The sequence below is a fragment of the Oculina patagonica genome, chromosome 11 (genome assembly GCF_052425735.1).
Source record: "Oculina patagonica isolate OP01 chromosome 11, crgOcupat, whole genome shotgun sequence".
NCBI lineage: Eukaryota > Metazoa > Cnidaria > Anthozoa > Scleractinia > Oculinidae > Oculina > Oculina patagonica.
The window spans coordinates 17,441,069-17,729,426 of NC_135768.1; the positions used below are offsets into that span (position 1 = coordinate 17,441,069).

Genomic DNA, 288,358 nt, shown 5'->3' on the forward strand with positions numbered 1-288,358 from the left:
ACGGCATTTCAGAATGACTAGAAATAAACGTTTTGCAACGGTCAGGACATCAGCACCGAGCAAAGGCGAAAATCATATCTATTTTTGTTTTGTGCTTGGGTAATGCAAGTACTGTCATTAAATTGATGTCAATTACAAATTTGGTGCTTATGCTCTTGGTGACGCATTTGACAAGTGCTAAATAATTGGCCCAAACCAAACGCTGCATATTTTAAGAGTACCATGCTACACTGATAGTTAAAAAACCTTTACTTCAAGGAATTCTGAGATATGGCACATTACCAGGAGCCATAATCCCCGATTATGGCTCCTGACATTACTTACTTTCATTTTGTGTGAGAATAGTATTATTTTGTTTACCGTTAAATAATTTTATTAAATCAATTCTTTTGATACCATGCTTCTTTGGACAAGGAAGAGTCATGTAATAAACCAGTTTTTTAACATTGTTCTGCACCCGATAGTTTTGTCATGCGAATCAAATAAAAATAGTCGCTTTTCAACCCAGTTCAAAGTCTTTGAATCGAGTATAGAGGTGAAATCGAAAATTCCCTATTTTAAGAAAAAATAAAGATAATTGAAGAAAAAAATAACATCAATTTTTTCAGCTTTACGAAGGGCCACCTATATGCAAAAGATGAGCGAATTCGATTTTTAAGCCTCGCCAGAAAAAAAAAAATGATTTTTTTGATGTTTGTTTTGAGTTTTGTTACAAGCATAAAACAGACCAATTTATCCAGAGTGTCAAAGTTGTAGCCTTGTTATCTAATTTTTACTCTATTGATGTGGAACGGTGTCAACATAAGTATGCACAATATCCACCGCATTTTATTATCAAACCAAAACAATGTAACGACACTTAACTCGGTCAAACACGTAAAGGGAAATATAAGAAGATTTGTCTATGGTTGACTGATCTTGACATATTTTGAAAGAATTATCATATCGTGACCATCCAGATTATTATAACAAGCAAAATCAAGTTGGAAGGTGTGGGTCGTTACAACATGGTAGTCAAAGGAAAACCATTTGTCTCATAGAGCCACACTCTTTTACGGGAGGAAAAACTAGCTGAAATAGTACCTGCTGACCACTTGATGACGAAAATATCCGAATCAATACATTTATTATTGAGGGGGGCGTAAGGGGGGTCCGAAAACCGCAAAACCGCACAGAGATACGCTACAAAACCGCAAACCGCATCAAATTTTACCAAAACACCGAAACCGCAGTTTCAAATGACCAACAACGGTAGATTAGACTGGATCTAAGCCGCAGATCTGGTCTGGAATGTCATCAAGTCAACGTATCATTGGATAAAACAGTTAAACACATCAAGTATTAACTGGAAGAGGCTGCAATTACAAGCTACAGGGCAAGTTTGCTTAATAACGAACCCTGATTGTGTAAGCTGATACGCTGTAAAACAAAACACTTGGCTTAAGCTTGTTTAACTGAAGCAAAACAACCGAATGTGAAAGGATCCAGTGGAAACGTAAGAGAATCATATTACCGCAGACAATTTTCTCACCGACTACCGCGACCTAAAATTTGTAATAACCGCACACCGCGTAGTCTTGTAAAACCGCAATACCGCAGGTTAAAATAAAAATTACCGCAAAACCGCACGAAAAATAACGCAAAACCGCATCACCGCAAACTCTTACGCCCCCCTCATTATTACTTTCTTTACAGCTGGCAAAGTTCAAAATGGCCGTTCGTCAGAAAACGTTAACCTTGGTGAAGATTTTTGGATTTCTATTACTTGTGCATTCGACAGCAAACGCGACCAATTTATCTACCCAAGCGTCACCTACGAATCTCTCTTTAATACAACCGTTGTCTTCCGATGACGGAGAAACCAATCAGTGTGAACATGGCAGCATTGTGTATAACGAATGCAACGACGAGTGCGAGTGTCAGCATGGAAAGCTAGTAAAGTGCTATCGAGTGAGACGTGAATTCACACAGATGAGTATGGCAGATCGCCGTCGCTACATTGAAGCTTACAAACGAGCTTCCTTAGATCCTTTGTTCGTGGAAGGATACAGCGCGCTTGTGGGGTGTCACATAATGATGCCGCAAGAATTACTTCATCTGACACCCATCCTCTTCCTGCCTTGGCATCGCTGGTACTTGCTTCAATGGGAAAACCTCCTGAGGAAGATCGATTGCTGCATCGCCTTGCCGTTTTGGGACTGGAGCCGAATGGCTACGAACTGGTGGAGGGAAACTGATCCAAGTGACGTCTGGAATTCAGCGGACCATGGTTTGGGAGGCAATGGTGCCCCCCCTGAAAACTGCGTAGAACATGGGCCATTTAGAAAGGACGTGTGGAATCTGACCGCAATGGCAGGAGGGCATTGTCTAAGACGAAGATTTAACTACAGCATGACCTTACCAAACAGAAAAGAAGTTTTAGACGCTCTCTCCAATCCTGCGTCTAAATATTCAACATTTGAAAATTTCCTTAGGTTCAAACACGTTGCGATGCACGCTGCAGTCAGAGGAGCAATGATTTATAGTAATGGTTCTTCTAATGCTCCTGAATTTATTTTCCTTCACAGTTTCGTGGACAAAATATGGACAACCTGGCAGAATAAGGGCGATGATTATAAATTCGCTTCCTTTTCAAAATCAAAAGTCAAATTGCCTTTCTCATCTACTTACGGGTGGCAGTGGTTAGATAATGATTATTTACCGGGAGGAATCAAAATTTGTTACGAAGATGTACGCGATGGCATGGAAAATGCTATGTGAAACATTTTACCCTTGCTTTTACGAGTCCCTGTTTTTGAAAACCAAGCAGTAGTCAAATAAAGGTGGCGGCCGATCTCCACCATATTTGTGATGTATGCAGGCCTTACTCAACTAGTAACCATTGTAACATTTTATTTGATTGATGGCTTAGCTGCTTTCAAGAACAGACCACACCCCCCTCCCCGACAAAAATTGCCCCAGCGGCGTGACAAAAGTTGTGATTTTAGGTAAACTTATTAATAATATAATGAGCAGTGTATATCTCTGAAATGTATTCAAGCAACATATTTAAATTCCCATCAACATAACACTTGTCCTTTGGTAGTTAAAATTTTAAACTGGAAAAAATCTTTACTTTATGCTGTAAAAAACCACAAATTAAACAAATATTGGGCACTGAAGAAGTTGATTCTGTTGTCGTAGTCGGTACGGCTGTACCGACTAAAAGCTTGCGATTCAAACGAAAGAAATACCAAAATACAAACAAAAATAATACAAAAAACGATCAAAACGAAGACTTACATAATTTTGGCGCATCTTCTGTTCAGGCCTCATTGTTTACACAACGAATGAAAAAGGTAAAGGCTAATCCTTGACAAATCAACAAGCGAAATCTTTGAAATCACTTCAAAGACCGCACAAATTGCAAAGCACATGGCCCAAGCAAATCACATGACCCACACAAGGAGGGCAGGGGATGCGAAGACGGGTCATGAATGGTTCCTCAAAATTTTGCAGTGCTCGCAAAATTACACTTCTGCTCAGAATACTCGCAAAATTTTAGTGGTTGCTCGTTTGTTCGTGCTCGCATATTTTTACGAGAGCTTGCATGCTGGGTTTTCGGCGGAGGTAGCTTTTTTTTTAAATAGTGCTCGTTGTTCGCAAGACTCTTAACATGTCGCTGCTCGTGCTCGCAAAGAAAGACGCTATGTCTGCTTACAAGCTCGCAAAGACCATTTGATACCCCTATGAAGGGGCACGGGACAACAAACTGTGCCTGTACATCTTTCAAGTTCTTTATGAAAACGTAAGGCCATGCTGCACGAGGCAATATTTCTGCAACTTGCAATGCAGCAATGATGACTGTAAAGCATTGCAAAATGCAGAGGGAATAAAGGGTTGCCGCTCAGATGTTAAAAAGGCGACCGAAACTATTCTGACATATTCTGCCGTTGTACCACTAGAAGCCTTGCATTAAGCCTTCAGTCAACATCTAATTTCCTCAAAAATCTCAATAAAAAGCAATATTTATCAGAGGGATTAAGAGATTGGCCAAAAAGAGACCTTGGAAAATCGTATATCGGTATATCATCAAATTCTCCTAGACACATTGAAAGTATATGTAAAGAGAGTGGTAATGAGAATCTGTATGTTGATGTCAAATGTTGCTTCTCATGATCAGTTTCAGCGATTCATATTCCTATGCACTGAATGCTAAAAGCCACAAGTTGAGTAAAGCCTTCAAGGTTCTGGAACAACCAGAATGCCAACATTTCCCAAAGTCGCATGATGGTGTGGGCCAGACCAGAGCGCTTGCATTGAAAGACATTGATGAGTTGGTCTCGAAAAGACTGACTGTATGAAGACGAGAATATGAACTCACAATTGACCTCGCTCCCAATGTGTGGCTTCAATAGCTCAGTTGGTAGAGCATCGCACCGGTATCGCGGAGGTCACGGGTTCGAATCCCGTTGAAGCCCTGAATTTTTTTCAGGCTTCTTTATTCCAATTGCTTAAATTGGAAATTCACTGCGACGATCATTTACCACCCTCATATACATCCGCAGTTCATATATGAATCATTTCATATACATTACATCAATATGATATTTATCGACTGAAGCGTACGTCAAATTAACGACCCGATACGGGTCGGGTGTATTGGACATGGATGCAGTTATTTTTTACATCATTGCTTACAAACCAAAAAATTAAAAAAAAACTACTTACAACGCTTACAAAAAAAACACATACAAAAAAAACTACGTTTCTTTCCCCGTTTTTACACAGTTTCGAACTTCTCTTACATAAACATCGTTAATATTTATCTTCCAAATGTTGCTGTCACAACCACTCAAGTTCAAAACGGATGCAATTGAAATTAATTGAAAATTCAGTGCCGCCCAGGGATTAGGAAGGAAAACAGGCAAATGAGCCCATGGCCCCTGTCATTGGAAAGTTATGGGCCATTTAAAAAAAGTTTGGGCCATTAGGGTAAATAAATGGGCCAGAAAAAATTTCAACAAAGGTTACATAATTCTTTATTGCTTGTATTTTACACTGGTTCAAGCAAAGTGTAAATGCAAAGTCACAGATCTTATATAGCTAATAAAAATTACATAAGACTAAAGTACTGTGTAACTTACACAAATGAAATTATACAGGTTTAACGTTATTCCATCAAAACTACATAACAATATCATTGAGATAAAACTATAGATTCTGAACTGGAACTAAAATTTTCGCCCTTCAGAACTAGAATGCCCGGAAGAAACACTTTGATTATGGGTCGTTTCACCAGACCTTTGTTTTCGTCATTGTTTACAGGATCACGATTCTGCTCAGTTGTGGCGGACTTGGCGTTCGTGGTGAAAAGTGTCGACAATTTTCTCTAAGAGCTGTCCAATTTTAACACTTTTTTGTGAGGCATGTTAACTTTAAACAAATGAGGCTAACAACAAATGCAAATAAATTCAAAGCGGCCTATAAGAATGACGATACAGACGAAAACACGAAAACACTGAAAGCACATGGAACTCTGAGCGAGAGCCTTGTTTGCAAGCAAAGTCCGGGTTCAGGATCTGGGGACAAAAATAAAGCGAACGCGAATGAAAGAGTCGAAAAGAGCGAAGGCACCGTGGTTTTTCGCTTGTTTATTCGTGATTAAACTGAAAATTTTACACGATTAAAATCCTTTTCACAAAGTAGTATATATTTTACTAGCTGTTTCGCGGCTTGTGCGCATCACAGGCCCGGTAAGTACTTTTTTAATGCGCCATTTCGTAGCTTTATACGCCATATGCGCATGGCGCACGTCCTTCCTAATCCCCGCCCGCCATACAGCCAGTTTGTATCGATCTGTTTTCGTGGCGAACGAAGAAGTTGAAATTTCTTTGTTCTGTACTCGACATTTCATTGGCTGAAGCTAACTTTGTCTGGGTGACCCCGGTTACAGTAGTCGCACTGTAACATAGGCTCGATTTCCAGCCGCTTTTCGGGAAAATGAGCCCGCGCTCCTCCCCCCGAAAGCACTCTCTCAGTCTCTCTCGGGGAGGAACAAAGACCGGACTCGAGGAGGCGGTGGAAATCGAGCCTAACTGTAACACTCCTTTACACAAGTTATGAAAATTTAAAATAGCAACTAAGCACCATATTACTTTTCTTAAAAGCTTAGCCCGATTTTACTAAATACGTGAAATAACCATTACACTTTTAGATACATGTACTATATGTTACTCTTTTCTTTAGTTTTGACTATTACGTACTAACTGTTAGGTATCGTTAGGAGCTAAAGTACATTGTTTTGTAGAATTAGTTAATGTTGAGCTTAATGCTCTTGTTAACACTCCTTTGCACAAGTTATGAAAATTTCAAATAGGCTCTAAATAAGGGAATTATTGTCAGCAATGTTGTCATGTGAACTTCTTCTTGGTTGCTGTAAAACGAGCCATGTACTAAAACACAACAAGAACAACAAGTTAGAAATATACACAAATAATCCTAGTTGTTTTATGCCACAGGTTTAAAATAACGCAGACTTAACCTACCTAAGCAATGCATGCAGAGGGCTATACCGGTTATTTTAATAGCTACAGGACTTTGCATGCATTGCAGACCTATGATGCTAGTCCATATTCCCCTGGCCTTGCTTGCTTCCCATTTCCTGCCTGTTTTTTTAGTGGTTCCCACAATCTCTGTGCTGCTGTCTATTGTATATAAAGGTTAAGGGGGAGGGATGCCATTTGGAAATTGAAAAAAAAATCCTTAAAAGAGACCAATCAGGGCACCTGATGGCTCAATCTTTGCATGACCCCTTAAATATACCCAAATACTAAAAATCGAATTTATTGGTATTTATTTGTGTGCAACCCAAATTGAGACCTTGATGGCTAAAAAAAATAGTGAATCAAATAACCCTTTCTTCTTCCACTTCTCATAGAGTTCCCACCACCATTACTCCCAGATTTACAATACCCCCCCCCCCACCCCTGCACCTTCCCCCCATCCCTAACTGACTAGTATATACCTGATCATAACCCTCAGACTCCCGCAGCTGCTTTACATCAAACATGTTACCATCTAAAGCAAGCAGAGAAATCTGTGACTCCTTCAGTAGTTGCGGTGAAATGGCGTCTAAGGCCAAGCAGTTTTCTTCTACTCTAAGCACTTTGAGTCGCGGACACCTTGACAGACTAGCTGGAAGCGAAGCAACTTGATTTTTGTTCACATTTAGTTCAACAACTTGCAAATCCCCAACCGATTCAGGAAGGGTGCGAATTTTATTATCGGACAAATCAACAACATCAAGATGTCTTGAGGTACCAAGGCCTTCAGGAAATGCAGTTAGTTGATTAGATGCTAGTGACAGAGTTTTCAGATGACTTAGGCTTGTGAAGAGACCAGCAGGAAACACCTTGATGTTGTTTTTGTTTAGTATTAGGACTTCCAACTTCTTGAGCTGACAGAGTTCTGATGGCAAGACCCCTAAAGAGCATACACAAACATTAAAAAACTCATTAATAATTCATTAAGAAAATACAAAAGAAATTCATGTTTAATGAGTGTCTTTATATCTGATAAAGACACGGCTAAACTTTACGTCCAATTTTCTAGGCCAAAATAACCCCAAATCTAAATATTAGTACAAGAATGAGTTGATCTACATCAGAAGATTTTTAAGCCGTTCAATAAATTCGCAGTTCGTGTTTTATCAAGTCTAAAACACTCGGCTGCGCCTTGTGTTTTAAACTTGATAAAACACTGCTGCTCATTTATTAAACATTACATAAAAGTAAATCACGTAATTACGGTAGCCACTCTCTAGCCCCCTTAACCACACACCTCTTCCAAGATAATAATTTTTGACAGTCTATGAGCAAGAAAAAAATGTTGGCCTATGAAATTCACCTTTTATCATTACTATTTTGTGAAAATTTGTCACCAAATAGCACTAAAACATTAAAAACATTTTACATGAATGGGTTATTCCAGAAAAAATACACACCCCCCCGACGGATGGCAAAACTTTTTGACCCCCCCTCCTGTCCGGATTTCCCAGATCGCTAGACCCCTCCTCCCGCCCGGATTTCCAAGCTCAAGGACCCCCCCTCCCGCCCGGATTTCCATTTTTTTAAAGGCCCTAACTGAACACAACAGGCAATAGAAAAGACGCAACATTTCTTCCAAAAGATCCCTGTTTATTATAACCTTCAAAACTGGGCTAATATTGCAAATTTTGCAAGTCAAATATCAACATTTCAAATCAGATTATGTAAACGATCGCGCGTGTATTTATAAAGTGATCTCGGGTAGACTTTCCTCGAAAATGCCACTTGCTTTTTTCCGTCATACAACAAACGTACAAGATAAGAAACATGTAAGTCTTAAAACGTATGTAAATGTAAGAAGAAAAAAACAGTGAAAAAAGTCCTTAATGCGCTAATATAGAAAAATATAATTTCAGTTGTCGGTGTCGTCGGTGACAAAGCGGCCTAAAATTGGCGCGTGTTTACAAGATCGAGTTCCCGCTGTTAGGACTATTAGTGTGATATTTACTTGAGCTTATCAATAAAGCTTTTCGAACTACAATAATTTTAAATTTTGTTACCTATATGGATCTGTAGGTCAACTGGAACTCTTGCCTTTCTTTCTAAGAATTCAAAGTTTTCATGCGTAATGTCCACATTCTGGCTTTCATAAACTTGTTAACATATCGGTCGTAAGGCATGGATTAATACAGTGGAAGAAGCCAAATAATACACAAATTGTGTATACGCATGTTAGTCAGCAAAACAGGTTCTCGGGTTGGCTAAAATATACAGAAAAGTACAATCTGCAGCCAGCCCGATCGTCTTTTCTTCGCATTTTTCAAGGATGTTGCAAAGCACGGGCTCGGGTGGCCTGGGTACCGTAAAAATGTTCCAGGCGTTGCATGCTCGGTTGACAGTGTTTTTTCCGATCGTAAAGTTGTTGTTATCCATTTATCGCGCTGGTTCTTCATGAATAAAAGGACCTATGAAGGTAAACTTGAAGCATATGAGGTACGAACACCATAAACTGGAAGACTACAAGATTTTCCGATGCAAACTTCTTCTTTTAAGTGGTAAAACATATCGAAGGTTCAGAACCCCCCTCCCGCCCGGATTTCCCAGGCCATTTACCCCCCCTCCTGCGAGAATTTCCAGTTTGCCATCCGTCGGGGAGGTGTGTATTTTTTCTGGAATAACCCAATACATTATTTGAGATGAGCTTTCTCTCTATTAAGCCCCCTTCTCTTCCCCTCCCCCTCCCCTTGCTCCACAAACACCCCCCTCACCCCCTAAAAGGTTTGAAAGTCTTAAAAAAGAAATAAGCCCTCTGGAGATTTTCCAAATAGAGCTTTAAAAGTAGTCTCCAAACAGGAACTTAGTTTTATTATAATTAAATTATCCAGTTGAAACCCAGCTTTACGGACACCCACTTACAATGGATGTCTGATGTGATACAAAAAAAAGACTATCTGACTCATTTTTTTTCCTTGGATACTACTTCTCTGTAGTTCTTCCCCAATTTCATGGAGCTTCTGCCTTCAGGATTCTACTGTATGTTTGTTTGATTGACATGTAATTATATTGGATGTATATTATATTATAGTTATAATAATCAACAGCCTTTACTAGGCAATTTAATCTTACCAATATGATTTGATGTCAGCGTAAGGCTCTTTAGTGAAGTAAAACCTCCAAATGCTGGTGGCAATACTTTCAGTTTGTTGTTTGAGAGATCCAATGTTCGCAAAGATGTCCCTAATCGTAACAACTGAGGAGGCACCTGTTATGAGAAAATGAGCAAATTCAATCTATCATGCACTAATTAATAAACATAGCCATTATTTGCCATTGAAGTAAAGCTCTGTCAGCAAAACAGATTCAGAAGCCTCCCAGCAGATATAGACCAGCTATCATGAAACACTACAACCTTTTACATCCCCAGATGAATTCCAGTAGCCTGTAAATCCAGTAGCCTGTAAATAGGCTCCTTAGTAAGGCATACATGCTCCATTGGGGAGCCTGTTCACAGGGTAGAATTTCAATACATTCTGTTTTGACAGCTGCTTAGAGAACTCTACACTGTTATACCCTCGATACCATGATCTAACTGAAGTTTAGCAGACCATAACACAAACTTTCCCTAGGAACTTTCGCACTCAAATTGTTCACCACAAACAAGTACGGCAAAACATTAAACCTGAAGTGCCACTTTCTAGAAAAAAGTATGCATTACACATAGTTTTGGGTGAACTTCTCTCAAGAAGTCTCCTATATCCAATATTTCCACCATTTCAAAACCGACATGTGTTGAACTTTCGGTGCAAAAGTTGCCGTTAGGGTCTGCCAAACTTTAAATGCTTTACAACTAATCATGTCATATTTATGATCCAATTAGCTCATGTTTCGGCATCACGTGTCCACGTTTAGATGCAAGCTACAGTGGTTATGTGTCTCCAAGAAGGGCAGTATTCGAATATATCACAAGAAAGTTTATGTATTTTCCACTGCAACTCAAATGGGCTACAAGTACCACAACTTAAAAGCTGTCAAAAAGTGAGAAAATCATTAGAAGTAAATGAACAAACTGAAATAGACATCAATGAGCAAACTGAAATTGATATCAAACACTTTGCATTTAAATTTGTATTTAACTTACGTTTCTTGCATAAAATGTTTAGATCAGTTTATTAAAAAGATATATACTGTAAAGGATATAATTAACAAAAAAAATGAATGTGATGTTTTTTTGTTAAAAATGCAACAATATATAAGCTCAATCTATCTTTTAACGTAAGAGAATTTAACATGTACATTAGCTTAAGTTGCATGATATTAAAGTTTTGACTTCACCTCGGATAATCCTTTTCCGCATAGAGAGCAGACGCCCGTCTTTTGTGCACTTTCCAAATGTGGAGCTAGCGAATTGCCCATTTTTAAACGAATCTACTAAACATCAGATGGTTCTTTTGCCAAAAATCCGCCCAGTTTCAGCAGATATTCTTGACATGCACAACAAACTCCTTTCACGAACTTCTGTTTTGAAAACGAGCTTGGTAGCCTGGCGATACCAAGGGGCGGTTACTATTCCAAGATGGCGTCCGGAAGATCAAGAGGAAAAACACACGTTCTTTTAACGGGATCTCCAGGAGTTGGCAAGACAACTCTCTGTAGAAAAGTTTATGAAGTTCTCAATGGTAAAGGTATCAAGGTACAAGGATTCTATACTGAAGAGGTTCGCAACAGCCAGAAGGGGAGTAGGGTGGGGTTTGATGTTGTCACCCTCGATGGTCAGCGTGGACCCTTGGCAAGAACAAAAGGGTATGTTCATGTCAGGCTTCAATTATTATGTTGATTATCTGCAAATCATATTGCTATATTTTATTTGAAACAGCAAAGAAACCTAACAATTTCGTAGATTTCGATAATATAGTCTGCACATGTACATAACCAGACATAACCCCTAAATCACTGCACTTGCTATACAGACTAGCATTATAGAGCTTCAAGTCAGCGGAGAATAATTTAAAGTCTCTCATTGGGTTTTGGTTTACCTTCTGTATAACATTTTTTTGAAAATAAGAAAATCTGGGTTGGTCGGACGACGCTAAAGAGAGAGAGAAAAAAAAAGGGGATGGCCTAACAGCAACACACACATGTAGTGCAAATGTTTTAAAACAATTCACATAACATTATATTTTTTAGTACACATTTAGGTATTTTGTGAGTCGTCTTTGCAGGAACACAACAGTCAAAAGAGACTGACCTAAGGAAGCTGGTAGACAATGGCTGTCTCCAATTTCCTAAGAGCAGTGATACCGTACATTTGTACATATAGCCCTTAGCACGCATTGCATGCCTATGGTGCTAAATGAACTCCTTATCATAGGTCTGCAATGTGTACAAAGGGCTACAGCTCTCTACACACATTGCAGGCCTACAATGCTAGGTTTTTCTCTCCCCTTCCCAGGAACAGGGAGGGGAGAGACAAGAATGCATTTTAACTTCATTTTTTGGTTTTTGAGACCTCAACCCCACCCCCTTGGAATTTCCCATGACCCTGTATGGGGAGGGTATGAATATATTTCATAAACTGCTCAATAATATCTAAAATCACAATGACAATGTAAATGGCAAATGAACTAAGCAACAGTGACAGTATGGGAAGGTCCTGCCAGGGTGGGGGGGGGGGGGTCCTGTGTGGCTTGTCCAAATTTTATAAATGTCCCGTATTGCTGTTTTATTGCACTTCGTGTCGTTGTTGGTAATTAAATTGAAGGAAAATTGCTTGTCCTTGTTGGAATTTAGTTTTTTCATAAGGATTGTCGTTTGTTGCGATATCATTTTATGTGCTGTCACCACTATTCGGACCATGTCGCTTGTCGGAATTTACTCTGGCAGGGCCTCTATGGTTGGCATGGAGTGATGATTTCATTTCTATTTATAATAATTGTAAAATAATTATTATTTTGTATTTATAACCTTCTTTCAGTGATGCCCAGACTGCTAGAGCAAGATCATCACCTTCAGTCGGTAACTACTTGGTAGATGTCAAGTCATTTGAACAGCTTGCACTTCCCACAATAAAGCTTAACTCAGACAAATCCAAGGTAACCACACTGAGGGGCACAATGAACCATTGGCATAATGTTATAAAAGCATGTTGGATTCCAGACTGAGTGGTCTCAGATGGACTACTCAGAAATGTTTTGTCTGGGAAGGCTCTGCCCTGAAGTCCAACTCCTTACAGGCCTTTATACATACCATTTTGACAGAAAAGCACCCCTTTTGTATACCTTTTACTGAAAAGGTACCCCTTTCATTATTAATACTGAAGACATGACATATGCCTAAAACAGGAAGTCTTGATGCCATTTTTATGTAGCACTTCATATTTAAATTTAAACGATACAGCCATAATGTGCATCTGATCCAATTATTATTTAAATTTAAGGCCCTTTTAAATACCTTAATGACCGATATCCCTACCCTTTCATGTACCTAAGTTTACTTGTGAAATCCCTACCCTTTTATATACCTGAAGCATGAAAAAGGTACCCCTTTCGGGCCTTCTGGCCTGTAGCCCCTTTGGGGTTAGGGTGGCATAGTGGGAAGGGTGGCAAATGGTACCTAGGAAATGGCGAGTCATAGAATCTTTTGATCTGATCTTGAAGTCCTGAAAGCCTTTGTGATGAGTCACAGATCTCATTTTTGTGTTTTTTTTTCCTGCCCCATAATAATTATATAGTGAGTGTCTAATTATTTAATCATTTAAGTCTCAATCTCAGATTTTTAGAACGGAGACTTGGCATCTCGGCAATTCTTAGATTTTATCACCCCTTGTGGTGGGCCAGGGTGCATTCTGTGTACATGCCAGGCTGAAGATACACCATTTTTTTTTTACAGGTCTACGCCAAGGTCCTCTATTATTCTTACCTAAAAATAATAAGTCATCTGTATGCCAGTTCAAAGGTGCCGACTACAATCCTACGCCACTAAAGCTGCGCAATTTTGAAATCCATGCCATAACCTACGTAGAATGCAGCCTGGGTGAGGGGGGTGGGGGGAGGGGTGGTTTAGTAATGTGCAGTATGGTGGACTACTATCCCATTTAGGGAGAGTAGCAATAAATATTTATTATCCTAGGCACTATGCAATGGAAACAGTGTTATTAGCTCAGGTTAAAAGGGTAGTATGGCCCTGGTACAGATAGCTTTTTACAATGTCACCATGACACAATATAACTCAACTTGAATAAAGATGAGTAATGAAAAATGAAATGCTTCTCCTTATCTTGTTATTCATAGGTTACCACAGATGACAAAACAGTAGTTATTGTGGATGAAGTAGGAAAAATGGAGCTCTTTAGTCAAAGCTTTGTAAGCTCAGTTCGCGAACTGTTTTCATTGAAGGAAGTCACAATACTTGCTACTGTACCTGTTACAAGACAGCGACCCATCCCATTTGTGGATGAGCTTAAGAGTAGGGAAGATGTCACACTAATTGAGGTGAGATTTGCCTGCGAGCAAGCTTTCTTAGGGGTGTTGGCCTCTCCAAATAGAGCTTGGTTCAGGGCTAAGGTGAGATGTCAATAAATTTGAAATCTTACCACTAACAGTTATTTAATAATAGCAATTTTAATATAATTTATTTTATTCAACAATAATAAAACTAGATTGTTATATAGCTTGAATTTTTCTCCCAATAGTGTGCGCTCTTATGCTACTTCAATGTCACTTGACATCCAACAATATAACTGTTTCCCTCCAAAAGTCTTCTAACAATTAACGGGCAACATTGCAAAATCTATGATGTCAGAGCGGGTAACAGTGCAATGTTACCCGCAAATGTTGACGGTCAACCAACGTTATTCTAAACCTTTGTTGTGCTGTACTGGTTTCCCAAGGGAAACTTTGAGATTCTCAAAAACTGTAAAATTAACTGTTTCCCTTGGAACTAGACCTAAGTGTTTAGTATTTTGGTGCTTGCAAAAATCTTGTACACAACTGCATAAAAAGGTCACTTTGTTTTGGTTTAACTTGTAGTTAAAACCCTAAAGTATCTTATGTACATATTCCTTGTTTGTTTCAGGTCACTAGAAATACAAGAGATAAGCTGGTCAGTGACGTTGTACACCTCCTAGAAGAGTCCTTGGCGAATAACTGATTCAAGGGTTAAACTAAGGCTCTACAAAGTGTGGACACCATCCTCACTGCAAAGAAAATAACGCTTTTCACCCTTGCCATCACTGAGCACAAGTTGGGTTTGCTTGATCGATGTTGTATGTTTCGTTATTTAAGACCACTGACGAGAGCTTTGGACAATTCAGAGTATTGATGAGCACCTTTTCAAAACAATTTGAACAATTTGAAAGGACACTTTGATCACTTACTCCAGTTCAAAGATGAATGTCGCAGAGTTAAAGATGCCATTTTTCTGGACTTGTTGTCAAGAGTTAATATTTAAAAAAAAACCTTACCAGAGGTTCACACCAGTGAGGTGATAATCAAATGATTACAAATGGAAAGATTTACGTCAAAGAAAAATGTCAGCTGCAAACATCAGCCTGGCTTCATACTGTCATTGCTATACACTGTGCATCAAAGTTGATGCTGTACAGTAAATGGTTATTAAAGAAAATAATTTATTATATAGAAATAATTTATTAATTAAAAATAATACAAATGTAAATAATTTTGTTACGGCAAAGAACCACTGACTGGTTAGCCCAGTTGTTAGAGCGCCAGACTACCCTGCAGGAGGTCTTGGGTTTGAGTCCTGTAAAATTGAGTGTTGTAAAATTATCCCTGAAAAACCCCGAGGGGAGTGGATAATAAAATATATGTATATATATGTATAGGTTGCTTGTAAATTTCAAGGGGGTCTTTTAACCCATGATCACCGCATTATAATACGTAATGGTAATAGAGAGTTTTGCAGTAGCATAGTTGCAGAGTGGTTCTTCATCCACTGTTTCCAAATAGAAATTGGAAATGAGGAGTGTAAGTTTCGGTGGAGGGAGGAAAATTGGACAACCTGGAGAGAAACCATTTGCTCAAGGACAAGAACCAACAACATACTCAACCCGCATATGAAAACAGGCCCATGGTGCTTTGGTTTGGCATTAAACTACAGACCACTACACTTCGTGATTGGTTTTAAAAAAACAAGCAATAAATCAGTTGTGTGTTTATTTTTGCAATCTTGAATGACTCACCAAAATCCTTTACGAAAAAGAAAAAAAGTTTTAAATCTTTGCAAACTGCCGTATTTTAAGCCAGGGGCGGGGGGGGGGGGGGGGGTAATCCCATATCAAACAGACAGGGATGCTCATCAGGAATTTTGAATTTAACCCCTAAAGGAGACCAATCTTGGCGTTATTCATGCTTATTTGACCCCTAAAAGATAAGATTTTAGAACATTTTGAATCTGATGTATTTCTGTAATTTTTTCACGAGCAACCCTACACGAGACCTTGACGACTTAAAATACTGAAATTTTTCCCGGAACACCCTAAGGGAGACCAAAATCCAAAATTTACACCCCTAAGTGAGACGACAACCATCCCCGTCACTTTAATATGGGATTTCCCCCCCCCCCCCCTACCCCACCGACGTATTTTAAGCCATGTGCAACCCAGAGTTTTTGCATACAACCCAAAATAAAATGATAAATATTAGGTGGAAAACTTATTTCGAACTTGGTTATCTTGAAATCAACCTAGAAAACGATCTAAAGGACGTATTTAACGAAGGAGAGCTGCAGAACTCCTGTAATTTTTACTTTTCTCTTTTGTAACACGAAAGTTGTTTAATCCTAAAATGCCTCGTTTTCACGCCTTAGTACCAGTTCTTTTCCACCATTTAAGAAAGTAAAAGTAAGTAAATGAGGGTTCACACAGAAAATTTCATGCAGAGTCAAGGTTATTATTATTGTTCAAACTAGTAATATTCTCTTTGTGTTCACTTTGCCTCAATGGCATAATAAAGGTAAAAAATCATCATATTTCATCATATTTCTATTTATACCACGCCATAGAAAATACAGCCAATCAGAATACAGGAAAGCTGTTGTATATTCGACGGTATTCAACCCAACCTTCCCATAGTGCGCTGCGACTGTATTCTCGATGAGATTAAATAAGCGTATTTTCTATAGCATGGTATAAAATAGTTTCACAACACTTTCTCGTGGTATACTATGAAATATCCCACGAGTCACTTTCTCGGTATACACACTCGCCTAAAGGCTCGTGTGTATACCGAGAAATAACCTGAAATCATACCCTCCCTCCCTACTACTGCTGCGGGGGAAGGAGGGCATGATACATTTGCTTGTCGAAAGTCATGTAAAAAAACCAGATTCTGGTTTTTTGTCTGATTGGTCGAGAAACAATACTCAATGGAGCGGTGTGGACTGATTGGTTGTCGTATTTCAACGAGACTTTCGGTCAGAAGCTGGTAATGGCAAAGACGAGTCACGTTTACTGCGAGGACGAGTTCTTTTCTACGTTAGCTGAAGCCCTAACAGATTTCAAGTGTAACTCTCTGAAGGAAGAACAAATAGAGTGAGCGACAATGCGTAATAATTTTGGTTCCGTGAAGATGTTTTTGTTGTTCTTCGAAAACAATATTCCAGAGATGTTGGAATGTTTACAAAAGCGACCGATCCTATCTGCCGTAAAACAGCTCTTGTCGGTGAATTCCTTTTTTGTGTGTGTAAGCTGAAATAAAGGGACGGCATCCAGTACATATACAACTGATAAATATATGTTCGCAAGCGCCATCTCATCTTGCTACTAAAAGCATTTTTATCTCAACACGGCGAAGTTTATATTTATAGTTTATATTTATACCTTAGCTTGTTTTTTACTCTGTAATTCAGTTATTAATACTGCAATGAGTGTCTATTAAACATTACATTAATTAACATATGTACAATTTTTCTCCAGACGTTTTTCACGCCTTGTGGAAATCCGAGTCTCGAATTTGTCGCCAACTACAAAGAGTGGTTTGACAGTTCGACGACACATTAGTTTATTTAAATTAGGGGGCGGCTGGCGGCCGGTGTAATAAATGTATCAGGCGTTCTTTTTTTCCCTCTCGCTTTCGTTAAAAGAAAAAAGAACCCCTGATCGCAGGTTAACCGAGAAAATACAAGTGACTCGTGGGATATTCCATAGTATACCACTCGAAAGCGTTGCATAACTAGTATGTACTATACAATAATAAAATCTGAATTTAAAAATTTAAAAATCAATAAAAAAAGTGTCAAAATAAAAACACAGTTCAAAACATGATGATTAATAACATAACTTCCCTGACCTTACATGAAATAAAGGCACTGATAAGCAAGTTGAATTAACTCATGAGGGGGACATGGGAGTTTGCAGCGTTGCGAAGTTACCAATTTTTTATGCGATGTTGTCCCATCTTCTGTGTTGGGGTGAACTCAAACCCTACAGAGTTGGATGTTTGTGTTTTAAAACCTATGGTGTTCGTTGAAACAAAATTATTATTTCAGTGTTACGGTTCCAACTAAATTTAGCTCTTATATCTTCATTCATTCATCCTTATTTGTTAAAAGCATATTATATAGAGTGTTTAATTTGTAACAAAATACAGTAACATCTTGTCTTGTTAATCATTGAGAGTTAACTGAGTTAATTTTTTAGAAACCCAGTTAAAAATGTCCACAAAACTTAACTAGATTAAAGTATGGTTACAAAAACTAACTCGGTTAAATATTTTTAGCGGCCGCATTACGATCAGACCAGACTGAAGTGATCTCATGATTAAGCTATTTGAAAACAAGCATAAGCGACCGGCTTTCATGATAATTTTATTACTTGCTCATTTCTTCTCCTGCTTTTAAGATTTATTTCAATGCTTTCTCGGCTTACACCGCTCTATTTTTCCGAATGTGTTCTATGCAAATTTGAAGCCCAGTTGTTTTATGTTGATCTTCAGCAGTCGTTCTAAGGCTCGTCGCCATATCGAAATCGCCTTCAAGACCTTCAAGTGCACGTTTTTCCAAGGAAATGGCGAAGAGATGGAAGAGATCATCAGAAACCACGAGAGCCCTGTTTGAGCCAAATAATCCGCATTTCTCTTGTTCTTTGATTAATTTCCATGGATACTGTTAACCTGGTTAAGAGTCGGTTAACTCTCCAAATACACGGCTGCACTAGACATTTTTTTAACCTGGTTAATTTTAATTGATTAATTGGAAATAACTCGGTTACCTCGCCAAGTGCGGCCATGGCCATTAATATGCATTAGCTGCCTGAATACCAAGCCATTTTCATTGAAAAGTATCTTGCCTATATTGCGGTGACGGTGTGTCATCAAATTTTTTTGTGGTAATGCAGTGTTTGTGTATCTTTTTGTGGTGTTCAGGGACCCCCCAATGCCCCCCTCAGTCATGAAAGCTTGTAAAAAATGTCTACAATTTGTCCACATTCATGAAAACCTTCACAATCACCAAACAAGCAATTGGATCCAACTGCACTGGTATCAATTCGCTCATGACATGGCAAAGGACCATTCAATGATACTTTAAACTTGTAATCAACATTATCAGACAGATCGACAGGATCAAACATAACATCAAAACCGTGAAAACTGCATTCTCTACTGTGTAAAAGTGTAGAGGAAAAGTTCCCAGCTTTTTCAACAACTAGCTCATCATCATCTTCTACAGTTAGAGTCACTGTATAGCTACCATTCTCACTGCCAGACAAGCGAATTCCATGTAACGTTACATCCTTCTCGAATTTAACATTTACACACTTGTTTTCTTCCATATATGTACACCCGATAGATTTAACAAGTAAACCAAATCTCAAGCATGATTGACAAGCCCCATCTCTTTTGTTTCCATGGAAACCGACTGGCAAGGTTGTTGTGGCATCAAAGTGCATCATCATTTTAGCAACTTCCTGTGATGTTAAAATTCCACTGTTAGGAACAACATCGGAAAACTCTTCTTTCTCCATGACCGGGAAACGTATTTCTTTCACAATTCTCTCTCCAAGAATCTTCCTTTTTACATTACTATCTAATGTCAGTCCTTGCCTCTCGCATTCCTTTGAAGCCCAGACATCAACAGCTTTGAACAACTCTACCTCTCTGATTGTCAATGAATCTCTCTTGACAACTGCTTCAAGTAAGGACCTCTCAATTGTTGCAAATTCCTCTGACTTAACAGCTTCTTCAGTTTCGCTGTCAATCATTTCCCAGCATTGATCCACAAGAATCTTTTCATCATATTGCTGGGCATGTGAAAGAACACAAAACACGTTTGACGGATATAGCTTAAATCTCAGCAACCAAACACATTCATCAGCGAGAGAATTGACCAAGTATTTCTTTGCCACATACAGCACTTGCATCACATTGCTTTCATTCAAGTTCGCGTTCCCGCTGTACATGTATCGTAGCATTTCCAACACTCCTTCGTACTCACAGTCTGGTAGGTCAACAGAGTCTGATCTCTCGGCTAGTTCCCCATAAAACATGGCGAAAAACACAGGACTACACATCGACAGCACTAACTTGTGGGCAGGAATCGCCATCTTGCTTTTCTTGGGCTCACCTTCGTCACTCGAGGCGCGAACAACAAGGCTTACATCGCTTAGTAAATCGTTGTTAAACATAAAAATACCTCTTTCAGTGATACTTGATTTGGTCTTCTGCCATTTATCCTCGAAGACGGCCATTATTTCTTGCAGTAATAACGAATCAAAACCACAGTAAAATCACACACGCGGTCTGCACCTCAGGCGTCAAGTTCCACAATGAAAACTTGCGCGCGCGTCCTAAAATTCCCGGGAAAATCTTGTCACGCAATCCAGTAAAATAGGTCCGCTTTGCGTACATGAACACGAGCTAGAGGCGCTATGCAGAGATTACTGTAGAATGCGGGACAGAGCCGAGGTGACTTCGCTTGGTGGCGAGTTGGTTAGTGGCGAGATTGCTTGGTGGCGAGGTGACCGACATTCGTGTGAAAGAATTAACCATAGGTACACGACGGTGAACACTGTATTCCAATAGGCCTTATCACGGTTCTCGACGCCATCTTGACGAGTAGGCAAAGCGGGTAGAAATTACAGTGTTTGTATGGGAATCTGACGGCAAATATCTTTTACAAAAATTGAATTCTGGACAACTTATGAATTGTAAAGTTAAGATACTAGGCAAACGTTTTTATTGTTTGAATGATGTAGCTAGGCTAGAAAGCGTTCAGTTACGCTTTTAATTTCCCATATATTTGTCTATATTTTTTTCTGCATGATTGACGCGGTACGCAGTTCGTGTTGTCACTCATATTTCCTTTCTGTTGATAAAATTATTTGAATGGAGTGTTTCCAAAAAGGTAACATAAAATCGCACCTTGCAAAATCTATTTAATTTACTGTGCATGCGTTTAAGTGTAATGTACACTAAACTGCTCAGAATACGGGACTTGTGTCAGTCATTGGAAATTGATTAAGGCTGTCGTTTCATGGCTGCAAAAGGAGCAGCATTTCGTCATCACTGACTTAGTACCGTATTTATGTGATAAGCACCCAACCTCGAATAAGCGTCCACCTTGAATAAGCGCCCACCCTGTAGGTTGGAAAAGTTAATAAGCGCCCAGCCTCAGGGGCGGATCCAGGATTTTTCAAAGGGGGGTGGCTGTTTACCAATATTTTTGCTTACTATATTGTTCAAGCCCCAGCTTTTTTTTATGGGGGGATTCAAGCTTTTAAGCAGTTTTTTGAAAGTGGGAGTGCAAATGATATTGGGTCTGAGGCCCATATTTCATGGAGCCGTAGGTTCCATCTCCCTAGGGGGGTCTGGGGGCATGCCCCCCTCAGAAAATTTTGAAAAGTTGAAGCCTCTTAGACGTGATTTCCGCGATTCTGAGCAGCTTTATACAGTTGTCAATTAAGTTATTAAATCACTGTTTTTTCAGTTGATAATTTGGCAAGATATTCTTTCCTCAACTTACCTCGGAGAAAAAGTTTAGTTCTCAGTTATGAAATGAACAGTGATTGAAACTTAAAGTTGACAGGCCACGAACTTACAGGAAAGAACAGATATGCGATTTTTTGCTCACCCACGTGCGTTGAAATTTTTAGCCATTGGCAAAGTGGCCTGGGGACAAATTTGGCGACTTTGCTTGCTTGTGAAATCGCTTCGATGCGAAAGAACGTTAAGAAAACTCGCTATAAAGATGTAAATAGAGAAGAAAATCATTCCAGCAAGGCTAAAACAACTCTTGAAAGTTAAAAGGAATCTAATTTTTTTAAAATTATACACACGTTTTGTTAAATTACGCCAGAAGTTCGTAAAACAGGCTGAGAAAAATCTCCTATTCTGGAAAAATGGCCTTTCTTAACTTTGAACGGCCACCTGACTATGAAAGGTGGATGGACATTGTCCTTATTTTCTACTTTTATATGTTTATTTTCATTTTTCTGGTGGATCAAGGGGGGGTGGCTAGCCACCCAATCCTCCCCCCTGGATCCACCCCTGAGCCTGGAATTAGCACCCACCCCATGGCCATCCAGAAGTGCTCATAGTGCCTCTCTCCGCCAGCAAAATAATGCAGGGGGGGGGGGGATATGCTACAGTGGACTAGCGTCCCACTCAAGGGGGGAGTAGAAATACAGAAACTGGGATAAGCTCTTGCAACATGGAACGCATGGCTTGAGGCTTCCCTTAACATGTACTATTCCTCTTAAACTGCACCTCAATTCCTTCCAAAAACATTATACAGATAGTGGTTACGATATTCCTTATTCATTTCTTTGGAAACATTTAAATAGAAAATCTATAACAATGGATTTAAAATCAGATTTTGTAATCACTCGTGTGCACATGGCATACTGTCACAAAACTATAACTAACAGTAACATATAAATCACAATAAACTAGTTGTACCTATCGGTAAGTGCCATCGAGCGAAATATTCATGTTTGTTCGTAAGAACAGTACAGATACTGAATAGTTTTCGATAGAACTTAATATATTTTAATATTTGAAATGACCAAAATATGGTAAATTGAACTTTAGGTAATGCGAGAAGAAAGTGTTATTTCTCTGATGTTCAGATTAAATGACACGGGTTTGACAGATTGATAATTAACTCTTGACAAATCTTTTAATTTTTGCTACGTTAAAAATGTCACAAAATGTGGGCAATAAATGAGGTTTGAATCGCTGTTTGTTTTTATTGCAACACGCGGGATACAGTAGTTGCATTTCGAGAACGTCTCATAAATAAAATTCCAAAATCAGAACTGCTAAGATTAGATGCTTATTTCAGTCTCGCATGCAAATTGTCATGTTTACGCATACTCAATTCCCAAGCGAATATGAACAGAAAATAAACCAAAACGGACAAGGAATATGTGAAGACAGAATTTATATTCAAGTAAACATTACATTTGCCGTTAGAAGCAAAAAACTTTCAATTTTCTTGCGTGTATGACATGCAGTAATTTTAGTGAGTGTTGCTTGGTATTGATTTTATTCCTTCGAGCGAAAATATAAAGGTTATTGAAATTAGAGATGGAATCATCGGTTAAACAATTGCTATAAACATAAGCAACACTTAAAGCAAATAAAGGTAGCATTTACCCGACCGTGGCATTCTCGTAAGTCAAGAAAACTCCATTTGAAGTCAACAATCCGCTTTTGATTTTCGTGTCTCTCTTCAGAAATCAAAGGACTCCAAAGTCGAAAGATTATTTCAACGCTTTGGAGACCTTGATGTTCATTTTTTCGGCAGTAGAGTATTCTGTAGTGTATCCTCTTTCCATTAAGAGTTCCATAAAGGTGTATTTATCGTAAAAGGGGCGAATGACCACATTGAAAATTTTAACAGCGAGCCGCGTGGATCGAGCGAGGACGCCATTTTGGTCATCTTCTCTTTAGCAACGAAAGAGAGACTGGGAACCAGTTTGGAAGAACAATACAACCCAAATATGGGGTTTACTTACACCCAAATATGGTCAAAAAAAAGTCCCTTACGCAGAACTTAAGATTTTCTCTGCCTATACACTCACACGCACACGGCTCTATGATTCTGCCGCCTCGACAGCCTCGCCTTTTGGCTCGGCTGCCTCGTTGGCAATAATTTTTTCTTCATATTTTTTATAACAAATTAATTCTGATAACAAAATAGCTAATGTAGACTATTATAAAATAATATAATTAAAATATTATTACACATGAATGCTATCAATGATGCAAATTATGCAAGATGGAAAATGATATCTTTATCTGTTTTGACTTAGACTGGATATTTTATTTCTTTATGCTTCATGATCAATCACATATTGAAATGACACCACCGCAATTTGATTAAAACCACCTCCAAAACTGGAAATAACAGGGAATCATTACTAATAAATAGATCAGAAATTAGTAAATTGAAATATTTCATACAGAGTCTAGGTTATTTTATCAAACTCTTCTCAAAGCAATATTCCAGCTTTCCTTTCAAAATGACTCATCACATTTTCAAGAGCTACTGTAAAATATTGAAAACCCTGTTCCCACTTGTTTTCAATGGGGCAAAAAAAAATTAAACAATTGAAGGGCTCGCTGCAAAAAGGGCAGTAGTGATTTTGGCCGAAAACGAACATGGACAAAACGACTCCAAATTTCGCATGTGAGTTTGTTTACGTGTGCTAAAAATTGTCCTGCATTTCATTTCGCTGGTCTTTCCTTCGTTTTTCGAAAAATAACACATGCAAAAGACAAGGTTTTTGCAGGCAGCATCTTTAGGTCTTTCCTTTCACAAATGATAAACAAAGGAAACCTTTTGTTCCTCAAAACAATGGAACCAGCTAAAGTTTTGGGGTTACAGGCCTAGCCCTAACGCAAAAGTTATCCCCAAGGCCTGCAGTCTGCTTGCAGTTAGCTGCTTTTTGTTGTTTCTGGCAAAGACTATTTTAATCTGTTACCGTTAGCTGTAATTTGAGGTGAAAGTTAAATAAAGATTGACTGTTGTGATAGACTGATTGATTGAATACGTTTGCTTGTGTCTTCACTTTATACTAGTTTTGCTTTCAGTTAAGTGCCGCTGGCTTGCTCTCACTTCTATCTCCACTCCTCACATCATCACACATCTACAAAATCCCGCGAAAACAAGATAAGCTTCTGAGGTTTTCGCTTGCACGAATCGATTGAATGATTGATTAATGAATATTTAATGAGGCACAGAAAAAAATTTTGCAAGGAAAGGTGCCCTGCGAAACATCTAAAGAATTTTTTAAAGTCTAAAACCAGGTCACTTCTCGGCAACTTTGTCGCGGCAGCACCCAAGGGGACACTGCAAAACTCACGCGAGGCGTGGAAAAATGTCTAGTGCTGGATTACTGTGGACAATGTAAGTTACAAAATCTTTTTTTGCATATGTTATTTTTCAAAAAGGAAGGAAAGAACAACGAAATGAAACACAGGACAGTGTTAAGCGCACGTAAACAAATCTGCATGCGAAATTTGGAGCAGTTTTGATAATGTTCATTTCAAGGGAAAATCACTACCGCCCTTTTTGCAGCGAGCCCTTCAATTAAAAGTTCCCATAATATTTGTGTTAATTGGAGCAAATTAATAAAAAGCGGTACTTTGTGGAAGAACAAAACAGGCTAAATAATGTGGTTAATAACATAATTTTTAGAGGTACTGCTGGGCAAGTTTAAGTCATGGAAGCTTGAAAAAAATGTCTGCAATTTGTCCACATTCATGAAAACCACCGCACAAATCAATCAAGCACTCACAGAATGAAACTGTCACACCATGCGATGTCACTGTGTCGGTATCAATGCGCCCATGACATGTCCAAGGACCAGACAATGATACTTTAACCCTGTATTCAGAATCTTTAAATAGTTCAACAGGATCGAACATAACATCAAAACCGTGATAACTGAATTCTCTATTGTGTACAATTGTAGAGGAAAAGTTCCCAGATTTTTTAGCGAGCAACTCTTCACATTCAACATCTTCAACAGTTAAAGTCACTTTATAGTTACCATTTTCACTGCCAAACAAGCGAATTCCATGCAACACTACATCTTTATCCACCTCAAAATCAAGGCACTTTTCAGTTTCCATATTTAGACATTTGTTGCTAACATTACCAAATCTGAAACATGATTGACAAGCCCCATCTCTTTTGTTTCCTTGGAAACCGACTGGCAAGGTCGATGCGGCATCAAAGTGCTTCCTCACTTTAGCAACTTCACGTGATGTGAGAATTCCACTGTTAGGAACGACACTAGAAAACTCTTCTTTCTCCATGGCTGGGAAACGTATTTCTTTCACAATTTTCTCTCCAAGAATCTTCCTTTTCACTTTACTATCTGTAGACAGTCCTTGTCTTTCACATTCCTTTGTAGCCCAGAGATCAACAGCTTTGAACAACTCTACCTCTCTGATTGTCAATGAATCTCTTTTGACAACTGCTTCAAGTAAGGACCTCTCAATTTTCGCGAATCCCTCGGATTTCACAGCTTCTTCTGTTTCTCTATCAATCATTTCCCAGCATTGATCCACAAGAATCTTCTCATCATATTGCTGAGCATGTGACAGAACACAAAACACGTTTGCAGGATCTAAATTCTTTCGCAGGAAACGAACACATTCATTGGCGAGAGAGATAACCATGTATTTCTTTGCCACATACAGCACTTGCATCACATTGTTTTCGTTCAATTCCGCCTTCCCGCTGTACATGTATCGAACCATTTCTAACACACCCTCGTACTCGCAGTCTGGCAGGTCAACAGATTTCGATTTTAGGGGCATCTTTCCTTGAAACATGACGAAAAACACAGGACTACACATCGACAGCACAATCTTGTGAGCAGGAATCGCCATCTTGCTTTTCTTGGGCTCGCCTTCGTCACTCGAGGCTCGAACAACAAGGCTTACATCGCTTAGTAGATCGTTGTTAAACATGAAAATGCTTCGTTCCGTAATACTTGCTTTGGCTTCTTGCCACTTCTCCTCAAAGACGGCCATAATTTCTTGAAGTAAAACCGAATTTTTAACCTCAGTAAAACCACGCACGCGGTCTCAAAGTTGAAGTCTCAAGTTCTCTGCGCTGCTATCCCAATGAGCACTTGCGCGCGCCAAAATTTCGCGGGAAAATGTTGTCACGCAATCCATCGTCAAATCTCGTTCCCAGATCTCTCGTGGACGAAACCGAACGCTGCTGCCTCTTTCCTCTTTCTGTAGTGGAAAATTTCAGTCAACCATATTTTTTTTAAAGTTCTAAGTCATACACTTAAGTATTCCCGTGACCATATATAAATTTAAAAGACCGTGAAGACCATTTTGTCACCTCCATAAAATAGTTATTTCTTTTCTTAATTATTATATTTTTTAATTGTTCCTCCTGGATTGATTGGAAGAATTAACTTGTTTAATTTAAAGATCAGGTTTTTATTTGCTAATTCTTAAGGGGATTTCAAACATCCTGGTAACTTGATGAGTTACGTACAACAATAAAAAACTTTTTGATCTTGTTTTCAATTGTACTTCTTTTACACCATCAAATACGAAAATTGCAAACTTAGAGATCTTTTCAGAGTTCTGCTCTATAAAAAAAGTCTGTGTCAAGCCAATCCTGCCAGAGATTATCCTGGTTTCTGTTGCTTTAGTGACAGATTATTTCGTCTCCCCCTGTATGGGATACTACTCCATTGCAGAGTTATCCCCCAGTATCATATCTCTTGCTTACGAGCGGTGTTGTGTTACAAAGATTTGATTTATAAGGGTTTGTATGGGAAACAACGGTTTTGCTTTAAAAGTAAAAAAAAAATGTATATTTTGTAAATAAAGTTGACTTAACCTGATTCGCTGTTTCATTCTTTGTTGTCTGCCAGCTTCTCAGGTCGATCCAACGCGTTTTCGGCGAGTTATCGTTATTTAGGTGTCCAACAACGAATTTTTTTTTTCGTTTTTGATATTCTTTTAATTTCATAAACGCGCATATGTTGATTTAAAGAGAGCACAGCTCTCCATTTGTTCGCAATAACATGCTATCCCTGAATGTTTGGGAGAAAAACACCTCTTTAATAAGGCTCTTTAATTAGGGTTTTTATTTGTAATTAAAGTCATAACGGTTTAATGAATTTACCCCTTTAAAAAAAAATCAAACACCCTCAAAACGTGATGAACAATTTCCTTGGCTTCATATTTCGTTTTTTCAATTGGACTTCTATTAGACCATCAAATACAAAATTACAAACTTTGTCCCAAGGATCACATTTTAGTTCCAAGGCATAAAAATCTAAAGATCTGTTCTATATAGTCTTTATCAAGCCAAGTGGCACATACCACCAGAATTTATCCCTGTTGACAGAGCCGTAGGCAGGGGGGGGGGGGGTGTAATAGGTGCGTCCGCACCCACTTACGGGCCACAAAGGTCCACCTAATTGGGGATTGAGGGTTAAAATGATCTCTGAATGCAGGAAATGTGGACTTAAACAACCTGATTGTTCAAAATGTCCTGGGGAGAATACCCCATGACCTCCGAGACGTCCACGCCTCTGATGCTTGCACCAGCCATGCAAGATCCTGCCTACGGCCCTAGTTGTTTTAGCATTAAGAGACTAGGAGTATTTCTACTTCCCCCTCTGGATGGGATGCTAGTCCAGCACAGGTTTACCATAACCTACAGGATAACTTCACCAGCCCCGATTTTACACCTGGGTGGAGAGAGGTACCATGAGAGTGAAGTGTGAATGAACACAACCTAGGAACTTGGTCAGGATTTGAATGGAGACCCTTTGATTTGGAGTCCAGCATGCTAAGCGTTAGCCTGCGAGCAGGCTCACCTTGGGGCACGTGCAAAAAAGCGACAGGAAAGCGGCAAATTGACTCGTGAGCGAAGCAATAGGGCGGGGAGGAGACTGATGGAGAGGCTGGCGCCCCTCGCTGTCGTGACTTTGCTGCTCTCGTGTCGCTTTTTTGCATGTGCCCCAAGGTGAGCCTGCTCGCAGGCTAGCTAAGCATGGCCACTGCACCTAAAGCATCTGTTTTATAGCATTAATATTCTTATAATCAGTTTAACTGTCTGCTAACTCATTTGACCACTGATCCTTTCATTCACATCTGAATGCATTAATGCAACAGCAACAACAATTTATTTAGGTGTTTCTGTAACAACAAATACCATTACCTATTTAAAATAAAGAAAATATAACTACATCAAAAAATAAATGTATAATAATAAAAACAAAAGAAGCAATTATCAATATACATTAGGATCAGTGGTTCAGTGGTACTACAGCAAAACAAAACTTTTGCAGAAATATCTACCGGTAACTCATTAAAAATACTCCATAATTTACCTATTATTTTTATTAACACGCACGCTTATTGAAGCATGCATTTGTTTGTTCGTTCATTTGCTTGACTGATCAGTCAATAATTATTAACAATAACAAAACACTTTAAAAAATGATGACACCTCCATTATCATGCACCTGTGAATCATTAATTTTTATATACAATTATAATCATTATCCACGGCACATTATAAATCAATCGAGACACTTGCCTTTGTGAATGAAAACCTGAGGGGTTTTTTCATGTTTCTGTTAGAGGCTATGCATTACTGGTAAAAAAGCAAATAAAAAAAGTTTTTTTTTTCGATTTGATATTGTCTTAGTAAGAGAAAATTTTAATTCTGGCTATGGTCCTGACATGTACTTGCTTTAAATTTAAAAACACATAAGTAAATATAAGTTCTCTAAGTCGAAACTAAATATTCTTGGAAAACCTTGAAAATTGAAAGTAATAAATTATTGTTGATTATAATAGCTTAAATTACATTTAAGTGTTTGGATTCTAACTTAGATTGTCTACTAAAACAATTAAACAACTTGTGAAATTTTGCTTTCTTTTTCATGAGTTGTAACCAACTTGGCCGCATCTCAATACACAATAGAGTATTACTCAAAAAGAAAACTCAGCTCATACTGAGCTAAAAAAAAAAAGAAGGCGACTAGGTTGTTCGAAAAAAATCAGTCAACAACAAGAGATAACTGTTATGCCTGTAAGGGACCTTCCACTCTTATGACAAGTTCACGTTGAACTGTTTGAAGCAACACCTTATTAAAATCCAAATTTAAACTTCCCGTGCACCACCATTTTGGATTATATGAAGGGTAATGGTTGCCCAATTGTTTCAAACAAAAAATCCTCTGCTTCCTAACAACAACACTTATAACCATTATACATCATAAAATCCAAAATATAATGGCGACATGCAGGAAATTTAAAAGCAATTAATCTTTTCCGTCTTTTGTTACTATTAAATGTTATTTCTCCTTGGTCTGGTAAAATTTGGAACAATGACATTATTTCAAACAATGAACCATGTACTCTTCATAAGATTGGAGGTTCCCTTGAAAGCATGAGATTCACAACAGTGGTATAAATATTGAGCAAGCTTGGGTACTTGGGTGATCAAAATATTGATTCACAATCCATCATTTCACAGCTCATACCATAATAAGCTTGTTTTGTTAAGTTACGGCAACATAAAGAAAAAGTCTGCAAATTGTCCATGAAGGGCAGTTGTTGTTCCTCCTGAGGAATTCTCAGAATTCCTGAAGAAAAATTTTACACCCTGTGATTTAACTCCTTCATCGCCGTACAGGTTGTAGCCACAGTATAATCGAGGACTATTCATCTTCACTTGAACAGAATACTGTTTGTCTCTCATCAAATTTACAGGATCAAACATAACCACAAAACCATAATAGCGGATGTCTTTGCTATGCTGAACAAATGATGAAAAATTTCCAGATTTGTTAACAATTTCTGCATCACCATGAATTTCTTTCACAGTCAAGGTCACTTTGTGCTCATTGTTTTCACTGCCAAACAGACAAATTCCATGAAGAATTATGTCTTTGTTCACATGAAAGTGAAGGCAGTCATTACTAGCCTTGCTACCACAGCATTCCCTATAAACAGAAGTAAATCTAAAACATGATCGAAGAGTGCCGACCCTTTCGTTCCCTTTAAAACCAACAGGTGATGTTAAAACTGAATTAAAATGCTTCATCATGTTAAAAACTTGTTGTGGTGTAAGTATTTCGCTGTCAAGCACAACACTAGCAAATTCTCTCTGCTCCATCACTGGGAAACGTATTTGCTCCACAATCGTCTCACCAAGAATTCTTCTTTTTGCATTGCCATCTGGAGTCAATACTTGCCTTTCACACTCCTTTGTAGCCCAGAGATCAACAGCTTTGAACAACTCTACCTCTCTGATTGTTAATGTATCTCTCTTAACAACTGCTTCAAGTAAGGACCTCTCAATTGTCGTGAATCCCTCTGATTTCAGGGCTTCTACAGTTTCGCTGTCAACAACTTTCCAGCATTCATCCACAAGAGTATTCTCATCATATTGCTGAGCATGTGACAGAACACAAAACACGTTTGCAGAATCTAACTTCTTTCGCAGCAACAGAACACATTCATCAGCAAGCGAATTGACCATGTATTTCTTTGCCAGATACAGCACTTGTATCACATTGCTTTCATTCAATTCCGCCCTTCCGCTGTACATGTATCGTAGCATTTCCAACACACCTTCGTAATCGCAGTCTGGTAGATAAACAGAGTCTGATTTCTCGGCCAGTTCCCCAAAAAACATGGCGAAAAACACAGGACTACACATCGACAACACTAACTTGTGGGCAGGAATCGCCATCTTGCTTTTCTTGGGCTTACCTTCGTCACTTGTGACTCGAACAACAAGGCTTACATCGCTTAGTAGCTCGTTGTTAAACATGAAAACACTTCTATCTTTTATACTTGCTTTGGTTTTCTGCCATTCTTCCTCGAAGACGGCCATAATTTCTTGCAGTAATACCGAATAATGAAATCACAGTAAAATCAAACACGCGGTCTGAAGCAAAGGTCTCAAGTATCCGCGCTGCTATCCCGGTCAGCACTTGCGCGCTAAAATTCCCGGGAAATTTTGTCACGCAATCCAGAATAATAGGTCCGCTCTGCGTACATGTGCTCGGGCTACAGTATGCATAGATAAAAATTTACCATCTTTATTATTTACATAATGATTGTTATTGAACGGAATATTGTGCAACGAACCATAGGTACACAAAGGTAAAACCTGTTTTCCAATTCAAGAAAATGTTTCAATTATGTCATATTGACAGAGTCTACAACAAGTTTTTCTTTTCCAAACAAACCTGATTTAAAGCACAGCTCTCTATTTCTTTACAGTAATTGGAGAAATAATTCATCATTTCAAGCAGGATTTTTTTAAGCCAAACACCCTTAAAACAGTGCTTGATGGGATAACAATAATAAAAACTATCTGATAACCTTAATTTCATATCTCTCTTTTTTTAGTTGGACTTTGCAGTCAAATACAAAAGTTACAAAGCAGTGCACAAGGATTAGAATTTCCGTTGCATATCGGATCTATTTTGGAGATCTGTTTTAGTCATTTAACATTACAGTCAACTCTCTCTCAACAGACACCTCTATAAGACAGACACCTCCATAAGACGAACACCTGGTGATAGTATCTGCCGTTTTTCAGTGATTTTACTGTAACCAAACTCCCTATAAGACGAACACCTCTCTGAGACGGACAACGGACACTTTGAAATCATTAACGGACACTTGAGAAGTGTGTTTTTTATCATGTTTAATTAATGAAAATACTTCTAAACTTAGCTGAACTAAAGCAAAGTTACTCAGCGCCCTAACGATACGTGTATACCAAGCTTACTAACCAAAAACAATGACGTTTTAACGGTTTACTTCTCTGCTTACGTGTATTTAATCAAACTCGCTTACAATAACAACCACGCGAAATCAAGTGTTTGGGCCATATCCGGGCAGTTTAATGTACTTCCATTTGGGGAAATTACAGCTGCCATGGGAGGGTGAGGCGGGACGTACAAATAAAACGACAGTAAACACGAGGCGTATCGATCGACGCGATCAAAGTTCACAGTGAAACGTGTCCGTAACTCGAGACGATAATCAAGTGACATTACTTACTTTACATTAACACAATTTAACTAGTTAAATATTACTTAATCAAACTCGCTTACAATAACAACCACGCGAAATCAAGTGTTTGGGCCATATCCGGGCAGTTTAATGTACTTCCATTTGGGGAAATTACAGCTGCCCAAAATTCAGCCCAAATGGAAAAGTTATTGCTCAGAGGAGTCTTCTGTTAGAATGTAGGGATTGGCATATTGAAATTTGATTGTCTGTGTCTGAGCGATTTTGCGGGGAATACCAAGAAACAAGTTAAGAGGCGAACGAATGTAACGTTGATAGCAGTCACTGTTCCAGCGGCCTAAGAGCTTGATTTCGTAGTCGGATAGGCCCGCAATAGAAGCAGAGGTGGCTCCACCGATCCGAAGACTATGACCACTGTATTGGGATGTGTCGATGCCGATCAGACGTAAAAGCTGAGATACGAAAGAGACGAGGTCGGTTTTTGTTAAGGGGGAACCGTCCGAGAGCTGCAAAAGGGGTAAAGTGTCTTTGTTAACGGTGCCACGACGATGCTGGAGGGCCAGGTTCGTTTTCATAGCGCACACGGCACAGACAAAATGATTCGAGTGTGCCGTGTAGAGAGTCACACCTTGTCGCCGCTGGTCCGTTTTGGATTGTTTAATTTGGAGGGAGAGATATTCTGAACCATCGGCAGCAGTATGTAACTTAGCATCATAGAAAGTGAGATGAATGGATGGATCAAAGTGGTCACTGGATGCGACGGTGAGTTCCCCTGCCCGTAGCATTAAGAAATGACCGGTGGTGAGGGCTGCCCATTTCACGTTGTCATCGTCACTCTTTGGGTTGAGAAAGGGCTTGACAGCAGATAGAATGTCAAAAGTAAGAGGCATCTTCTGTTTGGGCGCTGAAAAATGTTGACGTTCGATGCCGCGCAATGTTTGCTTTAACTTTAAGCCAGGTTGAAGGGGATTGGAGAGACCATGAGCTACGTGAAGAGAGCGTACCGCGGCGAGGTAGACGTTAATCGATTGAGGCTTAATTCGTTGGGCGAGGTGCGTAGCGAACAATATAAGAGTGTCTTCAGAGGCAGGGAGGGGGTCGAACGAGAATTCCCGGCAAAATTGTAGAAACTGCCGCTGGGCGCTATTGTAGGTGCGATGAGATGAGTCAGCAAGTCCTCCAGCAAAGTACTCGTGTGCCTTTACTTGAAGCTTGTTAAGGGAAGTGGTGTCGTGGGCGTCGGATGACGAGCGGCCATAGGACAGGAGTCCAGGAACTTGTCGACCTGCGAACGAGAAAGAGCGTCAGCCCAGTTGTTATCAACACCGTTTATGTGTTTTGCCCGTAGCATAATATTGTGATGAGCGCACGTGTAAAACAAGAAACGAAGGAGAATCATGATATGTCTGCATTTGCTTGTACCGCTAGACAAAATATGCACGACGGACAAGTTATCACAGTGGAAAAGAATATTGCGACAAGCGAGCGAGTCTGACCAGGTGTGGACCGCGGCAGCAATCGCGTAGAGTTCTTTAAACGTGATTGATCGAGAATGAGGAATATCATGGTCCGCAAATGATCCATACAGCCAGTTGCCTGAAAAGTAGGCTCCGAAGCCAGATGCACAGGCGTCAGTGTATAGTTCTAGATGTGGAGACGAGATCCATTCGTCATCGAAGAAAAAGCTGCAGCCGTTCCAAGACGGAAGAAAAATCCTCCACCATGAAAGGTCCATGTGAAAGGCGCGGTTTAAGCGAAGGTGATGGGTAGGATGATGAGCTTTGCAAAGGACGTCGATCATACGGCGAAGGAAAGTTCTCCCGGGGCGGCAAACGTTGCAAATAAAGTGCAACTTGCCGATAAGAGATTGTAGTTGTCGTTTGGTACAACGGCGTTTAGTGGACCACGTGTGAAGTAGGTTGATTATTTCCGTTAAACGAGAGGAGTCGATGCGCATTTCTTGGGTTACGGTGTCCAGTTGAACTCCAAGGAGAACTAAGGATGTTGTAGGGCGAACCGTTTTGTCAGGGTTGACCGCGAATCCCATGTCAGAGCATGTACGAAGCATGACGTCAAGACTCTGAGCGCAGGAGTCGTCAGGGGAAGGAGGACCACAAGTCCAAAAGTCATCCAAGTAATTCCAAAGGGGTGTGGCACCACGTTCCGCCATGGCATACCGCAAACCGTCAATAAATTTCAGAAAGAGCGCTGGCGAACTGCGAAGACCAAACGGGAGGAACATATCGAAGAAATAGCCGGTTTGTGTGGAACCGTCGGATGTTACTATGGGCCATGTGGATCCTAGGAGTTCCCAGTCACGGGGGTCCACCAGGATGTGACGAAAAGCGTCAGAAAGATCGAGTTTGCTCATAAGAGCATTGGGTCCAAACATTTTCAGGTAGGCGATAGCATTGTCCAGTGAGTCGTAAGAACACGTGTAAAGTTCTTTAGGAATTGCGTCGTTGACGGATTGGCCTGCAGGCCACGAAAGATCGGTTATGATACGCCATTTGGGAGGCTGCGAGTGCTTTTTCGGAATAGCACCCATCGGCGATCCGACAAAATGCGAAAAAGGAGGTGAAAGGAAAGGCCCGGCCTTTCGGTTCAATAAAAGTTCCCGTTCAATTTCCATAGCGACGGGTGTAGGGTTTGACGTAGCCGAAAAGTGATTGGGAGAAATCAAGGGCGAACGCTCATGGTGAAAGCCAATACGAACGCCATGTTCAATATCATGCAATAAATCATTAACTAAGTCACTGTCCGGGTGATTACGAAGGGCGTCACGCCATACGTCAATGGGAAACGGGGATTGTACCCGAGGGAGTGACTGTGCAAGCGGCCTCTGGATGGTCCCCCCGACAAGATTTGCAGATGTGGGCTCGCTTGCAGTTAGCACCTTGGTAGCAGGCTCTTCGCTGGTAAAGATTGCATCCCTCTTGGCCTGTGGATGAGTACCACCTGGTGTATTTCCAAGCGAGGTTTTGATTACCGACGGGGTTCCTGGGGCCATATCCGGTCGATTTTTGCGGTGTAGTCTCCTCCATCTGGTCTTGCGCGAGAAATGTACAGTCCTTGACCAAATGGTCAAAGGACTTACAACGCGAGCACTGGCGGGGGTGAGGGCGTAGGGCAGAGGCATCTAACACTGTTGCATATAGCGTGGTATCGAGGACGCCAAGACTTGCGCTGCCGAGTTGAATTTGTTTGGCGTACGCCATGCGGGAGTGGATGTCAAACATATACACGGATGGCCAGCGAAATTTACGATTAGCAAATTGAATATGTTCACGATACGAGGCAAGTTCAATGTAACGTGATGGTTGCACGGCCATAACTAATTTCTCGTATGCGTTCCACGCCTGTAACCAGGTGTCAAACGAGTCGATCTGGCGTTTTCGGGGCCCCTTGATTACGTAAGCAACACAGTTTATATCGCTCTGGACAGGGATGTTTCCGTTGTTAGGCAAATTTGCGAAGGGGCTAAGGGTGGATAAAAGATCAGAAAAATCAATATACTCACCCTTAGCGGCCGCCTGCGCAAGTTTCTCGGACAAGCTTGTGTTATTCGCCGTTGTGGTATTCGCCGCTGGAGTTGCGATCTGTGTCGGTAGAGTTGGATGTTGGGATGATTTGCTGGCCTGGTCGTCGAGAACCGGAGGATGCTGAGGCGATTTAACTTGCTTTTTTAAATCGTTGTGTTGCATTTGGAGGTGCTCCATTTGAGAGGAAAGGTTGCGGATGGCATCCAAAAGAACGGACGTTGACGGCTCATCGGACGTTTCCGATTCCTGAATCTCCGTGCCATCACTCGGGCCAGTACAATTCTTCCCTGGTGTACCGAAGTGGTGATTAGATTTTGGGGTCTTGCACCCAGTACATTTGCCTTTTCTTGCAGACATAGCGTCGAAGAAAAACTCAGAATACTCGAAGAAAACGTACAAATAAAACGACAGTAAACACGAGGCGTATCGATCGACGCGATCAAAGTTCACAGTGAAACGTGTCCGTAACTCGAGACGATAATCAAGTGACATTACTTACTTTACATTAACACAATTTAACTAGTTAAATATTACGGGCACTAAAGAGGTTATAAAATTTGAAACAATCTCTGACTTAAAAACTTTAAAAATACAAGCTTTCGGCTGTTTGAACTACAGCCTTCGACGGGTAAAATGTAAAAAGGTAAAATATGCAGTGTGTGAAGTTGCGAAATACAAATGCTAATAACTAAGAATATTTGTTAAAAAGAATGCGAAATAAAAATGCTAATAACTAACAATATTTGTTAAAAAGAATGTTGTACTGTCCAGGTAGAGGACAGGAATTGTTATCCGCATTGGGAGTTAGCTTCGAATGCCACGCTTCCAACATTTTTCTTGATCTAAAGCCGCCTTTGTCAATGACAGATGCATTATCAAAGTCAATCACATGATTGTTGGACCAGACGTGATTGGCAATTCTTGAACCTTTTGCCGCGGTTTTTACATTTCGAAGGTGTTCTTTTTTCCTGGTGTTGAAGGCTCTGCCCGTCTCACCAATGTAACACCATGAACACTCAGAACAAGGAATTTTATAGACAACGTTTGTCTGCGATTCCAAAAAACACAAGGCCAGCACGGCGGCAACTCTTTTACACAGAGCCCTAAATTTACCCAACTCTTCCGAAGGAAAACAACGAGAACTTAACCGTGTTCATTCAGCACTTGAATCTAATGGTTACCCATCGAAGTTCATTAAAAACATCCAGTCTAACAAAACCCGACCCTCGACAGTGCTGTCCCCGGAGGAACTTGTTGGAACATTCTTCAAAACGGTCGAGGCGCCCGAATCACACAAGTCATTCGCCTCTCTACCATACATTAAAGGCGTAACAGAACCTCTGACCCGTGTCCTCAAAAAGCACAATATCACAGTAGTAAACAAACCACTGAACACCCTTCAACAACAGTTCCCGGCTCCAAAATTTCGACCTTCTTTGGAATCTTTTTCACGAGTTACAATCAACTTGGCTGCACCCCAACTATGGTATTTACTCATGCATATAGAAAACTCAGCTCTTTGTGAGCTCATAAAAAGAAGATGACTACTGTTTAGGTTGTTGAAAAGACAACAGTAAACAACAAGTCTTTCTCAACAAGGCAATTGTTACACCTGAAAACATGCTAAAACAGATTTTTGTGGTCCGCAGTGGTTCATAGACAGAGCTTCTAACTTACAAGCGTACTTTCAAGACCTTCAACTGTACATCAGAACCCCAGGGGGGGCACTTGCAGTATACATGACGGGGAGGTCCGACGTATTTTTTTCGGTTGAAAATTTACACCCTCGGTATTTTTTTGGGTCAAGAGATCTGTCATATATTTTTTTAGGTCTTAAAGTCTGTTTTATTGAATAAATCAGTATAGAGGTGCTAGGTCTTGTACTTTTTTGGGGTAGAAAATTTTGATGTCAGGTATTTTTTTGGGTGTAAAATTTCAGGCTCATGTATTTTTTTGGGTTCGCAATATAAAGCTCCGTCGGACCCCCTCCCCCCCCCCCCCCCCCGTCATGTATACTGCAAGTTCCCCTCCCTGGGATGAGAACCTAAACCGATCAAAATATTGTGACTTACATTCCGTCACTTCATAGCTCCTACTGTAAAGCTTGCTTGCTTCGTTTAGCTATGGTAACTTAAACAAGAAGTCTCCAAATTGTCCAAAAAGAACATTTGATTTCCTGCCAATATTACTACAAGAAGTGAAGAAAAATGTTACACCATGTGATGTAACTTCTTTAATGCCCAAGCGGCCAGAGCATGTACGAGGACCATTCATCTTCACTTGAACACAGTACTGATCGTCTCTCGTCAAATGTACTGGATCAAACAAAACAACAAAACCATAAAAGCAGATATCTATTCTATGCATAAGAACTGATGAGAATTTTCCAGATTTCTTAGCAATTTCTCTACCATGAACTTCGTTCACAGTCAAAGACACCATATACTCATTATTTTCACTGCCAAACAAGCTAATTCCATGAAGCACTATGTCTTTGTTCATGTGAAAATGAATACAATCTTCATGAACCAAGTCAAAACAATTTAAACCGACACGACCAAATCTGAAACATGATTGCAGAGTACCAACCCTTTCATTCTCTTTAAAACCGACTGGTGATGCCAATTCTGAATTAAACTGCTGCATGGTGTTAACAAGTTCTTGTGGTGTTAGTATTTCACTGTGAGGGACAGCATCAGCAAACTCTTTTTCCTCCATCACTGGAAAACGTATCTCTTTAACAATAACCTCTCCAAGAATTTGTCTTTTTACCTTGCCATCTGCCATCAGCCCTTGCCGTTCACATTCCTTTGAAGCCCAAAAATCAACAGACTTAAACAACTCTACCTCTCTGATTGTCAATGAATCTCTCTTGACAACTGCTTCAAGTAAGGACCTCTTAATTGTCGCGAATCCCTCTGATTTCACAGCTTCTTCAGTTTCTCTGTCAATCACTTCCCAGCATTGATCAACAAGAATCTTCTCATCGTATTGCTGAGCATGTGGCAGAACACAAAACACGTTTGCCGGATTTAATATTTCCTTTCGCAGCAGCCGAACACATTCATCAGCAAGAGAATTGACCAAGTATTTCTTTGCCACATACAGCACTTGCATCACATTGCCTTCGTTTAATTCCGCCTTGCCGCTGTACATGTATCGAAGCATTTCCAATACTCCCTCGTATTCACAGTCTGGTAGATCTACAGAGTCCGATCTCTCGGCCAGTTCCCCACAAAACATGGCGAAAAACACGGGACTACAACTCGTCAACACAAACTTGTGGGCAGGAATCGCCATCTTGCTTTTCTTGGGCTCACCTTCGTCACTCGAAGCTCGAACAACAAGGCTTACATCGCTCAGTAAATCCTTGTTAAACATGAGAATGCCTCTGTCTGTGATGCTTGCTTTGGTCTTCTGCCACTTTTCATCAAAGACGGCCATAATTTCGTGTTGTTATACCCAATACACCAGTAGAATCACACATATGCTGTGAAGTGTTGGCAATCCCAATGAGCCCTTGCGCCCTCATTTCGCGGGAAAATTTTGTCACGCAATCCACAATGATAGGTCCGCTTTGCGTACATGTGCAGAGTTAAACTAGTGGCCAGATAAGCCTTTAACCAGGACGACTTTTAACCGCCAAGACTCCGAAAAGCACAATGAGCTGTTAAACAAGAAATGCTTCCAAGAAAGGTCTGAAAGGGTAAAATGGATAGAAGGCAATAAATTTGCCTTTTTTTTTTTCACTTAAAAAATACGATTTTCATCACTGGGACTAGGAATCACAAAAAAGAAAATGGGAATGGGACCAACATTTGCACAAAAATGGTAAGGAAATGCCACCCCCGCTTTTTTTTCAAGGCCCACTTAGAATTCCCACAAATTAAAAAATTAAAAAAAATTAAAAATTAGAAATTAAAAACAGTTATAGCTCTCACCTTTTGCCAAGGAACTAGGACCACACCCATATCCCATTTCAAACACTCTTGGCCTTGACGTTACTGTTTTTCATTCTACCTCCCTCTCTTCTCAACCTGAGTTACTGTGGTGTATTTAATACAGAAAACAGTGTGTAAACTACGAGTTACAACACACACATGGCAAGAACTCAACTAACTAGGGCTTTCCACAAGTTGCTCGGCAACTTTTTGGCAACTTTTCATGTTTCGAGCAACTTTTTCCCCTTCGAGCAACTTTTTCCCTCTCGAGCAACTTGTTGCATTTTGAGCAATTTCCATACCGAAGATCTCCGAAGATTACCCGAGTGTTGTTCAAAGGCAATACGAACGTTTCCGAGGATTTACGAAGTATGCCGAAGATTTTTGAGGAACATCTGAAGACGTTTCAACTTTCGGCTCATTCTGCATTAATACATTACAAAACTCGTCATCAAATATGACGTCATCGATATCTTCACGATTTTCCTCAATTATGGAAATCCTTGTTATTTAACAAATGTTCCCCTTAATATGTTATAAACATACTTCTTTTGCTGTAAAATTGCATAAAACTGCTTAGAAATCTTACCCTCAAAGGGAAATAAGCATATATTTAGAGAAATTCTCTTGATTAGAAGCAGCGTTTTGGTTTTTTTGGAGCAACTTTCGAGCAACTTTTATTATCAGAAGCAACTTTTTGGATTTTTGGAGCAACTTTTGAGCAACTTTTTGAGAAATTACGGGCAACTTTTTGAGAAATCTCGAGCAACTTGTGGAAAGCCCTACAACTAACTCGATCGTACACGGCCTTCTTGTCACGTGACGACTCTACAAGTCCCAGGACTCCACAGTTACTAAAACACCATTTTATTGGAGTGTCATGACAAAAAAGAATTATTTTTCCCCTTCCCTTTCTTCTTCCCTCCCTTTCTTCCTTTCATTCTACATTTGTCTACTGGTTCGTTCTTCCATTCATTTAAAAAAAAAATGCAAAACTACTAAAAGAATGTCACCTTTTTCATTTTGCACTTTCAGCAGTGCTTTCTCTCTTAGCCATGGTACATCAATTTGTTATATTAATTTTTTTTTAAATCAAGATGTTGATTGACAACTTGGGTAGAGAATATCCAGACCATGCCTTCCTTTATTCATATCTACAAATTAATTATACAACATGAAGAGTATGGTCTTCAAATGGCCAAAGTACATGTAGTAAAAACATGCAGCAAGTCACTATAATGATAATACCAGTAAGAATTATTATTACTTTGTAAGCATAAAATGAATAAATAGCGTTGAAGGCACCCAAAAACTGCAATGAGCCGAAAGAGATTTCAGCAAAACCTAACCTCACTGTGTTGCCCAGAAAATAGAAGGGTTGTGGTTGAATCCCCCATTTCCTCCAGAAATAAATGTTTAGCTTCTTAATAATTAATTTTCTATAAAAAAATATTGGCTTCTTCAGCTCAAAAATTGGCGCCCTATCTCACTTTTAAACACCGATTATAAAATAGCGACCAAATGTATAGCAAGACGCTTAGAAAAAGTGATAAGACGGGTTACATTAAAGGTAGATATATTGGTGAAAATATACGATTAATTTCAGATATTATAGAACAGTATAGCAATCCAAACAAACAAGGAATGATTCTCTTCTTAGACCGGACTCTCTAGAATGGGAATACCTTTTTACGACACTTGAGGCTATGAATTTTGGACCAAGTTTTCGAAATTGGATTCGCACTTTTTATAACAACATTAACAGCTGCGTCATTAACAATGGCTACGCATCAGAATTCTTTACTCTTCAAAGAGGAGTCAGACGAGGCTGTCCACTATCTGGACTACTCTTTATACTTGCCGTAGAACCACTTGCACATAAAATTCGTTTTGACGAATCAATCAGAGGTCTTCATAACGGAAATAAAACAGTTAAACTTAGCCTATATGCCGACGACACTACTTCCTTTCTGCCGGATGACAGTTCTGCTTCCAATTTATTCACCCTTCTTGAGCAATTCGGTACGAGCTCCGGACTCAAAATAAATAGACACAAGACCGAGGGAATGTGGCTTGGTGCTTGGAAAGGCAGACTTGGTAAGTACAGGCCGTTCGGAATATCATGGCCAGAACAATACGTTACAACTCTTGGAGTCGTCTTTGCTTACGATACTCTAGTTCGCCAACACATGAACTTTGAAACAAAGCTCTCTAATTAAAGCTTCAAAAAGTTTTAAATCTCTGGTCTGGTAGGCATTTAACGATTTTAGGGAAAGTAACCATTATTAAAACGTTAGCCCTTTCTAAGCTTGTTTACAGTTCTTCAGTGTTACACGTTCAATCAGATTTCATCAAAAGAGTAAATGAAACAATTTTTGCTTTTATTTGGAATTTTAAGCCTGATAAAATTAAAAGAAGTACGTTAATCGGCCCGGTGAACAAAGGCGGGCTCAATATGGTCAATTTCAACGACGTCAACAAGTCCCTAAAAATTGCTTGGGTAAAACGTTTCTGTGATGAGCCTGAAAACAACTGGTGCGCCTTTCTTAATTCGTTTTTGTTAAAATATGGAGGTGCTTTCCTGTTTCAGTGCAATTTCAATCTAAATTACCTAGAGTTAAAAAACATTCCAATTTTTTATAAAGAAATTCTGTCAAATTGGCAAGAAATTCACTCAAATGACCCAGTTAATTCCACAGATTTTAAAGAAGAGATCTTATGGAACAATCGTTTCATAAGGATTTGCCGTAAATCATTTTATTTCAAATCGTGGCATAAAAGTGGAATCGTAAAGGTTCGTGACCTTCTAACCGAGCAGGGAAACTTTCTATCTTTCGAACATTTTAAGGCCAAGTTCGGTGTCCGTACAACTTTTTTGGACTACGCAGGCGTGATCGCTGCAATCCCAAAAGCCTGGAAAACCGCAATCCCCCAATTTTTCTATGAGCGATTAGTCAACAAGGCATAACCGACTTGACTATTGCTCATGAAAAATGAGAGCTATAATGATAGAATTCCAAAACTTACAGTTTTATGTTTTATTAAGCCAAACATCACAAGTAGTTTTCCCTTTTGAACATTGCATGCTATAATTTGCTACCAATAAACAAAACAAAAAAATGGAGAGCCAATCAGATTTGTTGATTTCCACAAGAACACAGCTGTGAGGCTACCAATAGCTATGATGCTAGCCTTTATAGTTTTATGTTTACCATAAATTTGCAGATCAAAAAAAAGGCTCAATCCCCAATTGCAGAAAAGTTGCCAGGTGTACTTTTGATTACCCTGCGTAGCAAGCGTAACCATGCGAGCAAAGTTTCTGTGTGTAGATTCTGGCGAAAAGCGAAAGATTCTGGCCGCGCGAGAATTGGGGCAAGAGACAAAAAGGGAAAGAACAAAGAACTTTGCACGCACGGGAACGCTTACTACGCAGGCTAACTTTTGACTGCCATAACTATCCCTGTAACATATACTTCTCATTGCAGTCATGCTCTATTATTATTGTGGTTTTCAGTGCAATGCTAACTCTGAATTTCAAAATCCAACAAATGATTGCGTTTTTCACTGCCGTCAATCATAATTATGGCGACAGCTAACGAACTATGAAAAACAGAAACAAACAAAATGGATAGATATCTACCAATCACAAAAGAACGACTTGACCTTTTGACCTAATTGAAATGAATTTCTGTTTACCGAGAGGTCCGCTAAGATGATTGACGGCAGCAAAAAACGTAAACCTTTTGTTGAGGATTGAATTTCAGAGTTCACATTTCACTGAAAACTGCAATAAAGTTGGTTGATTGATTGATTGATTGCTGCTTCCATGAGGTCAACAATCAGGCTGGAAGCACTCTAAAATCTACATGTACATGTAGCAAATTTATAACTATTTGAAAGAACCAAACAGGTCAAAATACTAAGTTTCATACTGCTGCTGTTCACAGTTCCTGCCAATAAAGCACTGCATTGTACTCAGTGTCATGGTAGCTTAAAAAGAAAGTCTGCAAATTGTCCGTAGTTAGCACTTGTGTAACAATTTGAACAATTATTTCCAAAGAAAAATGTCACACCATGTGATGTAACTTCACTTTCACCATAGCTCCCAAAGTATGACTTCGGACCATTTGTTTTTACTTTAACATAATAGCGACATCCTTGGCTCAAATAAACTGGATTAAACATCACATCATAGCCATAATAGCGAAAATCTTTTTTATGAAATAGAACACAAGAGAATTTCCCAGATTTATTGACAACAATATCACCACTGTGAATTTCCTTAACTATCAAAAATATCACTTCATACTCGTTATTTTCACTGCCAAAAAGACAAATCCCATGAAGCGCAATGTCTTTGTCGACATGGAAGTGAATGCAATTCTCGGGAAGTACGTGACTAGACTCCGAAGCATTATCAAATCTACAACATGATTGGTACGTGCCACCTCTTTGGTCTCCATGGAAACCCACTGGTGATGCCAATACTGAATTAAAATGCTTCCTCGCGTTAACAACTTCTTGTGGTTTTAGAATTTCACTGTCAAGCACAACACTAGTAAACTCTTTTTCTTTCATCACTGGAAAACGTATTTGTTTGACAATAACCTCTCCGAGAATGCATCTTTTTACCTTGCCATCTGGAGTCAATCCTTGCCTCTCACATTCCTTTGCAGCCCAAATATCAACAGCTTTGAACAAATCTACTTCTCTGATTGTCAGTGAATCTCTCTTCACAACTGCTTCAAGTAAGGATCTCTCAATTGTCGCAAATACCTCTGATTTCACAGCTTCTTCAGTTTCTCTGTCAATCAAATCCCAGCATTGATCTACAAGAATATTCTCATCATATTTCTGAGCATGTGACAAAACACAAAACACGTTTGCCGGATCCAAGTTATATCGGAGAAAAACAATACATTCATGAACGAGTGACTTTACAATGTATTTCTTTGCTACATACAGCACTTGCATCACATTGCTTTCGTTAATTCCGCCTCTCCGCCGTACATGTATCGTAGCATTTCCAACACTCCCTCGTACTCGCAGTCTGGCAGGTCAACAGAGTCCGCTTTTTCGGCTAGTTCTCCACAAAACATGGCGAAAAACACAGGACTACAGATCGACAACACAAACTTGTGAGCAGGAATCGCCATCTTGCTTTTCTTGGGCTCGCCGTCGCCATTCGAGGCTCGAACAACAAGGCTTACATCGCTTAGCAGTTTGTTATTGAACATAGAAATACCTCTTTGGTTAAAATTGCAGTCGTCTGAGGCCAGCGAATTTTTCTGGGAGAAATCCATTACACCCAAACTGCCAAAATGGTGGAAAGGATCGGAAAGGATGGGAATTTTATTTCGCAAAGAAACCAGCGGTTATTGTCTGAGTAATAGCAACGTTGTGTAATAGAGAGCTCGTGTCCAATAGTAAAAAGAGAGGAGCACTGGGATCTAGCTGGCCCGTCTGTGTGTAAAAGAGTTTTCAAGATAAGACAGTCTGTCTCTTCCTATAATGATAACTGAAATGTAAAATTACAAAAGTTTTGAGACTACTTGAAAAGGTCAATTAAAGGCAGCCCAGGGCTGATGCTGACCTTTACAAAATCAATCAATCAATCAATTAGGGGTACATTCCCTACGCAAACAAACTGGAAAATATGAAAATCCAGGAGCACCCATACCAGTTAAAGAACGAAAGTGCTTGGTATTTATACCTAATCGTACCTTTTTGGTACGCTTCGGCTGCATATCAGGCGAGTTTGGTCGAGCCATGGTTCGTATTTTGGCGAGACGCAGTCTAGCCAAAATACCCATGGCGAGATTAAACGAGCCTGATATGCAGCCAAAGCGTACCAAAAAGGTACGATTAGGTATTTACCGTACCCAAATTCAGCAAAAAATCCGGTTATATTTATCGCTCTGTTGAAGCCATGCTTGCAAGGTACGTACTGTAAATTGTGATGACTTGGTCTTCGACACTTTTACCAAGTTCCTCTTCTGCCTTTTCCACTCGTTTGTTTAGAGTTTCATTCTCTACATTTTCAAAATTAAAATTTAGCGAAAAACTTGGAAATTCCGACTCCAATTTTTTCACTCTGAATGTCTCAGTACTCGTCGGCAAACATCGCGCAATTGGCGAGCGCGCTCAAGTTTAGTTTTGGCGGGAAAGGTTTTCTCTTTTTACGAAGTTCTGTTCTATTGGTAAAACGTCTTTTCAATTCATCACACAGTAACACTACTTTACTTCAAAGTGACCGTGATATGGGGGCATATCAGGTCAGTGACTTGATATCGTAGGATATCAGGACAGTAGATCGCGCTTCTGATTGGCTACTTGCGAATTTGGGTACGGTAAGTAAGGAAAACCACATAGAGTCCTGACCAATAGCATTTTTTAATGTATTGCAAAGGGTATAATGATGTTAGAAAAGAGCTTCATTCCATAGTGTCCCAAACTGATCCTCGCTTTGTAGATTTAAATGATCATGAAAAAATAAAGTACCTTCTTAAATTAGATAATTATGCTACCTCTAGAATCATAGCTAAATATATCTTTCTCATGTTTCAAAAAAGAAAAGAAATTTTAAATTGAAAGTTATATCACTGAATAAATAGTTGTATAATTATTAAAAGTTCATTTATTACCGTAAACGTTTGCATTGTAATTCAATTGTTTGTTATTAAGTTATTTGTTAGCATAGTTGCTATAACACCTTTATTGTAACTAGACCAATACCTCCCTTTGGAGTGTAAGGCACAATAAAGATTTACTGTAACTGTTGATCAATCAATCATTCAATCAGTCAATTAATAAATCAATCACTTGATCAATAATTAACAAGTAGTAATGCCATAAAAAACAATGACAAATTTAATATTTTAAAACATTCATGGAAGTAATCAGAACATACATGTACGGCATGTATGTCCTTCATACTTCAACCTTCGACTGAGCCATCTAAAAAAAGCATACCGGTAAGTATCTTTTTATGAACTATCATAGAAGTTCACAAGTTGCCCTTCAAGTGCAATCAAATCATTTATAACTCTGAATGTAATTATTTAAGCATATATATTTTTTGTTTACATGTAAACTGTAATGATTTATATTGTAATATAATCCAAGTTAACATCTGTGCATAATAATTATTTTATGTGTACATAATTGAATATAATTTGTAATATATTGTTTTTGTCTGTGTAATTAAATATAGAGGAAAAGTAAAAAGACCTTTCCTGCATTACACTCAGATGCCCTGCATAAGAAGGTGATGAAGCCGAAGGTAGCTTTCACAAAGAGCAGGTGTTTCAAGAACTTCGACGAGGAGGCTTTTAACAATGACCTAGAGCGCGTGCCGTTTGACGTTGCATACCTTTTTGACGACGTGAGTGATATTTGCTGGGCTTTTGAGAAAATGTATACAAACGTGTTGGATGACCACGCACCTCTTAGGAAGACAAAGTTGAGAGGTGCCTCTGAACAATCAAAGTTCATTACACCAGAAATAAGATCAGCTATGCGTAAAAGAAATGCTCTTAAACGCAAATACTACAAGGGCAGCCGTTGACTGGGACGCGTACAGGTGTCTTAGGAACCGCGTGGTTGCCATGCGTCGTAAATCCATCATCGAACACTTCAAACGCCTGTGTAACCTGAGCGCGGGAAACCCGAGGGATTTCTGGAGTTCATTGCGGCCTTTTATCAATTCGAGGCATCGCTCGCCAAATGAGCTAATTACTCTCAAAGAAGAACAAGGAGTTATCAAAGATCAAAATCAGGTGGCACAAATATTTAATGCATATTTCAGTAATATCACAGGGGACTTGATCGAAAACAAGCATACCGCTTTCAAAGAACAATCGCACGTATGCAGATTCCCATCGAGCAAGAATGGTAAGACAACAAGCACGTTCTCATTCAAGCCGACGAATTACCACACAGTGAAAGCAGTGTTGGAGAATATTAAGCCGAACAAAGCTCAAGGATACGACCTGATTCCTCCGAGAGCGGTTAAGGCATCTTCTAGGTCCATTGCAATGCCCTTCTGCAAACTAATTAATACTATCATTAGTAGGTCGCAAGTACCTGACACCTGGAAGCACGGTCAAATCACGCCACTCCACAAGAAAGACAGCGTCTTGGATAAAAAGAACTTTAGACCGGTGACTGTCTTACCTGTTTTTGGTAAAGTGTTTGAGAGGCTAATACACATGCAAATGACGGAACACTTTGAGCCCATTTTTCACGATTCTGTTTTTGCTTATCGCAAATATCACGGATGTCCTTCAGCACTATTAACGCTAACAGAGCATTGGAAAGAGGAACTGGATAAACGCAATGCGATTGCTGCGATAGCAATTGATCTAAGCAAGGCATTTGACTGCCTGCCACATGAACTGATCTTGGAGAAGCTTAAGTTCTATGGCATGGAGGACAAAGCAGTTGCCCTTTTGTACAGCTATCTATCATCCAGGTATCAGCGAGTGAAGCTGGGCGACACCTTTTCAGACTGGACAGGTGTGGCGGCTGGGGTCCCGCAGGGATCTATTCTGGGACCACTGTTATTTAACATTTTTATGAATGATTTAAACTTTGCTATTGAAAGGTGCAAGTTCATGAATTACGCAGATGATACGAAGATTCATACCTCGGATCCAAACCCACAAGTTGTCGAGGAGGATATCAATAGGGATTTAGCAAACACGCTGCATTGGTTCCAGCAAAATGGGATGAAAGCGAATCCTGAAAAGTACCAGGCTCTTGTGCTGGGAAACAGTGATTATGATATGAACATTAAATGTGTGGATAAAAGAATTCCCATTTCTAAAGAAATCAAATTATTAGGTGTTACACTAGATAACAGGCTCAAGTTTGATGCCCACATCGCGGATATTTGTCGTAAAGTAGGAGGACAAGTGAATGCCCTGAATAGGCTAAAAAATATTCTACCTTGTAAGACCAAAGAAGCACTCTACCGCGCCTTTATTTTCCCTTATTTTACTTATTGCAGCCAAGTCTGGCACCACTGCGGGACCAGAAACGCTAACAAGCTAGAAAAAGTTAACGAGCGTGCACTTAGATTAATTTATAAAGATAATTCTACATCATATCAGACTTTGTTAGAGAGGATAGGTCTTAACAACACTTTAGAAACCCGTAGGATACAGGACATGTTAATTACCATAAACAGCTGTTTTCAGGGCAGAGCCCCTGTAAAAATTGGTCGTCTCATAAATGTGAGAAGGAGCAGTTACAATTTGCGAGGTGCAAATGTCTTGACATTACCTAAGGCAAATAGTACCAAATACGGACTTAAACGTTTCAGTTATTACGCCGCTAAGCAATGGAACGGACTTCCCGAGAACATACGCTGCCTAGCTGGCACCAAAGATTTTATACGCAACATTCGAAATTTAACGTTTTAAATTGTAAGTTTTTATTTTTTTAGGACTTTTTATAGCGATATTAATCAATCAAGGGTGTTTTAATTTTTTATATTTTTAATCATGTTAATTATATTATCTATAGTAGCTAGCATTTTTATATTGTATATATTTTAATTAATTTAGATTTTAGTTTTTAATTTCGTGAAATAACTGTAAACTAGCCGTAAAGCTAAGATTATTTCACGTTAATAAAGTATCTATCTATCTATCTATCTATCTATCTATCTATCTATCTATCTATCTATCTATCTATCTATCTATCTATCTATCTATCTATCTATCTATCTATCTATCTATCTATCTATCTATCTATCTATCTATCTATCTATCTATCTATCTATCTATCTATCTATCTATCTATCTATCTATCTATCTATCTATCTATCTATCTATCTATCTATCTATCTATCTATCTATCTATCTATCTATCTATCTATCTATCTATCTATCTATCTGCAAACAATAGTTTCAATACGAGGCTCCGGTGGACAGTTTTCATATATTTACTGCATTTTGTCCACTTGAGTCTCGACTTGAAACTATTTTTGGCAAGCATCCAAGCATAATGCGGGAAAGGTCTATGAAAACATGATTTTAAGTGTCTTCATAGTCATCTTCTAACATACTGTATTTTCTCGATTAAACGCCGGGCCCCAAATAAACGCCGGGTCTCCGAGCCAAAGTTGTTTATTTGAGGTGTAATATGGTTTAGGTATGATGGCAAATTACGTTCATGTCACATATAATGATTTAAACCCCTTGTTTAATAAACATTTTGCTCCAATAAACTGCACCATTCAAATAAACGCCGGATCCACGGAGCCAAGTTTGAAATAAACGCCGGGGGCGTTTAATTGAGAAAATATGGTAACTTAAAGTTCCATGACTTTGTCAACCTACCTAAAAAATGTAATTAAAACAGGTTTTTTCCGACAAATAGAACCCGGAGACTGGTGCCTTAAAGGGGCTATGTCATGCAATTTTAGGCAATTTCGGCACTGACCAACTGGTCATAGAATTAACTGAAATATCACAATAATGGGTTTACAATGCTCAAAAAACACCCTTGTTTGTTATGTGGCTGTGATTTTCCCAATAAAAGACTTTCGCTCTGCCAGTTTGAAGTTTAGACCTCTTAAATAACAAAAAAAATAAATAAAATTACCTTAAATACCATGACATAGCCCCTTTAAAACTGAATTTTTTTTATATCCTTACAGATATATGCCATTTCATACTCCAGGGATTTCCATGTGTTCACTCAAATGTTAGCCCTTAGACTACAGTATAAACAAAATGTAGTTTAAACCTGAATTTTCTAGTAGCAGTGATGCTAGTATACAGCTATTTCAATTAACGTTGTCCGGATCAAAGTTAAAAGACAAGACTGAAAAGCAGCATGGATAGAAGAAGAGAGCAACTGCGCGTGCTGAATACTAAGATATATAGTGACATGACAAACGCGAATTTGCACGTTTTCTATTTATTCAGACATGAGAAACAAGGTGCTTTTAGTCACACTGAATTTTAGAATAATTTTCAAAAGTCAGAGCTAAGCGACAGTGAAAGTAAAGCTACAGAAAGACCTCCTGAGAGAAAAACAAACTCGTAAATTCTCCACGTGCGAAATACCAATTTGTTCATGAAGCTTATATGCAAATTTGTAGTGAATACCCAGAACGCCATACGGTATTGCCTTTTAGCTTAAAGCTTTGACCCGACAACGTTTATTGAAATAGCTGTAAACAGTTAACACAGTTATTGTACTTCTTGTCACCCATAGGTTAAACCACTAGACTGTGTGAGAGTACATCATGCTGTGAGTTTCACATAACTTCAAACTAAAGAAAAGTTGGCTGGTCTACTTGTGATAGCTGCTTAGCTTTCACGAAGAATAGTCAGGAGGCCCCTTTTTCACAACTCGGAAAGCTTGGTACAGTCAACTCTCTCAGGTCCAGCTCCAACTACCTATACTAAAGAAATGTCTGCCTTTTAGGGAGTTTAGCTACAGAGAAATTAACGGTTGGGACAGGACCAACACCTTGTGTCCCTCTTATAAAGGTGTCTAACTTATAGACATGTTTGTCAAGAAAAAGTTAACTGTACTAAAAAGCTGCTATAAAAAAAACTACTGTATATCGGAGAACTAAACTGGTAAAAATACTTTGATTAATATCACTTTTTTCACAGTTCTTGCCATAAAATGCCTTGCAGAGAAAAGTCAAGGTAACTTAAACCAAAACTCTGCAAATTGTTCACAAGGTTTTTTACCGGGAACACCCCTGAAAGAAAATTTCGCATTGCAAACTGTAACGCTATAGTTAGCTCGTACCCCACAGAATCTACGAAAAGGGCCATTTATCTTGGCTTTAATTAAGTAAAAATAATCTTTACTCAACTTAACTGGATCAAACATGATATCAAACCCATAATAGCTATAGGCTTTTCTATGTACAAGAACAGAAGAGAATTTTCCAGATTTGTTAACGAGAACACCACCACCAAATTCTTTCACAGTCAAAGATACTTGATATTCACTGTTTTCACTACCAAATAGACGAATTCCATGAAGAACTATGTCTTTGTCAACATCCAAACGAAGGTATTCTTTATCATTGCATTCATAGCAATCATCAATGGGACCAAATCTAAAACATGATAAAAGAGCGCCAACCCTTTTATTACCATGGAAACCCACTGGTGATGTTAACACTGAATTGAAATGCTTCATCATGTTAACAATTTCTTGCTCAGTTAATATTTTACTATCAAGCACAACACTAGCAAATTCTTTCTCCTCCATCACTGGAAAACGTATTTGCCCCACAATCGTCTCACCAAGACATCTTCTTTTTACATTGCCATCTGGAGTCAATCCTTGCCTCTCGCACTCCTTTCTAGCCCAGAGATCAACAGCTTTAAATAACTCTACCTCTCTGATTGTCAATGAATCTCTCTTGACAATCTCTTCAAGTAAGGATCTCTCAATTGTCACGAATCCCTCGGATTTCACAGCTTCTTCAGTTTCTCTGTCAATCATTTCCCAGCATTGATCCAGAAGTATGTTCTCATCATATTGCCGAGCATATGGTCGTATACTAAACACGTTTTCCGGATCCAAGGTAGCTTGCAGAAACTTGATGCATTCATCGGCGAGTGATTTTACAATGTATTTCTTTGCCACATACAGCACTTGCATCACATTGCCTTCGTTTAATTCCGCCTCCCCGCTGTACATGTAGCGAAGCATTTCTAACACTCCCTCGTACTCGCAGTCTGGCAGGTCAACAGATTGCGATCTCAAGGCCATCTTACCACAAAACATGGCGAAAAACACAGGACTACACATCGACAACACAAACTTGTGCGCAGGAATCGCCATCTTGGTTTGCTTCGCTTTGGGCTCACCTTCGTCACTCGAGGCTCGAACAACAAGGCTTACATCGCTCAGTAAGTCGTTATTGAACATGAAAATACCTCTTTGTCCAATGGAATCTTCTACAGTCAGCCAGTTTTCCTGGAAGGAAGCCATGTCTCCTTTTCACCTCGTAAAGCGACAGCGACTGACAGCGACTAGCAAAGCAAAATGGCGGGAAAGCAAAATGAAGGCTCAATTTTGCCAGCGGTTTTCTTGTGAGCAATAGTTACTATGTGTAATAACATGAAACGTGAAACTGCAAGGCTGATCGAACTGCGTAGAAGAGAGACCAATCCGAGAGTCAAGAATGCATAACTGTAGACTGCTTGCAGTTTCACGTTTGATGTTTTTCATCTGTTGGCTGATTAGGTCTTTTATAGATCCTGCGTACACTAGCAGCATTTCGTTCGCGGCCAAGTGCATTTTGTTCGTTTACTTTTATATCTTGGGCCGTAGGTCAGTCTAGACGTTCAGTATTTGCATTTAAAGATGAATTCCAGTCCGTACTGCGCAATCTCGGCTGCAATGTTTATCGGAGCCCAACACGAAGGAATGTTTACAAGCAAAACTAAAAATTCCGCGACAAACTTACCTTTTTCTTCATTATTAACGCCAGATATCCTTGCAGAACAAATAATAACGAGTAGAGGAACCTTGACGCTATTTCAAACCGACGTTTCAGCTCATCGGAAATTCAAGAAGTAAACGAACTGTAATGGCGGACTAAAAAACTTCATGTACGCTGTCACCGAAGTGTAACGTTTCAACGAATTCAAAACAAAAACGAAAACAAACCCCGAGTCTGCGCAGTACGGACTGGAAATCAGCTTTAAAAGGTATATTGAATTCAACAAACTCTCTATATCCAAATGTAATTTCTTATTTAATGCTGTCTTTCTACCCGTTCTTTTATATGGTTCAGAAATATGGGGGGCATATGATAGCCTCAATCTTAACAAATGGGAGAAAGATCCTATCGAACGCTTTCACTCGCAATTTTACAAATCTTATCTTTGCCTTAATAGAAGAGCATCGAATGTCGCAGCAAGAAATGAAACCGGAAGACTCCCTCTCAAACTAACTATTTTCTCTAATACACTCAAGTTTTGCATTGGCTTCACTTACTAAACCTTCCGACTTCAAGCGTTGCCAGACAATGCCTTCAAATTTCAACTCAACTGGCAGACTCTGGAAAAAAATGCTTCATGCTCTCCATCTATGATATACTTAAACAATATGGAACCGATTTCTCTACTGATCTACAAACTATGATTGATACAAAAGGAGATAGATTAAAAACTAAACAGTGTCAATCCAAAATAATCGAAAACTTTAAAACTGGTTTAGAAATGCATCAACATGAATTGATTAGATGTAACAAAAAACTGAAATTTTACCGACTCTACTTTCAAAACAGATGTTACTCCCTCTAACTCACTAGAACTAATTACAAATCTTAAACATCGACGGGCAGTAGCAAAACTTAGAGTAGGCAACCATAACCTACGAATTGAATCTGGTAGACATTCTTATCCTAAACTTCCTGAGCATCTGAGAATCTGTCAAAACTGCAGCTCAAATGAAATTGAAAACGAAGAACATTTTGTACTTAATTGTAGTAGATATGATACAATTAGAAAATCTCTAATAGACTACATTGTTAGTAATTATTCTGATTTTAGTTCTTTAGATGCCAATCAAAAAATTATATTTCTCTTTAATAATATAGATGCCTTTCTCTGTAAAAAATTAGGTTACTTCATTCATGAAGCTTTTGCACTAAGAAATGAATCGACAATCGCAACAATTGTCAATTAGTTGATCCTATTACTTGCCCTTACAGATCTTTAGATGTAATTCGTATTATTATTATTATCATTATTTTCCTATACTTTTGCAATACCATTTGTAATTGGGAATGCAAATAAAGTGTGTTGTTGTTGTTGTATTGGAACTCTGGCACATGGGAAGCTCTCATGACGCTCTACTGATGGAATCTTATATTCATGTAGCCTTTTAAGAACAGAAAACCCACTAGTAGCCACTTATTTTTGAGCTCAAGATTTCTTTGAGGTGATGTATGTAGTAGCCTGTGTACAGCCGTGCCGGTTCCCCTAAAAAAAAATCATTCCCTCCCCGATTTTTTTGAGGAGCGGGACGGCTGTACACAGGCTATGCATGTAGGTGTTAAGGCTGAATCGACCATGAATCACCTCAAAGAATTCTTCAAGAGTTAAGGCCGAGCAAATCGTATATGTTAGACTTCTCATGGGTGAGCTCATGGTCGAACTCGTCTCCCACACTACAAAGATCTAAAGAGGATCCATGTAAAGCCTGAGACGTCGCGTCGGACAAGCTCGAGAAGCACTATGGGTACGGGTGATCCATCTTTTACTCATCTCTTATTCTCTGTACCAACGGTGTGCTACAAAATGCAAACTGCAGACCTATGAATTTTCTAAGGTTTATATCGTGCTACCATTACCATTACCATCGACATCAAACTATCCCGTAAAAAGGCTAAGTGGCTGTTATAAGGCTAGCGGATAATTTATAAGAGCGCTACTCAGGATAACTACTCGCTCATAGGCTAACTGGAGTGGAAATCTTTAGTCTGCAGAAATAGGTAAACCGTCCACACTAAAACGCAGTTTTCGGTCACCGAACGAACGGTCTCCAAAGTGGAGAATGCCAAAAACTCCGGCAGGGTGGTGTAGTGTGGGCGGCAAAAACGGAACTTTTCGAAAACGCTGACGTCAAATAGTCATATGATCTCTGTCAAAAACAAACAGTTTAATTGGCTTTACAATAGCTCTGCTTATGCGTCGCAACGTTTCGTGTGATGTAGCGTAACGTTTTCGAATTAATCCGAATTAGTATAAATGGAAAACATTTTCTCAGTTTTCGAAGCGAAAACTCCGTTTTTAAATTTATCTGGATCAGTGAGGACGGGGCCTAACTCAGGCTCCGACTTACTTACCAGTCCTGCCTATGCGACCAACTGGGGGAGAATCACAATCAAGTTCACCTTAGGTGCTTTAGTGTCCTCCATCCGGCAATTATGTTCAAGCCAACTGAAAGTAGACAGCTTCCGGTTAACATGGGTACGATGTCTTTAATTAACAACTGCGCGCTTTAACACCTCTTTATTGCTTACAAAATGATCCCATTTGATGTTGAAATTAAGCTGCGGATGACGTTCAAATTGTATTGTACGCAGTTGCCTAACATTGTGCTGATCAATACAATGTCCATGTTTCACTGCCGGACATGAGAAGCGGCAATAAGCATTGGTGGTACAAAACGATTTTGGTCACAGTTGTAAAATCACGGGATTGATACACTTTTTTCTGCATTCGACCAAATGCTCACGATGTTGCTTGAAAGTGAGATACAAGTTCCGCTTTCATAGAGTAACTGAGCATCCCCAACACATTTATTGCAGTTTTCAGTGATATGCGAACTCTGAAATTCAAATTCCAACTAACGATTGCATTTTTTGTTGCCGTCAATCATAATTATGGCGTCAGCGAAGGAACCGTGAAAAACAGGATGGATCGAAATCCTCCAATCACAACTGACACAGTAGATCCCGCTATCCTTTGGTCAGCGTCGCGGGAGAAGTCGAAACATCATGGCGGCATTAAGAGGAACTCCCTCCGGGCGGTGTTGTTAAAATTCTAGTGAGCTTCTATAGGGGCGAGGAGAATTCTGCTTTCGAAAGGCAAAGAAACTGGGTCACTTTTGACCTTTCAAAAGAAACATCTGACGGAATTGTATCATATTTTAATGATAAATAATATCTCGTTATGAAATAAATTAGAGTGAATTACAAGAATTTCTGTCACTGAAAAAAATCGTATCTTTACACTGTAGAAAATATATCTTTCACATGTGAATTTAGCGACAAAAATATGGTCGAAAATATTCAGATTTCTCCTCTGAAATCTTCGGTAGTCTTCGGAAATCTTCGGCAGTCTTCGGACATCTTCGGTAGCCTTCGGGAATTTTCAGAAGTCTTTGGAAATCTTCCGAAATGATCGGGAATCGTCGGAAAATTGCAATAATATTGGCCTTTTGGAGCCGTTTTTGTTTCGTCTGGATAAAGTTTACTGTTACAGTGAATTTTTTACTGCCGTTAAGTGTTAAAATGATTAAAATTTAACTTTTCATGTTACAGAACCAAAAAATTACTGTTACTATACTGTTATGATCATACTCATCTTCTATGGAAAAATACCGGCTCCCTTTGTAAATGTTAAGTAGATTCTGCCGCCAACAGAGAGAACTGCCGAAATGGCGGCCATCATTTTTAAGTGGGATTAACAAATCTGATCACGATTTAGAATTTATTTTAGGCGCGAAAAGGTTTTTCAGCCTTTCAGTTCTTTAGTTGTCCTAGCCACTTCCAAGAAGTTTTCCTGTTCTGCAAGAAATTCTGTTTTCTTGTTCTGTAAGAAATTCTGCTTGGGGATAGTTATTCCGCTCCTTGACATATATTTTGCCTACAAAGCTGTTCCACTGGCAAATCTGCTCAGATCATAAATCATGATCTATTTTGCTGAAAAGTTCTGCTAAGATCATGTATGATCTTTTCTGCTTTAAATTCTGCTCATTTCATGTGTGATCCATTCTGCTGGAAATTCTGCTCAGATCATATATGATGGAAATTCTTCTCAGATCATGTTGTAGCACACGCGAGAAACACATGTTGGTTTTGCTGCATGCTTGAACCTAGTAAAGTGGCTTTGCTCACCATGAGTTCTCGTAGCTCAGTGGATAGATCGCCCACCCGGTGTCTGGGAAGTCATGGGTTCAATTCCCGTCGGGGACGCAGATTTTTTCTTTGCTCCACTTGCGACATGCTGAATATTTCATCTTCCACAATCCGTTTTTTGTTTGAAAATGTAATTTTTAAAGGTTTTTTATCCATCGTCTACACTAAAACGAGACTGAACAAACACTGGCAGATTCTCTAATCTAAAAACCATGAGACCGACTCTCTTGTCAGTATTTTGCAAGTCACCGTTTCCTCCTTTCCATTAAAACCCCGGGGGGGGGGGGGGCACTTCCTATAAATGGGCTAATGGGGATGTGCCGCTGGATGGGGTCGCATTTTCACGACTGGACTGACTATAATGGGGTCGCCATTTCAAGCATTTTTTATAGGGTGACTAGAATGGGGTCACACTTTTCCGGGATTTTGAGAGTACGAAAATCTGGCAAGTTGTGATTTATGAACGGAAATATTCGCCGAAAAAAATGTTACCGTATTTATTGCTGTTGTTCAATATTTGACAAACGGCTCCCAGAAAGTGACTAAGTTGGGGTCGTAAAAATTAAATTTACCCAAAAGTGACTAAGATGGAGTCTATAATTGGCCATAGAATATGACTATAATGGGGTAGGGGTTCTGAGAGGCCAGCGGCACATACCCAACAAAAATTTACCCAAGTACCCCCCCCCCCCCCCCCGGGATTAAAACGAGGAAACTCCGTTTTTAAAACTCCTCACCTTTGAAAGCATTTCCGAAAATCTCTGTTTTCGAGAAAAAACGATTAGCGTTTCCGTCGTTTAAATGTGGACCATAAGCAAAATCGTATTTAAAAGAAGGCGTTTAATGTTTTCAAACGAAAAACGCATTCATGTTAACGGGGCCTCACTCTGGCTTTTATTGTCAAATTAATTCAATTTAACAAAAGATCCAGAATCCTCGCAATGCAATTTTCACGTGCAAACGTTGAAGTGTGATTTTTCTCATTTACATTTTATTCTTCACTACCTCGTGATCGGTCTGATCGGAGCTGTTCGACTTCTTCGAGGGGAGGAAATTTGTTTACAAATGTAAGTTCACCGCCACTAGAATCGTCAAAAGCTTAAGAAATTTCCTAAAGTAGTTTCCTCTTGAAGACCGGGCGTCGACCTACAACACACTACCGAGTTATTCAACTACAGCACCTGGAAAACCTCACGAGGTAAGAGTTGAAATTGTGCGATAATGTGAGACTAAAGAAAGGTAAGCTAGGGAAGCAAAACGAAACAATCCTGCCAAGTAATGTGAGCAGAAAGTTCTCTGTTACAGAGTGGATTCAAAATTTGTCAAAGAACCTTTTTTTCCAGCGCAAACTCTTACACTTTTACGCCAGCCGGTAATGTTGCTCCTTTTGGAGTTTGGCCGACATGAAAACTTTGTTCAACAAATGAAACCGAAGAATTATTTGAAAGAAATTAGAGATTCTTGACCGCTTTTCGAATTGGTATTAAAATATTGGAATGCCACCAAACGCCGGAAACTTGTTTCTTGAAAAATATCATTTTAGCAAAGTATAACTGCAGTACAGGAAAAGATGTCTTCTGAGTCGGAGAGTAAATTTTTCCACAAACCGAGACGTTAACACTCCCAAACAAGGGGCTTACTCGCCTGTTTCTACAATTGCGTTTGACATTTTAAGGGCGCTTTCTATTTGTCAGAACTGGCCGGCCGGTCCGGTGGTTTTGAATGTGAAATGAGCCTTTTCCATCACGAGTTTTTCTCACAAATCCACCACAACAATGTATAATATTTATGTATTGACTGATTTGACAGGACAAATCTGACTAACAATACCGGTCTGGCAGACCAGTTCTGACAAATGGAAAGCGCCCTTAAAGCAGCTCTCTATAAAGCCCGGGCCAAACGAGGATGAGAGTTGATGAGAGTTGACTCTCATGCGAGTTTTCGTCAACTCTCATCGACTATCATCAACTCGGGCCAAACGAGAACGATAGTCCGTCAAACTCTCATGGACTCTCGTGAAAATTTGAGCACGTTCAAAGTCGATGAGAGCGCACGAGAGTGGGTGAGAGTGCATGAGAGTTCCATGCCAAACGAGAGCGAGAGTTTGAACTCTCATCAACTCTCATTCTCGTTTGGCCTGGGCTTAAGAAAACAACCTGTTGTGGCCGAATTCTAGATTTAATATAGAGAAGAGCAGCAACGACAGTAAATTCTCCAAATTTAATTTCTTTTTCGACTAAAACTTTGTTTTTATTATGTATTTAGCTATAAGATATTTTTCGCATCGTGAGACAATATGAAAGTTTCTAGATACTGTCGGGATGTTAAAGTGAAATGCAGATTTGTTTTTTTTTTAATTGGGGTTGTTCTTTGAACTTGAAATTTTATTAACAAGTAATACTCGATCGTCCCAGTCCTACGGTCATGCCAAAATTGAAATATTTGTTTTTACTCACTCCGGTGTTGTTTTTCTCAATTTCAGATGAAGGACAATTAAAGAGAGATCATGGTGAGGCATAATATGAGTGACTAGAAAAACAGTTGTTACGAAGGTAAGTTGTGGTGAACATGATTCTATCAAGCAAATAGGCTTACAATATGTAGATGTGACAACACGTTTACCATGCCCGATGCATAATGTATGAAGAAATCAGACATTCATTATCGTTGCTTAGATTCCCTATGAAAGTTTTCACTTGTTATTTGACAGTCCAGTCCCACAGGGAGGCAGGAATGGATCTCTGGAATAATTCTTCAGTACAACGGTATTTACTATTTACTCATTTTGGCATTGTTTTTTTCTCAGTTTTGGACGAATTGCCGTTTTGGGTGGAAATTTATTTGGAGCGCAAAAAGGAAATCACTTGAAACGAAGGTAAGCTGTAGTAAAGACGATTTTGTCGAAAAAGGTCCATAATGTGTATATGTGGCTATGTAAGAATCACTTTCCACTGTAGTATTGCAAGAAGACTTCAGATGTAAATACAAATTATGGAAATAAAAGGGTATACAATAAAGACAACGCTTCTGATTACCTTTTGTCAAAGCTGTCCAAAAAGATTTTCGAACTCGTTTCCCTGGCAATCTATCAGTTAGAAAGTTACGTTTGGGAATGGATGTTCTTAACTCATTCCGGCATTGTTTTTCCTTTTTTCAACGGTATTGAGAATATGAAATGAATATATGAAATTCATATATTTTCACTGCGGATATACATTTTAAGCAAATGAAAGATCATCGCAATAATATACTCAACTCATGCGCGTAGCTGAGGTTTTTGGAAGGGTGTTCGTATTGAAAGAAATATTTATTAAGGGAGGTTATTAAATACGAGCGCCGAAGGTGCGAGCCTCTAGGGGGGTCTGGGGCATGTCCCCCAGAATATTTTAAAATCTGGAGGCCCGGAAAAGCTATTTCAGCATTGTGCATGTCAATATTACCTACTCGATGGAGCGTAAAATAACAGGTATATTTAGTCATAACAACAATATTTCCGGCGTTTTGTTAACTTGGTACATTCATACATACATACCGGCTTAGTACGCTAAACGTTTTACAAAAGCTTGACGTGTGCTACAAAGGCATGTCAGGGTAAAAGCTTAAGCCCCCACCCCCCGGCTCCACCGTCAATGTACTAAAAGCAGCGTCAAAGCGTCAATATGCATTAAATACACGTATCATCTGGGACCCCCGAAATTGTATTCCCCGCCTTTCGTCTATTGATACTCCATTTATCAAATCCCAAACGCCTGTTAAGGAAATATTTTTCAACGATGGGATTATTTTGACTACATATAAGACTAGGTCACTAGGATATATTGAGGCCACTAACTTACTAATTGCTGAAAATCAACAGTTTGTGTTTTCAGTCCTCCATTATTGACCTCCAAAGGGGGTTCGTTCGAACCCCTCGAACCCCCCCCCCCCCCATCCCCCTCCTACGCGCCTGACTCAACTTACGCAGTTCTCAACTGCGTAAGTTGAGTACATTACTGCGATGATCTTTCATTTGCTTAAAAAGGTATTGAGAATGTAAAAGCACATCAAAACAGCATGTTATTAATTCGCGTAACCATGGCGATGTATGTATTAGGTGTCGATCACACTCGGTGAAAAACAAACTAAGTTATTTCTTATTTTTTGTCAAAAGAATTTAGGACTTTGAGTATCAATAGTTGTAAGGCAAGACCCCGGCTAAATGGCCTTTTTAATGTTTATTCAGCTACAGTGATTATTAGAGTCAATTGCAGGGCTTCCCACTTGCATTTGCGTTTTAGGTTCGCACGGTAGGAAAAGAATGAGACTGATCGCCGTCTACTTTCTTGCTACGAAAATGAATAGCTCAGATTTTGAAAACGCAAGAATGATGACTGTTCTCACTCATTTATTCTGACTGTCGATGCAGTGTTGTCACATAATTATTTTAATTAATTTTGATTGTGGGCGGCAAACTGTTTCGATGGGTTTCCGGGCAGGCGTCTTTCCTCTTTATCTATTGCAAGGCACCTTTTGCAAATGCAGACGCAAAAACTACACAGGCTTCTGCTTCCCACTCTAAAACACTTGTGCTAATGTGGGACTCTGACTGGGAAAAGGGGAATGGGGCACTCCCTATTGTAAACTAAATGGGAGAAATCAGCTAGAAAGTTTCTCCTTTTTTAGGTTGGATAGGTCATTTTACAAGCTGTAGAATGAAAAGTATCAGGGAAATGTCATTGAGGTATTTCTGAGGGTCTTTCAAAATATCTTTAACAGAAGCACCTATTGAGAGGGAATTTGTGATTCATCTGACTGTTTAAGGGTTTTAGTACTTGATAAAAAGTCTGGGAAGGGTTGCAATATTTCAGAGCAAGTACAGAAAACCCCACAAATGAGATTCACCGAAAAGGAACTCTTTGAACGTCTCAATTTCAACGTACAACTCACTCATGGACATGTATGCCAACATCTTTAAAGAACTCTATATTATTTAAATTTCAATAACTTATCATGCTAACGTAGCTACCATCTTGGACTGCAGTTGTGCATTTAAAAACACCCAGAAAACATATATTTTGCAGGAACAATCATGGCCACCATGCAACTATGAAACATACGTAGATATTGCTGTGGACTGGCCAAAGTCACGACAACACTTGCAAATAATAGTTAAATCCGAGTGTTAGCCTGTTTGACAAAATACTACTCGCAAAAACCCCAAAGCCCTGGTGTTTGGGAGATGTAGGAGGGCCGGAGGAGCAAAATTTCACTTTCCCTGGTGCATCACATTATATAATTTCTTGCACATAGCATGACAGAATGTGTGGCTCCAGCAAATATCCATTTCCAATCCACAGAGAGAAACTGGAAATTCTGCTGGGGGGTAGGGGGTCTCGAAAGCCCAAATTTTTAAACAAGAGCATGACGCTCAGTTGCAATTTCCAGGGGGTGGGGGCTTCAAGCTAAAACAACAACACATTGATATTACTTTGCTTTTGTTTTTAGGTCTGACAATGACAGAATACACAAAGAGAGAGAAGCCTTTTGAATGTAACCAGTGCGGCAAGAGTTTTAGTCAGATGGGAACTTTGAAGCGACATGAAAGAACACACACAGGAGAGAAGCCTTTTGAATGTAACCAGTGTGGCAAGTGTTTTAGTCAATCAGGAGCTTTAAAGGGACATAAAACAACTCACACAGGAGAGAAGCCTTTTGAATGTAACCAGTGTGGCAAGTGTTTTAGTCAGACAGGACAGTTAAAGCAACATAAAAGAACTCACACAGGAGAGAAGCCTTTTGAATGTAACCAGTGCGGCAAGTGGTTTAGTCTGACAGGACAATTAAAGCGACATGAAAGAACTCACACAGGAGAGAAGCCTTTTGAATGTAATCAGTGTGGCAAGTGTTTTAATCAGGTAGGAACTTTAAAGCGACATGAAAGAACACACACAGGAAAGAAGCCTTTTGAATGTAACCAGTGTGGCAAGTGTTTTAGTCAGACAGGACATTTAAAGCAACATAAAAGAACACACACGGGAGAGAAGCCTTTTGAATGTAACCATTGTGGCAAGTGTTTTAGTCAGGCAGGACAATTAAAGCGACATGAAATAACTCACACAGGGGAGAAGCCTTTTGAATGTAATCAGTGTGGCAAGTTTCTTAGTCAGGTAGGAACTTTAAAGCGACATGAAAGAACACACACAGGAGAGAAGCCTTTTGAATGTGACCAGTGTGGCAAGTGTTTTTGTCATGCAGGAAATTTAAAGCAGCATAAACGAACACACACAGGAGAGAAGCCTTTTGAATGTCGCCAGTGTGGCAAGTGTTTTAATCAGACAGGACAATTAAAGGAGCATAAAAGAACTCACACAGGAGAGAAGCCTTTCGAATGTAGCCAGTGAAGCGAGTGTTTTAATGATGCAGGAAATTTGAAGAAACATAAAAGAACTCACACCGGAGAAGAGCATTTCAATTTTGCAAAAAATATAACGACACATACACACAAAAATGAAGTCCTGCAGCAAGATAAAGCAACGTGCAGCACAGGAACAACTGGTAAGATTGAGGAGCATGAAAATGCCTTCAGCATCGGTGAACTTTTAAGTGACCTGAAAAAAATCAAACAGGAAAAATCATAAGAGCTGCCATAAACAAATGACAAGAACAGTAGCTGCTTCTGTTATTGCAATAGATTATTTTACCTTATATAGCACATAACGACATATTGATGATTAAAAATGGTGGCTGAATAGGAAACATTTACAGTATTTATGTGTATATCTGAAATGAAACCATTAGAGTTATCCCAGTCCTAATTGCGGGGATATTTGAAATGCAAAAAGATAAGTAGAGGACATCTTTTGTTTTATTTTGGAATCAATACCTCCAGGGAAAAAAATTAGTTCTTGCCAGGGCTGACTAAAATAAGTCACTCGGTTAGCCTAAAATTTCCAGTGATCATCAGGCCGTCAATTGATAAATTATGTAGTTTCCCAGGCTCTCGGTATGTTTACCTAAACCATCATGTAAGCATACTAAGAATAATCTCCTAATCTCGGTGCATAAGCAACTGAATCAGTACGGCTTATAACAAGCATAAGAAAAATGTTTTCTTCACATAACTGTTAGGGAGAATAGTATGTCATAAAATTGTTATGTCGGTCACTAATGGACCATTTTACAGTTGTCTGCTCAGCGACCTAGCCTTTGAATGGAAGTGAGGCTGGAGGTGACCTTGTTTTGATACAGACCTCACTGCTTTTGTGGTGTAAATTAAGATGTTTTGATGCTAACTAGTTTGCATTTACATGATAAAGCAGAGGACTGTATCAAAGCAAGGTCACCTCTAGCCTCGCTACCATTCAAAGGCCAGGTCACTTGGCAGGCAACTGTAAAAAGGACTATTGAGGGGTGCTAGGAGAAGTTAGTAAACACTGGAACAGGACCTTAAGTATTTCCTGACAGTGAAATAATGTTGGGTTTTTGTTTTGCAATGTGTGGTTCCAGAAAATATCCATACTTCCCCACAGAAGGGGGGTGGGAGGGGTCTCAAGGACCAAAAACTTTAAGCAAATGTATGAAGTTTAATTGGAAATTCCAGAGGGGTAGGGTGGTCTTAGAAGAATCCCTTCCGGCGTAAGGGAGGTATGGATGATTTATGGAACTACACATTATTATTGGAACGGGAGCGTGGAAATCTTTTGGAATAGCCTTATAGACTGCATACCAGGCCAGAAGCATCTTGTGTTTTATTTTAGAATCAATGCTTCCCAGCGGTGAGGGAAAAAAATATTTCTTGCCAGAGCTTACTTAAGACAACTCACCGGTAGCTATAGATTACGTCAATCATAAATGAGGGCCCATAAGGGGGGGGGGGGGGGTCCGAGTATCCCGTATCCCATTAATTTTTGGCCTAAATATCCCGTATCCCATTAATTCCCATTAGTTCGATATCCCACAATCTATTTCTTAATATCCCGTATCCCTATAATTTTTCCCTGAAATATCCTGTGTCCTTCTAATTTTTTCCCCAAATATCCCATATCCTTAAAACCCCTAATGGGGCCTCATAAATTATGTAGAGCTCTATAGTTTCCCAGGTACTTAGTAGGTTTCACCTAAATCATCATGTAAGTATAAATACTTAGACTATTCTCTCAGTGTATAAGAAACTGAATTAGGATAAAGGATAAAAAACTTTCTTTTGATAAAAAACTTTGGGAATAGTATGTCATAAAAGTAATATCTCGGCCACTAATTTAAGGGATGCTAGGAGAATTTATTGAACACTGGAACAGGACCTTAAGTATTTCCTGACAGTAAAACAAATAATGTTGGGTTTTTGTTTTGCAACTGGTCGTGACACATAGTTTTTGGGTGCGCATTTGGGAAATGCGAAATAAGAATGCTGAATAAAAAGGTTTATACAGGGATAACATAAAATTTTGTAAGCTTGTTGAATATACAACGTAGTAAGTAGAGAATATCACTTGTTTGCATACTATGAATCAAGCAAATGATAATTACCTTCTGTGTTTGTGTTTTTAAAAAGTTACCTGTACAAATCTACACGGGGATGCATAATTCCCAAGAGTCACAGCGTGGCATAAGTAGAAACGTACAGCTCTATTCTTGGTTTTCACGTGACGTCATCAAAATTCTAAAACCCAGAATCGCAAGACTCCTCAGTTTTTATCTTTCACTGGCTATTAGACGTCCTTAATATATATCTTGTTGAAGGTTTTTAGCTCGATATCATTCGTCGTCTTTAAGATAGAGCATTTTGAATTGAGGCTTTGCGAGAAGTGTCTATGTGAATGTTCACTTGTTTATGACCGCCTTTTGTAGCAGAATTTAATGCCAGATGTTTTCACTGATTTCCGGCTGCCATGTTTGGGCCCAAGCAGTTGGGCTCCAACATTGCGTTTCCATACTGTGCTCTCTAAATTTGCAGGAAACATTTTGTCAGATAACTCGAGTACGGAATAACGTTCAGACCTGAGACATGAACAAGTATTTTATATAGTAGTTTTCTACAACCTGTAATATTCTTGATTTTTTTGACTCAATAGTTTTGGATTTATTTTTTCGCGGCGTGACAGTGGCGTGACAGTGAAAACCATCTATAAATTTTTTTACTCCTATTTGGACTTCATAAAATGGGTGCCAGTTGAATTAATACCAAATGAAGTCAGTGAAGAAGGCTGTTTGAATAAAATCCGTTTAATTAACATAATGTTTGCTAAAAGGTAAAATATTAAAAAATGTTTTCAAGACGACACAGTGATTTCATTAAACCCGTGAAACATAATATCTAATAGTTAATTAGTCCGTGATAGTCAAAACTAAACAAAAGAAATTAAAACAATGGAATTAATGCCTAACAGTGTCTAAAAGCACAATAACTATTTCACAGGTTTAGTAAAATCACTCTATGTACAAAAGTTAAAAATGTATTAAACCAAACGTTCTCGACTACCGGTAAAAGTCATCTTCGGGTTGTTGTGTTTGCCGCGTCAGTTGGTATTTAAATGATAATTAGGTCACTCCCATGGGTAACAAATAGATTGGATGTGCCAGTTGCTTTTTGTTGAAGTCTGGCTTTCTAGAAGCACTAATCAACGCCTCCAGAATCTTGCGTTTTCTCCAGTTGTGTTCGGTGGTAATTACCGGTATATTCTACGAGAATGAGTGCTTCTGAAATTCACACAAATGTCCCGCTGGTTCTGCCCTGGGGGGTGGGGGTGTGCCGCTGGGACTCTGAAACCCTTACCCTGTACCAGACCATGTTTAGCTGATTTTGCAACCCTATACCAGACTAGACACCGAAAATCCCTACCATATCCCAGATTTCCTTTTTTAAGAAAAAAATCCATCTGTCAATGTTGCTTGACGATTTTATTTAATAAGCACCCAGCCTCAAATAAGCGCCCACCACGAACAAGCGCCCACTCTCAAGGTCTAAAAATTTAACAAGCGCCCAGAGCGCTTAATCAAATAAATACGGTAGTTGTTTTCCTGAAACTACCTGTAAATGTAAAGTACTGTAAGTAGTCTTATAAATATTGTAAGAAATGTTAATATTTTGAATGTTTGTATTGTGAGACAAGTAAGTACAGTGGAGCCCCGATATAACGATCCTCAATATCATGATATTCCTGGTTTTACAATGAATATTCTATGTCCCAGCAAAAGTTACAGTAAAATATATGGGACAGAACCCCGATATTACGATCTTCGATATAACGATATTCCCGATATAACGATGAGAATTTAGCGGACCGAACGTAAAATCTTCCCCGATATAATGATATTATCAGTACAATTTAATCCAATAACATGACAGTAATTGAGTAATCTCTAACGTTTCTGACAACAGCTTTAAACAATGATATACGAAAATGATACTGTATTCTAAGTCTCTTTATCCCGTAAAAAATATATATGTTAGGTTTACCCCGATATAATGATATTTTCGGTTATTTTACGGCCATATCGTTATATCGGGAGTTTCGATATAACGATATAATTTTACTGCTCCCTTGGTATATCGTTATATCGGGGTTCCACTGTATTTGATAGTAATGTTATAAATATTGGAAGTAACGCCAGTACTGTAAGTAACGTCAGTCACGGCATTGTAACCTTGTCACTAATGTTAGTATTGTGAGTAATGTAAGTATTGCAATCAAAAAGAAGAAGAAACTAGCTGTGCCAGTATACAGTGAACTTGTAACGTCTGCCGGAGAAGGGAACTGACCACAAACGACCACAAACTTTGCAGGACATTTTTTTTTGTCGGCCTCAAACATCAGCCACTCGCGGAAAGTCTGTCTCCCATGTGTTCTGGTATTTTCTTACTCGCTTGCCTTCCTTAGCTTCTCTTACCTCTTCAACTTCTCTTTCTTCTTCCCTTTCATGGTCCTTTCGCTTTTTTCTCGAAAAACAAATTGAAACAGACTCATCTTGGCTTGTTTTGACTGTTTTGAGGCATCAAATTGATCGCCGACATGTGACAATACCGCGCGAATATTTGGCCGCGTGGAAACTGGGTATCATTTTGAGATTTACCAACATCCCTTGCGCGTGGTTAAACATGGCGGCCACGATTTGTTTGCAGTGAAGTTCGCGGCTTCGCGCCTGTTCTGTTGTATCGTGTTTAAACTAACAGGTATCTTTTCCAATCTACTGGCATGAAAATATCCCGAGTTATGTACCGACATTAACACAATTAATAAACTGACAGCAAAGAGTTTTAATTTGCTTTATTTAGTGCTGGACAGTTGCAAAACATGAGATATTTGCTCGATCGGGCAAGTTTCACCGTAGCCTGTCGTACTTGCCCATTGAATCATTTTACTTGCCCGGAGCAATCGGGAAAGCGTTTGTGTCGAATACTGCTGGGGGCTTCACGCTAAAACAACAACACATTGATATCACTTTATTTTTGTTTTTAGGTCTGAGAATGACATATGAACAGCTGGTGGGTGAAATTCATGTACCTTGATGGCTAAAGATTACGCAAAGTGCAGCGAGAGTTTCACTCAAACTGGCCATCTAGGACCTCACACAGGAGAGAAGCCTTTTGAATGTGACCAGTGTGGCAAGTGTTTTAGTCGGGCAGGACCTTTAAAGCGGCATGAAAGAACACACACAGGAGAGAGGCCTTTTGAATGTGATCAGTGTGGCAAGTGTTTTAGTCAGGCAGGATCTTTAAAGCAACATAAAAAAACACACACAGGAGAGAAGCCTTTTGAATGTAATCAGTGTGGCAAGCGTTTTAATCATGCAGGAAATTTAAAGATGCATAAAATAACACACACAGGAGAGAAGTCTTTTAAATGTAACCAGTGTGGCAAGTGTTTAAGTCAGGCAAGATCTTTAAAGGAACATGAAAGAACACACACAGGAGAGAAGCCTTTTGAATGTAACCAGTGTGGCAAGTGTTTTAGTCAGGTAGGAACTTTAAAGCGACATGAAAGAACACACACAGGAGAGAAGCCTTTTGAATGTGACCAGTGTGGCAAGTGTTTTAATCGGCCTGAAGATTTAAAGCGACATAAGAGAACACACACAGGAGAGAAGCCTTTTGAATGTAGCCAGTGTGGCAAGAGTTATAGTCAGATAGGAGGTTTAAATAAACATAAAAGAACTCACACAGGAGGAGAGCATAGCCAGTTTTGCAATGGGAAAGAAGTCCTAAAGCAAGATAAAGCAATGTCCAGTACAGGAACAACTTGTAGGATTGAGGAGCATGAAAATGCCTTCAGCATTGCTGAACTTTTAAGTGACCTGAAAGAAATCAAACAGGAAAAAGAATAACTTTTTTTTGCTTTTTGCCTTGATTTGCCTTCAAGTGGATGTTTGCCTTGTTATTTGGCTTTTTTGTCCAAGAATCGTACAGAACCTGTTATAAGAATGTTGAGTGAGAATATATGGTTGGATATACACTGACTCCATTTCTCCACCACCCGCACACACAGGAAATTCCCAAACATCATTTGTCTGGGGATGGGAGTGTGCGATTTTTCTGGCATAAACTAATAGCATGCATATACATCCCAGGTCAGTGGAAGGGGGGGGGGAGGGGGGGGAACTGCCATAAAAAAATTAGAAGAGATATTGATGACTAAAAATGGTGGGTGAATACGTACCGGTAACTTTTACAGTATTTATGTGTATATCTGACATGAGACCATTAGAGTTATCCCAGTCATAATTGCAGGGATATTTAAAATGCAGAAAGATAAGTAGAGAACATCTTTTGTTTTATTTTGGAATCCATGTCTCTAGGGAAAAAGTTTGTTCTTGCCAGAGCTGACTAAGATAAGTTACTGGTAGCTTAAAATTTTCAGTGATCATCAGGCTGTCAATTTATAAATCATGTTGTTCGTCAAGCACTCAGTATGTTTTACCTAAAGCAAATGTAAGCATACTAAGAATAATCTCTTAATCTCGGTGCATAAGGAACTGAATCAGTCAGGCTTAAACAAGCAGAAGAAAAATGTTTTCTTTACATAACTGTTAGGTAAATGTTAGGGAGAATAGTATGTCATGAAAACAATGTCGGTCACTAATTAAGGACCATAAAGGGATACTAGGAGAAGTAAGCAAACACTGGAACAGGACACTAAGTATTTCCTGACAGTGAAACAAATAATGTTGGGTTTTTGTTTTGCAATGTGCAGTTCCAGAAAATATCAATACTTCCCCACAGAAGGGGGGGGGGGTGGGAAGGGTCCCAAGCGCCAAAAACTTTAAGCTTATGAAGTTTAACTGGAAATTCACGAGCGGTGGGGATGGTCTTAGGAAGAATCCCTTGTGTAAGGGAGGTATGGAAAATTTATAGAACTACACATTAGTATTGAAACGGGAGTGTGGAAATTTTTTGGAAAAGCCTTATAGACTGCATACCAGGCCAGAAGCATGTGTTTTATTTTAGAATCAATGCTTCTAAGCAACGAGGGAAAAAAATATTTCTTGCCAGAGCTTACTTAAGACAAGTCACTGGTAGCTATAAATTACGTCAATCATAAATGAGGCCCCATTAGGGGGGGGGGGGGGGGATGTCAGAGTATCCCATATGCCATTAATGTTTGGCCTAAATATCCCGTATCCTATTAATTCCCATTAATTCCCATTCGTTCGACATCCCACAATCTCTTTCTTAATATCCCGTATCCCTATAATTTTTCCCTGAAATATCCCGTGTCCCTATAATTTTTTCCCCAAATATCCTGTATCCCTAAAACCCCTAATGGGGCCTAATAAATTATGTAGCTATAGTTCCCCAGGTACTTAGTACGTTTTAATTTAGCCATCATGTAAACATAAATACTTAGACTATTCTATTCATCTCAGTGTAAAAGAAACTGAATTAGGAGTGCTTATAACAAGGATAATAAGATTTGTTTTCTTCACAATACTGTTAGTGGGCATAGTATGTCATAGGAGAAGTTAGTGAACATTGGAACAGAACCTTAATAATGTTGAGTTTTTGTTTTGCAACTAGTCATGATACACAGTTTTTGGGTGCACATTTGGGAAATGCAAAAGGCCCAAGACGGCCTGATTAGGAACACAGAATATAAGGATGCTGAATAAGGTTTATACAGGGATAACATAAAATGGTTTCACTATTTTCACTAATTTTGTAAGCTTGTTGAATATATACGTAAGTATAACGCAGTGAGTAGAAAAAGCAAATGATAATTCCGCAGTGCTGTTTAGTATCACTGCATGAACTGAGTGTTACATGGTGTAAATATATCATGGGGTGTCTCGCAATGTCTCACTTCCTCATCTGAGTGCGACATAGTTAGTGCCGTCACAGGCGGCCCAAGTTCACTGCGTGAATTAATTATTTATAAAGTTTAAGCGAACGTGACTCTTGGCTTGGAGCGGTGTTGTGTTACAAAGTTGCGAATTATAAGGGTTTGTATGGGAACTTAGCCATTTTGGTTCAAAAGGTATAAAATTAAATATTTTACCAATAAAATCGACCTGCCTTGTTTCCATGTTGTATTCTCTGTTGTCTGCCTGCGCCTCAGGTCTTTTTAAAGCATTTTCGGAGAGTAGAGACTCCCTGAAAACGCTTTAAAACGACCTGAGATGCAGGCAGACAACAGAGAATACAACATGGAGCAAGGTAGGTCGATTATATTTGTAAAATATTTAATTTTATACCTTTTGAACCAAAATGGCTAAGTTCCCATACAAACCCTTATAATTCGCAACTTTGTAACACAACGCCGCTCCAAGCCAAGAGTCACGTTCGCTTAAACTTTATAAATAATTAATTCACGCAGTGAACTTGGGCCGCCTGTGGTCCCGTCTAGGAAATGGCTGGGTTCTCTTCAACCGAAAAAGTAATGTTCAGATGGTAAGAGTTAATTCATTAAATTTGAAAACCCCGAAATTCACTCTAGTTTTGAAAATATGGGAAAAATTATAGTTAAATTGAGAATATGTTGCTAATGATGCAAAACATAAACTTGTTAATTTTACTTTGTGCACGAAATGCAAAAGGAAGATCTGTTTCCAGTTCCAAAGTTGGCCTTTTTTATGTGGAATTTTGCACTTTCTGTGCCAAAAACTAGGGTGTGGTCAATCTCAAGATTGACAAGGCAGAAAATCTTTTACATGCCACCAATCTTGACTTCATTATTCAGTCATCAATAAACATTACACACTCATTTTAAGAGCTCTGTTTCACATATGTTTTAGAGTCAATACTCTTTTTTCTTTCGTTCAATTGTGCAGTCAGTACAAATTTGTACAGGCATGGAATCACTTGCTGATTTGACTTCATTGTAACCAGACTAATACCTCCCTTTGGAGTGAAAGGCACAATAAAGACATAATGTCACTGTTATTCGGTTGGTCGGTCGGTCGGTCGGTCGGTCAGTCAAATAAAAAGTCTTGTGAACAGAACATCCCTCATGCTAACTCTTACATCAGATAAAATCTCAACCTTCTTGAACTTTTTAAAAAAATAAAAGTATTTCGAAAAGAAGTAATTTTAATGTAAGCAATTTAATGTTTTTTTGTTTAAACTGTAATAGAATATAATTTATTGAAATATAATCTAAGTTTATATCTGTATCATAATTTTATATATATGTAAATGTAATAATTTTGTAATCTGTTGTTTTGCCTATATGAATAGCTACATACACTACTACTCAGGTTATCCAAATATCACTTTCAATAAAGTAGTATTTCACCTAAAAAACTGTTTCACTAATTTTTGTCATCTACATGTAGTTTACCCTTAAATTGTTGACTTTCAACTTAGGTTGAAAACAGCCACAACAAGCCTCTTAACACCCACCGTAAATGAATGATAAAGCGTCGTTACTCAAATAAACGCCGCACCTTTACTGAAAATAATTTAATAAGCGCCACACTCGAATATCACACTCAATATCACACTCGATCACCACACGATATCTCACGAATGAGATATTGAGTTGAACACTCGAAGATAAATTTCATATCTCTGCACAACCATGTATAATTTATTCTCTATGTACTGTAGTTTATGATAATGAATTTATAACAAAGGAAACAACCAGATTGTACAAAGGGTAAAATTGCACCACAGCATACACTCAAATGTTACACCTAGGGCCACAACATAAACAAATGCTTTGAAACTAGCTTAAATCGATTTACAGGTTTTGTACTTTTTGCCCACAATACATTTGCAGGTCAAACCTTAACACTGGATTACAACACATGTACAAGTCTACTACAAGTCTCCCATTCAAACTAAAGGAGTGTTAGCAGGCCTAATAGGGCTACTTTTGATAGCTGCTTTCATTAAAGATAGCTATGAAAAAAAATGTTGTACATTAGACTGTTCACAGTCTATTTTTCAATGCGAAAATATGTGCATGAAAGAGAGAAGACAGAGAATGGCCTCAAGAAAATAAACGGCATGCAGAAGCGATGACGTTTCACAAAGGGTCTAACATAATTGAGGGCGTGATAAAGACTGTTATCCAATTGCAGTGTACATTTTTTTAAATCTAAGAAGCAATGTTGGTGATTGTCTAAATAGCATAGTTAGGATATGATGGAATTCAAATAAATACAGAATTAACAGTAGTTATAAATTCACAGGCCAAGGATGCAAAGTTAATAATACATTTTCTTCGTAGATTTGCTCAATTGAACAACAGTAGATTGCGTTATATTGTAGTGTGTGACTTCCGATAAACGACATACGATACGCGGGAGTCAGCTTTTAAGCTGCGAGAAAGGTCAAATGGTCTCTTGCCCACCGCGGCCCTTATTATTATAAGAGTTAAAAATTTCTGTCTACTAATTCTAATAGATCCCATCATATGTAATTAGTCTCTTTCGTTTATACATTTGAATGTTGTTGGCGTTAGCTAAAACTAGTTAATTATTGTTAGTCGCGTTGCATCATTTCATTTCCCGTAGGCTCGGATGTCATATTCCTCGTGCTCGCTGTTAGTCGAATCAAGTCTCATATATCGTCAATTGGTTTGTCTCCCTCCAATTTCTCGCCTCACAGCTTCCGTCGGGGCGGCGCCACCTTCGCATTTCAGGCGGGAGTTCCAGAGCGCCTTATTCAGCGACATGGTGACTGGCGTTCAGACGCCTATCGGCGTTATTTGTCACTTTCCCTCACCCAACGAACTGTGGTTGCGGACTTAATGGCCGCTGGCCTTGTGGTTTCCTGACTTTATTGATCATTTACTAGCATTCTACCATAGAGTCGCGTTTCAATTTAATTTGCTAATCCCCTTTTTTTTTTATTTTCATTTCTACATTTTTTTCAATTCATTTCCTACTTAATTTTTTTTACAACGTTTGGGCCTCCTCAATCTCTATTCGGGGACAATTTATCTTGTCAATAAATTTTGTTTCATTTCTGGCCCAAACGTTGTCAGCGTCTTTACTCCCGTCTCGGTGTGGAGCGTTATGTAAATAATTTGAATGTTGTTGGCGTTAGCTAAAACTAGTTAATTATTGTTAGTCGCGTTGCATCATTTCATTTCCCGTAGGCTCGGATGTCATATTCCTCGTGCTCGCTGTTAGTCGAATCTTGTTCCCTCCCTCCCTTCCCAGGGGACAATTTATCTTGTCAATAAATTTTGTTTCGTTTCTGGCCCAAACGTTGTCAGCGTCTTTACTCCCGTCTCGGTGTGGAGCGTTATGTAAATAATTGTAGTGTTCCATTCTAACTGCACGGCAGTATTTTGCTTTTGTGTTCTACGCGGTGATTTCTTGTTATCAAGTTTAACTCGATTTCTGTTCGACCGAATTGACAAAAAGATCGGGTCGGTCTTGCGATGACAATAAGCGATTTCCTGACGTCATCGCTTAAAAACAGCGAGCAAAGCAAGCGAAAGTGCAAACCATGAGGGGGTGGGGATGTGGAGTGAGGGAGGCATACGTGAGAAAAAGAGGGCTGTGAACAGTCTACTGTACATGAAAGAACCAAACTGGTTAAATATTTTTATCGGCATTTCTTTGTTGACAGTTTCTGCCATAAACATCAATGTTTTGTGAAGTCATGGTAACTTAAACCAGAACTCTGGAAATTGCATACAAGGTTTCTCACCTCTGACCCTCCAAAAGAAAAATGTTACATCACATTCTGTTTCTTGGGAGCAACCAAATGTCCCACAGAATCTAAAAGGATATCCTATAACCCTGGCTTTAACTACGTAAAAAACATTTTTTCTCAGTTTAACTGGATCAAACCTGACATCAAACCCATGATAGCAAAGACCTTTTCTGTGTACAAGAACAGATGGAAATTTTCCAGATTTCTTGACTAATACCCTACCATCAAATACTTCTTCCACAGTGAAAGTCACTTGAAATTCAATGCCTTCACAGCCAAACAGACGAATTCCATGAAGCAGGATGTCTTTGTCCACACGGAAACGAAGGTAGTCCTCATCACATGTTTGAAATTGAAAACGACAGTCAACAGCAGAAAATCTAAAACATGATAGAAGAGCGCCAACCCTTCTGTCGCCGTGGAAACCCACTGGTGATGTTAACACTGAATTGAAATGCTTCACCATATCAACAACTTCTTGTTGTGTTAGTATTTCACTGTCAAGCACAATTCTAGCAAATTCTTTCTCCTCCATCACTGGAAAACGCATTTCCCGCACAATTGTCTCTCCAAGAATTTTTCTTTTTACATTGCCATCTGCAGTCAATCCTTGCCTCTCACATTCCTTTGAAGCCCAGAGATCAACAGCTTTGAACAACTCTACCTCTTTGATTGTCAATGAATCTCTCTTGACAATTTCTTCAAGTAAGGATCTCTCAATTGTCGCGAATTCCTCGGATTTCACAGCTTCTCCAGTTTCTCTGTCAATCACTTCCCAGCATTGATCCACAAGAATCTTCTCATCATATTGCTGAGCATGTGACAGAACAGAAAACACGTTTTCCGGATCCAAGTTACCTCGCAGAAACTTGATGCATTCATCAGCGAGTGATTTAACGATGTATTTCTTTGCCACATATAGCACTTGCATCACATTGTTTTCGTTCAATTCCGCCTCCCCACTGTACATGTAGCCCCAGGGGGGTACTCCGGCTTGTAAATGACGGGGATGATCGAATGGAGGCAAAACTCAGGACCCAAAAAAATCCCTAAGTCTTCCAACATTACCCAAAAAAATCCCTGGACCAAAAATAACCCCCCAAAAAATCCCTTGTCAAATTACTCCTAAATTGCCAGGAGGGGGAATAACATAACACAAAGAACGCTCGTTTTGTTTATTCATCATACCATAAATACGCCAAGGCCGCGCCAAGGCACTTTAGTTCGTTTTTAATACCCAAAAAAAATCCCCTATCTAAATCAAGTCACCCAAAAAAATACTTGTCAAATTTTCCAACCCAAAAAAATCCCGGAATCGAAAATTTCAAACCCAAAAAAATCCTTCGATCATCCCCGTCATTAACAAGCCGGAGTACCCCCCCTGGGCATGTAGCGAAGCATTTCTAACACTCCCTCGTACTCACAGTCTGGCAGATCAACAGATTTCGATCTCAAGGCCATTTTCCCACAAAACATGGCGAAAAACACAGGACTACACATCGACAACACAAACTTGTGCGCAGGAATCACCATCTTGGTTTGCTTCGCTTTGGGCTCACCTTCGTCACTCGAGGCACGAACAACAAGGCTTACATCGCTTAGTAAATCGTTATTGAACATGAAAGTACTCTCTGGACAATAGAATCTTCTACAGTTAGCCATTTTTCCTGGAAGAAAGCCATGACTTGTTTTGTAAATACTCCTTGTACCGAAGGCGAAAACGGGAAAGCAAAATAGCGGGAAACGCAAAATGAAGGCGCAGTTTGTCCAGCGGTCTCCTTTTGGGGAATAGTTTTGTTGTGTAATGTGCTTATCGTATCACACTGCTTACAGGAGAGGATCAGGAGCACTGGGTCGAAAGATGACCACTCTCTTTTCGACTCTTTAATTTGCTGATAGCATCTTTTACGTTTTGCCTTTTGAGTACAAAAACTCTATTTTAGTGATCATAACAATATCAAAATTTTCTTGAAGATTGTTCGAGTGTGGTTCAGATGTCATACGAAAGTTTCCGATTATTTATAAACAATCCGAAAATTAACGAAATTTGTCGAAGTCCTCCGGCTCGTTCAGTATTGATTACTCGTCAGCAAACATGACGCTAAAAGTACTTTTATGATTGTTTTAAGGGTGAGAAATCCTTTTCATTCAACAAATCTGGCCTAAGATTTTATTCAGGTACTTTTTTGCAGTGAAATTGCATGAAAATGCTAAAAAATCTTACCTTGAAAGGGAAACGGCATACTCTTTGGAGAAATTTTGATAAAATTAAAAAGCAACGTTCTGGATTTTTTGCCAGGAAATTGATTTTGTCTTTTATATCTTATAATAATCAAGAGATTGTAAATACATTTGAATTAAGTTAGTTTTACAGTTCCCCAACAACCAAGGCACCAAACAGAATTCTGTGCAAATTGAGGAATAAAATAATTCTCCGATATTAACAATACATTTCCAATGAACTTATCGATCTAAGCAAGCTGTTTACTACTGGAGCAATAAATTTGTGATCGTTTTTGGTTTGTAACACAGTATCCATCCTTTTGCTTATTTTATTCCACGCACAAGTCGATCTGCTTGCTGTTCGTAGAGGGTAGCAAAGGGTTTATGCGTGACACGTGAAAAGGGCAAAAATTAGTCCGTGACGCGTGAAAACAGGGCAAAAATTAGACCGTGACGCGTGAAAATAGCTAGAAAAGACACGTGATTCGAGAATGCTGCTGTTTCAAGTATACGTGACACGTGAATTTGGTTAAAATTTGTGCGTGAAATGGGATCACAACACCCCCTTTGCTACCCTCTTCGTATATCTCTCGTTCGTTGTGTTTGTAAACGAATCACAGAAAAGAACGTTCACGACTAAGTCGGCTCCGCGATTGAAGAAATTTGTTTCAGTTTAAGGGACACTATCACGAGCTTCATTTCAAAGATTCAAGAGCCTAAAGACATATTGAAACGGCCTACAAATAGTGGTCCATTTTTGCTAAAAATTACTATGCCAGTGTACTGAAGCTAGAAACAAGTAATATTATTGTGATGCTGTTAGGAACTTAAAATCTCAACTTGAAAAAGACAGGCTAACTTTTTCAAGTTCTGGACTTGTGGCCTGGAAAAACAGCTAAGAACTAAAAACAGCTCCCCTCTTCCTTCAACAACAATTTTCTTTGTATCTTCATCTTGATGTTCAAGGTGCATTTCGTGAACAAGCCAGAGTACTTTGCCAATTTAAGTACTTTTTTTGAAAAGCGCGCAGAAAAATCCCCGTGACAGTGTCCCATTAAATTTCAGCTGGAGACTGAATACTTTCTACAAGATATCTTCCGTTGATGCCGAATAAAGTTTTGTCTGACTCCAGGCGTGTTATTCAATGATTTTAGTTATATTTTTCGATAGCCTCACATTTGCTAAATCCATATTACTAAAATATACTTTACGTATTGACCACATGGAGTGTCGCAAGAGGCGTTTGCCTTGATAAGTTTTCTTACGGTACCACGCCTTTGTGAACGTCATTACACCTTTTAGTGCTATATTCACTTAGTACATTGCCCGGGGTTGTAGCTAGCATTCTCTATCGCATTGTTGTTGTTTTTTCTTTCCTTTCTGTATATGCACCTGTTTTTGTGTTAATTTAGTCTTTTAAATACACAAAAACGTTGCCCAAGGCACTGGCGGCCCTTTCGGGTTTCCACTGCTAAGAAGAAGTGGCATAACTCACTTACAACGCCTTGGATCGGCCTGAGAACCGAGATAACAACAAACATAACAACAAGACATTGAAGAAAGTTGATTTTATTGTAAATATATCATTTTATTAAGCTATAAATTCGAAAGCGTTTTCTCCCATACAAACCATTAGAAAAACGAACCGTTGTAACACAACACCTCCATATGCCCCCAGGCGAGAGTCACGTTTCGCGTATTTCAAAAGAGTATTACTGTGTTAATTACTTCAACTTATCTCATCGTGAGCTTGGGCGGCCTGTGCCCGAGGTCACTAAATCTGACAAGCCATAACCCTCCCTGATACCGCGCACGAAGGTCTAATAAAATGCTTCAAGCATTCTTTTTGTCAAAAAAGTATCTTTTACAAACAAAATGAGCTGCCTTTATACGATCAAATTATTATGATATAAACAGGGCATTTTTCCCGTTTAGATTTGCTTTTTTCAACTCACAGCCAGAAGACACGGAAAGTAAGGAACTAAGGCATAGACAACTATGGCAAGGGGAATACAAGGATGAAACAACGCTGTTTGAAAATCTTAATAACAATCTTGTTTCCTGATGATAGATAACTAGATATTGGAAACAGAGGAAAGGCCGCGGGCTTAAAAGTAAAAAAAAAACAAACAAAAAATGAAAGATTTAGTCTTGTTATAAGCTTTGTATCAAGTAAAATGTGCAAAAGTGAGAATAAATTGCCCTTTTTATAGATAACGCTAAAGTGAGGCAATCTGGGGCTTTAAGTGCAAAACTTTCTCACGCTTAATGCGTGGCGTTTATATTAAAACGGTTTCGGAAAACTGCAACCGTTTTGTGGATAACAGCATGTTATGAGATTTTGCGAAAATATTTTAAAACTGGACTTCTTTGCTGCTAATATGAAAACTTTGTAGGTTGGTATTAGCATACCCTGCTACGGAGGTCGAGTCAATCTATCTTTCAACTAAACTTCAAGCAAAAAAATAATAATAATAAAACATTTTACCCACGGCCATCTCCCTTCTGGTCTGCAGTCATAGCTCAGTCAGGAAAGCGACGATGATCAAATTTTTCGTTGCTTCGTGGGGTCCCCGATTACCTTTCCACGCCTAACGCTCAGAAGAGGCTTGGTCTCAAAAAGAAATTTCTGTTGTTTGTTTTTTGTTTTCATTTAATATAGTTTTTTCTCTAATTTGCAGCTTTTAGCAGTGAAGATATCGTTTGAGAATTGTTCTACAAACATCACCAAATACATGACTAAAATGAACGAGAAGCGAACCGGACTCTCTGCTGATGACATTCACGATAAAAATATACTAAATGCTTATTTATACTAATATCAAAAATCATTTTAGGTGTTCAAGATAAACAAGAAGGTTTACAGCTTGTCCCAGCATAGTCGTCGGATTTTAACCATGCATCGAGGACACTTAAAAGTGATTTATATATAGCTCGAATTTTAACACAAGCAAATGCGCCGATCATACCAAGTTTCTTATTTCTTTACATCTCTGATATTCAGCTGATATAAAGCCTCCCTTTCCGGCGTAAATTGCTGAAGCCATATATCATATGCCAGTTTAAATTATCTACAATCGCTGATAAATGCATTGCAATAATATCTGTATACAAGACGGCCTTAAAACCCATGAAATGACGACGTATTATTGGTTATTTATCTCCGTGACGCGGTATTTTTGACATATTTTCTCTGTCGGCTCTTCTGAAAAAACTACTCGTTTGATATATCTATTGTTAGTGCCGTTTTATATATCTATTGTTTCATATGAAAGGCAATATTTGGCGGTGCGACTTTTACGAAAGCTTCTTAGCGAAAAATTTGATAAAAGCCAAATTAATTTTTCCGAATATAATTTCCTCGTGCATAAAAGTAATTACAGATGTGTTAGTGGAGAGTTTATTGAATGGTTGTAAATGAGCATTGTGTAAATTTCGCCTACCATTCAGGCACGGTGGAGCTTGCAATGAGCTAGACACCAATTAATATAAAACGATTTCTAAGTGTTTAAAAGTCGTCGGAACCCTAAAGAGCGAACACTGGTAATTTTCTCCCATGAAAGAAGACTTCAAAACGGGATTTACGAGTGACTTAAAGGTAAGAAAATGTCTTTTATCACCCGTTAATGCGACGTTGTTATAGAATAGTTCCATAACATCCTTAAAGTCACACCTTTTTCATACGTCGTGTGGTTTTTGAGAAACCTCATCAAGGGTAAATCTTTTAAAACTGGTTTCGTTCGTTGTTTCAGTCGACCGTGTTTTATATAGTATTAAAAAGAACATTTTTTGTAAAGATTACATATAGTGATTATATATTAGTCGAAATTTGATTCTAAATTAAAAGCAGACACCCTCGACTTAGTTCGAGTTCACTTCTCATCACGAGAAAATCCGTTTATAAAATAAAGCTATGGCGCGAATCGACTGTTTTGCTTATGGAAAATCGCTGATGTCGAAAAGCTACACCACTTGTGAGCTAGAATATCTATGTCTGAGCTAAAACACTGTATGTATTTTTGTATTTTCATTCTTTTCCATTTTCTATCTCATCGATATCTTAACGAGACATTTGGCGCCCCTCAATACAAGCTATTAACGCCTTTTGCAGTAGTTAATGCTCATTAATACTACATTATCTCTGCGGGTTTTCCAATTTAAGTTCAAAATTTTAAAAAAATATACGATATTTAATGCATTTTCTTTCTTTTTTATGGCCGAAAATGCAATTTACTTGCCGTTATATGGTTGGGATATATTTGTTTCTACATTAAGCTGTAAACAAACAAATAAATGAAACATGGCGCCTAAAATTTTATGAGATTTGTTGAGTCAACATGGTTTCCTTTGTCTTCAAAGAAATATAACTTTTTTCAAGGTTATTTTCCTAAACCTCGCATTTTTGTTTTACTTTCTTTCTTACTTTAATAATAATTAATAGTTTTTGACATTCTTAAGATATATTTATTGCTATTTTTTTGTACTCTTTTAAAGCAAAAACATTATTCATTACTTTAGCTTCAATTCAAAAATAAGGTTGGCATTTTTTGTCATAAAACTCCATCCCGCGCTTTAGCAAAAGGCCCTGTTTGATAACCTTTATTAAATATCTCATTTGTTGTTTCTTCCTATTTTCCACTTACGACAAAAGAAACATCTGTTTTGTGAATGGTAACCTATTTTATGGATCTCACGTGCATTTGCATATAAATTCGACGACGTTAATTTAAAGCTCGCGTGATATTTTTGCCTATATAATTGATGCCATAGGCGACAAAAATCTCAAAAAGTAACATGAAAATAATAATTACATAAATAAATAAATAAATAAATAAATAAATAAATAAATACAAATATACTCAAATAAAAAACATGTGGAGGAAAAACAATAAAGTATTTACGATATCCACCCGTATTAAGAGTAAAAAAAAAAAAACTTTTGAGAGTCTTTCAAATCCAGGCATCGTATAAAATCTCAAATATAATCACCAAATTATTCTTCTTTAAAATTATTTCATGAGCGTTTGTTCTTACATTTATTCAAGTTGATCAATTTTCTATTCAATTCAATCACTTCATGAATATTATCGAAGTTGAATTGAGAAGATGAAAAAAAGTTTCCTGTGATGACTTTTCCTGTTAAAACTGAATCTAGATATTCTTCATTCAAATGCTTTGGCAACTAAACTAAGGAAGAAAAAGCTAAATTTTTTCCTTCTTAAAATTCAGAATTTGTTTGCTTTTCGTCTGTGTGACGATGCCGGCTATAACTATTGAGCGAAAAATAAGTCCTTTTAAAGAAAACACAAATATTAAAAAAGGCTAGATGTGGCGTAAAACGTCCCGAAAGTTCCAGATTCTTACAAAAGGAAGACGTGAATGGTGTTTTACTAATAGCTAAGTAAAAGGCATTTTTTACAGCATTTCAAATTACAGCTGAGAAATTGATACGTACTTGTCAAATAACTATTAGCTGAGATGGGGAAATATTGTTGAATGTGTTAACTGATATTTGAGAAATTTTAGTTTTATCAAATGTAAAATTCCATCCATAAAAATCACACTGGTGTTACATGATTCGACTACGTTGCAATACAATACAAGCAACATGTTTTATTTTGTTAGACATGTGGTTGATTTGAAGCATTTTCAGATAGGTTTCTTAGACCTTCTCTGTGGTATTAGTGCTAAGAAAAAGTCCTATTGTGTCCTATATAATAAAATGTTTTCGACTGCTTTGAAATACCACAGCTAAGCAGGAAACAGTCGCCCAGTTAAACCTTGTAGCGACGAGGTCAAGAGGAAAGCAATGTGCTTTTATGTCATAGTTTAGCCTGACCGCTGACCGCATGACAAAAAGGGGCCACATGCCATGCGCAAGAACGCTGCCCTTAGAACTGTGGGTGCATGATACAAACAGAAATTCTGCATCTCGATTGAGAGACGACCGTTAAAGCTCTATCACTCCCCGTCTCTGATAATCCTCCCCCTTTCTTAAATTGTAGGTTATGAAAATTGTTGAACAAAAAAGAAGTTACTCTAAGTTACCCAGATTTATACAGGTTTGAAATATGCCCCCTCTCCAATGAAAGTTCCCCCCCCCCCCCAAAAAAAAAGTCTTGAAAGGCTTTTGCAGTAGTTTGGCTGTCGAGCACCTCAACAGCAATTAATACCGTCGATGCCCGCTGACATTTTAGAGACTGATGTCTTCTATTAGCTAAGCAGTCGAAATTAAAGCAAACGTACAGTTATTGATCTATTCGTCTCCTTTTCCCTTTTTAATGTTAACATACAAATTCTTGATACTCTACTCCATACATTTCTTATAGTGTTAGCCGGGAGAATATATAATTTTACTATCTCTTTGGTATACATCTCTGTGAAATTATCTCTAATCAAAACTAAATTTCTCCCTGCTGTTTAAAAATTAAATGGAGAAAATATAAAACCATCAACTAGAGGGCACTGTGTTGGTATATCACAAAATATATACGCTGCAGAGCCATAACAACTAAATATTAACTACAGTGAAAACTTGCTTTTTCTAGAGCTGTTTTAACACGTTCACATGAATGAATGAAAACTTTATTTAAGTGTCAAAGCCTTATAGCCTGGAAAATAATACCATACTAATTAGGGGACACTGCTAAAAACTAAAAGCTACACTAATACTAAATATAAATACAATAAAAATATATATGAGTTATATAAAAATGTTATCATAATCTATGGTGTAAAAAATGTTAGAATCTAATAATAATGAATTGACTTGAGAGGCACTATGTGCAGCATAGGATGCATCCCTTACAGCCGCTGTCCATTAAGGGAGTTATATCTTTTTTGCGAATACGGTTTGTGAAAGCCTGCAGTGTCTTGGCTGATCTGTCAGCCGTAGAAAGGTTTCCCCATAGTTTGGGTCCTACATAACGCAAAGAGTGCTTTCCATAAGTAACAGTGTTGTATCTAGGAGTAGAAAAATCTGATTGTCTCAGGTTATACGTGGAATTATGCTCGTTAAAAATGTTACAGATGCTATTGCATTCTACATGCTTTTTTCCTTTAAAGAAACAGCAATTTAAGGTCACTAAGGGTTCAAATGACTGACATTGCAAAGTCTTTAAAATGTAAATGACGTGAAGCTGTTTTTTTTTTTTTTCAATGTTCCTCTGCATTATATTAGCTCTACCTCATGCAATCTTTTATTAATTAGTTCAAACTAGAATCATTTTCTATCCAACGAGGAAAAGTGAAATCTTGAATTGATTCCTCGATGTTTACAAACGGTTGAGTATCAATATGTTTTCCAAATCCCACAATGTTCACAGAATCGTCTTTTAATTTCCTTTCAACCACCATAACGCCCCAACAGAGTCATAAAAGCCGTCGGACAAAAGAAACCCTCACGTTTGTTATGCAGAATGAAATGATAATTGCTGTATCCCTGTCGCTTCGCCCGTCGCCAAATAATTTCACCCCCAGTTGGAAGTCATTTCACCTACACTAAGGTAGTTTCGCCCCCATGCTGAAACAAACCGACACGCAAACGTTATCCCAGAAAGACAAGTTTTATTTTTTTCCTAAAGGCCAAACACCATCTCTTGCCCGACAAAAATTCGCGAGAAAGCAAAGTTCTTTTGCCGAAGGCCATGTCATTTACATGTCAGTTCGCTTATGGCTATACAACTTTAAGTGAGTGTTAATTTTCGTTTTATTTAACTTTTGTCAGCAGGCCATTCTCTGCTACACATTAAATTAGACCGAATTTACTTCGGACAATGGATTTCACTTTAAACGCTCAGCGTGTTTTGATGCTTTTGGGGGTCTTATTCTAGATCATTCTACACTGGAATTAGAGAAAACACAGTTTTAATGAAGTCGTTTCTGCTTCAAGAGCTTTTATAGCTGTGAATAGGGGTTTCTCAAAATAGCTCGCAATCACCTCGAGAAATTGACCACCCGCTTGTCAATCAAAAGGGCGGAATCTGCACAACCAATCAGAAGAGAGAATTTTTACCTATATAGATGTATTCGTTTTAAAGATTAAGTGTTAATGGAAGTCTCAAACAGACAAAAGTCTGTAAATACGAAATGCTCGAGGTTACCTTTTGCCTATACTAGAACATCACTACATATTTGAAGGTATGCTGAAATATTTTATTTAGCACTTGCCTTGCTGTATAGCCCGGTTTGGTGGGTATTTTTGTCGTCGATTTCTCCAAGTATATGCACAAGATTATGTTTTGAATTTCCTTTCGGATATTTCCTCAATTATCATTGCAAAAAGAAACGACGATGTGAAATTCTCAGTTAATCCTTTGGAAATTCACTGGAATCCCAATTGTAGATTGTAAATCGTGATTATATTGGGTCTGCATAATCCTGGAATTTTCAAATCAGTTCAAATTGTAAAATTGATAATTTTAGAAACACGGTTTGTAAGCTCGATTTCTTGGCCTTTTTTTATTTGTAATTTAATTTTTCTCATTTTGTTTTGGCTCAATTAGTGGCTCAAGATGTTACCCCTTAAAAATGCACTCTTAAAAACGCGTAGAAACATTTTGGCTCTCGAGATAGAGCTTACCTTGTTCAAAAATTTCTAAAACAGCGAACCCTCGATACTACCAAAACTGACATTTTCTATTGTGTGAGTTTTTCCATATATCACACCGGAACTTTCTGATAAATTTATGAGACCAACCACCAGTTTTTCTTGCCAATTCCCAAAAATAAAAACAAAATACATGGAATTAAAAAGTCGTCAAAAGGTTTTACATGACAAAACATTTTTCGTTTTTGGACATGAATGTAGCAGCCTCAACTGCAACTCTAAAAGTTTTTCGCGAAAGCAAGACATATTTATTCAGTTCCAACCGAAAAATTGGACTTCAAAAATGAATTGTGTTTGTGTGAAAAAAAAATGAGTTATTACTAATGTTAGCCGATCCGTTCGGCTCAAGGGAACCAAATGTCATTATTAATTAAAAATAATTACATACGAGCTGAAATAACGTCTTCAAAGATTTATAGCCATATGCTGAATATGAAAATATGACACAAAGCTGACATCAATCGTAGAAACATTAACACTCCAACGACTAGATATCGTAAAGTAGGTGTATCATGTATTATTAAAATAAAAATTAGCAAAGAAAATCGCTGTGAAAACACTGACAGGTCACTTCATGACTACCAGAAAGATACGAAATCCTTCGTTATACTTTTTTAAAGGAGCTACGCAGATTTTTGTCCAGTCTGTTGTAAAATTAATGGTAGGTAACTTAACCCATAAAAAACATTATCTTTAAACATTTAAAGGAAGATATAACCTTAATATGCGGATAGAAATCAAGCTACGGCTGTAAATAACGATTTTTTTGAAGGCGCGCGGAAACAACTTGAAAAGTTAAACCTTAATTTTTCAAGTTGCATCCGAGCCCTGCGCAGCCGAAGACGCTTGTGAACAGTTTTAGTCTCTAATATAGCAGATTTTAATAAAGATGGACCATTATTTGTAGGCTTCCTACGACACAAATATAAATCTTAGCTGTTTAAAAATCTGGCAAAATCCGTGACAATGTCTCTTTAAGGCAGTGGGTAAAGTGTCAGATTTGATGCTATTTTCAAACCCAACAATTTATTTATAACACTTCCAGATACTAGACCGATTAGTTCTATAGCTTTATTGCTTTTGGCAGAATCTTCCAACCTGAATAAAGGAACTGCAAAAACTGGCGACGAAAAATACGCCCACAAAAAAAAATCCTTGACGCCCACCATCACGGAACACTCCACTTAAATCCAAACGTTTTTTTCCAGATTCAGTATTAATGGGACACTGTCACGGGGATTTTAATGCTTTTCGGTAAAAGTGCTAAAATTGGCAAATAGACTTCTCGTACGTGAAATGCACCTATTACATCAAGATGGAGATATAAAGTAAATTGTTGTTGAAAAAAGAAGAGACCCATTATCAGTTTTAGGTGTTTTCCAGTCCACAAGAGAAAAACCTGAAAAAAATCAGCCTAACTTTTTCAAGTTGAGATATTAAGTTCCAGATGGCATCACATTGAATAATATCACTTTTTATTGCTTCAGTACACTTGCATGGTGATTTTTAACAAAATTGGACTACTATTCGTAGTTTAAGAATAAATATCAACGCTAAAAGTAAATGACGTTTCGGCGACGACATGTCACCATTATCAAATGCAAATTTTACATGGTACAGAACGATATTTATAGAAAAGAAAGTGTGAAACTAAATTACAATAAATGAGGCGTTGAAAACAGTAGTTTACATATGTTTTTCTTGAGTTTTTGAAGTGAAACTGGTGATAGTGTCCCTTTAACGTAAAAGAAATACAGTCAAATCTCACTATAACGGATACCTTCGGGACCACAATTTGGTGTCCATAATAGCGAAAGTCCGTAGTAGCGAGAGTTATTTTCATTAATTCTTATTCGCCGGGACTTCAACTCCTGTCCGTAATAACGTGATGTCCGAAAAAGCGAGGTGTCCGCAAGGCGGAAGTTGACTGTAGTGACAACTAGGAAAAGCTATACAGCTATATTTTTTCTTATTGGTTTATTTTTGTCTCTTCAGATTGGTGACAACCTAAGCAACCATGAGCCAAACGAACGTTACACTTCCTCGCGCAGAAAACTTCACAACTTTTACAGGAACCGATACAACAACCAAAGCAACAATGACTGTCGCCTATGGTATCATCTTCCCAGCGGCGTTGCTAGGCAACATTGCCGTCATCTACCTTGTTTTCAAGCTGCCCTCGATGCGTTCACTCACAAACATGCTCCTTGTGAACATGTGCGTGGCTAACTTGCTGGTTACACTGTTTGCAATGCCTTATTCTGTTCTCTACATTTTCCTTCAAAACCGCTGGCTGTCTGGTCACCTTGGTAACGTCACGTGCAAGCTGACGCATTTTTCATACGCCCTCTCCATCGCCGCGTCAATTTTTGCCTTATTGCTGATTTCGCTGGACCGTTATTATGCGGTGCTGCATCCGTTTAAACGCCGTCCACTTTTTCTACGAAGCACTAGATGCGCGACACTGGGAATTTGGACTTTCTCCTGCATTTTCATGTCACCCTACTTGTTTCAGTTCAGAGTTGTACAAATCGCTTCTACTGCTCTCTGCATCATAAGTTGGTCACCACTAAACAACGTCATTGCCTCCCAGGTGTACTTCTTCATCGTGTTTCTATTACTCTACTCAATACCTCTCCTAGGAATTGGTTTAGCATACAGTTTGATCGGGAAAAATCTCTGGCATCGGCAAATCCCCGGTCAACAAACTATGTCTAACAGGCGAGTGGCCGAACGATCAAAACGCAAAGTGGTCCGTATGTTAATTGTCGTTGTGGTTGTCTTCGCTTTGTGTTGGATTCCAGCCCACGTAATGCATTTCTTGTCGTATTTTCAAAAAGAAACCTACTTCTCCCTTCATCCGCTTGTCCTGTTGTTGTTTTTCTGGTTGTGTCACGCAAACAGTGCAATTTCGCCGTGGTTGTTCCTGATAATGCATCATAACTTCCGACAAGGAGCTCGCAGGCTTTTCAAGCGTCCTTCCCTGCAAGCCAGTCCTCAGCACTCATCTTCAACGCACTGTTCCAGAGGACAAAGTTTGGTGGCACGTCAAGGGACTCTGGTGGGAAACCGAAAACATGTTGATAATGCAACAGAAATCTAACGTCCTTTGTAATTGGATGCATTAGGCCGCGGGGACGTTTTAGGCCCTGGCCAAACGGTAACGCAAGTGGACGCAAGTAGTGGCAAGTTGAACTTGTGTCAGACTTGAGTTGGGTGGATTCAGGATTCAGATTCAGATTCAGATTTTTTTCAGATTTTTTATTTCACACTATTTACAACAATTAAACAATATTAACACTATTTACAGAAAATGGAATAATTAAAATAAGGAAAATATACAATACATACAAAACCAAAATAAATTGTGCTCACTGACCAACGAAGCATATGCTATCGTGTTGGTCACTGACACGTTAAAAAAAAACAGACAAGACACATAAATTAATAGAAATAATAGAATATGAATAACTAACTTTTTCACAACTTGCAAGTGTATGCAAGTTGTGAAAAAGCCATTTCAATCCTACTGCGCGCGCTACAACTCAGTATTCGCATTAAACAGTAAGACTTGCGTTGTCTTGCGTTGGGTGGCCAAACGGTGAAAAACTTGTGTTGAATTGTGTGCAAATTTGTTCTCTACCAAAGTAGACGCGAGTCATCACAAGTCGACGCAAATGAACGCAAGTTCTCGCCAAACGGAGACGCAAGTGTTCAACTTGCGTCTAATTGCGTCTCCGTTTGGCTAGGCCTGAAGTTAAAATGGCAAGGTATCGAAAGACCTTCTTATAACCTTTCATATTCATATACTTGTCATTACGATTAGTGCCAGACAGCGTTCAAACTAATCAGAACTTGAGGAAAAAAAAACGTGGACTGGCATTAAAAAGGCGGGAAAAATTGTATCGGGTCGTTAGCGCGGGGAATGCGCGGGAAAACGGCAACCGGTGCCAAGCTCATAAAAAAGTTGTGCATGCGCCAAATTGGTTTACAATTGGTTCATGCTTTTTGCTTGTTTGGTTTAGAAAACCAAACATTTTCCACATGATAGGATTTTTAGGTTACATGTGGTTTCAGTATGAGCCAAGCTCTATTAAAAGGAATCGCGATGTACAGGAGGTAGTTTTATATACCATTTGTCTATTCGGTTCATTCATGCTTTGCGCATGATATTTTTCTCGCTTCATATTATTCCGCAGTCGGGAGATTAAGAGCCATTGATGGAATTCTTCGTTGAAGCACTCGAGAAGTATCCGATTTTTATTATTCAATCAGAAACTAGCACGTGGACTCAGAAAATTGACGAGCGACTTCGAGACAAATACTGCGGGCTCAGTCTGGTCTCGGAGACTCCAAATTTACCATCAATTGGAACAGTATGTTGCCCTATTACCGGACACTTTTTGCACTTACCGTAATATCTTACTTCATAACAGCACTTACGAGCTGAAACTTACCCACAATGTAGCTTCCACTGCTGGTAAGTAGGTCGTGGAGTTTTATCTTCTAAATCTCTTTGGCTTCTTTGTAATCATGGAAAGAGTTGGTCAAATTCGGTGCCCTAATTCCGGACGAGTTGTCCTAATTCCGGACGATCGTTACGAGGAAAATACTCCCTTTCTCTTGGAAATATTATTCCCGATCATGGCAAAATATAAGTCATTAGGGCTGAATAAAGGATTATTCTTTTGAAAAATTGTCTTTCAGGCAAATTTTAAAGCATTTTTCTTTCAATTTTAGCGAGGAAATCATCAGGCCATGGCCATTGACATAAACAATGTTCAGCGAAGGTTTCGGCCACTTGAAACGAAGTTCGCCAAGGAAGATTAATCAATACCAACCAAAACAGGTATCGAAGCTTTAATACAGCACAGACAGTTACAAAAATGCTTGGTTTTCAAAACCTATTCCATAAAATTGTTTTCAAATAGGTAAACAAGTTTGCTGTAGGTATGCGTCCGGAATTAGGCACACCTCATCAAAAATTCAACTTAACTCTTTGGTGACCGTGCTCGGAAATTAAGAGCGAAAACTGAAAATTTATTATATGCTGATAAACCTAGTCCTTTTACGTTTACTTTAATATATAAATAAATATAATATATCGCGCACTTTGCGAGAGCAGAGCGCTTTATTGAAACGATGTAGTTTGACGCGCTGTAAAAATCGGATTTACGAAGAAAATAATTTTTACCTACCTCCACGAAAACTTGAATTTTCCCCTCTAAACGGAGCACAGCTCGGCCGAAAAAAGGGCAAACGAAAGCAGACTAATCGCTAAGTCTTCTGAACTTTTTGTTTAACTTAATTTTAATGTTACGACGATATACGAAATTTTTAAGTCGAAGTGTCCGGAAATAGGGGTGTCCGGGAAATAGGGCAACATACTGAACTTGTTATCTCGACTGTACCGTAAGTTACTGATTAACTGTCTAAGCTCACTTGTAAAAATAAAGAACCCATTTTTTGAAGCCTAAACTGTTTTGTATTCGATGCCGACTGACACAGATGTAGTTACTGTACTGACATTTTGATATTTTGATATTTTGATATTTTTTTGAGTTGCAAAGACAATGTATGACCGAAAGTACTCTAAAGTACTCTGTATTTTAGAGTAAGACACCCTTTCACGGCCAGTGTCAACTTCAAATTCAGTTTTATAGATAGTAAAATTAATTTAGATTCCGGTCTTCGACTTGAGGTTAGTAGTAACGCTAATTAAAATCCAGAGTTACAATTTTTTGGCTTTCTTACAACCGAATATATGTTTATTATTAGTATGGGAACAGAATTGACCCTCTCGGTCAACCTGGGACCAACTACTGACTGAGAGAGTCTTTGGCGATGTGACGGCTATACGTACTGACCAAAAGGAACGCGGGCACACAAAGCGCGATGTGCATTGTTCTGAACAGGCGTCTCCCGCAAAACCTTTATACCCCAATAAGTTGAGACCGGGTTGTAAAAGAAATGCGATGAAAGATGTCGTTCTACACTTCTGTGAAGTGTTCGAGTAATCAGAGCCCTTCAGTCAACCGATTATCAAGTGAATCACAGTTCAACATTGGAACTTTTTGCCACAGTTTACGTGAACTTTAAAAGCAAAACAAAAATGTATTTTCAAAGTGTTGATTCCAAGCTCTCACGTTCAAGACACATGGACGCAACATTTCATGCGGTATGTAAGCTTGAAAGGTTGTTTATTATCATTTATTATAATTTCAAACAGTGATCTTTAATAGCGATCAATTAACGTTTCATACAAATCGTTGTAGTTTTTGCCACAATGTACATGCTGTGAACCCGGGCACCATATGACAGAACAAGGCAAGTTTATCAACAACTTGCTTGTGGCATAAATTGGTTAAAAAGCTCCGTGTCACAAATATAGTTGTCGGGGTTCAATTTTACCCTAAAATGCTGCAATCTGATATTTTCCTTTGCTCTGGTTTGTTGTAATAGATGATACTGAATAAAAAACAAAGAAAAATACCAGATTTGACTAAAAGTAAAACTGACCCACAACATAGATATTGTTTTGCAAGTCAAACCGTAGAATGCAAGTGACATCAAGCGAAACTGTCTTCCGGATGAGGGTGCTGGAATATTATCAGTTGTCAGTTAAATGTCGGCAATTTCTCGGTCATATAAAAAAAAATTCAGTCCAGTTCTCAGGGCTTTCAGTAAATTTTAAAGATCTCAGTTCTCAGCTTTCAGTTAAAAATTGCATTATTTGTCAGCTGACAGTTAAATTTTGAACAATTCTCGGCTATTACTCAAACTCCACTAGAACCCTCTATTTCATAGCTTTTCATCTTAGGGCGCTGACCAATTTGTCAGAACTGGCCCGCCAGACCGGTTTATTCGAGAACAGAATTTCGCTGTTTGTCAGATTTGTCCTGTCATATATCAGTAAACGCATAAATATTATACATTGTTATTATGGTATTAATAGGAAAATCATGTGGAAAAGGCCCATTTTACACTCAAAACTACCGTCCCGGCCGGCCAGTTATATTAAATGGAAAGCGCCCTTAATCTCGTCTCAGAACGATATTTTTCCCGCGCCCAATGACCTTTTGAAACTTCGTCAGTTGTTTCTCCGTTCTCGTAGAAATACAAATTCTTAACTGTAAACAAAGGAATGAATAACCACAGGAATAATAAACAATCCTCTGGTGGTCCTTGATGAACAAGTGCTCTTACACAAAACAGTGAGAAGTACCTGTCGTGGCACTTTATTTGTGTTTCGCCTGAAGCCCAATATGAAATGCCTTCCGAACAGTCGGCACATATCCTTATTCAGTATTGAAATAATACGAATATGGAAAAACTCAAAGAGTAAATAAGTTGTCTTTTAAAAGATAATTCTCTTGAACGACCAGTGGTTGAAATACACCCCCTGCGGTGAATGTTTTGTATTTATATCTCAGTGCATAGACTTTTTCGAAAACTATTTTGGTTTCCACAGTTTATCTGACAGTGTTTTTGACACTAGGTTTTACACATTAGAAAGCTAAGCATGGTAAAGCTTCGTATACCAACACGACCACAATTAACCATTTTAACAGTGATGTTCCGTCGTGTTTTTCTTACAATAAGGCAACGAAACTTGTTAAATCTTAACGCTTTTGCTTTTCTCATTTTATTTTCAAAGTTTTGACATTAGTCATTTAAAAACAAAAAAAAAATGTTATACGCGTTTCGAAAAAGTCTGTAAAACTCTTGTAACCATTCTCTAAAAAACTCATGCATGTTTGGTTTGCTAATATCTCTTGCTAAGAGAGATTGGGAATGAAAAAAGACCTTTTGGAACAATTTATTTTGAGGTAAGTAATTTTATACTCATCGATCTCATTTGTTTTGTTTGATTTGTTTGAGCGATGGAATAGTTCCAACGCTGTGGGATGCCATTTATGATATTTTAAAACCAAAGAGTTTCGGAACTCAGTAGGTTTTAATATTTCGGCTTTTACTGTTTATGTATGTAACGGATGAAGACTGCAGCAACAACGATCCGAATGAACTGCCGAGTGAACAGCCTAACATGTGCGCAACATGCTAGGCTAACATTTCCTTTAAGGTGTCTGTCTTAACAAAGGTTTGTTCTGATTTGGCAGTTTTATAGAAAATTTCAGACTTAACATGGTGCTAAATTCTCAGCAAGACGCCTGTTTTTTTTTTTTTTATTACTACAGCCATACCAATAACTTAAAATGTTCCGTTTCACCCAAGATTTTAAAAGTTTCCTTTGGCCGTTCATAAGTAGATAAGTAAAGTCTGCATTTGGGCTTAGTAATCTATCAGGCCGGAGCTTAACACAGTTTCCGTAGCATTAATTAAGTGACTACGAGTAGTTTTACTCCTCCCTAAATAGCAGGACCAAAGCCCTTTCTTGTCGTCTAGGAAATCTTATTAATCTTAGCCATCCTTTTTTCTGTTCGGTAAATATCTCTTTGGCTTTTTCTAATTTCTACCTTACCCACCCCCCCCCCCCACACCCCCATTATTTGCCATCGATTTGAAGTTAATGTTAGTGCCTTGCAAATTGGCCGGATAAACTGCCGCTTAGCTCCCTTAATTTCGTCACAATCATTAAGGAAAAAAATGGCTTAACATTTCATCAATATTAGCTTTATAACAGCAGGAAGACTGGAAATGATAGAGCTCGAGCTTCACGTTTCGTCATCAGAGAGGTCGCTTAAGGGACGGACCATTAATTTTTTGGAGGGGGGGGGGGGGAATAAAAATATTGAAAAAAAAAAATGTTTGCAGGGCCTGGAAAGACAAAATAAATTGTTTGCAAAAACGATATGTATAACAAAAAATAGTAAGAATTTCGAAAAAAAAAATGTTTGCAGAAGTGCATAAACTAAAAAAAAGTTTGCAGAGGAAAATTTTTCATCCACCCCTCCAAGAAAATAATGGTCCGTCCCTAAAGCTGTTACATCAGGTACTGCTATAAGATCGCTGGTTTTATATATACGGTACACACATTTCTGCGTAAATTATATTTGGTAAACCCGGTGTGACAAAAAAGTGTTAAAGTTACGACGACGTTTATATGGCCGAAGTGTAATATTGTTTTTCTTCCCACCTTCCGAACAACTCCACTATCAAGCCCCTCCCATGACAAAAACGATCGTTTTAAAAAAGCATTCGAAAGTCTAGATTCTTTGAAATCTTTGTTTATTTTATGTGTGGGACTTTAAAATCTTGTGTACATACAATGCGACAGCTCGAATATTTAATCTGACTTTGGCGTTTGCCTTCGATTTCAAGAACTTCGAAGGGAGCAGTCTCTTCAGTAGTTATTCTGTACAAGTACGGTTTATTTGGATCCATCGCCGAAGTTAAATCGATATCGCTCCCACAAGAGAACAGTGAACTGACTAAAGAGAATCAGCGAAGTGAAAGCTTAAATATCAAGAGAATGCTATTCAAATTCTATTGAAGGCAGGTAAGCTTAGATCGTTATGTATAGTTAAACTTATGTGCCTGAGTTTACACTACCCTCTCACACAAATGTTGGTTTTATAAATTCCCAATTCAAATGCTATGGCTAAACTTAATTCCAAAAAAATCTTGCTGTGACTTATTTTTCTTCCTGCTTTTAATATACTTGTTTAAACAAAGAAGGTGTATTCAAACTTTGCAAAGGCATGCAAGCTTTTTATTGCAGTTCTAATATAAATATGGAGTAAGTTAATTGATTGCAGTCATATTTGCATCCATCTAATCGACTTAAATATTGAATCATTTTGTCTCCTAAAACTTCGGCCCGTAACCGGGGACGAAACAATTGCATTAAATACAGAGTTTTAGCGAGAGACGCCTGCATTTTGCGAAGGTTCAAAGGAATGTATTATGTACACAAACCGCTGTTTTAATATCGGATGTTAGCTCCGCGTCTGGGGCCCCCATGTGCTTAGTCGCTTCCAGCTTTTTGGAACTTGCTGTAATTGCAAACTTGCCATGCAGCCTAATTTAAGACATTTTTAGTTTTTGCTAAGTACAGGTACCAATTGCAACTCTAAAGCAAGAAATTTCCTAACAACAAAATACCCTGTCAAGACTGTTTGAATGATTTTAACTGTTTCGACTTAACGCATTCTGTGTACGTACATGTGTGTTTTCAGTAACTCGTCTATGTTTTAATGGTTAGAAGTATACTTTTCCCCTAAATGGCTCATTGACAAGAAAATTAAGAGCTGCAGCTAGCAACGTCAGAGAGAATAAGGTTTTATCCTTCAAGTGTTGGCCGCTACAATGTTCAACTAGTCTGAAAGAAATCCGAGGGGATCTTAATGTCTTTACATGGATAGCCTTGAAATGATATTGGTTTCGTAACTACGTGTGATGATAAGCGGTTCTTAATTTCGGATTGCTTCATAGAGTCCTTTCTCTTAGGATTATCCTGATCCAGCATTGGAGGTTTCCTTTTCCAGGCGTTCGGTTGGTTGGGTAACAGGACAAAAACGACGAGAGTTATGTTTAAAAATACATTTATTTTGCAGTGTTCTCAAGTAAAAAGAACATGGCAGCGAGGAAAATAAAATGCGGCAGAACTGCAGAAAGATGAATCCATCGAAGATTGAATACACACAATCAAATGCTGACATGATGAGAGACTAAAAGTCCAGGACACCACTCGGCAGAAGAGCCTTGGACCAGTAGAACCATGCATGCTCGCCATACTCTGAGATGCCTACTGATAGGCCTTCTTGTGACATCATTTCCTCCTGACTCAAATGGGAAAGACCTTGATCGCGAGGGAAACGGTAGGTTAGTTTTACTTGTCTCTTCAGATATCCGCCTGTGTTATGACAGTAAAGTGAAATTTCGCCTTTCAACCATCTCGTTTATGTGACCGGCACCTCCTTATTAGGGATACAGCGAGATACGAGCAGTTTCTCGGATCCTTTAATGCAACTCCCCCCCCCCCCAATTATTGGGCCCCGATTTTGGTGACCCATTTATTGGTTAGATTAGTGGGGTTAAATGGATAAAGTAGTCTATTTTGAAAAAAAAAACTTTGCTAGTAAATAGCAATAGATGGTTAATCGACCTTATTTGTGCTAAGAGTAAAAATCTGCGTTCGAGCCTAGTGGCCCGTCAGGCCGGAGGTTATCCCGGTTTTCGTAGCATGTAGCAGCTAGGAGTATTTTTTTTTCTCCCTGGATGGGATGCTAGTCCATCACAGGGTTATCCCCAACAATAAATTCGCCGGTACCCTGGGTAGAGAGAGGCACTTTCAGAGTAGAATGTCTTGCCCTCGAACCCGGACTGCTCGAACAGGAGTCCAGTGTACTAACCGCTAGACCACCGCGCCTCCCTAATTCCATTATTATATGTATGACATAAATGCATAACCTTTGATTTCTTTTCTGTTGTTTCACCGGCAGGAATGTCTGCTAAATCAATCAAGTCCACAGCGGAAGCTTTATCTGCGAGATTATTTCAGTTAGCCAAGCGAAATAAAGGTGAGTAGATATTTATTCCAAAAAAGTAACTTTAGGTTCATGCTTTTCTCAATTATTTGTACGAAGAATAACTTAGCTTTATGGTTGTAGAGTAAATTAGTCGGAATACCCGCATCTTAACCATACTTTAAGGGGCGAATTAGACGGTACAATTTTCAAGGACCGCGGAGCATTTTTCTTATTGGGAGGCTGACTAGTAACTTGAAGTGGGGGAAATATTGGGGGTAGGGCTAAGCCCCCCCCCCCCCCAGCACCCCTGCTCCGCGGTCCCTGATTTTACCTTCGACTGTCGCATGCGACACGCTTACGCAATACATTGACTATAACACAAATCGTGTCGTGTAAATCAATCTAACCATATCCTTACGACAGACACACGTGCGTGTAAAAGGTAGGCCTGTCGTAAGCTTGTCGCATGCGATAAAGTCGTACCGTATAAATCGGCCCTAACATGTTCCATTGTTTGGCTCTAATTCATCCTGATTTCGTATCTTGCAGGATCTCATTTGCCTCCTCGAATGCAACTTACCGTGGTCATACCAAGTAACTCTGCTACTGGAACTAGAAATTTCAACGTACTCAAGACATTCGTGCGGGACCTTGTACAAGAGTTCAGTGTATCCCCCTCAGGAACCAGGGTCGCAATGGTAACTCACTCCTCAGCCCCTCGCCTCGTTTTTAGCTGGTACAAATTTATGAACATGGAATGTACCCTAAAAGCCATAACGCCTCTCAGGTAAACACTTAAAATAACCATCACAAAACAATTTGATCACACTGTTTGAATCTGAATTGTATAACTTATAAGTGTATTGGCAACCGTGTGTATAAGAGTGCAATTTGGAACAATTTACATTAATTGCGAATGTTATTTGAAAATTCTTTCAAAATTGCACAGGTCTTTAAGCAAGTGCAATTTGAAAGAATTTTCAAAAATCACAAATAGAGTAAATCCTTTATTGTTTGAGATTATTCATTTATTATTGTAATTTTTGTAATCAGCTGACGATTTTTTCGGTGCGAAAATATAGATTATCTATCTTATCCTTAATCTGCACTGCAGTGCAAATTAAATGATAAATTTACCTGCTCTCAGCACTTTCACAATGAAGTAATTTTTTCAAACATAAAATAAGTCATTTCAACTATAATTATATTAATTACAGTTTCGTTTTCTTTGTCAACAGATTTCAATCTGGGCAAAACTCTCCTCTAGATCGTATACTCAATTTCGTCAAATCAAAACTCTACCCCCAAGCAAAAAGTGAAAAGAATTCATCTCATAAAATCCTATTTATCATCGTAGAAAGTACAGTTTTAAATTCTTCAACACTGGCCGCTCTTCCCGCCAAAACTCTTCACGACGACGGCGTAGAAGTGTTTCTTTTGACAGTTGGCAAGCACGTGACTAACAAAGAACCAAATAAGGTCGTCAGTAAACCTTTCAAGACTCACCTGTTTGGAGTAGGCTCGTTCCCAGATCTTCTCAGGCTTTCCAAGGCTTTTAAAGGCAAAGGTAAGTTCTTTTTTGTGTCCCAGATATTTTGTCTCACTTCCATAGAACAAGTCAACTGACAAAGTGTACGTACGCAGGCGCACCATATTGCGCTAGACGATTTTAACGCAATCTTGATTGCGTTTACATGTTATAAGTTTCTGAGTTCCTATAGAAGCAACATCATTTCCCAAAAATCTGTTCGCCACTGGCATTAAAAGGAATGCTATAGTGCAGCGTATAGTGGGTATTATGTTAACAATGCAGCCCTTAAATCATTAACCCTTTAGCTGATTAACTGGTCAAAAGGCGTGCTCATTGACCATGGTCCTTGCACCACTTGTGACGCCTTCATATTTCGCAACAGAAGATGTTTTTATGCTCAGACAATAAGTAGGAAAAAGTATTGCAAAGAACGCCCAAATAACCCTAAACGACGCCTGTGGCGCCCAACGAGACAGTTTTACTATAGATGTCGGAACACCGCTTTTACGCTTAGGTGTCCTTTTTGGGCGATTTGAAGCATTATTTTTAAACGCTAAGAAAAGCGATTTTTCAGTCGGATATGCTAGCTGGGATCTCAAACGTCAAAAATATTTAGGGAACGAAATATTATTACTCGAATTTATGAGCCACTGTTGCCTTCTCGAAAATCGTTGCTGGCCTTTCTCCGAACGTATCTGCAATTTCTCATCACACTTTAATCTGAAAATCGTAGGCGATTACAGGTCTTTCAAACAGATATTCACCGAAACGGTCTGTTGGGTGCCTCTGATGACGAAAAAAAAGAGACTACTCGGCTTATTGTTAACTTGAAATTTTTATTTCTAAACAAATTTTGCATTCCAACTTTCCCCTCAGGATTCGATCACAGCTGTTCTGGAGAGGGATTTGTTTATGATGAATGCAATCGCCGCTGCCGCTGTAAAGACGAACAATTCACTAACTGCTACAGAATACGAAAAGACTTCATAGAAATGTCCCTCGAGGAGCGGCGTCGCTTCGTGAGGGCCTTTAAAATAGTATCCAAAGAGGCCCCTTATAAGAGTACTTATGATCTTATCACCAGGCTTCACCCAAAGTTCTTCGATATCATTCACGAAAAGCCATTTTTCTTCCCTTGGCATCGCTGGTACCTGTTCATATTCGAAAATCTACTGCGTCACGTTGACTGTCGCGTGACCGTGCCGTATTGGAACTGGGCGCGAGCAGTGTCACGCAAGCGCATGTGGCGTCACACCGACATACGTGATATTTGGAACCCGGGATCTCACGGCCTTGGCGGTAACGGAGAATCTCGAACTGGGTGTGTCCGTAGTGGACCTTTCAAAGCCGGGCAGTGGTCTTTACCAAGCTGGTTAAGTTCTGATTGTTTGTCTAGAAAATTCGATTACAAATACTATTTGCCTGGAGAATGGTATGTTAAGTACCTGATTAAACTTCCTTGGAATAAATTTAACAAATTTGAATCTGGCGTTAGGGACTATATGCATAACGATCTGCATAATGCCGTAGGCGGAACTATGTCCGAAGACGAATCTGCAGTCGCACCAGAGTTCTGGTGTCACCACGCTTTCCTGGACAAGATCTGGTCAAACTGGCAGGACCATGGACCTAAATATAAATTTATGTACTATAGGAGGATAAACAAGACCCTACCAGGAGGGAATCATTTCGGGTGGGAGTTTATGGACCTTCAAAAGCAGCCCCATTGTGTAAGGGTCCTGTATGAAGAGTCGCGCAACCAAAAGGTGTCTGATGGAACTGATGATGGTGGGAGCAGTGACAAGGAGGACGATAATGATAATGATGACGATGATGACGTTGACGATGAAGATGAAGATCACGATGATGATAAAGATGTTTATCAAAGAGAAGAAAGAACTTAAATAGCGCTAGCGGACTTAACAAAAAAAAAAACGAGCTGATTAAGCCCCAGCAAAATTAAACTTTAACACATTTTTTTATATGAATTGATCGGCTGAGGAAAGCAAAGCTCAAGGAATCGTTCAAAATTAGATGTTGCACTATTTTAATAGGATAATTTTATGATAAGATAGTTTCTCTTTGCTGATCTGTTACCATATTCTCGAGACCCGCCCATTTGACTTTTTATTGGTATGTAAGGAGAAATTAGACGCCGATTACTATTAAGGCCGAATCGTTTTCCTTTCTTTGATTCTTTCAGTTGTGCAACAACGAACTCAACTTTTTTACGTCTTTATAACGAAATGGTTTTAGATTTTTGCAATAGTCAATAAAAGGTTTAAAAAGCATCTTTTTAAAGCTCAGAAATCTCTTAGGAAGCAGCAAAGGCGATGTAAAATTAGAGATGAATAGAAATAAAGTATTTTTCCAACAATGTAGCGTTTGCTCTGTCGACTGAGGTAAACTAGGCTCATTCTCGGTGTAAGAACCTTTGAAACTCACCCGCTTTATGTAAACCGAATAAAGACCAAGACAACAAGGAACCTCAAAATAATATAGACGACAGGAAAACAATAGCTGCAAAACAAAGACAAATTTCATGGGCTTTTATACCGAAGTAAGCCCGTAAACTGAATGAATAAAGACCCTGAAAACTTGCTTAACAAAAACTTAAGATTAGACGAATTAAGACGTAAGACTTAAACTTTAATCAAACGCAGGGTTGAGAAGGTAGTAGGAAGAGAAATTTTGTAAGTGTTAATTCTTGTAAAGGAAGGTTTAAAATGTGTTTGTTTCCCCAGCCTTAAGCACATTCATCAGTTTCAAACGCAAATAATTTTGCCGTAGAAAGAGTTATCATACGTAATCTGGCACCTTCAAGTAAAGTAACGCAGTTCTCGCGCTCTCTACAAATGAACTGTTATCTAATTCTCTTTATGTCTTAAATTCCTCTACCGAAAATGGCGTTTTACAAATACCGAAAGTAAAATTATTCGATCGTCCACATTTGCTTTATAAAAATGCACGAGAATATCACATATTACTTTGTTTTCGAAATGAAGTGAAGGAATTTACAGCGTTTGTGATGCCGGTCTCTTGAGATTTCAGTTACAAAAACCATTGGATTCAAAAGCGGTTGAAGTTTATTTCTGTATAAGTCAACAGTTTAACTTACATTACTCGTTTTGCTAAGGATTTAAACATGGAACGCTACAGTAAAATTAAGCCAATTGGTTCAGGAACTTTCGGTCAAGCGTGGCTAGTTGAGTCGATCGTTAGTAAGAGAAAGTACGCTTTAAAAGAACTGGGCGTCAGCGCCATGTCTGAACAAGACCGCCATCTTGCGTTGAACGAAGCGAAGATTTTGTCGAAGATGAAACACAAGAACATTGTGCGTTACAAAGAGGCGTTCGTTGCTCAGGGAAAGTTGTGTATTGCTATGGAATTTGCTGAAAAAGGTAAGTGAATAATATAAAGACGAGCTTTCTGTCGCCAGTTTAATGCTTTGGTGGAACATTAAACAGGAGTGAATAGTTTTGTAAACGGTATACATTATTTGCGCTTCGTCTGTTTTCTGTTAATAATTTTTTTGTCAACCAAGCCGGCAATGGATATACTCAGTAAGACAAGATATCTTCATATAGGTTTCTAACAAAATGTTGAAAGGAGGCGCTTGTTTAATAAGTGCAAGGTGAAGAAATCAATGAGTCTCGTGTCTCATTCATTTCGCAAAGATTTAACCACAGGATTACCATTCTCTGCTTGAATTATCTTGGAAACCTGCGAGGGTGGTAGGGCTGTGATTCAACGGATCCAAATCTGAGTAAAATTACATTTAAAAAAATTATATTTTTTAAACAGGAGACTTATACACCAGAATCAGAGAGAGGAATGGATTTTTTTTCCCAGAAGTGGTAAGTTTCCAGAAATTATCCCTTCGATTCTTCTCAAAAATGTCTATAATCCTGGCTGGGAGAATTTCACACTTGGTAATGACAAGGTTTGCAGTTCTAAATCCAGTGGTTCACTTCAGTGATAATGATCTTTTTTATCTTTCTTCCATCCTAACCAAAAAATAAATTCAAAGAGAAATGCAGGGTTAGAGAGTTCTCAACGTAGGCGGGGGGAGGGGGGAGGGGGGACAAGTTCGCGGATCGGCAGGTTTGGCCTAAAAACAGAACGCATTGTGAATTTTTGCGATTCATCGAGCCGGGGGAGAACTAGAGGGATCAACTTCCCATACATTCCCTTAAATGAAATCTAAACGATGCTCTTACAACTTGCAAAGCAATCATAGGGGCCGTAGTCAGCGGATATTTCTAAGACGCAGGATCAGATCCTTTCACTCGGCACTTGCCAAAACACAATCTCGTACCCAGAGCCAGCGTTCCCCTTGACCAGCGATCGGGAAACAAACGGCTCTGGGCTAATCCAAATCCGGAACTAGGAAATGGTTCCGGGTTGTTTATGCGCGTGCGCCGTAGATTGTGGTGAAAAGAACAAGTTTTCGACAGCCAATCAGATTTGGTCGCCTTTGTGGCGGGCTTTCAGATTAGCCTCCATTTCGCGGAAAAAGATGGCCTGTTGCCGCACCATCGAAGAACCGCTGACTAGAACATGAATCGATCGTGTTGCAAGTTGTGAGAATATCGTTATTCGGTCCCAGACCTCCTTCCCTCCACCCCCTTGCATTGGGAGGATTCGCGGATTGCAAAAATACAGTGGATCACGGATTAGCTAAGAATTTTGGCCTGGATTCTGGTCTCTTCAATTCAGGAAGATTGGATCGTAGATACTAAACGAAGTTCGGATTACTTTGGCCAGTCTACGTCAGTATGTTGGCGGAATTGTTGCAAAAACAAGCAATGAAACGAAACTTCTTTAAAATAACGGCTTATAAGAAACACCATTTATTGTCTGCTGCAGTGAAACTATTCAACACTATGTTTTCAAGTAATGCGGATTCGGTTTTAAAAGGAAATAGTAGACGGACAATTGGCGGATTCGGCCAAAAAGTTTTGCACTTATCGAGGAATTTGTGTACCCTAATTCACACCCTTTCAGCGAGTTCGGTTGTTTGCGTTTGACTCTAAATATGAAACAAAAACATGAAAAAGAGTTTTGCAACTTATTTTATTTTATTTTTTGTATTAGATTGTACTAAGCTCGCACATCTCTAAAGTCTGCTTAAAACAGTTCAAATAATAACAGCTTATTTCGCTGCCGCAATCATAACATAAATTGGCCAAAAACACTCCAACTTTTTTCACATAAGTCGTCGGACATTTGCACACACAAAACTTCATATTCTAATAAAACATTTAATAATCGTCTCAGTAAATTTTGAACTAAGTAGACACTAAGGTCTAAAACTACCTAGTGAAAACAGAGAAAATGCATAAAAATCATATATTTCATTTATAAATCAAACTCCCAAAACCGCCAAAAATCAGGTACATATTCGATTCGTCTGCTTTAAGACAGCACCAAAAGTAACAAATATTACAATAATTCATTTAAGACATGAGCACCAAACGACTTTGTATCACACTGTTTACTAGATTCGTTCACATTTCAATTTCAGCATATATATTTACATTTATTATTAATCTACTAGCGTTCTATCACAAATGCTGTTCTCTGATTGGCTACGCTACTCACTATCTATTCTGTTGTAGAAGGTGAATAGCGAGACAGCGTGCGACTGTGAACAGAATGGACGCCGCTTTTTCGCTTTTTAAATTGTCCGTGAAGAACGACTTGGATAATTTACTATTCGAGGCGGTGCTGGAGAAGATAAAGACTGTACCGAAATATGTAATGAAGATTTTACAAGGTAAAAAAGCATTTAATATCCATTTACGCTTTAAAAGCGGGCAATTTCTAATTTTATAACATTCAGAGACGTGTTTCACCGAGACATTTTGTGGAAATAAAGGTTAAAATGGTTTACAAACGAACACAGTTTCATCGTCCTATCGACGAGCAGTAAAAGAATGGCTTAACAGACTCAACCTGCAAGTTTTTTGTGTATCAATAAATAAAGCAACGATATTGAAAGCGAATTCAAGGTTGCGGCCCGGGGGTTGTGGGCGACTCGTTTAACTTTTCATAAATTTCTAATCGTTCACGTTTCCTACATTTAAAACAACTTGACTTCCAAAGGGCTCACAATCTAATTGTTAAATAGAAACATGACGTCACACAAACGAACTACAAATACTGAAGATTGAAACATCTACTTCAATATGTAAACTTTCTTGGCTGTTCCGCTAGTCACGAGAATACGTCCATCTGGTGCTGTTGCTATTGCAATAGGATTTGGTAAATGAGTGATAGTTTTGCCTGTGAAGCGACCGTCTAAAGAAAATTGCTGAACTCGGTTATTGTGACTATCACACACCAGAAGATTATTGGACCTGTCAACAAGCATAGCATACGGCCAGTTAAATTGTCCATCAAGATTCCCTTGTTTTCCAAACTTATACAAAAAAGTTCCTGACTGAGTGAAAGCTTTAATGCAGTTATTGACTCCATCAGATACGAGAAACTTTTTTTTGTAAGGAATGCAGCTAGTTGGATAGTTGAGTTTCTCTGGACCGCTGTCTCCAAGTATGGAAATAGTTTTTCCTTCCTTTGACAACACATGTATCCTTTGATTGCCCAACTCGGTTACAACGATGCGTCCTTCATCATCCCAACAAACATCAAATGGAATCTTAAACTCTTCTTTTCCTGCACCACATTTTCCAAAGCTTTTCACAACAGTTCCTGTCTGGATATTTATATGTTGTATTCTATGGTTATCGAAATCTGCAATCAGAATCTCGTTGTCGTTAAAAAATGAAACGCCAGCTGAGTAATTAAATTGTCCAGAATCTAATCCTTGGCTGCCAATTTTACTTAAACAGTTGCCTTCATTATCGAAAACATAAACGCAGTGTCCATTGTAATCTGTCACAACTATCTTGCCTTCCGTGTTAACAGCGATTCCAAACAATCTTTTGGGTACGTCTCCTTGCAAGAATTTTAAGTCCAACTCACCGACTACAACAAGTTCACGTTCTTTCACCTGCATAGTAAAAGGACAGGTCGGAAGTTTATCGCCATTGATCTTCACTTCAATGCTGTAGGCACCAGGTACTTTGGGAGTAAATTCAAATTGCAGATTACCGTCTTCTTTATCGCTAACCATCGCATTTTTTACATCTTTAGCGGGTTCTATCAGAACTTCAACTTGATCTTTGAGATCGGCCTGGTTACTCAGGTTCCCTTTAGATGTTTTGGGGCATAACGTAAACTCTGCTTCTACACCAGCCTGAAGAGTTTGATCCAGTCCTTCAAGTGTTGATTTATTTGCGTCTGCCTTGTTTTCAGTGGTCTCAATGAAACCCAATTTGAAGTGCGCTACAGAAGCCGCGGTGAATTTGATGACTGCGCTCTCATCATGTTTAGGAACTTCAACTGCACGCAGCACTTCAAATCTCTGCTTTAAAGTTTCTTTGATACGCATAATATCCGAGCTTGAGCTTCTCTGTGTCAGATTATTAGCAAACTCGACCGCTTGTCTCATTTGTTTGACCAGGGACTGCGCTTCTTCCATAGCCGAGTTAATTCTCTCGAGTCTCGTCACGCGTGTAGTCTCGAGTGATACAATCGCCTCTCGCTCGCGTTCTTGAATCTCTGCGATCATTTGTTCAGCAGCTTGCGAGACTCCACGTTTAGCAGTTGCGACATTTCTTTTCAGCTCAGAAATCGTTTCTTCAAATTGTCGAATCACTTCACCAAGCTCGCTTATCTTTTCCTTGATCGTTTCAGCGCGCGACATAATGTTGGGTTTCTCGTCATGGGCTGCTTTGTCGAGTAGAATAATCTCGTGATTCCTGTGATCCGTGACAATGCAAATTTGGCAAACACAAGCTTGACACGAAAAACAAAAGAATCTCGTGATTTCTTTCTCGTGGAACTGATGCGAGCAGAATGGCTGTCGCATCAGCAAGGCTTCGTAATCTTCTGCTTTAAACTCCTTCACTGGCGTGACTTTGTGCCCTTCAAACGAATCCTTTAACATGTCGTGTGCGTTGTTACAGTCTCGGCACATAAATCGTCCACAATCAAAACAATAATACATTTGGGAGTTGTTCCTTCGACATTGGGAACAAGTAATGTTACTTCCATCGCCACTCCGTCGAACAGCAAGGAGACTCAACAAACTGTTGTGGAAAAAACTGCTCGGCAAGCTTTTGAAGCGATTTCCTTCGGGTAAATCGATTAGAGCTTGGCATTCCGGACAAAGAAACTTTCCTTGTCTGTGGCTTGCTCTTGCATGATTCGACAGACACTCACAGCAAAATGTGTGAAGACATGATATAGTTTTGGGCTCGTTGTAGATATCGAGACAAATCGAGCAAGTAAGATGTTGTTTGAGGTTTTTCAAAAGCGACTCCATCGCTTGGCGTCGCTCAGTGAAGCTTGCGAAACACAACTGCGTGTTATTTTAGTTTCTGAGAAAACCGAATTAATTAACGTCATTACTGTCTACTAGTGGCCAATCAGATGTTATTTAAGTTTCCCTGTTCAATCAGGCATTGCATATTTTAAATGCAAGATGTAGTCTTCCTAGACCTTTTATCAAAACAATTTTACTATTTGGAGTTATTAACGTGATCGTGGTACGATTTCGTAAGAGGCCTCAAAAAGAACTTCATTCGTGATCGAGCGTCGCTGCTAACTAAAGCTCTTGCAAAACAGACATGACATCGACAACCGTCTGTTTCAGATTCTGAGAAAACAGAACCGATTAACGTCACGACTGACTGTTTTTTAACAAACAAATTGTTAGCTGACCATCATGTAGATGGGCCATTATAGTCTGCTGGGAGCATTGTTTTGATAAGATCGAACCAGTTGTCGTTTGTCTAATTTTAGACAGATAAGTACGCAATGCGTGCAAAAGCTAGTGTGGTTGAGGAAAATGACCTAATTCAAGACTTTATCACAGTTTAAAACGTCATCTTGACGGTTAGGCAACGACGCCAAAAATTTAAGAGTTTTTATGTGAATTCGATGGCAAAAATCTTTTTTTTCTCAAAAATTGAATTCTGAACTATTCTCCAAATTGGACGGATTTAGCTGTTCTGGAAAGTATCCACTTACGTCTAAATTTTCGACACATTTGTCTATATTATTTCCGCAGATTTACAAATAGACAACAATGAGAGAACGAATAAGATTCACGCATTTCCACTAGAACAAGCTTTGCGTCTATTATTTCAATTAAGTTCATAATTTTTTTTTTTTTTTTTACAATATTGCAGCAAATTTTAGAATGGTTTACTCAGCTTTGCCTCGCCCTCAAGTACATTCACGGACAGAACATCCTTCACAGAGGTAAGTATAAAATAGCCTTTATGCTAAAATAATTTTTCAAGTTCTCCTCAAGTTTACCTTAATAAAAAAGGTAACAGAGAACTCTCAATCTGGAGTGGAATTGTCCTCTTACGGTTGGGTAATGAAGGCCGGAAAATTTCCTGAACTCAAATGATCTCAAAATGGTAACTATCATCTTTTGTTATCATGATGCTTTAAAACATGCCAAAATTAGAGGGAATCATATGCGTTTACTGCCGTTATGTGTATACCCTCTGAAAATGAGACGTTTACCACTTAGTTTTGTGTTTCAGATCTTAAAACACAGAATATTTTCCTCGGTAAAGATGACATCATTAAGCTTGGAGATTTCGGCATTGCCCGGATGTTGAACAGTACTTTGGATCATGCGCAGACCACTGTTGGTACGCCATACTATCTGTCACCCGAGATATGTCAAAGAAAACCGTATCTTTCTTTAGAATTAATATAATAATGATATTAAAGTGATCGTGAAATTATTCTTCAAAGGTTCTCTTAGTAAAGTTGGTTTCAGACGAGGTTTTTGAGGTCTTTATGTAAAGACTATGAGTGGTCTCTCATTTTCCTCGATTTAATCGAGAAAAAATTGTGTTCTTGGGAAAGAAACTTTACTCTCATAGCGCCTCTCTTCGCCCAGATGTATAAATGTGACGAATTTAATGCTGGGGGTAACACTGAAATGGACTAGCATCCCATCCTGGGGAGAGTAGAAATACTTTTAGTCGCTTTATGCTACTAGAACCGGGATAAGGTCTGATGGGCCACTAGGCTCGAACGCAGACTTTTCCTTACGAAAAGTTGTGTACGCGATCGAACGCGCGCGAAAATCGTCTCGCGCGAGGAGACGCAATGCGGGGAGGCATTCGCGCGAGGTTAATTTTGCCCCCCCCCCCCCCCCACGTGTTTGCCCACTTGATTAACTATGAGAAAAATTAGGGACTACTCGAACTCTATATATGTGTGTTTGTAGTTTAAATTTTCTGGTCCTTAACTGTTTATAGCTATAATCACAAGAGCGACATGTGGTCGCTAGGTTGTGTGTTGTATGAGATGGCAACACTGAAGCACGCGTTTAACGCGAATAATTTCTCCGCTCTTGTTATCAAGATTTTACAGGGACAATACCCGCCTATTCCTGGGTAAGTAACAAATGAGAACATCCCGTCGGTTAGGCTAGTTGGCTATTATTTAATTCCTGATCACTTGTAAGTTTAAACCAGAAACCCATAAGGATTGAAACTTTTAACTCCATATGATTTGTATTGTACAAAGCGTTTGCACATTCGTTTTAATTAAGTGCCATATTTGGAAAATCATGAGAAAAAAAAATAACCAATCAAAATTGCAATACTTGGATTAAATTCACAGTGCGTGCTAGCTCGCGCTCGATGGCATAATCATGTTTTTTAACAAACTTGGTTGAATTTAGCTAAATTTGGTTAATTTCTCCTGTTTTATCATCATTAAGTAGTCTGGAAAACTTGGATACAAAAAGCGAATTTCTTTGGTTGCTGAAAGAAATTTACACAACCTCTTCGTGTTTCTAAATACGGCACTTGGCAAAACTGAATATTCAAACGCTGTGAATGCGCGTTACACGTTTTAACCCTTATGAGGTTCTGTTTAAACTAAAAAAGAAAAAAAAACTGATGGAAATTGTTTTCTTTATAGATGCTATGGACCACTTTTGGAGGACTTAGTTTCCGTCCTGCTTCAAAAGAACCCTGACGACAGGCCCTCCGCCAAGCAGCTGCTTTATGTTCCTGCCATGCAGCCTTACGTGAAAAAGTTCCTTCAGTTCGAGCGAGACAGGACTGATAGTGTTGCCTCAGACATTTCAGACATCTCTACCAGAACAAGTCCTGACTGCTCTCAAATTTCAAACCCTGGGAAAACGGAGAAAGGACGCGACGAAGTAAATGCGGTTAAGAATTTCAGTGTTTCAAAGCAAGAAGGTCAAGTTAAACAAAGCTCAAATGTCTCCATTGAAATTTCCAGAAGTACTTCTTCTAGAGAACGAAGGCTTTCTAGTAACAAGGCACCAAAAGAACAAGAACAACGGCGCGCCTCTGAAAGTGTACCAAACGATCGGGCACTTTCCGGCTTTACTGAAAACGCACCAAAAAAACGGGAGCCTATCTATGCATCTGACAGCGTACCAAAAACGCGGGAACATTTACGTGGAAAGTGTCCTGCCGAAGTAAGGAAGCACAGCCTACTTGCACTAGCGCATGCTCAGCAACGTAGGCATTCTGAACAGACCTCTGCTCGCTCGCAGCCTGGGTCAAGGATTCCCAAGGGACGAATTCATTCGCAGGGAGGCCAACCTCGGGACATTTCACTAAACGAAGACGATGTCTTTGCTCTCAATTATCCAACAGTTATCTCTACCAGAAAGTCAGATAATAACAATATTACAAAAGCGCGCGAATGCAAGAAAAGTGTATCGAGTGCCGCTCCTTCTCATTGTAGCAGCAGACTTACTTCAGTGACCGAAGAAAAGAAGCAGAAGCCCACAGTGTCTGTGTGTCAGCCGAAATGTATTGAAGACATGCGCACAAGACCGAGACGTCAATCTGCTATACCTGCTGTTAATAAAACCTGCTGGCCTGTTGAGCAGAAACATCAAAGGCTCACAAGTGGGTCGGAAATCAACAAAGTTGACAAGGAGAATGTAAGTGCCAATTGCTAGCTTGAATTCATTCATAATTTTCAGCATTGACAGCTAAAAAAAGTTCTCTTAAGGTCGCGGGGGACACCTTAGGCTCATCATTATGCATTTATTTAAAGCGTATGCACGAAGTACAACGACTCACATCGACAACTTTACGAGATATTTATGACTGGAGAAAAATATGGGCGCGTGCGCGTGATTTGTAAAAAATCCCTGTTTCTTTGATATTTTAACCAATTTGAAACAACACCTAGCGATATACGTTCATATAGATTGTAGGAAGTCTTTGAGCTTATTTTTATTTAAATTTTACTATTTCTGCAACTAGTGTTCTCAGAGTAATCACAAAAATATTCGGCATAAACAATCGTGTCCTTTTTGAAAACGCATTGTTCTCACCATAAAAGCGTGGAATATAATTACCATAATTACATCTCTCCTTGGCAAAATGATCGTATTTAGGTCGGGACACCTTCGGAAATCTCAAAGTTTGGACTTTTCCGACAATTTTGTGGCAGAGAATACAGCGCGGATACAGAGCTTCATGACTTGCCACTGCAGATAGGTAAACTATGAATACTGTAGTGTGTCATAACAGAAGCGGAATTTTAAAAGAGCGCTTTTAGAAAGAGGTAGAAGACATTAATTTCAAATTTGAGCACTTAAACCACCATAACTTGCTGGCAAACTTTAAATTAAAAAATCCGCTTCTGTTATGACACTCTAGAGGTATTGACTGATTAGTTTTTGTCAAAATCGCGGTGTGCTGTCTTCTACTCGTTCCGCAAACTCTGCCACAAAATCATGTTTTTCCCAATTTGGCACTAACGAGGCTATAACATCGCCGTAAAATGCAATCTGCCAAATAAAATATGACATTCACAATCTTTCATCATTTCGTTATGTCTCTGTAAATTTTGAGCTTAATCGCACCCATAACAGCCGAGAAATAAGCGTTTTAAAAAATGCAGGTCAAGCAAAATTTCCCTTCATGAATTTATTCATGCTGTTGGTATCCCCCGCGACCTTAAGCTGCAAAATATTCTGCATCCCAAGGGAGAGGGGGGCGGGGATGGTTCTGTGTAAGCCCAGTGTCCCATAACCATTGCATTGGAGACCATACAGTGTTCAAGAATTTTCTCTCTTTCAATCTCCACAAAAATCACAATTTTCGTTCGTTGGGATTGGAGGCAATGCATTCGAGTCCTAAAACGCGCCATGTACGGTATGCTTCTGTGTCTTAAAGACCTATATTCTTTTGGCCTGCGCTCTGGTACTCAAATACCCTTTGTGACACTTCGCATGTGAAAGCTTGGGCACTTGTTTCCCGTGACTTTAAAAATGCTTTGTGTTTATGGTTAAGTTTATATAAATGAAAAAATTTTGTCGTCCCAACAACAACTGACACCAAAACATTTTTTTTTTAGAGATGCTTTTCACATGCGCATGCTCAAGTGACCGCCAAGCGCCATGTCTCTTCAGGGGCGTTGAAGCAAATCCAGACTTCTAGCACAGAAAATCAACCAACGGCCAAGACTGGCACAGCAGGGACTGGAAACGAGGGCGAGATTCGTAAAAGGACGTATACCGTTTCGCAGGAAAGACGACCCTCTGTGTTTGAAATTCCAGAAGTGGATGGACAAAAGAAATGCAACAACGGAAACGGAAGTGGCAAAGACGGCAGCGAAAGTTACAAAGACGGAAAAGTTGGAAGAGGAAGTTACAATGGCGCAAACGAAAGTGAAACCCTGAGTGTTTTACAGAGAGACAAGCACAGTTTTTACAGTGACAGTAAAAGTTTAAGACCTGAAAAACATTTCAATCCTCCAGATGGAGAGCATTTGGATTTAGGCGAACAGAAATGTGCCCTTGAAAACAAGAGAAATGTCTTAGCACCATCTTGCAAGTTTACATTTTGCGGAAAGACTTTGCACCTAGACCATGTTGCCTCCCATGATTCAATTTACTCCCACATGGAGGCTCTGCGCATGTACCTCGAGAAGGAATTAGGAACCAGGCTTCTGACCGCTGTTTATCATTACGTCACCAACGTGTCACTTGAAGAGCACGAAAGGATTAACCGAACTGTCACGGCGATACTTGGTGAAGATAAAATGACGTACTTTCCAGTTTTACTTCAACTTGTGGCTTGTGAGGCGATCTACTTCCATTGAATATGACAATCAAAATTTTACAGAACAATAACACTTAATAGATATTAATAATGGTTTAGAAAAAGCTATTGCTTATTGTTATTGATTGTAGTTTCAAACGTTTAAAACAGAGTTTATCAAGTTATATATTATTTGTGTATATATCAGATATATTTATTTTTTGAATTATATTAGATCTTATTAAATAAAATAATGGTAATTGTTTTTGTTTGTGCTTTTATTTCAGCGCTTAGATTAAACTTTCAGTCGCAGAGAAAGCCAAATTTTAAATAGGACATTTCGGATCAATTTAGGTTTCTGGGAAACTGCTCACCTACCCCCTCCCCAAACCTAACATTAACCCTTACTTATCGCTTTGGGCAAAATGTTAGGTTTGGGGAGGTGTAGGTGAGCAGTTTCCCAGAAACCTAAATTGATCCGACATTTCTAGCTATATATGTACGCTTTGCAGACCTTCCTTTTAAAGCTTCGAAAATAACGTTGAAAAGAATGTCAATCACATGCATGAAGCTAATTAGTTCCTGAACTGTGATCTTCAGTAAAGCAATTGTTGTCTTGTTGACAACCTGAGCGGAAGCCATCTTTAGAATCAAAGTCTGACTTGTTTGTCACCAATAACAGCCAATAACCGGTCGTTCCACGGTCTACCCTCAGCCCCAGGGGGGGGGGGGGGGTACTCCGGCTTGCAAATGACGAGGATGATCGAATAAAAGCAAAATTCCCTGGACCAAAAATAACCTCCCAAAAATCCCCTGTCAAATTACCCCCAAAATTGCCAGGAGGGGCAAAAATATAACACAAAGAAAATCATAAAGGCACTTTAGTTTGTTTTTTAAAATACCCCGAAAAAATACCCTATTTATCGATATTTAAATCAAGTCACCCCAAAGAATACTTGCCAAATTTTCCAACCCAAAAAAATCCGAGAATCGCAAATTTCAAATCCAAAAAAATCCTTCGATCATCCCCGTCATTTACAAGACGGACAATTTCCTCTTATCTCACGTGACAACGTTGAAATGCCCGGGAGGTCGAGAAAATTGCTGAGAGACAAAAACTTGCACTCGATTAATATTGGTTTTTGACCGATCTCTTCTTCTATGTCACTGTCTTTAATCAGCTATGAACGTTTACCAATGCTTACTGCTCAGCTAGCGTAGAAGTAGGCCTAGTCACAAAAGGCCTGATTTTTTTTTAGGATTTTTAGAGCATCAGGATATTTTTAGAAATTTCGGGGATTTTTAGAAAAATGGGATTTTTGGGGGATTTTTAGATGATTTGGAGGAAAAATTGTTCTATTTTCTTTGCCGCTTTATTTTAGCAGCACAGAGGGATGTCTGAAATTCAGGCTAGCTTTATTTAAAATTGCTATAAAATGATAATTTTGTCACATTCTTTACTAATTGGTGACTACTAGACTGCAATCCAATTGTACAGCGGTGTTTCCTATTTCTAATGCACCCCATCATTCCAAGGGAATTGAGCCATTTGAGTGCCTTTTGTTGAATAAAAGCACTACACAGCGTACAAAATGTGTATGCCATTTTCTTTTAAAGGGAGAGCTGAGAAAATTTTGGGGACATTTAGGGATTTTTTTAAGGGATTTGTAGGAAAAAAACTGGGAATTTCCAGATAGATTTTTAGAGCATTTTTGGGATATTTGTGTCTAGGCCGTCGTCTAGGCCTACGTAGAAGACTATTGGCAGCACGTGCAACCTGCGTGCAAACCCGGAAATATAGTCACGTCACGCGTGTCACGTTTTCCTGAAATACAAGAAAGTCAATTTCGCGCGTGACACTCAAGATGGCGGTCCCGGCGTATGATCTTTCTGTCGTGAAAGAAAGCTGTGCACAGCTTGGAGAAGGCCCGCATTGGGACGAAACAACACAACGGCTGATATGGGTGGATATTTTGGGGCAAAGCGTTCATCTCCTTGATCCAGCTACGGGAAAGGTAGGAAAATTCAGTGGGCGGCGAACTTCAATTTAAAAATGTCAACAAACAAAAATGTCGACCAAAAGCTTGAAATGTTTACGATATTTTAGGTTAGCTAAAATAAAACAACAACTGTGTTTGATTATTCACGGATGAATAATTGCTCAAGTACTCTTAAGATTTGCTAATACAAAATTACTCAAGCAGTTAATATCACACTATTATAAAACAAAACCGGAGGCGGTTAATTTATTTTATCTTTTGTAATTTATATTCATGATCTTTGACCTGAATGGATAATGTTGGAAAATGTTGGATTGCAAATACACCGCGAATGTTTTCAACCTGATATTTTCATGTGTTGGGCTTTTGTAAAACGAGGCTGGCACGATTTTTGTAAGGGTTTAATACTACGGGCTGTTTTTAATACATGGAAGGATCGAGGCTGGTACTGTCAGGCTGGCAGCTACAGGAGAGCTGTAACACACACATCTAGCACACTTTTATATGCAAATTTTTAAGTAAGTGTGTCGCGGATTGATTCAAATAAACAACAGAAAATGTGACATTTTATCCTGCAATAAAAACATAGTAATTATTTATTTATAGTTAGTATCTATTTTTTTAAAAAGCCATCCCCCTTCCCCTCCACAATTTCTTTAATTTTAATTTTTTTCATTTTCAAGATGTCAACTACCTCTTTTTCAAAATGAGACATGGTGCACAACCTGACTTTTCCTTATACCTTCATTGTCTTGCAAATTCATTTCAAATTCAAACTCATTTTCATATGAAATGTTGTGCACCTGGACTTGTTTTGAAACCATGGTATAAAAAAGTAATTTGGTAAATGCTTAAGGTTACTGTAGATGTTCAGAGGCCAAATTTTGCGAAAAAAAAATTTTCTTTGCTCATTCTAAACCTAAAACACTGACTTATAGTTTGGTGAAAAAAGTGATGTAAAATTGTTACCGGTAAATGATCGCGAGATCGCAGTTAGTTCATTTTAAGGGAATGATTTGTGATGTGTAAAATGTTAACACCCTGATTTGTTTTTCTAGGATGTCAAATATAATTTTGATGGACCAGTTGGTGCAGGTAAATGTGTGAAAATTTTCAATCTGTTTTTTTTTTTTAACGTCAGACTTATTATATGGATGGTGGTACATGCTGCGTAGCCTAATAAAATTACAAGAGATTGGTGTATAATTTAATAAATTTTACATTTCCTTTTACTTCTATGTGTAGCTGTGCCAAGAATTAGGGGTGGCTGTCTACTTGTGGCTGCTAATAGAGATTTAATTTTTTTGGATCTTGAGGTTTGTATAATTATACAAATATACAAAGTACTAAAAATAAATTAATAATTAATTACTTATTTTTCAACAATTCATTAGTTATAAAAATATTCATACAAGTTTCTTTTTCTGCAGACAGGACAAAAGGAAGTGATAGCTTCGGTTGAAAGTGAGTGCTTGTTAAATTTCTTTGCTACAAAAATTAAATATACAATTTTTTTCTTTTTGATGTTAACTCATTTTTCAATTCCATTCAATCTTTAGAGGACAAACCAGGAAATCGTTTCAACGATGGAAAGTGTGACCCAGTTAGTATGCAGATAATTTGTAGATAGTTGCATGTGATTTGTCACCACTACTCTAGTGTATGCATTTGTAACTGTTTATTTTATTTCCCCTTTTTTTCAGGCAGGGCGGTTTTGGGCAGGTAAGTTCAGTTCAGTAATACCCGATTCCCTCTATAGCGTGCGCCTGCAGGGAATCACGGTAGTTGTATTCATCAAACCATGCGCAAGACTCAGCAATGTGCATCATTTTTGAGTCTCGCGCATGGTTTGATGAATACAACTACCATGATTCCCTGCAGGCGTGCGCTAGAGAGGGAATCGGGTATTCAATTATTTTATTGAAAAGTGCATGTTTGCATGAGAACATCAAGCCATTGTTTATTCTGAAGATTGGGGGTAGGAGGCATATTAGAAAGGGGGGGGGGGGGTAGGGGTGTTGGTAATAAAGAGAGGTGGCTAAAAATTAATATGGGACAATAACAGATAAAATATTTTTTATTAACATATAGGTACCATGGGTCCAGAACCAGTGGCATCATATGTAATACCTGAACAAGGAACTCTGGTAATTATAATTAGGGACATTATATTTTTTTGCTGTAATGGTTCGATAATTCTTATAATTTTGTGCTCCTCCATTCCCCTTAAAATTGTCAGAATATATATAATCGATTGCGTTTGTTGATCACGGGCATAGAGACTGATCTTCCTGATCGCGATTGTGCTTTGTGCTTCTTGACTTGTTTCCCTAACACTAAATGCCTGCCAACCTGTCGAAATGCTGCAGAGTTGGCTGCCATGGAATTAAGCGTTCCATTCTGGGAAAGTAGCTGTACTCCTAGTCGCCTTGTGCTTTAATTTGAAAACTGCAGATAAGCTTCTACACTGATGGGCTTAGCATCCCCAAACTCTTAAGACTGGAACATACTTAAACCTTAAATATGATTTGATTTTCAGTATTCACTGGATTGCAATCATACAGTGCATAGCTGGTTTGATAAGGTAAGTCAAGAGCCAATTATTATGGCGAAAGACTTAGTTTAAGGTACGGCCTATCACTCCGCGTCGCGTCTTGAATTCTCTTGAGAAACGAAATGCGTCCATTGAGAGCGAGATTTGTCTGTCGTCAAGCAAGAAGCCTCCATAAAAAAGTGTCTTATGAAAGGAGACACTTCAGAACGAAAAGCTTAGAAACAAGAGACGTTTTCAGAAACGAGACGCGTCTTGAAAAATAGGAGTTGCGTGTTGTCAAAAACGAGACGCATTTTTAAAAATGAGTCACGTCTTTTTAACGAGACGCGTCTTGCGAAACCGAGGAACGTCTTTAAAAATGACGACGAACGTCTTTGAAAAAGTAAGAGCGTCTTGAAAAAATGGAGTTGCGTATTAAGAAACGAGACCAGTTTTAAAAAGGAGCAGCATCTTAAGAGAAAAAAGCGTCCTTAGAAAAGCGATGATGCAAACTTCTACTCTGTTTTGGAAAATCAATGTTTGATTTCTTTTCTTTTTTCGGTTTATTTTTTTTGTCCTTTTTTCAATTTAGTTATATTTTTTTAAAATCTCATTTTAGATCTCAGTATCTAATGGCATTGCTTGGACAACAGACAAGAAGACATTCTATCATGTAGACTCCTTTGAGAGGTACTGTGTTGTAGATAGCGTCCAACAAACTTACACTTGTGTTTGTTTAGAACGATTAAGTGTCGTAAAACCAAAACCGATGTTATCACTATGGCTAATCACGAACAACACAGAAAAGAATCCAGTGAACCAATCAAAACTGGAAGCAAATACATGAAGCCAGCGAGAAGCACAGAAATTAAAACGTTTGCGAGCGAGTCACGATTGGTTTTGGTTGGGGAAAGTGGCGGATTTTTTTTTGAACCCATCACTTAGCGTAGTAATGCAAAAGCAAAGCAAACACGAATTACTTTCGACACTCAAGTGAAAATCATTTTACGTAAACAAGTGGCGGCCCGGCCCTATACCCACCTAGGGTTATGGTTATCATAACCAATTATTGCCCCGATGTTTCTCAATTTGTTTTCTACTAGTAGTCAAATACACAGAATAGCCAAGTGTTATCGACCACATCACTGTCGTACAAATCTAAAGCAGTTTACAATACTTTTCCAGGGTCCTAAAATTTGAAATTCTCTACCAGAATCGATCACTGGTTCGAGTAGCTTCTCTTCTTTTAAGAAAAAAAATGATTAAACTTCTAATAAAATGAGTCTGAAATTGGCCTAGCTGCACATTCACAGCGAAATTACAAACTTATTGCTAACCCGAGGTGGCCTCCCCCATAAGCCTTGTGGTTTCTTGGAAGTCTCCTCGCCCTATCTTTTAAGTTATTTTAATTTGTATTTGTAATTTTGAAGTGGCAAATAAATGATGATGATGATAAGTCAAGTCAAACAAGTGGCTGATCCAGACCTTCAGGTACATGTAAGTGGGGGGCCGATCATCCAGACCCTAGATAAAAGGTAAAGCCCGCTTTCGAAAATATTTTTTCTCGACCCTTCAGGCCTCTGTTTGTCCAAAAAACAAGATGGATCCACCACTGTAAACTTCACGCCATCTTAGAAAAGTATCACGGCTTTGGTTAGTGAGTGTGAGAGGATAACCTTAAAAAACTGAATAACGAATAATTTGTACATTTCTGACCAAGTCAGTACATATCTGTACTGTTCATCCACAGTCGAATTGATGCTTTTGATTATGACGATACACGCGGTGCAATATCGAATAGAAGAAATGTACTGAAGATCGACCTTTCACTTGGGGTAAGCAAAAAAAAAATAATAATAAAATAATAATAATACTTTATTCAAACACACAAATGGTATTACACAAATTGTTTCTGAAAAGGCAGACCATGAGGTCATCCCTATTTAGGTCCCCTAACTAAAATTACAATCTAAAATTTAAAAATTTAAAAAAGTATTACATAAATAATTAACAATCTAAAAGTTAAAATCTAAAATATCTATAATATCTGGTACTGTGGCATATAATTAATGAATGTTCATCCACTTTTTAAGGTTTGATTTAAAAATATTTACATTAATGTCGTGTCCGATCAAATAGTTTGGCAAATTGTTCCATTCCTTAATAATTCTAACAAAGAAGGAATACTTGAATGCGTTAATTCTTGCTGATTTCGTTTGGATCTTAAACGGATGGTTAGCTCTGGTGCTTTTGCTTCTACAATACTCGAAATAATCGTTAAAGTCTAGACCATTTAATCCGAACACTGTTTTATAACATTCTACTAAGGACAGGTACTCTCGTCGATGCTGAAGAGGTTCAGCAAAGGTTGTTCATTGAATTTTATCGGCATGGTTTTGGTTTTTATAAAATGGCTTGGGCATACTGATGCGCTTATAAAATGTAAACGAACTTAATACGTTTTACGTTTTTATACTTAAATAATAAATTACCCGAAACATTTAATGGTTACTTTACAAATAATGAATTCTTACATAATTACAATACAAGATCAGCGACAAATATACACATTAATTATCAAAGAACTAATTATGGAAAATTCTGTGTTAAATATAGAGGAGCACAACTATGGAATAGTCTACCAGATAATCTAAGAAATCAAAAATCTTATAGCTCTTTTAAGAACTTGATTAAGAAATATATACAGCATAATTTACGTTTATAAATTAGAAATACATTAATCTGTTATATTCAAAAAACAAAAGAAAACTTGTAAATGCACCATTCATTGTAACTTTATTTATTAGTAATTTAAAAGTTGGGGTCTTCTTTGAAAAGCTCTATAAAGCTTGCTAAGATCTCCCGCAACTGATTGTAATAATAAGAAGTTGTTTCCAATGATGGGCAAATAAAGTTGCAACCGTTGTATTGTATGCTAACATAAAAAAGAAATGTGTAATGGGAGCTACTAGTGTTCCAGGTTCGAGTGCTTGCTGGTGTTCATGTGTTGTGCTCTCAGGCAAAACTCCTAATTCTAACAATGCCTTTTCATCCTGCTGTGTGAATGGGTACCGGTGTATTGTAAGGACGGCCAAACAAAACAGCTAGCGTCCCATCCAGAGGGTGTAGAGTACACATACTCGTAGTTGCCTTATGCTACATAAGCCAGAGTATTGCGCTAGTTTTGATGAACTACTTAGCTTGGAAACAGTTTACTGCACACTAAACCGTGTATTCATGTTTTCAGTTTCCAGATGGAATGACCATTGATAAAGACGGAATGCTATGGGTTGCTATGTACGGCGGGTGGAAGGCGAGTATCAACTTCAAACCAACGTGTAAAAAAAATATATATATTTACTGCTCTCTGTAATTTCCCGTCGAGTGGTGATGAGCCTTCATAATTTTCATATTGAAGGAAAACCATAGAATAAGACTATAATGGGTAGGGGTTCTGAGAGGCCAGCGGCACATACCCAACAAAAATTTACCCAAGTAGCCCCCCCCCCCCCGGGACGATTACCCAGCGTGAAAACTGCATACAGGTGGCAGAAGGTTGAGAAAGATTTGCGCAAATGAGGCTTGTTGGTACATTATGAGCTCATGACGTAATCGTGCAAAAGGCCTGTTGAACATTACACCGAACATCTTTAACAAGCGAATTGTGTTATGAACGTGCCAAACCTTATTGTTACAGTTATGGAGTTACAGTTTCTGTTGTTGTTGAAAAAATAGAAATAAACACCCTGTCTCGCATACGCGCCCCCTGTTCAGTAAGCGACCTCCTTTCAGCTATCAAATAAAGTAAATAAACACCCTGTGGTCGCTATAGGCTTTATTGTCAGCCCTTTGACAAAATGAGCCCGCACTCCTTGCGGAAATCGAGCCTTCACTCCGTCTCTTACATGAAAAACGTGCATTCTCATTTTATTATTGTTTCGCAGGTTGCTCGGTTTAATCCTTACACTGGAGAATACCTATCCCAAATAGATCTTCCTGTGTCGAAAGTAACTTCCTGCTGTTGGGCGGGTAAAAACTATGATGAACTAATTGTCACAAGTGAAAGGTAAGTCCTTTAGCTTGAACGGAATCCACTAGGAAGTCAAGTAATATTTATTAAAGTTGGACAAAAATCAAGTACCAGAATAATTTAAATCCTATTGCGTTATTTCCTACCAGAAAATGAATTTCGAAGTTCAGAAGCTATAGGCAAAATTTCACAAATAGCCATTTTGTAAATTCGTCTTTAAGCGATTCAGTGGAATTCAGTGGAACTTCGACATTTGTTTTCGATGTTTGGTGTTGTTAGAAAACATTTCTTTTGATAAGATATTTGAAGCAGTAACAAAAACGTTTGCAATAAGGTGGAAATAATTTTGGTACAACAATTTCTTATCAGAGTCTGAGAAAATGATATTCAAAGCTCAGGATTATGAGCAAAAGCTCACATCTTTTAAGCGATTCAGTGGAATTCAGTGGAACTTCGAAATTGGTTTTCGATGTTTGGTGTTGTTAGAAAAGATTTCTTTCGATAAGATATTTGAAGCAATAACACAAAAGCTTGCAATCAGGTGTAAATAGTTTTGGTACATAATTTTGTCCAATAACTACTCGAAGTCCTGGCGGATTTCCTCTTAATTCGCGTAGGATTTAGAAACTGCATTGTCACAGTCGCAAGCAGAAGCGGAAGAACAAACCAATCACAATGCTAGCTCTCAGGCTCTCCGAGTACTTCCTTTCTCCTTGCAACTCGGAAAATCTAGTTTTCACTAGATCATAAGCGACGGGGTCAGAAGCTGAATCAGAAACTCTGCTAACGACTCCGTCGGTTTGATTTTCACTATAGATCGGAACTCGGAACGCTCTGCTCTTCTGATTACGCCTTTGACTTCGACTTTCGTCTTCATCGCTAGTGAAAACCATTCTTTAACGATTTGTGATTGGTTTATTGTACATTTTGCTGTTGAGCGTTGAGGCTCCTTTGTTGTAGACTGCTTGCAGTAAGGGAGTGCGAGGCTCGTCGAGGGTTTAATACGTGCGAGGAAGGATTGGGGGCGAGACAAGAGTGCGCGCGCGATCGGATCGTCTTGCCGCAAGCCCCTTCTCGTCCATCCGCCAGTTCAACCAGTTTGCTAGCGTTAAGCCCGGGCCAAACAATGATGAGAGTTGATGAGAGTTCAAACTCTCACACTCGTTTGGCATGGAACTCTCATGCACTCTCATTGACTCTCGTGCGCTCTCATGCGCTCTTATCGACTTTGAACGTGTTCAAATTTTTCATGAGACTCAATGAGAGTTTTCTCTCGTTTGGCCTGAGTTGATGATAGTCGATGAGAGTTGACGTTAACTCTCATGAGAGCCAACTCTCATCAACTCTTATCCTCGTTTGGCCCGGGCTTTACTGATATAACCGCGCGCTCCTCGGACCCAAAGAGAAACAACAGACTACCAGTAGTCTACCTTTGGTGTTAGTTTTATGACGAGCATTGGAGAACCATTGGATACGTAGTGCACATAAATGTGTCATGTTGCTTGTGTTTCTACAGGGCTCGTTTGTCCCCAGAGGAAAAACAACAACAGCCCCTGGCAGGATCTTTATTTCGGGTGAAAAATCTTGGCACTAGAGGAATACAAGCTGTTCCTTTCAATGGTTGAAGACGAAAAGCATACAAAAAACAACATAGAATAAAACCGAAGTAAATAGACGCTCTTCATCAGTGAACGAGTCAAAGACACTGATGTCGTAGCCTTGCGTGTATCTGAACTATGATTGTAAACATAAATACGAACCAATCAGAAGTGTAAACGATATATGGATAATGATACGTCATCAAAGTTAATGCTTACTTTGGGTAGCTTAGTAGTTTAGAATTCGTTATGGCATAGCGTGTGCTTGTGTGAAAAAGGCGAACAATGTCCTGTTCCTTTTTTGAGACGGCAGCTCTGCAGGAATCATGATAGTTCCAATTTCTGTTATTTTGAAATAATACCCTACAGGAACGGCTTATAGAGAGGTAACTGGGCAACTAAATAATTGGGAAGGGAATTTTACATTATTCTAACACTTATAAGGTGGCCACGTTTGTATGCATTTTATCTTTTAAAGGTGCATATATAAACGTGGTATCCAAAAGAGAAAACAGTTCGCTCTATCTAAATTTCATTAGTTGCCATTTTTAGGAACCATTTACAAATTTAATACATATTTCAAGTTTTAGCATATCCAACAAATATTAAAAGGAAATAAAATACACATTTCATTTTTAGCCAAAGAATTGTACAAGGTAAAGCAATGTATGTTTCGGGCCAAGTAGCCCATATCGCCGGAGTTTATCCCAGTTTTTCTATAAAAAAATCTAATGGTGCCATTTTTCTATTATACTTAAGATTATATACTGTATGAAATGTTTGGGATAATTTGGGGTATTTATAAATTTTCCGGGTTTTGTAATGTTAATTGTAAACAAATGAGGTGGAAGGTGACCGGGAAAAAAAATTAGCCGGTAATATATTGTTTTTATTTAAGTAAATTTGAATTTTAAATGGGAATAGTTCACTCAATAAAATAGTTTGCGAAAATGCTGAAACTCTTTTGAAACAGTCACTAGAAACTTGTCCCTTTTTTCGAAGCCAAGAGCGCCCGGGCACTTATTCTAGAAACCCGAAAGAGGGCATTTATTGGAAACAGGACGGGACGGGGCACTATCATTTGTCTATCATATTTAACATTATATACTGTATGAAATGTTTGGGATAATTTGGGGTATTTATAAATTTTCCGGGTTTTGTAATGTTAATTGTAAACAAATGAGGTGGAAGGTGACCGGGAAAAAAAATTAGCCGGTAATATATTGTTTTTATTTAAGTAAATTTGAATTTTAAATGGGAATAGTTCACTCAATAAAATAGTTTGCGAAAATGCTGAAACTCTTTTGAAACAGTCACTAGAAACTTGTCCCTTTTTTCGAAGCCAAGAGCGCCCGGGCACTTATTCTAGAAACCCGAAAGAGGGCATTTATTGGAAACAGGACGGGACGGGGCACTATCATTTGTCTATCATATTTAACATTATATACTGTAAGAAATGTTTGGGATAATTTGGGGTATTTATAAATTTTCCGGGTTTTGTAATGTTATTTGTAAACTAATGGGGTACGGTCACCTGGAAGTGAATTGTTTTATTAAAGGTTTCATTGTACATATTTTTACAAAAAACGTTATGAGCAGGAACTGGTATTGCTTGTTGGTAACTAAATTTAAATTTTAAATGAGAATTGTTCACTTAATAAAATATTTAGCGAGAATGCTGAAAAAGCTGTTGAAACTCTTCTGAAATAGTGACTAGAAATTTATCCTATTTTATTCGAAGTTACCGTAATGATCCGATTTAGAGATAATCATTTTTTCTTGGAGCCTGAGGGAGGGCGCTTATTAAATACAGGGAGTGACGGGACGGGACGGGACGGGACAAAACGAGGTGCTTATTTCTTTTTGGACATAAAAATTTTAATTTGTAAAACGAAAGAGAAATCTTTCGTTTAAAAGGGTTGTGCGCTCACATCTCATAAGAATTAAAATCAAGTGAAGACACTTATTAGAAGACCAGTTCTTTTGCAGTGTGGAAATGATGCGAGCAGTTCTTTGTACTCTCATGGCGGTGTACTGAATTGAAGCAGAATAAAGGCGCAAACCTAATGAAAGTATTTGTTGCTTTAGCGGCGCTTTAGAATGTAAGCAAAGAGAAATCGAAAGGGATGGGGGGGGGGCGTTTATTAGAATAGGAACGTTTTTTGGAAACAGGGCGCTAAATCGAACCATTTCTATCGGCGGAAAAGCCACAGCATGATTGATCAATTGTTTTGGAGACCTTAAACGCTTGCAAAAGCGCGAATGATTAGGATTTTTAAATCCGTTCACGGTTTCACCCCTATTTTTTGCCCATAGCGGCAGACCTTTATATATTATGGTCACGACTGCTTTGTTTGCAATTTAAAGCCTGGTTCTCATATGATCGTCCCGATTGTCTCTGTCGCTTCTGTCGCTTTAAAAAGTTTGCTTGCTCCAATCACCTCAGACTTTGCAAACGACAGAAGCGACAGAGACGATCGGGGCGATCATATGAGAACCAGCCTAGGCCTTTAGCAGTAGCAAAGAAGTCTTAGCCTTAAAACGAAAACTGGGTTAAATCGGGAAATCTAGGCTGAGTATCAGCAGAAATTCATGCTCAGTACGGGAGATTTAACTTCGGCAGTGAATAGACAACGCTCTATTCTTCATCGTGAAGCGAGAAGCACTCCCCCTCCACCCTCCCTCCCCCTCAAAAAGAAAGAAAACATAAATAGATATATGAATAAATCTGGGAAAAATGAAAAAAAAAAAAAAAACAACTATATATCATAAATGACAATATATATGACTACCTCGTAAATGTCAGTCCAAAAATGTATATAACAGAAAGAAAATTGCCGCGGGAACTCTTCTTTTAAACATTTATTTCTTTGAGTGGAATTGAGGGACTGTAGCCGGTGATGAACTGTAGCTCTCGTACGGCTTGTAATTCTGCTGGTGGTCCTCTAATACAGCAATTGACGTTATTTAGGGGCGTTGTTCCTGAAGTTTGTTCTACAGTTCTCATGTGAGACCTTGCGAGAAAATCCCCATGATCCATGCGCATGCGGCGTACTTACACGCTCATCATTTTGGCGCGAAAAACGTGGTAGCCGCGTCTTCATATTACCATAATTTTTTTTTTACGAAAAATTTTGAGCGGGGAAACAAGACAACAAGCTATTTCTCGAAGGGTAAGTGAGCTTACACCTTGTATTGTCGTTAAATGGCATAACTACTCTCTAGCAAGTCAACCACGTCAAATATGTTGTTCACAAAAGTAACATAAGCTTTCCAGGACATTTTTTCTTCGTATTTGCTAAAGCGTTGCCGCGCGAACTTGCCGATCAAATTTCAGTCGTCATTCTGTTAGTCAAACTTCTATAGTATAAGCTTATGTAAGGCTTAATAAGCTTAAGTGGTAGTATATTTAGAAGTCACCTTCTATTTAGCGAACACTATTATTTCTAAAAGAAATACAAACGTTTTCTTCATGCTTCTATCGAATTGTTTAGGCACTCACTTGTTAAAGTTGGTTGTTCCAGAGAAAGCTTTGGAAAAACCCGTCAGTCGCCTATGGCTCAGGTTCCTTCCTACAACATTTCTAGGGGCTTCTAATCTATGAAGTCATAGCTTCACAAAAAGCATCCTTTAGATTTCCCTCGAGATATCTATTTGTTTTCTGTTTTTGGTTTTTACGGTGACATTTTTGGGAAATTAAAATTTGACGGTTGAGAGACGATGGGATCTGGGGACGAGAATACGTTTCCTCGTATCCAGGTTTCGCCGTCCACTTTACCCGAAGCCAAAAATGGAGGATTTGGAGATTTCTGTTGTGGGCAAAAATATATGCGCCAAGCTTGGAGAAGGGCCACACTGGGACACAAACACGCAGAAGCTACTTTATGTCGATGCTTTTGGCTACAGTGTTCATGTTTTAGATGTAGATACAGGAAAGGTAAAGGAAATCTTTAGCAAATTAGTTGCGCTTTTTTTGCGCCTTGTCAAATTAGTTCAAGTCGTCGGCGCGCATAATTCGTTTTAGCTGTAAGTCGTTATGTGTTGCATTGGACTGCGGGTGAGAAGTTTTTGTAGGATAAGCTGTACTAGAATCGGCGTTCTTTGGTTTCTACTGAGCTACTGCGTTTAGCAGGGCAGGACGAGGCTTCGTCCCATCTCGTGTCGCCCCGCTCTAATTGACTTCTCATGCATTCTGAAGTCACGAGATCTGGACCCCACACTGACATAGCGGAAGTGCAAATGTCATAGTTTAAAGTTTTTTTTTTTCTAATATTTATTTTAAGATTGGTTTTGTATTTAAACTTAAGATCTTCATATATTTACGACAATTAAGATGCATAATATGAATGGAAAGCTAAAATAACTTTGGGTTAAACTCAGTTTAAGAACCTTTGAAATTTTTCTTTGTTTTGGAGACATATTGTTTTCCTGCTATTCATTGTTTGGAGGCTCATTGTTGTCTTGGACGTTCTTTGTTTTACGTTCAGGTTAAGCAAGTAACCCCCCCCCCCCCCCCCCCAACGTCAAAGTGCTAATTAAAACCCCTGGGTCAGTTCTGTAAAGCCTGGTTTCCATATGATCGCAGACGATCGCAGAATTGTAGGTTCTGCGATCTGCGATCATATGGAAACACGCATTTGCGATCATTTGCCATCGTCTGCGATCGATCGCACACGATCGCAAACCATCGCAGAAAATAGAACCAAGTTCTATTCGCTGCTGATCGTCTGCGATCTTTGAGATCATATGGAAACACAATTGCGATCGACTGCGATCAATTGCGATCGAAATTTATCCCATAATATTGATAATCGATCCCATCATCCAACACCATCACACACTTTTGCGATCGTTTGCGATCAGGTGCGATCATGTGGAAACAGTTCGCTGTGCAATCTTTGCGATCACACAGTTTAGTGAATTTATGCGATTTTGAGATCGTCTGCGATCCACTGCGATCATATGGAAACCAGGCTTAAATTAGAGAGCTCTTCATGGTTTTGGAAACCATATGCAGATTTTCATCCCGGATTAGTGTGCTGATGGTTCACAGAAAAAAAATATAGACAAATGTATGAAAAATTAAATCTAGGCTGATTGCCTCCTACATGTATATCCTTCAAATGTGATGGACACAGTCGACCTGCCTGTTATCGTAACTTTTCAGTTCATAAATGGTTCACAGTTCAATTTTTCAAAAATGATTTCCCATGGAATTTCCATACAAACACTAATAATTTCTGATGGTGTTGCCTATCCCTCAAGATGGCTTCCAAAACGGTGATAAGTCAGTACAATTATCAACAATTGAAAAAAGAAAATTACAGTCAATAATTCCAAAGCAGACTTTGCAATTCCTGCCATATTTATCTAAATGTTTCATTTTTTATGAATGCCAAATTAATGAAGAGACAAACTTTTTTCAAAAAGGTTAACACCATCTTTTTCCTATCATCCTTTACCAGGATAAAAGTTATCAACTAGATGACATTGTGGGATGCGGTAAGTCTCATTAAATTTTAGCAGAATGATAACAATGTAATTCCCTTCAATGTATTGACTTCTACCCAAAGTATTGTTTTTTGAAATTTTGAATGTTTATTTTATTCTAGTTGTTCCAAGGAAGAAAGGTGGTTCTGTAATTGTGGGATGTAAGAGAAGATTAATTTTTTTAGATCTCGAGGTAGGCAGTTTACATACGAGTACATTTATCTTGACAGACTGCAATATTTGTTATTTTAAAAAAAGGATCAAATCAACATTCTGTGGTGTTAATGTTAAATACTACATGTAGCTCCAATTGTTTTGTTGTTTGTAAAACACAGTCACTAAGTAAAAAGGTGACTTCCTTAGGAGCATACATGTAAGCCAAGACAGTTCCCAGTAAACTGTTATACATGTAGCAAGCTGAAAATATGCTGCAATTAGCTGATAACATAGTGTTAAAATACCAGTTTTAAGGTCATTGCCCTGTTTTGCATTGCGCATCCTTACTGCGCAGAATGTTACGCGTAATTAGCGCGCGCGCGCGCGAGCACATCAACAAAATGGCGGCTTTTTTCTATGCGGTTTAGTCCGCGAGAGAAGTAAATTGTCACTTTCTCCTAAACGAGCCTGGTGACCTATCAATTTTTTCTCATATTTTGGGTGTAGCGATCAAATTCTTTCTGTAAAATGAAAACAGATCAATTCATGTGTTTGAAAAATAAATTATCGCTAAAAAAGTGTACTTTGCCAGTACTCGCAGAGGAATTATAAAGGAATTATATGGAATATACAAGGTCTTCCTGCTCCTAAACGAATCTGGTGACCCCCCTTTTTTATTTCAAAATTTAAGTTTCCTTGAAGTAATAAACCAGTAGGCGAAGTTTGGTTAAAAATCTATGTTCAGTTTTATTTCGGGGCAATGACCTTAAGCTCTGGGTTCTTATAACGTTGTAAGGGGTTTGGAGTAGGCTTTTAATTGGGGAAGCTTATGTCCAGGGGGGCTTACATGTACATGTAAGTGGCATAAAACAAAATGTTTGGAAATGAGCTGACAAGAAATGACTTAAGACTTTGATGAGGGATAATCATTTACTGTAAGAATTTCACTCCGATTAAGCATTTTGAGTTGCATTCTACTTGCCTTGAACTTCTACATGTATTCATACCTATTAATTTTATAGTGTACAATAATGTTCTGTGTGGACATTTTTAAGTTAATATGGAAAAGTTGGATGGGAAAGGGCTTTTATCCAAGGGGCTTACATGTATAAGCAGAATATTTTTTTGTTAGCAGAAACATGGTCTATGTAATTCTCTCAATCCTCTTACCAGTGCAGTGGCGAGAGCGCTCGCCTCCCACCAATGTGGCCCGGGTTTGATTCCTGGACCCGGCGTCATATGTGGGTTAAGTTTGTTGTTGTTTCTTGTCCTTGCTCCGAGGGTTTTTCTCTGGGTTCTCCGGTTTTCCTCCCTCCACAAAAATCAACACCTCTAAATTCCAATTCGATCGGGAATCTGAGGGCCATAGGTTTCTCAGTCGAAAGACTGTTATGTGCAACCCTTGTAAAACAAAGTTGATTTATTTATTTTAATGCCTGCTATGCAGGCTAGCAGAAAGATGGGCCTATAATTGGGAGGACTCATAAATTGAGAAGGGAGTAGGAGGGAGGGCTTATAAGCTTGCACCATTTTACATTATTTCATTTACACAAGGGGGGATGTCTCATTACCTTACCTTCACCCAGTAGCGGAAGTGTTTAGTTTTATAAATTATCTGATTCATGCTGATTGCTGAGGAAATTTAAGTCAGTTGTGGTTCACTTGGTTTGTGGTACCAGCATTTTCCCAATCAGGTTTTTGTCAATTTGGTTGTTTGTACGCCTTGCAGTTCTGTATATTATTGGTATTGACTGTTTGTTTTTTTTGGACAATTCTTCACAGACTGGAGAGCAAGAAGTAGTGGCTACAGTTGATGGTAGGTTCAACAGGTTTCATACTAACCCTCAGATATCCAAGAAGTGGGGAGAGGGGTGGGGGGGGGGGGTTGTGGTGGATAGGTGCCACTCTCCTCCTCTGTTCTGTTGTTGTTGTTAAAAACATTGAAAAGGTTGAGTTTTGTTTGAGGAAGGAGGTGTACTTGCTACATGTTAAATTGCTGTTCAAGGGAGATGAGAGACACATTGACCTTTTCAAACTGTTCCAAAATTAACAAAGGAAATCTAAGGGGGCTTGCATCCACTCTCCCCTCCCCCCTTCTACCCTTGTACAGATAGATAACATACTTACCCGGTAACAATACTTATTATTTAGACACATGGTTTACTGCTCAGTTTAAAAATATTGCTAACAGTGCAGTAAAATGGAATAAAAAATTGTTCACAAAATTAAAAATTTGTTTTCAAAGCTAGCTGTGCAATTGACCTTATAACCATGGCATGACAAAATCAACTTACAAAAGAAAAAATAACATACTAAGTAGTGATGCGTTGGTTAAGCAGCTAATAATATAACGCTTGCTTCAGTGCATTTCTGAGAAATTCTGTGACATGTATTCAAGTTGCAGAAATTGTATTGCCTCCAAGTTGAATGTTAAAGTATAGGTACATAATTTTGTTAGTTAATTATTAAAATGTTTATTTTGCAGAAGACAAACCAGAAAATCATTTGAATGATGGAAAGTGTGATCCCGTAAGTCCTCTGTAGTGTCACTTATATAGTAAAAACCCGCGAGTAAGAACCTAACATTTAAGAACCTGTTAGGCTAAAATTTGCAAATTAATTACCATTTTTATAAGTCAGAACCTATTTAGCCTAAAATTTGGAAACAGGTTCTTATTTTATCAAATTGATTAAAAATGTTTACTTTTGCCGGGGAAATACGTTTGGACAAAGCATTTATTTACAGAATGTGCATGTACATCATGTCATTTTTCTAATGATTATTGCTTAATTTTTACATAGGCACTTATGTGGTATGCAAATTTTATACAAGGAATAGGCGGAATACCGCTAAAATCTCTATAACAGTATTGAAATTTTTTCTTTAGAAATTAAGAACGTATTAAGAACCTAATAAGCCTAAATTTGTGTTAATAACCCTTTATGTAAGAACCTGTTTAGGCTAACCTGAAAAATAATAGGTTCTTACTCGCAGGTTTTTACTGTATAACCACAGACTAGCAAAAACGGCACCTGAGATTATGTACTGTATCAAATTATGGCAAAGTAGATGACATGTAAATTTTTCTATGGTTTATATTGTATCTTTTTCCCCTGGGGAGGGGGGATGTCTATTACCTTTGAGACTAAATTAGACAGCTTGTTCATCCTTAGGATAGTTATGAGGCCTTCCAAGGGGTTTTGGCGACAGGCGACATTGCTCCAAAATTGCTAAAATTGTAGTGACAATCTTGTTCCACAGCACCGACAGCCAACAGAAACTAGCACTGAAAGGGTGTATATTTGCGACAGTGACAACGTTTTCCTCACCAAATAGGCGACAATTGAGTTGGAAACGAGCAACAAACCCCCTTGGAAGGCATCAGTTATAGTATGTTGTCTTTTGCAACAATAATTTTTTTATCCTGTATTATAACAAACCGTAGCTAACAGAGCCACGCATTCAAACTCAGTATGTTAATACATGAGCATGCACAAAATCCAGTACTGCTGACTGATAGTGTGAGCATAGCGTGAGCAAATTGCTTTGCAAGTATTTTTTTTTTTCTCACACAAGCTTTTGGTGCGGGTGTATGTCTACATTTCTACCAGCAATGTTATAAAACAAAATTGGTTCATGCTTTTAGCTGTGCACTATCAAGTTATGGTGCCCTTGGGTAGTTTGGAAAGCACTCAAGAAGCTAGAGTTCCTCTTGGCTATCACCTCAAGCAACTCTTACGCTTCTTTCGTGCACTATGACTTGAGAGTACACAGTAAAGGGAAAAACTTTCGATTCACAGGCTTGAAATCGAAAAATTAAGGCCTGTGGGGACTCGGGGCAGATGGAGGCTTACAAAGTTTTTGACTTTTGCATTTTCACTTCGACCCTTGAAGAAAATGAAAACGCATACAAGTGAAGTTTGATACTCATACCCGCTCGGCTTCTTTGTTTAATGTTAACTACGACGAAAATTTGCTTCTGCTAAAGACGCTAAAGTAGCTAAACGAGAAATACCGTAAGGAACCTTTTTGCGTGAGAGGTCACATAATTATAACTTGTCCCTGAACCGATGAACAAACAGATTATTCAAGTAATTCAAATGGATGAATGTTTCTAGCGAACCGGTGACCAATTCGTCGAAAGAGTGGAAATTAACTTTTTTTTACCGAACGGGCAACCAAGTCGTTCAAACCTAATTATTTTTTTATCGAACGGGCGACCACGTCGTTCGAACAAGTGGATGATTTTACTAAACGGGAGACCGAAGTCGTTCGAACAAGTGCAAATATTTTTTAAACGACTTACAAAAGGGTTGTAAACGGGATCCCGTGTAAAACGGGAAAGTCGTCAGTGTACGTTTTCGCTTGAAAGGTCACAATTGATAAATCAACATACAATTTTTTTTTTCAGGTAGGAAGATTTTGGGTGGGGTCTATGGGCCATGAACGTGAACCAACAATACTTGAACTAGAGCAAGGATCTTTGGTAAGTGTAGATAATTTACAGGAACTAGATGTACACAGTGAAAAGCACTATAACTAAATTCTAGCAAGTTGACAGGAAAATTAAATAAATGTGGATTGGCTCTGAGGGATCACATTGAAAAAATTATTATCCATCTCAGGCTAGGAAATCTTTCAGAGTTAAAAGGTTTCACAGTTCAATGTAAGAACCATTTGTAAAGTGTTGACCTAGAGCTAATTAATGGGAGTAGTAAACTGTGATTGACTTGAGTGCGTTCTTATCCGTGTCTTTCAGTTTTCCCTCACTGGTGATAAAAAGCTCACAAAGTGGGTAGACAAGGTACTTAATAGAGTGAATAATAGCATGGAAACTGCATTGTCCATATGTTGCAGTTAATTTTTTATTTTAAGTAGTTAGTTTGTTTTTAATTATTTTTTTTCTAAACTAGGTTAATAAGTAGAAAAAGGAAAACACCTCCCCTCCCTTGATGTCTCATACCCCCCTCCCCCACCATCCTTACTAACCCTCTCCTACTATCTGCTATTATCCCCATCCCCTAAGTACTATCATTTATTTCAGTTTTCCTTTTACTTACCTGCACTGGATTTGAACTCTCAACCACTGGATTTGCTGTACAACCCCTTATCCACTTTGCCATGTAGGGAAATTGGGTGAACCACAATTTTTTTAATTAAAAATATATGACTCCAACCCTAACCCTAACCAACCCTAACCCTAACCCTAACCCTCCAACCCTAACCCTTATTATTCACCTAAATAGGAAATTAATTGAGATCAAAAATTAACTGCAACACCTATCTAGATCTTGACAAACTGTATTCTTAAAAATTAATACCTCCAGAACATCCATGTTCTTGCCCCAAAAAATACTGGAAAAAATCTACATGTATGCATGCTAAAAAATTCTCATATTTACATTGTGTAGTTCCATAAATTATTCATACTTCCCCCACGAAAAAGATTTTTCTAAGACCCCCACCCCTCTGGAAATTCCTATTAAGCTTTGTACATTTCCTTTAAGTTTTGGCCTTTGAGACCCAACCCACCCCCAGGCATTTCCAATCCCTTCTGTGGGGTTAGTATGAATAATTAATGGGAACCACACATTGTATAAATTTTACACCCAAAAGGATCTTTTTAACCAGTCTGTCACTTTACTTGAGTTCACCCCAGACCTATGTAAAGATCAAACATTCCTTGAGGTTAGACATCAATTTTAAGGTGCATTGATGCATCGATCGGTTTGATTTTGTTTAAGCCCCAAATGTTTTCAGGTATCTTTTTTCCAGTTGCAGCTTACATGTAAGTTGGTGGGCTTATTGTGAGGATTATGTCATTGCTTTATTGTATGCAGTTTCTGTAAAATACCAACACAATGCAGTGAAAAGTCCATCCACAAATAACTTATTCATGTCAATAATGTATTTCCCTAATTGTCTTCAAATTCAACTCTGGCAAATCTGTTTCTGGTCAGACTTTGCTTTGCAATATTTGAATGTGAAAAGCAACATTTCACATTAATATTTTGTCAATTCTTTGCAGATTTCAATATCAAATGGCATGTCATGGAGCTTGGACAAAAAGACATTTTACTACATTGACTCAGTTACCAGGTGCAATGATATGTTTAGTTTTAAATAAATATTAAATTTAGCATACACTTGTAAGTCATTGTTAGTGCTACTGGAAAATAATGCTAACTTTACTAAAGTTAAAAAAGTTTATTCTTTCTGTTTTTTTTTTATAGAAAAATTGATGCTTTTGATTATGAAGAAAAAACTGGTGCAATATCAAATCGAAGAACTGCATTTAAGTTTGATCCATCATATGGGGTAAGCTTACTGTTAAAATGTAGATTGAAATGTTATCAAGAACAATAAAAGTTTCAAAGCCACTGTCTTAGCAAAATTAATGTTCTAATAAAACAGCCAGCTGAAGGGACCAGCTGGTTAGACAGCTGACCTCCATCCAAAAGTGCAGATTTCAGGAGTTTTCCCTTACATTTTGTATTACCTGTCAAACATACGTAATTGTTACGAGTGAAACTCAAAATGCATCGGAAAATTTAAACAGTGCTCATTGACTTCATTATAATACCATTGATAGTGCTGCAAGTATACTTATACCTAATCGTACCTTTTTGGTACGCTTCGGCGGCATATCAGGCGAGTTTGGTCGAGCCATGGTTCGTATTTTGGCGAGACGCAGTCGAGCCAAAATACCCATGGCGAGACCAAACGAGCCAGGTACGTAGTGCAAATTGTGTTGACCTGCTTGTGTTGATACCTTTTTGGTCTTCAACACTTTTATCAAGTTCCTCTTCTTCCTTTTGTTCCACTCGTTTGTTTGGAGTTTCATTCTCTAAATTTCCAAAATCAAAATTTAGCGAAAAATGTGGAACTTCCAACTCCATTGTTTCAGTCTGAATGTTTCAGTACTCGTCGGCAAACATCGCGCAATTGGCGAGCGCGCTCAAGTTTAGTTTTGGCGGGAAAGTTTTTCTCCTTTTACTATCGCTTAACACCAGCTACATTTAAATTACGAAGTTCTGTTTTATTGGCAAAACCTCTTTTCAATTCATCGCTCGGTAACACTACTTTACTTCAAAGTGACCGTGATATGGTGGCATATCAGGTCAGTGACTTGATATCTTAGGATATCAGGACAGTAGATCTCTCTTCTGATTGGCTACTTGCGAATTTGGGTACGGTAATGTGTAATATCATACAGTGTTCCGTTGTAAACAGTGCAAGAAATCATAAAAATATTGTTAGTGCAAGTATTTTTGTGCATGTTGCAACAAAAACATGCCGTCTCAGAATCAGGCTAAGCAATGCTGTGCTGTAACACAAGGTAAAGGAGGCCTGTTTGCCAAGGTTCGCCCATGTTGTGCCTCCATGGCAATGGTTGATGAAGATCTGAAGTTGCATGTTTTAAGAACCCTGATTATTATACATGTATGACGTACATGTAAGTTAACATATGCAATTTAATTTCAGTATGCAGATGGTATGACAATAGATGCTGAAGGAATGCTTTGGGTTGCAATGTATGATGGATGGAAAGTAAGTCATACAGTCTTGTATTTACTCAGTCACTAATTTGGCTTCTGATGTGGCATACAGAATACTCTGTCATCTGATACTCAACTGGACTGTCTCAACTGGAAGATTTTTTATGACGTCATCTTTTTGCAACTCAAAATGGCATGGCATCTGGCATGTCGTATAGACTAGCTAAGAGATTTCAAGACTTGACCAAAGAGTTCCAACCTGACCGAAAAAAAAAACTCAATGCTGAAAGTCATCAGCAATGGACTGACATATCCTTTATGGGCCAGTATATTATTATTCCTTATGGCTACACATCACAGAAACCAGAGTTACATGTACATGTAAGAGGGTGATCATTCTGATCCCTAGGACTGAAACATACATGTGTAACCAATCTTAGGGCCTGTTTATATGGAGAAAAGTTGTCCCTGGCAAGAAAGTTAAACCATGTACTGAGCCACCTTGGGCGAGAGAGCTTTTCATACATTTTGATATAAATAGCTTTGTTCCATTTAAATGAGAAATCGCAAAGTTGGCTTGGGGTGGTGGAGGGTCACTTGCGTTAAAAGTAGGGTGACCCTGGGGGGAGTGGGGGGGGGGTGGCAGTCAACATTTTCCCATGTAAACCCTTAGGCTATTTTGACCTCGCATTCCAGGGAAAAGGCTGGACATAAAGAGCACAATCTTGTCCCCAGAGGCCGCGATCCTTCTGGTCTGCGCTAGGGATCGGGACCTCTTGGCTATTCTGAAAGTCCGCCACAAAGGCGGGCTTTCAGAATCTGATGGCTGTTGAAAACTTGTTCCTTTCACCACAATCTCCGGCGCACGCCCGCAATCAAACCTGAACCAGGATTTCCTGGTTCCGGTTTTGGATTCGTCCAGAGCTGTTGAGTTTCCCGACGGCTGCTGGTCAAGGGGAACGAAGGCTCTGGGAACAAGAAAGGAACTGACAGGGACAACTTTTCTCATAGAAACGCCTTTTAAAAGACAACTTAGGGAAGAAGGTCACCCTCCTATACCATGGACAACTTTTCTCCATAACAATAAACAGGCCCTTCATCTTATACATGTATCTTTCCTTAGGTTGTTCGTTTCAACCCAGTCTCTGGTGAGGTCCTTCGAGAAGTAAAATTGCCTGTTGCTAAGGTGACATCTTGTTGCTGGGGTGGCCCAAACCTTGATGAACTATTTGTGACATGTGAAAGGTGAAAAAAATATATATATATTTTTTTCGTTTTGGTAACTAACACTTCCATGTTTGAAAACTTTCATAATTATAACAATGCCATATTATTTACCCCTTTTCTGTAAAATGTACCTCTTATATGTGTACCCTTCTGCAGGGCCTTATCATTTTCTTTTCAAATAATTTATTACCATCCTCTTTCTAACATTATCATGTCACATTTGCAGTGAGTTTAAGGAATTTTTTAAAGCATTATTTAACAGGGTGCAAAAAAATTGAATTTCCAGGATGTACTAATCCAAAAGTCATTTTTTACTAGTTAGCCCCCCACCCCCCCCCCCCCAAAAAAAAAAAAAAAAAAAAAAAAAAAAAAAAAAATTCTCATAATTCACTAGCCCCAGGCTAGCGGATGCTTACATGTACTTTTTTGCACTCTGACCGAGGCATTTTCTACACTTAATTTGTGTATGGTTTCATAATACATAAGAACTATATTATGAACAATTGGTACCTAATTCAGTGTATGTGCAGGACTATAATCACGCAGAGGGGTTGTATTAATTTATGTCCTTTCATTTGTAGTTTGAGATTAACTCCAGAGGAAAAGAAAGCCCAGCCTCTAGCAGGCTCCATTTTCAGAGTTAAAAATCTTGGCACACACGGGTTACCGGCTGTCCCATTTGATGGTTAATAAGTGTGTCAAATTAATAATTCAGGATAGAGCTGAGCTCTAAAACATAATTTTATATCCAATTTTTAATGAAAATCATAAAAATTATTCTATACAAATTTTTATCAGATTATTTTATTAATAATTTTATTTCAGGATACAAATATCATCAGATGGTATCACTGATTAATGCATGATTAAGAAAATCAAATATGCCTGCCAAGCTAGCATGCACGCTAATTAAATTTCAATTTGATTTATATTTTATTTTACATCAATATGCATGTATGATGGAGCATGTTAAAGCAATACCATCTTCAGCAGTCGAAATTGCACCTTTAACTGTGTTTCAATGAATTTTATTGTGTAGTTTTAAAATGAATTTATTTTCAGAACAAAATTTTTTTAATGCTTGGCATATTTTGAAGAGAATACAACCAATTTCAGGTTTAGTTAGCATTTTGTATTAATAAATTGATACACTCCCTTTCAGATATACTCGTGTATTTCATGGTTTGTGGGATCAGAAAAGGCTGCATGTATTTGAAGTCTAATAATAATGCATTCTAGCCTTTTAGTCAATCAATGAATTAATTATACATTGTATAATCAATATTTTAATTTATTTTGTCAATAAATCTAACTTTTGCAAAAATAAATGCTGGTCACTGCTTAAATTATGAATTAAAGCTATAATTTTCAGAAAACATTACACCAACCAAGAAAGTAAAAGAAAAAATAAACAAACGATTCTGCTACGAAAAAACTCACTTGCACAACACCAATTTTTTTGGTACATACTTTTTGTAGCAATTACAGTGCTAACATTATTAGTAAACCTATAATGCTTAAATAATTGAACTGCCAGAAAAGGAAGGGGGGGGGGAGCTTATTAGAGGGGGGCTTAGTAGAGCTTTTGTAAACGGTATCTAAAGTAATGAAGTATAGTAAAGACATTTGAAAAATGAAAGTTTAATTATAGAAGTTTAGAGTGCTATTACAACTTAATAACAACTCATCAAAAAGTCACATATATACTGGCCATGGGCCAATCCATCAAACAATTACTACTATTGTTAGCACTGGTACATGTATAATAACAATGCTTACTTTATAGGTGTATCTGTATACACATACTTTAGAAAATTTTCCTCAAGAACAATAATGGATATCTGGGTTATCATGCATCTAGGGTGTTGCTATAAGGCAATTTCCAACGGCAGCCACATGCATAAAGGGACCTTGTCTTTAAAAACTCAACGATTTATACATGATGAAAGTCAGTCAACATAATTATACCCGTCCGGTACTGTTTATATTTCCCTTGTAACTCTATCACTGAATACCAAATTTACTAATTTTTTTTTTTTTTTTTTTTTATGTAAAAAGAAAAGGTGAGTGGTCTAATTCACTCACTACCATGCAAGTACACCAAGAACACCAAATGAATTTAGCTCAGTTCAGGAGAATTCTTTTGTAGAAGGGCCACAAAATCTCTGGTCACAGGCAATGGCACGCTGGGATCAATGTGAACGTTAAGAAACATCTTGCGATCCCAGGGCGGCATCAGAACACCAATGCTGACTCGCATCTCTTGCACTTGACTGCGGCTGATGGGTTGTGGCCTCCACTGCTTTAACATGTTTGAATTTGGGAAACAGGTCAACTGAAATATTCAAAAAGTAGAACAAATCAGAACAAGTGAGTTCTAAAGATGGTGGCACCTTAATTCCAATCTGAAACCAGTACCAGTATTCAAATGCCAATTTACCTTGTGTTTTGTAGACATAATATATATTATGTTTTGTTATATTTATTATCATTGGACTGTAAAACAAATGGTACTACCGTATTTACTCGAATAAGCGCCGCGGCGCTTATTTAATTTTTCGCGCCTCAAATGCGGCGCTTATTCGAGGGCGGCGCTTATTCGAGGGCGGCGCTTATTTAAAATTAAGCCGCCAGAAATAATCTAATCTTTTACAGTTATTGAAAATAGTGTCTTTTGGTTCTCAGTATTTGTCTCTTGCTGAAGGGAGAAGTGGCGCTTGGTGTCCTGGCAAAGTTTGCGGCCTTCACAACATTTACAGAACTACGTATTGTAAGAATGTTAGATATAAAAACTAACGGGCGAGCGGTAAAACAATCACTTTGAACTGCAAAACATCGCTTTTGCTGGAAAGAAACTTCCAAGTTTGTTTAAGAGTTGCTTTGCAGTGTTGTTTTAAGTTTAACGGAATTCATTGAATAAGCGCCGCATCGGTACTGCGGCGCTTATTCGGGGGCGGCGCTTATTAACTTTTTGGACCCAACTGCGGCGCTTATTCGAGGGCGGCGCTTATTCGGGGGCGGCGCTTATTCGAGTAAATACGGTAATTGGTACAAAAATGGTTCTAGTGGGTTAAGAAAGAGTTAATGCTCACACCACAATAATTGCTTCTTTCTGATACTGAACAGTACCATATATACCATACCATACCATACAGTAGTTAATTCAGTAAAGTAATTACTCATTGACAGATAATGTACATGTCATGGGTTTTTAGTGAAGTCCTAAGATTTCTTTTGAGGCACTGTGTGACTAGAGGGGTATCGAATGGTCTTTGTGAGCATGCGAGCACATGCAGCGTTTTTTTTGCAAGCACAAGCATTGACAAAAGTTACCCTTGCGAGCAACGAACACTTTTTAAAAACCTACGTCCACTAAAACCCAGTATGCAAACACTTGTAAAAATATGCGACCACTAGCAAACGAGCACCCAAATTTTTTTTTGCGAGCATTCCGAGTAGAAGCCTTATTTGCGAGTACTGCAAAATTTTGAGGGACCATTTATGACCCCTACTATGAACCTAGATCTATAAACATGTTGCAAACATGCAGATTGAGGGCTGTGCAATGTGACCATGAGCTAGAACAGAACAGGTTAAACCTTGAAATTCAAAATGAATGATGAATAATTAGCAAGGTTTAAACATTACTGACAATATTCACATGCAAGATCAATGAGTGAAAGTGATATGTCATGATCTGGTACAATGTTGCAATGTATGGATGCTAATAAAAGGATCTGTACATTACACATACCCCACAGAATCCGCACAGTCCACAGCAACATGGTGGGGCACCATGGATTGTTATTTCCCCACGTACACCTGTTTCGCCACTCATTTCTACACTACGTAGACAGCGCAGTGGAATAGGCAGGAAGTAGGTTGTGTCATTACATGACGACTGAACAGAATAGCCTCCCGGAAGCTTCTTAGGGTCTCCCCATTGAATCAAAGATGTGCCTGCAAGTATTGACGGGGTCAAATATTTGACTGACCCTTTTCTTTCATCTTGCCTTATTTATAAGTACAGTTACATGTAAATCTCAGCTAATGGAGACAATACACACAAAAGCTTTGACGCCTTATTTCTCTTTTTATTTTATTTTATTTTACTATTTTTTTCCTTATCCCGCCCTATGCGCACTTAGTGCGTGTGTGTTAATTTTTTTAATATATATCTAATCGGTTTTACAAGAACCTGGTGCCGACCACCCAAAACAGAAGAAGGTCAGCAGGGTGCCTTCTATACAGGGAACCCTGGACCGGTGTCATTTAAAATATTCACACACTACACAGGGCATTAAAAATTCACACAAACTTGCTCAAAGGGGCCAAAGGCTAGCAAGGCCCAGTAGTCAAAAGTGACCCCCACCCCCCAGCTTTTGATGGCTACTCGCCAGCTGGACACCAGCAGATAGCCCAGAGCCTGGGCAAACCATTCTTGACGGGTAGCCCCCTATTGTCTGGACTTGTTTTGCAGGATTTTTCTTAATGCTTCTTAAATTATCTTTGCAACAACAACAAAAACAACAATAAAGAATTAAAATTTCTTTAACTGCAAACATGCACACAACATCCACAAAACAATTCACAATAAAAAAAGTTCACATGCAACACAGATGAAATTTCTTACTCACCAACAGCAAGCTGTGAAGACAAAAAGAGAATTCTCTTGTTTGTCATGAGACAAATACCACCACTGCGCTGGCTCACTATGTGGGCTTGTTCATCACAGAACTGAAGGTGTGTGTAGTTCATAAACGTGAAGTGATTCAAAGCTTGAAAAATTTCACCTTCATAAATAAGTCCTGCCAAGAGATCCTTGTAACTCATATTCCCCTATAAAAAAATGTATAAATTTTGTTAAGCAATTGCAAGCTCCTTGCAGACTGTGGTAAGCCCCTCCCATTCTAGAGTGTGCATGTGGTGGTTAGAGGGGGGGGGGGGGAGGTTTTGGTCCTCTCTCTGCCTGAATTAGAAAATGTGATATTTTTGTTTGTATGCTGTAATAAAAAAAGCATGTAACATGACAACTAGCTCAGGGCAGGGCTATTGCTGCCAAAGCTGACTGGAAAAAACAATTTTGCCTCATAGTTTTTTTTAATGTTGAAAAATTGGTAGGAGACCACACCCATTATATAAGCTTCAAAAACTTAAATTGAACATAAAATCAAACTGTGGAAAAGACAATTGCATTCTTTATAATACAAGACTACTCTTTTGTTAGTAATGTTAAAAAAGGCACTCCATAATGTGGACAGGGATCAGGTATGGGAGAAAGGGCGGGACAACTGCAAGAGGTGGGCAAAAAGAGGGCAGAAAGGAAATTAAAAAACAAAAAAAAAAAAACAGAAGAAACATTTAGGAAAAAAGGCAAGGGTTCCATACTGCTAAGGTTATTCCATGTTTCAGTAGCATCCCTGAATGGGATGCTAGTCCATTGCTGGCTCTCCCCCTCCTCCAACATTATTTTGTTGGTACCTATTTATCACCTGGGTGGATGGAGAGAGGCACTATGAGAGTAAAGTGTATTGTCCAAGAACAGTAAAACACAGTGATCCTGGCCAGAGCTCGAACCTAGTGTATGCAATTTGGAGTCCAGTACACTAACCACAACCGCCCCTCTCAAGAAGAAACATTTAGACTAGTATATAATTATGCTTACCTTAAGGGAAACAAACTGGCCCTGTATAGTACGCTGTAGCTCATCTGCACTGTGTCGCAGTGTCCTCTGCAGCGTTGCACCACTCATGTGCTTGGTGGTTAAAGAAGCCATAACACCTCTGGAAGTAGGATCCAACATTGCATCTGTGAAGGCCTGGGGCTGAGTCACCACAGGCGGTGCAATTGTTGCTAAGAAATCCATGTTAACTGCAAAAAAAGATATGGAAACTTCAATTGCTTAGAAAGCATCATGTGTTCTCAAAGCAAACACCACTGCAATGCAGACAGAAAATTAATGTGGAGAATGCTTTTGAATCAAATGAGCTTAAAACTTTCAACAAAATGTTTTAACCCATTCATCCCTGTATGTTTCACACATTTTAAATAACTTTCAAGTGGGGGAAAAACAATGTAAATTAACTCCCAAAAATACTTTTATTTTTGCTGAACTTAAGTGAACAAATGAAAAATTTCCAAAGAAAAGGATTCAGTGCATTGACATCTTTGGGCAATGCCACAAGATTAACTAAAGAACTATTGTTTCCTTTAAACAAGCAGGCAAGGTTTGTACACAACTATTTTAACGCATGTTCTGTTGTCCATTTCGTATGCCTGTTTATTTGGCTTTCAACCCATGCCAATTTGTTTTCAGGCAACAAGGTCTCCGCCCCCCAGGTCCGAAGGTGCCCGTATGCCTATGGTCTCACCTGCTGAGAAAAAGTCTTGGTGGGTGAAACTCGAGGCGAAAAAGCTGTCTGCTCTTGAAGGCTACTCCCACCAAATGAAAAATTTATTTCATTGAGATGGTGCTTACAAGATTCTGCACATTACTCGATAGAAGGTCGGTTGCAAAAAAAGGGGGGGCCACAGCCCCCTCTCTCCTTCCCCCCTGCTAAATCCGCCACTACTTATCACTGATTGTAGATGAGTCAAGTCCTTTGCATTGAACAGCAATGTGCAAAATTCATGTAACAGTTGCAAAAAAGTATTGAACTGGAATTTTTTTTTTAAACAAAGAAGGCCTATATATATATACAATTCTCTAAACATGTTTTCCTCCCTTTCCAGTTGACAGTCCTATATTTCTTAATAGGATATGTTAATTTCTAATGTCAGTTGTATAATTATATGTAACATGTACATTGAGGTTCAAATAATGATTGTACACTTTATGATTTTAGACGTACATGTGACTATGTCGTGACATTTTGTATTAAACTTACATATACGACAATTTATTATAGGATCTCTCTAGAAGATTACGATTTTTTTGTGTCAGTGTGTAACAGCTCAACAACACCACTTCCTTAATTGATTTAGCAGTATATAATTCTTAAATGATATCTGTTCCTCATAAACTTATTGTTATTCTATTGTATTTATATTTTATTGTTATTATATTGTATTCTACTTATTGTCATTCTATCATAAGTGGAAAAAAAGGATTGAACATAAGTACATTGATTATTTACGTCTAGACCCATTGGTCACTCTGGTTTAATGTCTTTAATAGCTGGTTGTACAAAGCATCAAAATCCTACAATATCTTGGTGCATTTCACAGACGTCCTTAGAAATGACCAGCTTCTGCACAACATGAATAGTATACAGAGATTGCCGAAATAGAACTATAAGCTTAAATTAATTTTTTATTGGGCTCCTCAGCTTCGCGTAAACCGCAGCAACCGCGGCCATTCATGTGTATAAAGTCACGCGATGATATTATATTGCATTTATAGCCCGTGAGAAAATGAAAAGCTTTCAAGTGTCTAAGCAAAGAAGCATTTAGCAGTTGCGAAATAAAGTAAAAATCATTTTTACGTTCTAGTTGAGCTTGCATTTGTATGAAAGACTGGAGAGCAAGAGTTAATATTCGGTGCTACTGCAGACTCCAGTATGCAGACACGACAAGCTTAAAAATTTGCAGCCGATTATGAATAAGAATGCGACGCTTGCATTTAAATAGCGAAAACAGCAGCACTTTCAGTCAACCTAAGACAGTTTCGACCAAAAGTAAACAAATTCTCTCACATACTTGATCCACTGGCGGCGAGCGCAGGTCCACCTTCAAAATTGTTTTCCGCCATTTGACGCAAAGGGATTGCCGAGGGGAAAGGAACTGTTTTATCGTCTTCTGCAAACTCTATGCTGCTTGGACTTCCACGTTTGGGTTCGTCTGCGAATTGTACGTAACTCATTGGACCATTGAGCGATCACTTTTTGCAAGGAACGGAAAAAATGATTTCTCGGAAACCTTGGCCCTTTCCACAAAGACACGTGGTGCGTTTCTCGGAAAACCCAAACAAAAGTCAAATGCCACGGTCGATTTTGTCCGGGGTGGGAAGAGGAGTTTTAGGTCTGTCTTTTTTGTTTCTCGCTTCACCAGTGGTTCGCAGGTAAAAAAAAATATTTAATGCTGTAATTGGAGTGTTATTCTTAGAGGCAATTAGCTGTTTGTTTTTACGGCTGTGAAAAGTAATAAGGGCTGTGCCCTTCAACTTGCTGAAAATTACTCACCCATGAGGGGAATGACAATTCAACCCCACTGGGGTGTAGAGTGGAAAACGTTTTTTGGCGCGTTTCTCGGAAAAACCAGCTTGTCGTTTGATTTTGTCACGGGAGGGAAAGGAGGTTTTTTTTTTCATTTTGTTTTCTTCTTTAACCAATGATTCCGCAGGGAAAATAATCATAACTGTAATTTTTTTAGACCGTCAGCTTGAGGTATTTTCAACTACAAAAGAAGTAATTGGGTTTGTAGTTTGGGGAGGGGTAGGTGAGCAGTTTCCCAGAAACCTAAATTGATCCCTACAAAGATAGTACCAATTTGAAATTAGTCCGGCGGCTTAGCTCGAAATTTTAGTTGAATTGTGCACTTTTTGATACAAGCATGAAACTTGGCACAATGAAAGTGGTCACCAACAGAATTTTTTTCAGATATAGTGCCAAGCCCGAAAAACACCGGTTTCCATGGAAACCTTAATTTATTAACCCTATTCAGACCGGGCTTTTTTGGATCTTTTCAGACCTCCGTAACTTCCAGAATATTTAAGCAATCACAATGAAACTTAAGGAATATATAGTATGTCCAAACACCTATCTTTTGGTATACGTCACGTGGGAAGATGACGTCACATGACGTGACAATTACATCATAATTTCAAAACAGTCGCCATCTTGGATCCGCCATCTTGGATTTCGAATTTTTTCCAAAACGTCATAAAACCGCCCAAAATTACTGCAAAGTACTCAAAATCAATAACACTGTGCTTAAAAACCGTAAAAGGATGAAAATAATTGCATTAAAATTATTTTTCATTAATAGAAACACGAAAATTACAAAATTGGGAAAACATGCCTGTCAAAATGCCGTTGCCATGGTGACATCAAGTTCCTGACACAACAACTTACCCTACCAAATTATTTCCAGATAAATTTTAGATAAACTCGCAAAGTTTGGTAGCGTTTGGTTGAATCTTGAAAAAGTTATAAGCGTTCAAATTCAGCGCGGGCACTTTCCGCCCCTCCCGGTCTGGATAGGGTTAATATCAATGAAATTTCGTGAAATATTTGTTTGTCCTGGTTTATAGACAAATACTATTATGCCAGGTAGTGATACCAAGTCGCACGAACAAAATTTAGAATGAAATGCTGTAATTTAGACTGTTCACAGCCCTATATTTTCCTATTTTTCTTCTGTTAGCGAACGGTTCACCGATCGCGAGACCTGGACCCTAGCGCAAAACGAAAGAAGCGAGGGAGCAGAGGGCGGGGAACGAAAAAACTTTTCCCATGCAATATTTTCCTACTAAATTATTGGTATCAAACAGATGGTAAAAAAATAACAATTGTAAGCCTAATTAAAAGCATTCATATCTGTATTTATGAATAAAAGTCAACAATAAAAGGTTTATAAAAGTACAAGAAGAAATACTTTGTGGGGAAGGGGCAGGGGGGCCTCTCGGCTGAAAATTTCATTGCTATTTACTAGCTGAAAATAGGAAATTGGCGTTGGCACTATATCAAGAATTGATTAGTATGCGAATGCTTGTAATCCTGCAAAGTTTGGTGCTTGTATCAAAAATCGCACAATTCAGGAGCTAAGCCGCCGGACTAAATACACTATACCCTCGAACGAAATTACAATTCAACCTCTCTAGGGTATAGAACGGTAAACTTGATCCGAATAAACTTTTCTTTTCCTTTCTCTGTCGTAAAATTAAAAATTAAGGAAAAACTAACTGAAAACTGACTATTGAAAACAGCATTTTCTTATTCGAACGCTTTTCATTCACAAAGGAAGAACCAAATGCGCAATATCTAATTTCACATTTTCGCATCGATGCATTGTGGCTCAGCAACTACGATGTATACTATTGAGTCCGTTTGAAGCACAACCAAGTGCTTTGATCTAAAAGTAACCGCCGTAAGACATGTAAGAGGAATATTGACAACAATAATAAGAAGAAATGTATATATTTCGAGGATAAAGAAGGAGGGTAGCCTGCACATTCGCCTCCCTCCCCTAAAGTAACTCTGGGAGACAATCAGCTTTTGCGATTTTAGTTTAAGAAGCTCGGCCGGTGTAGATATTTATAAAGTTCTAGATCACAAAGAAGCCAAGCATTTAAAAAAATGCTTAAACTATATTACTACTCAGTGTATTAAAACCAAGTCTTATTGCATGATGCTCGAACGCTTGGTTCGAGTACTAGATGTCGCAAGCAGGGTGTTTCAATCACTGCCGTTTTCAATATTTTAGATTATTTAAAGCTTATTTACCTGGGGCAGCCATATCTTGAAGTTGAATCGAAATGTCTTCAGACTCGACTTTAGAACTTCCGCGAACCTCTTGGTACGAATTTCTCAACTTTTTGAAGCTCATTCGTTCAGACTTTACTTTACGCTTCAGTACACCAGCCGTCCCATTTCGTGGAACTCGCTGAATTTATAAGTAATCCTTGCTATGTTTCTCGGAAAAGTTCAGGATGTTGACGTTTGCGACCTTTTCGGGATCGAGTTCTAAGAAAAATCGTGACACCCCACCCTTAGGTGATACGGCTTTTTAATCTCTGCCCGAATATGCCACATAGACTAAATAAAATGTTGAACCAAGAAACTATATCCATGCGCACACTTTGTGCTGAGTATAAACTTACAAACAGTTTAAATGACACTCCTCAATCTTCATTGCAAATACGGTAACCTAATTTATCTAATGCTTTTCATTTTCCAGAAGATTAAATTTTGCCGTGAGCTAGCGAAATTTTCATGGGGAAAATTTCCACGGTATGGGCCAAACATTTCCTGCTAACAGAGGCCTTGGCAAGATTTCTGCACAGCCTCGTTCATTAATAATGCATACAATTTTCTGACCGACTCGTTCTTTGAGGGGTCGTTAGGGGGTTTCTCGTGAAACGTGACTGTACGTTTTTATTGTCTGTGATCTCTGATTATAAAATAATATTGTCCGTGAACTGTGAATGACATGCTTGTTGTAACAAGTGAAAGCAAAAAATAATGTTTTGTAATCTTTAAATTTGACTAGAATTCTGCACTATTTCCGCGAAAACCGACTTGCCATGCAAGGAAGATTGCTTTTAGATACAATTTGCCCCTTTTTGGCGATAATTAAATGTTAATAACAGGTAGTCAGTTATTTTTGCAAAATCGTCTTTGCAAGACTAAAAACAATCAAGATGGAGGCTTGAGCTTACAAGACTTCCTCGTCCTTGATGTTATTTTCCGTGAAACGTGATTTTCCATTTTTAACGTGAACAGTGCGCATGACCCCCCCCCCCCCCCCCCCTTTACCGCCCCTCTTCTTTTCATGATTGCTGTTCGTGTATAGTGATAGTATGAAATAGTTGCAACATAATTAATGTATGGGGCTGTGCGGAAATCTTACCTACCGAGGCCTATTTTCCTTTGTATTCGCTGAGCTGGGGATTGAGGCCTCTGCTAGCAGGGAAGGCCAAACAGAAACTGTAAGAGGAAATCTCACTGAAACTGTAAATCCGTTCACGAATAGTCAACTCAACGGGGTCACCAAGAAATATGATAGACCACTTTACTTAAGTTAATTGCCTATTTATGGCCTCGCGTTATACGATTGGTCGCCAGGAGCAGCAATATAGCTTGAAGAATTTCTTTAAACACAGCCAGTTGCATATGCCATAGTTCTAATAAGCTTTGGGAGGGGGAGGGGGAGTGAAGAAGGACTCTCTCTTGCTTAAAAAAGGAGGGGGGAGGTGGCTGGAGCGGAGTGAAATTTACTTACGAACAAGCCGAGTCCAAAAATTGTTATCAACTTCGTCTCAGGGGTCTGAGTTCATATCTGTCGAAATTACCAAGGGGTTATCTTTCCAAAAAAAAAAACAAGGTAGCAATTTTGAAGATCAAACCGCATTGCTTCCGTTATGCAACAGCCCCTTTTCAGTGACGAGAACTTTAAAGCAAGAAAATGCAAGGAAATAATAATTGCAAAAATTCTTTTTTTTGCTTGATAAAAAATATGACTAATTACATGTTTATTTTCTTAATGAAACTTAAAATTACGAGTTGAATAGGAAGCCGTCATAATTTTGACAATTTTACGAATATCCTTGGGCAGAAAGATATTGTGTCATTAGAAAAATAAGTATTCCTTGTTATTTAAAGCAGTAACATAACTACAAACATCCAGCACTGGCAAGCGTGGAGTTGAGTTAATGTATTCGAAGCTTTTTCTTTAGTAGAGAAGGAGCCTTGACACATTTATATCCATCCTTGCAAGTCTTGAGCCCTAAATCAGCATACGCTGAGGCGGAAGGAGCGCTCTCGGGTAAACACATTGTGCCAGGGCCATCACAGGTCATTCGACAGCATTTCATGCCCCTTGCATCACAATTTGTCACTTCTCTAACGAGATCATGATGTGGTTTACAGTGAGGTGCAGCAAGCTGACAAGATGAAAGAACGCCTCTTGGGTCGCATTCACAATGGGTGCAGCCTGAAAAAGGAAAAAAAAAATTGTTTTGTGACGCTCTTTGGAAAAATCCTGAATTCTTTGGAAGGAAATTATATGAAAGGAGGCGCAGTGGCCTAATGGTTTGTATGCTGGACTTCGGATCGAGGGGTCCGGGTTCGAGCCCTGGCCGGGGTCATTGTATTGTGTCCTTGGGAAAAACACTTCACTCTCATAGTGCCTCTTTCCACCCAGGAGTATAAACGGGTACGGGACGAATTTAATGCTGGGGGATAACCCTGCGGGGGACTAGCCTCCCATTATGGGGGGAGAAGAAATACATCTATTTAGCTTTTCTTTTCATGCTACTAAAACTGGGATAAGCTCGGGCCTGATTGGCCACTAGACTTAAACGCAGACTTAACCTTAACCTATGAGAAATGTTTTCAGTAGAAATAGTTTCTAAAATTTTCCGCGCAGTCTATAAACTAAACAAGATATCGAATACTGAGATGTTGCTTAGTTATCTCCCAAGGCCTTAAATGATTTAAAAGCGGAGAATCTGAGGCGGTTATAGCGTATTGTAACGTTGGTTTTCTAATCACCCTCTCCCAGTCCTTATTATTTGTTTTATTTATCAAATGATTAAATTGATTCCTTAGACCTAGGATCAGGGATATACTGCTGTCAGTGTGCACGTTGATGTACTAGCATGCATAGGTATCAATGGTAGCAATGCGTGCTGAGGAGTGCTACATGCATTGCCTAGCCTAAGGGCTTAGCTTTATCCATATGTGTGCAACAAACCTTTGACAAGCAGAACTGCATGTAACAACTGAAGTAAGCAAACCAAAGAACGAGCGTCCATCTTGTGCGATGGCTCAGTGGAATCTGCACGCAAATCTTGAAGACAAAACACGACACCCCAACACATTGTATATTCCTTAGCTATTCTAAGTCAATTTAATAATAATATGCCTGTGATCTGCGAGCTTCGATTGCACTTCATACTAATTTCTTTTGATAAATTGGTCAATAGAAGGCAATGACTTAGAAGCTATGCGGTTAATTAATAGAATAGAGTTGGCTTTGTTACACGTATCGTGCGGCAGATAAACATTAACCGCCAGGTTTTTTAGCTTCTTCAGGCTCCTTTTTCCGTTTTGAAATCCGGCTATGACCTATTAAAGATCAGTTCAGTTATCATATTTGCTTTGTTTATAAACAAAACAGCTGGATTAGATACTGTAATAATATGATTTTTTATAAACCTCACCTTGTCAGTTTCCTTGTAATATCGGCTAATTCAGTTGGTAGCGCTTTAGAGCTTGCGGCTAGAAAGCTAGTTTGTTACCTTAAGCGACAATTAACGCTAATATCAAGGAAGTTTTTGAATGACGCACTGCCTTCGCCTGTTAAAGAAACGTGTAAGCAAGTGTTCTGGCGAATTTTGACACGCTTGGGATAACTTCATTGTATTCCGAGTGGCAGGTGTTATTTGCGCTTAGAATTGACCACAGGTATCCCAAGTTGAAACTGTTAACGCCGCTATTAGGGTACCTGTGCAAAACACTGACCGCGTTTGTCGTTACAAGTAAGGGGGGATAGGGCGGGGCGCGGGGAGGTTTGCAAAAAACAAAAATTCAGTAAAGCTGTATTCTTTATCGACTATTTAACAAATTAACCACATGATTTCAATGGTCTACACTCTCACCATGAAAAATTCGCTTTTTATTTTCTTTTAGGTCCAAATCTGTGTTATTTCAGTGTTATAAAAAGCTATGTCCTCTAGCTTTTCTGTCATAAGGATTTTATCGATTAACGGTGAACAATTCGTCACCATTTCTCGTGTTGTCATTGGCTAATTGTGTACTGATATTAGGAAAGATACCCGATGCTGAGCCTTCTTGTTGCGTCAATGTTGTTCGATATTCAAGCTTATCCTCTTTTACATCAACTGATATCAAGGTGTAGAGCCGGTGTTCAACCAATTTCTCCACAGTGTAGTTGAGAGAATTAAGCCCGTCGTTATCCATCCGTACAATAGAGTCTTCAAGTTTGTCAAACCTGTTTAATTAAAAAGAAAGATTTTTGAGGAACGCCAAAAACTTTGTGGCAATATTAAACTTCAAGACTAGCTTAAGTTAGCGCGCTTCATGGGCCTCCATGTCATACCGTGAAATTCGAATTTAAACCCTAGTTTTGGGTAATATTAGGTCCAGTGTTATTTTAGTTTGGTAAGAGGAAAAGTGTCTTTGCCAAGAACATAACGTGCCAACCTTGCTATGTATTTATATATACTAGAACTTGTATAGAACTTGCAACAAAACTGAAAGATAACTTTAAATTAGAAGCAGTACACAGTCCAAGGAATTATTAACTTACCGATTTGGGTCGGCCTTGCTAGTTTTGTGAAATTTCTTAATCATCTTGTACCTTCCTAATCGTATCGATGGCCGTGTTAGCTGCAGTCCCTTGGCAAATATTCTATAAATTCAAAAAAAAAAAATACAAACACAATTTTGTTTGAATATCTAGGGCGATCAAGATTGTTCCAGACCTTAAATTAGCTAGTGACGACACTTGATTTGGTGGTTTCTGCAGATTTAGTTGACAAGCCTTTTTTTACCTTCTGCTTGGGAAGCTACAACATTATGTAGCTGTCATCGAGGTGGTAGAACTGTTAAGTTTCTCAAATGTGTAAGGGCTATATATATTAAATGGAAATTAGGTCTAAGCTTTCATGAGAGAATCGACCAAGCAAGGTGTCAACTGATTTTTACATCTAAGAGGTAAATTTGCGTTTAAGTCGTAGTAGGCTGACGACTTAAGGCTTTTCCATTATCGCTTATTTTTGACCTTACATCAGTTACGATGTTATCAACTCAATAAATGTAGATGTTATAATACCGTAAAAACCCGCAGATAAGCGTGAATACCACGAGTATTCACGAGTAAGATGGCCAATTGTTTCTTTCTCATTTTGCACTTTGATGAAAAATTTGTCGAACTGATTACGAAACTCTCTTTATGCAACAAGTTTATCTCCAATAGATGGCTCCCAAATCTCTTTAATTTGTCGATATAATAGCCACGAAAAACGCCTCCATCGCCATCTTGTTTTGCTTTACGTTCTCGCCCTAGTCCCATATTTCGCGTCCGATCAAATGCCTGGTTACCAAGCTACGAACGTTCTGCAAACGCAAGTTCTTGTTGTTGTCACACAAAAATATATGGAAAAACTGCGTTGAATGAAGAAATACCTGTCAACAAATGCCAGAAAAAGATCACCCATAATATGTCAAAGTTGGTTTTCATTATATTAAAGAGCTCAAATTGTGGGTATGACTGAAGTATTTTCTGTTTCAATGTTCATTGAGTTTAGGTTCGATGAAGAAGACTTCCTAAAGACTCAACTTTGGATTTTTGACTCGACTTTGGATTTTCTTTGATTTACTTTCAAAAAACTTTTTTTTCCAACATTTGAGTTGTTAAACTCAGGGTGCGGCTTATCTGCGGGTGCGGCTTATACGCGGGTGTTTACGGTACCTTAAATAAATAGTTTCTATAAAATATTTAACAAGGAAGGACTTGCTTCGTTCTCACTCACAGACTAACTACCTTAAGGTTACTATTGTTAGCGGCTACTAATTGTAGCGATTTTAGCGAGTTGGGCTACAATCGCTAAATTTAATTACTACTCGCTAAAATTTGTCTCGGTCAAATTTAATACGTGTTAAATTAATACCCCCGCCCGCCAAAGGAATACCAAATTAAATATAGTGGCCCTGTTCAACTATTTGACAACGTCAGAAGGTCGGGCAACAATTAAGAAGGGTTGGGAGAGAGCTGAGATCGCCGTCATATCACTGATTTCCCTAAAAAGGACGTACTTTCTAATTACATTTGCAATTCACGTTGTTCTTTCTAGCAATGCAAATTAATGATCGTTTAATTTCAAATGACTTTGTTCTATTGCTGAACATTAATTTCCACCTTAGCCATATATCAAAATTGTTTATTTTTTAAATTGTCGGGAAATCACTAAATTTAATAGTCGCAAAATCTTGCTCAGAAAAAATCGCTAAAACTAGTAGTCGCAAAATCTTGCTCAGAAAAAATCGCTAAAATTAGTAGTCGCTAAAAATTGTAACCTTAAGGTAAGTCCCTTTTGTTAAACACAGTTACCTCTTATAAAGATCGTCATCTTCCCCTCCCCATCCCCAAAACTTGTTTGAAAATCCGTTTATAAGCTCAAAGTGTTCCCTTGTAAAGGAACCAGCTCCTCCAAAGATTTCTTCATACGGCAAACTAGAAAGAAAGCACAAGGGAATTAATGGCAAATTGAACATCCTTTTGTATTTTAGAGTACATTATTTCAGCGAACCTCCGACACACATGTATACAAAGCCTGATTCAACCACTTATGTAAGCCTTAAAATTTGTATTAGGTTAAACGCTAATTAAAATAAAGCACTGGCTTTGTATTACTCTTGTAAATTAAAGACACTAAATGTAAATGACGTCATAGCTATGCTTATATCGCTTAATTATCCAATCGCAGTGGCCGATAAATGACTTTATTATACATTAGAATTACTGTGAAACACGTGATTGGTCGAGCGCATTCAGTCAATATACAGTAGCATGTGAACTTGACATGATAACCCAATGTCTGCAGCAGATATTGGGTTATCATGTCGAGTTCAAAGTCTGCCTAGTTTCCAAGCCCCTCGCCCGTGTAGTGCTGTCAAACTTTTACAAATATGGCGGGGCGATTCGCCTCCGTTTCCGAAGAGGAATTGAACGTTTTGATCAAGAATATAGATTCTAAAAACACCAACAGAACAACAAAAACAAGTGTAAAAATTCTGAATGATTATCTGAAGGAGAAGAACCTGAAGGAGCCACAAGATAAAACCCAGAAAACCGCTTTGGCCAATGTTCTGACGAAGTTTTACGCCGGCGATAAAGGAAGTTATGGCAAATTGTTTGAAAACGTATAATAAAACAATTATTGAATTCGGTTTTCACATGATATCGTGAATTATCAAAGCCTCATGTCTGTGTTATCCACCTCAGCCTTCGGCTTCGGCAGATAACACAGACCTCGGTTTTGATAATTCACGATGTCATGCTCAACCTCATCCAATAATTGCTTAATAGATTTATAAGACTAAATAGTTATCCAACCATGAATCTGAGTAGCACAAGACTTCTTCAAGTCGGAAACCTCCAAACTGCATCATTTTCTGACTTTAGTACCCGATTTATTAAAAATTCAGTCCGCTCCCATACTCTAGTTACTGGCTAAAGTTTATGGGAAAAGACTATTAATCACCAACTCTGTAAAATGTAACGGATATAAATTCCAAGTTTACATACGTGTACTTACCGATAATGGAACTTATCTACAGCAACTGACAGGTGCCTTGGAGATGACGGGCAGCTGTACTTATTACGATCATTTTCAGGCATCAAGTCCACGTCGTGAAATATAAAACATTTGTACTGGTCAAACTTGAGTGCCTCTTTATAGCCAATGTTTAGCAGCATGCCACGATTAAATGTAGTATTTCCCGCCTGTTGAAAAAAACAAAATTAAAAACACGAGTCGCATTAAAAAAGAACACGCGAAACCCATGCCCTTCCTACGAAAAATTATCACGTGACGTGTTTCAGATTATCAGATCACGCAAAAGATAATACCCGATTCCCTCTATAGCGCACGCCTGCAGGGAATCACGGTAGTTGTATTCATCAAACCATGCGCAAGACTCAGCAACGTGCATCGTTGTTGAGTCTCGCGCATGGTTTGATGAATACAACTACCGTGATTCCCTGCAGGCGCGCGCTATAGAGGGAATCGGGTATTGATATTCTCTCTCTGTTTTTTCGGGAAGAAGCAAAAATCAAACGAAGTTACAGAAGTTTTTCTCTCAAGCTCAAAATATTTTGTTCTTAATTTCGACCGCTGCAATAACTTTTCTCTTACGTACCGTTACCATGGTTCCATGCCGTGTGGAACACGGAATGTTTTTTGCGGTGTAGCAGAAGCAAATTTTGCTTCTTAGAAAAACAATTTCTACTTCACGTATGGAAAAACTGGGAAACATTGGGGAAGCATGCGCGTGCTATGACTGCTTCTGGCAACATGTTTTGTTTTCTTTTTTCAGGCCTTTAGAATGTAAAAACTGAGTTAGTTACTGAAAGATATCCTCTGTAGTAGACTACCTGTTCTATTAAAAAGATCCTGTAGTCCAGATTCTGTCTTTTGAGCATAGGGTGCATATGTCGTAGAAAGATTGACAGCTGCTCATAACGATTGCGATATGGAATAATCAGGGCCATCTGGTGAGAGATTATAAAAAAAAAAGTCTCAAAGAGACCACATTGAACACCCAATTTTACTGAGCTAATTCTATTACGTACAAACTGTTGTATAAAAGGGGCTATGTCAGGCTATGTTAGTTTAGTCTGTGCATACAAACTGGTCTATGTTAGGTGATGTTGGTCTAGGTCATGCTTCTTTAGGGTATTTTGGCGATTTTGGCCTCCTAGGAACTAGACGGAGTACAGCTGGTTAAACCGGAATTCACAGGGCTAAGCTTTTTTTTTTTTTTTAGCTGATCACATATAATAAAGTTATGAAACACAAAAAGCATTTTATACTGTTGCTAACTTCCAAAAAAAATAAAATCCTGAGAGTATAGGTGCAAAAGAAACAAAACTAAATTCCCTTCAGAAAGCAATAAACAGATATCGATACCTTACCTTGACTCTTGCTTTACATTCAGTTGGTTTCCAACGGCCTCCCCTATCGACCCAGCCACTGAATTCATTTGACATTTTCTTTTCAATATCTTCCATTTTAGGCACTGATTGGTCCACGTACAAACGTCCCACTGACAAAGTAAAATTATTAAATGTACTTATAATAATAATAAAATTATTTATAAACGTTTTCTTTACAAGAATCATAATACTGATTATTAATGTCTTTTGCATCAATTTCAAAACGAGGCTTGGAGCAAAACATTTCGTACAGAAAGAGTTTTAAAAGATATGAAAAAAATATGTAAAGGCTAAGAACCTTTAAACATTTAAAAATCCCGAACTTCGTTTTTTCGAATATTAAGTTACTTAACAACCGAAAAGGTTCGGTATTATCGTGCTTAATGTCAGTCTTTAAATTTTTTTCAAAATTCTAACAAGCGAAATGTTTAATAAAACTATGTTCCTCTGACAGTAACATTTTCTCGAAGATCATAATCAATTAATTTTACCCACCAAATTTAATTATATTTTTGAAACAGAGCTGGGAAAAGGCTAGCCAACTTGGAAATTTGACAATAGCCTTAAATAACTAACCTAGTTTTCGGTGTTTTGTGACTATTAATAGCCTCTTAAATATCTTAAAAAATTATAACAATCGAAATAGTTTAATAATAAAACGTTCCACTCACAGGGACATTTTCTCGCAAATACCAGCTCTCATTACCTGTTAAAACAGAGCTGGCAAGATACTAGCCAGCTCGGAAATGTGACAACAGCCTAATATAACTATCCTTAGGAAATATACGTTCAATATATTGTTGCATGTTGAGGTACATACACGAACATACAACACATAAACTACGCACGAGTTTTTTAACTTACACAAATTTTTTAACTTAACTTTTTTTTCTGCTTACAAACATGGTATCAACAAATGAAAACTAGAAAAAAGGTAATGAAAATAGAAGACTTGCCTAGAGTTGAAGATGTTTTTGAACAGAAGCCCCGAGCAGGATCGCCTTGATTCCTATATGCTAAATTCGCTTCATCTATATTTGACCTCTTTTGATGAATATTTTGGTCTTGTTGAACACGATTTATTACTAATCCTTCTGCTACCTGGTGTGTTAGTTGATTGTTCCATCTATGTCTTTTCGAACTGTTCGAACTATTCCATCGTGTATCATCGTGTAACACAACCAAATATGTTCTTTCCAGTTTCGCGTATCGAGTATAATTGACAGCGTAGTAAAACATCACGATGAGAGATGCAACAGCGACGACAAATATGCAAAGCATTAGTGTTTTCAGCTCCCTTAACTTGGCCATTCTTCTGTCCAAAGGAATTACTCCTCTCCAGGTGATTTGAGACCATTACTGGGGCCATAAACGTGTCGTTTCGTTCAGTTCTTGTAGACTGTTAAGACTGAATACGGCCACAAAAACCGCATCGATATTTTAGGAAGAAAATTCCCTAAGTGCCTCCTATTGCGTGTGGGCGTTTAATGTATTGAGTTCCAAGTGTCACTGCATCGGAGTAAAACTTTCACGATACGAGTTTCAAGTTTATTTCAAGTTTATTTATTTTACCATACAAAAAAGAAAACAAAACACAAAATCTGAAGAATTGAAAATTGACAGAATAGGAGGTAGAGCTAGGAAGCCTAACTGAGAAACCATCATGCTTATAATATTAGGCTTTACTAGTATACGATAACATTGATAGAGAGTCATAATAAATGATATGGCTAATAGGAAGCTTTATAAAGATAAGAAATTAAGGATTGTGTGCAACCGTAATTGCCAAGATCCATACTTTTTTCCGATTGCTAATCTCGATTTTATTACTTCTCATATAGGAGGCCATCTCAATCTTTTTTTTTTACTTTTCTTTTCAATGTGTATATTGTCATACTGTTGGCCTGCTTCTACGTTTTTCCTCGATATTGTAATCCACGAGTATTATACACAATTAGGTTAATGGAACAGTATTCTTTTCGAGGTTGCGTATATAATTCTAGATCTCATACATCGAAGACTTGTTAATCTTTTTTGGCATTGATTATTTAAATTGTAGGCTTTAAAATTAAGAGAATAGTAAAAAACCGGCATTTGTCTTTCTTTAACATTGAATATTGCAATCTACGAGAAATTCTGGACCGATTGTGCTTGATTAAATCTGGCTCACTACTCGTAAACCGGCATAAAAAATAATAGTAAAAAGTCAGGGACAAGAAAACATCGTGCTTTCATGTATTTTGCACCCCTAATACTCATTTACACCAGCAAAACATGTTAAACCAGGTTAAACCAAATGAAGATCAGCAACAGAACCTTAATAGACTGGATTTTACATGAGCTTTAAGTGACCTCTTATTTGTGCTTTTTGCATCAGTTTAAAGTCGACAAACCTCTTTCCTGGGTGCCAGAGGTTTTTCTTGTGCGGTTTCCGGTGTTAGTCAAGTCTTTATTGTGATCCGCGCGAAAAACCTCTGGAACAGAGCGCTATTCCTTTTATAGCGCCGCCGAACCAATGACAAGCCTGTTTATATCAGTTTAGTCCAGAATCTGGACTAGAAAGCTGATTGGCTTCTTATGGCCTCCCATGGGCTTTCTAATCTAACCAACGCTGTGATTGGTGTATAAATATAGCGAACACTGCGTGAAAGACGCCTGTGAAATGTCTTGAGGTTTTCGTAGTACGTGCCGCCGAAATGGGGGATTCCGAGGATTTTGAGATTGCGAAAACGTTCGACAAAGATCTGAGGGGAAGCTGCTTCGCGCTACCCGCAAAATAAACCGCCTGTTCTGCAGGAAAATGGTGTTGATAATCTAAGCGTCGAGCAATTACATGGAATTTCAAATTTTATTCCCCGAAAGGTTGTTTTGGCGGTCTAGTCTCCTTGACAGGGCGCCGGTTAGTGAACTCCGTCGACGAACCACGAGACTTTTTAATTCCTTTACCTGGCGAGCTGGAACAGCGCTTTGAACGCGTATTCTCATTTTTAGCTACTGCTTTCCAGCGGGCAAGATTCTCTTTGTAACCCTCCTAACGGTTGCTATTTCTTTTACTGTAGCTCCGAATTTTCCGATTCGTCGGTCACACTTCTTGCAAAGGACACGCAGGCCTACAGACAGATTGTGTTAATTGTGCATTTTTCGAAACATGGCTGTAATACCCGCCATTGCACACAACACTAGCTTTACATAACCGACACGACAACGAAGACTTTGGGAGTTGTTTCAGTCTCGCGAACGCCATCAACAAATACTGCCACTTGACACCCCTTAATACCTTCACGTGCCAGTACATGTGATTACAGTGGGAGATGTCCACTGTGATTGGTTTAAATGTAATACGAGAAAAAAGATCAAAGTTCAACGAGACCGGTAAATCAAACCACTCTGCGCCAGAGAACCACTCTGCGCGCGAGAAAAGATCCTCTGCATGATACTCAGTTAGCAACTTGTATGAATACACCATTTTAGATCATGTTTAACTAAAAGCTTTAGCCTCAGTCTGAATTGGGCATAAATTTACGTGTTGTGCCAATCAGTTTTAGGGGGCCAGTACTCCCCCAAAACTATATACAGTCAGTAAAACCTGGTCGAAATAATGTTCAAAAACGCAATATTTTCTGTGTGCATCATAACATTGATTTAATACACCAAAGCTTCAGTTGAGATAAAAGATTACTTAGTTATCCCTTCTGAATATTTGTTTCACTCCATTTCGAACATCATTCATTCTCCGAAAGTAAAGTCCTGGATTGAGAGTAGAGGACAAAAATAAAAACACCACGGACAAACTTAAGGTAAAGGCCATTTCTAAACGCTCCCCCAAGAAAAGATACATCACACAAGAGACGACAAAAGGCAAGAAACAGAAAGAAAATAAGAGTAAAATATACAGGATTGTGACTACAGATTTCTTGTATTTCGCCAGGTCGATTGCAGGTTGACCAAAATTGCGGGATATCTCATTTTTTTGGACTTGCTGTTGGTGGTGGCGAATAATTCGGTAAACTTTGAAATAGGCAAATGACGTGGTCAAAAAACAGAATAGCAGAAGTGCCATATAAGCAACATGCAACTCTCGCCCATATAATTCCTTTATGTTGTATAAAGCTCGTAAAACAACTAAGGGAATTGGTACAAGCAAAACTGTGGTTACTGTTAAACACCCACGATGCGTAACCAATGACCGTCGAGACATGTGCAGCCATCGTTCAACGGACATGAGTGTTATAAGAAGAACCGAGACCAATATGAAATAAGTTGCACTGCAATCACCAATTGCTTGCAGGACGATAAGAGATGTTGGCCTGCCGCAAACTACCGAAGGTTTTGTTATGTGAATAAAAATGGCTGCAGCAAAGAAAGGCTGAGCGATGAGTCCTGTAAACAGATCAGTGAGCGCTAATCCACTCAGAAGAATATGGAATGGTGTTCTCACAAACGTCTTCTTCCAAATCGCCGCCAAAATCAGCGCATTTCCAGCCACTGCCACCGGTGATAAAACAGCGACAATAATAGATGTCGAGAAAGCAACTTCGTAAAAGAAAGGAACGTATTCACGGTTGTCAGTGTCCGAACCACAAGCGGAAGTGTTATAAAACGTTGTCCATCTTTTTGTTGCCAATCAGTTCTACTGCGTAATAAACCTCAGTAAAATTGAACTACCCTTTAAACCCCCCAAAAAATCCGAAAATTGTGTAATTGACCAAATTAAACAGTAAACAAAGACCTTTTAAGAAATACGCCTGATAAACTCGTCAACTGAGACTTAAAAGGTTCTTATGGGAACAATGGAGTCAAAATGTAGAATAATCTACCTCGTTCAATGCGTGCCATAAATACGCTTTCCAATATGTAAGCTTAGGTAATTAAATCGCTATCAAAATCCCATAGTCTCAGAAGCTTACCCATTGGGATAATTTTCTATTTATTTTTGGTATAACAGTGGTGTTCGGGTAAGGTCTGTATTATTCACATTTTAATTTAGTTGATCAGCTGCTCCAGACTCCATTTAAGTCAGCACTGCGAAATTGCAACTCTCCTGAAAAAATATTTGCTTTAAAAACGTAAATGCAACAAATAGATTACAAGTGACCCATTGTTCGCCCAGTGTTTCATTTTGCTTTTAATTTCTTGTGTCATCCTTAATGGATGGATGCTACTAAAAGTGGTAACGGGGAACCGGTAACCGGGAACGACCGGGAACCGGGAACCGGAGTCTGGGAACGAGTGTACAGCGGTAATCCGTATAAAAATTCAAAATGGCGGACGAAAACACGGAAAAGGGTCTGGGAACTAGTGGTCGAACTCGATCGTCGGAGCAAACAGCATGATAAATCGACTTTTCGTGTGTTTTTTTCGCTACGAAAGTGCTGTTTAGGCGGAATTTTGGGACGAGTTGCAAGGTAGGTGAATGATCATTAATATTTTCTTATATTCAAAGATTTTTCCTGGAGTTGTAATTAAACGCGTGCAAAATCTGGGCAAGGTAGATAACCTGGATTTTTGGTAGACTTTTTTAGAAGTTGGATGATCATGACGGGGCAATACTACGCGTACCAAACCAACTGTTCCACGAACAACCAAGATTTCTTTATAGATGGTCGGTTCTTTTCTTTTCCTGGGCTAAGTTCTGTTCGTGCGATACATCTTGGCGCACTGTGTATAATTTGCGCCGACGAAATGCCGAAGACGAAAATGATCGAATCTGGAATATTCCATTCTGGTGAATTAACCGAACTTCCATCTGCCGTGCATCTAAAATGCATGCTGATATCAGCTGCTGTTGTTAAGCAACAATAATAGAGATAATAGAGAACTTCTGTCACACACACTGACTAGGTTGTAAACCTCATGTCAGCAGGACATGCAACTGTGTATAAGAAATTTTTTAGACAGTTTGGCAATGGGAGAATTTGTGTGTTTTTTTATTTATACTATGGCAAGTGCAATTGTGAACCACATTGAATCTTGAGGAATGCTTAACAAAGTTCAAGCACAATTCCTCACTTGGAAATCACCAATTTACTTGTTGAAATACTTTTACGTTGTCAATTAATGTTTATCTTGTGGCTAGTAATAGAAAAGACAAAACTTCTAATAAGGCCATGCAATATTTTCTGAAAATTTCCAACACCCCTACCCGAACCACCAGTCGCTAATGCTATAACTGATTATGGAAACCGAGTTAAGCTCAGGCTTGATGGGCCACTGGGATCAAACGCAGACTTAACCAGTAGCTGTGATGCCATAACTCCTATTGCAATCATGATACAAAGTGATCATGTACTTCTCACAACAGATGGTATCTTGGACTTTGCATGTCAATTTGTTCCATTATTGAAAAGAAAATAACTATTTGGTGATGACTTTTCACCAGTTTATTGTATGCTGTTATATTTCAGCACACTGATCATAGCTGAATTTCATTGTTGCAGGTTCGGCAGTTGGCTAAAGGACAACAAATAGATACCAGTGTTTATCTACTGCAAAATGAAAATAAATTGGAAATTCCTTTTTTCTCATTCTGTCTGCTGATCATTTTGTGTTTTGTACAAGTGACTGGGGATGTTCTTTCCAGCCCACACCTTTTGACGGCCTCGTGCAAAGCTCAGTGTGTTGCATTACAATATATTTCTGTGTCATAACTATATGTTTTTGTGAATCTGTAAATGAATTCAAAACACTATGTGTCTTGTAAAAATGACCATGCAGTAGGACAACACAACACATCATTGGTAAGCAGTTTGTTATTTAATATTCAGTGTGGCCTACAAATATTGTTTGGTTCAAAAGCAAAACAAAACTCACCATTCATATTACTATCTAACAACCTACAAATGCCAGAAAAAACTGTTTTTAAGTCAAGAGATAGATGTACTTGGGAACTTCGTTAACGAGAGTTGGACAATGCATAAATATGACTCGACAATTTACGAACGTATGATCGATCGGATAACAAACCAAGCAAATATATATCTGCTAATGTTACGCAACGCATAGGTTCCATCCTGTCAAATGAAACCAATCCCGCAACTGTAGTGGAAAATACAGCATATGACTTACCCTACTATTCGACTGCATTTCAATAAAACAATTTGATTTTCGAAATGTGCTATTTCGATCGAAGCTGTTGATCAGCGTGCAAGCTCCTTGCTCCCACAGCCGTCCTTTGCGTTGCGTCGTGTGTAAATGTAGATTCGAATACTGGCCTTGCTTGAAAGATTCCTTCTAGAAAAGAAACAAACATTCGTATTCTTCTAATACACGTCCATAAGTTCGCATTACAACTCGAAAACCATCGCTCTGTCTGCGTGTTTTTTATACACGATCGGTGAACCAAAAGGCGGCTTCCGATTTGTTGAAAGGACAGTTGGCCCTGTCCAAATATATTGGGATTATCTGGTCTGGTAACACTATAAAGCATTTGTTTCTGTCTTTTCGTCCGCCATTTTGAACTCTTATACGGATTACCGCTGTACACTCGTTCCCAGACTCCGGTTCCCGGTTCCCGGTCGTTCCCGGTTACTGGTTCCCCGTAACCACTTTTAGTAGCATCCCTTAATGGATTAATTGACAACACAAAGTAGCACCAAAAGGTGACGAATGTCAATTTTAAAATCTTTTTTCCTCCGACAGGTGAAGTAGCTTAAAAATGATTATAAATGTGTTTCCTGTGATATTTAAATTATTTCTTTCCCTCCCTTTTCACGAGGGCCAATTAATTGATGGGCTGACGTGGCTCTATAAAAAAAAAACATTTTTATATTTTATAGATTGTTTGAATTATATTTGTTTTCAAAATTTTCCTTACAATTAACATGTGACCAAATCTTTAAGCGTGACATTCGAAGGGGTTGGTATTTTGCTTTTTGAAACATGAACAAAAGCAATCATATTGCTTTGTTGAAATTCTAACAAAACACTTTTTCTACCGGAAGAATAGCCCAATACAATTTTTTTTGAAAGTCGACTTTGTAAGGCTGATAATTCTCATTGAATATTTTACACGTGAGAATACTTTCACATGTACAGTTGTGGCGCATCAGTACAAAAGGCAACATCTATGTTTTTTTTAATTTGTTTGCTATTACAATTTTAGTGGTACTATGAAATTGTCTTCAGCCATCAGAGCAAAATATTTTTTTGACCCCATTACGAATATCATTCATTCTCCAAATGTAAAGGCCTGGGCTAAGCGTGGAAGATAAAAACAACAGCACCATGCAGACTTTATCGACCGCAAATACATCAGAAGTAAATCCCTGACTAAGATACATGCATGTTCTGATAGTGTAAGGTAAGAAACAAAAAGAAAATAGTAATACAATTAATAACAACGTGGCCACAGATTTCTTGTACTTCGCCAGGTCTATTGCTTGTCGACCAAAATTCTGAGATGTTTCGTTTGCTTGGACTTGCTGTTGGTGATGACGAATAATTCCGTAAACTTTACAATAGGCGAACGACGTGGTAAGATAACATGAAAGGATCAGTGTGATAATCATGATATCTAGTGCACTACCACATTTGTGATATACGCGGAAAGCAACTATGGGAATCGGTATCAGTAACAATATGATAACAGTAAAACATCCACGACGCGATGTAACCAAGGATCGTCGAGACATGTGCAGCCATCGTTCAATGGACATGAGTGTTATAAGGAGAAGCGTGATTGAAATAAAGTAGATGGCAGTACACTCGCCGATTGTGTTTATGATGTTTATGATGTTTATGATGTCAATATGCACTGGCGTATCGTAGGTGCCTGTAACCCAAGGCCTTGCAACGTAGATCACAGTTGGCACGGAATAGAATGGCTGAGCGATGAGTCCTGTACACAAATCAGTGAATGCTAATCCACTAAGAAGAATATGGAATGGAGTTCTTACAAATGGCTTCTTCCAAATTGCCGCCAAAATCAGCGCATTCCCCGCTACTGCGACCGGTGATAAAACTACGATCACAATAGAAGTTGAGAAAGCGATATCGTTGAAGAACGATTCGTAGTTTCTTTTGCCATCTTCCAAGTCGCAAGGAATGATTAGAGTCGTTTCATTGGCCATGGTCCACCTTTGTTTTTAAAGTACCTGGTGTGATTACTGGTTACTCTCGACAACTTTACGGAGCCTCTGTGACGATCAGCAGTCGACAAACTTGCCTGTGTTTTGATTTTGTTTCGTCGAATTTAATCTGCAGATTCTTTCTCTCTTTTACATTTGCGTCAAAGTGGTATGAATCTCTTTTTAATTAAAACTTTTAATACAAGCTTTTTCCTGCGGTTCGAGTACTTATAACAATTACTGTCATATCAACTGGGTATCCGAAAAGCAATTTGCTATCCTTCCATTTTTCATTTTGTTATTTACGTTTATATAGCTGAATTCAAGAAATAAAAGTTCAAATATGAGCAGGATCTTCGTATCTCAATTTTCTCGCCACATTCATGCATGCTAGTTAACTGTACAAAAAGCAAGAAAAGCGCAATAAAACAAAACAAAATAAAAACAGCTATAGTGTTTCTACAAATTTTTTTTTGTCAGATTATTAGTGCGGTGAGCGTTCTGATTACTTTTGGAAATAATTTAAAGACAGTGGGGTTTCTTAAACTAATTTTTGCAATAGCATATAGCCATTACCGAAACAGATGCTATAGAATACTATTTCGATACTATTGATATGGCATTCGAGTCAAATGTTGTGTAAAGGTGGCTCTAAAATGTAAAGTGATCACTAAAAGATAGTTAGAGGCAAGTGCGGTAAAAATATTTAAAATGTCACAACAGAGAGATTTTTGCGGTATCGTTGTAATGAAATACTTTTAAAAATATAGCTGCGTAAACCTGCCAAATTTCCACGACCTTCATGATTGCCGCTATTTTTAGGGACTCGTCAAGACGAAGTGTTTCATCGTCTTGCCTCACAGACATATCTAAAACCATCAGAAATAAGGAAAGTATCAATATAAATGCGTTACAGTTCAGTTGAAAGGAAATAGATCATGTTTAAAAACGGAAACATTTACATTTCAACCATAACTCTAAAAAATAAACGATCCGATCGAGCGGATTGTGATTTTAGTATAAGTACAGTACATGAAAGTTTTGCAACATACAAGGCAAAGCGGTATAAATAATTAAGCCTTAGAAGCCTTAAAAGGTATAATGGTTTGGATAATTTCTACTCTGGGTTTAAAAATTGGGACAATTAAAAAGCAGCATGGTGCCCCCCCTCCCCCTAAAAAAAAGAAATTCGCTTCACCTACATTTGCGTTAGTGTCTTAATACCAGAAATTTCTAGTAATTACTTTTAAGGGGTCAGGAAATATATAATTAGATATGATCTTCATATAATTGGGTATGATCTTTAAAGATGCATAGGCTGGGATGTCCACACTAACAAACGATGTAATCGTTTAAGCAATCAATAAAACCAAGTTGAACATTCCTAGTTAATCGTCATTAAGAAGTGTGAACAATCCACTTCACCGACGTCAAAAAATACTGACTAAGAGATATTTTCTTTAGCCGTCCCTGCACAATAACTGTTTGACTCCATTACGAATATCGTTCATTCGCCAAATGTAAAGGCCTGGGTTTAGCGCAGAGGATAAAAATAAGAGCACCATGCAAATTCTGTCGACCGCATATAGATCTGAACCAAACCCGTAACAAAGAAGCAGCAGAATATAGAAAATATAAGGCAAGAAGCATAAAGAAAACATCAATATGATATATAACAAAGAGGCCACAGATTTCTTGTATTTCACCAGGTTTATAGCTGGTTGGCCAAAATTCTGAGATGTTTCGTTTGCTTGGACTTGCTGCTGGTGAAGACGAATAATTCGGTAGACTTTAAAACAAGCGAATGACGTGATAAGATAACATGAAAGCAGTAGTGTGATAATAAGAATATTTACTGCACGTCCTCTTTGTTGTAAGTGCGAAGCAACTGTTGGAATCGGTATCAGTAACAGTATGATTACAGTGAAAAATCCACGACGCGATGTAACCGAGGATCGTCGAGACATGTGCAGCCATCGTTCAATGGACATGAGTGTTATAAGAAGAACTGTAAGGGAAATAAAATAAATAGCAGCGCATTCGCTGATCTTGTTTATGATGACAGTAAGTTTAAACGTATCGTAGGTTACTTTACGGTTTACGAGGTGCACGAAGGTCGTCGCAGCATAAAAAGGCTGAGCGATGAGTCCTGTACACAAATCAGTGAACGCCAATCCACTCAGAAGAATATGGAATGGTGTTCTCACAAACGTCTTCTTCCAAATTGCTGCCAAAATCAGCGCATTTCCAGCTACCGCTATCGGTGATAAAACGACGATAATAATAGAAGTCGAGAAGGCAATTGCAGCTCGCTCGGAATTGGTTTTGTTTTCATCGGAGTTAAAAGAATCGGGAAAACGTTTTACAGAAGTCGTGTTATTGAACATCTTCAAACCTAGTCGAAGATTTAGCGCTAAAGATTAGCTGGGCAATTTTAATGCTCGACTATTTTTTTATGTTTATCTATTTTTATAAAGTAAATATGCGGCATCGTTTCAGGTTTTACATTTCCCTCAAAGTGGTGTGAATACTTTTTAATTAAAAGAACCCTTAGGAATGGTTTGAATAATTTCTACCCTAGGTTTTGAGGACTTGGAACAATAACAAAGCAGTAAGGTGTCCAAAAAAAGCAATTCCATTTTTTTCAGTTGCAAAAGCGTTTTATTAACAGAATTTTCTAGTAATTACCTTTCAGAGCTAAAGAAATATATAATTGGGTATGATCTTGTAAGAATCCACTAATTTTGTTGTGTAAATAAAAATTAATTGTACGAAAAGTACTGATTTTTATCAAACAAATCTTAAGCTCTGATTCTCGTAAAGTAATATAAAATAGCATTAATAAAACCGGATATATTATCAATGACATTCGAATCAAATTTTGGAGGTAATGTGTTATTGGTCTTAATTTAAACTACGAATCCTTGATAACCGAATTGCTTTATGCATATGTTACTTAAAATTGTTGCATGAAAAATTGGTGTTCACTGAAGCTATCAAACTAAGTCGGACATAAATATTAAAGTTGATCGAAGATTCGATCAGCTAGCTTCTTGTTGTTATGTACTGACCACCTAATAAAACTCAAGTCAGACTTCAGTAAGTGGTTTGATTAATCACCGGTGGAAATAAATCAGTAATTTTGCACTGATTACAAAACATTTCCTCTAGGAATAGCGCCATGTGCTATTATTTAAATCCACATGTGTATAAACGCCATGGTTGCATGATTAAAACATTTCTTTTCACTGTAGGATCATTAGAAAGAGCGTTTGAATTTTTTAACGCTTTTTTTTCAATCCATATTATTTTCACGCGTGCAGTGGTTCCTTTTTAACTAACTTCATTACAAAAAGGCTGATTTAGATACGTAGATTGATAAATCCCAAAAGAAATCTTTATTGTATTCGACCTGTATTATCCGTATTATAGTGCCATAACTAAATCTGAATAACAGCTGTTGCATACGGCCCATGTTAAAATAATCCTATACATTTACGAAAAGGTGATAAAACGCGACCGAGTGCATTATATATTAAAGAAATAAAAAACGCGAACGAGTGCATTATTGAGTTGTATAAGCACGCGGGAGCCTTTAAGAACACGAGAGAAATGCATAGAGAAGCACGAGGTGCAGCCGAGTGCTTCTCGCACTTCTCGAGTGTTCTTAAAAAACTCTCAAGTGCTTATATAAGTCGATAAAGCACGCGCGTGACGTATGCAGCGTGCTTATAATGCACTCGTTCGCGTTTTTTATTTCTATAATAATGAGTTCGAATTGACCAATCACAGAGCGCGCAATTCCTCGACCATTTTAGTAAAGCAAATAATCATTAATTACGGAGTGTTCACCCACAAAAAAGACCTTTTAGCGTCGGCCTTTTGTTTTCAATAATAACAAATACAATTAAGGAAGTAAAATGATTTTTTAAAAGTGTTAGAGACTACACTTAATGGACAACCTTGGACAAATGAAGAACGTTAATTTATAGACATATTTAATAAAAAGAAAAGAATTTAAATGGAGAATTCGAAACCACTAAATTCGAACATTGATCAGAAAGACATGTTTAACCACAAAAAAGCCTGCCGATGGAGGTAAAAGGTTCCAACGGACCACTACCAGTTTTTAGATTACTTTGATTACTGATGACAAACAGAATGGACAATTACTTTAAAATCGAGTCAGGTATCAGGCGCGTAGGAGGGGGGTTCGAGGGGTTCGAACGAACCCCCCTTTGGAGGTCAATAATGGAGGAATGAAAACACAATTGTTGATTTTCAGCTTTTGGCAAATAGTGGGGGAATGAAAAACAAACTTTGAATGTTGCAGCTTTTAAATTAACCTGCACGAAACCGGTAAAAGTATCGGGAAAGTATTACATTGTTAAGAGAATGGGCTCTCCCATCTTTCTCAAGCATATTAAGTATGATACACCTGTCGATCTGGACGAAATTGTCAATCTATTTCAAGGCCTCCACCCGAGGATGATGCAATTGTCAAGTTTGCTTTACGAATAGTCCTGTAGTGAATGAGTAAGTAAATGGCCTCAATATATCCTAGTGACCTAGTATTATATGTAGTCAAAATAATCCCGTCGTTGAAAAATATTTCCTTAACAAGCGTTCGGGATTTGATAAATGGAATATCAATAGACGACCTGTTATTTTACACTCCATCGAGTTTGAAATATTGACGTGCACAATGCTGAAAATAGCATTTCCGGGCCTCTAGATTTCAAAATATTCTGGGGGGACATGCTACCAGACCCCCCTGGAGGCTCGCGCCTTCGGCGCTCGTATTTAATAACCCCCTTATAAATATTCCTGTCAATACGAACACCCTTCCAAAAAACCCAGCTACGCGCCTGGGTATTTTCATGCACTGTGCAGTTACGAGTTCTTTCACATTTTTAGCTGCCCTGACAAAATAGTTGTTTGACTCCGTTCCGAATATCATTCATTCTCCAAAGGTAAAGTCCTGGGTTTAGTGTCGAAGACAAAAATAAAATCACCAGCGAAACCCTATCGATCACATATATTTCTAAACTAAAACTTTGACTAATATAGAGCCCACTAGAAACAATGTAAGGTAAAAAGCAAAAAGAAAAAAGCAACATTATGTAAAACATGGTGGCCACAGATTTCTTGTATTTTGCCAGATTTATAGCTTGTTGGCCAAAATTCTGAGATGTTTCGCTTGTTTGAACTTGCTGTTGGTGATGACGAATGATTCTGTAAACTTTGAAATAGGCGAATGACGTAATAAGATAGCAAGTTAGCATGGTTGCTGTAATTGCAATGGTCATATAATTTCCATACTTCTGACTTTCATTTGCCAAAACGCGAAAAATGACTGCGTGAATCGGATAAAGCAACAGTGCGACAACGGTAAAACATCCACGACGCGATGTAATCAAGGATCGTCGAGACATGTGCAGCCATCGTTCAATGGACATGAGTGTTATAAGAAGAATCGTTGTAGCAATAAAATAGATGGCGCTGCCCGCACCAATTGTTCTTATGATGGTAATAAGCTTCGACTTTTCACAAACAGTCCTTGTTGTTCCTAAGCACATAAATATGGCCGCTGCAAAGAAGGGCTGGGCGATGAGTCCTGTACACAAATCAGTGAACGCTAATCCACTCAGAACAATATGAAATGGTGTTCTCACAAATGTCTTTTTCCAAATTGCCGCCAAAACAAGCGCATTTCCTGTAACTGCTATCGGTGATAAAACAGCAATTATTATAGCAGTTGAGAATGCAACTTCGTAAAAGAAAAAATCGTTTAGTCTATTGTCATTGTCCGAGGGGAAAGCCATTTTAAGAGAAGAAAAGTTACTGGGAATGACCTTTTTTGTTCCTAAACGTTTGAAATCAGATTTGGTGGGTTTATCTTCATGAAAGCAAGGCTCTTTCTTCCTGGTTTAGTTGAAATGCAAGTTTTTATTTTCTTGAGGTAGCGACTAATTATAATGCGTTATCAGCTGCAAAGATGGACTGAAAACAAAGACCTTTTAAGGCCTGCGCCTGATAAAACAAAATGCGAGAGTGTAATCTTTTTTAATTTGCTCAGTGAGCGCCACAAAAAGGTTTTCTGAGTTGACTTTAATTAAGTCCTTGACTCTTCTTTCAGTCAATCAATCAATCGTCAATCAATTGATCCATCAATCATTCAATCAATCTACCTCGAGCTCTCAATAATAGCGGACTAATTGAAACTGAACACAATATTGTATTCTGACGCGTACGAACTTGAGGAAAATTAAGTTTAAAATGAGAGCTCCCTGGGAGAGGGCAGTTGAATAAAGGTCATCATCAAATGGAGTGGCACTAGTTTTTTGTTCTTGTTTTGTTTTGGTGGATAAAACCATGTTGTGTGACAATTCAATTAAAGGCTATTGAAAAAAAGTACATTTAAAAAAAAATAGCATTTGAACAGTGGACCTACTGGGAGTGAAGCATGTCCTTGTTAAAAGCGTCTCGTTGGACTGCATGCAATCAACCAAGATAAAAGTATACTAAGGGCGTATTTACTTGTAAGTGACATACTCAAAATAATTTTTTCACGCCATTGCGAATGTCATTCATTCTCAAAACGTATTAAAACCGGGTTGAGCGAGGAAGACAAAAATAAGAGCAACAACGACATACTGAAGGCCACAACTAATTCTAAGCGCTCCCCCAGAAGAAAATACGCCACATTATAGAGGTAACAAAAGGCAAGAAACAGAAAGAGAATGCAATGAAATGTAAACAATAGACATCACGGATTTCTTGTATTTCGCCAGGTCTATTGCCTGCTGACCAAAATTCTGAGATGTTTCCTTTGGTTGGACTTGCTGTTCATGATGACGAATAATCTGGTAAACGCTAAAATAAGTAAATGCTGTGATGACAAAGCAGATTAAGACCATGTTCATAATCGCAATATAGACCTCACGTCCATAAGTTTCCTATACGTCAACGACAAAACATCGTAAAACAACAGAGGGAATTCGTACAAGCAAAACAGCGGTTACTGTAAGACAGCCACGATACATACATAAAACTTTACTTCCTTTCGAATTTTAGAGTAGCTTTTAATGAAACCAATGATCAAAGCGATGTAAACAATGATCGTCGAGACATGTTCCAGCCATCGTTCAATGGATATGAGTGTTATAAAGAGAACTGTCATGGAAATGAAGTAGGTTGCACTTCCATTAGCAATTCCTCTTCTAGCAAGAAGAAATGATGGCCTGCTGCAAACTAGGTGAGGTTGTTTTATGTAAATAAAACTGACTGCAACAACGAAGGCTGGGCGATTAAACCTGTACAGAAGTCTTTGATTGCTAATCCACTTAGAAGAATATGGAATGGAGTTCTAACAAAAGTTCTCTTCCAAATCGCCGCCAAAATCAGCGCATTTCCCACAACTGCCACGGGTAACGTCAAAGGCTCTTCGAGCAACCTCATGGTAATTCGATGAAGTGCCGATCGACCTAAGCGTCCAATAATGTAACGCAACTTCACTTTATTACTTGTGTTTAATACTAACGTGACACGCGATGACGTGACACGAAACAAAGACGTGCTGTGGATGTCGTGTTAACTAAAACACGTCACACGGCACGCGCAATAATTGAGTGAATTCGTGTAACCCGTTTTTTCTATGTTGATGAGTCGTATAATATTCTAATGTTTATGTACAATAAATCAATACACGAGTAGTCAGAAAACCTCAAAGAAATCACTTTAATAGTTATAAGTATAAACAGGAGGCTAGTGTCTTTCTTTTAGCACTTCAAGAACATGTTCAACCTTAATCGAAAAATTAGCGGTCTGCATGGTTCAAAATACGAAGGATTTAGTCATTTCACGTTGTTGTTTTTCAGAAGACGGGAAAGAAATTTGCCTAGAGTAATAGAACACGTGCACAGCTATTTTCCTGCTCATTAAACCTTTTGTTTGCTAAACAAAAGTTGTTTGTCTTCGTGATTTGCTAAAGCTCCCCATTGGATTGTGCGCGCAGAATTGTGTTACAGTCAAGTTTAATTTGTTTTTCTTTACGCGATGTTGAATATGAAATGTTTATCTAAAAACGCAACACAATTCAAGGCATGATAAATTTTAATCCCCGTTATCTATTTGGTTTTTACATATTGGTAAATGCATAAATTTTAACCTGACTTCCACATGCAAATAATACTTATGATTTGTCCGCAATTTTCTGTTTTCCTGTACAGCTCATTAAAATATAACACGGCGCATTAGCATATGAAAACCGGGTTACACGAATTCACTCTAATATGTGTTTATACTATAAGCGTAACTGCATGTAGCTTATAGCTGCCATCAATAATGTCACAATCTCACTTAATTTGCCTTTGAAATGTTTTCTTGCGTCTGTGGGTCATCGATAGGTTTTTTTTCAAATAAGCGTCCAAACATGTCACTTTAATAATAATAATAATAATAATAATAATAATAATAATAATAATAATAATAATAATAATAATAATAATAAGAAGAATAAGAATAATAATAATAACGACTTTATTACAGTATATCCATTTGACATGGCTCTTTATCTGTAATACTGTATGCTAACTACAAAAATAATAATAAATTAATTAAAAAGTTAAATATTAAACAATAAGAAATAAATCTACATTATTTCTCTTTTAACTTGACTTAATAAATATTTAAAAGTGTCCTTTGAAAATTGTTTGTGTTCTTTGCAATTCCGTAAGGTGATGGGCAATTTATTAAAGGTTGACGCTACTTGGTCTTGGAAAGTGTTTGATGTCAGCGGTATTTGTTTGCCTTTGAATGTTTAATTTTTCCATGGAAGTTGCGGCATTGATGTTTCGTGCTCTCAGGTTTCGTAGCGCGATTTCTATTTTTTCACCACAAAATATTTTAGTGTAACCTTTGATCCTTTTTACCATTTAGTAAATTTGTTTTGTGAATACGTTTTCTTTTCTGTCAGCACGTATAGCGTTATTTTGAGAAGCGAATAAAACTGTAAGATAAAGATGTGCGTTTCTGCTCGACTCAAAAAGATGAAAAACGTATGACGTGTCACGAGATGACGTGACGCGAAACAAAAGCGTGCCATGAGTGTCGTGTTTACTTAAACACATCAGAAGGCAAGCGTTACCGCATGTACCTTATAGCTGCTATCAGTAATGTCACAATCTCTCTTTATTTGCCTTGGAGTGTTTTCTTACTCTGAGGCTTCGTTGAGCGATCCTCTTTCGATTTGTTTTGTAAAAATTCAAACTTGTGAAAGAGAGAGACCCTGGAAACGAGGTTGGAGAATAATTTGTTTTTGATTAACATGTGCTGAATGACGTTTTAAAGAACCTTTCTGTCAGCACGTTTACCGATAAATGTATAAATTAATTGCGGTTTAATATCAGAATGGAGTGAGTGAGTGAGTGAGTGAGTGAGTGATCCACTGGGGACACGTTACTTCGAGAATGATCACTACACCTCATTACCATTCGGTAAAAACGGCAACTAAAACAGCGGTCGCAAAAGTAACTACGTAAAAGAAGATCATGACTAATACACCACACGAGTACCACGAGTAACATACGGGTAACATACGAGTAACACACGGAACATACGGGTACATACGGTTACATACAGGTAACATACGAGTAACATACGGATACATACGGGTGCATACCAGTTCCAATTTCATTTCACTTTATTTTATTTTATTTTTCATTTTTATTTTATGCAACACAAGTAAACAAAACAAAACATACGGGCAATTACGGGTACATACAGGTAACATACGAGTATAATAATCGACTAATAATCGAAAAATCAATTATTGGTCATTAGATGTAACGTGTTTCCTCCATCGCTCTCCCCTCCAAAAAAGATTGCGTGACGAGCCCAAAGGACAAGGAGCAAAAAAATGAAAAACAAAAATTGCCCGTATGTTTTGTTTTGTTTACTTGTGTTGCATAAAATAAAAATGAAAAATAAAATAAAATAAAGTGAAATGAAATGGGAACTGGTATGCACCCGTATGTGTCCTTATGTTACTCGTATGTTACGGGTTAGATCGTATGTAAGTGAATTCAAGAAGATGAGCTATTGATCTTAATTATAACATTTCAAATTCTTTATACGTCTTCAATACGTTTTGTCCTTTGGGCTCGTTACGCAACCTTGTTGACGGGAAGGGGGGTGGGGGAGGATAAAATAAAAATGAAAAATAAAATAAAATAAAGTGAAATGAAAAAGAACTGGTATGTTACCCGTATGCAACCGTATGTTACTCGTATGTATCCGTATGTTACTCGTATGTATCCGTATGTTACTCGTATGTTACCTGTATGTACCCGTATGTGCCCGTATGTTTCGTGTGTTACTCGTATGTTACCCGTATGTTACTCGAAGTACTCGTGTGGTGTATTAGTCATGATCGTAAAAGAAAGGTTCATTTTTCCTGTTATCTCCGCTACACGATAAAGAAAACCACTGTTGTTGAAAGGAAGTGTTACTAAACATCGTTGGGCGTATTTTTTTTTTCATGAACGTCGGTAGCGCTATCCGTTTTTGCTAGGTCAACCTCAGAGAAGACGAACAACAATTTTGACCTGATATGTAAATTTTACCTACATCAAGCTTCTAAACAAGATTATTTTATCCGCCCTGTTGATGGACTGTAAACAAAGAGCTCTCAAGTCTTGCGCCTGATAAAACAAATAGTGGCGTTTGACAACGTTACTGGTTGAAAAAAAAAAACAAGATTTAAATCGATATTGATCTATTGTGCGGTCGTTTTTTTCGCCCGTTTTGGTTTTAATAGCCTGGGTTTGCATTAAAGAACTAACTAAAAACAGTCACATTATGGTGACAAAATTGTACTTAACGTTCACTAAGTCACTTTCTATTAGTTTTATTTTTCCCGAGAGGGCAAATACTAACTTTGTTTAGTAATTGAAATCCCGGTATAACCGTTCATTTTCTCTGATGTCTAATTAAATTTCTCTCTGTCCATAAGGTAAACATGATAAGCTATCATCTTATCTGATGAAAATCATACTGAATATCTAAGGAATATATTTTAAAACAACATTAAAAAAATAATAACTCCTCGTCACATTTTCTCTTTAATAATCTGTGCTCAATTTAAATTTGCTTTTATTTTAAGTACTAGTGGCGGAAACATATGGTTTAGAGTCAATTTTTCCTTTAGGAAAAATATGTTGCTATATAAGGAAAGATTTGTCTCCTGCGGCAATGTTTCCATGGATTCTAACAGAACACAGTCAATTTTAATGCAAACCGCTGCAGGTCTGTTGTAACTAAATAAAGCGATTCGACGACAAAATAATAGAACTGCATGAGACAACAAATATAAGAATATGATCGCTATCTAGACATGGAAGCCAGTAAGAAATATCTAAAAAAATATTTATAAACTGAATGCTAGCTACCACTGTACCAAGCGACAAAAGATGCGAGGGAATTTACTGTTGGAATAATTAAAGCAAGGCTTTGTACGGGTGGCATGATGTCGAAAACGGAAATTTACGGTACAATTGGGACTGTCTTAAGAGCTAAATTGAATGACTTTTTATTTAGTGCTTTGATCAACCTCCAACGGCTAAATTAAAACAATTGATAGCTTGCTTGCAGCCAACATAACTAAAAGAAAGCATAGTTTAATGTTCTAGAAAGGTCTATACGAGAAGGTCTATTCAATCAAGAAATATCACAGCCAGCAGTGAAGTCGTATTTTGAATAAGCGAGCAGTAGATAGCTTCTTCAATTGTTTTCAGACCAAAACGCCTGCAGCGCCGGCGAGAAAAAAAAATATATTTTAGTAATTGAATCGAGCTTCTGTTTAAGGCACACCTAAACATAATGTAGCTATTGATCCTGCAATTTAAATCAAACCTTTAAGTTTAACTCAGAATTAACGCTAATTAAATAAAAACCTGAATCTGGTGTTCCTAAAAGAACTAGCCTTTTCATCGAAACAACAACATCGAAGCTCAATTTATTTCATCTGAAAGATACAAATTTCTCTCAAAGACTTGCTCTTTGTAAGGACAAGAAAAACTGTAATAATTTCGTCAATTTTTAAAACACTTAGAGAAAACAGGGCGTTTTTTTTTCGTTCAGTCAACAGATAAATTCGATAATCTTTTACAGAATGTGCACCACAAACGTATGTTTTCAAGGAAAACAAAAATTTAAATATCATTCCTCGTCGACGAAAGAGGTTGAAATAGTGCATTAAACAATTATTTACAAATAAATCACTTTCAATTACGAAAACGTACAGTTCTCGTCAGTGAAATAAAAGAAATTTTTAGGCAGCGCTGCACAACAGTTGTTTAACTCCATTGCGAATATCATTCATTCTCCAGAGATAAAGGCCTGGGTTGAGTGAAGAAGACACAAATAAAAGCACAACAGTCGCCTGTATGGCGGCATACTCTTCTCCTAGAGTCATAGAATTTTGATTAATTTTTCTTGCTCTGAAAACGAGTTTTTAATTTCCTTTCAACTAATCACTTTTACCAAAGTATATAGACTAGATTAATTTCAACATAAGCTATAATAAAAATGGATGTTTGAATTTCTCTTCAATTATTCAGCTCCATATGAAGCAAGATAAATTAACTTCCTAGTAAGGATTTTAATTTATTGAAAATACAAAGCATTTTTATCATGAGCCTCCGGTTCGTGACACTGCGCAAGCATTCCCGTTGTTATCGGCATAAAATTCTTTACTTACTTGCTTATACCTTAAGTCTCCGTTCGAGCTAAGTGGCCTATCAGCCGGAGCGCATCCCAGATTCAGCGGCATGAAGCTGCTAGTCAACTCCACCCTGGATGGGATGCTAGTCTATCGCAGGGTTACCCTCCAACACCCTCTAGTGCTCATTTACATCTGGGTGGTGAGAGGCACTGTGAGAGTAAAATGTCTTGCCCAGGAACCGTACAGAATAACCCCGGATAGGGCTCTAACCCGGACCGCTCGAACCGGAGTCCAGCGCACTAATCCTTAGGCCAGCGCGCCTCTTATTCCCTTATTATAAATCAGTCTTTAAAGGCAAACTGAGACTAAATTAAAAGTGCATATCGTCATTGTCCGCACTGCGATAACCAATTCAAGTAAAAGAGATCTCAGCCGTTGTCAAAAAGCTTAGACTCAGGTGCATGAAGCATTAAACACAGGCGCAGGCAATTTGCTGACAAAGATACTGTTATCTGCGGTCTTAACCTGATTTGCACCCATGGCTGTTCTGTTCACTCGCCACCGTTCTTCAAGTACAAGGTGGCTTGCAAATATTCGTTGTATATTGTTCGAAAGAGACGTAAGGGTGCAACCAATTCAACTTATGATCTGTTGTTTCTTGTACTTTGTACTTTGGCCATCTTGTGAGTGAGGCATACCTTTGTCGAAAACTCAGCTGCGCCATTTGCTTGAATAAATGCAATCAACGTTGGTTGAAGTCTACTAAGTAGCAACATCAGAATAATTGTTTGACGCCATTACGAATGTCATTCATTCTCCAAACGTATAAGCCTGGGTTGAGCGAGGAAGACAAAAATAAGAGCAACAAGGACACACTAAAAGCAACAGCTAATTCTATGCGCCTCCCCAAGATAAGATAAACAACACTAGAAATAAAATACGGCAAGAAACAGAGAGAAAACAGTAATAAAATGTAAAGAATTGAGACGACAGATTTCTTGTATTTTGCCAGGTCTATCGCCGGACGACCAAAATTCTGAGGTGTTTCGTTTGCTTGCACTTGCTGTTGGTGATGACAGATAATTCGGTAAACTTTGAAATAGGCGAATGACGTGATAACAAAGCAAAACAGCATCATTGCCTGAATTGTAATATACACCTCACGTTCATACGTTTCCTTAAAGTCGAATAAAAATCGCAAAACAACCAAGGGAATTGGTACAAGCAAGACCATTGCTACAGTCAGACACCCACGATGCGATGTAACTAGGGATCGTCGAGACATGTGCAGCCATCGTTCAACGGATATGAGTGTTATGAAGAGATTCGTGATGGAAATGAAGTAGGTAGCACTGCCATTAGCAATTCCTCCTACGACAAAAAGAATTGTTGGCCTTTCGCAAACAAGCCGAGGATTTTTTATATAGATAAAATTAAGTGCAGCGACGAAAGGCTGGGCAATGAGTCCTGTACACAAATCCGTGATTGCTAATCCAGTCAGAATAATATGGAATGGTGTCCTAACAAATGTCTTTTTCCAAATTGCCGCCAAAATCAGCGCATTTCCCACAACTGCCACTGGTGACAAAATGGCAATTAATGTGGAAGTGAAAATAGTAACTACGGTAAAGAAAGATTCGTTCTGCCCATCGTCACCGGTCAAGCTACAAGCAACGGGAAAGGTTTGCTGTTGAGAGGAACTGTTATTGAACATGGCCTTTCTTTGTTCCTTGAAGAACTTCGGTTACGTAATTAGTCTTTCTGTGTAAAGCTTCGTGAAAACGAACCTCCGTTTTGTGCTAAAATGCAAATGTTATATAGCAATACTTATCTATTGTTCGGTCGTCTTTTCTTCCATCTTTATTGTTTTGATTGCCAGAGTTTCCGTTAATGAACTAACTGAAAACAGTCGCATAATGGTGACAAAATTGTAGAAACGTTCACAAAGTCACTTTCCATAAGTTATTTCCCACAAAAGGGCAAGCACTAACTTTGCAAAGTTAATAAGAGTCTGGTAGTTAACGGTATAACTGGGAAATAAAATTATAAACGCATTTTCCTTGATGTTTAATTATTATTTTTTTCGTTCCCTAGGGTAAATATGACAACTTATCATCTTATCTCATGAAAATCGTACTGAATTTTAAAACTAAACATTAAATACAACATTGAAAGAGTTATATCTCTTGATCACATTTTCTGCTTTACTTTGCCAAATTTCAAACTCGATTCGCTTTTATTTTCAGTGTTCGATGCGGAAACACTTTTTCAGAAACAACTATTCCTTTCAGGAAAAATGAAGCGTTTTTGTGTTGCTATGGTTTTCAAATTACATGTAAATGCACACCACTGCAGGATCATTTAAGTAAGCAAAGGGATACGATAAAAGTATAATAAAATTAAAAAAGCAAAAAAAAAATAAAAATAGTCCTAAGTTCGCTTTCTCGACAGAGGAGTCAGTAAGTGATTTCTAACAGGGATATTAAATTTAATACCAGCACAAATCCAACAAAAGACGCAAGAAAATTAATTTACAGTTACACAATAATTAATGCAAGGCTTTGTACAGGTGACATGATGTCGAAAAGGAAAGTAAAGAGTACAACTTAGACTGGCATAACATGTAGCTTAAAAAAGTAAACGTTGATCTCAAAACTAAATATATTTTTACCTAAAACGGTTAAAAAAGCACTCTTGTGTTAAACTAGTGGATAGGATTGTTGTTTTGAAACAATCTGTAACGAAGAAAACACCAATATTTCGCTTGCAACCTAAGTATATTGCACAAAGTATTTAAAGGTCTTGAATAGTCTATACGAGAAACGACGTGACAAATCGTTCATTTACAAATCTTGAAAATTATAGCTGGGCGTATTAGAGAACCGAGCGATGAATTTTCCTTTAAATTTACTGAAAGCTGTAGGCTAGAGAAATAATTTGCAATGCTGCGGAAGAATGAGTTATTTTCAATTAACGAACACCTAGCAAAAACCAGACGTCTTTCTTACATAAAATCTCTTAGTTAAAACAAACTTGCTCTCACTGAAGTTTCTAACAAATGTGCACCACATACTTAGTTTTCTCGTAACATACACATTTTCGCGTAAAAGAATACATAACATTCTTCATCGATCAAATGGTGTATTAAGGTTTTCAGTGTTACACCATGCTGAGCTTAGCCAGAAAACAACAGTTGCCTCACTCCATTGCGAATATCGTTCATTCTCCAGAGGTAAAGGCCTGGGTTAAGCGACGAAGACAAAAATATAAGCGCAATAGACGCCTGTAAGACGGCATGTGCATTTCCTGAACTCTCCTGACTTAGAATTAGGTAAACCCCACTAGCGACAATATAGTCCAGTCATTTTACTAAAAATAATGGGTCAACCTGCAACTAATTGCAACAGAAGAAATTTCAATGGTTTTTGACCAAGAAACTTATCGTTAATATCATATCAAAAGTCCCAGAAAATCCTGTCAGGGAAAGTCATTGAAAAATGGGTGTTTTTAGAAGCTCCGAGACACGTTTTTAGAGATGCACGGAAACGAGGCTGAATAAAGCTTTTCCAAAAAAGCGCGTGTTTATAACTTAAAAGTCAAAAATACAACAAAATTTGAAACGATATCTCAATTGGAAGGTTTTCTTATTTTAGAAATCAAGTTAATTTGTGATATTTCATTAGTACACAGCTTTAATTTTATGTCTATTTTAGTTGCTTGCCGCGTAAAAAAGTCGCAACCCTAGCCTGTGTATGGAACTGAATGACATTAAGAAAAGTTGGCTTTTTTATCTGGAGCGATTTTTATTTTTTTATGAAACTAGTTGAACTGTTTAAACCTGTCTTCAAAAATAGTGATACAATTTAAGGAAGCTTAATTTTCGTGTAGAAAGAGAAAGAAAAGCGTGATTTGGCGTGAGATCGAAGTTTTAAACTCGGAGGCGTGTATGAGACTCACACCCAAGGCGGGTGAGTTCGCAGGTATAGTGTGCTGTGTTTGACGCCTGCAGAAATTGTAATCTCCATCGAACAAAATGGTTTAAGAACTTCAATGTTCTGTGCTCCGACCAGGTAAGTGTATTCTGAGTTCTCTTCAAGAGTAGTTTTTTCTTTCAAAATAAAGAGGTTTCCCTTTGCTGACTCATAGTGTATCGCATCCAATGCACTGTTTCTAAAGCGATTCTAACGAGTTTTCTGCGGCTACAGTATTTCTTTGAGTCTTTCAACGCAGTTGAAATGCGACGTATTACATTCTGGTTTCAAAAATATTTACTAAAAAGCGAGATCACTGCATACAATGCTGCAGTGAGTTAAAATAGGAACAACGTTATCCTTTCTTCTACTTATAAAGAATGATATGTTTCCAAAAGGTTTTAAACCCGATTGCTGAAATTTATTGGACGAAAAATAGAGCGTCTATGATTCTATTGCACGTTTGACACAGTCTAATTTATATCCTGGTTATTTTTAGACCAGCAAGAGCCTAAAATGGATGAAATGTGTTGTGCAATTTGTCAAAAATAGTATCTCTCTGTCTGAAGGGAAGTGAAGGTATAAACCGCACAAGCGCAGAGCGCAATGACATCCAAACTATTCCCGGTCAAAAGGTATACAAGGCATGTCGCCGCACGTATTGCCACCCTAGTAACATTGGCCAAGCCAAGAAACAAGAAATCGCAAGCTCAAGTTAACGTCGTTCATTGGATCGCAAGACTGAAAAATTCTTTAGCTTTAAAACTGACTGTTTCTACTGTGGTAACAAAATTGATTTTGAGAAGCAAAAGAGAAAGCCAGGAGAGGTGTTCCGTGTGACAACCCTCGAGACAAGAGAGACTCTGCTAGACACATGTTCTGAAAGGGAGATTCTTGGGCTGAAGTGGTACAGGCGAGAATTTTAAATGTCTATGATTTGCCGGCCGCCGGTGCTATTTACCATCAGCCATGCAGCGTCAACTTCAGGACCGAAAAACAAATGCCAAAAGTATTCAGTGCGTCAGATCAGCTGAATAGTAAGAAAAGAAAAAAACTATCAGTAGCTGTTTATTCATCCCTTGCAGAGATTTTGATATGTCAACCACGTGTCCATAGTTGCCATGAAAACACCTTACGAATCGTCCTTTTTTACATTTTTCTTTATTTTTTTCCAGATTTTTCCCATATGCATTTTGACATGATTTTGTATCAATTTCCTTCATTTTCCGACTTTCCGAGAAAGTGTTGAAATCCAAGATGTTGGCGTTTATGACGTCATAAGACGTCACAGCCCAAAATAATTATGTTATCTCATAGAGTAAGCTCAGTGCTTTCAACTCAGTGTAAATTAACTTCACTAGGCATTAAAAGAACGAAAACCTTTGTACTGCGGTCGGGGTATGATTTTGCTAGTACGTCTGAGGGTTAGTTCTGTCATTCACACAGTCAAAACACAATTTAGGTAAAAAGTGGTTCAAACTTCTTTTTTATGGAAGAGACCATGTAACTCTGGTTCTTGTTTTGTTGTTGTTGTTGTTGTTTGTTTCTTTTTTCTGCGGATAAAACCATGTCTGACCATTCAAATGAAGGCTACTGAAAAGAAGTACTTTTTGAAAAACACAACATTTATACAGTGGTCCAACTGAAAGTGAAGCATGTCCTTGTTGAAAACGTCATGGTCCATCTAGGTGGACGGAATATTAATGAAATCAACCAAGATCAAAATGTACTAAGTGACATCCTTAAAATAATGTTTTGACGCCATTACGAATGTCATTCATTCTCCAAACGTATAAAACTGGGTTGAGTGACGAAGATAAGAATAACAGCAACAAGGACACACTAAATGCCACAACTAATTCTACGCGCTCCCCCAGAATAAGATACACCACAGTAGAGATAACAAAAGGCAAGAAACAGACAGAAAATAGCAATAAAATGTAAAGAATGGACACGACGGATTTCTTGTACTTTGCCAGATCTATTGCTGGTTGACCAAAATTTTGCGATGTTTCGTTCGCTCGGACTTGCTGTTGATGATGACGAATGATCCGATAAACGCTAAAATAAGCAAATGCCGTGATGACAAAGCAAAATAAAACCATGATCATAAGCGCAAAATGTATCTCACGTTCATAGGTTTCCTTAAAGTCGACGACAAAACATCGTAAAACTACCAAGGGAATTGGTAGAAGCAAAACTATTGCTACTGTTAGACACCCACGATGCGATGTAACCAAGGATCGTCGAGACATGTGTAGCCATCGTTCAATGGATATAAGCGTTATAAAGAGAACTGTCATGGAAATGAAGTACGTAGCACTCCCATTAGCAATTCCCCTTATGGCGAGAAGAAATGTTGGCCTGCTGCAAACTAGGTGAGGTTGTTTTATGTAAATAAAATTGACTGCAACAACGAAAGGCTGGGCGATGAGCCCTGTACACAAGTCTGTGATTGCTAATCCACTAAGAAGAATATGGAATGGTGTTCTAACAAATGTTCTCTTCCAAATCGCCGCCAAAATCAGTGCATTTCCCACAACTGCCACGGGTGACAAAACGGCAACTAAAACATTGGTCGCAAAAGTAACTACGTAAAAGAAAGATTCATTTTTCCAGTTGTCACCGCTACACGATAAGGGAAACCATTCTTGTTGAGACGAAGTGTTACTAAACATGATTGGGCGTATTTTTCTTCATGAACGTCTGTAAAGTAATGCGTTTTGCTGGGAAAACCTCACAGAACATGAACCACAGTTTTGACCTGATATGCAAATTTACCTACATCAAGCTACTGAACTAGATTATTTTATCCGCCCTGTTGATGGACTGTAAACAAAGAGCTCTCAAATCTTTCGCCTGATAAAACAAATAGTGACGTTAGACACTTTACTGGTTGCAAAACAAGATGTAAATCGAAATTAATCCTTTGTGTGGTCGTTTTTTTGCCCGTTTTGGTTTTAGCAGCCTGAATTTTGCATTAATAAACTAACTCGAAACAGTCACATAATAGTGACAAAATTGTACCAAACGTTCACAGATTCTTTCTATTAGTTTTCATGCCCTTAGAAGGCAGGTGCTAACTCTGTTAATAAAATGAAGCTCCGATTGTAAACAGTATAACCGGGAATTATAATTTTAAATACATTTTCTCTGATGTTTAATGATTTTTTTTTCTGTCCCTTAAGGTAAACATGATAACCTATCATCTTATCTAATGAAAGACGTAATGAATATCAAGGCCAAACATTTCAAGACAACATCAAGAGCCGTATCCCTTCATTGCATTTTCTGCCCTTTTTGCCATCGAAAAAAATAAAATGTTTTTTTTGCTACTATTAGGGGAAAGATTTCTTTCCTGCAATTATGTTTCCACGGTTCCTAAAAGAGCTCTTTCCAATTCGATTAAATTTTCAGTGCTAGTTGCAAAAAAATTTCGTTTAAAACAACTGTTCCTCGTCGAAAAAAATAAAATGTATTTTTTCGTTAAGTCTATTGACGGCCGAGCAAAATTTTTAAATTGTTTTATTTGCTTGTACTTGCTGTTGGTGATGACGAATAATTCGATAAACGTAACTTTGAAATAGGCGAATGACGTAGTTAGATAGTAAGTGAGTACGCTTACCATACTTGCGACCCTCATGTGATCCTTATAAGTCGGTTTATTATATGACAAAACGCTGAAAACTATTATGGGAGTCGGTAGAAGGAACAGTATGATGACAGCGAAACATCCACGACGCGATGTAACCAAGGATCGTCGAGACAGGTGCAGCCATCGTTCAACGGACATAAGAGTTATGAGAAGAATCGTGATGTAAAGACAATAGATGGCACTGCAATCGCCAATTATGTCTATGGTGATAGCGAACGTTGGCCTATCCCCGTCACTTAACATAGGGTTCATAAAATGCATCAAGGCTCTCGCGACATAGAAAGGTTGGGCGATGAGTCCTGTACACAAATCCGTGAACGCTAATCCACTCAGAAGAATATGGAATGGTGTTCTCGCAAACGTCTTCTTCCAAATTGCCGCCAAAATCAGCGCATTTCTCGTGACTGCCACCGGGGCTAAAACAGCGACAATAATAGATGTCGAAAGGACAACTCCCTTGGAATTACTTTCATTCACCCCTGAGTTTAGATAAGTAGGAAAAAGTTTAACAAGAGTCGTGTTATTGAACATGCTCTAAGTGTGATGAAGATCAACCAGTGAAGACGTTAGCTCAAAGAGAACTAATTGCTTTTAGCTCGACACTTTAATGTTTTTCTTCTTTTGTTGTTTTACTCTATAAAGTAAATATACGATATTAATTTGAAAGCTTTCACTAGAAGCCATTATAGGTATAATGGCTTAATAATTTCTACCCCATGTTTTGAGTACTTGGAACAATTAAAGAACAGCAAGATGTCCTAAGGAAATAGTTCTCTTCATCGCCATCTGCCTAAGCCTTTTAAGAATATAAATTTCCAGTAATTGCTCTTCAGAGAAAAGGAAATATACAACTGTGTATCATCTTAAAAAACCCAAGAAGCTACTTTTTAGAAAAGGTAATTTTTCCCTACAAAAGGCGCTAATTTTTATCAAGCAAAGCGTAAAATCCTGATTCTCTAACAGTTAAAGAAAATAGAATTATTAAAACCGGATATTTGTGTTGACATTTGAATAAAGTCGTTGTAAAAATGTGTTATTGGTTTTAATTCAATCTATGAAACCTTGAAACTTAATTGCTTTATGTGAATTTGAGAAATCTCGTTTTTACTGAAGCTGTAAAACTTAGCCGAACATAAGACAGTGATACGATTGAGATAGATGAAAAGTTAAGTTTCTCACATGAAAAAACAAATCAGGCGTCAGTAAATAGGACTGATGTGATTAAAAAACACGTTTACTCTGGAAATAAATTAAAATTGCATTGGCAATTACGTACGTAAATAAATTTCCTTTTAGGATGATTGCGCTATGTGTTATTCCAAAGATATTCCGGTTATATTTCAATCCACTTTTGTGTTCATGCCATGGGTGCATGATATTTAATTTCTACTGAAAGCTTCTTGAAAAAAAAAAACTTGTATTTTCTTTCTTTCCTTTTTTGAGATTTTCTGACCAATCCATAATGCCTTCATGCATTGGTTCATTTGAACTACCTTCATCGCAAAAAGCTGTTTTCAACACACATTTCAAAAATTTAATTAATAAGGCCCACGAAGAAATAGTTTTTTCCGTCTTTTAATCCGAATAGTAAAGCTAAATAACAGCTACTTTATTTCTTTATATATACGGAAAGATGATAAATTACGAGTTTTGAGCTGACTCTTCTGAAAGGTTCATTGGAATAAACTATCCTTATTCAAATATGTGCCTTTTTAAGCAAATTGTCATTAGTTATGGAGTTTTCACCTGCAAGAAATACCTTTTAGCGTCGGCCTTTTTGTTTTCAGAAATGACAAATACAATTAGGAAGTTAAAATGAATTTTCTAAAGTGTTAGATCTAGAGACAACACTAGGTGGTTAACCTTGGCAAAAAAATTAAATAAATAAACAGCAAAAAAAACAAAAGAAAATAATGCGTGGCCCCATTCACACATTAAATCACAAGAGAAGTCATTAAAATGTAAAACTCGAGACCAACACACATTTTAAACCTGACAAGAGTCTCGTCAAGACCCAGTTTTATGCTATATACGTTTAATAAATAGAACCATGAATAGCTGTTTTCTTTTGGATGACATTGATTAACAAGCGGAACAACATACCCACTTTCTAATCTATTTACACTTAAAAATGTAACAAATAGCAAAATATGATAGGAAGGTTATTTATTTATCGATACAGGCCACACATGTATGAAGCAATTTTTTTAGTTTGGTGAAAGTGACTTGGATCGCTAAGCACAACGTTCGATTTTTATGGGATAATGGTCCGTAATTCAGTTAAAATCGTTTTCTTTAGCTATCTTTGCAGAACAACTGTTTCACACCATTACGAATATCATTCATTCTCCAAACGTATAGACCTGGATTGAGTGACGAAGGCAAAAAAAAGAGCATCAAAGACACCCTTAAGGCCACAAGTGTTTTAAAAGTTATTGGTGCAGTGATAAACACTCCAGCAGAGACAATATAAGGTACGAAACAGAGAGAAAATAACAATAGAATATACAACATGGAAGCCACGGATTTCTTGTATTTCGCCAGGTCTATTGCTTGTCGGCCAAAATTCTGAGATGTTGCGTTTGCTTGGACTTGCTGCTGGTGATGACGAATAATTCGATACACTTTGAAATAGGCGAATGACGTGGTAAGATAGCAAGAAAAATCTAGTGTCATAGTCGTTATGAAAAAATGTTTTTCATAAGTTTCATTTTCATTTGCTAAAACGCGGAAAACAACTGCAGGAATAGAAATCAGTAATAGTATGATAACAGTAAAACAGCAACGACGCGATGTCACCAAAGATCGTCGAGACATGTGTAGCCATCGTTCAATGGAAATGAGTGTTATAAGAAGAACCGTTATGGAAATAAAGTATATGGCACAGCAATCGCCGATTGTCGTTACTGTAACGTGCGCTACTTTAGGATGGTTTGTTTCGTACATAAAAGTTGCTGCGGCAACTAAAGGCTGGGCGATGAGTCCTGTACACAAATCAGTGAACGCTAATCCACTCAGAAGAATGTGAAATGATGTTCTCGCAAACGTCTTCTTCCAAATTGCCGCCAAAATCAGCGCATTTCCCGTGACTGCCACTGGGGCTAAAATAGCCACAATAATGGATGTCGAAAGAACAACTCCCTCGTAATTGCTTTCCTCCACCCTCGTGTAAAAAGAAGTTGGTAATAGTTTTACAAAAGTCGTGTTATTGAACATGTTCTGACTGTGATGAAGATCAACCAGTGAAAATGTTGGTCGATTTTAGCTTTAAGAATGATAGCTTTAAGCTGAGCACTCTTTATTGTTTTTCTTCTTTTGTTGATTCACTCTATAAAGTAAATATGCGGTGTTAAATTAAAAACTTTCTTAAAGGTATAATGGTTTAATAATTTCTACCCCAGGTTTTGAATACTTGGCGCAATTAAAAAGCAGCGAGGTGTCCAAAGAAAGTGATCTGGCTCATCGCCATCTACGCAAGCTTTTTTTAAAAATACAAACTTCCAATAATTGTTGTCGGAGATAAAGCAATATTTAACTGGGTATGATCTTGAAAAAATCCATGAATCTGCTGTTTTGAAAAGCCCTAATTTTTTAGCAAGCAAAGCGTAAAATCCTGGTTTTCTAACAGATAATAGCATTATTAAAACCGGATACTTGTGTTTTCATGCGATTCTAATTGTTATGGAAATGTGTTATTCGTTTTAATTCAATCTACGAACCGTTGAAAACTTACTAACTCTATGTGAATTTAACTTAAGATAGCATCGTTGAATCTCGTTTTTAGTGAAGCTATTAAACTAAGTCGGACATAAGATTGAGATAGATCGAAGGTTTAGTTACATTCATGAAAAACAAGTCAAGCTTCAATAAATGAGACTGATTTGATTGAAAAACACGTTAATCGTGAAAATAATTAAATTAGCTTTGCATTGGTAACGTACATTATTAAATGTCCTCTTTGGGTGATTGCGCTGCGTGTTATTTCAAAGATATTCCGATTTCTATTTCAATCCACGTTTGTGTTCATGCAATGGGTGCATGGTACTTTAAAGCTCCTTGGAAAGAGTTTTTCTTTTTAAAGATTTTTCTGTTCAATCCATAATATAATCACCCAGTGGTGCATTTTGAACTACCTTCATAACAAAAAGCTGTTTTGAACAAGCACTTCAAATTAAGAAAGCCCAATAAGAAACCTTTGTTTTTTCCCGTCTTTTATTCCAAATTGTAAAGCTGAATAACAGCTACCTTATTTCTATATATATACGAAAAGATGATTAATCCCGAGTTTTGAGCTGACTCATCTGAAAGATTCACTGAAATAAACTATCCTTATTCAAATATGTTCCTTTTTAAGCAAATTGTCATTAATTATGGAGTGTTCACCCGCAACAAAATTAATACCTTTTAGCGTCGGCCTTTTGTTTTCCAAAATGACAAATACAATCAGGAAGTTAAAATGAATTTTCTAAAGTGTTAGATCTTGTGGCAACACTAGGTGGTTAACTTTTTTTTTATTTTTTTTTTATTTTTATTTTTATTTTTTTTTTTATTGATTGCTCACACATTTACAAACATTACATTAACAGCGTTATTATTACACTACTTACAGATATTATTTGCACAAAAAAAAACTAACAATACATTACGAACTACAGTTACAATACAATGTAAGTTAACCTTATTAGAAATAAAAGAAAAAAAGAACTTACAAACACTAGCCTATCTTATACCTATAGAAAATAGCCCACGTAGCATTTAAGCAAATATTTTTTAGGAGAGTAATATTGTATAATTAAGGAGATCGGAAGAAAAAAATTACTACTAACAGGGTCAAACCAGGACTGAAAAGTTAAATTTGATTCAGTTTTTTTTATATAAATTTTTAATTTGAAAGGTGGCCGAGGAGAGGTTTCCATTTCTCTGATGAAGAATTAGGATCATTTTTTTCAATTTCATAGCTTTTGTTCATGAGATGCAAGAAGTGCGAAAGATTAGGGATTTCGTTTTTTAATTTACAGACCCAGATACAATATCTGCTCATCAGACAAGAGAAATTAATTTGCAACTTTGCATTTGAGGTGTCTGGCTTTAGGCCGAGAGCAATGGTCATGTCTAATTTATTCCCTTTCTGCGTACATAGGGATGTCTGAAGCCATTTAAAAAAGCTTTCCCAAAAACGAGTGGTCTGGTTGCAATGCCAAAAAAGGTGGAGCAAAGTTTCTGTTTCCTTTTCGCAAAAGGAACAGCGGTCACTGTCTTTGACTTTAATTTTATACAAAAAGGAGTTTGTAGGTAGACGTCGATGAAGAAATTTAAATTGGAATATTATTAGTTTGGTACTTTTTGTGCAAATCTTTGTAGATTGAAAAGCTCTTTTCCAGTCAATTTCACCTTTTTCCAAGTCGCAATCTTCGTGCCATTTCGCCTGAGAAGTTTCCGGTGCTTCGCTTTCAGTTGCAACTAGAATTTTGTACGTTAAGTTGCTGGGTTTTTTTGCCTTGAGGAAAATTTTAATGAATGGTTCAATCTCATCTTTTTCGAGGCTATCTATGTTTTCTTTGAAACGTTTTCTTAGATTCTTCAGCGTGGCAATAATCCCCCCGAATGCTAAAGGGCAGGCTTTGAGTCCGTATTTATTCTGAAATTCTTCATAGGAGAGAGGTTTGTTTGCGTCTTTCATGAGAGACCTAATGGTCGATATTCCATTTGCAAGCCATTCTCGAAAATAGATGGGTTTGCTATCTATTCTGATAAGAGAATTATTCCAGAGAGGCTGTGATTGATAATGTTGTAAGGAGGAGATATTGTCAGTGTAATTAACCTCGGCCCAGATCATCAGAATTTCATTAATGAAGATATTGGTAGATGAGAAGTGATGCTTGATATCTGTTTTGTTTAAATTTCCAAGAAAAACAGCTTCTCCGCCATATCTTCCAAGTTCTCGTTCAAAGAAAAGTTTCCATTTTCCTAAGTTTGTTTTGTCAAGATATTTTTTAATCCAAATAGTTTTCAAAGATTTATTAAATGAGAAAAGGTCAATCATTTTAAGCCCACCATTACTGTAATTGTTAATCATAATGTTTCTTTTAATTTTATCGGGTTTCCCGTCCCAGAGGAAATGATAGAAAGCTCCATTCAGTTCTTTGATAGCCTGGTGGTTTGTTGGGAGAGGGGAAAGAACATGAACAAGCTTTGAAGCAATTAGGCTCTTTAATATAGCGATTTTTCCAAGTAAGCTTAGCCTTCGGTACTGCCAGTTTCTAAGTAAATTTCGAACTTTCTCTTTTTTTTCGTTAAAGTTCAGCTTTACCGTTAATTCGGGTTCTATTGAGAGCCACACGCCTAATGTTTTGATTTTTAAATGCTGCCATCTGAAACCTTTCTCGGGAAACATAATGTCTTGGCTTCTTGCTTTTGAACCTATCCACAATGCTTCGGTTTTTTTATTATTGAGTCTGAGACCAGAAATCTTGCTAAATTTTCCGATAACATCGAGCGAAGTTTCAAGCGCGTCTTTTGAGCCGTCAAGGATTAATGTCGTGTCGTCAGCATATTGGCTTAATTTGATTTCTTTTTGGTTGACTGAAATTCCTTTAATATGTTGGTCACTTCGGATTGCGCTAGCTAAAACTTCGACGGAAAGGACAAATAAATATGGAGAAAGAGGGCAGCCTTGCCGCACGCCTCTCTCAATTTTAAAACATTCGCTCATCCATCCGTTGTTCATTACGCAACTTTCGATATCACAGTAAAGAGTTTGTATCCATTTTTGAATGGAAGGGCCAAAGCCATAGTGTTGCAACGTTTTTTCAACGAAAGACCAAGGCTTTTTCGAAGGTGGTTAACTTTGCCAAAAAAAAAAAAAAAACAGCAAAAAAAAAAAAAAAGTGTTGACCCATACACATATTTAATCAAAAGAGAAGTCATTAAAATGTAAAACTCGAGACCAACACATATTTTAAACCTGACTAGAGTCCCGTCAAGACCCGGATTATAATTATAATTTATAATTCACAACGAAAGAAAAGTTTCCAACAAAAAAAAATAATAAGCTTAGGGAATTTTATTTCAAACTCTTACACAGAATAGTAGTCACCAAAAAAGAATTATTTCTCTTTGGTGTGGCAGAGGACGCAAAGTGTCCATACTGTGATTTGAATGACTCCATAATTCACACTTTCTACAACTGTAATTGGAGCCAATTATTCTTCGCAGAGGTTATAAAATGGTTTAATAAAGAAAATGCCACCTCTCTTACCCTCTCTCCAACTGAATTGATTTTTGGTAAGGACAAGGATAACATAAACAAAGAAATAGATATCATTAGAAAGTTAAACTTCACCTTTTTATATGCAAAATATTATGTATACAATCAGAAATTATTGAATGGAAAGCTGTCATTAATTGAATTCTTAGCCAATGTAAAATTCAAATACATCTTCGAAAAATTTAATTGTAGTTAAAGCGAATTATTTGAAATAAGAGTGTACTGTAGGATGAGTAATAGCGTGTATTAATATTGATGATGTCTTGATGTATTGTAATTTCTAATTTAAGATCTAGTGTGCTAATAACTATATTATACTTGTAAGTTTTTTTCTTTTTTTTTCAATTATTGTATTTGTTTATTTTTACGTTATTCTGTGTGTATATTTTTCTATTGAAATGAATAAAAAAAAAACCTACTACAAAAATTTAAATTTTTATTCAACCATTCGTAAACTGACGGACAAAATCGACTCTGGCATATTCATGCACAGTGCACTTACATCAACGAGTTCTCAGATGACATTTTTAGCTGTCCGTACAGAATAGTTGTTTGACTCTATTTCGAATATCATTCATTCTCCAAAGGTAAAGGCCTGGATTGAGTGTCGAAGACAAAAATAGGAGAACCAAGGACACCCTATCGATCACATATATTTCTTAACTAAAACGGTTACTAACATAGATCCCACTAGAAACAATGTAAGGTAAAAAGCAAAAGGAAAACAGCAACAAATTAGAAAGTAAAACATCGTGGCCACAGATTCCTTGTATTTTGCCAGATTTATAGCGTGTTGACCAAAAAATTTTGAGATGTTTCGCTTGCTTTAAAAACTTGCTGTTGGTGATGACGAATAATTCTGTAAACTTTAAAATAGGCAAATGACGTGATAAGATAGCAAGTTAGCATGGTTGCTGTAATTGCAATGGTTATATAATTTCCATAACTCTGACTTTAATTTGCCAAAACACGAAAAACATCTGCGTGAATCGGATAAATCAACAGTGCGACAACAGTAAAACATCCACGTCTCGATGTAAGTAAGAATCGTCGAGACATGTGTAGCCATCGCTCAATGGACATGAGTGTTATAAGAAGAATCGTTGTGGCAATAAAATAGATGGCGCTGCCCGCACCAATTGTTCTTATGATGGTAATGAGCTTCGACGTTTCACAAACAGTCCTTGTAGTTCCTAAGCACATAAATATGGCCGCTGCAAAGAAGGGCTGGGCGATGATTCCTGTACACAAATCAGTGAATGCTAAACCACTCAGAACGATATGAAATGGTGTTCTCACAAACGTCTTCTTCCAAATTGCGGCCAAAATAAGCCCTTTTCCTGATACTGCTATTGGTGATTAAACAGCAATTATTATAGCAGTTGAGAATGCAACTTCGTAAAAGAAATTTTTTTTTAGTCTATTGTCGTTGTCCGAGAGAGAGGAGAAGAGATGAAAAGTTAGTTGTTTCTTCCTAAACGTTTGTAATCACATTTGGTGGGTTTATCTCCAAGATCGCAAGCCCCTTTCTTCTAAGTTTAGCTGAAATGTAAGTTTTTATTTTCTTGAGGTAGCAAATAATTAAAATGCGTTATCAGCTGCAAAGATGAAACAAAATGTGAGATAAACTTCTTTTATTTGCTGAGTGAGCACCACAAAAAGGTTTTCTGAGTTGACTTACATGTAATTTAAGTCCTAGATCCTTCTTTTAGTCAATCAATCAATCGTCAATCAATCGATCACTCAATTAGTCAATCAATCAATCTACCTGGAGCTATTAATTTTCGCGGACTAATTGAAACTGAACACAATATTGTATTCTGACGAACTTGAGGAAAATTAACTTTCAAATGAGGGCTTCCTGCGAGAGGGCAGTTGAATAAAGGTCATCATCAAATGGAGTGGCACTAGTTTTTTGTTCTTGTTTTTTTGGTGGATAAAACCATGTTGAGTGACAATTCAATTAAAGGCTATTGAAAAAAAGTACATTTAAAAAAAAAATAGCATTTGAACAGTGGACCTACTGGGAGTGAAGCATGTCCTTGTTAAAAGCGTCTCGTTGGACTGCATGCAATCAACCAAGATAAAAGTATACTAAGTGCGTATTTACTTGTAAGTGACATACTCAAAATAATTTTTTCACGCCATTGCGAATGTCATTCATTCTCCAAACGTATTAAAACCGGGTTGAGCGAGGAAGACAAAAATAAGAGCAACAACGACATACTGAAGGCCACAACTAATTCTAAGCGCTCCCCCAGAAGAAAATACAAAAGGCAAGAAACAGAAAATGCAATGAAATGTAAACAATAGACATCACGGATTTCTTGTATTTCACCAGGTCTATTGCCGGTTGACCAAAATTCTGAGATGTTTCGTTTGCTTGGACTTGGTGTTGATTTTTTTTTATTGTTTTTTTATTTTATTTTATTGATAGTCACACATATATAGTTATATTACAATGCAATTAATGGTAAAACTACGTAATAATAGATTACAGTGGAGAATTAAAGAGAAGAGAAAAAAAAAGACCTGAGAAGGATTATGGATACTCCGTATACAAGTTTTAACCTAAGTTTTCTAGCATGTACTTACTTAAAATTCTACTTACAAAATCTGTGATAAGGAGAGACTTATTATTCAACCTATTCGTATAAATAAAATAGCGAGCATATAGCAAGGTAAAATTAAGTTTTTTCACTAGCTTCTTATTAGGTAGGTTGGAAGTAACCCCAAATAAATATTCCTGAACTGACGGCATGAAGATAGACTGATTGCAGTTATTAAACCATTGCACCACTTTTGACAAGAAGTCTTTAGTAAAATGACAATTTGAGAAGGTGTGTTCTATCTAATCTGGTTCTCCACAATATAAACACTCACTGTCGTCTTTGATACCAAAATTGCAGAGGACTTGGTGTTGATGATGACGAATAATCTGGTAAACGCTAAAATAAGTAAATGCCGTGATGACAAAGCAGATTAAGATCATGTTCATAATCGCAATATAGACCTCACGTTTATAAGTTTCCTATAAGTCAACGACAAAACATCGTAAAACAACAGAGGGAATTCATACAAGCAAAACAGTGGTTACTGTAAGACAGCCACGATACATACATAAAACTTTATTTCCTTTCGAATTTTAGAGTAGCTTTTAATGAAACCAATGATCAAAGCGATGTAAACAATGATCGTCGAGACATGAGCAGCCATCGTTTAATGGATATGAGTGTTATAAAGAGAACTGTCATGGAAATGAAGTAGGTTGCACTTCCATTAGCAATTCCTCTTCTAGCAAGAAGAAATGATGGCCTGCTGCAAACTAGGTGAGGTTGTTTTATGTAAATAAAATTGACTGCAACAACGAAGGCTGGGCGATTAAACCTGTACAGAAGTCTTTGATTGCTAATACACTTAGAAGAATATGGAATGGAGTTCTAACAAAAGTTCTCTTCCAAATCGCCGCCAAAATCAGTGCATTTCCCACAATTGCCACGGGTAACATGAAAGGCTCTTCGAGCAACCTCATGGTAATTCGATGAAGTGCCGATCGACCTTCGCATTTTTTCCCAAAGAAATAAGCGTCCAATAATGTAACGCAACTTCCCTTTATTACTTGCGTTCAATACTAACGTGACACGAGATGACGTGACACGAAACAAAGACGTGCTGTGGATGTCGTGTTAACTAAAACACGTCACACGGCACGCGCAATAATATTTTTTTATACTTTAAACGTAACTGCATGTAGCTTATAGCTGCCATCAATAATGTCACAATCTCACTTGATTTGCCTTTGAAATGTTTTCTTGCGTCAGTGGGTCATTGATAGTTTTTTTTTCAAATAAGCGTCCAAACATGTCACTTTAATAATAATAATAATAATAATAATAATAATAATAATAATAATAATAATAATAATAATAACGACTTTATTACAGTATATCCATTTGACATGGCTCTTCATCTGTAATATGCTAACTACAAAAATAATAATAAATAAATTAAAAAGTTAAATATTAAACAATAAAAAATAAATCTACATTATTTCTCTTTTAACTTGACTTAATAAATATTTAAAAGTGTCCTTTGAAAATTGTTTGTGTTCTTTGCAATTCCGTAAGGTGATGGGCAATTTATTTAAGGTCGACACTACTTGGTCTTGGAAAGTGTTTGATGTCAGCGGTATTTGTTTGCCTTTGTTTGCCTTTGAATGTTTAATTTTTCCATGGAAGTTGCGGCATTGATGGTTCGTGCTCTCAGGTTTCGTAGCGCGATTTCTATTTTTTCACCACAAAATATTTTAGTGTAACCTTTGATCCTTTTTACCATTTAGTAAATTTGTTTTGTGAATATGTTTTCTTTTCTGTCAGCACGTAAAGCGTTATTTTGAGAAGCGAATAAAACTGTAAGAGAAAGATGTGCGTTTCTGCTCGACTCAAAAAGATGAAAAACGTATGACGTGTCACGTATGACGCGAATCAAAAGCGTGCCATGAGTGTCGTGTTTACTTAAACACATCAGAAGGCAAGCGTAACTGCATGTACCTTATAGCTGCTATCAGTAATGTCACAATCTCTCTTTATTTGCCTTGGAGTGTTTTCTTACTCTGAGGCTTCGTTGAGCGAATTCTATCAGTCTCTTTTATCACCATAAGTGTCACTGATCCTCTTTCGATTTGTTTTGTAAAAATTCAACCTTGTGAAAGAGAGAGACCCTGGAAACGAGGTTGGAGAATAATTTGTTTTTGATTAACATGTGTTGAATGACGTTTTAAAGAACCTTTCTGTCAGCACGTTTACCGATAAATGTATAAATTAATTGCGGTTTAATATCAGAATGGAGTGAGTGAGTGAGTGAGTGAGTTAGTGAGTGATCCACTGGGGACACGTGACTTCGAGAAAGATCACTACACCTCATTACCATTTGGTAAAAACGGCAACTAAAACAGTGGTCGCAAAAGTAAGTACGTAAAAGAAAGGTTCATTTTTTCCTGTTATCTCCGCTACACGATAAGGGAAACCACTGTTGTTGAAAGGAAGTGTTACTAAACATCATTGGGCGTATTTTTTTTCATGAACGTCGGTAGCGCTATCCGTTTTGCTAGGTCAACCTCAGAGAAGACGAACAACAATTTTGACCTGATATGTAAATTTTACCTACATCAAGCTTCTGAACAAGATTATTTTATTCGCCCTGTTGATGGACTGTAAACAAAGAGCTCTCAAGTCTTCCGCCTGATAAAACAAATAGTGGCGTTTGACAACTTCACTGGTTGAAAAAAAAAAAAACAAGATTTAAATCGATATTGATCTATTGTGCGGTCGTTTTTTTCGCCCGTTTTGGTTTTAATAGCCTGGGTTTGCATTAAAGAACTAACTAAAAACAGTCACATTATGGTGACAAAATTGTACTTAACGTTCACTAAGTCACTTTCTATTAGTTTTATTTTTCCCGAGAGGGCAAATACTAACTTTGTTTAGTAATTGAAATCCCGGTATAACCGTTCATTTTCTCTGATGTCTAATTAAATTTCTCTCTGTCCATAAGGTAAACATGATAAGCTATCATCTTATCTGATGAAAAATATACTGAATATCTAAGGAATATATTTTAAAACAACATTAAAAGAATAATAACTCCTCGTCACATTTTCTCTCAATTTAAATTTGCTTTTATTTTAAGTGCTAGTGGCGGAAACATGCATATGGTTTAGAGTCAATTTTTCCTTTAGGAAAAATATGTTGCTATATAAGGAAAGATTTGTCTCCTGCGGCAATGTTTCCATGGATTCTAACAGAACACAGTCAATTTTAATGCAAACCGCTGCAGGTCTGTTGTAAGTAAATAAAGCGATTCGACGACAAAATAATAGAACTGCATGAGGCAACAAATATAAGAATATGATCGCTATCTAGACATGGAAGCCAGTAAGAAATATCTAAAAAAATATTTATAAACTGAATGCTAGCTACCACTGCACCATGCGACAAAAGATGCGAGGGAATTAATTTACTGTTGGAATAATTAAAGCAAGGCTTTGTACGGGTGGTATGATGTCGAGAACGAAAATTAACGATACAATTGGGACTGTCTTAACAGCTAAATTGAATGACTTTTTATTTAGTGCTTTGATCAACCTCCAACGGCTAAAAACAATTGATAGCTTGTTTGCAGCCAACATAACTAAAAGAAAGTATAGTTTAATGTTCTAGAAAGGTCTATACGAGAAGGTCTATTCAATCAAGAAATATTACAGCCAGCAGTGCAGTCGTATTTTGGATAAGCGAGCAGTAGATAGCTTCTTCAATTGTTTTTAGACCAAAACGCCTGCAGCGCTGGCGAGAAAAAAAATATATTTTAGTAATTGAATCGAGCTTCTGTTTAAGGCACACCTAAACATAATGTAGCTATTGATCCTGCAATTTAAATTTAAATCAAACCTTTAAGTTTAACTCAGAATTAACGCTTACTAAATAAAAACCTGAATCTGGTGTGCCTAAAAGAACTAGCCTTTTCATCGAAACAACAACATCGAAGCTCAATTTATTTCATCTGAAAGATACAAATTTCTCTCAAAGACTTGCTCTTTGTAAGGACAAGAAAAACTGTAATAATTTCGTCAATTTTTAAAACACTTAGAGAAAACAGGGCGTTTTTTTTTCGTTCAGTCAACAGATAAATTCGATAATCTTTTACAGAATGTGCACCACAAACGTATGTTTTCAAGGAAAACAAAAATTTAAATATCATTCCTCGTCGACGAAAGAGGTTGAAATAGTGCATTAAACAATTATTTGTGAGAGCTACAAATAAATCACTTTCAATTACGAAAACGTACAATTCTCGTCAGTGAAATAAAAGAAATTTTTAGGCAGCGCTGCACAACAGTTGTTTAACTCCATTGCGAATATCATTCATTCTCCAGAGATAAAGGCCTGGGTTGAGTGAAGAAGACACAAATAAAAGCACAACAGTCGCCTGTATGGCGGCATACTCTTCTCCTAGAGTCACATAGCTTAGTCTTAGATAAACTCCACTAGCGATAATATATGGTAAGAAACAGACTGAAAATAGCAAAAGAATGTATACCATCGAGGCCACAGATTTCTTGTATTTCGCCAGGTCTATTGCTGACTGTCCAAGATTCTGAGTTGTTTCATTTGCTTGTACTTGCTGCTGGTGATGACGAATAATTCGGTAAACTTTAAAATAGCCAAATAATGTGGTAAGGTAGCAGGGGATTATAATTACTAACATTGCGACTATCATGTTATAATAATAAGTCTTTTTACTGTTTGCCAAAACACGAAATACGACCGCGGGAATTGGAAGGAGTGACAGGATTATAACCGTGGAATATCCACGGCACGATGTAATCAAGGATCGTCGAGATGACATGTGTAGCCATCGTTCAATGGACATGAGTGTTATAAGAAGAACAGTGATGGCGATGAAGTATACGGCGCTGCTTTGGCCAGTTGTCTTTAAGATGATATATAGCAGCGGCCTGTCGAACCGTACCATAGGGTTTGCTACGTACATCAAGGCTGTCGCGACAAAGAAAGGCTGGGCGATAAGTCCTGTACACAAATCAGTGAAAGCTAACCCACTCAGGAGAATATGGAATGGTGTTCTCACAAACGTCTTCTTCCAAATTGTTGCCAAAATCAGCGCATTTCCAGCCACTGCTATCGGTGATAAAACGGCAGTTATGATAGAAGTTGAGAAGAAAACTTTGTTAAAGTAAGCTTCGTTCTCACGGCTACTATCATTCACCCGGTTACAAGGAGTGGAAACATTTTTTAAAGGGGAGAAAGTCGTGTTACTGAACATGGTCTGACTTCGTTCATGAACGTCAGATTCACTACCTTGCCCAGTTTGCCTTCATTGAGTTGAACACAGAAGGCAGCTTTTCATACTTTGACTGTGGTTTTATTTAAATGAAGTGAAAATTACATGGAGTCTCACCTGGTGATATTTTCTAACATAATATTGTGTACGATGATTATCATTTTTTCTTTATTTTTCAATACCACTGGCTTTTATTCATATCATTAAATATTCATTCAAAATTTTGATTAATTTTTCTTGCTCTGAAAACGAGTTTTTAATTTCCTTTCAACTAATCACTTTTACCAAAGTATATACATGTAGACTAGATTAATTTCAACATAAGCTATAATAAAAATGGATGTTTGAATTTCTCTTCAATAATTCAGCTCCATATGAAGCAAGATAAATTGACTTCCTGGTAAGGATTTTAATTCATTGAAAATACAAAGCATTTTTATCATGAGCCTCCGGTTCGTGACACTGCGCAAGCATTCCCGTTGTTATCGACATAAAATTCTTTACTTACTTGCTTATATATTAAGTCTCCGTTCGAGCTAAGTGGCCTATCAGCCGGAGCGCATCCCAGATTCAGCGACATGAAGCTGCTAGTCAACTCCACCCTGGATGGGATGCTAGTCTATCGCAGGGTTACCCTCCAACACCATCTAGTGCTCATTTACATCTGGGTGGTGAGAGGCACTGTGAGAGTAAAATGTCTTGCCCAGGAACCGTACAGAATAACCCCAGACAGGGCTCTAACCCAGACCGCTCGAACCGGAGTCCAGCGCACTTATCATTAGACCATCGCGCCTCTTATTGCCTTATATATAAATCAGTCTTTAAAGGCAAACTGAGACTAAATTAAAATTGCATATCGTAATTGTCCGCACTGCGATAACCAATTCAAGTAAAAGAGATCTCAGCCGTTGTCAAAAAGCTTAGACTCAGGTGCATGAAGCATTAAACACAGGCGCAGGCAATTTGCTGACAAAGATATTGTTATCTGCGGTCTTAACCTGATTTGCACCCATGGCTGTTCTGTTCACTCGCCACCGTTCTTCAAGTACAAGGTGGCTTGCAAATATTCGTTGTATATTGTTCGAAAGAGACGTAAGGGTGCAACCAATTCAACTTATGATCTGTTGTTTCTTGTACTTTGTACTTTGGCCATCTTGTGAGTGAGGCATACCTTTGTCGAAAACTCAGCTGCGCCATTTGCTTGAACAAATGCAATCAACGTTGGTTGAAGTCTACTAAGTAGCAACATCAGAATAATTGTTTGACGCCATTACGAATGTCATTCATTCTCCAAACGTATAAGCCTGGGTTGAGAGAGGAAGACAAAAATAAGAGCAACAAGGACACACTAAAAGCAACAGCTAATTCTATGCGCCTCCCCAAGATAAGATAAACAACACTAGAAATAAAATACGGCAAGAAACAGAGAGAAAACAGTAATAAAATGTAAAGAATTGAGACGACAGATTTCTTGTATTTCGCCAGGTCTATCGCCGGACGACCAAAATTCTGAGGTGTTTCGTTTGCTTGCACTTGCTGTTGGTGATGACAGATAATTCGGTAAACTTTGAAATAGGCGAATGACGTGATAACAAAGCAAAACAGCATCATTGCCTGAATTGTAATATACACCTCACGTTCATACGTTTCCTTAAAGTCGAATAAAAATCGCAAAACAACCAAGGGAATTGGTACAAGCAAGACCATTGCTACAGTCAGACACCCACGATGCGATGTAACTAGGGATCGTCGAGACATGTGCAGCCATCGTTCAACGGATATGAGTGTTATGAAGAGATTCGTGATGGAAATGAAGTAGGTAGCACTGCCATTAGCAATTCCTCCTACGACAAAAAGAATTGTTGGCCTTTCGCAAACAAACCGAGGATTTTTTATATAGATAAAATTAAGTGCAGCGACGAAAGGCTGGGCAATGAGTCCTGTACACAAATCCGTGATTGCTAATCCAGTCAGAATAATATGGAATGGTGTCCTAACAAATGTCTTTTTCCAAATTGCCGCCAAAATCAGCGCATTTCCCACAACTGCCACTGGTGACAAAACGGCAATTAATGTGGATGTGAAAATAGTAACTACGGTAAAGAAAGATTCGTTCTGCCCATCGTCACCAGCAAAGCTACAAGAAACGGGAAAGGTTTGCTGTTGAGAGGAACTGTTATTGAACATGGCCTTTCTTTGTTTTTTGAAGAACTTCGGTTACTTAATTAGTCTTTCTGTGTCAAGCTTCGTGAAAACGAACCTCAGTTTTGTGCTAAAATGCAAATGTTACCTACATTAGATAACAATTAAAGCTGAGTCATCATCCAAGTTGATGGACTGTAAACAAAAACCTCTTAAGGCTTAGGCCTGATAAAACAAATTGTGGTGCTATCCAACATTACTTGTTAAAAACGATGTAAAGCAATACTTATCTATTGTTCGGTCGTCTTTTCTTCCATCTTTATTGTTTTGATTGCCAGAGTTTCCGTTAATGAACTAACTGAAAACAGTCGCATAATGGTGACAAAATTGTAGAAACGTTCACAAAGTCACTTTCCATAAGTAATTTTCCACAAAAGGGCAAGCACTAACTTTGCAAGGTTAAGAAGAGTCTGGTAGTTAACGGTATAACTGGGAAATAAAATTATAAACGCATTTTCCTTGATGTTTATTTATTATTTTTTTCGTTCCCTAGGGTAAATATGACAACTTAAAATCTTATCTTATGAAAATCGTTTTCAGAAAGAACTATTCCTTTCAGGGAAAATGAAATGTTTTTGTGTTGCTATGGTTTTCAAATTACATGTAAATGCACACCACTGCAGGATCAGTTAAGTAAGTAAAGGGATACGATAAAAGTATAATAAAATTAAAAAAGCAAAAAAAGAAAAAAGGTCTAAGTTCGCTTTCTCGACAGAGGAGACAGTAAGTGATTTCTAACAGGGATATTAAATTTAATACCAGCACACATCCAACAAAAGACGCAAGAAAATTAATTTAGAGTTACACAATAATTAATGCAAGGCTTTGTACAGGTGACATGATGTCGAAAAGGAAAGTAAACAGTACAACTTAGACTGGCATAACATGTAGCTTAAAAAAGTAAACGTTGATCTCAAAACTAAATATATTTTTACCTAAAACAGTTAAAAAAGCATTTTTGTGTTAAACTAGTGGATAGGATTGTTGTTTTGAAACAATCTGTAAAGAAGAAAACACCAATATTTTGCTTGCAACCTAAGTATATAGCACATAGTATTTTAAGGTCTTAAATAGTCTATACGAGAAACGACGTGACAAATCGTTCATTTACAAATCTTGAAAAATTATAGCTGGGCGTATTAGAGAACCGAGCCGATGAATTTTCCTTTAAATTTACTGAAAGCTGTAGGCTAGAGAAATAATTTGCAATGCTGCGGAAGAATGAGTAATTTTCAATTAACGAACACCTAGCAAAAACCAGACTCTTTCTTAAGGCTGGTTCTCACATGATCGCCCCGATCGTCTCTGTCGCTTCTGTCGTTTGCAAAGTCTGAGGTGATTGGAGCAAGCAAACTTTTTGAAGCGACAGAAGCGACAGAGACGATCGGGACGTTCATATGAGAACCAGGCTTTACAGCAAATCTCTTAGTTAAAACAAACTTGCTCTCACTGAAGTTTTCTCGTAACATACACATTTTCTCGTAAAAGAATAAAAAAACATTCTTCATCGATCAAATGGTTTTTTAAGGTTTTCAGTGTAACACCACGCTGAGCTTAGCCAGAAAACAACAGTTGCCTCACTCCATTGCGAATATCGTTCATTCTCCAGAGGTAAAGGCCTGGGTTGACGACGAAGACAAAAATAAAAGCGCAATAGACGCTTGTAAGACGGCATGTGCATCTCCTGAACTCTCCTGACTTAGACTGACAATGGACATGAGTGTTATAAGAAGAATCGTTGTGGCAATAAAATAGATGGCGCTGCTCGCACCAATTGTTCTTATGATGGTAATGAGCTTTGACGTAAGCACATAAATATGGCCGCTGCAAAGAAGAGCTGGGCGATGAATCCTGTGCTCAAATCGGTGAACGCTAATCCACTCAGAACAATATAAAATGGTGTTCTCACAAATGTCTTCTTCCAAATTGCGACAAAAAAAGCGAAAATGATGGCGGCTCTTTTGACGTTATACGACGTCACAGCCAACAAAAAATATGTTATCTTATAAAGTAAGTTAAGTGCTTTTTACTCAGTGCAAATTAACATCATTAGGCATTTAAAGAACTAAAACCTTTGTACTGTGTTCGGGGTATTAATTTGCTTGTACGTGAGGGTTAATTTTGTCATTCACACAGTCAAAAATAAATTCAGTCAAAAAGTGATTGAATCTTTTTTGTGGAAGAAACCATGCGATTGTGGTTCTTGTTTTGTTATCATTGTTGTTTGTTATTTTTTTCTGTGGATACAACCATGTTGGGTGACAATTCAAATGAAGGCTATCGAAAGAAGTACATTTAAAAAAACAAAACAAAACATTGTACAGTGAACCTACTGAGAGTCAAGCATGTCCTTGTTGAAACGTCATTGGCCATCTAGGTGGACGAAATGTAATCAAGCAAGATCTACATCATCTACATCTACATATAATTAGGTCGGTAAAAATCTTAAGATATCACACCAACCGTTAAAAACTAAAATGAATGTTAAAAATGTTAAAAACTAAGATAAGAATATATATTGATAGGTATTGATAGGTAATATATATTGATATTCTCAAAATAACTTTTTGACGCCATTACGAATATCATTCATTCTCCAAACGTATAAAACTGGGTTGAGTGACGAAGACAAAAATAAGAGCAACAAGGAGAAACCGAAGGCCACAACCAATTCTAAGCGCTCGCCCAGAATAAGATACACCACAGTAGAGATAACAAAAGGCAAGAAACAGAGAGAAAATAGCAATAAAATGTAAAGAATGGAAACGACAGATTTCTTGTATTTCGCTAAGTCTATTGGCGGTTGACCAAAATTCTGAGATGTTTCGTTCGCTCGGACTTGCTGTTGATGATGACGAATTATCCGGTAAACGCTAAAATAAGCAAATGCCGTGATGACAAAGCAAAATAAAACCATGATCATAAGCGCAAAATAGACCTCACGTTCATAGGTTTCCTTAAAGCCGACGACAAAACATCGTAAAACTACCATTGGAATTGGTAGAAGCAAAATTATTGCTACTGTTAGACACCCACGATGCGATGTAACCAAGGATCGTCGAGACATGTGCATCCATCGTTCAATGGATATAAGCGTTATAAAGAGAACTGTCATGGAAATGAAGTAGGTAGCACTCCCATTAGCAATTCCCCTTAAGGCGAGAAGAAATGTTGGCCTGCTGCAAACTAGGTGAGGTTGTTTTATGTAAATAAAATTGGCTGCAACAACGAAAGGCTGGGCGATGAGCCCTGTACACAAGTCTGTGATTGCTAATCCACTAAGAAGAATATGGAATGGTGTTCTAACAAATGTTCTCTTCCAAATCGCCGCCAAAATCAGTGCATTTCCCACAACTGCCACGGGTGACAAAACGGCAACTAAAACATTGGTCACAAAAGTAACTACGTAAAAGAAAGATTCATTTTTCCAGTTGTCGCCGCTACACGATAAGGGAAACCATTGTTGTTGAGACGAAGTGTTACTAAACATGATTGGGCGTATTTTTCTACATGAACGTCTGTAAAGTAATACGTTTTGCTGGAAAACCTCACAGAACATGAACCACAGTTTTGACCTGTTATGCAAATTTACCTACATTAAGCTACTGAACTAGATTATTTTATCCGCCCTGTTGATGGACCGTAAACAAAGAGCTCTCAAATCTTCCGCCTGATAAAATAAATAGTGACGTTAGACACTTTACTGGTTGCAAAACAAGATGTAAATCGAAAATAATCTATTGTGTGGTCGTTTATTTGTTTCCGTCTTGGTTTTAATAGCCTGAATTTTGCATTAATAAACTAACTCGAAACATGGTGACAAAATTGTACCAAACGTTCACAGATTCTTTCTATTAGTTTTCATGCCCTGAGATCGAAGGCAGGTACTAACTCTGTTAATAAAATGAAGCTCCGATTGTAAACAATATAACCGGGAATTATAATTATAAATACATTTTCTCTGATGTTTAATGATTTTTTTTTTCTGTCCCGTAAGGTAAACATGATAACCTATCATCTTATCTAATGAAAAACGTAATGAATATCAAGGCCAAACATTTCAAGACAACATTAAGAGCCGCATCTCTGCCCTTATTGCCGTGCCCCATTCATAATCGCTTTAATTTTTAGTGCTAGTTGCACAAACATATCGGTAAAAACAACTGTTCCTCGTCGAAAAAATAAAATATTTTTTTGCTACTATTAGGGGAAATATTTCTTTCCTGCAATTATGTTTCCACGGTTCCTAAAAGAGCTCATTCAAATTCGATTCACTGCTGCAGTATTATAAAAGGAACATGTAAGTAAGCAAAGGGATATGATGATAAGATCTAGATAATAAGAATAGCGTATAACAACAAAAAATAGGAAAACCTGATCGCTATCTCGACATGAAAGCCTGTTAAAGATTTCTCGAGAGAAAATAAGTATTAAATACTAGCACGCAACCAACAAAAGACGCGATCGAGAACATCAATTTGCAGTTGTAAGAATTAATACAAGGCTTTGTACATGTGTTATTATGTCGAAAACAAAAATAAATACAGTTCAATGATCTGAAAAAGCCTATACGAAATACGAGGACACAAAGATATTAATACGCCAAGTCATAAGCACTTGTGCCAACTCAGTGTTGTAGTGTTAGAGACCTCTTCTATGCATTGCCAAGGAGACTGATTTTATTTGAACGAGAACTAGCGAGAACTGGGCGTCCTTCTTGCAGCAAACTCTAAGTCATCACATTATTTGATAAACTTTACAAAGAATGTGCACCACATATGTAGTTTTCTGGTAATACATTTTCTAGGGAGAAAACAAACAAAACATTCCTCATCCCTCAGTGATAAAAGCAATTGTGTTTTAGCATAAGACACGATCAGTATTTTCGGAAAACCGCATTCCATTAAAAGTAACGTACAATTCCCGTTAGTGAGATCAAAGAGTTCCTTGTAATTTTCATTGGTTACCACTACACAAAAGTTGTCTAACGCCATTGCGAATATCACTCATTCTCCAGAGGTAAAGACCTGGATTGAGCGAAGAAGACAAAAATAAAAACACAACAGAGGCCTGTAAGGCGGCATATGCTACTCCTAACCTCTTTTGGCTTAGACTCACATAAACCACACTAGTGACAATATAAGGTAAGACACTGACAGAAAATAGCAAAAGGATATATAACATCGAGGTCACAGATTTCTTGTATTTCGCTAAGTCTATAGCCGGCTGACCAAAATTCTGAGATGGTTCGCCAGCTTGGACTTGTTGTTGGTGACGACGAATGATTCGGTAAACTTTAAAGTAGGCAAATGACGTGGTAAAGTAACAAGATACTATGCTTGCCATGAGTGTAACTCTCATGTGATACTTGTAAGTCTGTTTACTATTTGCTAAGACACGAAAAACAAGACAGGGAATCGGAAGGAGCAACAGAAGGATAACAGTGAAATATCCGCGACGCGATGTAACCAAGGATCGTCGAGATGACATGTGCAGCCATCGCTCAATGGACATAAGTGTTATAAGAAGAACCGTAAGGGAAATAAGGTAGATGGAACTGCTTTGGCCGGTTGTATTTAAGATGCTATGAATCAGCGACATATTGCACTGTACACCATGGTTTGCTATGTACATCAAAGCAGTCGCGACATAGAAAGGCTGAGCGATGAGTCCTGTACACAGATCAGTGAAAGCTAATCCACTCAGAAGAATATGGAATGGTGTTCTTGCAAATGTCTTCTTCCAAATTGCTGCCAAAATTAATCCATTTCCAGCCACTGCAACCGGTGATAAAACGGCAGTTACAATGGAAGTCGAGAATAAAACTTTGTTGAAGTAAGATTCGTTCTCACGGCTATTATTCTCTACCGAGTTACAAGGAGTGGAAACATTTTGTCGAGGGGAGAAAGTCGTGTTATTGAACATGGTCTAGCTTCTTTCATGAACGTCAGATTGGCTAACTTGCCAAGTTTGTCTCCATGAAGTTGAACACACTGGACAGCTTTTTACACTTTGACTGTGGTTTTAATTAAACGCAGTGAAAATATGGTTTCACCTGGTGATATTTCCTAAACCTTTATTGTGTACTTTGATTAATTTTTGTTTTCATTACTGCTGACTTATATTCATAGCATTAAATATTCATTTAACTTTTTTGATTAATTTTTCTTGCAATAAAAACGAGTTTTTTGTCTTAAACTAATCACCTTTCCCAAGGTATACAGACTAAATTAATTTCAACATAGAACATGAAAAAATGAGTTTTTCAATTTCTCTTTTCAATTAGAGCCTAATATAAATTTACTTCGTGAAAACTTTTTTAAATTTATTGAAAATATAAAGCATATTTAATCTCAGATGTACAAGAGAGGGGGGATGCAACCTCCGTAAGGTTTTTTCGAAAAAAGAAAAAAAGGGAGAGCATTTACTCTACAATGCTATCCCTTGCAGAAATTTTGAGATGTCAATCATGTGTCCATAATATTGGACGTTGCCATGGCAGCGTCATTATTACAAGCAGATGTTGCCAAAAGTCGTCATTTTTATCATTTTTCTTTATTTTTCCAGTTTTTTTAAAAACAGAGTTGTACAATTTGATTACCTTTACATTCCATGAGTATTCTGGCCTGATTTTGTTTCAATTTTGGGCTTTTTTTACATTCTAAGAAAATGGTGAAATCCAAGATGGCGGATCTATGATGGCTGCTCCAATGACATCACCTGACGTCATGTGACGTCACAGCCAACAAAAATAGTGCCATCTTGTAGAGTAAGCTACGGGCTTTCTACTCAGTGCAAAATAATTTCGCCGCGCCTTGATAGAACAAAAACTCTGGCGAGAGGTTTCATACACCGCCACCCTTGTACGATGTTGGGGGTATGAATTTGCTTGTACGTCAGAGGGTTAAGATGAACCCCTGGTTCGGGAGTTTGCACAAGCACTCCTCTTGTTATTGATATTAAATTACTTACGTATTGACTTACTTATTTACTTATTTACCGACCGACCGACCGACCGACAGACTGACCGACCGACTGACTAACTGACTGACTGACACACTGACGTACTTACTTACTTACTTACTTACTTACTTACTTACTTACTTACTTATTTACTTGCTTGTTTGTTTGCTTGCTTGCTTGCTTTGCTAGCTTGTTTCCTTGCTTGCTTACTTACTCATATGTTAAGGCTGCGTACGAGCCTAGTGACCCATCAGGTCGGAGCTTATCCCGGCTTCAGAAAGGCCACCGCGTCTCCCACTCCCTCATATATTAAATAGTCTTTAAAAGCAGACTGATACTAAATGGAAATTGCAACTCCGCATTTTCCGAACTGCAATAACGAGTTCAAAACATATGCAGAGGCAATTTCCTGACAATGATATTGTAACCTGCGGCCTAAAACTGATTTGCACCCATGGCGGGTGTGTTGTCTACCGTTCTTGCAGTACAAGGTGGTTTGCAACCTTTCCATGTATGTGTCGACTTATGTTCGAAAGAGACGCCAGTGTGAGACCATTAAAAAAAAGGTATTGATTGGTAGTTTCCTTGTTTTGCTTTTCGTTGTTTTGCTTTTCGTCGAATGCAATGAACTAAGATCGAAGTCTGACTAAGTAGCTCCCTCAGAATAACTGTTTGACGCCATTACAAATGTCATTCATTCTCCAAACGTATAACCCTGGGTTGAGTGAAGAAGACAGGAATAACAGCAACATGGACACACGAAAGGCGATACCTAATTCTGAAGGATTTCCGAAGATAAGATAAAGAACACTAGAAATAAGAAACGGCAGGAAACAGGCAGAAAAAAGCAGTAAAATGTAAAGAATCGAGACGACAGATTTCTTGTATTTTGCCAGGTCTATTGCCGGATGACCAAAATTCTGGGATGTTTCGTGTGCCTGTACTTGCTGTTGGTGATGACGAATTATTCGGTAAACATTAAAATAAGCGTATGCGGTGGTAATAAAACAAAGGGACATCAGCGTCATGATGGTTATAATCACCTCCCGTTCATAAGTTCCTCTTAAGTCGAAAACTAATCGTAAAACGACCAAGGGAATTGGTACAAGCAAAACCATTGCTACTGTTAGGCACCCACGATTCGATGTAACCAGGGACCTTCGAGACATGTGCAGCCATCGTTCAATGGATATGAGTGTTATGAAGAGAACCGTGATGGAAATGAAGTAAGTTGCACTCCCATTAGCAATTCCTCCTATGACGAAAACTAATGTTGGTCTTTCGCAAACTAACCTAGGCTGTTTTGTATAGATTAAAGTGATTGCAGCAACGAAAGGCTGGGCGATGAGTCCTGTACACAAATCAGTTATTGCTAATCCAGTCAGAAGGATATGAAATGGTGTTCTTGCAAACGACTTCTTCCAAATTGCCGCCAAAATAAGCGCATTTCCCACAACTGCCACGGGTGACAAAACGGCAATTAATGTGGATGTGAAAATAGTAACTGTGGTGAAGAAAGATTCGTTCTGCCCATTGTCACCAGCCAAGTTACAAGAAACGGGAAAGGTCTGCTGTTGATTGGAAGCGTTACTGAACATGGTCTGTGTTTGTTCACTGATGAACTTCGGTAACTTAATCAGGTTTTCTGGATAAACCTCCGTGAAAGTGAAATACAGTTTTGAGCTAAAACGCAAATGTTACCTACATCAAGGTTACAAACAAAGTTGTGTCATCATCCAAGTTGATGGACTGTAAACAAAAACCTCTTAAGGCTTCGGCCTGATAAAACAAATTGTGGTGTTGACCGATTTTTCTTCTTGCAAAACAATGCAAATCAATCAAAACTAATCTATTTTATTCGGTCGCTTTTTTCCATTTTGATTGATTTGATAGCCTGACTTTCCATTAAAGAACTAGCTGAAAACAGTCAGATAATGGTGACGAAATTGTACCAAATGTTCAAAGTCATTTTCTATCATTTTTTCCCTGAGAGGGCAAGTACTAACTTTGCTAAGTAAATGAAACTTCGCTAGTTAACGGTATAACTGGGAAATATAATTATAAATAAATTTTCTTTGACGTTTTTAATTATTTTTTTGGTCCCTCAGGGTAAATATGACAAACTATCGTGTCATCTGATAAAAATTGTACTGAATTTAAAAGTCAAAAAAGTTAAAACAACATTAAAAGAGTCATATATCTTTATCATATTTTCTGTTTTTACTGTGCCAAATTCAAATTCGCTTTTACTATCAGAATTAGCAGCGGAAACGAATTATTTAGAAACAAATATTGCTTTTAGGAAAAATGAAATGTTTTTGTGTTGCTATAGTTTCAAGTTAAATGAACACCACTGCAGGATCATGTAAGTAAGCGAAGGGATAGGATAAAAAACAAATAATAAAATTTAAACAGCAAAAACACAAAAATGGGTCTAAAAACGCTTTCTTGACAGAAAAGACAGTAAGCGACTTCTCGAGGGGAAAATAAAAATTTAATGCTAGCACATTCAACAAAAGACGCGAGGAAATTAATTTACAGTTGCACAAGAATTAATGCAAAGTTTTTTTACAGGTGACATAATGTCGAAATCAAAAACAAACAAAACAAGCGAGACTGGCATAACATACTGCTTAAAAAGGCTGAACTTTAATCTCACAGCTACATATAATTTTACCTAAATGGCAACAATCTGTAGCGAAGAAAGTATCAATAACTTTCTTGCATCCTACAAAACGCACAAAATATATAATAAAAAGGTCTCGAAAAGTCTATACGAAAAACGACATGACAAATCGTTCATTTACAAATCTTGAAAAATTATAGCTGCGCGTATTAGAGAACCGAATGATGAATTTTCCTTTAAGTTAACTGAAAGCTGCAGGCTAGATAAATTATTTGCAATGCCACGGAAGAATGACTTATTTTTAACGAACACGTAGCAAAAATCGCACGTATTTCTTACAAATAAACTCTTAGTTAAAACGACATTTTATCACTGAAGTTTCTAACAAATGTGCACCACATACTTTGTTGTCTCGTAACGTACACATTTTCTCGGAAAATAATAAATAACATTCCTCATCGATCAAACGGTGTATTAAAGTTTTCAGCGTAACACCACGTTGAGCTTAGTTAGAAAGCAACATTTCCTAAAAGTATAAATCTCTTCACCGAGATCAAAGTGTCCTTTACAATATTCATTAGCTACCCTCTGCACAACAGTTGCCTCACTCCATTGCGAATATCGTTCATTCTCCAGAGGTAAAGGCCTGGGTTAAGAGACGAAGACAGAAATAAAAGCGCAATAGACGCCTGTAGGACTTAGACTTAGACTTAGATAAACCCCACTAGCGACGATATAAGGTAAGAAACAGATAGAAAACAGTTAAAGGATATATAACATCGAGGCCACTGATTTCTTGTATTTCGCTAAGTCTATTGCCGACTGACCAATTGCAAATTGCTGAGACGTTTCGTTTGCTTGCACCTGCTGTTGGTGATGTCGAATAATTCGGTATACTTTAAAATAGGCAAATGCCGTTATAAGATAGCAAGAGAGTACGCTGGCCATGCTTGAGACCCTCGTGTGATCCGTGTAAGTCTGTTTATTAATTGACAACACCCTGAAAACGATTACGGGAGTGGGAAGGAGGAGCAGTATGATGACAGCGAAACATCCGCGACGCGATGTCACCAAGGATTGTCGAGATGACATGTGCAGCCATCGTTCAACGGATATAAGTGTTATGAGGAGAATCGTGATGTCAAGACAGTAGATAGCACTGCATTCGCCGATTGTGTATATGGCGATAGTGAGTTTTTCCGTATCCGCGTCACTTAGCATAGAGTTTGTGGAATGCATCAAGGCTCTTGCGGCATAGAAAGGCTGGGCGATGAGCCCTGTGCACAAATCGGTGAACGCTAATCCACTCAGGAGAATATGGAATGGTGTTCTCACAAACGTCTTTCTCCAAATTACCGCCAAAATAAACGCATTTCCTGCCACTGCAACTGGCGATAAAAGAGCGATTAAAATAGAAGTTGAGAAAAATATATTGTCAGATTCTCTTTTCAGCGATATTGACATCATCCGAGATACAATGAGTGGAAATATTTTGTGTAGGGGAGAAAGTCATGTTACTGAACATGGTCTATCTTCGTACGCGAACGTTGATAGTCAGATTTGCTTGGGTCAGAATACCTCGATGATGTTCAACACAGAAGGACAGCCCTTCACACTTTGTCTGTGATGCTCAGTTTTATTGCTATTTTTAATTGAAAGTAGTGTAAATTACATATGGTTTCACCCAGTGACATTTTAATTATGATCGTTCTTTATGAGTTTTTTAGCAATAATTTTTTATTCAACTTTCTTATATATTTCTCTTACACTGAAAATATGTTCGTTTTCTTAGTTGAACCATTTCCCAAAGTACACAGACTAAATTAATTTTTACATGAATGAAATGGATTTTTGAATTGCTCTTCAAGAATGCAACTTGAAAGAGACAGCTCAATAAGACGCCAGACAGATTAACTTCCTGGAAAGGATTTAAATTATGTTGAAATATAAACAGTGTATGTTATTAAAATAGTATTAAAGAACAAACTGAGACTGAATTAAAATTACAACTATACACATTCAAAACTTTCCAGCTGCGGCTTTTGATTCAATTTCCAATAATGATTCACATATTATTTCTCTCAACATTAACAATGCATTGTCAAGCAGACAGGTGATGAGAATACAGTCATCAATAAGGAATAAGTTGCTTTGGTAATCAGAAGACGAACTTGATTTTTAAAAATCATATCACATTTGCTTTAATTTGTTGATAGATATTTACTGTCAAATTGTAGGAAACCACAAAATGTTGCGAAATCCTTCTTTCTTGATTTACTTAAAAACGCTCTTACAGGTTTTTGTGAAATTCCAAAAAATGAATAGCAAGAGTCAATCTAGATTTCGTGAAAATCAGGCTTCTTTAAAAACAAAAAGAGATCGACAATCGTTTCTATGGTAACCACTGTTACTAAGAAACCAGTAAAAAATCACACTTTGGTCATTTGTGATCATGATAGTGTAGTTTGGCAAAAATCTAAGATTGCCTAGGGCTAAAAAAACTACGTTTTTTACTCCTTTTAAGGAGACTCGATGTAGACACAATCGGCGAATGCAGTTTTTTAAGAAAACTCTGCTGTAAGTGAAACGATCGTGACACAATTTGGCGAAAGTTTTATGATATGTACGTTGCAATAAATGAAACCAGAAATAGCTATGATTCCTTTTCGCTGACATTAATTGACAAACAGTACAGCAAGCGTTCTATTTATCAATTCATATTAATCGAGACAAATAGCAAAATATGATGGGAAGTATACATAGTATTCATTATTTCATACGAGCTACGTCTGTATCAAGCAGGTTGTTAGTTTGATGCCGAACGGAACGCAGTTCAATGAAGTTCGATTTTTTATGTGCTAATCTTAGTTTCACCGAAAAACTAAAATGTCAACCGCCCGTAAAGACTAAAGCTTTTATATTATTTTAATTACTCCCATCACCGTGAGACACAATTTGGTTGTCCAACAACGGAAATTACAAAAGCAAGTGTAAATACGGTCGTCTAAACATGAAATACAAGCTGTCAATGCAAAGTCTTAGTAACTCTTGATGACCATTCACTGATCCAGTCTGATTTCTTCATTTCTATTGTCACTTCGTAGCCCGTTTTAAAAGACAGCGACATTGAATTAACTGACCCCCCGCTTATTTCCACTCAGTAAAGTGCTCAATAAGATGTCAAAGAGAACTCACTTATTTTAATTAATTTATTTTGTACGTCTTGATTATCATATAAATGAAGTCTCCAATAAAAAGAAAACTTGGCCGAAAATAATAACAAAGTCATTCGCAATAGAAAGCAAATGAATCGATTGACAACGAAAAAAAACACCTCATTCATTGCGCTGTTCTCACAGTTTTCCTGTGATTGCTAGACATGTTCAGTAACACGACATCCTCTCCTTCACAAAACTCTGCCATCGCAGATTGGACTAGAAGTTCGGCATGGTTAACTTTTAAACTTGCAACTGCTATAGTTTTCGCTGTTTTATCACCGGTAGCAGTAACTGGAAATGCGCTGATTTTGGCAGCAATTTGGAAGAAGACGTTCGCGAGAACACCATTCCATATTCTTCTGAGTGGATTAGCGTTCACTGATTTCTGTACAGGGCTCATCGCCCAGCCTTTAACTGCCGCAGACACTTTGTTCGAAGCAAGCAGTCTGGAAAAAGAGCACGTTACAATAGACACAATCGGCGAATGCACTGCCATCTACTTTGTTTCTATCACGGCCCTTCTCATCACACTCATGTCCATTGAACGATGGTTGCACATGTCTCGACGATCCTTGGTTACATCGCGTCGTTGCTGTGTCACTGTTATCACATTGTTACTGATTCCCATTCCTGCAGTTATTTTCCGCGTTTTAGTGAACGAAAATGAAACTTATGAGAAACATATTTATATAACGACTATGGCACTGATGTTCATTTGCTATCTAACCACGTCATTCGCCTATTTCAAAGTTTACCGAATTATTTTTCATCACCAACAGCAAGTCCAAGCAAACGAAACATCCCAGAATTTTGGCCGACAAGCAATAGACCTGGCGAAGTACAAGAAATCTGTGGCTTCCATGTTGTATATTCTATTGTTATTTTCTCTCTGTTTCGTACCTTATATTGTCTCTGCTGGGGTGTTAATAAGTAGACCAAAATCTTTTAAAACATTTGTGGCCTTAAGGGTGTCTTTCGTGCTTTTATTTTTGTCTTCTTCGCTCAATCCAGTTCTTTACGTTTGGAGAATGAATGATATTCATAATGGCGTGAAACAGTTGGTCTGCAGAAAATGATTTTAACTGAATTAGGGAATCTCATCTCGGTGACGCGGATTGTATGAATAGTACAAGTTTATAATATAAGTATTTTATCTGAAGTTTTCGAGACAAAATAAACCCCCAAAATAAACAAAACTTTCTAATTTACAGCAAATACCTTAATTACCATATTGGAGTTTTACCGTGTAGGGAAAATTGTCACGTTTATTTTGTGTGTGTTTTGAAGACACGTGGGCCATACTTTTTTGTCTCGTTTAACAAATATTTCAAGAAAAAAATCCCATCACGTTTGTGGACCTATCATAGGCTTTCGTTGGGCGAAATATGAAGAATGTTGAGTTTTCATCATGTGTCACTTACTTTCGACTTGGGTCGGTCTTAGTGGACATTTGCTCTCAAATTGTTTTTATCAGATACCGGAGACGGCAAAATAGACTATTCAAAAAAACTGTCGTCCAAATTATTTTTCGGTATCTATTGTGGGATTGTTCGTTTGAGATCTTCTGAGAAGTATTTTTCAAGTAGTACTGTTTATTACTATTTTTAGTATGTGTATAAAACCCCACTGTGTGATCACTTGAATAAAAACTGTTGAGCAGTCCTATCATATCATTTCTAAGGGTTTTTGTTTACATTTTAGTATTATCAGTAAAGGGGACTGACTTATTTACTACTTTATTTAGAACTTCAGTTACAAATTAGTTAGTTTGTACGTTGTGGGAAAGTCTTATGATATTTACACTGTAATAAATGGAACTAGAAATATCCTTGGTTTTTTTTCCCCTTCACATTAATTAAAGAAAAGGTACATCAAACATTCTTACTAATCTTTTCTTACTAAACAAGCGAATGAAAAGGCAAAATATGATGCGATGTACACAGAAATTTCATTTTTTCGTCATACTAGCTACATATGTATGGAGCGGATTGCTAGTTTTGGTCGACGGGACATGGACCATTGATGTGATTTCTATGTGATAATCTCATTTTACCCCAAACGCAGACAACGGCATGCCCTAAAGACGAAAAAGCTTTCATGTTACTTTACTTTCATCATCAAATGGCAACATTTGATTGTCCACCATCGGAAATTACAAAAACCAATGTAAATACCGTCATCTAAACACGAAATAAACGCTGTCAGTGCAAATTGCCAGCAACTCTTGATGTACCTTGCGATAAGAGGCGGACATATTCGCAGTTTACTCTCAATGACCATTTCCTGTTTTCTTCAGTTCAACTGTCAGTCAATCACCCTTTATAAAAGACAGCAGCATTAAATACAATGAACTGCATGTCCCCACACTAATCTTCAATATAACATGCTCAATACGATATCGAACAGACCTCCCCTAAAAAATTAATTTATTTTGTACATATTGATTATCATATAAAAGAGGTTTACTGGGCCAATAAATAATAAAAAAGCAATTAAATATAGTAAGCAGGTGAAACGTTTGACATTAAAATAGGTTCCAACAACTGGAATAAAACACGTTGCATTTGTTTCGCTGCATTGTTTCGCTGCATTGTTTCGCTGCACACGTTTCGTTGCATTGTAAAGACATACCCTGTTCGCGCAGTTAAGCAGTGAGTGCTAGTCATGTTCAGTAACATGATATCCTCTTATTCATTCAATTCTATCAGCGGAGATTATGCAACAAGTACGGCATGGTTAAAAGTAATTTAGTATGTATACTTAAGAAAATGCAATTAACTGTAAGAAAACAAACATATTTTCAGCACAAGAGAAACAAATGAAAAAAGTTGAATGAAAGATTAATTACAGAAATAAAAGTCAGCAGTAATGAAAAAATCATAAAAAGAACATTCACTAAATGTCACCAGGTGAATCCAAATGTCATTCACACTACTTTCAGCTGAAAATAGCAACAATACTGAGCAACACAGATAAAGCGTGAAGAGATCTTCTTCTGTGTTCAACCTCATTAAGGGATACTGACACAAGCTTTTTTAGCGTTCGTGAACGAAGCTACACCATGTTCAGTAACACGACTTTCTCCCCTCGACAAAATGTTTCCACTCCTTGTAACTGGGTTGATGACAGCAGTCCTGAGGACGAATCTCATTATTACAATCAACTTGTTTTCTCAACTTCTGTTATAATTGCTGTTTTATCACCGGTGGCAGTGGCGGGAAATGGGCTGATTTTGGCGGCAATTTGGAAGAAGACGTTCGTAAGAACACCATTCCACCATTCAAGTGGATTAGCGTTAACTGATTTGTGTACAGGACTCATCGCTCAGCCTTTAGTTGCCGCGGCCATTTTGATGTACGAAGAAAACCTTATAGCTGAGCACATTACAATATGGACAATCGGCGAAAGCTGTGCCATATACTTTATTTCTCTCACGGTTCTTCTTATAACACTCATGTCCATTGAACGATGGCTGCACATGTCTCGACGATCTTTGGTTACATCGCGTCGTTGCTGTTTCACTGTTATCATACTGTTACTGATTCCAGTTCCTGCAGTTATTTTCCGCGTTTTGGTGAACGAAATTGAAACTTATGAAAAACATATTTACATAATGACTATGACACTGATGTTGTCTTGCTATCTTACCACGTCATTCGCCTATTTCAAAGTTTACCGAATTATTCGTCGTCACCAACAGCAAGTACAAGCAAAGGAAACATCCCTAAACTTTGGCCGACAAGCAATAGACCTCGCGAAGTACAAGAAATCTGTGGCTTCCATGTTGTACATTGTAGTATTATTTTCTTTCTGTTTCATTCCTTTTATTGTCTCTAGTGGTGTGTTTATTAACGTACCAATAACGTTTGAAACAGTTGTGGCCATCAGATTGTCATGGGTGTTTTTATATTTGTCTTCTTCACTCAACCCAGGTCTTTTCGTTTGGAGAATGAATGACATTCGTACTGGTGTGAGACAGTTGTTCCACAGAGATAGCTAAGGAAAATGATGCTAACTGAAGGACTCTGGTTTGTATGAGATTGTACAAGTCTATAATATAAGTAATATATTCAACGAAGATTTAACGTCAGAATTCTTTTTGGCATTCCAAAAATCGATCACTGACCTACAAGGAAACGTCGAGAGCTAAGGTCGTTTATTAGGTTCATGTATGTGAAACGCAGCCTGTATACTGCTGGGATCAGCAATGTCCGATGTGCCATGTTTTGTGTTAGCAAAAGGTCACTTTTTTGTAGTTCTTTATCGTATGGTGCAATTTTCTCCATTCTAAAGTGTACATGTAAAATTGTGATATATGTATATTAACAGTGTATAAAAAGGAGGATTTTGATGAGATCAGTTTATCCCTGTACTCGCCACGAAGGCTTTTAAGAGGAAGAAATCTATCTCTGAAACGACACGTTTTCTCGATGCACAGCAGATGAAATGGAATATAACTATTTTTAACTCCAGCTGTTTCAAAAATTGAACAGAGCCAGTTTTGCTTTAGAAAGTTTAATTTAGTCACAGTTTGGCTCGTACATTAATTTTATATATAATTGTTTATGTTTTTACATTATCAACAGCTACACCAGGTTGATCAGTGGTGTTATACCAACTACAATCTCATTCTGGCCAAAGCTTCGTTTAAAATTTATTTTAGTATGTAGACTCTTTCAGTAGAAACGTCTGTAAATGAAGCCAGACTCAATATGAAAATTGAAGAAAAAACTTAATCACAAAGGAAATCTTCTTTGCAAGAAAAGGGACTAGAAATAACATTGGTCTAGGTGCACCATCGATAGAAACGACTTGGAATCAAAATGGAACCTGGTGAATGAGAAAATTGAAAAAAAAAAAAGATAAAGAAACTCTACTGTAGGTAAAACGATCATGAAACAATTTTGCGAATATTGCATGTGCGGTGTAATAAATTGGACCAGAAATATCTATGGTTTCTTTTCGTTGACATCAATAAACAGAACAGTACAACAAATAAACGTTCTTCCTAATCTGTTCATACTAAACCAACAAATAGCACAATATTATAGGAAGTATACGCAACATTCATTTATTTTGTACGAGCCACATATGTATAAAGAAGGTTGTTAGTTTGGTGAACGCGACGTAGATCATTGAACATTTTGAAAGTTCCATTTTTTTATGTGCTAATCTTAGTTTCACTGCAAAACTTAAAGGTCAACTGCCCTAAAAGACGAATAGGCTTTTGCCTTACTTTACTTCCATCACTGTAAGGCACAATTTGTATTCCACCGATGAAAGTACAAAAGCAAAGGTAAACAAGGCCTTCACATGAAATAAAAGCTGTGAATGCAAACTCCTAATAACTCTCGATGACCATTCACTGATTTCTTGCTTTCTTCATTTCAATTGTCAGTGCGTAGCGCCCGTTCTATAAAACAGCGACATTGAATAAACAGTCCCACGATATCAAACAAACATCCCAAATTTTAATAGATTTGTTTTGGACATATTGATTATCATATCAAAGCTGATTCGAAAAAAAAAACTGTGGGCCAACGGAAATTAAAAAAGAAAATGTAAACATGGTCGTCTAAGCACAAAGTAAAAGCTTTCAATGGAAAATCTTGTAACTCTCGATTTCCTGCTTTCTTCTTTTCGATTGTCAGTTCGTAACCACACGTCGATTTCACTATGAAGTGCTCAATGAGATATCAAACAGACCTCCCTCATAGATTTCATTTATGCGGTACATGTTGATTATTGCATTACATAAAAGATGCCTCCAATAAAAAGGAACTGAAGAAGGCCAAAAATAATAGCAAAGTAATTGGAAATAGGAAGCAGGTGAAGCGATTGGCATTGAAATAGGTTCTAACAACTGGATGGTAAAAATATTTTTATTGCGTAACAAAGACGTACCCTGAGCGCACGGTTAATCGGTGAGAGCTAGACATGTTCAGTAACACGACACCCTTTCCTTCTCACAATTCTACCAATGCAGATTGGACTACAAATTCGGCACAGTTAACTTCTGCTACAGTTATCGCTGTATTATCACCGATAGCAATCGCTGGAAATGCGCTAGTTTTGGCGGCAATTTGGAAGAAGGCGTTTGCGAGAACACCATTCCACATTCTTCTGAGTGGATTAGCGTTCACTGATCTGTGTACAGGACTCATCGCTCAGCCTTTCAGCGCTGCAGCCACTTTGACGAAAGTAGCAAACCCTACAGTACAGTACGCTAGGTCGCTGCTTAATATCACCTTAGACACAATCGGCGATAGCAGTGCCGTTTATTTTATTTCCCTCACGGTTCTTCTTATAACACTCATGTCCATTGAACGATGGCTGCACATGTCTCAACGATCCTTGGTTACATCGCGTCGTGGATGTTTCATTGTTTTTAATCTGTTACTGATTCCCATTCCCATAGTTGTTTGTCGCGTTTTAAGTAATGGGAATGAAACTTATAGAAGATATATTTTCATATAAACTATAACACTGATGCTGTCATGTTACCTTACTACGTCATTCGCCTATTTTAAAGTTTATCGAATTATTCGTCATCACCAACAGCAATTACAAGCACGCGAAACATCTCAGAATTTTGGCCGACAAGCAATAGACCTGGCGAAGTACAGGAAATCTGTGGCTTCCATTTTGTATATTGTAGTGTTATTTTCGTTCTGTTTCATTCCTTTTATTGTCTCTAGTGGCGTGCGTATTAGTGTACCAAATAATTTTGAAATAGCTGTGGCCAACAGGGTGTCAAAGGTTCTTTTATTTTTGTCTTCGTCACTCAACCCAGGTCTTTACGTTTGGAGAATGAATGATATTCGTAATGGTGTGAAAAAGTTATTCTGCAGAGATAGCTAAAGAAAATGATGTTAACTGAAAAGCTCTTGTGTCTCCGTGACGTGGATTGTTATATATTTTACATGTTTTTTACATGAGTAATGTTTTCGACATAGTTTTAACTGCCCAGTTGTAAAATAGAGAAAACTTCCTTGATTAACAAAGACTGTTTGATTTTACTTAATTTTCTTGTAAAGATTTAGGGTATTTTGCCTCTTCGGGCCCACTGCAACGTCTGGAAATTAGAAAAATAGGCATTTTTCGAGCCGCTGTCAAATATTTCATTCGCATCGCACACTGACAATTTTTGTATCAATTTGTTCATAAACAAAACTAGTTCTCTAAGAAAGTATCAAGTTTTCTTTAGTTTTATCTGAAAAATGCGAAATCAAGGATATAATGACCACTACTGATCGGCATCGAACAAAGGTTGAAAATATGACCTTGATTTAGAAGCGAATGATATTTTTATTTCGGGACCTACCTGATAACCCTACTCTACACAGTCGAAAAGTGTGGTCCTTTAGTGGCTAAAATGTGCAATATCACATGTACGTTTTCAGTATTCCAAAAGTCATAACCGTTTGTATCAGCACATGTGCGAGTAATAACGACGATATAAGCCGAAATGTCGTTATTGCTCGCACATTTGCTGATATTAGCTAGGTCCCAAAATTGAAATATTCGCTTCTAAATCAAGGCACGTCATTTTTCAACCTTCGTGCGATGCCTATTAGAACTGGTCGTTATATCCTTGATTTCGTATTTCCAGATAAGTGGAGGAAAAACTTACACCTTTCCTAGAAAACTAGAAATGTTTATGAACAAATCGATATAAAAGTTGTCGGTGTTCGATGAGAATTAAATATTTGACAGCGGCTCGAAAAATGCCCATTTTTCTAATTTTCCTGACGTTGCAGTGGGCCCGAAGAGGCAAAATATTTAATGGTTCCTAACGCGGTCAGAAAATCATTTTCAATCAAACCGAATCTGTTTTAGTTCTAGCCTCAGTAAAGTCTTTCACTTGCCAGAGTTTCAGGCAAAATTATTTTTTGACGCGAATTTGAGTGGGTGTTTTTCAGAAAGACAGCCTCTTAATTACTTTGAAACCGCAGAAAGATGCAGATGAAAATGATTGAAATTATTTTGTCGCGATCATGTGACAAGAAACAATTTGAGTCTCCAACGTTAGTCGTAACACAATGACCTTGAGCTCCCTGGAGTGGAGTACTTCTCAAAATGAAGTTACTGGGGAGTTTCCGCCCAACTCACACACTCACTCGATCCTCTTCGTGCCCTTGACAGGAGACCGCCACTGCTGCCTTTTCTTTGCCTTCTTTCTCAGCTCTCCCCAGCTGAATCCGCTTGCCCGCATCTCTTTTTCAACTGTCCGTCGCCAGGTCTCTTTTGGTTGTCCCCTTGCTCTTTACCCGGATGGCTTCCAGTGCATAGCAACTCTGGCAATTGCTGATGGCTTTGCTGATGACTTCTTCCTAAGGACATATCCGATCCAGCGCCTCCTTCTCTTCTTCACCTCAGAGCTGATATTGTTTGTTGAGGTTGCCCGGCGTAGCTCAGCGTTCGAAATGATGTTAGGCCAGAAGATGTTCAGAATGCTGTGTAGACTCCGACAGAGGATCCTTTTTCAGGTTGTAGGTATATAAAAGGGTAGGGATTTCACGAGGTGGAGTTTACAAAAGGGGTAGGGAAAACTATCATTTAAGAAATTGTAATTGATGTTTATCAAAATTTTTAAAATAGTGGACTGTGATGAAATTGTCATATTACTGATAATTCCAAAGACGGCATTGTAAGATCAATAAATTCCTGAAAACGACACATTCGATAAATGCACAGAGGAAAAATTGCGATTGCACTCTCTTGTACTGTGATTTTATTAGTTTTAAAAATAACAATAACTGACTTCCTGCTTAGAATTTTAATCTCGTTGAAAATTTAACATAACATATATTAATTAAACTCTGGATACAAACGGAGACTTGATTAAAATCCAAACCAGTAATTTTGCACTTCTTTTATTTCATTCTCAAGATTAGTCAAAATCAAATTTTTCCCTACGATATCAATACATTATCAAGAAGACAGGTTATGAGATTTAAACAAATCTCCAAAATTCCCAAAATATATGATAATCAATAAGGGATTGATATTTTGAACCTCGGACAAAACATGGTAGTTAAGATTTCAGCCGGTCATCCTGATTTCTGATTGAGTTAATCGACTTAAACTCATGGTAGTATGAAAAGGATAAAGTTGAGTTTTTTTTAATCATCATCATCATCATCATCATCATCATCTCGAACAACTCGGCGTCATGACACTAATAGTGGGAGCATGACCCGTCAATTTGCCCTATCTGCCGCCATAAACTTTAGATTTTGACGATCCATTCATGCCAAATTGGCATCCCGCTCCACGGTGTCTCTCTCTGCACCGAGTGCAATACCTTCCCCTTCCTCGCTTGCCAGGCCTCCATTCCAATAGGCCTTTAGGGAATCCCTCATGACTCCTACGACTGATATGGCGTTTATTTTATTGAAGAACTTTAATTATCATAAGAAAAGGGAAAATATACAATGGAAAATTTATATAAGTTACAACTGGGAGCGTGAAGCTACTAATTTGATTAATATTTAGCTGGAAATTCATAGGTAGTTTGGATGATGACCGGAAGCTTAATATGCCAAGGAATTTTTCTATCTAAGTTAAAATAAATTGTTTCAAGTTTTCCCATGGTTTTTTAAATATTGAAAACTGCTAAGATAATAGAAGTCGACACTGCTCTTCCATGAAATAACCTATAAATGCAATAGAACACTTATTAAAATTTGTTTTAAATCTAGATCACAATAAAAAAGCTAGCTTATTATATGAAACAGTCGTCTGAGTTATTCTTCTGGGTAGCCAATATGCGACCATGTGAATGAAAACTTACTTACTTATTTATTTTTAGCAGTATTCTATTGCTTAATATGCTTAACAAGGTGAATATAACTTGGTCTGTTAACCATTCAAATAAAAGCTATTGAGCAGTACTTCAATGTGGCACTGTTTATTATGCTGTGCAAGATGTTTCTAATTATTATGTTTGTCGATAAAACCTTTAGTGTGACCATTCGAATAAGATCTTTTGGGCAATAGTATTCATTTGGTACTGTTTAATTTTGCCAAACAAGATTCTTTACTGCATTACGAATATCATTCATTCTCCAAAGATAAAGGCATGGGTTAAGTGAAGAAGATAAAAACAAAAGCATCACAGAGATATTACCGGCTGCCGCTATTGCTGAATTTTTACCTAGACTGAGATACACCCCAACAGATATAATAAAAGGCAGAAAACAGAAACAAAACAGAACTAAAATATAAAGGATTGATGCTACAGATTCCTTGTACTTTGCCAAGTTTATTGCCGGTTGACCAAAATTCTGACTCGGCTCATTGCTTTGCACTTGAAGCTGATGACGACGAATAATTCGGAACACTCTAAAATAAGCAATTGTGGTGACAAAAAAGCAAACCAAAAGCATTGTTGAATTCATAATACTAAACTCGCGCCCATAGGTTCCATTTATGTCGTATAAAAGTCGAAAAACAACCAAGGGAACTGGAAGAAGCAGCAGCGCGCAAACTGTTAAATATTTCCGACTCGATGTAAGCGAGGATCGTTGAGACATGTGCAGCCATCGTTCAATAGACATGAGCGTTATAAGAAGAATCGTGATCGAAATAAAGTAGGTTGCACTGCCATTAGCAACCGCCTCTATGGTAACATAACGCCAGTCGCAAATTACTTCATTGTTGGCTAAGAACATCAAAATTGTGGCAGTGTAGAAAGGCTGAGCGATGAGCCCGGTACACAAGTCAGTGAGCGCTAAGCCACTAAGAAGAACATGGAATGATGTTCTCACAAAGGTCCTCTTCCAAATCGCCGCCAAAATCAACGCATTTCCCGTCACTGCCACCGGTGACAAAATAGCCATGACGATAGAAGTTGAAAACGCACTCGCTTCGTAAGAGTAAGATTCGTAAATATTATTATCATCTTCAGAGGTACAGGGAGTGGGAAAACTTTGACGAGGAGTGGAGGTTGTGTTATTGAAAACTGCCTTCATGAAGTTTCGCATTTAAATGTCTGCAGTCACATCTACTTTGTAAACGAATTCAAATTGAACCCAGCACAGATGACCACCTTTTGCACTTCAAAAGGCGAAAGAGATGTTTGCTTGAAACCTTGCTGGCGTTTTAGGTGTCTGCGTATCGTTTCACCTGCTGCTTTGTATTTAACTACTTCTTCAAATTTGTCATTCATTCTTTTATTAAAATTATATTACATGTATGTTAACTACTTTTTGCGCCTCTGTTCTGCTGGCAGTCTTGGATCTAATAAGACAAAGTTGTCTTACCGATATCAATAATATTAGATTGATTTTGTTTTTGGATAGACGTTTTGCTTCCAGACCTAGCTTAGAACTTTGTGCTAAGTAAATAAGGGTGATAAACTTAAGATATGACTTGCAAATGTACCAGTATAAAGGTTACAAACGAAACTGTTGCGTTAAAGAAATTAAGGTGGCCCGCGGGTATTTATGAGGTTGGCAGTTCCCTTTTTTAAGCGCGTTATAAAACGGGAAAACGTGAAGCGATTGCTTATATTTTTGAGAATCTGAGAGAATAATGCTTAAACTATATAAAATGATAAATTTTATGGCGATCAAACGCGATTTGTTTAAGTTATGAGCGACTTTCGAAAGCCTTCGTTTTTAATAAAAAGCGATTATTTTTGAAATGCCACGGTGAAGTTTTTTGTAATTACCCCAAAACGCTGCCAAACAGTTGAAGTTTACTCACAACAACTTACAGAAAAATCCACTCCGTAGATTTCCTGAACGAGAGACATCTTTATTTCGCCTTTAAAAACTGTTGTGTTATGCGTCTGACTTGACCGTCGCATAAATGTGATATTTATAATAATAACCCAGTACCAGCCAGTTTTGAGGCTAATGTCACCTTAACCTTGTGTGTAAAAGTTAAAAAGATCGTGTGTTAACATCAAATGTTAGCAGTCAATAAAGATGGATGATTTTCAGCCGAATGTTTGAAAATATCAAACAAATGACGTTATTTCAAATTGCGAAAAATTTGTCGATTTGTTTTGCATTTTTTTTTTAAGCTGAAGCTAGAACAGGATATTGCAAAGGTTTGTACCGAGTTTCAGCGTATTTCATTCATACGGTTTGAAGAATTTCGGTTGCAAAGTCAGGTACATTTGCTTTCTAAGTTCTAGTCGCTTTGTTAACCCCGCATTTCGAATGAAATTATACTGTTGTTTTCGAAGAGAGGTGTTACTTTCAAATTCCGCATGATCTTCTGCCACTTGGAAGTAACGCAGCTTAAAATAGTTACTATCTTCTGCCATTAGGGAATACATTTGCAGGAACGGTAATTGTCATTTTTGTAGTAACTATTTTAAGCTGCGTGAAGCTTCGTTACGAAGTTCGCAATTTGATTGACAACTACGTAAAGAAATTCCCAAGTTCGCGGCGAACTTCGGAAGTTTCAAACAATCTTCGCAAACCGCTTGTCAAAAGTTTTGTGAAACGCTCTGTAATTTTGATTTGTACTTTACGATGAAAGGGAACTGTTTCCAACAAACTACTACGAGACCTTTACTTTGCCATTCGCTGGGGACTCGTGTAAAAGCCCGAAGTATTGATGTAAATTGATGAATGAGTTATATACATTTAATCCTTCCTTCCTTCCTTCCGTCCGTCCTTCCTTCCTTCCGGCCGTCCTTCCTTCCTTCCTTCCTTCCTTCCTTCCTTCCTTCCTTCCTTCCTTCCTTCCTTCCTTCCTTCCTTCCTTCCTTCCTTCCTTCCTTCCTTCCTTCCTTCCTTCCTTCCTTCCTTCCTTCCTTCCTTCCTTCCTTCCTTCCTTCCTTCCTTCCTTCCTTCCTTCCTTCCTTCCTTCCTTCCTTCCTTCCTTCCTTCCTTCCTTCCTTCCTTCCTTCCTTCCTTCCTTCCTTCCTTCCTTCCTTCCTTCCTTCCTTCCTTCCTTCCTTCCTTCCTTCCTTCCTTCCTTCCTTCCTTCCTTCCTTCCTTCCTTCCTTCCTTCCTTCCTTCCTTCCTTCCTTCCTTCCTTCCTTCCTTCCTTCCTTCCTTCCTTCCTTCCTTCCTTCCTTCCTTCCTTCCTTCCTTCCTTCCTTCCTTCCTTCCTTCCTTCCTTCCTTCCTTCCTTCCTTCCTTCCTTCCTTCCTTCCTTCCTTCCTTCCTTCCTTCCTTCCTTCCTTCCTTCCTTCCTTCCTTCCTTCCTTCCTTCCTTCCTTCCTTCCTTCCTTCCTTCCTTCCTTCCTTCCTTCCTTCCTTCCTTCCTTCCTTCCTTCCTTCCTTCCTTCCTTCCTTCCTTCCTTCCTTCCTTCCTTCCTTCCTTCCTTCCTTCCTTCCTTCCTTCCTTCCTTCCTTCCTTCCTTCCTTCCTTCCTTCCTTCCTTCCTTCCTTCCTTCCTTCCTTCCTTCCTTCCTTCCTTCCTTCCTTCCTTCCTTCCTTCCTTCCTTCCTTCCTTCCTTCCTTCCTTCCTTCCTTCCTTCCTTCCTTCCTTCCTTCCTTCCTTCCTTCCTTCCTTCCTTCCTTCCTTCCTTCCTTCCTTCCTTCCTTCCTTCCTTCCTTCCTTCCTTCCTTCCTTCCTTCCTTCCTTCCTTCCTTCCTTCCTTCCTTCCTTCCTTCCTTCCTTCCTTCCTTCCTTCCTTCCTTCCTTCCTTCCTTCCTTCCTTCCTTCCTTCCTTCCTTCCTTCCTTCCTTCCTTCCTTCCTTCCTTCCTTCCTTCCTTCCTTCCTTCCTTCCTTCCATCCTTCCTAAAATTACCTACAAAAAATATTTTAAGAGGAGATTTGTAGAAGAATCCGACAACGGCCGGTAATGCTATGGAAAATTGTTCGCTTATCCTTTGCATGAAGGTAGTCCTTATTAAAACTAAAAACGTTATGTTGTTTTTTTCTTCAAATATTTTTATTTTTCTGAGAAAAACGAAATTTTTTGATTTGACATCTAGACTCGTCTAGACTCGATTGAGAGGGTACAAATTGGGTTGAAAATTGACCATTTTCAATCGATTCGTATATCAAAACCATCACGCGCAGAAAAAAATAAATACAACCGGTCTATTGCATGACTCTTCCTTGTCCAAATAAGCATAGTTTCAAGAGTTTTGGTTTAATCTAATTATTTTACGGTAATCAAAACCAGACTATTCTCACGTGAAATGAAAGTCGGTCGGTCAAAAGAATCGTCATTTTCACTATGTGCCTTATCTCACAATTCCTTGAGATAAATATATTTTAACTGTAGAAGGATGATACTTTCAAAATTTTTAAAGTTTTGTCTGGGTAAATGATTAAGAGCAAGTTTGTAGAAGAATCGAACAAAAATTGTTTTTTGCGGCAATTCTTAAAATACAGGGATTTCGCTCATCTTCTGCATGAAGGTAGTCCTTATTAAAACTAAAAACGTTATGTTGTTTTTTTCTTCAAATAGTTTTATTTTTCCGAGAAAAACGAAATTTTCGATTTGACATCTAGACTCGTCTAGACTCGATTGAAAGGGTACAAATTGGGTTGAAAATTGACCATTTTCAATCGATTCGTATGTCAAAACCATCACGCGCAGAAAAAAATAAATACAACCGGTCTATTGCATGACTCTTCCTTGTCTAAATAAGCATAGTTTCAAGAGTTTTGGTTTAATCTAATTATTTTACGGTAAACAAAACCAGACTATTCTCACGCGAAATGAAAGTCGGTCGGTCAAAAGAATCGTCATTTTCACTATGTGCCTTATCTCACAATTCCTTGAGATAAATATATTTCAACTGTAGAAGGATGATACTTTCAAAATATTTAAAGTTTTGTCTGGGTAAATGATTAAGCACTTGTCAAAAAATTATTCAAAATCGTACAAAAACGACACAAAATCACGCAAGCTTTCGAATGCGTGACCAAAAGTATTACCACCGTATTTGTTCTTTAAATCAATTTAGTCGCAACACTAGCAATACCAAGGCATAAAGCATAATAAATATGTTCACCTTTGCTTGATTATGATATCCTGTCCCATGCAATACGTTTTTTCCTGTCATTTCTTCAATGGCTTCCCGTTCAGTTCGCATGCCGCTTGTCGAATCCGTCTGCGACTGGTGAATTTGAAGCAACCACCGATACGAGTTTAACCAAATATGTATCGTCATGATTAACAAGCCCTTTTTGTGTTACTTGATTAAGCCATATTTCAGGTTATAGCCGGCAAAGCGTTTTCGATAAGCCACTTTGCAGTGCCTGTTGGCCCCGTTATTATTCCAAGTGAAGTATAAATTTGCATACTTTCGAGACAAGCGTGACAATTTTTTATACTTAGGGGGTGGGGTGAGGAAGGGTCTTAAATTTTTAGATGAATCAAATGTTTGAAAACGTTTGGGGATGAATTGTTACAAGCTAATACCGTATTTTACATGGGGATGTAAAAGAATTTCACAACGTCAAACCTGACCCCACGGGAACAAGGATACCAGTTTTCTGGAATATGACATTTGATATTTCTCTTCCTACATCTCTATCTCCTTTAGAAGTCTTCCCTTTACTGTGATAAGCAATCTCGTGAGGAACTTTGCATGAACTTGAACTTTTTCGCCATCCAATTCCAAGCTCGGATCGATGAAAGGGACAGATAGTAAAAGCGCTAACATCCTGTTGCTTGTTAAAGATACCTGGTGTTAATGGCGAACAGGAACTTATTCTCCTTAGAGCATGCTCTAAGGAGAATAAGTTCCTGTTCGCCATTAACACCAGCAAAAGACCAGAGGGACTTATGATTTTCTATATCATTGTTACATGAGCAAAGGGACCTCGGTTATTAATTTACTTTTATCGCGTCGATCATACGAGCAAGGACTGCCAACTATCGTTTTAAAAGAACAAGAAACTTCCATGAGACACCAAGTGCAGCGAGAACATGTGGAGTTTCCAACAGTTCACCAGACAACTGAAGGAAAAAGCACTTTACGGGGACTGTGTTGTGCCGGTTGCTCCACAAATGGTTCGTGAGAAAAAAGAAATCATTCAAACATCTATAATCGAGTTTAGTAAATTACATTAGTCTCGTCTCCTAAAAGTAAACAACGTGAATTCTCGCACACACAAGGTCAATTATTTTACTTTGTTGTTTTGGAGAATAATAAAGTACATAACTGAATTATATGGTTTTTATAGAAGGAGCAACCAGCAATTAGTAGATTATAGACTACCACCAAACCGGAAACGAGAAGCAAACGACTTTTAGAAAGTCTAAATTTAATAGATTACAACACTTTTTCCTGACAGCGGCTTTTTGTCAATACTTTTACGGGTTTTCTCTCTTTGATTTTGAGCGTAAGCAGAACTTATAAGTAAAGTAAATCACGTAGCAAATACGAGTTTGTGACAATTCATCCCCAAACGTTTTCAAACCATTGATTCATCCAAAAATTTAAGACCCTTCCTCACTCCACCCCCTAAGTATAAAAAACTGTCACGCTTGTCTCGAAAGTATGCAAATTTATACTTCACTTGGAATAATAACGGGGCCAACAGGCACTGCAAAGTGGCTTATCGAAAACGCTTTGCCGGCTATAACCTGAAATATGGCTTAATCAAGTAACACAAAAAGGGCTTGTTAATCATGACGATACATATTTGGTTAAACTCGTATCGGTGGTTGCTTCAAATTCACCAGTCGCAGACGGATTCGACAAGCGGCATGCGAACTGAACGGGAAGCCATTGAAGAAATGACAGGAAAAAACGTATTGCATGGGACAGGATATCATAATCAAGCAAAGGTGAACATATTTATTATGATTTATGCCTTGGTATTGCTAGTGTTGCGACTAAATTGATTTAAAGAACAAATACGGTGGTAATACTTTTGGTCACGCATTCGATTAAGCTTGCGTGATTTTGTGTCGTATTTGTACGATTTTGAATAATTTTTTGACAAGTGCTTAATCATTTACCCAGACAAGACTTTAAATATTTTGAAAGTATCATCCTTCTACAGTTGAAATATATTTATCTCAAGGAATTGTGAGATAAGGCACATAGTGAAAATGACGATTCTTTTGACCGACCGACTTTCATTTCGCGTGAGAATAGTCTGGTTTTGTTTACCGTAAAATAATTAGATTAAACCAAAACTCTTGAAACTATGCTTATTTGGACAAGGAAGAGTCATGCAATAGACCGGTTGTATTTATTTTTTTCTGCGCGTGATGGTTTTGACGTACGAATCGATTGAAAATGGTCAATTTTCAACCCAATTTGTACCCGCTCAATCGAGTCTAGACGAGTCTAGATGCAAATCAAAAAATTTCGTTTTTCTCAGAAAAATAAAAATATTTGAAGAAAAAAACAACATAACGTTTTTAGTTTTAATAAGGACTACCTTCATGCAAAGGATAAGCGAACAATTTTTCATAGCATTACCGGACGTTGTCGGATTCTTCTACAAATCTCCTCTTAAGTACTTGTCAAAAAATTATTCAAAATCGTACAAAAACGACACAAAATCACGCAAGCTTTCGAATGCGTGACCAAAAGTATTACCACCGTATTTGTTCTTGAAATCAATTTAGTCGCAACACTAGCAATACCAAGGCATAAATCATAATAAATATGTTCACCTTTGCTTGATTATGATATCCTGTCCCATGCAATACGTTTTTTCCTGTCATTTCTTCAATGGCTTCCCGTTCAGTTCGCATGCCGCTTGTCGAATCCGTCTGCGACTGGTGAATTTGAAGCAACCACCGATACGAGTTTAACCAAATATGTATCGTCATGATTAACAAGCCCTTTTTGTGTTACTTGATTAAGCCATATTTCAGGTTATAGCCGGCAAAGCGTTTTCGATAAGCCACTTTGCAGTGCCTGTTGGCACCGTTATTATTCCAAGTGAAGTATAAATTTGCATACTTTCGAGACAAGCGTGACAGTTTTTTTATACTTAGGGGGTGGGGTAAAGAAGGGTCTTAAATTTTTAGATGAATCAAGAGGGTCCTGAAGGGGTAAAATGGGAACTGGGATTTGCCTATTTTTACTGGGATTTACCTATTTTTTCACTGGGAAAATGGGATTTAGGTCACTGGGACTGGGATTCGGAAACAAAAAATGGGAATGGGAAACGTGTCAGTATATGACTAAACCTTCATATTTTGTGCTCTTTAATGTTATGTTCTTAAAGTCCGGCACTGAATAGTTAAAACACTGAAAACTCTGAAACGAAAGGACCGCACTGAACGAGTTTTCATCATGTCTCGATCAATTTTCGTGTAAGTTAAGTTACTCAGCGGAACAGCTATGACTGAGCATCGGCACAAACATGACAAATGAAATATTTAAAAGAAGTGACAGCAAGTTGTTGACAGTCAGGGTAGTGGTTGGTACGGGATAAAAACTTGATAGCTTTAAAAATTCTATTATTCTCTACAAGACAAACCAACAAATGAAAAGTGATGTCCTCAACAATATTAGTGATAATAACTAGCAGAGCATGATTTTGGATAGTCCAGTCCTTGAACTATCCGACAAGACAGATATAATGCGCTTGAGACCAGATTTTCCACGCACTGGGAATTTCACTGCTGGGACTGGGATTTAGACAAAAATTAGGCTGGGAAATGGGATTTGGGCAAAATTTGGGCTGGGAAATGGGATTTGGTACCCCCCCTTCAGGACCCTCAATCAAATGTTTGAAAACGTTTGGGGATGAATTGTCACAAACTAATACCGTATTTTACATGGGGATGTAAAAGCGCTAACATCGTAAAAGTAGTAAAAGCGCTAACATCCTGTTGCTTGTTAAAGATACCTGGTGTTAATGGCGAACAGGAACTTATTCTCCTTAGAGCATGCTCTAAGGAGAATAAGTTCCTGTTCGCCATTAACACCAGCAAAAGACCAGAGGGCCTTATGATTTTCTATATCCTTGTTACATGAGCAAAGGGACCTCGGTTATTAATTTACTTTTATCGCGTCGATCATACGAGCAAGGACTGCCAACTATGGTTTTAAAAGAACAAGAAACTTCCATGAGACACCAAGTGCAGCGAGAACATGTGGAGTTTCCAACAGTTCACCAGACAACTGAAGGAAAAAGCACTTTACGGGGACTGTGTTGTGCCGGCTGCTCCACAAATGGTTCGTGAGAAAAAAGAAATCATTCAAACATCTATAATCGAGTTTAGTAAATTACATTAGTCTCGTCTCCTAAAAGTAAACAACGTGAATTCTCGCACACACAAGGTCAATTATTTTACTTTGTTGTTTTGGAGAATAACGAAGTACATAACTGAATTATATGAATATACATTTTGGTTTTTATAGAAGGAGCAACTAGCAATTAGTAGATTATAGACTACCACCAAACCGGAAACGAGAAGCAAACGACTTTAGAAAGTCTAACTTTAATAGATTACAACACTCTTTCCTGACAGCGGCTTTTTGTCAATACTTTTACGGTTTTTCTCTCTTTGATTTTGAGCGTAAGCAGAACTTATAAGTAAAGTAAATCACGTAGCAAATACGAGTTTGTGACAATTCATCCCCAAACGTTTTCAAACCATTGATTCATCTAAAAATTTAAGACCCTTCCTCACCCCACCCCCTAAGTATAAAAAACTGTCACGCTTGTCTCGAAAGTATGCAAATTTATACTTCACTTGGAATAATAACGGTGCCAACAGGCACTGCAAAGTGGCTTATCGAAAACGCTTTGCCGGCTATAACCTGAAATATGGCTTAATCAAGTAACACAAAAAGGGCTTGTTAATCATGACGATACATATTTGGTTAAACTCGTATCGGTGGTTGCTTCAAATTCACCAGTCGCAGACGGATTCGACAAGCGGCATGCGAACTGAACGGGAAGCCATTGAAGAAATGACAGGAAAAAACGTATTGCATGGGACAGGATATCATAATCAAGCAAAGGTGAACATATTTATTATGATTTATGCCTTGGTATTGCTAGTGTTGCGACTAAATTGATTTAAAGAACAAATACGTATATACGGTGGTAATACTTTTGGTCACGCATTCGAAAGCTTGCGTGATTTTGTGTCGTTTTTGTACGATTTTGAATAATTTTTTGACAAGTGCTTAATCATTTACCCAGACAAAACTTTAAATATTTTGAAAGTATCATCCTTCTACAGTTGAAATATATTTATCTCAAGGAATTGTGAGATAAGGCACATAGTGAAAATGACGATTCTTTTGACCGACCGACTTTCATTTCGCGTGAGAATAGTCTGGTTTTGTTTACCGTAAAATAATTAGATTAAACCAAAACTTTTGAAACTATGCTTATTTAGACAAGGAAGAGTCATGCAATAGACCGGTTGTATTTATTTTTTTCTGCGCGTGATGGTTTTGACATACGAATCGATTGAAAATGGTCAATTTTCAACCCAATTTGTACCCTCTCAATCGAGTCTAGACGAGTCTAGATGTCAAATCGAAAATTTCGTTTTTCTCGGAAAAATAAAACTTTTTGAAGAAAAAAACAACATAACGTTTTTAGTTTTAATAAGGACTACCTTCATGCAGAAGATGAGGGAAATCCCTGTATTTTAAGAATTGCCGCAAAAAACAATTTTTGTTCGATTCTTCTACAAACTTGCTCTTAAAATCAATTTAGGCGTAGGCATGCATAGTGCACTTACATCAATGATTTTTGGCATATTTTTAGCTGTCTCCACAGAATAGCTGTTTGACTCCATTTCGAATATCAATCATTCTCCAAACGTAAAGGCCTGGGTTGAGTGACGAAGACAAAAATAACAGCAACGATGCCAACATATTGACGGCATATAGTTCTGGATTATAACCTACAACAAGACCTACTCCAGCAGAGAAAATTAAAAGTAGAAAACAGAGAGTAAATAACAAAAGAATATATAACATTGAAGCCACAGATCTCTTGTATTTCGCGAGGTCTATGTCTTGTCGACCAAAATTCTGAGATGTTTCGTTTGACTGCACTTGCTGTTGGTGATGGCGAATAATACGGTAAACTTTAAAATAGGCGAATGATGTAACAAGATAACAAGAAAGCATTAACGTTACTATTGCATTATTCCAGCCAAGTACATAATGATCATGATCATTTGTAGTGGCTAAAGCGCGCAAAACAACAAGAGGGACAGGAAGGAGCATCAATATGGTAACAGTAAAACATCCACGACGCGATGTAACCGAGGATCGTCGAGACATGTGCAGCCATCGTTCAATGGACATAAGTGTTATAAGAAGAATCGTTATGGCAACAGAATATGTGGCACTCGCTTCGCCAATTACTCGCAATGTCATTACGAGTACTGGCTTTTCCCTGGCAATCCTCGGGTTTGCTGAGTACAGAAAGGTGTTTGCAGCAGCGAAAGGCTGAGCAATGAGCCCTGTACATAGATCAGTAAACGCTAATCCACTCAGAAATATATGGAATGCTGTTCGCACAAACGTCTTCTTCCAAATTGCCGCCAAAATCATCGCATTTCCCGCCACTGCCACGGGTGATAAAACAGCAATGATGGTGCAAATCGACAAAGTAAACGCACATAAGAAAAAATGGCATTTTCTTCCTTCAACATCTATGCTACAGGCGGTGTAATAATTTTTTGGCTTGGAGCAAGTCGTCAAATTTGCCATGGCTTCAGCTGGTTTCATTCTAAGGCTTTCGAAAAAACTCCGTCTCTTGTGTTGATTTCAATTAAAAGAAGCCTCAGTAGTTCAACCTTAGGGATGTAATGATCATAATAATAATAATAATAATAATATTTAATACTTATATTGCGCTTTTTCTATAAAAATATTCAAAAGCGCATTACAATAATTATTATTAAACTAAATTAAAAAAGTTACACAATAAAAATGAATTTAAAATTACAATATTTACATATTAAAATTTCCAGAGTAATAGTGAAAGGTAGTAAAAAGTAAAATTTAAGAATCACAATATTAAATCAAATGAATAACAAATCTAACTAAAAGCCTTTCAAATACAAGCAGAGCTGTGTTCTATTGTTCTGGCTTTTTTTAATTGATATATTTTATCATATCATATTACTGCTGCAACAAAGAGGCCCCATCCCCATTTCTGATTATTGCAGATAATGAGAACTTCCGTTGTTTTGAAAATAATTTTAATGAATTTTCATCCATTTGCTTTAAAGTACAACAACCTTTTTAGCAGTGTTGTTTATAACTTTTTCCCACGCCCAAACTATATACTCTCTGATCAGCACCACCAACTGAATATATATTATTTTAAAGGGACAATTATGACAGCATAGCTTAAAGGATTTTTCGAAAGTAATTTCAAAAAAATGATAATATGATAGTAAAAATTTTAATTAATTTTCACCTTATTTGATTTCAAAAACAATTATTAATTCATTTTCTAAAAATAGGCAAGTAAAATAAGGAAATTTTATTTGTTCACCAAATTATACGTCTTCAGCCTAAGCTAAACATCGTTTTTAAAAAGGATTTTAATTAAGAAACAAGAACAAAATATTCCTCACTGTATTCACGCCAACGACAAAGAGTGATCGAAAGCATGTGGAAAATTACTTTCATTAAATTAAAATAAACTGATTCCTATGAGTAGTCATTTATTACACTGCTAAAAAGGCTTTTGTACAAAGCAATGGGAAAGAAATTCATTAAAATCGTTTTGAGAAAAGCAAAGCTTTGACTGTCAACATAGCAAATAGGAAATGACCTGAGGCCCTTTTGGTCAGTCTTCAAGTAATTTATTTTATATTGCTGTTATTTTGAAGCTATTCAACATATTTTTTGTTAGTTTTGAACCATAATTTATCTGCAAGTCACAATAACTCACACTGGAAAATATTAATTTTTTGACATAGCAAATGAGATCAACTTAATAAAAAAAGTTCCCTTCCGTGCAATACTAGCCATGTATTACTATCTGCATGTAGATAGCACTGATAAGATATCAGAAATGAAATCGAGGTCATCGTTCTTGCACTAATATAACCATTTTTTGGACCAATCAAAAATTCACTCAAATAATAAAGAAGATCATTCGAAATATTAGTGGAGAATCCTTCTTTGCTTGCTCGCTTGCTCATTTTTGCTCCTTTACTATCGCCGTCATCGTTCTGAAAAAGCAGTTAATATGTGCAATAATACCACTTGTTTGCCTCATTTTCGTTCTATCGAATTCAAATTTTAATTTTGCAACATCAACGGTGTTCCACGAAATCACAGTACTGCTGTTACAGCAGCGACACTCTCAATTTCTATTATGATCGCCATAATGTCACCGCTAGCAGTGGCGGGAAACGCTACGATTTTTGCGGTAATTTGAAGAAATCCGTCTCTCAGAACTCCTTCATACATTTTACTCTGCGGATTGGTGCTAACCGATCTTTGCACAGGACTCATAACTCAGCCTTTTTATGTTGCAGTCTACTGTATCTGTTTGGATGCAGAAAGCCATGGTTCATCTTTTTTTAAGACCGCAGTAGCTATTACCATTAGTAGTGGGAACTTCTTCGGGTTTGTCACCTATAACGCTTATGTCGATTGAAAGATGGCTGTACATGGCTCGTCGATCCTTAATTACAAGACGTCGAGCTGGTTTACTGGTTGTTGCCCTAATGCTCACTCTCCTTCCCTTACCACTCGCCTTGTTTCGATTGTTAGACGCTCACAAAGCGAGTCATGGACATGGACCGAATATCGGAGTTTTTATATATTTCCTGATTTGCCTTATCACCACATGACATTTGCTTATTACAAAGTTTTCCATATCATCTGTGAACATCAACAGCAGGTCCAGGCAAGTGAAGAGACTGGTCATACTGGTCAACCAGCAATAGACCTGGCAAAATACAAAAGATCCGTCTTTGCGATCCTATATATCTTAGCTTTATTTTACATCTGTTACTTGCCGGCTACTGTTATAGTTGGGCTGTTTGTGTACTTAGATGATCACGCTGGTTTACATTTGCCTTTTCAGTTGACGATGATGCTGTTGTTTTTGTCTTTATCGCTTAACCCTTTCCTTTACGTTTGGAGAATGAACTATATTCGTGCTGGTGTTAAACAATTTTTAAGAACAGTACTCTGTAGGAAAAGTGATATAGAAGTGCTAGTTAAGCTTTGATCAATCAAGCAGAGTCTAGTGCGCAAGTGCATTAGTCTCAAAAAGCAGTCATTTTCTCAGTTATCAGAAAATTTTGTAGATGTCAGATCTGAGATCTCACCTATCAGTTAAAATGAACGAGTTATTTCTTAGCGCTCGATTCTGTTTCATGTTTTTATGTTTCCAGCTTTGCCAACTTCAATTTGATAACTTATCATTTGCGAAATAGCGTGTATTTCGTTTTTGAACATGATGATTTAACTTGGCACCTAAAAGCCCTTTTTAGGAGAACACAATAATCTCTTTTGTGCGTTTTTCTAACCTAAAATCACAATTTCATATTTTGTTGCTCAAGTTCCGTGTGAGAGGTATGTAAAAGCGAAAGTCCTGTCTTAATCGCTCAATCATAATTCGCCCAGAGTCCCATACATGACCGGTTTAGAGGGTTGTTTTAGAACTATTTGATGAAGGAGTTTGAGTCAAATTAATTTTTCTTTTTACGAAATAATAATAATTTTGCCTGTGAGCAAATCAGTGAAATGGATAAGTGGATAAGTCAGGAGGACAAAACGGGGTTAAAAAGAAGCTGTTCCACAGAAAAAACTGTTCTTCATGCACTTCCCAGCTCGCTGAGAAAACGCACAATTTCTAACGAACGAGTCATCAGATTTTCATGAAATTTTACATGTTATACTTTATTAAGCAAGAAAATTGCTTACAAAAAAAGCCAGCCAGATGGGTTCAATGTTTTTTTCTCAGTCAGCTGGAAAGTACATGCAGAACAGCTTTTATGTGAAACAGCTTCGTTTTGTCCTCTTGATAAGTGCACTTTATCTTTGGTATTCTAATGAAGACAAAGTTTTTCACTCGTAATGCTAGCTTGAATTCTTTGATTTCTCTTATCGTGAGTTTGGGCTGCCCATGATTTGTCTTGTTTCAGGAGGTAAGGTATATTCAATGAAAATATGAAAATTTCTAAGCCATTCTATAGAAAGTCATACCCTAGCCACTAGAAGCCGAAAACGATAAACGGATGTAGATAGTATAACAAAGTTTTCTTGAAACTAAAAATGTATGCCTTTCACACTTAGCCGGCTGTGTCCCACCCGTAACGCTGAAAAAGGGAATTATGAATTAGAGAAAATATCATTTGTTTTTACGAAATAAAAACAATTTGCTCGATCTGTCGCCCCGCATTAGCGAAAGTTGTAGAGATTCATTTATTGATTTACATATTTATTTATTTATTTTCAGTGAGAGGGGGAATTACTTGCTCGTTTTCCTTTCCTCGTACTTTGGGCCATATGAAAATTCCCCTCAGGCCGCTTATGCAATAGATGCATTTTCCATCTTCCCAGTTGTTTCAGGCATTCACCGTTGACATCAATAAATTTTAAAATTCAACATGGTGGGGTGCTTGTATTTCTTGCCCTCAGCTGATTTTATTAGATAATCTTGCCACGGATATAACCAACCTTCAGCCTATTTATTAACATGTGTTTGTAGATATGGTTACTGCCCGGTTCCCTATCCCTCATGGTTGTTGATTGATCAACAGTTTGATTATTTGAGTATTAATGAAGATTGATGATGTTGTTGTGTACCGACTCTCATTGAAATTGCAAACAAGGATATGTTTTGGTTACTCTTTATTTCAATTCAGAGGCTTAGTCAATTGTTGAATTATTTCTATGACAGAAGCAGGGAGTTTCACTCCTTAGCCTCTATTAATTTAATTATCTTTAATAGCCTCTAGTTCTAATTTTCTTTTATAGCCTCTAGCCATGATAAGGGTCACATTTTTGACACCTCTCTCCGCGGCACCTCCATGTACAAACACAACGCAAAATTCTGGTCCGGTCATGTGAGTACCAAAAAGCGTAACAAGTCCCCCCGCTAGCACAGGCTTTTTTGTTTGCTTGCCATGTGTCACACTCTAGGAAATTAAAAAAAAAATGTTAAACTGATTTAAAATTTTGAAATTTGAAAAGTTTACAATAAATACTTGTCCGCCTTATAAACCGTGCGCGTGTCCCATATTAAGAAATAAAGGCGTGAGGTCTCGTGGTATGGAATAAGCAGAGCAAAGTTCTTACAAAATAATGAAGTAAGACTGATATAAAAACGGGAAGGTGCCTGTTAACATCCACCCGCTCCAATCCAGAAAAACCGACAAAGGGCCCTGTCCTGGACAGTTTTATGATAATACTATACTGACTATAATAATAATAAATACTAATAAATACTGACTACTTTCATACGTTAACCCTCGGAGTACATGCAAATTCATAGCCCACTGTGGTACAAGAAACTGAGAGTTAAGTGGGTTGATGTAATCTCTCTCTAAGGTTGTCGTGCTATTTATGCACAACGAAATTACTTTGCATTCAGTAGAAAACGCTTGGCTTTCTCAACAAGAGGACCTATTTTTTTTGTTAGCTATGACGTCGTATGATGTCACGCGTCATTAGAGCCGCCATCTTAGACCCGCCATCTTGGATTTTACTATTTTGTAGAAAGTCAGAAAAATAACGGAAATTCAGTGATACAAAATCAAGCCAAAATGCTAATAGCATGTTTAATTATATGAATAGTACTTTTTGTTTCAAATAATCTAGAACAATTAAAGAATTACGTGAATAATAAATTTTTTTTGCCAAACTGATGGATGTACTTAGTGCTTTATTTTGTTTGATCGCATGCGAACAAATTTGTCCAAACTACATAATTTCTAAAGTTCACAGTGTCCCCAGTTATTTGAAGGTTTTACCTTCGGCTATACATCTCACGACACTTCAATAAAATTATTTATTGATTGATTGAGCTATAAACGATACGATAGGATGAATCAACCTTACTTGTTTAACTAGGTATTACACACACTCGATTTACAAGGATTGGAGGAGAGCGAAAAGACTTTTTCTTAATCGCAAAAACGCGTTAAAAGCGTGCTGAAGGAGCATTTTCCACCGGTGTGCCGACCTAAATCACTCTGACATACTTTTTGAATCATTATTATAACATTCTGCGGGAGAAAGTTATAACGCAACAAGATTTTTAGGATAAATATATTTTGCTTACTTTTGCGATAGAGCTGGCTGCCAAACGGCGGAGAACCTCTACCTTCAACAGCTGATATACGAAGAACATAACAAGAGACAAGATAAAATTAGTAAAAACAAAGGTAATAAGATTTCAAAGATAAATATGTATCTACGTAATTGCGCTTAATTGCGTTCTTGATTTACATTAAAACGCTGAATTAAGTCAAGGTAACGGTTAAAAAGATCGGTACACACAAGGCAACACTTTCATGCGACTTGTCCCCGCCACAAGTCCCTGGGAATTTTTCAATAAATAAAAAAGACAGCACGTTTTATTTGAAAGAAAATCCTCGCTGCCGACGCGGTTAGTCCAAGGAAACAAATTTATTTCCTTCATTTTGGGCTAATAAGTAGCCATTATCTTAGGTGGATAAGAAACCTGATGTAGTTTGTTTATTCCCTTCACGAGTTCTTTATTTTCAGAAAACAAAATGCGGTTCTTGCCTCGATCCAAATTGGCCAGATTTAAACCCGAAATCATATCAGGGGGCTTATAATCGCAATATTTTATTTATTTCATTACAGCGGGGCTAGGGGTTTATAAGCGGGGAAAGTGGTTATAACCGGCATTTTACGATTGTTTGTCAACAAGAAGTCAAATCGAAGCTAAAAAGAGATATATCCAGGTCGACGTTGTTAAGCGCGAAATGTGTCTTAAAAGGAAATTTTTGCTGCCGACTACAATTTTACTTGTTTCCATACACGGATAAGGTGTGCTTGCTAAAAACCAAATTCGTTTTCCAAGGAAATAAACCAGTATGAAGAGACGATACTATCTTTAATTATTGCCATAGAATATCAAATGCTTATATAAGACACCAAGTTCGTGCTCGAAAAAAACAGCGTGAAAGCACAAGAGAAATGACATGATGTTTTGACTTCCTTTTGTGGATAAGTCTAGCCCATCCGGTATCACAGAACCCGTGAACGTTTTAACTGATAAAAAATACTTACGCTTAGAATTGGTTGTCAAACATGGAAAAAGAAAAAAAGGAAAATAGAAGACCAATCCATTATAATCAATTTATTTCAACTTACCCCCAATGCCAAGCATCAATAGGACAAAGGACAGGACCACAAGAATCTTCATAGTTCACAAGCTCTTGGACTTCTTTTCGAAACTCTTTCTTAACTGCCAACTGGAACTTCTGGGATAATCGGATTTTGCCGTTTCTTTACCTATTTGCGAAAATGGATTAATCTCGCATCAATGATCTGAAGAATCCACACTCCAAGTGGATACATCAGATCATATCTAAATCCGGATTTTTAAGATTCATGATCCGTGCGATTCGAAAAAAGTACATTGACCCAGCGGTCTTTGCTGCGAAAAAACATGTTCGCTCTTTGTAAACACTGCAAAAACGGTAAGTTTTCAGGCGCGTATTTCGATCAAAATACAAAAATAATTCACGATAAAAGGAAACGCTAGCTTGATCAGTATGAAGTGTCATTTTAAACTGGATGCAGGTTTTTCCAAAAGTTGTATCCTTTTGAAATTGTCTTGAGTGAAGTTTGCATTGATCATTTTGCAAACATTCTTCGCTCTCAGATGGGTTCTCGCCATATTGTGCATGAGGGTAAAGAAGAATTACTTTAACGTGTGATTTTTGTGAAAGATTTTGTATGCTGGAATGATTTTAGCTAGGATACATTAGACAGAAAATAAATTTGTGCTGATGTTTTATGTTCTGTGCAAAATGTGTTGATCAGAGTTTACAAGGTTGCCATGACAGAAAGTACATTTTCGGATTCTTTGTTTCTTTGGGAGCAAAGTTTCCGTATGATCTCAGATCAATGATCTTATTTTGGATTTTTCCAAAGAAACGCACCTTAAGACCACAAAGTAGGGGCGACGGAGCAGGTTTGTTATTTGTTACCTTAAAAGATGATTGTTTAAGTTCAGAATGTCTTTGTTGACATTTGAGTTTCAAGAATACAAAACGTGACAATCTAAAAGCACTTAGTAAATAAGAAAAACAGTAAACGTCAAATTAAATGATGTTTCAAGAGAACACTTTCTTCTGACAGACGAAACGTTTTATCGAAATTTCTTTAACATGGCGCCAATTGTTTGTTTACTATTACAAGCGACACGAGGAAAGGCCATTAATATTGCGTATCTAACAAAACTGATCTCTAGCCGCTAATATCTTTTGCTTGAATTAAAAAAAAATGCTATTGGCAAAATGGTTTAGTTTAATCTTGACGGAATAGATGCTTCATCTAATTTCATCCATTCATGTAAAAGACTTTTGTAGAACAGCCTGACTGTTCAGGCAATGATAAACCGTGATTGAAGAAAGCTGGATTTTTCAGTTTTTTTTTGTAAAAACAAGATGACGGATTCGTCGCACATAGCGATTAAACCGAAACGAAATAACCACCTAGTGCACCTGGAGAGTGGTAATGTGCTGAGGTGGATTGAGCACCTGTATCTGCAACTGTTTTTATTCATAACACTATCTTTAAGCACGCTATCTATAGGGCTCGGCGCTCTTTAAACATTGTAACTGCCGTTCGACTTATATGAGTAAAATTCGTTTTGCTGCCTTGTTATTTTATTTTACAAAACTAAAGGGCACGGTTTTCAGCAAGACTATTCCTCATATCCTTGTTTGGTATTATGCAGAAAAAAGCGTTCAAATGTATTTCTCAGGCGTTAGAAATGAAAACAAGTTTCAAAAGTGACTCACCGCAATGTGGCTTTCTTGTTGTTTTTCTCGTACGTCTAAGCATTCGTGACTTGTAAGCTCTCTTGCGATCGGTGGCTTTCTGTGTTTTATGAGTAAGTAGTAACTATAAGATGTAAAATTGACATCTGTCAAGTTGGAAAATTGTGCCTAAGTGCTTGTTACAACTATCGGCACGTGCTGGCGTCAGACGAGCAAACAGACAGAGCATGTACAGTTGCATTCATCTTGGGTTTCTTAATATTCCCGTAAAATTTCGCCTAGTTGAAACAATTTAGAAGTACTTAGTACAAGGAATGTAATCATATATAAGTTTCATGCCGAAGTGCGTTTGAAGAAAATACTTTGCCTAAGATACGTAAATTTGTATCAAAATGCGCCATGGTTTAAGTTTTATCTTGACGCAATAGATGCTTCATCTAATTTCATCCATTCATATAAAAGACGTTTGTAGAACAGATACTGTTCAGGCAATAACAAACCACGATTTAAGAAAGCTGGATTTTTTTTTTTTTTTTTTTTTTTCAAAAAAGATGACGGATTCGTCGCGCATAGCGATTTAACCGAAACGAAATAACCACCGCACCTGAAGCGTCTGAATGTGCTAAGGCGGATTGAGCACCAGTATCTGCAACTGTTTTATTTCATAACGCTATCGTTAAGCACGATATCTGTATGACCCGACGCTCTTCATAAAATATCCGCTTTATCAGTGTAACTGTACTCGTCTTTATTGGTGCACACTTTGCCTGAAGGTAAAGTGAATGTATAAAGAATGTATAGAGCTCTTTTCTATATTACATATCTTATGAGTGGGTTTTCTACGCGTTTAGGCGACTATGGCGTGATTGGAGTTTTCAGTTAATGCCCTCTTGCACCACACCAAAACAAATTCTCAAGACGAGTTAACTCGAGAGACAGAGTAATGGCATTGCACACAAACATGGTGCATGAAAAATTAACATGCTTTATCTGAGTTGTAACACACAGAAGGGCAAAAAAGCAAAAACAAAAATGACTCACGGCAATGTGGTTTTCTTGTTGTTTTTCTCGTTCTTCTAAGCCTTCGTGACTGGATAGCTCTCTTGTGATCGGTGGCTTTCTGTGCTTCATGAGTAATAAGTAACGATAAGATGTAAAATTGACATCTGTCAAGTTGGAAAATGGTGCCTGAGTGTTTGTTACAACTATCGAGACGTGCTGGCGCCAGGCGAGCAAACAGACAAAACGTGTACAGTTGCATTCATCTTGGGTGGCTTTCTTAATAAAATATCGCCTAGATGAAAGAAAGGCAAATTTTCCTTATCGTGTCAACCTCAACAAGAGCATGAATGGCCAGAGGAAAATATAGCTACTAGTAATCAGTGTTCTTTTTCTATTTTTAAGTCTAATGCTATATGGAAATTAAATTTTGCGTTCAAAGTCAGCAAAATTAAAAAAAAAAAAAAAAAACATGCCAAAGACAATAAAGTAGGGATGACGAAACAATTGTTACCTGGGAAGGCAATTGCTTCAGTCAGAATGCCTTTGTTGGTATTCGAGTTTCAAGAATACAAACCCTAACCATCTAAAAGCACTTTGTAAATGACCAAAAACATTTAACGTCTTATCTATAACAAAATAAGTTCTAAATGATAATAATAAATTGGTTGTTTAAAGAAAGCACATTTGGGAAACTTTCAAGATGTCGGTCATAATAGAAACCACACTGAATTGTCGGTCACGAGAGATGTTGGTTTTCAGTGAAGTAGAGTCAAAGCTCCAGTATACGGACCGGACACCCAAAGGAAGAAGAAAAAAGTGTCTGTAAATGGAGCAAGCCGCTAACGGGAATGATTGAAATAAACAAATCAATACCAACCCCCTAAACCAACACGAATGAAGCTAACATTAACAGTCTCGCTGATTTACAAACGTTTGTTAATGAGTTTCCTATGGAACTCATATTATCTGAGTGGACCATATTAACCACGTACCGGATTATTACATCTTACTAAATTAATGAGTTTCCTACGGAACGCACATTCTCTGAGTGTAGCGTATTAACCACGTGCCCGATTACTATGTCTTACTGGTGTGGTGAGTTCCCTATGTAACTCATATTATCTGAGTGCAGCATATTAATCATGTGCCCAATTATTATGTCTTACTAGGGTTGTGAGTTCGCTATGGAACTCATATTATCTGAGTGTAGCATATTAACCACGTGCCGGATTATTATGTCTTACTACGGTGGTGAGTCCCCTATGGAACTCATATTATCTGAGTGTAGCATATTAACCACGTGCCCGATTATTATATTTTTATACTAGTGTGGTGAGTTCCCTGTGGAAGTCATATTATCTGAGTGCAGCATATCAATCAGGTGCCCGATTATTATGTCTTACAAGGGTGGTAAATTCCCTATCTAACTCGTATTATCTTAGTGCAGCATATTAACCACGTACCCCATTAATATGTCTTACTAGAGTGGTGAATTCCCTATGTAATTCATTTTATCTGAGTGCAGCATATTAACCGCGTGCCCGATCCTATATATCTTAGCTTTATTTTACATCTGTTACTTGCCGGCTACTGTTATAGTTGGGCTGTTTGTGTACTTAGATGATCACGCTGGTTTTCATTTGCCTTTTCAGCTGACGATGATGCTGTTGTTTTTGTCTTTATCGCTTAACCCTTTCCTTTACGTTTGGAGAATGAACTATATTCGTGCTGGTGTTAATTTAAACAATTTTTAAGAAAAGTACTCTGTAGGAAAAGTGATATAGAAGTGCTAGTTAAGCTTTGATCAATCAAGCAGAGTCTAGTGCGCAAGTGCATTAGCCTCAAAAAGCAGCCATTTTCTCAGTTATCGGAAAATTTTGTAGATGTCAGATCTGAGATCTCACCTGTCAGTTAAAATGAACGAGTTATTTCTTAGCTCTCGATCTTGTTTCATGTTTTCATGTTTCCAGCTTTGCCAACTTCCATTTTATAACTTATTATTATTCAACACATGCGCGCGCTGCCCAAATATGGTCAAAATGTTAACGATATCTGTCATCCGTACATAACAGATATCCTGCGATATACGTAGGTTGGGAAGATTCGTCCGAAATCTTGTAAAGCGGTCCATAATTACAGTTTTTCTTTCTGCAAAATGTGTTTCGTTGACGATTTGTTGAATAATAAAACAATTATCCTGCTCAATCTTGCGGAATATCGTCTGATTTTAGCCAACTCGGCCTACGGCCTCGTCGGCTAAGTATCAGGCGATATTCCGCGCGATTTCGCAGGATAATTGTTAATTATTTGCGAAATAGCGTGTATTTCGTTTGTGAACATGATGATTTAACTTGGCACCTAAAAGCCCTTTTTAAGAGAACCCAATAATATCTTTTGTGCGTTTTTCTAACCTGAAATCACAATTTCATATTTTGTTGCTCAAGTTCCTTGTGAGAGGTATGTAAAAGCGAAAGTCCTGTCTTAATCGCTCAATCATAATTCGCCCAGGGTCCCATACATGGCCGGTTTAGAGGGTTGTTTTTGAACTATTTGATGAAGGAGTTTGAGTCAAATTAGTTTTTCTTTTTACGAAATAATAATAATATGGCCTGTGAGCAAATCAGTTAAAAATAGTAGAGTGGATAAGTGCATTTTATCTTTGGTATTCTAATGAAGACAAAGTTTTTCACTCGTAATGCTAGTTTGAATTCTTTGATTTCTCTTATCGTGAGTTTGGGCTGCCCATGATTTGTCTTGTTTCAGGAGGTAAGGTGTATTCAATGAAAATATGAAAATTTCTAAGCCATTCTATAGAAAGTCATACCCTAGCCACTAGAAGCCGAAAACGATAAACGGATGTAAATAGTGTAACTACGTTTTCTTGAAACTAAAAATGTATGCCTTTCACACTGAGCCGGCTGTGTCCCACCCGTAACGCTGAAAAACGGAATAATGAATGAGAGAAAATATCATTTGTTTTTACGAAATAAAAACAATTTGCTCGATCTGTCACCCCGCATTAGCGAAAGTTCATTTATATATTTTCACATTTAATTATTTGTTTTAAAAACTTCCATTTGAAAACTTCCCTGAGACCGCTAATGCAATAGATGCATTTTCCATTTTCCCAGTCTGTTCAGGCATTCACTGCTGACTTCGGGGTGCTTGTATATTCTTGCCCTCAGCTGATTTTATTAGATAATCTTGCCACGGATATAACCAACCTTCAGCCTATTTATTAACATGTGTTTGTACTGATTACTGCCCGGTTCCCTATCCCCCATGGTTGTTGATTGATCAACAGTTTGATTATTTGAGTATTAATGAAGATTGATGATGTTGTTGTGTACCGACTCTCATTGAAATTGCAAACAAGGATATGTTTTGGTTAATCTTTATTTCAATTCGGAGGCTTAGTCAATTGTTAAATTATTTCTATGACAGAAGCACGGAGTTTCACTCCTTAGCCTCTATTAATTTAATTATCTTTAATAGCCTCTAGTTCTAATTTTCTTTTATAGCTTCTAGCCATAAGGAAACACTTAATTCGGGTAACATTTTTCACACTTCTCTCCGTGGCATCTCCATGTACAAACACAACGCAAAATTTTTCTGGTCCGGTCATGTGAGTACCAAAAAGCGTAACAAGTCCCCCCGCTAGCACAGGCTTTACTGCTTGCTTGCTTTGCTGTACACTCTAGGAGATTAAAAAGAATGTTAAACTGATTTAACATTTTTAAAAAGTTTAAAAGTTTACAATTAATACTTGTCCGCCTTATAAACCGTGCGCGTGTACCATGTTAGGAAATAAATATATAATGAAGTAAGACCGATATAAAAACGGGTAGGTGCCTGTTAGCATCCACCCGCTCCAATCCAGAAAAACCGACAAAGGGCCCTGTCCTGGAAATTTTTATGATAATACTGACTACTTTCATACGTTAACCCTCTGAGTACATGCAAATTCATAGCCCACTATGGTACAAGAGAGGAGAGTTAAGTGGGTTGATGTAATCTCTCTCTAAGGCTGTCGTGCTATTTATGCACAACGAAATTACTTTGCATTCAGTAGAAAACCCTTGGCTTACTCAACAAGATGACTTATTTTTTTAGCTATGACGTGATATGATGTCACACGTCATTAGAGGGGCCATCTTAGACCCGCCATCTTTGATTTTACTATTTTATAGAAAGTCAGAAAAATAACAGAAATTGATATAAAATTAAGCCAAAATGCTAATGGCATGTTAAATTATATGACTAGTACTTTTTGTTTTAAATAATCTAGAAAAAAATAAAGAATTATGTGAAAAATGAAATTTTTGACCACACTGATGGATGTATTTAGTGCTTTATTTTGTTTAATCGCATGCGAACAAAGTTGTCTAAACTACATAATTTCTAAAGTTCACAATGTGTTCAGTTATTTGAAGGTTTTACCTTCGGCTTTACATCTCACGACACTTCAATAAAATTATTTATTGATTGATTGAGCTATAAACGATACGATAGAATAAATCAACCTTACTTGTTTAACTAGGTATTACACACACTCGATTTACAAGGATTGGAGTAGAGCGAAATGTCTTTTTCGAAATCGTAAAAACGTGTTAAAAAGCGTGCTGAAGGAGCATTTTCCACCGGTGTGCTGACTAAATCACTCTGACATATTTTTTTCTGCGGGAGCAAGTTATAACGCAACGAGATTTTAAGGATAAATATATTTTACTTACTTCTGCGAAAGAGCAAGGTGGTAAACGGCGCAGCACCTCTACCTTCAACAGCTGATATACGAAGAACATAACAAGAGACAAGATAAAATTAGTAAAAACAAAGGTAATAAGATTTCAAAGATAAATATGTATGTACGTAATTGCGCTTTATTGCGTTCTTGGTTTACATTAAATCGCTGAAGTAAGTCAAGGTAACGGTTAATAAGGTCGGTACACACAAGGCAACACTAGTCCCCACCACAGGTCCCTGGGAATTTTTCAATAAATAAAAAAGACAGCACGTTTTATTTGAAAGAAAATCCTCGCTGCCGACGTACTTTAATCACTGTCCTTGAATCTTTTATGCTAACTACGAACCAAATTGTTCCTTTAGGTTTCCTGACAGGGTGCAAAGGGCTGGTCCATGGACCTGGCTCCATGTTATGTATACGTTCCCCCCCCCCCCACCCCCTTCAACCCCCAAAAAACTGACGTATGTAGGAGGAATATTGCATGGCCTCAGTGGCAATGCGATAAAAATTGACTAATTACTTCTAAGAGACTTCCGCGAAGATCAAAAACGTTCAATGAACAGTAAAAATCTTGCTTTGGTACATCTTCACGTTTTGTTATTATTTATTATTTTTTGCAAAATAAACTTACTACTTGCTGAAAATATGAAAACTTTAATAGGTGCCCAGCCTCGAATAGCGCCGAAATCGAATAAGCGCTTACTCTCAAGGTCCTAAAATGTATTAAGTGCCAAGGGCGCTTAATCTAATAAACACGGTAAAACAGTATTATGATGAATGGACTATTTTCAGCAGTCTTCCTGTTAGTATACAACATACTGTATGGGGTCGAATAAACTAGGCGCATTACTATCCGATACTAGTGTCTTTAGTCTTTTCGTCTTCTTTGCATTTTGTAACATTTCTCCGAGCGAAATACGACTGTCTCATTGTCATTGATCTTATATGCTTACTACGAGCCAATGAAAATGCCCCTTTAAAAGTCATGAGAGGATGCATATAGTTGGTCCTGATTGTACGCGGTTAGTGCAAGGAAACAAATTTATTTCCTTCAATTTGGGCTAATTAGTAGCCATTATCTTAAGTGGATATTCCCTTCACGAGTTCTTTATTTTCAGAAAAATAAAAAAAAAAAAATGTGGTTCTTGCCTCGATCCAAATTGACCAGATTTAAACCCGAAATCATATCAGGGGGCTTATAATCGCAATATTTTATTTATTTCATTATAACAGGGCTTGGGGTTTATAAGCGGGGAAAGTGGTTATAACCGGCATTTTACGATTGTTTGTCAACAAGAAGTCAAATCGAAGCTAAAAAGAGATAAAGGACATTTTTGCTGCCGACTACAATTTTACTTGTTTCCATACACGGATAAGGTGTGCTTGCTAAAAACCAAATTCGTTTTCCAAGGAAATAAACCGGTATGAAGGGACGATACTATCTTTACATTAAAGAATATCAAATGCTTATAAGAAACCAATTTCGTGCTCGAAAGAAACAGCGTGAAAGCACAAGAGGAATGACATGATGATTTGACTTCGTTTTGTGGATAAGTCTAGCCAATCCATCACAGAAACCCTGAACGTTTTATCTGCTAAAAATATTTACGCTTAGAATTGGCTACTAAACATGGAATAAAGAAAAAAAAAACAAGGAAGATAGAAGACCAATCCATTATAATTAATTTATTTTTTTTTTTCAACTTACCCCCAGTGCCAAGCATCAATAGGACAAAGGACAAGACCACAAGAATCTTCATAGTTCACAAGCTCTTGGACCTCTTTTCGAAACTCTTTCTTAACTGCCAACTGGAACTTCTGGGATAATCGGATTTTGCTGTTTCTTTACCTATTTACGAAAATGGATTAATCTCGCATCAATGATCTGAATAATCCACACTCCGAGTGGATACATCAGATCATATCTAAATCGGGATTTTTTGGATTCATGATCCGTGCGATTCGAAAAAAGTACATTGGCCCAGCGGTCTTTGCTGCGAAAAAACATGTTCGCTCTTTGTAAACATTGCCAAAACGGTAAGTTTTCAGGCGCGTATTTCGATCAAAATAAAAAAAATAATTCACGATAAAAGGAAACGCTAGCTTGATCAGTATGAAATGTCATTTTAAACTGGATGCAGATTTTCTAGAACAGCCACCGTGTGCCTACGAAAATTGTATCCTTTTAAAATTGTCAAGAGTAAAGTTTGCATTGATCCTTTCTGCAAACATTCTTCGCTTTCAGATGTGTTCTCGCCACATTGTGCTTGCATGAGGCTAAAGAAGAACTACTTCGAAGTTTGATTTTTGTGAACGATTTTGTATGTTGTTATGATTTTAGCTAGAATACATTAGACGGAAATTAAATTTGTGCCGATATTTTATGTTCTTTCCAGTGTTTACAAGGTTGTCATGGCAAAAAACACATTTTCGGATGCTTTGTTTCTTTGGGAGCAAAGTATCCGTATGATCTCAGATCAATGATTTTTTATGTTGGATTCTTCCAAAGAAACTTCAAAGTAGGGATGACGGAGCAGGTTTGTTATTTGTTACCTTAGAAGATGATTGTTTAAGTTTAGAATGTCTTTGTTGACATTTGAGTTTTAAGAATACAAAACGTGACAATCTAAAAGCACATAGTAAATAAGAAAAATAGTTAACGTCAATTTAAAAGCTGTTTCAAGAGAAAACTTTCTTGTGACAGACGAAACGTTTTATCGAAATGTATTTTATGTTGCGCCAACTGTTCGTTTACTATTACAAGCCACGTGCACACGAGAAATGGCCATTAATATTGTGTATTTAACAAAACTGATCTCTTGCCGACAATATAAATTTTTTTGCTTGCATTAAAAAATAAAACTGCTATTGGCAAATTGGTTTAGTTTAAAGGGACACTGGCAACCAGAATACATTGCGGGCACGCTTTCGTCGCGGCAACAATTTCTGTATTACAGAAATTCGAAAACTTGACTTTCGAATTTGGCCGCCATTCATACCCTAGTAAAAATTTGGGAAATGAATGTAAGGTGCTAAGGAGGAGCCCAAAAAAAGAAATGAGGTGCACAGTTCATTGCATGTGAATAGAGTAAAATGATCGAATGGATTTTTTTTGTGCTGCGTTGTTAACTTTTTCTGGGAATTCTGGTCGGCGATTCTAAGAAAACGTTTGACTCGAAAACAGCTTTTTAAAGCTGAGGTAGCAGTACAATCAACTGGGTACAGTACATGCAAAGATTTTTCTCGACTTTCAAGAAGTGACATAATATATTTAAAAACCGCTCTATGGTTAAACTGACTGAGAGTAGAGGAAAAGTATTGACCAAATCGATTCAATGAAGACGAATCGCTCAAACAACAACAATTATCCAAGTCCAAAAGTATATTTTCCGTCCGGGAACATTGTTGGGAGTCTAAAATGTGAAATCTTTAGTTCAAAGGCTAGCTTTAATTTTCGCTGAACTGTTCTCATTCATAGTTGGATGCTTACTTTGATTTTAGGGCCGGATTTTTTTTTTCTTCAAGAAACACGCATTTGAACGACAAATGAACCGCACGCCAATTTCCTGCAATTTCGAATTCTATTTTTTAGCGAACGACAAAAATCACAACGAAGTCGTTAACTAATAACACATTGTTTAGTGTCTGCAAATTTGAAAGCTTCGCCTCTGTTTGTTGCATCTATGGCCGAGGTCGGGGCAGCTTTGTTGTTCCTAAACGGTTTGACATTGCTGCCAAATATATACGGAGTTCGCCGAGCACTCAAGCTCGAAGGTCGCATCTCTGCAAACACAATTGCGGTGTTTTCCGCTTTTTCGGCTGCGAAAGTTCTTGCTTTGGCATGTCTGAAACAAGCCAACGTAAAATAGATCTTTCTAATTATATTTCTGTTTGAATCGTGAACGAGAAAATAGATCAAAACAATTTTACCGGTACCGAAGTAAGAATTTTTTTGCGACTCATGATCATGCTTGGATGATTAGCTTGCGCGTGTGTTTGACACAGAAACGAGCAAACGATAACCCGGATAATAATAACAACAGATGCGCGCAAAGGACACTGGTTGCCAATGCCCCTTTAATCTTGACGGAATAGATTCTAGAACAGACTGACTGTCAGGCAATAATAAACCGTGATTGAAGAAAGCTGGATTTTCTTTATTTTAAAAACGATGACGGATTCGTCGCGCATAGCGATTTAACCGAAACGAAATAACCACCTAGTGCACCTGGAGCGTGGGAATGTGCTAAGGCGGATTGAGCACCTGTATCTGCAACTGTTTTTATTCATAACGCTATCTTTAAGCACGCTATCTGTAGGGCTCGGCGCTCTTTAAACAATACCCGCTTTATCATTGTAACTGCCGTTCGACTTATATGAGTACAATTCGTTTTGCTGCCTTGTTATTTTATTTTACAAAACTAAAGGGCACGGTTTTTAACAAGACTATTCCTCATATCCTTGTTTGGTAGTATCCAGAAAAAAGCGTTCAAATGTATTTCTCAGGTGTTAGAAATGAAAACAAGTGTCAAAGGGACTCACCGCAATGTGGCTTTCTTGTTGTGTTTCTCGTACGTCTAAGCCTTCGTGACTTGAAAGCTCTCTTGTGATCGGGGGCTGCTGTGTTTTATGAGTAAGTAGTAACGATAAAATGTAAAATTGACATCTGTCAAGTTGGAAAATTGTGCCTAAGTGCTTGTTACAACTTATCGAGACGTGCTGGCGCCAGGAGAGCCAACCGACAGACCATGAACAGTGGCATTCATCTTGGGTTTCTTAATATTTCCGTAAAATTTCGCCTAGTTGAAACAATTTAGAAGCGCTTAGTACAAGAAATGTAATCATTTATAAGTTTCATGCTGAAGTGCGTTTGAAGAAAATACTTTGCTTAACATACGTAAGTTAGTATCAAAATGAATGTTTATATGGAGTGCGCCATGGTTTAAGTTTTATCTTGACGGAATAGATGCTTCATTTAATTTCATCCATTTATATAAAAGACGTTTGTAGAACAGATATTGTTCAGGCAATAATAAACCGTGATAGAAGAAAGCTGGATTTTTTTTTCAAAAAAGACGACGGATTCGTCTCGCATAGCGATTTAACCGAAACGAAATAACCAGCGCACCTGAAGCGTTTGAATGTGCTCAGGCGGATTGAACACCTGTATCTGCAACTGTTTTTTTTTTTCATAACGCTATCTTTAAGCACGCTATCTGTAGGGTCCGACGCTCTTTATAAAATATCAGCTTTATCAGTGTAACTGTACTCGTCTCTATTGGTGCACACTTTGCCTAAAGGTAAACTGCTCCAAAAAGATCCTAGAATGTATAGAGCTCTTCTCTTTATTACATGTCTTACAAGTGGTTTTTCTGCGCGTTTAGGCGACTATGGCGAGATTGGAGTTTTCAGTTAATGCCCTCTTGCACCACACCAAAACAAATTCTCAAGACGAGTTAACCCGAGAGACAAGGTAATGGCATTGCACACAAACACGGTGCATGAGAAATTAACATGATTTATATGAGTTGTAACACACAAAAGGGTGAAAACCAAAAACAAAATATAAACAGGTAGTTAAGTATATATTTGAGAGAAAAAAAGGTAGTTTAATATAGGTAGTAGAACCAAGAACCAAGATTTCAACATTTAATTATTAGCAGCCAAAGGAAAATTATCAATAATTTACCATGTATTCACACAAAATAACAGTATTAAAATATCATCAATGAGTTTTACTTTCGTTTAAGCTTTCTTTGAAGGTTAATCGGGCTTTATTCAATTATGAAAGTTCAAAAGAACCCGATTGTATGAAAACGGTAACAACTTGTCGCTCTTCTCTGGATGTATCTTTTCTAAAGAAAACATCAAGCGGAAAATGCTTTGGTCTCCTCAGTATCAGATTCCAATAGAAAGAAATTCTAGTATGAAACATTTCCATCTAAATTGAAGATGAACGATGTTACTATCGAATTTATATTTTCTGCCGCTCGATTTTCTATCAGTAAAAATACATTTTACAGCCTTGTTATTTTATTTTACAAAACTAAAGGGAACGGTTTTCAACAAGACTCTTCCTCGTATACTAATGTTTGGTATTATGCAGGAAAAAGCGTTCAAATGTATTTCTCAGGTGCTAGAAATGGAAACTAGCTTCAAAACTGACTCACCGCAAAGTGGCTTTCTTGTTGTTTGTCTCGTACGTCTAAGCATTCGTGACTTGTAAGCTCTATTGTGATCGGTGGCTTTCTGTGTTTTATGTGTAATTAGTAACGATAAGATGTAAAATTGACATCTGTCAAGTTGGAAAATTGTGCCTAAGTGTTTGTTACAACTATCAAGACGTGCTGGCGCCAGGAGTGCCAACCGACAGACCATGTACAGCGGCATTCATCTTGGGTTTCTTGAAACAATTTAGAAGCACTTAGTACAAGGAATGTAATCATATATAGGTTTCATGCCGAAATGGGTTTGAAGAAAATACTTTGCCTAACATACGTAAATCACGGTATCAAAATGATTTTTATATGGCGTGCGCCATGGTTTAAGTTTTATCTTGACGGAATAGATGCTTCATCTAATTTCATCCATTCATGTTAAAGACGTTTTTAGAACAGACTGACTGCTCAGGCAATGATAAACCGTGATTGAAGAAAGCTGGATTAAAAACAAAGATGACGGATTCGTCGCGCATAGCGATTTAACCGAAACGAAATAACCACCTAGTGCACCTGCAAGCGTCGGAATATGCTAAGGCGGATTGAGCACCTGGATCTGCAACTGTTTTTATTCATAACGCTATCTTTGAGCACGCTATCTGTAGGGCCCGGCGCTCTTTAAACAATATCCGCTTTATCATTGTAACTGTACTAGTCTTTACTGGTGCACACTTTTCCTCAAGGTTTAGTGTTCCAAAAAGATCGTAGAATGTATAGAGCTCTTCTCGTTATTACATGTATTACAAGTGGTTTTTGTACGCGTTTAAGTTTCAGTTGATGCCCTCTTGCACCACACCGAAACCAAATTCTCAAGGCGAGTTAAACCGAGAGACAGGGTAATGGCATTGCACACAAACACGGTGCATGAAAACTTAACAGGCTTTATCTGAGTTGAAACACACAAAAGGATGAACAAACAAAAAATATATATATACACAGGCAGTTAAGTATATAAATGAGAGAAAGAAAAGTAGTTTAATATAGGTAAAAAAAAACAAGAACCAATGTTTCAACGTTTAATTATTAGCAGCCAAAGGAAAATTATCAATAATTTACCATGTATTCACACAAAATAACAGTATTAAAATATCATCAATGAGTTTTACTTTCGTTTAAGCTTTCTTTGAAGTTCAATTGGGCTTTATTCAATAATGAAAGTTCAAAAGAACCCGATTGTATAAAATTACTACAGAAAACGGTAACAACTTGTCGCTCTTCTCTGGACGTATCTTTCCTAAAGAAAACATCAAGCGGAAAATGCTTTGGTCTCCTCAGTATCAGATTCCAATAGAAAGAAATTTTAGTATGAAACATTTCCATCTAAATTGAAGATGAACAATGTTACTATCGAATTTATATTTTCTGCCGCTCGATTTTCTATCAGTAAAATACATTTTGCAGTCTCGTTATTTTATTTCACAAAACTAAAGGGAACGGTTTTCAACAAGACTTTTCCTCATATACTGATGTTTGGTATTATGCAGGAAAAAGCGTTCAAATGTATTTCTCAGGTGTTAGAAATGGAAACTAGCTTCAAGTGACTCACCGCAAAGTGGCTTTCTTGTTGTTTTTCTCGTACGTCTAAGCCTTCGTGACTTGTAGGCTCTATTGTGATCGGTGGCTTTCTGTGTTTTATGCGTAATTAGTAACGATAAGATGTAAAATTGACATCTGTCAAGTTGGAAAATTGTGCCTAAGTGCTTGTTACAACTATAGAGACGTGCTGGCGCCAGGAGAGCCAACCAACAGACCATGTACAGTTGCATTCATCTTGGGTCGGTTTCTTAATATTTCCGTAAAATTTCGCGTAGTTAAACCATTGAAAAGCACTTAGTACAAGGAGTGTAAACATGTATAAGTCTCATGCTGAAGTGCGTTTGAAGGAAATAATTTGCATAAAATATGTAAATTTGTATCAAAATGATTTTTATATGGCGTGCGCTATGCTTTAAGTATTATCTTGACGGAATAGATGCTTCATCTAATTTCATCCATTCATATAAAACACGTTTTTAGAACAGATACTGTTCAGGCAATAATAAACCGTGATTGAAGAAAGCTGGAATGACGGATTCGTCGCGCATAGCGATTTAACCGAAACGAAATAACCACCTAGTGCACCTGGAGCGTGGGAATGTGCTAAGGTGGATTGAGCACCTGTATCTGCAACTGTTTTTATTCATAACGCTATCTTTGAGCACGCTATCTGTAGGGCTCGGCGCTCTTCAAACAATGCCCGTTTTATCATTGTAACTGTACTCGTCTTTATTGGTGCACACTTTGCCTGAAGGTAAAGTGCTCCAAAGAGATCGTAGAATGTATAGAGCTCTTTCTTTATTATATGTCTTATGAGTGGTTTTTCTACGCGTTTAGGCGACTATGGCGAGATTGGAGTTTTCAGTTAATGCCCGCTTGCACCACACCAAAACAAATTCTCAAGACGAGTTAACCTGAGAGACAGAGTAATGGCATTGCACACAAACACGGTGCATGGAAAATTAACATGCTTTATCTGAGTTGTAACACACAGAAGGGCGAAAAAGCAAAAACAAAAATGACTCACCGCAATGTGGTTTTCTTGTTGTTTTTCTCGTTCTTCTAAGCCTTCGTGACTGGATAGCTCTCTTGTGATCGGTGGCTTTCTGTGCTTCATGAGTAATTAGTAACGATAAGATGTAAAATTGACATCTGTCAAGTTGGAAAATGGTGCCTGAGTGCTTGTTACAACTATCGAGACGTGCTGGCGCCAGGCGAGCAAACAGACAAAACGTGTACAGTTGCATTCATCTTGGGTGACTTTCTTTATAAAATATCGCCTAGATGAAAGAAAGGCAAATTTTCCTTATCGTGTCAATATCAACCTCAACAATAGAATATGAATGGCCAGTACAGAGGAAAATATAAATACTAACAATCAGTGTTCTTTTTCTAATTTTATGGCTAATGCTATATGGAAATTAAATTTTGCGCTCAAAGTCAGCAAAATTAAAAAAATATATATACAACTTGACAATAAAGTAGGGATGACGAAACAATTGTTACCTGGGAAGGCAATTGCTTCAGTCAGAATGCCTTTGTTAGTATTCGAGTTTCAAGAATACAAACCCTAACCATCTAAAAGCACTTTGTAAATGACCAAAAACATTTATTGTCTGATCTATAACAAAATAAGTTCTAACTAATAATAATAAATTGGCTGTTTAAAGAAAGCACATTTGGGAAACTGTCAAGATGTCGGTCATAATAGAAACCACACTGAATTGTCGGTCACGAGAGATGTTGGTTTTCAGTGAAGTAGAGTCAAAGCTCCAGTATACGGACCGGACATCCAAAGAAAGAAGAAAAAAGTGTCGGTAAATGGGGCAAGCCGCTAACAGGAATGATTGAAATAAACAAATCAATACCAACCCCTAAACCAAAACGAATGAAGCTAACATTAACAGTCTCGCTGATGCAGTTTACAAACGTTTGTTAATGAGTTCCCTATGGAACTCACATTATCTGAGTGCAGCATATTAAATAGTAGCCGGATTATATTGTCTTAGTAGGGTGGTGAGTTCGCTATGGAACTCATATTATCTGAGTGGACCATATTAACCACGTACCGGATTATTACATCTTACTAAATTAATGACTTCCCTACGGAACGCACATTCTCTGAGTGTAGCGTATTAACCACGTGCCCGATTATTATGTCTTACTAGAGTGGTGAGTTCCATATGGAACTCATATTATCTGAGTGCAGCATATTAACCACGTGCCCGATTATTATATCTTACTAAGGTGGTGAGTTCCTTATCAAACTCATATTATCTGCGTGCAGCATATTAACCACGTGCCCGATTATTATGTCTTACTAGAGTGGTGAGTTCCATATGGAACTCATATTATCTGAGTGCAGCATATTAACCACGTGCCCGATTATTATATCTTACTAAGGTGGTGAGTTCCTTATCAAACTCATATTATCTGAGTGCAGCATATTAACAACGTGCCGGATTATTATGTCTTACTAGAGTGGTGAGTTCCATATGGAACTCATATTATCTGAGTGCATCATATTAACCACGTGCCGGATTATTATGTCTAACTAGGGTGATGAGTTCGCTATGAAACTCATATTATCTGCGTGCAGCATATTAACCACGTGCCCAATTATTATTTCTTACTAGGGTGGTAAGTTCCCTATGGAACTCATGTTATCTGAGTGCAGCATATTAACCACGTGCCCGATTATTCCATCTTACTAGGGTGGTAGGTTCCCTATCGAACTCGTATTATCTTAGTGCAGCATAAGCATATTAACCACGTACCCGATTAATATGTCTTACTAGAGTGGTGAGTTCCCTATGTAACTCATGTTATCTGAGTGCAGCATATTAACCACGTGACGATCCCGATTATTACATCTTACTAGGGTGGTAGGTTCCCTATCGAACTCGTATTATCTTAGTGCAGCATATTAACCACGTACCCGATTAATATGTCTTACTAGAGTGGTGAATTCCCTATGTAACTCATTTTATCTGAGTGCAGCATATTAACCGCGTGCCCGATTATTATGTCTTACTAGGGTGGTGAGTTCTCTATGGAGCTCATATTACCTGAGTGCAGCATATTAACCACGTGCCCGATTACTATGTCTTACTGGTGTGGCTAGTTCCCTATGGAACTCATATTATCTGCGTGTAGCATATTAACAACGTGCCCTATTGTTATGTCTTACTAGGGTGGTGAGTTCCCTATGGAACTCATAATTATTATCAGAGCGCAGCATAAGAACCACGTGCTCAATTGTTTACTAGGGATATTATCTGAGTTCAGCATATTAACCATTCAGCCGATTATTATGTCTTACTAGGATAAATATTGCGAGTTTCTTATCGAAGACATATTATCTGAGTGCAGCATATTAACCACATGCCCGATTATTATGTGTTACTAGGGTGTTGAGTTCCCTATGTAACTCATTTTATCTGAGTGCAGCATATTAACCGCGTGCCCGATTATTATGTCTTACTAGGGTGTTGAGTTCTCTATGGAACTCATATTACCTGAGTGCAGCATATTAACCACGTGCCCGATTACTATGTCTTACTGGTGTGGTGAGTTCCCTATGGAACTCATATTATCTGCGTGTAGCATATTAACAACGTGCCCTATTGTTATGTCTTACTAGGGTGGTGAGTTCCCTATAGAACTCATAATTATTATCAGAGTGCAGCATAAGAACCACGTGCTCAATTTTTTACTAGGGATATTATCTGAGTTCAGCATATTAACCATGCAGCCGATTATTATGTCTTACTAGGGTGCTGAGTTCTCTATGGAACTCATATTACATGAGTGCAGCATATCAAACACGCGCCCGATTATTATGTCTTACTAGGATTGCGAGTTTCTTATGGAAGACAAATGATAAAGTAAATAGATTAGTTATACCCACTATTAATTTGTTGAAAGATATTTTTGATTAAAAATATTTAAAGGAGCTATGACAGCTATGTCACGATGTTTAATGTAGTAAAGAAGTAAAAAAAGAAAAACAAATGAAACTATGCTCCGATAGTTGCGATTGGGAAGGATAAAGACAGATTACGAGCAGTGACAAGGTTGCCGATAGCAAAAACGGAAGTGATGCTGGTGGTGGCAAGATAACCTTGCCTGTAATTTCTCCGTCCTGTTACTGAAGAGACTATCATTATTTTTTGCTATCCTTTCTTCTGATAATTATCACACAGTTTCTAGTTGAGATTTTTAACTATGTTATGTTCATTTAAAATATTTGTTTCCTTTCAATCAATCAATAGTCGTTTAATGTGTCATACACTTAGCAATAAGGTGTGACATTGCAGAAATGTCACACCAGCTAGTTTACAGGTATTCGACCTAAATTAGTTAAGAAAAAAAATAAAAATAATGATAATAAGTGAATAAATAAATAAAATTATATAAGTCAGGATGATGAGATAAAATCTAAAGTAATTATTATATATACAATATGCTGTACAATAAATGAGTCGATACTACTAAAATTAGGTTAAAAGGCCCGAAAGGTCAATTTTCATTATACTATTTTTTAAGGCCTTAAGAGATCTGTTGGTTCTGTACGAATCTGGAAGTAAGTTCCACAGCTTTGGCGCTAGGCAACGCCATGATTTGAGGCCGTAGGTGGTGGTGTTGACCCTTGGCTGTTTCAGGATGTCGGTTCCTCTCAGATCGTATCTGACGTCTCTAAAATCCAATAACTTTTTAATGCTCTTGGGAGTGTGATCGTTATTAATTGCTTAAAAAACCGTACAAACTATTTTTGCAAGTCTTTGACTTAACAATGAGGGTAATCCTATCTTATTGAGCAATTCATGGTAATGCGTTTGTTTTTCACTAAACACGAATCGGAGGACACGTTCGTTAACTGTTTTAGTGGCATGCCTGTAAATTATCTGTCTCCTTAAGATGTGAAGCTTGCTGCATGGCCACTATACACAACATTCATATTTACAATTTTTCAAGACCAACGTTTGCTCGTTTGTTTTCTGCATAGCAGTGGGCAAATGACACCAACGAACATTTCATCACGCCTATGCGCGAATGATAATGATAGGTCTTTTTTTTGTTCAAATTCTCAAAATTCCAATCCGATAAATTACTCTAGTTTACTCCAATCTCCTTTTGATCGCCATCTTCAGCATCTTTAGATGAATGTGATGATTGATCCGATTCATCCTTTTTCTCTAAATGACATCCATCAGTTGTCTTTCCACGTAATTGTATGCTGGTGGTTTACTTCTCCAAGACAAGACATGCACATGTTGTATTCCCTACAGAATACCACTCTCTTTACAAGTATGTCATGTTACACAAGTCAGTTAGATGAGTCTTTATGTAATTTTGCAGAGAAGTTGATCCAGCAGTTGCCTCACTTCGTTACGAATATCGTTCATCCTACAAAGATAAATGAGGTTAGGGTTTAGGGTTAGGGTTTTACCTGTAAATCTAAAGGATTGTACTTAAACAGCGAAAGTCCAACAAATAAGAGGAGGGGCAAAACACTTAAAAAAAGCAAACCTAATATGTACAGGATTGTAAACACGGATTTCTTGTATTTTGCCAAGTTGATCGCCGGTTGACCAAAATTTTGAGACGAATCATTTACTTGCTGTTGATGGCGACGAATAATTTTGAAAACTTTAAAATAAGCAATCGGTGTGGCGATAAAGCAAAACAGTAAAATAATGAAGGAAACTGATTGCGATACAACGTTCGTAATTTGCTTTAAGATGTGCACCAAACGAACTGCTACCATTGGTATTAAAAGGATCGATATAATAGTCACGACGAAACAGCGACGGCGCACGTTGAGCAGTGACCGACGAGTCATGTGCAGCCATCTTTCGATGGACATAAGCGTTACAAGTAATAAAGTTAAAGAATAAAAGTAATTCGAACAGCCAGCGGCAATAGCTATAACATAAGGCAGCAAGGATAGCTGGAACGCTTTCATTTCCTGTGACAACTCTAAACAAATTAATCTGCCTGCAACATATATAGGCTGTGTGATGAGTCCTGTACAAAGATCAGTAAAAGCCTATCCGTCAAGGAGAATGTATGAAGGTGTTCGCAGGGTCTGGGTCCTCCTAATTGCCGATATGATCAAAATGTTTCCCACTACTGCTATCGGTGGCAGAATGGCGATGACGACTGAAGTTGAAAGAGTTATCGCGTACAAAGTGAAGCTGTTGTTTCTTACGACACCTCCATAGTAACAGAGATTTAAAGCATCATCTGCAGGAGAGAAAGTCGAGTTACTAAGCATGTTGGCAAGATTCAGAGTGCGGCGATTAATCCTATATTTCCTTAATTGTGCTGTAGGATGTGTTTAGGTCTGTTTTCGTTGACACCCTCTTGCAAGCGGTTAAGCTTTTATGAACAGTGCTTGTTGATTTCAACTTTGAAAAACTTTGCAAGAGGTTCAGCAATTAATTTCTTCGCTGGGTAAATCCAATTCGTTCTGATAGTTCTTACAGTTATTCATATTAGCAGACGTGTGCCCAAAGAGTTTAGTTTTCTAAAGCCAAGCATTGTAGCCCTCTTGAACAAAGAGCTTTTCATGTCAATACCACTTTAATTATAACTGTTTAAGAAAGTAAAGGAAATTAATTGCAAGGATATAGTTTACTACCCCTCTTTTTCAATTAAAAATCTCAGCAGTCGTTATTTTATGATTTCTAAGAAATTTATTTTTATCTTACAGAAAGTTGAAAACACCCCTTTTCTTCCTGTCAGTTTCACTTTCCTGCAGAGACATGTTTAAATCCCTATTAAAAGTGCCCGTGAGAGAATAATTTTCTATTTTAACTATTTCCATGGCTCACGTTTAATCGCACTTTAAATTTTGTTAAATATTTTTTTTACAATATTAATGTGCTTTATTTCGTAAATGAAATAACAAGGTATATAGGCAGGTAAGCTGTTCTTGCTTGTCACTTGTTGAAAGAGCTTTTCAAGAACCTTATCTAAAGATTTTCCTGATGTATGAAGATTCCTTTCAAATTAAAGGGGGCTGCTAATGATCAATGTGATAATCGGTTGAACCCTCCTTGATCTCTAGATGACTTCCATCAATTGTCATAAGTGGTTTCCTCAATAAAACATGCAACAGTTGTATTTTCTACAGGATGCCACTCTTTGTACATGTACTTTACGTTACGAAAGTCATCAGCTAAATGCCTCTCTAGCTATCTTTGCAGAAAAGTTGATTCAGCAATTGCTTCACTCCGTTACGAATATCATTCATCCTCCAGAGGTAAATAAGAGGGTTAAGGGACGATGATAGGAAAGAAGAAATCATGGCTATAAGAAAAACTAACTGTAAATTAAATAGATTGTACTTAAATATTGCAAGTGCAACGAAACTGAGAAGGGGAAAAACACTTACAAAAAGTAAAACTAATACATACAGGATCGTAAACACGGATTTCTTGTACTTTGCCAAGTTGATCGCCGGTTGACCAAAATTTTGAGACGAGTCATTTACTTGCTGTTGATGGCGACGAATGATTTTGAAAACTTTAAAATAAGCAATTGGTGTGGTGATAATACAAAACAGTAGAATAATGAAGAAAACTGACTGCGAAACAAGGTCGAAAGTTGTATTTAAGATGTTCACCAAACGATTTGCAACCATTGGTATCAACAGGAACGATATTATTGACACGACAAAACAGCAACGGCGCACGGTGAGCAGTGATCGACGAGTCATGTGTAGCCATCTTTCAATGGACATAAGCGTTACAAGTAATAAAGTTAAAGAATTAAAGTAAGATGCACAGCCAGCAGCAATGGTTGCCAAATAAGGCAAGACGAGTAGCTGGGTATCATTCGTTTCATGCGATGGTTCCAAGCAAATCAATCTGCTTGCAACATAAAAAGGCTGTGTGATGAGTCCTGTACAAAGATCAGTGAAAGCCAAACCGCACAGAATAATGTAGGAAGGTGTTCTAAGAGTCTGGTTCCTCCAAATGGCCGCCAAAATCAAAGCATTCCCTACAGCTGCCACCGGTGCTAAAATGGCGGTTATAACTGACGTTATAAGATCCATCGTGTACAAAGTAAAGCTGTTATCTCTAACGACATCTCCGATGTAACAAAACTTTAAAGCATCATAAGTAGGATAAATAGTCGAATTACTAGACATGTTGGCAAGACAGAAAGGGCCGGCGATAACGAATGCTATATATCCCGGCTTAGCTTTCCTGTAGCATGGAACTTTACCTGCTTTCGTTACTAGTCTTGTAACAGATCAAGCTAGTTGATGGCAGCTTTGAAAAAGGTTCCGTAATATATTTCTCCACAGGGTATACCCAATAAGCTCTGATTGTTCTGATGGTAATTCATATAAACAGTCGGGTGCTTAAAAAGTTTAATTTTCGAACGCTGCGCATTGTAGGCTCTTTCACAAAGATATATTCTTTCCAATACCAATTTAATTATTACTTTTTAGTAAAAGACAGCAAATTAATGACAAGGTATTACTTCTCTTTCTCCTAATTAAAATCTCAGCAGTCGTTTTTGTATGATTTCTATGAAAAACATTTTCTTAAAGAATGTTTAAAACACCCATTCTTTTCCTGCTGTTTCAGCCTGTTCTCCTGCAGGGACATGTTAACACATTATTATACATGTACAGTGTAAGGACTGTAAGTGCCCGGGAAAGATTAATCTTTTGTCGTTACAGTTTGTATCTATATTGTATTGCACAAAGAGTTCCTCCATACAATTTAACGTCATGGGATAACTAGTAAAGCCCGTGACTAGCACCTGACTCTCCTTATAATGTTCGAATTAAACTGGAGTTCCATCTTTGACCAGAGAAATTGAATATATTTTTAACAAATTTCTGTATATAATCTGTTGTTTTTACAAAAGGTCATCCGTAGATATCCAGGCTTTCGAGTTTTCCTTATGCAAACTCCAATTTACATAATTTGTTATCTTTTAATACAATATGCCCTAGCTTATATTAAACAAACTACATCCAACTAAGATGTAATTAAAATAGCTAATGAGTTCCATTGATTTAAAAGTAAAATATCACAAAGAGAATTATACACAACAAAAAAACTTCAATTTCAAGTATGTCAGAATTTAGCAAAAATAATTCATAGATTCTGAAGGAAACGATAACAGCAAAATGGGGTCAGCACAGTTTCTTATGATTTTAAATACGCGTGCACGTAACGTGAATTAATTCCTGATCGGATATGCCGACGATACTTCTAATTAAACTTGCGAAAATAGTTTCCAGTTTGAAAATGCATTTAAAAATTAAAATCAATATGCACATGCATTGGAGTATTAATTAGTGAAAATACTGCCAAAATCAGATATGTATCAGATATGCACGTTTCTAAGTTTCCGTGTTATTTCTCATTAAAAACACATTCGTTGTACCATTTCGCTTAAATGTGATTTTTAACAGAACCAATACAGAATAAACGTTAATTGTTCTCTCGTAAACTAGGCTGCCGGGCTTCAAATTTATCAGTAAAATGAAATAGGTATGAAAGTGCAAAAATTGATTTAAATAAATAAATAAAAGAAATCCGTCGTTCCAAGCAATAGCCCGTCTTCGGTGGTAAATAACGTTGTCAAGGAAAACGCGTCAGAACTACCTTTTAAAAATAACGTTCAGACTTTTGTTCTTATTATCAATGTTTAAATCTATGAGTTTATTATTACGTTGGTGTTTTTATCAGTTTGCTAATGTCGCATAATTTCTTCTTATGGTCCATTAGTAAAATTCCACTAACAGTAATGAAGTGGCCGATAGAAACTGTCAGCTTATTGGTTAATAATTTCTTCATTTCCTTTTTTAACGTCAATTAGTTCTAAGTTCTTATTAGTGACACGCTCGAAGCTGTGTCAAGCAACCGATCGAGTGTACCTGTTGTTCTGCACGATTCACTTAAGTTTCTTCTGTTTTTCTTTCGATTCTACAGATATATAATTATTTAAGCGGTTGTCGCAAGTTCTGTATTGTTTGCTCATTTGCGTGGCTGTATTTAAGCAGCTGCAGAAACTATTTGCCAGATTATATCGTCAAATGTGCGAGAGTTCACGCATCACCACAACACAGCGTTTAAAACCTTGGCGGTTTGAGAATCTTTTGCTCTTGTCCCGTTTTTTCTTCATGTGATCAATTGAACGTACTTTGGTTATTCGCAACTTTAGGTGGAATGGAAACTGATATTTAACTCTCAGGTACGAATTTCTCTCTACACTTTCGTCTTTCAGTAATATCTTAAAAGATTCATTTACTATGATGATAAAGCATCATTTGTACTATATAATTGCATTTTGTTAGGATTACTGGTGCATTCAACTGACAGTTCCTACCATTTGATGCCGCTATGTTCGACAACGTTACGATTTCGTCCCCGCTTGCAAATGACTCGATGAGATTTTGCTCCTGGGCAACAGAAGATGTGACTACTGTTTCTTTTTATGCAGTAACTCTCACAACTACAATTATCATTGCTATTTTTTCTCCGGTGGCAGTGATAGGAAATGCTTTGACTATGGCCGCAATTTGGAAGAACCAGTCCCTTAGAACTCCTTCCTACATTCTCCTTTGTGGCTTGGCTTTCACTGATCTTTGCACAGGACTCGTCACTCTACCTTTTCATGTTACAGCCGAAATGATTTGTTTGGAGAATTCCCAGGCAGTCAAGAAACAGCTTATGCTCCTTCGCAGTTCGCGAGTTATTATGGAAGGCAGTGCATCGTACTTTTCCACTTTAACTCTAATACTTATCACACTTATGTCAATCGAAAGATGGCTGCACATGTCTCGTCGGTCATTGCTGACCGTACGTCGTACTTTCATTGTCGTCATAATAGTGTCGCTTCTTGTGATACCATTTGCAGTATTCCGAATGTTACATTTCTTAAATGGACATTCTGAAACCTTCTTCTACACTACAGGGCTTGTCATTTTGCTGGTTTGTCTTCCAACCACATCGATCGCTTATTTTAAAGTTTATCGAATTATTCGCCGCCACCAACAGCGAATTAATGGGAACGAACTGCCTCAGAATTTTGGTCGGCCATCAATAAACATGGCGAAATATAAGAAATCTGTAATCTCAGTACTGTATATTTTATTAGCTTTTTATATCAGCTATGTGCCTTCCGTTGTAATGGTCGGATTTTTTTCTCTTTTCATATCATCATTCTGTGTTACCTTTAATGTATAGGATATTTGTAATGTTTTGGCTTCTGTCTCGTTCACTTAATCCTCTTATTTACATCTGGAGGATGAATGATATCCGTAATGGAGTGAAGCAACTACTTTGCAAGAACAACTAGAATTTTACATAATAACATGGTGTCAAATGTGTATATTAACAGATTTTGGAAACGAAAAAAAAAACATCGTTAATTCTAGAAAAGAGTTGCTTCATTAAATATTTCAATAATAAGCAATCATTGGAATTGCTTTTAATCAGCATAATATTGCAATTTGCCAGTGGCGAGTAATCAAGAATTGTGATTTGTGACACATTGACAAACCATGATTTTTTGTATTAAGCGATTACAAATGAATTATGTTATTATTCACTGTCAGCTTATATTTCGCAAGCCCTGCACACAAGGTGAATATTTATTGGCATTTCCTTATTTGTAACTAACGTCTACTTGCATGCATTCAGGGGGAGGTGAAAACGATTTCGTCTGAACACTGGGAAACGTAACTACCTTCATTGAATTATCTAGAGCAGTTTTCAATTGAGTGTCGTAAAACCAAAACCAATGTAATTACTTCGGCCAATCACAAAAGACACGGACAATCCAGTGAACCAATCAAAACTCGAAGCAAATACATGTAGCCGGCACGAAGCGCGGGAAAACGTGCGCGAGCGAGTCACGATTGGTTTTGGTTTTGGTTCTGATTGGCTGAGAAAGTGGCGCGAGATTTTTAAGCCAATCACTAAGCGTAGCAATGCAAAACCAAAGCAAACGCAATTTACTTTCGACACTCAAGTGAAAACCGCTCTATAGCTATCAGAATAGAGATTGAGAATTCAATGTAAAATAAATGTATTTAGTGGTCTGACGAACAATAAAAAAAAACGAAGAGAAAATTAATCGACTAATGATTTATTATAAACCGGAATAAAGGATTGTCCATCTGATTAGAATCTATTTTGAAGTTTGGAGCCTTTTGAAAATATTCTCCTTTGCAAGTCTGCTGCTAATCGTGCCACAAAATCAGCCAAAGTAAGATAATCCTAAAAGTGAGGGTTTGAATATCATTTTTATTGTACGATACCTTATTTACTTTATTTATTTGTTGTGGGATGCAAATTCAAATATATATATATTTCACAGGGTGAAATCTTAACATACCCTTGATAAAGAAAATAAAATTAATAAAACCCCTTTTTGATTTATATATTTAAAAATATATATATATGTATAAATGAAAATTTGGACATATATATGCAAGCATGGTCGCATCATATTAGAATATTATAATTATCAAACAAACAATATTGATTTTAACTTCAATTTACGATTTTGATGGAAAAAAACGTTTCGTTTTCTTCCTTTTCCAAATTATTGCCTTAACAGAAGCTTACAAAAATAAATTTTAAATTAAAATGCACTTTTATCTTTAAGTCAAATCTCCTTTTAATTATCCAAACCTTAAGAAAACTGTACGTGAATGTTTGCATGCAAACCCTTTTTGTTTTTTTCCAGCTGTCCAAGTCTTTATTATTTGCCCACCTAGTGCTGATTATTTGTCATATTCTATATTATTACTGACATATACTAATGACTGATCTATTGCGATCAGATCTCGTTTTATACTTTCTTGTTTCTTGTTTCTTGTGGCAATAGACCCTTTGACTAGATACGTCTAGAACTCCTTCCTACATTCTTCTTTGCGGTTTGGCCTTTAATCTTTGCACAGGACTCGTCATTCAGCCATTTTTTATGTTACAGCGGAATTGATTTCTTTAGAGAAACCCGTGTGCCATCGTTAACGAGAAAAACAAAATTTAATAAGCTTGCTGGACTTCAGTTTCCATGCAAAATAATAATTGGTAATGGAAAGCAGAGCAAAACTACTTTGTAGTTTGGACGTCAACTAGGTGAAATTCAGACAGATCTATTTACTTTCTTTTAAAGAAAAGATTAAAACCTCCCTTTTATGACATGTCAGTACATTTACGTACACCTTTCCTTATATTATAATATTGTAATTTTCAAGAAAGCAAATTGAAGTAAAAACTTCAATTAAAAATTTTGGCGTTCAGCAAAGCTTACAAAAATATATTTCAAAATAAAATGCACTTTTGACTTAAATCCAAATCTATCTTTATTACCCTCTCCATTTAAAAGAATACGTGAATATTGCATGCGAACCGTGTTTTGTTTTATTCAGCTAGCTGTCATTGTTTTAATTATTTTTGCCACCTATGGTTGATTATAAGTCATATTCTTTAATAGTTCTGACCTAAACTAAAAAAAATCCATCAAATAAAAGCAGTAATTGAGTCCTATTTTCCAAGACTTGATTGAGTGACATTTTGCGATGTGAACTCTGATTATGCTTTCTTTCCTGAACATCAAGTTGAATAAACAGGGCGTATATTCTCAAACTTGAAGTCTGGATTCTCATACAAGCTTCGCTGAAGCTTCAATTGAAATTTAAAGTACAAGGTACACATGAATCCACTTTTTAAAATCTTTATTTTCACAGAGCTTACACTATTTTCATTCTAGTGAATAAGCGGCCAAAGTACTAATGTTTATGGGGGTTTATAGGTGCAAGACAAATTTAAATAGCTCACGGTTAAACTCGGAACTGAATGTCAGCAGTACGACAAAAATAATAATCTTCGCGCTCTCTCCTCGCACCTCCCCTTCTCCTTTCCCTTTGAACGCCGGCCACGCAGGCTAACTAAACTGCTGCGAAACTATAACAGGATCGCGAAACTATTTTCTATTGCTAGAAAGCAGATAATTTACTGTACTCTAATGTAATTTTTCCTGCCATGAGTAATGATTTTGCCCCGCTTAAAGTTTTCATGAGAAGTAAGTCAGATCTAGATCTAGAGTTATCTAAAGAAATAAGTGTGGCAATACATCAATGTGCCGTACAAAATGTTTTCTCGCATGTTTTGCATTGTTTTGACAGGTGAAAATATGTAAATTCCCTTCGTCAGCCTCAGTGAACAACCTTTTTAAATAACACGATGAAGCCACTCATGAACGGCTCATTCAGCTTTTGCTCCCTGGATGGTGTCACAAGAAACCACAGTTCTGTCTTTTACGCGGTAACCATCTCAGCTTCAGTTATCATTGGTATTTTGTCCCCGGTGGCAGTGATAGGAAATGCTTTGATTATGGCAGCAATCTGGAAGAACCCATCTCTCAGAACACCTTCCTACACTCTACTTCGTGCTTTGGCTTTTACTGATCTTTGCACTGGACTCATCACCCAGCCTTTTTATGTCGCAGCCGAATTGATTTGTTTAGAATCACCCCAGAACATCAACAAGCAGTTACCATTCCTCCTTCCTGCTGTAGGTATTTCCGCTGGTTGCGGTGTGTACTTTACTTCCTTGTCGTTAACGCTTATCACACTGATGTCCATTGAAAGATGGCTGCACATGTCCCGTCGAGCCTTGCTATCTGTTCGTCGTAGCTATTTCATCGCGACGGTGGCTCCACTTTTCCTGATACCAGTTGGAGTATTTACCGTTTTATATGTGTTAAAGAAAACGTATCGGCTCGTCTTGAGTATAACGTTGTTCGTTCTTTTACCCATTTGCATTATTAGCACATCGATCGCTTATTTCAAAGTCTTTAAAATTATTCGCCGTCACCAACGACAAATTCAAACAAATGAACTAGCAAATAATTTTTCTCATCCTTCAATTAACTTACAGAAGTACAAAAGATCTGTATTTTCGATGCTATATATTTTAGGAGCTTCTTACATAAGCTTCTTACCTCTTCTTCTCTTCGTTGGACTTTCTTTCTGGCTTAATTTCTCTCAAATAGAGTTGCTATATATAGTGTCTCTTATGTTTTTATTTTCTACCTCTTCACTAAATCCTCTCATTTACCTTTGGAGGATGAATGACATTCGTAATGGAGTGAAGCAGTTGTTAAAGCAACTACTTTGCAAGGACAACTAGAATTTTTGAAGATTATAATGTGTTATAAAGTATGCTCAAAGATGCCCGAGGAGGATAATGAAGATTAAATGGCAAGATAAGATTAGTAATAGAGAGCTACTGGAAAGGGCTAACGTGGAGAGGTTGAGTGAAGAGGTAAGAAGAAGGAGATGGCGATTCATTGGACACATCCTCAGACAACAACCTGACAATGATTGTGTTACAGCCCTGACATGGACCCCAGAGAGAAAGAGAAAGAGAGGCAGGCCAAAAACAACCTGGCGGCGCACAGTACAAAAAGAGAGGTCCAAAGCAGGGTGGCAGTCCTGGAAAGAGGTGCGCACTGCAGCGCAAGACAGGAATCGATGGAGAGCACATGTGGAAGCCCTATGCGCCAACTTGGCGCCAGGGGACAAGTGAAGTGAAGAATAAAGTATGCTGTTTTTACATTTCCTCTGTAAAATATTTCATTGTTGCTAACTTGTAAAATATTATTTCAATGCTTTTAGCTTGTAAAATATTCAAAAAGCGTTTCTGGTTTTGTAAAATATTTGTATTTATTTTTTTCTTTGTTCGTGAGCGGGCGGTATTCTACAAATCCTGCGATCTGATTGGTTCCGGGAGCGGGCGGTATTCTCCAATCCGGCCCTCGACAGCGGGCGGTATCCGTTGCGAGATGAATCGTCGAGTTTACTTTCCGCGCGAAATCATTTTGCAGCGTTGTACGAACGAACACATGAAAGATTTGCTCAGCAAAATCGAAATAGCCGCTCACCAACTGTTGTAAATGCGAAAAGACAGAATAGAAGTGGAATTAACCCTTTAACCGGCAATCGTACATATGTGTACGATAAACACCAGCAGTGATTGAAAAATCTCTAGCTTTTACATATCTGGGCACATGATAGTAATGACTGCTTTTTATGGCAAAGTGATAATTTCCATAGCTTTAAAAGCCAACTAACTGACTACAACTCTTGATTTCTGTTGCATATGGTTGTTTGTTCAGCAGCAAATCTGAAAATGCCCGTTTTCTACGTAACAGGACAACAACAAAAAACACACATCTTTGCCTCCATTTTTTTAATGAAAAAATAATTCTGACTTCAAAAATATACATTTGCAGCAAACTTCAACCCTATTCCCTTCCGTTCACCAAGGAAATTTCCCATCAATCATTCAGCAGACTCAGCAATTACTATTCGATTAGAGCTATGCTTGCAAACCTGTAATTTCCTCGTTGCTGACCGAAAGGGATGCTTGGGAAAAACAGTCATGGCGGCGGCATGAAAGGCTTCCTACCTTTATTCCATATATTTTTTATAAGTGTCGAGCCACCCAATCCTGCCGGCAAAATGTTGCACCGATTGCATTCTTTGGAAGTCAGAACTCGTCCAAAATGCCTTGGCAGGTCTTGGAATCCACCCACAGAACGGCCAGAGAGACAACTTTACCCATGAACCGCCATCTTTCGATTCGAATATTTCTGGCGTTCCAATCAAGACAAAATCATCTCTCACCTCTGGTTTCTTTCAGATGCTGGCCTCTACCCACCATTCTAGCTTAATGATGCCAGCCTGGGGGCTTCTGCAGTGAAAAATGACTCGAAAAATCACTTATAAACACAAAACGAGCCAAATCCAAGCCCAACAGCTCGCCTACGAAAGAAGCAACTGCCGACTACTGACGTCACAATAAAAATCTGAGCCCTCGGTGTTTCGAAACAGCACACATTTTTACTTGAACTTCTCATATGCAATCACGAAGTTCTACAGAATGTATAAGCCCAGAAAAAACCTTTAGAAAGTCACAGAAATCTGCCGGTTAAAGAGTTAAGGAAAACAATAGAGGTCACGTGACCACAACTTTTAACATGACAGAGTGAAAGCTAGTGTTAAACCAAGCCTATAATGGTGCATGGATTAGGGTTGCAGGGTCAGGGCTTGTGGGTTAGGGTTAGGGTTAAGTTGTTGGGGTTAGGGTTAGATTTTGGGTAAGGGTTGCAGTTTGGGCCTGGGCTAGTCACGTGACCAGCACTCCTGCCACACTGGATCACCTTAGTTAAAGTAACTGTAGCCTTATGATTGCATTGAGCCCTAATAAAGTCTCTGGCCAAGCTACAATGTCAAATTATTTACTCCTCTTGCTTCAATTTTGTGCTGTGGTATAATTATAAAGGTTTTGAGGGGTATTGCCATCTGACCCTCCCCTCCAACTTCTTGTCCTGCGGTCAAGTTGACACAAAGATTTGCATGAGGACTGGTGTTGATGTGCTTTGCATTTTTGAGTCGTTTGCGAATTCGAAAGATGAATTGACCGACAAAAAATATTTTTGGTTAAAGGCCTCGAAGTTCTTCTAAAGGCGAGTGTTGATTTTGTTTATCGACAAATTAAGTTCTAGTTGATAGTTTGTTGAGTTTGTGGTTGTTTGTGCATTTTGCAATCATTTGCATGCCATTTTAATACGATAAGCTGCGCCGGTTTAAAACTTCAATTTTGAGTAAAAACTGTCTTTTTATCGGCCACTTCTTTGCCAAAACAAAACACTAGTTTCCATCATTCAAGAAAATGAGATTCGTTAATTAAAAACAGCCAAAATAATTCTCACAATATTGTGCCGTACGTCCAAACTTCGCATTTCATTCAGTTTCACTTTCGCACTGTTTATCACAAAATAATTATGCTGTGAATCAACGCAGAGCTTATTAATTCGTTAAATACAAGTGTGTATAGCTATACCGAAACTGTCTTTCCGTCAGATATTTTTTTTTCGGGAAATTCTCAAACTTAGCATCCTGCGAACAGAGTTTTTTATCAAAACATTCATCGGGAAGCCGGAATCGGCGTTTAGTTTTGTCAATGATAATGCTTTGGCTCGATTTTACATTTATGATTTATTTACTACTTCAACTTCTTTGATTGAATCTCTGTGCCCTCGGTCTTGGAACCGCCCGAGGCCGCAGGCCGAGGGCGGTATCCAAGACCTCGGGCACAGTTTTTCCCAATACGGACCTCCCGGCTGGTGAATAACCTATATATAGGTAATAACAGCGTCATAGTGTATAGACACTGAGTGAAACTCTTTGCTATCTAAATGTATTTCTGAATGACCTAATTATAAATTATAGTGTTCACAGCTGTTTCATGCATCAGTGCTCTTAACAAAGTCAATGCTTTGAACCCAGGAATATCAGCAGTTCGCATAGTGTGATCATCTGAGCACACTATACGAACTATAAATGCTTTTATCAAAAGTTGCAAGAATTATGTCAAATCCCATGCAGTGTTTTATCTTAAGTTTAAGGTGAACTGCTTTGTAAAATATGAAACATAATCACATCGGTTATAATACATGATGATTGATATGTAATCCGTAGCTCATAGCTTCAGCATGAACACGTTGTAGAATAAATCGTCGTCATCAAGTTTGATGCTGTAGATTTTGATTACATCCATAAATTACAAAACAAAGTACGGGTGATGTATTGGGTTCTATGATAAAGAAGCTCTTTTGCCAATTACGTACAACCGTATCTCATCACTTAAATAACCTTTACGAATTAAATGACCTTTTCAACCCTTTCTTGCCGCCAAGTTTATAGGAAACCGCCGCAAAATGCTCCTTATTTCTTGCTGTGTTTGTTAAATATTTATTTTTACGTCTTCTTAGTTACATTTTTAACACATCTCATCTAGCGTTCCACGCTTCATTCAACTCTGTTCAATAATTACTTGTTATCTAGTTCTCTTGACAAAAACATCGTCTGATCAACTGTCTTACTTCATCCCGAATATCTTTCATTCGCCACAAGTAAAGAAGAGGGTTAAGCGATGAAGACAAGAACACAAGTGTCACTGAAACAGTTACAAATGGAACAGTGAATTCATTTATCGGCCAAAATAATAATAACCCGAAAGAAATCACTATGGGCAAGTAACTTATGCAGAAAAGAGCTACAATATAAAGGATTGTGAAAACAGATCGCTTGTATTTAGCAAAGTTTATCGTTGGTTGCACCATATTTTGGGACAATTCGCTGACCTGAATTTGCTGCTGATGACGACGAATTATTCGAAAAACTTTGAAGTAAGCTACTGATGTTGTTGTAAGGCAAAGCAACAAAATTGACAAAGGCGTGAAAATATATCTACGATCATAAGTGTCTTGAATTACATGTAGAGTAATAACTAACGGGACAGGAGTTAACAACAGTATTGCAACTGCGAAACAGGCGCGGCGAACAGTGAACAATGATCGACGTGACATGTGCAGCCATCGCTCGATGGACATAAGTGTCACCATCAATATCGTAACATGAAATAAGTAAGTGGCACTGACATCGACAATAATTCTAGTTATCAAATAAGAGGTCGGCCAGTTGTTTTTGTCAAATAAGTTCATGTGAGGTTTTGTTAGGTAGATCAACCCCTTTGCAACGGAAGTAGGCAGAACGATGAGTCCGGTGGAAAGGTCAGTGAGGGCCAATCCGGCGAGCAGAATGTAAGAAGGTGTTCTGAATGACGGATTTCTCCAAATTGCCGCCAAAACCAGAGCATTTCCTGTCACTGCTACAGGCGAGATAAGGGCGAGTAGAACTGAAGTTGCAACATTTTCCCCATAAAAATCAGAGTTATAGTCGAGTCGAGGTCGTGTAGCTGAATTCGTCACGTTAGAGTAAATGGCAGTCTTGTCAATGGCTGAAAAGGAATGATTACTCTTCAACTTGCAAAACCGTGCTGTAAAATTGATACAATTTTGCAGATGTAGTGATGCTAATTTCACCTCCACTTTGTGTAAAGTACTTTAATGTAAAAGCTTTTTAGGCAATAAATGGTCTGTAGCAGTTTTTTCCAGTGCTGTGACGGTGGAAAAATCTTAAATTGGTTTAATTAAAAATGAATTTTTTTTGCTACATATTGTTATGGTTATGGTGGTTTACAATATTTGTCAACAGCGCCTCGCAAGAATTTCTCGCTTTTACAATTTTTGAAACAGTAGGGTGTGCAAAAAGAGAGGTATTTGCTTTTAATTGAATTGAAAATTGTATACAAAAGATTTATTGTCAGAATTCTTACAATAAGTACTCAGCTGCCTTAACTTTCACGAAAAGAGTGGTGCATTCTTATTTTTTTCTCTTACCAAACTGCGCTGCGACATGAATTAAGATCCATTCATCTGTAACTGCTGTGAATCAAAATATATTCTCCAATCGAATCTCCGCTAACAAAAACCTACCATAAGTTGACAAAATCATAGCCTCAACGGCATCCAAACGCTATATTTTATACCTCCCATAAGTAGATACTTTTTCTAACCCCAAGGATGTCAACTTAGGAGAAGTTAAACTGCAGTTACTTTACATTGATGTTTTCTAATTTTCCAATTTCGTCCTTCGGTCGTCGCAGTTTTCCAGCATCTTAATTAAAATAACCTGCGGAAGCAAAACTTTGAATTTGCTATCATTTGCATCTTCTTTTTTTCATTTCGTCGTAAAAGCGTTGTTGTCAAAATCCTGGTCATTAATTTAAAGAAGATTAGCAATATATACGATGGAACTTTTTAAAAAGCTCAGCTGTTTTCAGAATTCAAGAATGCTCGAATCACTGGTTGGTCTCTTTCCGTTTATTATTTAAGCTATTTAAGCGAAGAAAGTCATAGTTTTTTTTTTTAATTTTTCATTATATAAGACTAAAATAAAAACCTGCCGATAGTCCGATGATATCCGGTTAGATTAGTTAGTAAATGCGTAATTGGTTTCCATTCAAAACTAAGATCAGTTTCATCGATAAACTGCATGAGACAAGAGTGATTAAATTTGTTATAAATTGAAATCCTCCAAGGTATATTGTAATGTATGCTGGGTTTTGTTGGTTTCCGAAATCGATTATATCAAGCTGGGTCTGGGAAGAAAGATCAAGAAATCACTTATTAAGTCAACAAAGCGATTTTGATGAAATCGAAGGTCTTTTTTCTTTGGTCTGCACTATAGTGACCAACGTTGAACATGCACGATGCTGTAAGTGGCTGTCGAAATCACTTTTGCACAACATGCAGTGGAAATTCTGGCACACATACATGTGTAAAACGAAAACGGGAGCGCAATAAAATGCGCAGGTGCATCGGGATCTTGGTTCTTAGAACAGTTATTCAGAACTTGAACACGTTATTGGTTATATAACATTTTTTAAAACCTCAAAGAAAATGGAACACAATGTGCTTTCATCTCTAGAGTATGTTATTAATCAAATGAAGCAAAAAAACTTTTTAATTAAAAATGTCTTAAAATCGACAAAAGACAAATAATAACGACACCTTAGTTGAATACTTAACATGGCAATAAAAAAGTAGTCAGTTATATACAGAATTTCAAAGAGCTAAAATTTTTATTTGCGGAAAAAAAGGAAATAACACCTTACACAAGTTTATTTACAAATTAAACGCGAAAGGTGCTCATCTAACTAGAAACGTCCATTTTGGACGTAAAACACAACTGAAAATAAAATAAGCACAATTTAAGCTCAAACAATTAAGTTTGTTTATGTATTTAAATTACTTTTAACTTTTTAAAAGAATGATATTAAAGTGTCAAATACAGATCAACGCCGAAACACTTTTAAGAGAGAAATCCTTGATGAATTATGTTCTTTTCAACTAGTTGTCTTTATGGAATATTCGTTTAACTAATCGTTTTACTTCATCTCGAATATCCTTCATTCTCCACAGGTAAAGTAGAGGATTCAGTGAGGAAGCTAAAAATACGAGCATCATTGACACAGATTTCAATAAAAAAACGATTTGATTTTTCAAAACTAGCAATAATACAAGAGAGATAAAATAAAACCTAGAACCTAGGCAAATAACCTAGATAAAAAACAGAGAGAATGTAAAGGATGGAAAAGATGGATTTTTTGTACTTGTTAAAGTTTATTGCTGGTTGAGCAAAGTTTTGGGATGATGCGTTTGAGTGAATTTGTTGCTGATGACGACGAATTATCCGGAAAATGTTTAGGTACGCAACAGAAGTGACAGTTATGCAAACCAACAATAGTGAAATACTGGTGGCATGTCCACTAACATGCTCTGCAGAACCAAACAGGACTAACGGGATAGCAATAACAAAAAGTATTGTAACAGCAAAACAGGCTCGACGCACCGTCATCACAGATCGACGACTCATGTGCAGCCATCGCTCAACGGACATGAGTGTCACCATCAATAGTGAAACTTGATAAAAGTACTTGGCAGAAGAAGAACTGATAACACTTATTACTCTATAAAACGTTGATGCGTTCTGAGCCATTATCAGCTGAGGTTTCTCCAAGAAAATCAATAGGTTTGCAACATAAAATGGTTCGGTGATGAGACCAGTGCAGAGGTCCGTGAAAGCCAATCCAGCGATCAGAATGTAAGAAGGCGTTCTGAGGACCGGGTTTCTCCAAATTGCTGCCAAAACCAAAGCATTTCCAACCACTGCTACTGGCGATAAAATGGCGATTATAACTGAAGTTGAAAAGGTTACCGTGTAGAAAGCATAACTGTGTCTGATTGGACCATGTGGAAGAGAATAATTGGTCATGTTGTTGTACATGGTCAGCAAGCGTGTGCAGTGAGAGAGAGAAGGTATCCTAACAGTTCAAACCTACGTTGGTAAATGGATAAAGATCAAGTTTGGTAATTTATAAGTGCTGTTGCAATCACTTCGCCTAATTTACGCTGTTTCCTTCACCATTTGAGATTTTCTAAAAATAGTTTTATAACCAACTGGGCGTCGGAAATAGGCAGTCTGTACTGATAATTGATTTTTGTGTATAAAAAAATGGAAAATTATAGGACCTACGTCATGGCAATTATCATGTATATTCTCATCAGAAAGATCTTTAAAATCCAAGATGCTTCTTCTGAAGTTTCCTGTTTGCCTCGAAAAACGGCATACTGTTAATAACAATAACAAGTGTCAACAGCTCAAAAACCATGTGTGACGGAAAAGGCAATCTCTGTAATTGTTTTTTGTTGTACAAAAAAAAATCGAAAATTCCAGTCACAGCTGATTAGCGATATGCAGACATTTTCTAATAAGAAACATGTTTGAAAACCAACTGAAGATGTTTTTTCTTGTTTACCCAAGAGTAAAAAAATGTATTGAAAGAAGCTGAAATCGCTAGTGTATCCTCGCGTATTACCAGATGTATTCCCAAGAAGAATAAAGACAGTTATCGATCGAATAAAGACAGTTATCAAAGTCGTGGAAAAAGGGGGAATGGGTACCAGTCTTCAAACGTGATGACCCCTACTTAAAGAGACTATAGACCTGTCACTGTCCTCCCAGCTGTAGATAACGTGTTTGAGCAGCTTGTATTTAAGCAACTTGTGGGGATGTTCGATCAACGTTAAGGACAAGCCCTGACGGCCTATCGTAAAACTCATAGCTGCTAGACTACCCTTATTTATTTAATTGAGCACTGGAGATTAGCTATGGACAATAAACAGCTAGTAGCAATCTTATCTACAAATATGTCAAAGGCCTTCGACTCCATGCATCCAGCTCCTTTGCTGAGTAAACTCAAAGCATATGGTTTTGAAGAGAATCTCATCAATTTGTTACGCTCCTATTTATGTGATCGCTCCAACAGAGTAAAGCTGGCATCTCAAAAAAGTTCTTGGAAACAAGTTAACCGAGGTTGCCCCCAGGGATCAGCGTTGGGACCGTTATTGTGGAATATCTTTCAAAATGACTTAGTCTATGAAATCGCGATGTCACCAAAGATCGACGAGACATGTGCAGCCATCGTTCAATGGACAGTAGTGTTATAAGAAGAACTGTGAGGGAGATAAAGTAAATGGCACTGCTATCGCCGGTTGTGTTTAATGAGATATAAAGCACCGGCATGTCATGCTCTACTCTAGGGTTTGCCACGTACATAAAAGTAGTCGCAGCATAGAAAGGCTGGGCGATGAGTCCTGTACACAAATCAGTGAACGCTAATCCACTCAGAAGAATATGGAACGGTGTTCTCACAAACGTCTTCTTCCAAACTGCTGCTAGAATGAGCCCATTTCCCACGACTGCTATCGGCGATAAAACAGCAATAACGATAGCATACGAGAGGAGAATCTCATAATAGTAAAATTCAATCTCAAGTGTTTTGTTATCTTCTGTGTTACAAGGAGTGAAGAAACATTCTCTTGTTGTGTTATTGGACATGGTCTTGCTTTGCCCATAAAGGCTTGCAATCAAATTTGCTGTGTCGGTTAACTTCGATAAACCTGAAGCCAATTATTTGCAGTCAAATGGCGAATTTGACTGATTTCTTGGTCCTGCTCTTGTTAACTGCAGTACTGTAAATTTGTAAAGCAAATTTGGATAGATCTGTCTGCCTTTTTTAATCTTCGATCAGTATTTACAAATTTGAAAGTTAATTTGTTTTGTCAGAATTAACTATTTGCGTATGTTAACACTAGCTAAATTGTATTTTATTGTAATGAGGGCTAAATCAGGAAATGAACTCTTTAGATTTTTCTTAAAATTGTGATTTGTAGGAAAAATACAACTGCCAAGTCTGAAGCCAAATATTGACTTCCAGGAAAGAAATTTAATTATGTTTCAAGTTAAACAGAATAGATATTAAATAAATCATACCATGCAAACAGAGACTTAATCAAATTCCAAACTTGGCATTCATATTTTTTCTTTCTCTTTTATGTTTAATTCTTAAGAGCAAGGAACATCTTTTACACAGGCAGGGTCAAAGAGGCTATCCAAATAAAACTTCATCCTAACATCAATACAGACAGCGTAATTGAAATTCCTGAAGCATGAATACCTACGATCAGAAAAACACAACAGACATTCAACTACAAAGCGGACCTCTGAGGGAACAACATGTCAGTAAAAATAATAATGCGGATTGGAATGCATGCACCAATCACAGCGAACCAACGCGCATAAATAGCGACGCGTAAACAATCGACCTCATCGCCTGACGAAGACTAGCAGTATTGCATTCGAAACCTCGGGATCAACAATTCAATGCGATTATATTGTGAGTCGAACGAATAAACGTTCATTCCCACCTTATAACCATGATGAACAATATTCACATCTTTAATGACATCTTATTTCCTCTTGCACTATCCATACATTGTCAAGCAGGCAGTTGATTGGAGTAAAAGAAAAACACCATACACATTACGGGACTTTTTAACAGTTAAACCGTTAGTCAGTGAAAGCCGCGGACATACAAGAGTGGGGGGTGGAGGGGTGGGTGGGGGGGGGGGGGGGGCGAGATACCACCCTCTTGAGGTTTCCAGTTTTCAAATTGTACTTTTCCGGTGTCAAGGAATCTTATCTATCGAAGTTAAAATTATTTTAAAATTCCATACGTTGCTATAAATTTTTAAAACTGGTCGGCATTGCTCTTCTGGTGACCCATCAAACCTACTGTATTAGAGTAACTGCTATTCTATCCCCGGTTTCTAGCGTGATTGCAATTAGATTCTTAAAAAGAACTGTCGTTTAAGTGTTTCTTCGTTCTCTATTGTGCGACTATTTGTTTGAAATTTTTTGACCGTTATTTATCATGAGGTGCTGTTTATCATTATGCTTAACATGCCCAACATGCAGGCTTTAACTTTTAAGTTAAGACTGTGGATAAAACCCAAGTCTTTCAAGGGAAATATAATGGAACGAGATGCAGCATCCCTTCCAGGTCGTTGGTTTGTTCATAACTAGCAATGGTATATAAACAGTTCCTGAGTTTTGATTGGTTAACAGACAATATACCATTCTCTACAAATATAGTAGCTGATACGTGTTAACAAGAACAGCCGGGGGGCACATTTATTGCATTTCTTTGGGCGTTTTTAATAAAACGATTATTCCACTCGCGCTTGTTGAATATGATATAGTAATATCCAACGCGCGCTGATGGAATAATTATGGGTTAGAGACTGTTGTGAGTGTTTTGTTGACAAATACACGCACGCACTGGCCGCACAATGAACGAGAAAGTATTGAAAATTTCGAGTTCATTGTGAGGCCAGCAAGTGCGTGTATTTGTCAACAAAACACGAACGGACAGACTCTAACCCTTTTAATATACAATCTGAGTACACTGCAAGCGATCATCGACTTAACAACCTTCAAACAATAAGCTTTGTGTTTAAAAGTATTAAAGAAGTCTAGTAGTACATAATTACACGGGATAACATCAATAGTATAAAATTCACAAATAACCCGTACAGAAATAAAGCTTAAAATGGTTCGTAAAGTCGTCCATCAGCTGTGGTCGTTCATAAAAACAGCAGTGCAACAGTCAGCAAGTCGATGGCTTTCACAATCAAGCACCTACAAGCAAGTCAATCGCACACAAAAATATATTTATTGAGCTGCAGTTTACCTTTGAACATAAAAGCGCTTCAAGTTGTTATCCTCTTCGATTTTGTTTGGTATTGGATCGTTGATAATTTGAAGAATATATTTTTCTTCCACTTCTACAAGCCTTGAAGCTGAAGACATTTCAATAATGCACGATTTGTGTGCATTATTGTCAATACTGCACTGTCGGAGTTTGCTGACGACAGGTAAAGCAAAATCACGTGATCTATTTTAACCATTTGCGCGCGTGGATTTTGGACAGTGAACGAAGATTGTATATTAATTGTTAATTATCTGTCAATAACGGTCTATGAAAGGGTGGGGTACAGCCTGCCCGAATATAAAAATGAGTTTCTTCACCCCCTCATCCCTGGAGCCTTCCGTACATCGATTACTGACCTTCAAGAAGACTTGCAGTGACCAGGTTTTTTTATCATTTACTAGCTTCAGATGTGACACACGACCTGCATATTGCTAGGGTCAGCAACGACGGAAGTGTCTTGTCACAAATGGATCACATATTTGTCATTTATTATTGCATTGTTTAATTGACTTCACTGTATATTACATATATGTTTTAATTGTAATTTATGTTTGTTAAAATTGTTCAAAAAGCAGTCTTTTCTACTGTGATCTTGTCAGTTTTAAGAAAGGGAAGATACTTATAAAGTTTGATTAAATTAAGTTACATTTTTAAAAACTTCGGGTTTTTCCAGCTGTTTAAAAATTGGCTTCCTGCTAAGAATTTTAATCACGTTACAATTTTAACAGAATATATATTTTAGGATACGAAGTTTTAATGACAAAGACTTAATTAAAATCTCAACTCGACATAACAACGTTCTACCCTTTTTTCATTCTCGAAAGTATTCAATATTTAATTTTTCTCACAATATCAATACGCTGTAAAGAAGACAGATAAGATAATGAAAGTCGACCTTGGTCTTCTGATAACTCCTATAACTCATTTGGATTAGTATTTTCAAGCGTGAATGCACTGCCATAAAATTAAAAAGCTAGCTTATTTCATGCCGTTAGAAAGTTATTTTTCCGGGTAGCTTTTGTGCGAGATTCGAATAGAAGCTAACTTAATTAATTATTTTGAGCAGTATTCCTCATGTGGTACTGTTTATCATGCTGTACAAGGTGGTGCTAACTTTAAAAAGTGTGTGGATGAAATTGATTTCAAGTGTGTGACCATTGCATGTGGCTCGGTTTATTAAGCTGAAAAAGGTGGTTTTCGCTATTTAATAAAACACTAGGTGTGACGCATTCAATATTATGCTAAACGAGGTTCTTTACTGCATTACGAATATCATTCATTCTCCAAAGAT

At 37.7% G+C, this 288,358-nt stretch overlaps 26 protein-coding genes and 4 pseudogenes across 43 annotated transcripts in view; 12 read left to right on the forward strand and 18 right to left on the reverse strand.

Annotated features, from left to right (window-relative positions):
* The first annotated feature begins 1,710 nt into the window (after positions 1-1,710).
* Positions 1,711-2,760, forward strand: LOC144629702 (tyrosinase-like). The gene has a single exon (XM_078487925.1). It carries the CDS (start codon positions 1,711-1,713, stop codon positions 2,758-2,760), a length of 1,050 nt encoding a protein of 349 aa, XP_078344051.1.
* Positions 2,761-6,137: 3,377 nt separating this feature from the next.
* Positions 6,138-11,044, reverse strand: LOC144630404 (leucine-rich repeat-containing protein 57-like). The gene is made up of 4 exons (XM_078488771.1): positions 10,860-11,044; positions 9,654-9,789; positions 7,007-7,464; positions 6,138-6,434 (listed from the first exon to the last, which is right to left on the reverse strand). Exons 1-4 carry the CDS (start codon positions 10,938-10,940, stop codon positions 6,393-6,395), a joined length of 717 nt encoding a protein of 238 aa, XP_078344897.1. The 5' UTR covers positions 10,941-11,044; the 3' UTR covers positions 6,138-6,392.
* On the forward strand, positions 11,002-15,721 carry LOC144630410 (cancer-related nucleoside-triphosphatase homolog). Its single transcript, XM_078488777.1, has 4 exons — positions 11,002-11,327; positions 12,499-12,616; positions 13,814-14,014; positions 14,598-15,721. The coding sequence occupies exons 1-4, from the start codon at positions 11,101-11,103 to the stop codon at positions 14,670-14,672; spliced, it is 621 nt and encodes a 206-aa protein (XP_078344903.1). The 5' UTR covers positions 11,002-11,100; the 3' UTR covers positions 14,673-15,721.
* A 529-nt stretch (positions 15,722-16,250) lies between these two features.
* On the reverse strand, positions 16,251-20,283 carry LOC144630484 (BTB/POZ domain-containing protein 6-like). The gene is made up of 2 exons (XM_078488840.1): positions 17,715-20,283; positions 16,251-16,477 (listed from the first exon to the last, which is right to left on the reverse strand). Exon 1 carries the CDS (start codon positions 20,224-20,226, stop codon positions 18,928-18,930), a length of 1,299 nt encoding a protein of 432 aa, XP_078344966.1. The 5' UTR covers positions 20,227-20,283; the 3' UTR covers positions 16,251-16,477; positions 17,715-18,927.
* Positions 20,284-25,024: 4,741 nt separating this feature from the next.
* On the reverse strand, positions 25,025-26,672 carry LOC144630376 (BTB/POZ domain-containing protein 2-like). The gene has a single exon (XM_078488741.1). It carries the CDS (start codon positions 26,525-26,527, stop codon positions 25,205-25,207), a length of 1,323 nt encoding a protein of 440 aa, XP_078344867.1. The 5' UTR covers positions 26,528-26,672; the 3' UTR covers positions 25,025-25,204.
* Positions 26,673-29,212: 2,540 nt separating this feature from the next.
* Positions 29,213-31,503, reverse strand: LOC144630168 (BTB/POZ domain-containing protein 6-B-like). Its single transcript, XM_078488465.1, has one exon. The coding sequence runs from the start codon at positions 31,380-31,382 to the stop codon at positions 30,048-30,050; it is 1,335 nt and encodes a 444-aa protein (XP_078344591.1). The 5' UTR covers positions 31,383-31,503; the 3' UTR covers positions 29,213-30,047.
* A 6,594-nt stretch (positions 31,504-38,097) lies between these two features.
* On the reverse strand, positions 38,098-39,572 carry LOC144630063 (BTB/POZ domain-containing protein 6-B-like). Its single transcript, XM_078488343.1, has one exon. It carries the CDS (start codon positions 39,517-39,519, stop codon positions 38,197-38,199), a length of 1,323 nt encoding a protein of 440 aa, XP_078344469.1. The 5' UTR covers positions 39,520-39,572; the 3' UTR covers positions 38,098-38,196.
* Positions 39,573-43,030: 3,458 nt separating this feature from the next.
* LOC144629823 (BTB/POZ domain-containing protein 6-B-like) lies at positions 43,031-45,350 on the reverse strand (annotated as a pseudogene). Its single transcript, XR_013566420.1, has 2 exons — positions 43,291-45,350; positions 43,031-43,254 (listed from the first exon to the last, which is right to left on the reverse strand). The product of XR_013566420.1 is annotated as a BTB/POZ domain-containing protein 6-B-like (transcript).
* Positions 45,351-49,921: 4,571 nt separating this feature from the next.
* LOC144630378 (BTB/POZ domain-containing protein 6-like) lies at positions 49,922-53,043 on the reverse strand. Its single transcript, XM_078488744.1, has 2 exons — positions 51,533-53,043; positions 49,922-51,447 (listed from the first exon to the last, which is right to left on the reverse strand). Exon 1 carries the CDS (start codon positions 52,992-52,994, stop codon positions 51,684-51,686), a length of 1,311 nt encoding a protein of 436 aa, XP_078344870.1. The 5' UTR covers positions 52,995-53,043; the 3' UTR covers positions 49,922-51,447; positions 51,533-51,683.
* Positions 53,044-63,149: 10,106 nt separating this feature from the next.
* LOC144630897 (uncharacterized) lies at positions 63,150-73,378 on the forward strand. The gene is made up of 2 exons (XM_078489264.1): positions 63,150-63,979; positions 69,180-73,378. Exons 1-2 carry the CDS (start codon positions 63,150-63,152, stop codon positions 69,955-69,957), a joined length of 1,608 nt encoding a protein of 535 aa, XP_078345390.1. The 3' UTR covers positions 69,958-73,378.
* A 1,833-nt stretch (positions 73,379-75,211) lies between these two features.
* Positions 75,212-77,421, reverse strand: LOC144630439 (BTB/POZ domain-containing protein 6-B-like; annotated as a pseudogene).
* An 8,598-nt stretch (positions 77,422-86,019) lies between these two features.
* LOC144630035 (substance-K receptor-like) lies at positions 86,020-91,021 on the forward strand. Its single transcript, XM_078488313.1, has 2 exons — positions 86,020-86,101; positions 88,566-91,021. Exon 2 carries the CDS (start codon positions 88,588-88,590, stop codon positions 89,671-89,673), a length of 1,086 nt encoding a protein of 361 aa, XP_078344439.1. The 5' UTR covers positions 86,020-86,101; positions 88,566-88,587; the 3' UTR covers positions 89,674-91,021.
* A 1,486-nt stretch (positions 91,022-92,507) lies between these two features.
* LOC144630510 (uncharacterized) lies at positions 92,508-101,900 on the forward strand. 4 transcript variants are annotated; one of them, XM_078488861.1, is made up of 6 exons: positions 92,508-92,748; positions 97,088-97,351; positions 97,976-98,053; positions 98,552-98,789; positions 99,241-99,569; positions 100,410-101,900. In XM_078488861.1, exons 2-6 carry the CDS (start codon positions 97,252-97,254, stop codon positions 101,435-101,437), a joined length of 1,773 nt encoding a protein of 590 aa, XP_078344987.1. In that variant the 5' UTR covers positions 92,508-92,748; positions 97,088-97,251; the 3' UTR covers positions 101,438-101,900. The 4 variants fall into 4 exon arrangements, with proteins under 4 accessions (XP_078344987.1, XP_078344988.1, XP_078344989.1 ...); XM_078488862.1 differs by lacking the exon at positions 92,508-92,748 and adding an exon at positions 94,326-94,399; XM_078488863.1 differs by lacking the exon at positions 92,508-92,748 and adding an exon at positions 94,498-94,671.
* Positions 101,901-102,663: 763 nt separating this feature from the next.
* LOC144630328 (uncharacterized) lies at positions 102,664-113,917 on the forward strand. Its single transcript, XM_078488680.1, has 7 exons — positions 102,664-102,934; positions 103,338-103,390; positions 108,794-108,866; positions 109,160-109,313; positions 109,889-110,026; positions 110,559-111,561; positions 112,989-113,917. Exons 1-7 carry the CDS (start codon positions 102,679-102,681, stop codon positions 113,733-113,735), a joined length of 2,424 nt encoding a protein of 807 aa, XP_078344806.1. The 5' UTR covers positions 102,664-102,678; the 3' UTR covers positions 113,736-113,917.
* LOC144630337 (E3 ubiquitin-protein ligase TRIM45-like) lies at positions 104,620-108,179 on the reverse strand. The gene has a single exon (XM_078488692.1). The coding sequence runs from the start codon at positions 107,923-107,925 to the stop codon at positions 105,715-105,717; it is 2,211 nt and encodes a 736-aa protein (XP_078344818.1). The 5' UTR covers positions 107,926-108,179; the 3' UTR covers positions 104,620-105,714.
* Positions 113,918-115,534: 1,617 nt separating the features above from the next.
* LOC144630396 (regucalcin-like) lies at positions 115,535-125,884 on the forward strand. The gene is made up of 13 exons (XM_078488762.1): positions 115,535-115,689; positions 116,733-116,769; positions 116,920-116,990; positions 117,105-117,138; positions 117,234-117,277; positions 117,378-117,396; positions 117,766-117,821; positions 118,214-118,258; positions 118,827-118,897; positions 119,958-120,042; positions 121,455-121,520; positions 122,152-122,273; positions 123,754-125,884. Exons 1-13 carry the CDS (start codon positions 115,540-115,542, stop codon positions 123,860-123,862), a joined length of 909 nt encoding a protein of 302 aa, XP_078344888.1. The 5' UTR covers positions 115,535-115,539; the 3' UTR covers positions 123,863-125,884.
* A 1,662-nt stretch (positions 125,885-127,546) lies between these two features.
* LOC144630395 (regucalcin-like) lies at positions 127,547-139,549 on the forward strand. 2 transcript variants are annotated; one of them, XM_078488761.1, is made up of 12 exons: positions 127,547-127,772; positions 129,301-129,337; positions 129,448-129,518; positions 131,264-131,297; positions 131,967-132,010; positions 133,894-133,968; positions 134,242-134,286; positions 135,511-135,581; positions 135,716-135,800; positions 136,968-137,033; positions 138,105-138,226; positions 138,790-139,549. In XM_078488761.1, the coding sequence occupies exons 1-12, from the start codon at positions 127,626-127,628 to the stop codon at positions 138,896-138,898; spliced, it is 906 nt and encodes a 301-aa protein (XP_078344887.1). In that variant the 5' UTR covers positions 127,547-127,625; the 3' UTR covers positions 138,899-139,549. The 2 variants fall into 2 exon arrangements, with proteins under 2 accessions (XP_078344887.1, XP_078344886.1); XM_078488760.1 differs by having other exon boundaries at positions 127,548-127,772; positions 135,511-135,593.
* Positions 139,550-139,829: 280 nt separating this feature from the next.
* On the reverse strand, positions 139,830-148,853 carry LOC144630392 (uncharacterized). 2 transcript variants are annotated; one of them, XM_078488758.1, is made up of 5 exons: positions 148,651-148,853; positions 143,874-144,079; positions 142,846-143,047; positions 141,963-142,168; positions 139,830-140,543 (listed from the first exon to the last, which is right to left on the reverse strand). In XM_078488758.1, the coding sequence occupies exons 1-5, from the start codon at positions 148,751-148,753 to the stop codon at positions 140,328-140,330; spliced, it is 933 nt and encodes a 310-aa protein (XP_078344884.1). In that variant the 5' UTR covers positions 148,754-148,853; the 3' UTR covers positions 139,830-140,327. The 2 variants fall into 2 exon arrangements, with proteins under 2 accessions (XP_078344884.1, XP_078344883.1); XM_078488757.1 differs by lacking the exon at positions 148,651-148,853 and adding an exon at positions 145,907-146,166.
* A 1,677-nt stretch (positions 148,854-150,530) lies between these two features.
* LOC144629819 (beta-1,4-N-acetylgalactosaminyltransferase bre-4-like) lies at positions 150,531-160,078 on the reverse strand. Of its 4 annotated transcripts, none has more exons than XM_078488029.1 (9): positions 158,566-160,078; positions 157,589-157,719; positions 157,049-157,165; positions 156,210-156,397; positions 155,003-155,125; positions 153,200-153,301; positions 152,091-152,881; positions 151,622-151,717; positions 150,531-150,859 (listed from the first exon to the last, which is right to left on the reverse strand). In XM_078488029.1, exons 1-7 carry the CDS (start codon positions 158,918-158,920, stop codon positions 152,626-152,628), a joined length of 1,272 nt encoding a protein of 423 aa, XP_078344155.1. In that variant the 5' UTR covers positions 158,921-160,078; the 3' UTR covers positions 150,531-150,859; positions 151,622-151,717; positions 152,091-152,625. The 4 variants fall into 4 exon arrangements, with proteins under 4 accessions (XP_078344155.1, XP_078344156.1, XP_078344158.1 ...); XM_078488030.1 differs by having other exon boundaries at positions 158,711-158,875; XM_078488032.1 differs by having other exon boundaries at positions 158,562-158,630.
* A 5,651-nt stretch (positions 160,079-165,729) lies between these two features.
* Positions 165,730-166,677, reverse strand: LOC144629703 (high-affinity lysophosphatidic acid receptor-like). The gene has a single exon (XM_078487926.1). It carries the CDS (start codon positions 166,675-166,677, stop codon positions 165,730-165,732), a length of 948 nt encoding a protein of 315 aa, XP_078344052.1.
* Positions 166,678-171,551: 4,874 nt separating this feature from the next.
* On the reverse strand, positions 171,552-172,717 carry LOC144631024 (high-affinity lysophosphatidic acid receptor-like). The gene has a single exon (XM_078489385.1). The coding sequence runs from the start codon at positions 172,497-172,499 to the stop codon at positions 171,588-171,590; it is 912 nt and encodes a 303-aa protein (XP_078345511.1). The 5' UTR covers positions 172,500-172,717; the 3' UTR covers positions 171,552-171,587.
* A 16,594-nt stretch (positions 172,718-189,311) lies between these two features.
* LOC144629704 (uncharacterized) lies at positions 189,312-190,240 on the reverse strand. Its single transcript, XM_078487927.1, has one exon. The coding sequence runs from the start codon at positions 190,238-190,240 to the stop codon at positions 189,320-189,322; it is 921 nt and encodes a 306-aa protein (XP_078344053.1). The 3' UTR covers positions 189,312-189,319.
* Positions 190,241-200,309: 10,069 nt separating this feature from the next.
* LOC144630481 (high-affinity lysophosphatidic acid receptor-like) lies at positions 200,310-203,938 on the reverse strand. Its single transcript, XM_078488838.1, has one exon. It carries the CDS (start codon positions 202,128-202,130, stop codon positions 201,165-201,167), a length of 966 nt encoding a protein of 321 aa, XP_078344964.1. The 5' UTR covers positions 202,131-203,938; the 3' UTR covers positions 200,310-201,164.
* A 5,000-nt stretch (positions 203,939-208,938) lies between these two features.
* Positions 208,939-210,275, reverse strand: LOC144629483 (putative G-protein coupled receptor 45). The gene has a single exon (XM_078487695.1). It carries the CDS (start codon positions 210,273-210,275, stop codon positions 209,307-209,309), a length of 969 nt encoding a protein of 322 aa, XP_078343821.1. The 3' UTR covers positions 208,939-209,306.
* Positions 210,276-214,520: 4,245 nt separating this feature from the next.
* On the reverse strand, positions 214,521-215,585 carry LOC144629510 (high-affinity lysophosphatidic acid receptor-like; annotated as a pseudogene).
* A 1,684-nt stretch (positions 215,586-217,269) lies between these two features.
* LOC144629458 (uncharacterized) lies at positions 217,270-218,474 on the forward strand. Its single transcript, XM_078487661.1, has one exon. It carries the CDS (start codon positions 217,319-217,321, stop codon positions 218,231-218,233), a length of 915 nt encoding a protein of 304 aa, XP_078343787.1. The 5' UTR covers positions 217,270-217,318; the 3' UTR covers positions 218,234-218,474.
* Positions 218,475-220,111: 1,637 nt separating this feature from the next.
* LOC144630545 (uncharacterized) lies at positions 220,112-222,110 on the forward strand. The gene is made up of 2 exons (XM_078488906.1): positions 220,112-221,185; positions 221,744-222,110. The coding sequence occupies exon 1, from the start codon at positions 220,219-220,221 to the stop codon at positions 221,155-221,157; it is 939 nt and encodes a 312-aa protein (XP_078345032.1). The 5' UTR covers positions 220,112-220,218; the 3' UTR covers positions 221,158-221,185; positions 221,744-222,110.
* Positions 222,111-223,016: 906 nt separating this feature from the next.
* LOC144631245 (uncharacterized) lies at positions 223,017-224,081 on the forward strand (annotated as a pseudogene).
* An 18,763-nt stretch (positions 224,082-242,844) lies between these two features.
* LOC144629503 (uncharacterized) overlaps positions 242,845-288,358 on the reverse strand; it is a 317,369-nt gene continuing 271,855 nt past the window's right edge. Inside the window, exons 1-6 of one of the 9 annotated variants that reach the window (XM_078487724.1) lie at positions 261,519-261,654; positions 258,908-258,986; positions 257,280-257,354; positions 254,446-254,586; positions 252,727-252,777; positions 251,248-251,690 (exon numbers count right to left, since the gene is read on the reverse strand). In XM_078487724.1, the coding sequence (XP_078343850.1) occupies positions 254,501-254,586; positions 257,280-257,354; positions 258,908-258,986; positions 261,519-261,608 (330 nt within the window). In that variant the 5' untranslated portion in view covers positions 261,609-261,654 and the 3' untranslated portion in view covers positions 251,248-251,690; positions 252,727-252,777; positions 254,446-254,500. Of the gene's footprint in view, positions 243,149-244,293; positions 244,345-245,354; positions 245,496-247,012; positions 247,116-248,032; positions 248,269-251,245; positions 251,691-252,726; positions 252,778-254,445; positions 254,587-257,279; positions 257,355-258,907; positions 258,987-261,518; positions 261,655-288,358 lie in introns of those variants that run through there. The other 8 variants (XM_078487734.1, XM_078487725.1, XM_078487726.1 and 5 more) reach the window with 8 other exon arrangements.
* Positions 274,702-275,694, forward strand: LOC144629472 (uncharacterized; the record flags this gene model as incomplete). The annotated part of the gene is made up of 1 exon (XM_078487676.1): positions 274,702-275,694. A coding segment is annotated over one exon (969 nt), but the record flags the coding sequence as incomplete, so codon positions are not given.

Coding starts and splice junctions, on each gene's coding strand:
- LOC144630168 (XM_078488465.1), bottom strand. CDS start 31,382: ATGGCCGTCTTCGAGGAAGAATGGCAGAAAACCAAAGCAAGTATAAAA.
- LOC144630392 (XM_078488757.1), bottom strand. CDS start 146,069: ATGAGTTACGTACAATTCGCAGACGAACCCAAACGTGGAAGTCCAAGC. Junction 144,080..145,906: donor GCTCGCCGCCAGTGGATCAA/GTATGTGAGAGA, acceptor CTTTTTTTGCAG/TTAACATGGATTTCTTAGCA. Junction 142,169..142,845: donor GTCTTCACAGCTTGCTGTTG/GTGAGTAAGAAA, acceptor CAATACTTGCAG/GCACATCTTTGATTCAATGG.
- LOC144629703 (XM_078487926.1), bottom strand. CDS start 166,677: ATGGCCAATGAAACGACTCTAATCATTCCTTGCGACTTGGAAGATGGC.
- LOC144630484 (XM_078488840.1), bottom strand. CDS start 20,226: ATGGCCGTCTTCGAGGATAAATGGCAGAAGACCAAATCAAGTATCACT.
- LOC144630395 (XM_078488760.1), top strand. CDS start 127,626: ATGGAGGATTTGGAGATTTCTGTTGTGGGCAAAAATATATGCGCCAAG. Junction 129,519..131,263: donor TAATTTTTTTAGATCTCGAG/GTAGGCAGTTTA, acceptor AATTCTTCACAG/ACTGGAGAGCAAGAAGTAGT. Junction 131,298..131,966: donor AGTAGTGGCTACAGTTGATG/GTAGGTTCAACA, acceptor TTTATTTTGCAG/AAGACAAACCAGAAAATCAT.
- LOC144630545 (XM_078488906.1), top strand. CDS start 220,219: ATGTTCAGTAACACGACTTTCTCCCCTCGACAAAATGTTTCCACTCCT.
- LOC144630328 (XM_078488680.1), top strand. CDS start 102,679: ATGGAACGCTACAGTAAAATTAAGCCAATTGGTTCAGGAACTTTCGGT. Junction 102,935..103,337: donor TATGGAATTTGCTGAAAAAG/GTAAGTGAATAA, acceptor TTTTTTAAACAG/GAGACTTATACACCAGAATC. Junction 103,391..108,793: donor GATTTTTTTTCCCAGAAGTG/GTAAGTTTCCAG, acceptor ACAATATTGCAG/CAAATTTTAGAATGGTTTAC.
- LOC144629483 (XM_078487695.1), bottom strand. CDS start 210,275: ATGTTCAATAACACGACTTTCTCCCCTCGACAAAATGTTTCCACTCCT.
- LOC144629458 (XM_078487661.1), top strand. CDS start 217,319: ATGTTCAGTAACACGACATCCTCTCCTTCACAAAACTCTGCCATCGCA.
- LOC144630897 (XM_078489264.1), top strand. CDS start 63,150: ATGACAGAATACACAAAGAGAGAGAAGCCTTTTGAATGTAACCAGTGC. Junction 63,980..69,179: donor TGTTTTAATCAGACAGGACA/ATTAAAGGAGCA, acceptor CGAGAGTTTCAC/TCAAACTGGCCATCTAGGAC.
- LOC144629819 (XM_078488029.1), bottom strand. CDS start 158,920: ATGGCCAAGTTAAGGGAGCTGAAAACACTAATGCTTTGCATATTTGTC. Junction 157,720..158,565: donor AAAAACATCTTCAACTCTAG/GCAAGTCTTCTA, acceptor TTACTTTGTCAG/TGGGACGTTTGTACGTGGAC. Junction 152,882..153,199: donor AGCAAGGCCGACCCAAATCG/GTAAGTTAATAA, acceptor TTAATTAAACAG/GTTTGACAAACTTGAAGACT.
- LOC144630396 (XM_078488762.1), top strand. CDS start 115,540: ATGGCGGTCCCGGCGTATGATCTTTCTGTCGTGAAAGAAAGCTGTGCA. Junction 116,991..117,104: donor TAATTTTTTTGGATCTTGAG/GTTTGTATAATT, acceptor CTTTTTCTGCAG/ACAGGACAAAAGGAAGTGAT. Junction 117,139..117,233: donor AGTGATAGCTTCGGTTGAAA/GTGAGTGCTTGT, acceptor TTCAATCTTTAG/AGGACAAACCAGGAAATCGT.
- LOC144630481 (XM_078488838.1), bottom strand. CDS start 202,130: ATGTTCAGTAACACGACTTTCTCCCCTTTAAAAAATGTTTCCACTCCT.
- LOC144630410 (XM_078488777.1), top strand. CDS start 11,101: ATGGCGTCCGGAAGATCAAGAGGAAAAACACACGTTCTTTTAACGGGA. Junction 11,328..12,498: donor CCCTTGGCAAGAACAAAAGG/GTATGTTCATGT, acceptor ACCTTCTTTCAG/TGATGCCCAGACTGCTAGAG. Junction 14,015..14,597: donor AAGATGTCACACTAATTGAG/GTGAGATTTGCC, acceptor TGTTTGTTTCAG/GTCACTAGAAATACAAGAGA.
- LOC144630378 (XM_078488744.1), bottom strand. CDS start 52,994: ATGGCTTCCTTCCAGGAAAACTGGCTGACTGTAGAAGATTCCATTGGA.
- LOC144629704 (XM_078487927.1), bottom strand. CDS start 190,240: ATGTTCAATAACACGACTTTTGTAAAACTATTACCAACTTCTTTTTAC.
- LOC144630510 (XM_078488861.1), top strand. CDS start 97,252: ATGCATGCTCGCCATACTCTGAGATGCCTACTGATAGGCCTTCTTGTG. Junction 98,054..98,551: donor GTTAGCCAAGCGAAATAAAG/GTGAGTAGATAT, acceptor CGTATCTTGCAG/GATCTCATTTGCCTCCTCGA. Junction 99,570..100,409: donor CAAGGCTTTTAAAGGCAAAG/GTAAGTTCTTTT, acceptor CTTTCCCCTCAG/GATTCGATCACAGCTGTTCT.
- LOC144630035 (XM_078488313.1), top strand. CDS start 88,588: ATGAGCCAAACGAACGTTACACTTCCTCGCGCAGAAAACTTCACAACT.
- LOC144630404 (XM_078488771.1), bottom strand. CDS start 10,940: ATGGGCAATTCGCTAGCTCCACATTTGGAAAGTGCACAAAAGACGGGC. Junction 7,465..9,653: donor GCTGACATCAAATCATATTG/GTAAGATTAAAT, acceptor TATGCTCTTTAG/GGGTCTTGCCATCAGAACTC. Junction 6,435..7,006: donor AGTCTGAGGGTTATGATCAG/GTATATACTAGT, acceptor GTTGTGTTTTAG/TACATGGCTCGTTTTACAGC.
- LOC144630376 (XM_078488741.1), bottom strand. CDS start 26,527: ATGGCCGTCTTTGAGGAGAAGTGGCAAGAAGCCAAAGCAAGTATTACG.
- LOC144629702 (XM_078487925.1), top strand. CDS start 1,711: ATGGCCGTTCGTCAGAAAACGTTAACCTTGGTGAAGATTTTTGGATTT.
- LOC144630337 (XM_078488692.1), bottom strand. CDS start 107,925: ATGGAGTCGCTTTTGAAAAACCTCAAACAACATCTTACTTGCTCGATT.
- LOC144630063 (XM_078488343.1), bottom strand. CDS start 39,519: ATGGCCGTCTTTGATGAAAAGTGGCAGAAGACCAAAGCAAGCATCACA.
- LOC144631024 (XM_078489385.1), bottom strand. CDS start 172,499: ATGGCTTTCCCCTCGGACAATGACAATAGACTAAACGATTTTTTCTTT.